Source organism: Lytechinus variegatus, chromosome 15 (genome assembly GCF_018143015.1).
Source record: "Lytechinus variegatus isolate NC3 chromosome 15, Lvar_3.0, whole genome shotgun sequence".
In the NCBI taxonomy this organism is placed as follows: domain Eukaryota; kingdom Metazoa; phylum Echinodermata; class Echinoidea; order Temnopleuroida; family Toxopneustidae; genus Lytechinus; species Lytechinus variegatus.
In genome coordinates, this window is record NC_054754.1 from 3025928 (window position 1) to 3314285 (window position 288358).

A 288358-nucleotide genomic window follows, 5' to 3' on the forward strand; every position below is an offset into this window, starting at 1 on the left:
GCATTGAGTCTTTGATATTCGATTACCGTTTACATCTGATAAATTAATACCCTGGCGGAGTTAAAGAAGAAACACTGATAAATCGATTCTTTCCATGGAAGAACGTGATCTATCTTAATTGATGTAGGCTGTTGGCAAAATTGTTGTTCTATTAAAGGGGTACTCCAGGCTGAAGTAAACATGATTTGAACAGATAAACAAAAATCAGACAAACAAAACAGTGACAATTTGATCAAAATCTGACAAGGAATATCAATGTTATCTATGACATATTAATATTAAATATTTTTTGCATTTTCCGGTGAAACATATTTTCATGAATATTCAATAAGCAAATTCACGATGGCATATCCTCACTTGCTTTTTTATATATTACTGTATAAATTAGGTTTATTCATTTTTTGTCCAAGAAGAACTAAAAAATTAGATTGATAACATTAGAAAAAAGGAAAGTGGGGTTGTGTCGACATAAGCCCACCTAGTGAATATTCATGACGACGTGCATATAATTGTTTTCACAAAATATTGCTTATCTTTAAAATTCAATAACTTTGTTTTCTGATTTTGACTAAATTTTCGGCATTTCGCTCTGTTAATTTTAAAGGGGTTCTTTTGAAGGGGCTAGGAGGCGACTGTAGGAATCTCTGAAGAGGAGGAGGGATCAGCTATAGTCCATTTTACTTACAGAATAATAGGTGTTGTGTCTATTGTGAAAAAGGCTTGTTGAAATGGTAATCACCATGTGGGTGTAATCAAAGTCACTGTTCGTACAGTTGTAATATTTTTGCTGAACTTTTGCTTTTGGTGATTTTTTTTCTCCCACTCACCTACCATGGAGTTCTGAGATAGTATCTCCATGCACCTTTTTTTATCTAGTACCACCTTGTGATAAAAATCGTGTTACATCATTCTGTTGATTTTGATCAACCCCCAACCAACACAAATCTGAAATGTTGGTCAGAATATGAACCGTCTAAGAAGTGTTTGTTTACAAAAGAAAATCCTAATGCGTTTTGTATGCATTTCACTTTTTAATCAGTATTTAGTAGGTTCACATTTGAACCATAATGGGTTGGTTAAAGAAATTCTGAGAGTATATACCTTTCGTCATTTCTACAGGTTTTTGCTTCACATAGCAGGAGATTTGTAAGGAATCTGATAAAACTGAAATTGTAGTGAACCTTTACACCGGGATGCTAATTTGTGAAAACTCGACAGTACTAGAATTAAACTCTACATGATTCGAACCCAGACGACCACATGTCTACTTAGCCCCAGGTCCCAATTCCATCTGTCGTGACCCCAATTATAAAAAAGGAGGATTGTGAAATTGAAGACGTTATTTTAGCAATTCATGTGTCCAATCCTCCATACAGCCATACATGGTAGGTTGATATAGGTTCATTTTAAGAATACTTAAGGGAAACCCACGGGCATAACAAACTCGTCCAAGGTTCAGACAAACTTTTGGTAAATTTGAAAGGGATATTTTGATGATGATGTCGTTATTTCTATTTTCTCAACTGATTTTACCTTAATTTCAGCATGATTTTCTTTTGTATGTGTCAGTACAGAGAGTATTGGATGTAAATGTGAAATACCAAATAGACCTTTTGTTGAGACTTATGAGAGGGATAGTACCCAAGTCCTTTGGAAGCGCATAGAGACGTTATAACCATAATGTGATATATTGTTCAGTATAATTATTTTTATTTTTGCCGTTATTATTATTATTACTATTACTATGTTGGAGACCAATTTCACAATTTACCTGGAGGGCTGTCGATTCATGAACTGCAGTGGTACTGGTAACATGCAAATCTCTTTTTGTGTACTTCAGATACCTATTGATATTTTCGTTTCAATCTAGCCATCACCCTGTAAGTTCTAATTTATCATTAGTTCCAGGGTTTAACAGAATATGCCTTATCTTGGGAAGCTGTGGGCCCTAATCATGAAGGTCATTCGCCCCTGCCCCCCCCCCCCCAATAAAAACAGGAAATGGTCACGTCTTGTTATGTCATGACCATTGGCATCTTTGGTCAGCCCACGCCTCAATTCCTCCTTTTCTCGACATTCCCGGGGCTAGTAGAGAAAGTTTCAGACGAAACTTAACCTTGTGCAGTAATTTGCTTGGTCATCACTAACAAAAGTAATACATTAGGCTGCAACTGGCAGTCAAACCCGTCAAGGTTAAATCCAGCGCCGACGTGGCCAATAATAATGTTACTCTCGTCGGTCCATGCTCTTATTTTGACTTTGTGATCTCGAGTCTTGACGACGTGCATTACGTTCATTACATGGATGTTGCATCTCATGGTCACTCCAGCCATTCCGCAAGCAGGATACCACGTGATGAGTGGCTTGGCGCCATTGCAATGTTAAATAATGCACCTGCGATGCACGGTATAAGTTGTACTCAGCTTCAGTCCCGGTTCTAGTCTAAATCTGGGCGTGTGTGGTCGTGGTGATTAACACTTTATGTTTCGCATGTGTTTGGTAGGTCACAGTAGATATGTTAGGTGTGCACTGATTCACTTTCTCAAACAGTTAATTAATGGACCTATCACCGATCTGCATTTGGAGTTCAAACTCAAGAGTACAGATACAACAATACCACGACCTCCAGATGTAACCAGGTCCTTGCTCGGTCAGACCCACATCCGCTCACCTTGCAGAGCATACACTGCATTTTAAGTCCGTTTTAGGAATTCTGTATCATGTAAATAATTGTTTCATGGAATCATGGATAGGCCCTACGTGTCTGTACATAATCTACGTTATAATTTGATACCCGCGCCGAGAATATTTGAAAAATCACAAACTTTTGATAATATAGTAGGGCTGTATGACGAATCGGAAAGTTGTTCTGACACCAAACAAGTTACCAATTGCTTATTTCTTTGGGATCCAATTCTTAAAGGTCAAGTCCACCTCAGAAAAATGTTGATTTGAATCAATAGAGAAAAATCAGACAAGCACAATGCTGAAAATTTCATCAAAATCGGATGTAAAATAGGAAAGTTATGACACTTCAAAGTTTCGCTTATTTTCAACAAAATAGTTATATGAACGAGCCAGTTAAATCCAAATGAGAGAGTCGATGATGTCACTCACTCACTATTTCTTTTGTTTTTTATTGTTTGAATTATACAATATGTCAATTTTTACCAATTTGGCGATTAGGACCTCCTTGCCTGAAGCACAAAATGTTAAAATAATGGAATTCCACGTGTTCAGGGAGGAATGAAACTTCATTTCACATGACAATGACGAGAAAATAAAATATTTCATATTTCATATAATAAAATACAAAAGAAATAGCGAGTGAGTGATGTCATCGTTTCTCTCATTTGGATGTAACTGGCTCGTTCATATAATTATTTTGTTGAAAATAAGCGAAATTTTAAAATGCCATAACTTTCTTATTTTACATCCGATTTTGATGAAATTTTCAGTGTTATGCTTGTTGAATTTTTCTCTTTTTATTCAAATCAAGTTTTTGTTGGGGTGGACTTGTCCTTTAAATCAAACCACAATGGCTTTCTTGAGTTCGCTCAGAATACTGTTAACTGTTTCAGCAGTGCAGTTGACAAATCTCTTGGGACGAATGGGGTTCATATGTAGGGCCTACACCTTAGAAAACCACATGGATTTGGCCTGGATGGAAGAAAATAATTATACGGTTAGCGAGCAACGATTGAACGCAATGATGGCCTTGATCCTAGAGTTTATTTCTGGCAGGTCGGGTCAAATTGTCTTGATTTGGATACATTCTGTACATTTTCGCATCGGATCAATCAGCACAAGATGGTCATCACCTCCTTACCTCTTTAAACCTCTCATCTGATTACACTTCAGAAATCCATATTTTTCCCCGAGGGTCCTTATTCTCCACGAGTTTAGTCGTTTATATTCCAGCCACGTCGGCTTGACGTGTTATCCAGTGTAGATCATGTTTGGTCTTAGCCTTCAGATAAGGCCCTGTACCTGAAAGTCGCGACTATTTATCACCAAAACAGGGTGAAAGCGCCAGGTGCTTTCACTGGGTCAGATACTCAGATTAGTCGGGTCCATAGGGTAGTTATGTTCGATTCCCTGGTTGACGTGGAAAATGGTTGGAAAATTGTATTTTTTTTTCAAAGTTGCTAACCTTTTTTCAACGTATATTTTGTCGGAGAAACCTGATGTCACTATTCGTAGCCACCTCGTTACAGCTATAGAAAATATTAAGTTTAGGCGTCATTTACAATTACAGCCCTTGTTGCGATGCGGATGTATGCGTACTCCTGGACCAAGCTTCCAAATACAAGCTTTAAATGGGATCCAACCTAAATAAAACCCTGTTTTTATATGGAAAAGAAAAATCAGACAAGTTGAAAGGTGAAAGTTTGAACAATATTGGACAAACAACAAGAAAGTTATGATTTTTTAAATGTTGTGAATATTGGTAATCACTATACCCATGGAGACTTCAAATTGGTCGCACATGGGATGTCAAAGTGATGTCAGGCAAGGACTACTCTTCCATGTACTCCAATGCATATTATGGCTAAAATTTCATTTTCCCCAAAAGTTTTATTTCAAATTATATTTTTCTTTCATGAGGACATAAAACAATGTTCTACCTGGGTTATATTTAGATTACTGCCCCAGGGGAATAGGTACCTAGGAGAAAACCACAAATCACTGATAATAAAGTACATGGTCTATGGGAAAGTTGTCCTTGCCCCTTGTAATCATTTACTTACCCAGTTGCCAATTTGAAATCTTCATAGTATTAGTGATCTCAATTTTAAAGCAGCTATAACTTTCTTATTGCTTGTCCGATTTCTTTCAAACTTTTACCATTCTGTTTAATTTATTTTTCTCCTTCCCAACACAACATTTTATGACCAAGGCTGGATTCCCCTTTAATCCGTGTTGTTTTCAAGAGTGGTAGATTACGTAATGAAAGTACAAGCCTAGAGTAGGGAAGGGTTTGCATTTGGAACTTGTGTTTGAATTCGATATCTCGCCCGATGGTGCATCTCACCACCCTTTTTTGCCTTGTTAAAGGGATGCTCCAGGCTGAAAATATTTATATCTGAATAAATAGAGTAAAATTCACAGAGAAAAATGCCGACAATCTGATCATAATCGGATAAAAAATAACAAAGTTATTTATTTTTTTTTTAGTTTTGCAGTATTTTGTGAACAGTTATATGCACGTTGTAATGAATATTCATTAGGTTGGCTGACGACGTCACATCCCCACTTTCCTTTTCCTATGTTATTACATGAAATCATATATTGTTTTTTTTTCGTGTTTCATACATTTGTGAATAATATGTCTCCCTTATAATGAAATAAGGTGCAGCAATGATTATCTCATGCACTAAATCAGTTGTCAATCCAATCTTTTTTGTTCTTAGAGAAAAAACATTGATCAAACTTAATTTCATGTAATAAAATACAAAAGAACAAGTGGGGATATGACATCATCAGTTTGCTCATTGAATATTCATGAAGACACACCTAGAACTGTTTTACCGGAAAATTAAAAAATCTCTAAAATGTCATAACTTTGTTATTCCTTGTCCGATTTTGATCAAATTTTCAGTGTTTTCTTTGTCTGATTTTTCTTCATGTGTTCAAATCTTCAGCGTGGGGTATCCCTTTAAGTGTTACCAATGTATGCTTCAATACTGAAGTCTGAATCCAGACACCTGAAAATGGGCCCAAAACGGGCTTGTTCAAGTGATAAAGTGTAACTGTATCAAATGAGCAAACAATGCATGCCTTCGTTGTCACCACGATGAGTAAAGGTAGCACGTGGGGTCGTTTCTATGGCAGAAAAGGTTCTATTGGAGGTAATTTGCTGTTAAAACTCTTTAAAATGGTCTAAACCTAACGATATAACCACGAATGCGCTGAGTAAGTAAATAGTCTACGTTGACCCGTGTGACCTGTATGGCAAGACCGCCTTTTGGATAGGTAGGGCCAATGAATGTGCCGTCATACGTTCCTTTAGTTTCTGGATTAAAAACCTACGACCACCACTGCGCGTATGGTATTTTGAGGTCCTCCCTTTTTAAAATCATTCTGATTTGTTTCTAAAGTCGAAACATTTGTAATTTTAGGAAGAGTATACATGCATAGAGCTATTACTAAGATACATGTAAGTGTGATACGTGTTTTGCCTTTACTAAACCAGCACATTATTGAATGTTCCTGAAGACATGCAGAGAACGGTTTCACCAAAATAATGGAATCTTAAAATGTCATAATTTTATCGTACTTTGATGAAATTTTCAGTGTTTTTTTTTTGCTTGATTTTTCTTTAAATATATTAGATATTCATGAAGACATGCAGAGAACGGTTTCACCAAAATAATGGAAGTTTTAAAAATGTCATAACTTCATCTTACGTTGATGAAGTTTTATCAGTGTTTTGTTTGCTTGATTTTTCTTTGAAAAATATTGAATATTCATGAAGACATGCAGAGTACGGTTCGACATAAAAATAATGGAAATCTTTAAAATACCATGGATTTATCATACCTTGATGAATTTTCAGTATTTGTTTGCTTGATTTTTCTTGATCTGTTCAAATAATATTATTTTCATCCTGGAGTACAAGAGGGTATACAGGATATGATTATCTGGGGGAGCCGATGAATGATTACTCATTTTCCTTGCCAGACAAGACGACGAACGATTCTTGCATGTTGTAGGTCATCTGAAAACGGGTTTTAACTTTTGTATTAGTTCTGCCTTTTTCTATGCGAAATGGCTTTCCGTTGGGGAGATCTTCACGCTAATAAAAAGATTTTAATATTTGAAGTCTTCAAAATACACTTGTTTGGTTAGCATTTTCAAAGGGCGCAGCATAATATCGGGTGCAGCAAACAGGCCCTACCTGCATAGTCTCTCAAGTAACGTTAAGTGTTGTACCCTTGAGAAATAAACAATCGTGCAGGTTGGATCTTTCAAGATATTTCCAGAAATTCAAGATATTTTCCAGAAATTCCCTCACCCTTGTTTTGGGCATATCCAGTTCCAAAGATTATTTGTCATATCTTTTCATACATGGTGCAGTGTTTAGTCTGTTCAATCTACACGCATTTCCATTGATCAACACTTGATTTCCGAGGCATGCAGTGTAAACGCGTGTTCTGGGGCCACATGATATGTGCATTTGTACCTTACTATTGGTAAGTACCGTTTTCAAATAAACGGAGAATGAATTGACCCACAAGTTTAAACGCAGACACAGATAACAACAGAAGCAGACCATAGTTACCCTACCGTACATTATGTGTGTATTTTCGAGCAAAAGCCTCCGTCTGTCTGTCTGTCTGTCAACGAGTATAAACAATGGCTTCATGAATGGGCGACATTTCCATTCTTCGTGACTTCTAACTGGATATCTTTCAAAAGTTGGTCATTGGTTCTAAATAAGTGTTCTATAAAATATAATATTTCAAGAGTCAAATGTGGTTTGAATATGTAAGCCCTTTAATATGCTTTTTTCGATTTCCCTATAGCTCTGAAATATTGATGCCTATCGGGCGAGGCGGACTAACCAATATCCGCTTTTAGAATAGGCCTATTGCTTACAAAATAGGCGTACAGTCTTGCCCCCCCCCCCCACAGCACATGACGCATATCGCGTGCAACATGCTCTTTTTATATCAATTCTATTATCTCAAGAATCGATATGGGTCTCCATATTGCTCAAAAACGAACTGTCTAATCTTCGGTAGAGTTTTGGTCATAGTAATCTATTACAGGTAATTATGTGTCCAACCAATTAACAGTACAAATGCAACAGGAGATTTTACGAACTTATTTTCCGATCAACTAACATCCCCCCTTTTTAAATGTCAAATACATTACCCGGGAAGAATTTTCTAGAGGTCTTATGAATCTGGAAGAAGTATACAAAAGAGATATGATGTGATGAACCGTTTTGGCTTTTGACAGTAAGGTGTTACGGACTTTAGGGAATTGGGATATCCCAGATGAGAGTGTTCTTTGGAAGTCGGATTCATTTGATGATGTCGGAACGTTGTTGATAAGTTCAAGGTGCAACTGAGAGTGCGCTAGTCGATCTTATCTCTCCCGTGACAAGTTAAGGGAAGCAGGTTACATAGATGAAGCCATCATTAGATCCTCCAATACCGAGTTAGAAACAATTACCGGACTCCATGCTGTAAAACACTAATGCAATAAACATTAACATGAGTTCAAGGATTGGTCAATCTGTGTTTTGCCGCAGTACCAAAAAAGCGGGGAAATGAGTGATATCTGTTTCTATCGTTGGAAAATCTCACCTGTGGCACAATTTACAATGACTTTATCAAAAGACAAGCGAGGGGACTCCGTAATCCTCGGAAATGTCGACACTCGAGCCCTTATCTTTGTATATTCGACTTAATTATGTTTAATTCCAAATCGTCATTGTAACGTATCATTCGATTTAATTTATGAAATCTCCACTGCCTCATGATGGTCTTCACCTTACTCATGAGATAAGGACAAATAAGTGACAATCTTCTGTTTATTTTTTGGATGAACTAGGTCATGTAGGTCCTATGTATTATACATAAGATAAGATCCATCTTTTACCAAATGAAAGGGCTGACCTGGAAAAAAGTTTCACTGGTATAGAGTGAGTTTATCAACCTAGTTTGAAAACTAGTCAAGATTTTCTTCATCCTAAAGCAATACTGATTTTCGTTCGTCTCGGTCTATATCACATTCAAGATTTGTGCAAGAAAAACGACGACATAATATGACAAATGAACATTAGCATGGATATTGAAAGCGACAAAGGATTCTAGCCATCCGGATCAATAAGAAAGCCTGTGTGTCGAATTGAAAATCCCTATGATCACCGGGGAAAATCCGTGGCACAAACGTAAGTCGTGATAGTCCATGCTACTTTAGGAAATGAATACTGATCTGTGATTTATCAGATAACACCTATTCACCCCCTTGAGCCTACAATATCATATAATCAACATTCATCATAGCTCATGGTTAAATTCATACTCTCAAAATTATAGACAGGAGCTCTTGAAAGTAAATGCCTATGGGAACGGAGCTTTTTCCACAGAAGACCCCGACACGGTTTGCCTTTTTTTATGGAGACAATATTTTTTTTAAATAAATTGCATTTTATATACAAACACCTTCACAGAAGTACTATGCCGCGTTCACGCAAAAAGATCAATATGTTGTTTGTAGGCCAACAGGCCTTAAAATAAATCCTGAACATTCTATCAATTCACCCTTTTCTCATTTTTTTTATGAAAACATCAAGTCTAACAATTAGTAATACAGAAAAGCGCTCACAGCTCTGAAACCCCACTGAGATTACACAATGGTCTATTATATAAAATGAGAAAATGAAGACGTACATATTTTAACGAAATTAACCTTACTCAATTTACTTGCAGATGAAGATAAGTAATGGCACAGTGTAGCGCAAATGATATAGCCCTGTGGCCGTATAAATATACATTTACATCACTTCACACGATGACGATAACCATGGTGATGGGTAACATGGTAGTCTGTAAAAGGTTGATTCCATTTCACAACATTTTTCAACTGGAAAACGAGACACTTCAATTAAATTGTTGTAATTAATAAAGTACTACTGCTGGCTAGTCTTGTGAAAAAAAGTGACAACCAACAAAAAAATGTCTATTGTACGACACTCAACAGTGTCACGTATATGGACAACACATTTTTGTTTGTTTGTTGTTATCTCATAGTTACCCAGTACCAGTAATATCTTATTATTACCATAAAAATAAGTTCCCTGTTTGTTTGGACAGCAAGGTGCAAAATGTGCCCTTCGAGGATCGCGTCTGTGCTTTGAAATGTTATACAACCTACTTGTGGATTTTCTATAGCCAAGAAAAATGCACTAAACTTGGCGTAATAATGAGCATGATGAGCAGGCCTACATGTATATAAGCTTGTCATTTGTGTGATTAAAAAAGGGAACACACACTTCTGTTGCTCCAGAATTTTCAAGAGACTAGAGCAGACTGCTCTAGTTTTGATACTTGTCTCATACGCACCAGGAGACAATGAATTCATATATCAACAGGTGTCGATATAGAAGTAATTCCAATGCACCTTTTCAATTGTCTGCTGCGTCTTCTTAGCAGGAATCCTACTAGTAGAAGAGTGCTATGTGTCTTTCCCCGCATTCTCCGAAACTTTGTCTATTAAGAAATTAGAGGATTGGTAATGAAAAGCTGCTTGCGCCATTTTTGTGAGAAAGACGCAACTTTTGACAGCAGTCACTACAAAAAAGTTTATCTGGTTGTCACGTTTGATATGGCCCGCCGTGGTTTTCCTCTTCTTGTCATGTTCAGCCCGATTCTTCTTCGTGATACTTTTTCACTATTGGTGTCGGGTTCATGGGAAGTTATTCGAATCTCTTCCCTGATGGTGCAGTCTCACTTGCTAACCCGATGCCAGTCCGATCATAGATAGTACGATGTGTCTAATCGCCAAACCATTGGTCGGTTAGATGTTGGTGGCGTTGGGTGTGACTGAATGTGACATCTTAAGTTCACACCGGCACTCGATATTCACCCTTACTTTGGCTCAGAACCCATTTGCGGGGGCGGTGTTACATGTGGCGGCGAGCATGTTGCCCGATACCAGATGGACGAATGCCTGGCAACACAAGTTTAGAGTAAATTGACATCCTTGAACTTCCTGCTTCCATGGTTGACCTGACAGTTCAATAGCAAATTAGTGTGAACACTGTGTACTCGATTAACTTCCAAGATCTCAGCCTATAGCTCTTGCAATATAGCTATCACCTATTCACCGGTTCATCCTGCCATGCGTGAATTCGAGCTTTTCCTCATGGTGTCAAGCTGGAAATAGCTAACACATGAACGTCGAGATTGGTTTGTTTTGCCCTCAAAACGAAACCAGTTGTTTCGAACTAAGGTCAACCGAGTTACTCCTGCTTTTCGCGTTTAGATTGTTGATCGTTAGTGAATGGTATGATACTAACCGTTATCGCCTTCCTTCCTCTAAAATCGAACTTCTTTTCGCTAAGGACAGTGGATACACATGAAAATCCAGAGTCTTCTTAATATTATTGAAAAACTTATATTTACATTTAGTATCCAGGAATGTTAGTATATTGAGAATATGCATATACTGACAGAATCGACTTACACAAATATGAAATCTTCAATTGTTAAAAAGTTTAAACGTCCATAAGTAGTCTGTCTCTAACGAACCTACAGCCGGACACAGATAAAGCCACTTTCTTTCCCACAACTATCAGTTCGTGTCGGATATCTCTCGTTAAGGTGTCCCAACCGCAATAAGCTGTGTAGTGTTGCCGATTTAAGAATTCTGAGTCATTTTAACAAAGAGCAATGCCTTAAAAGTATCAGCTGTAGACTGTGTCTGGCGAAGATGCAGGGGATGAAATTGTAAGTGACAATGAAAAGCCACAATAAACAGGTGTTTGAATGACCGGTCTTTAAAGCCATAAATGCTAATCGATGGGTGGTATTTACCGTATAAATACCCTCACTATAGGAAGTTATACAATGCTTTGATAGTGAACATGAATTTTCACCCTGTACGGTTGCAAACCGCCACTTTTGGATTTGGATCTGTACTTCTGCTCATATATTTAAACTGAGGATTATGTGGGACCTTCAACATTGCAATTTTGTTGGAAAATGCGAAACTTGGGATGTTTCGTGTCCGTTATTCTCAGTTTGCATATAAAGTTTGAAGACAGCAATTGGATTATTCATCATGAAGTTATATTGTATAATTATGAAGGAAATATGAGCTAAGATCATGGGTGTCGATCGGTATTCTTGGTTGGGGGGGATGATTGACACAAATGTTCTTGTGGATGGGGATATTTCAACATTACCCCCACTAAAATCACAAGTTAGGACATTTGGGAGTGGTTGATATGTATGGTGTTCTTGGAAATTCTTCATTGTTGTAGTGTACTATACTTGTATTATTTTTTTTTAATTCAATTTGTGTTACAAGTAAGCCTACCGTATTCTAAACTCATACCGAGAAAAAAATGACGAAAATTGACTGGACCATGTACATAGTGATCTGTGTCATTGAGCATGATGTATACACAGGGGCGTCGATCCATTTTTCAGATGGGGGGGGGGCAAAATTATGAATCAACGTTCCAAAGGCGCTCGATCACAAAAAACGAACAAACTCACCCACACACACATAGGCCTATATATATATATATATATATCTATATATAACTCATGAGAAAGAGACACATATCTCACCTTCACCAACAATGCGAGCGCGAAGCGCGAGCTAAATTTTTTTAGTATGTCATGAAAACAGGAAAAATGTACCTGTTTAGGTTTGTTTGTAGTAACTCATGAGGAGGATCGATACATGTATCTCACTAGAGAGCGAGCTGAAATTTCTTAATATTCTGACCTGAAAGCTTGATATTCTAAGCATTTATGTGCAAAGGATTTAAAGAGAAATTCCAGTAGTTGCAGTTAACACTGATTTCATGAGAAAGTCTGTAAAACAAGGCTTAACTGCAAGTATATCATCGATGATCTAGATCTGGTACAGTTACATTAACTGGACTTTGTGAAATTTTGAAATCTACGCTGAAAAATGTTCACACCGAAAATCCCCAACACAGACAAGCGCACGTGGGACAATGTATAATTATTGCTCAGGGCGTCGGGCCCGACGCCCTACCCGAATCCCGTGCTTATTTGCTGATTTCTCAGCAATTACACTATTTCTTCCAGAATCCTTTGGCACATGCGTTTTATTTATACAAACAGACACTTTAGTGGTCATTTCATTGGATTCTGTACGAACTCATTTTGATATCGTTACCAAAACTAGCATTTACCTTTAAGATGGATATCTAGAAGAACAATAGATGCGAGCGCGAGCTGAAAATTTTGATATTTTGATCTGGAAAAAGGGACACTTTAATGGAAGATATATATCAAACAAAAGATTATTGCAAAATCAAAGTTCTTTTGAGGTTTAGAATTGAAAACGGGACATTACATTCACCTATATAATCAATAAAAAGTATGGGTTTTTGGTACATGATGCGAGCTCGAAGCGCGAGCTGAAAATTTCTATATTCCAATCTGAAAAGCAGACATTTTGAGCACGATTTTAAATCAATATCGAGTTGGTATCTCAATCTCGCTTGCTTATGTCAGTGTAGCATTACAATCTTATTTTATTTTCTAGTTGCACATGCGGAATTATGGGGGGGGGCAAAACGATATGTTTGGCCCCCCAATATTTTCATTGGTGGGGCGATCGCCCCCTGCCCCCCCCCCCCACCCACGATCGACGCTCTGTGTATACAACTTCTCTCTTAAATCTAACCTGACTGGCAATATCTTTATTCTTCTTAATGCATGATGATAAAATGTAGATTCGGACCAATAAAGACTAGCACAAATTACAACCTGTGTGGCTTCTCGTGCGCCATCGGGCTTACCGTCATTCCTTTATTTATCTTGCCACCCTTTTACTCCCGTTTATTTTCCACCCTTTTGAATTAATGATTTATTTGAATTAATTTATTCACCACTGGTGGGATGGAACACCCTATCAACAAAAAAGTTGATTTTCGTTGGGGTCCTTTTATGTCATGTGTTAAAAATATCATATACATAAACATTTCATTCTTTTTCATCTTGAACCTCCACCCATCTGTTTAATAGTCCTGAAAAAGAATGTTTTTATTTGATAACAATATACACAAATTGCGAGGGAAACAAACTGATTGATGGCATACTATAATCATCATGATCAAACTTTTCATTTTTTCATCATCATTATTATAATTTTTCTACCCTAAATTATTGGGGGGGATGATAATACAGGCCATCCCCCCCACTTGAAATATAGGGGGGGATATATCCCCCCCATCCCCCCCGTGATCGACACCCATGGCTAAGATATAGACCTACATGAGTATAAAACGTGACATCGTTATACAATGTTCTAAATGCGGGATAGCCCAGGACCCGTATTGTAGAATGATTGCCTTTCCAGGTCTAGTAAACTCAAACCATGGAACTACAGGGAGAGAGACAAGGCTAAATGATATGATGTCACTAATCACAAGTTCCTCTTCTCCACAATGATTAACAATCCATCTTTAATGTAACGTATGCTGGTGATTAACCATCCAGTGCTTGTTACTAATTATACTGTTCACATACGAATCAAACGTTACAGTTACAGTCGCAGTTGTTTGGTATCCTTTTTTACTCAAGTGAAAATTCAAAACAAAATTTGTTTTATCAGATACATTGCCTTTCTGGCACTCTCTCGCTCTCTATATTTATATACACATGTATTATATGAAAATGTCATTTTCGATTACACTTCATTGCAGTGATAATATTCTTCTTGTGGGACAGGCAAAACGAAACATCTATACATTTTTCACATTTTTATGACCAGAGGTGTATGATTGTGAATTTGACAGATAATAGCATACTAGGGTTTTCGCTATAAGTTTAAAGAGAGTTATAAGTTATGTCATGATTTATTCATATGCGCCCTTCAATCGGTTAGACGTTAGATCTGGGAGACTCCGTTTGGAAAATGTGCACAAGTTTAAATCGCAATGACGGTCGCGGAGGTGGGGGTGGTGCGTTATGGATGGTGGCGCCGCCGCGACCCGCTGATACAGATTGCAGTTGTTAATCTTAAGTAGATGGTAAGATACCGAGGTATATTGAATCTTGAAAATTCTACCTCTGAAATTTCTTAGGTATTTTTTTATTTTTGAATTCGAGATGTTGCAGGTGGGATACAAGATATAGGATAGGTTCAATGAATATCATTAAAGAAATTAATTAACAACCGTAAACGTTAATCAGAAACTTAATGGCATTCCATAGAGTGTATTACCAATTATGAACTGATTGACGAGAATTTTTTTTTCAATATTATGCCTGTGCTTTTTAATTTTTAACCCTCCTCCTTGACCATTTATTGATTTTATTTTATCGTGTTGAATTAAATAAACGTTTAATGATTCTATTCCTCATTAATATTTCATGAGCTATTCATAGCATGTGATTGAAATGGTGCTATATTTGGAGATTTTTTTCTATTAAAAAGGTGTGGCACATCAGACTACATGGCCTCTATTAAATAGAATGCCCAAACCTTTTCTTAAAGAAATCAAAGGTATAATTGTGATAGTATTCCTATTATTTAAGAAGGTTTCTAGTTAAGATGTTTCTTCATTAGTTGTTAGTTCCGTCAATTAAATGACTTCAGAGTGTACCCCCAAAATAGAAATGTGCGCTTCCAATAATGGACCCTGTTAATTTTGAACGTTAGTCCATGCACGTCGGCCTACATGTTTGGAAATGCATGTGAAACTTTCTCGACGGTATGTAAACCCCAGGGGCAGAGGGTGATCCACGCCCACATTCACTCCCATTCATACGCCAATTTACCTCGTCAGACACGTATGTGATCTCAACCAAACTTTTTTTGTGTAGTCTGTCTACTATTCCAGACGAAGACATTAATTTCATGTTGAAACACCGACACTCGCGAGGTGGTGATCCCTAGGTCATGTGAAGTTTATATCTCCCAATTCAATTTATAATCTCCCCTGTAAAGTTCATCTTGAAGTGAACTAAAGGGGAGCGCGGCCTTTTGTGACTCCAAACTTATCCATAATTTATTCACCCTACAATTTCAGTTCCCCTTTACACTTTCAGGTGAGCGTTTCGTTTTACACTCGCCTTCTGACAAGTTGTTAGATCATTTCGTTGATCAAAGATTGGCTGAAAAGCAAAGGTGTCTGTCTGTATATGACCGTTAATAAGGTATCTGTGGGGGTTAAACCGAATGCCGGATAAAATACCAGTCAGATCATTTCGCGAAACGCCCCCCCCCCCCCCCCCACGAACTTGCTTCTTCATCGATATTGTTTGTAGCGTTAACACAAGGCATTATAAAAAGTTAAACTATTATGTGTATAATGTGATACGTAAACACAAGTAAAATAGCACATTTTAAGGAACACCAAGTACAATAAAAAGTCAAGAATTCCATAATTACTTGAAGATAAGTAAAGCAATATGCAAATACTGTTATGCTACACAAAGTTGCATGCCTACATAAGCAGTGCATTGTATATTTGCTTACGGTTGTCTCATCTTTCTGTAAACGCCTGTAATCAAGAGTACTTTGCTCTCCAGGGGTAGATAATTGCACCTCGGGGGCGAGTGATACTCTCACTTTCACCCTCAATTGGGTTACCCTCCCACCTTTAGACCGAAACTCGAGACCCCAGCCAGCCGCATATACCACGTACATATACTTATATACGACAACGAATTGGCCCGACATTTTTGCACTGGGCGAGTCGAAGATGATGGTGCTAGGCATGGGGAGTATCTGTCATGAATTTCTACCTTTTCCAACCACATTTCTCCTATTTCCGTGTGACGGAAAACTTCATTCTAAGATTTGAAATAATGCAAACTTGTCTTTATACACCCACTCCCGTATTCTTTCCGAGACTTAGTGACCCGTCTTAGTCGTGTAATTCAATTTCCTTTTTTCTAATAAGTTTTTTTCTCTCGTGAAAACGATTTTTTTTCCAATTCTACTATCACGAATTTCTGTTAAACTATGAATTTTATGATGTACCATGTTGGGGTTTCAATCAACAAACACAACGCGCCCACTTAATCCGAATTCACCCCCCCCCCTCTCTCTCCATCTCTATCACACAACCTCACAATACACACGCACACCCTCTTCTCCCTTTCCCGTCTCACTTCACACGTTCAGCCAACTACACTATACCATACCAAGGAGCTTCTGTTTGAAACTCGTTTTAGTTATTTGAAAATATATTTGAAAATACACACACCCCTACATTTTCTCATTCTCCCTCTTTCAATAAGCCTGCCACCCTCCCCCACCATCACCCCACACACACTCGTCCAACAACCCGTAAGTAGAAACACACTTCTCATCCACACTTTTCGTATGGTCTCTCTCTCTCTCTCTTCTACTTCCTTCCCTTCGTGGTATTTGACGTCACCCATAAACACAGACGCAGTCAAAACTTAAAAGTTAGACGGAAACTCTGTCTGATGATATTTTCGTGATGAGAAAATCTGTCTTCACAAACTGGCCATGGAATCCAGAAACTTCGTTCATCGGTATAAGGCCGAGCAAAAATTTTCCAAGACAATTCTTTAGTTTATCCAGACAATGACGGGTCAGTTTAAAGGCACCTGCACATGCTACGACTGGTCGACGATACGATTTTGGAACAAATATGGGCATTTTCTTTAACAACAAGTGATGGGAGTTTGCTTAAAAGCAAACTTCCATCATTTGTTATTTTGGAGAAAATTATACACCCAATGAAAGGTGTGTAAAACTGTGCCGTGTAACGTCAGTTACCCTGAAAATGCCAATATGCATTTTGCTTATTTTCTGAAAATTTTGAATGATAAGTATCGTTCTCTATGATGTTCAGATAAACTGTAAGAATAATAACATAACAATTGAAGATGATGTAAGGTGTGTGGGGGCCTTAAAGACCCTGACAGGTATAAAAACAATCATATATCAAAAGAAAGATAATGACTCATAGAATACAAATACACCAAAAATATTACACATATCTCCTTCCATTTCTTAAAAAATATTAAATAAAAATCAAAGAAACTTCTCCCCCAAAGTACGCTTCGATTGAGCACCCCCACGTCGCCTGGAAATGATGACGTCACGTTGTGTCTGGAGGGTTGTGATTCCATAGGTTTGTGTACAAAAGCATTGGGTATTTTCTTCCATTTCCATCTTATGAATCCATTTTGTTTTCGTTTTCAGATGAAAATGGCACTCAAAATTATTCAATGTTCAAATTGATATAAACCTACAACTATTCACTACCATTTTTTTGTAATTTTTTTTTGGCTCTTATTAGGCTTATATTGCTATGTCAGGAATAGTTGTTATACATAATCTAAATGCAGATAGAATTGAAATCTGCGCCAAATAAGCAGGAAATAAAATATGGCAAAAACTAGTTCTAAACTGTAGATTTCATAAATTCAAGATTGTGGGAAAAAATATACGTGATATCCCTCTGTGATAGAAGTGAAGAGAATGAAATGCGTTATCTGGAAAGCAAAAAAATCACCCAGTTTTTCTGTGTACAAACCAATGGAATCACGACGCTTCTTACACAACGTGACGTCACGGTCTCGAGGCAGGTGAAAAGCACAATAAAGCCTATTTTCTAAGCCGGGTTCGAAGCCCGATAATTGGAATATTCTTAAGCAAAATACTCAGCTGGGAAACGGTGAAAATGCATAAAGCATACATTGCTGTATTTAGTAGCTTATAAGCTTTCGATTGGTATATAATTTGTCAATTTCTTATTTGGGTCCGGTCTGGGTCTTTAATATTTCGTGTTAGCACAAATGCGGACCCAAGTCTACGCTAAAACCTCCCGAACTAATTTTTGGGGCAATATCGAACGATCGGAAGGTGACTAACTATGGGGATAAAGAGTACTTCATAAATTCAACGAATATTCCGCTTTGTTTTCCTTTTAGCGCCCCTGAACAAGAACCCAAACAATAACTCATCCCGGATTTTAATGTGCGGTCAAAACGCAGACAAAAACAGTTTATTTTTAGGGACAACTCATGTTCGACCTTCAAACTATTCTCATATTTTATGGTAGTAGGAAAATTGACATTTAATGTCGATTCGAAACTACAGACTTTGACAGCTCATTTTTTATGGCATTATGGAGGATGCGTCATCAATAATTTCGTCAGTTTGTTTTGTTTTCACTTTAGTTATATCATGAAAATTACCCGTCTTTAGAAAATTATTTGTATTTTGATGCACTCATCGCTTATATTATAATTATTCACTTTTACCCACTGTTCTTATTCCTTTATCTTACACGAAAATGTCTATATCCCACTCGACTGTTATGATATGCCTTGTGTAAGCATTAACGGTAAAATCTTAGAGCCGTAAACGATTAAATGCGCGTCACTAAATAGTTCAGCTCAGCCATGGTTTCAATGCTAAGAGCATCTAAGGAGTGTCTTAATTAAGGCCTAGCTCGGACCGAGAGTGAAGTACAGCGGTCGCACTGTCGGTACCATAATTATGGGGATGCCTAACTGGCTCTTGAACCTTTGTCCATGACGCCTCGCCTTGTTGCCTTTCATCAGCCTACCATGGCAGTTATTTATGTCCGCCAGGAGAGGGGATATTCCAGGAATTACCGTTTCCCAGACGGCGATGAAATTGATTTTAGGTGTAACATTGATGGCCCACTCCCGCAGGGGTTACAGATCTCCATTGACTTCAGATTGCTTGCTTTGATGTGGGTAAGGATATGCCCCCGTTTATGTTCACGACCTCACAATTGAACTATAGACATAGGTTCTAGGACAACTCCCCTGGTGATTGGCAAGTTGTGTTGGAAGACACGCACTGTGGGACAGCCTGAACGGGAAGAGATGTGGTGTGCCAGAATGTTTGTTGAGGAATCTTAATCAGATGAGCTGTGGTCCCAGGCTCATTGCTTGTTATGCCAGAAGAGTCGCGTTGTTTAAGTAGAAAAACATATTTACGCTAATTACTAGTAGATTTGATAGTAAACGTAATGGTATCACAACCATACGACCCAGTTATTGAGTCAGGGACTATATCATAACATTAGAATATAACCTCAAAATTTAAATATTCTTCAAAAACATGCAGGGTTGGACGTCTAGAGTAAATTCAACATCAAGCACAACACACAGACTCCAAATTCACCTTTCCCAATCATAAATAAACACCCAAGCGATCCACCATCTACACCCTGACCCTCATTCTCGATATACATTCACCCACACACCCATACACACAATACAGCATTTGAGTTTTGTTACTTTATTGAATTTACGAATAGGTTATAACCATCTTCGGCTTATTCAGAACGTCTTTTATGCTTACGAGGCACGATCAACCTCACGAAAACCACAAGACGTTATCTACACCAGCCTTTCTACAATATTACTTATGGCAGCACATTTTCAATTGCACAGCACATTCCTGAGTGCCACTGACCGCTAAACTGTTGGTCCTATCAGAGAGTAATAAAGGGGATGTTCATGTTTTATATTACATTTTTACCAAAATTAATTTTCCAAAATTATAAGCAAATGCGGTCTATATTAAAAAAAATGAAATGTTTCATTTGAAGATTGAAAGTTGAAACTGGTAAATTATCCCTCAAAACTTATCGAAACCTTGATTTATCAAAAGCGCTGCGGTTAAGATTTTATATCCATTGTCTTAATCGCAGTAGACTGTTACTTGCTAGATACAAAAACGGATGAGTTTTGTGTGTATTGTTGTTACTGTACGGGGAATCACCTTGATCGCTAACGAGGCTCTTTATATAAGTCTGACACGTCAGGTGTGGCCAACGATTTCTTTTAAGACCAACAAGACGGATAACATTGGGCCCCGTAACACAAAGCTTAGCAATTGATCATGGCGCTGATTTCTACAATTGGTAGCATTGATTGATGTCTATAATTAATCATAGATATCAGCCTTATGATTAATTACAAAGTTTATGTTTCTTGGTCCAGGGTTAAAGATACGCGACCCTGTCTTAATGGAGAAACTTACATCAGGGGTTCGTAACACAAAGCTTAGCAATTGATCATGGCGCTGATTTCTACAATTGGTTGCATTGATTATTGTGTATAATCAATCTTAGATATCAGTCTTATGATCAATTACAAAGCTTTATGTTACTAGGTCAAGGGTTGAAGATACGCGACCCTGTCTTAATGGAGAAACTTACATCAGGGGTTCGTAACACAAAGCTTAGCAAGTGATCATGGCGCTGATTTCTACGATTAGTTGCATTGTTTTTATGTATGATCAATCGTAAAGTCAGTCCCACGATCGATCGACAAGTTTAATATAACTAGGATCTGATTTTATGTAAAGAACCAGAAAAACTTAAGCAATTGAGGTTTTGAGGGTAACAATTCATAAACCTTCTCTAGGTACCTATTGTGGATAATAATATTATAAGTTTCTGATACGTAAATATTATTGTCAATGAAGTAGTTGTCAGTGATTTTTTTTACAGACTCAAGGGAATAAAGGTTTGCGTAAAATGGTAAGCCACCTTGTCAGCCGATATCCTCCTTTGTGGCTTAGGAACTTCCTTGATATCAGTCTTGGTCGTGTCCGGTGGAAATACGCCAAGCTATTTTGGCCCCAATTGAAATTATCTTGCAGATGGGACTTATTTTCCTTCACTCAGTAAGGTGTATATCCGCATTGATATAGGTCATTCACGTTGTACTCTTCCTCGACCCAGTAAAAGATGGGAGGAAAAACCACAAGACTACACACTTTCTCTGTTTTTCTATCCGTTTTATGTTATATTTTGTAACTATCATTCTTCTGTTATAATTCGTATGCAATTTACAGTGAACATGAACGTTTGTGTAATATTACAGAAGGAAGTGGGGAGCATTATATCTTCTTCATTTTTCTCCTCTTTTCCCCATTACTTTAAAGGTCACAGTGACGGTCATTCCCTACCCCCCCCCTATCCTCATAGCAGTCATCCTGGTATAGGGATCATGCAATGGCGTCGTAAGATGGATCAAAATATAGAATAGCGTTTACAGAATTCTTACTTTCCTTTGTCTCCAGGTACCGTGGATTTAATAGGCGAAGATGCGCTGGATTTGCAACAGATAGCAACGCAAGAATCGAGAGGTATATCCAGAGTTACCGGCCGATGTGAAGAAAGACCTGTTGATTATAATCAAGATCCACCTACGAGTAGGACTGATACTGGATACAGAGTACAAGAAGTTTCTCTTACCCGCGGGGCAAACGAATTATTCGGAGGTAAGTACCTTTTTATTTACCGTGATAACAATGGTATGGTATCGCAATAGAGAGTTTACGATTTACTAACGAGCAATCAATACGTGAAGTCGCAGTACGAATGTCCTTTCGAATCAAAGTGGATCCGAGTTCAGGGAGTTGTGACTATAAACTCGGTCATATCTGGGGTGGGGCTGAAAAAGAAGACTGACAGCACTTATTTAACTAGCTTATGCAGTTAGCCAGCTGTGTTATGGCAGTACGTTAATAGGTATCCCTGAAGCCAACATCCCCTCCCCTCACCGCCAATCCTCAGAAATTTCCACAAGAGCCAGCACCCAAACTGAACTGGTCTATACCCCGGTTCTGAAAATGCTTCCTTTGCTATTTTTTGCTCCTGAAGAGTTTTTTGTTAAATTACGTCACTGATCACCTGTATGACTAAAATTAGTAAACTCCAACTATTTTTACCGAGTGAAGTGCGCCTTTTATAAAAAAAAATAATATTGTGACCGTTAGTAAGAATATGTGTTAAATTACTTGCCTTCTGCACGAAATTACTTTCTCGACCAGGGGCCCGTTGCAGAATCGATCGTAGTCTAAAAATAAAACGCAGCTTGATTTCATAAAGCTGTTCGTAAGTTAAGAGCGACTTTAAAAACGACTGGTGATCCTTTCTTACGCGCTAAATAATCACCAATGAACATTTAATGGTGAATATCATTTACCATAAGAAAGAATTACAAGTCGTTCTTAAAGTCACTCTTAACTGACGAACAGCTTAATTAACGGCCCGGGTGTTCTTTTTTTTGTAACTCTGACTTTCATCTCCTTCTTTATTTCAGAATACTTTCCTGCAGACTATTCAATCCTCCTGACGTTAAAATTATTGGGAAATCCGTCAAGGAGCCAACCGCTGTTTAGTATCTATAATGAACGATTAGAAGAACTTCTTGTTGTCAATGTTGGTGGAAAAGGTCGCATTGGAGTCCTCGGCAGCAATGGACAAATTACCAAGCACAAATTTAATATGAAACTTTTAGGCGATGGAGGGTGAGTATAATTTATTCCTAATCACAATGAAAGTATACAAAATAATGTATTGCATACAAAATGATGTCGAACATGTCCGTATCGGGCAATATTCGTTTTGAATATCTTGTAATGTCCCCAAACCACTCTCGAATGATGCTGTTATTTGTTCTGTATACTGGTTACTAGGTATCCATAACAAAATGTTTGCAATCGTCCGCTAAATGCCTGTGACGAATCATGGTCATAGTTGCATATGCACTTCGTTTAAAATACTGACCATAAACAAACTAGAGTGGTACTTTCACGTTTGATATTCATTACACACCTTTATGTTATCGGCGTCTATGTCATGCATGTGCCACACCTACAAACCAAGCCTGATATATTTACACAGTTTGACACATTATGCCATTTTGATTACAATATTCCGAGCTTACGCCTCTTTAGCAGCACTTGGTGCTTTCAGGGATTTAATCCTGCCAGGTACTATTTACCTGAACTGGCTTGAGTATTTCATTTGACATTTTTTATTTTACATTTTATGTTTTGTTATTTGTATAGTTGTCTTGTCGTTCTTTCTCTCTCATTGTGGTTCTTTGATATCATGGTCTTGTGTTTAAATATAGTTTAAAATATCACTGTGAACTATCATGCAGTGATCGCGTTGGTACCATACTCGCTGATGGAGGAATCCAGTTTCGAAATGCCGTGAATCGGAAAGATACTTTGATAATCTCCCTGACCTGTCTTGACCTATTGCTATGTGTGATATTCTGCGATGTAAGTACTACCACCCTATCCATCCTTCTCTTTCAAGAAGGGGAAGGAATTTTCTCCAAACCGTGCCGATTTCACCACCTGGATCCTCGCTAATTTGTCGCTTGTATGTCGTGCGGTAAGCAAGATTTCTTGAATTTCTTCCTTGCTCTTCGAAATCTTTTCTCCAGATGTGTGGCCGCGGCGATGAACTCTGGGGTTCAAAGGTAAAGCGCAAGGAATTCATCGCTGTGGATTGGTATCCAGTCCCTCGTCCCCCGATGTGCCTGTTTTTTCCGATCTCTTGAGATGCGTGCACAGATGGAAAATGTTCATCTTTAGGTCGCCTTTTGGAAGATGACTTAACCCCTTAAAATTAAAATTGTAAATATCGGGTCACTTTATACGCGGGGTAGAGGCCTCTCCAACGGGTACCCACTCAAGTAGGTCATGTTTTGTTTCACGTTCTCCTGTATTGGGAACACCTGGAATTGGTCAATGGTCATATTCTTTGTTATGTGAAGTAGATGACTTTAGATCCTCAACTCAGTTTTTTTGCACTTTCCAGCTTTATGATAGGTATTATCTTTCATTTTAACAGGGTGGCATTATTTCAAATCGATTTCTTGGCCTACATTTCATAGCCGCCTCCTCCTCTATTGAGGAAATGGTCTGACAGTAAGCATTAATTTTTTATTTCCTCAAATTCAAATAAATAATCGGGGCAAGGGATAACTGATTTTTACACTATTCTGCCATTATCTGTTGGTATATTTTACCATGACGGAGGAAAGGGCGCTATGGGAGGAAAGGAATAAGTTTCACCATAACTCAAAATAATGATGAAGTTATGGTCATTCCTGGATATTAGCTTTGTGGTAGTTGGATAGGCACCTGTCGATCAGACACCTGTTGTCAAACATTACATGCCACCTCCCCTATGGTGCTGTCAATCGTTTAGGCCAACCTGAATTCATCAATGAACGTGATTGCCACACCCCATCCCATACCGATGCCAGAATGAGTATCAACTGGGAATAAGAGCTCAACAACAAGAATGAAAGATCACGAGAGGATAAATTGGGGAACCAGACCCAAATTTTTAGTTCATTCTCAGTCTCACTATACTGGATTTGGTGCGATTGCAAGAATTCATAGTACTAGCATAGTAACCCCGTCGCTGTCATTGATATACCGCTATCGATTCCTTTCTTTCATTGGCGCACGGACCTGCGGTATGACAACATCCACATCGTGATAATAAGCGTACCGTATAGTATCAGAACTCAGTAGCAAATCAAAAGTCCACGTTTCCACGTAGTATCAGAACTCAGTAGCATTGCAAAAGTCCACGTTTCCATGTAAGCATGGACCTCCACAACGTTAGTAACCGTCATGGCAAAGTTGCGAAGTCTTTTTTTTCTGGGCGTGGCATAATTTCTTTGATTGAAAAGGTTACTGTTTCCTTTATTATGGCATGAGTCTTCTGGAAATGATTCCAAACGACATATGTTAATCCAGGACCAAAAGATGTAGGCCCCTGTGGTCTACAGTGTCCCTTCTTCTGCACCCAGCCCTCCTTTAGGAATTATCAACATTTTGTAATGGTGACCTCTCATTATGCTCCCGTTCCCGATGTTTGCACATAGGTGGGTGCAAATCACATTCTTACTCCATTTTCTTGGCCAGTGATTACACACATAAAACATGTTGGTCTATGTGCAACCCAAGACTTTGGCGTAGAACTAAAGTACATATTTAAGTGATCAGCAGGGAAAGAATGCCTAAAGTCCTGACAAATTGCCGTGCCTGGCGGTCGGATCCATGAACATTTGATCCCTGCTGGTCTTTTTTAGAGAACTCCGGGAGAACTGCTCATTCATTCTGATAGAAGTAGAGATCCTTGTCATTTCCGAACCCTCAAATTTTCTGTTGGCAATGAAATGGTTTAAGAGGTTTTGTTCGTGGTCCCAGTGGAGCGTGGAGACCCCTGGCTGAAATCAGGAAAATAGGCCGACGTGAGCAAAACTGCAACCAAAGAAATGATATCCGAATGGACCTTAAAATGAGGTCAAATGTCAAGCTGGATTGCATATTGATATTTCTGACATTACAGGCAGTCAAAAGGGGGGGGGCTATGATATGTCATATGTCTGTCTTTTCAAATGAATTATCTCGCGTTGAAGTCGTCATTGGTATTGTGTTGTTGAAACACACTGCTAGTCGGAAGGTACTTCCCATCGGTTTTCGCATGGTCCATAAAATATAGTCTGAATTAGGAGACTACATTCACACATGTGCTATGACTGCATGTTTGTAGTCTCCAACCAATACATGGTTGTTTAAGCGTCAAGTTTTAGTCTGTGTCTCCATTAGTTTAAAGAATAAAGGGGTAATTTAAAAGTGATTTGCTATTTTGGTATATTGATATCGTAACATATTTTCACTTAAAGGGGAAGTTCACCCTGAAGAAAACTTTGTTGTAAAAATAGCAGAAAAAATAGTAAAAAATATTGGTGAAGGTTTGAGGAAAATCCGTTAAAGAATAAGAAAGTTATTGGAGTTCAAAGTTTTGGATTTGTGACGTCATAAACGAGCAGCTGCTTCATGTGTTATGTAATAAAAAATGCATGAATTTCAATTTTTTTATGGTTCCTGATGACTTAATTATGTTTTCTATTCATGATCGGGTTTGAAATGATTTGTCTATTGATATACAATAGGTACAGTGAAAACCATTTTTAATTTTCTGAGAAAATGACATTTCATTGATTTTTTACCATTCGCTATGTAGGAATGCTGCTCGCATATGACGTCACAAATCAAATAATTGAAATTCTAATAACTTTTTAATTATTTGATGAATTTTTCTCAAACCTTCGTCAATATTTTTTATTATTTTTTCTGCTATTTTTACAATAAACTTTTTGTCAGGGTGAACTTCCCCTTTAAAGTAACGATTCTCTTATTTCCTGTAGTTTGTTTGATTTTTTTATTAACATGTCATCTCGCAACTTGTGAAACAAAATGTATATTTCGAGTCTCTATGTACCGGCCTCGTAGAAACGTCACAGACTCGGTACACACATTTACAATTTACAAGAGTTTCATCAGCTCTGAAACTATGACGGAACTGCTATTCCTATTCACCTAAATTTTTGGCAAAGTTGTTCTTTGTCATTTGGCGGGCATTTTCAGTACATTTACTTTGTTCTTGAATCCTCCGTTCGTCTCTGATAAAAGTACCCATAATGCCCTAAAAGACATACAAAAACTAGGAGCTTAAAAAAATGTGCGAACGAAACCCATATTGTTTCTTACTTACTAAAACTTCACAGTGATTAGATAAGATACGTTTACTGTAATAATTACAGAAGTTTGTGGTAAATTTTAGAAGAATGTGTTGTTTCCTTGTCGGGGAATGATATTCCCACAACTTGACTCTATTCCATTTCATTCCTGTATTAAATGTTCACATTACAGAACAAGTAGGCGGACTGATTCGCACACATCTTGCGTCGCTACACTTGTTTTTGTGTGAGAAACCAATGCCATCATCTGACCTTCCTCAGTGTTTTGACCCCGAACAGATGGAAGCAGATGTAACCAACCATTGCCCAATTCAATCAAATCTGTTTGGGATAGTATTTCCCGATTCCAGCAACCCCCGAAATTTGATAAATTGTCAGAAGACACGAGAAATTTCGATAAGCGACATTTTTGCAATATTGATCCAATCAAGTGGGTTTCACCCAATAAATCATTTAAATGCATGCAGGAATGTAATCGGGCGAACTGTTAGATTATGGTGTGCAGCTAGGGCGTTCTTTCCAGTAAATATATCGACTCCTATTAAAATATAGATATTGTGGAGTAGGTCTGTAATTATTCTCATGATGAGGCCGCTCAATTATTCTGAAGGGGGAGCTGATGCTGATTATGCATTAAATCACAATTTCATAGTCATTTTCAAGTTTTTGTGAATCCCCCATCCACCGCCTGTCCCACTTCCGTGGGCCCCGTACGGGTTACACCTCCATTATACTTGTTTTACCTTGTTTGAAACAAATACCAGGAGCCTAAATTTTGAAAATTGCCATCGCAGAAGCAAACATGATAAGTCAAGGGCTTACAAACCAGAAAACAACATGTAGAATCGTGGGCGATGAATCTGTCACGCTAGTTCCTTTTTATTCTACTGGAATTGTGGGTGCCCATCCATCCAGGGCCAATGTATATTCCTACCATGATCAGTGAATGATATACCTAATCGCTTAGTCCGCTAGAACCCGAAAGTGTAAACAGAACGCCCACCAACTTCACGGTGAAAATTATCCAAAGCTCCACGGTCGATGTCGTTCATTTTGTCAAGGAATGTTTGTGACCTTTTTTCCCCTGCATAATCTGTGACGGAATTAGAAATATTTTAAATCGTTTAAATTGCTTAATAATTATACTTGCTTATATAGCGCTTAATACTTACTTTGTCAGAAGTCTCTAAGCTCTCTACAGTGTATGCAGCATAATTTCATGATCTTTTCTATTCAATATTAGAATGGTGTGAACTTATCTTGAAGTTCTCAATATGAAACTGGGCCCAAGATATTCCCAGAATCGTTATTTTCTGGCGGCTTAGACCTATTTTACCTTTTCCATGAGTGTCGAGAGAGAGAGCATGGACATGGAGAGAGAGAAATTGATTGGGGGTATTGCCCCGGAGACTACTAGAAATTTCATTCACACCAAAACTCAGCGCTGTGCATGTCATTACGAATCGTGCCTCCCTATTAAAACCATTACCAACCTAATCATCATCATCATTACCACTACAGCGGGTTCATCCTGTCTTTTATTCCCTTCATCTCAGCTGGGCTGTGTAGTCTGGTTTTGCTCTTGACTTCCAAATGATAACAAATATCCGTGGCCCTTGGCGGGGACAGCTTAGACACCCCTGCCCTTGACGGTCTAAACGGGTGGGAGACGGTGATTGTTGATGACTCGGGTAGCCCCTCGACCTCATGTACATTCCGAAATTCTGTGATGGAGCTTTCGTCTGCACCAACAACTGATGGAAATAAATTTCATCGAGCTTGGGAATATATGATAAAGGATGTTGATGGATTGCGATGTGCTGTATTTTCGATGGATGGTGAAGGTTTATTATGTATGTTGATTTTACTTGCTTAACAACTTAACTCAACTAAAAGATAAAAAAATATATAGGCTTACGTGTAGGTCAGGGTGATGAGAATGGTCTACACGTCAAGAGCTTTGAGATATTTTGTTTTCTTTTCTACAGTAATGAATGCGTGGAATATCAAATAAAATGTCCAACCCAGACGACAATTTTATAAACGGAAATATAAGAGAATATTTACACTCGTCATTGCCGTTAATCGGTATCAATATTTGGCCTACATCTTTTGGTCTGCAGTCATCATTACTGTGTACATAGGAAAGATAAAGTAAGCCGTTTTTTCGACAGCATGCAGTAGCGACGGCAGCGTTACCTCAATATCTTCATTGAAATATCAGCAATAACCCCTATTCCAAGAATTTTTGAATGGGATTGAATGTCAAATGTAACTGGTCACTAACGAAAAATATCATAGGTCAACTGGAGGCATCCTTCGAATTTGGAAGATATTTTGAAATTTTCATAAGCATGACGAGATCCGATATGCTGAGAAACTCTTACATAAAATGGTAGCTCGATCAAAGCGCTATATAAACCCAGCTATGATTAACTGTTTATTATTAGTAGTAGTTTTATTATTATATTTATTATTATTGTTATTATTGAATATTCATGAACAATTATCACAGTCTGGAGGGGCTCCACGGAGGGAAGAAACAATCGCGCCCTATGATTTTCCAAGTGAAAGAAAGAGAGGTGACCCCCCTCCCCCCAAAAAAAAGAGAGAAGGAAGAGTGACCAAACGGGAAGTATGGGCCTTCTGAATCTATACTATAGTACCTTTATTATTTGATTGCGAAAAAGGACATCTTTTATAGTCGTCACCGCCCCCCCCCCTAAATGTACCCTGGCGCTGCCCCTGACGATACATCAGTCAATTCAAGTCATAGGCGATTCCAGGTCAATACTTATTCCATCATGAGCATTGCAGTGGGGGGTTTATTAGGAGGAATTGATGCGTGTTCTAATTGAAAGAACACTAGTGAATGTGGAAATTGAAAAGTCCCTAATATCCGACAATTGCAAAAAAAATCGGACTGATGATGCTTAAAGGAGAATGAAACCATTGGAACAAGATAGCTTGTGTGAAAACAGAAAAATCAAAGAAACAGATCAACAAAAGTTTGAGAAAAATCGGAAAAATAATGAGAAAGTTATGAGCATTTGAATATTGCGATCACTAATGCTATGGAGATAGCAAATTGGCAATGCGACAAAGATGTGTGATGTCACTTGTGAACAACTCTCCCCATTACTTTAGTATATATTTCACTTGAATTGCCTCTTTTATCACATCGATCCATAAATCATACTGTTCTTTCTACATGAGGGCATGTAATACATATTTTTTAAGAATACATCATGGATAAAGAGTTTGTATCATCATAAGAAAAAGCAAAAAGAGACATTTTGAGGGTATTTTATAGTCCATCAAAGGGAAAGTTGTTCATCAGTGACATCACACATCCTTGTCGCATTGCCAATGTGAGGATCTCCATAGCATTAGTGATTGCAATATTCAAATGCTTATAACTTTCTCACTATTTGTCCGATTTTTCTCAAACTTTCTTTATTCTTATTCTTTGATTTTTCTGTTTCTACACAAGCCTATTTGTTCCAAAGGTTTCATTCCCCTTTAACATATGATTGCGAAATATTTTTGTACATCAATGTGATAAGGATTTGAAAACAATAAAGGTTGATGTTAATGAGTGTAGACTGAGCGCAAATGTATTTGTATATTTTCTATATTGTCTGTTTCCAAATACCTGTACCGGTACTACAGCCTACAGCCAGGTTTAGTTCCCTTCGCCTGAAATCGAGAGAAATACAATTGAAGTTATCGATTAATCTAGAGCTGTTTGTAGCTTATTATTGCGCAATACCGTTTATGATAATAAACTATACAATGCGTCCCAGAAAAAAACCGAAACCGAGATTTAGCGATGATTTATCGTAACTTAATCATTAATAAAATAGACAAATGACCTACCAATTTAAAGCTTAGAATCTCTTCTTTCATCTGATATTACTTAAATTATTCCTCATTCACGCATGACTGAGCAAAAACAATTTGAAGAAAAGATACCAAAAAGTCATCTGGCGGGGGTATCTGAATTTCAAAAAGAAAATCACATGCCTAAAAAATTCAAAATCTGCTTTTATTTGATACCTTAATCACAGAAAATGCTCAAAAAGTAAAAAAAGTACCCTCCCCCTCCCCAAGATTAGTATAATTCTCGTTCAAATTTAAGAGAAAATTTAAAAATTTAAAATCTCAATTATCTTTTCATCTTTCGTCCGATATGCTTTTGGCATTCGTAGGTCTTGTCACGGTCTGTTATCTCGCTATGATCTTTCAAGACTTTCATTTGGATGAAATTGATGAAACCATGCTTTTGCATTATTAATAGATCATTGCCGCGACCTAAGTTCTGTTCTCTATCATTATGACTAGAACGTGAGTTAACCAAATCAAATGATTCTCTATTTTAGATGGCATCGAGTAGCAATCAGGGTTAGCGGAAACCAGGTTTCATTGACCATCAACTGTGGTAGCTCACAAAAATGGCAGATCGAGAGAAGTATCAGACCTCTTTCACTGGATCAGGGCGTCATTGTCTTCGGTTCAAATATCAACGGAGGAACATATTTTGATGTGAGTATCGATAATGTCAGATATGCCAAATTATTAAATATAGAATATAGTTTACTCTCTTGCCAACATTAATATTAATTCATTTGCCAGACATTTATTTGAGTGCTGTAAAAAATGATTTTAAAATGATATGTCAGAGAAAAAAGTTGATATGATTATACACGTACAGTGTGTATCATTTATGCTTTTGGTACATTATGGTTCTGATGAAAATTAAATGGACAAATAGTGTTTCATGGTGGTGTGGAATAAGTGTTTTGTTTAGTGTTAGAAGGATAAAATACACGGATCAACTTGTGTACCCCTTTATGTACTCCTGTATATTCTGGTAGTGATGGGAAAATAAGGAAAGACAATGTAGAGAGTGATTTACGGCAGTCTACACATCGGGTCATGGGGGTCATAGTATTTCTGTCCTGACAAATGACAAATATGAGATAGGGATCCACTATGACAACGGAACTAGTGGAAGAACAAATCCTAGTTGGCCAAAGGTATTTAAAGAGAAATTCCAGTAGTTGCAGTAAACACTGATTTCATGAAAAAGTCTGTAAAAACAAGGCTTAATTGTCAGTATATCATCGAGGATCTAGATCTGGTACAGTTACATAAACTGAACTTAGTGAACTCTTGAAATCTACGCTGAAAAATGTTCAGATCCCCAACACAGATAATCACACGTGCATGGCACAGTGTATAATTATTGCTTTGAATGTCGGGCCGATGTGCTTATTTGCTGATTTCTCAGCATTTATGCAATTTCTTCCAAAATCCTTTGGCACTTACGTTTTATTTATACAATCAGACACTTTGGTGGTCATTTCATTGGATTCTGTATGAACTCATTTTGATATCGTTACCAAAACTAGCATTTACCTTTAATATTTTTGTTTTCCTTGCACTAAATAGGCCTGGCTGGTGTAAACATTCATGTAGGAATCTACAAAATATATATGAATCCAAAATTATCATTTACTAAATCTGGGGAGATTAAAATATTGATGTAGGGGATGAAATTAAGATGTGTTTTATGGCACTTTATATTTCACTGTTTGAAGTACTAAATGATGATTTTTTTTATTGATTTTTAATAACATGTCACAGAAAAAGGGAACAAGTGAGACCTTGTAGCCTAGATTTAGGAAAAGTCAAATCAATTTTAACATGTGCCTTTAAGATAATACATGGCTTCTTCCATTTCTAGCATTGTTGTATCACTGTCTTTTTTCGAATGTTAAATCCAGGTTTAATGGTAACAACATTAGAAAAAAAGGATAATAAAATGGATTCTATAGGCTTGAATATATTATGGTTGTTTGCCCCATTTTATTATTGTGAATAGTTGTAGTATGCCAATACGATTCAGGAATCTTTAAAAGTACATACAATAATTAGGTTAATTCTGTTATAAAACTATATATTTACTAGTAAGAAGTGATAATGATAGCGACTTTTCTGCTCTGTATATCTTCCATGTTGTATAGAATGACTGTGGCTTTATCAACTTGTTATAATAACAATCCCAAAGTAAATTCAAGAATTCTGTGGAAGTTACCAACTTACCATCTGAATAGTTACTTTGGAACAGACTGTTACATTCATGATATTTTACTTCATGACATCTTACTTATATTATTACATTTCAATCAGGTTATCAATGATATGAATATTGTAATTATTGTGATAATAATATGGAAAATGGTAATAATCAATAATAATTTAATAATAACAATGATAATAATGGTGATACTACTATTTCAAATAATGATTATGGTAAAACATGATAGTAAAGATGATAATGATAAATCATGTGCAACATTAATACAGCACTTAAGATGCATTTTGTAAGCACTGCTGATTAATAATGAAAACACTCGCCTATGCCCCTCAAAAGATTATTATTAATGTTCTAAACTTCTAAACATTTCCTCTGTATCATAGGGTATCATACAACAAGCTCTCATCATTCCTGACCCCACAGCTGCAGACGAGCAATGCTTAAAATATGATCTCGACTGCGGCATGCCTGCCAATGTCTTATCGCTGGGAAAGGTAAGAATTGAGTTGTCTTATCAAACTGAAGACTTTTTCTTTCAAAAACAGATGGAAAATAAGATGGATATGACTCATGAATTTCTTGCTTATTTCGAAAAAGTACATCACATCACTTGCTCACATTTTTCTTACTTTCTTCAATAATATTATATTATATACAATAATACTAATAATAATATTCATTTATATAGCGCAAAAACTATATGTATATATTATATTGCGTTGCAAGAGCTTCCTAGGTGCTATAAATACTATTGGAATAGATAGGTTTTTTATTTTAACTTGAAATTATGTAAATTTGTTGAATTCCTAATGTTGAGAGGAATATTATATACAAGATTTCCATTGGTTCTACAAAAAAACTAAACCTTTTGATTAATAGCTTATTGTGGTCATGGAGAACCTCCTCCTCACAAACATATATTCATATGAAATTAATATTGTAGGAAATGCAGGATTTAAAAAAAGATATATAATTTATGATTATTAACAGTCATTTTGCATCAAATTTTTGGGAATATCTCATTTAGTGCTTTGAATGTTGAATATTTGCTCACTCATAGATTTTCCAAAATGGTACAGTTGGTAGTTGATTTTTCTCAATAAGGAGAGCCATAATGTTTCATGCCCTTTTTTATACTGATTGCCTGTATTTCCTGTGTCATGAATATGTAATAATATTGATTAGATAGGCCTATTTAATCCGTCCCTTACATTTTGTAAGAACGCAGTGTTACACAGTGTCATATAGTGTCCATATAGTGGACTATGTGAAAATATTATTCACACTGTTCAAATGCTCAATGTCAACACACTGTGGACACCTGACAGTGTGACTGATCCCAGCGTGTTCACATGGTCGACTATGTGAATATGTGATTCACACTGTTCAAATGCTCAAATATAACAGTGTGAAGGTGATTTCACATGGTGTTCCACACTGTGAACACACTGTGGCACACACTGTGGGACACTGTGTTCTTTCCAGTATGTAGGGAAAGCAGTGTCATGGCGTGAAAATATTTTCCACACTGCTAAACTGCTCAAATTCAACAGTGTGAAGATATTTTCACACTGTGGACACCTTGACAGTGTGACTGATCACAGCGTGTTCACATGGTCGACTATGTGAATATGTGATTCACACTGTTGAAATGCTGAACTTTGAGTGTCAAGCTATTTTCACAGTGTGTTCACATGGTCGGCTATGTGAGTATGTGATTCACAGTGTTGAAAAGCTTAAATTTAACAGTGTGAAGGTGATTTCGCATTGTGATCCACACTGTGACCACACACTGTGGCACACTGTGGTCTTTCCAGTAGAGTATATCCCCTAAATGTGTCTGAATGAATAATGATATTGTATTATAATCATAACGAAACAAACTAATTTTTTATGGATATGGAACAGGCTCCTGAGGTCACACCTGGTGAGCAGGTCAACGGTCAAGTGGAATTTTATGATGGATCAGGTGCCTCTCAGTCCAGTGACCACTTCAGCTATCACTATGATTTCTCAGTCGTTGACCCAGCGCTGAAGGTTGTAGTTGCTGGTGAGGGTGCTGGCCCCATCAGTGCCAGTGGTGATAGGGTGAGTCAAGGACAGACCTAGTATTCAATGCAGTGTATTGATTGACTTCGTAAATTACCTGGCTATTATGCAAAATGTGTATATATTTAGATCACTTTTGTGTATTTTACTTTATAGTATCAGGCAAAATACTTTGTCACATTGTGACATCATGAAGTCTCAGCAAAAAAATGCACCTGTGCAGAATATACACAGACACATGTTTGCAGACTGCACGTAAGCCAGACATAAGCCAGGTAGGGAGCTTACTTTGGTTTAAGAAAAGCAACAAAAAAGACGTTTGAAGACCAACATGGACGTAATTGTCACTTCAGCAGAATACTTAAAATATTAAAATTTCTGGCTCAACTTAAGTACTGCATTGTGTACCACCTCAGTGCTCATTTTTGAGTGATAATTTAGTATCATTTTCTTAGTAATTAATCACATAAAAAACAAGGAAATCAATAGTAAATTTGAATTCATCATGGGTATAACTGTCCCTAATTTTCATTCCAACCTCGTACTCAATTTGAGTTTCATTTTGTTTTTCTTGCAGGGAAACAAAGGACAGAAAGGGGATAAAGGAGAAAGTCGAGTTGTAAGTAACTTGTTCAGATTGTTTAATATATTGTATAATACTTCATACAGTATGCCGCACATCGAGATGGATTTGACAATATTCATAGATGTTTTAATATAAATGGAACAAGTAGGATATGAGTGGAATCCCTTCTTTAATTTCAGACCAAAAACTTAGTATATTGTTCCGGCAAGGGCTACTAAAAATCTATAAACATTGAGGCATTTCAGAGAGGATTTGTGGATAAACTCGTGTGTGAATCTGAATCCAGAATAGAGATTAGTGTCAGGACTTGACTCTTTACACGCTGAATTGATTTTGGAGGGGATTATAATGACCATTGTTTCCATGTTATTTTCTTCAATTCAAGATTCTCCATATTGCACCAATTATACTTATTATCATTACTATTATTATTATTATATAGATGTTATCCATGATCTACTGCCTTTCATTAGCTTATCTAGGGGAGAAAACTAATTATTACTATTGTTAAATTTAATTGTTTAAATTGAATTGTACGAATGTGAAAATTTCAACATCAAAATAAATGTTAATAAGTCAATAGTCAAATTAACATGGTCGTTATATTGTCAACCAATCTTGTCTATTTTTTGTGCAACCTGATTTTGATATTTAAATTTCAAACTCTTTTTGCTCATTATTCATGAAGTATTCCTCTCATATTAGGTATCACACCACACAAAATGAAAATGAATTCATGATGATGTAAATAAAATATCATATTTCACTAGCATCCTTGGAGAAAAAGGGCCATGAAAATCCTGGTTTCCTATTATATGTGGCACATAGTCACTGTATAAAACTGGAAAAAACATAATGACTTCATCTTCAGTGAGTCAGAATGAGTGATTTGCGATTCCTTTCTCTTTGTTTTTGAATGAAATTATGTTTATCAAATGGCTTTGCACTCATTAAAGCCTGTTTTTACTGTTGGTCAATCTTTCCAAAATTGAATGTCACTTTTCCACTGCACTACTGCTAGTGATAGATGATTGTGCATTTCCTCAAACCGTTCTGATGAGCAGGACGGAAATAGAAAAGGTTTGAATAAAAATTTTGTTTTATCTGGTGCCCAATCAAAAATATCTATGATTCCTTCCTCTTAAATATTAAAACATGTCTACGTCACTCAAGCCCATGTGAGTATAAGGCTGTAAGAAGTGAGCAAATGATTGCAGACAACATGAATATAAACCTAGAGGTGGAAGATAATCATGATATTAAAGATGTTTCCCAACATAAGCAAGAAAAGATCCCTTATTTTTTTCTTGTCGTTCTTATTTATACAGGAGTACTACGCAGGACCAGTTGGACCACCAGGGCCAAGGGTAAGATTTACTTTGTTTGGTACCAAAAAAGCATAATCAGACCACTTATTATCTGTGTAAAATACCACCATATTGTATCTATGGTTATATCAGTAACTGTAGAACAATTGTAACAGTAAAATTACTCATTTTATTTATTTTTCAGCATTTTCATTGTAGCATAATATTGTAATTGTACCAACCATTACCATTGACCTTTTAAAATTTTTGACCAAATTTGCGAAGCATGCTTCTCAACTGTTACAAATACTTTTTCTTGGCATCTTGTATTGTGCATATTGCTTTTCATCTCTTCTCTGCCTTATGTGATCATAGAGTATATCTCATTCCCTCAAGAATATAAACTTATAGGTTGGTACATGCATGTTTATCTAACAATATTTAAAAGTAATTTTGAAAAAAAAATTATAGTATGAAAACAAATAGGGTTTGGAGAATGTTTCAACCTTTTCTTCAGATTGGATCCTGAATAGAAGGTCGATCAAGAAAGATGGGGGAAAGACAGCTTATTATTCACTGGAATTTAAACATTGATTAATTTGTTTAACCTATTGGAATCTGTAAACTTTCAAATCCTACAATTCTGTAAGTTTGATTTGCTTTGTGCAGAAGGGACTGTCAAGGTTTGAGAGGCAAAGGGTTGATGAAGCCATACTGTAATTGTGTTTTTTTTTTCATAACAGGGATATGCTGGACCACCAGGACCTGATGGACCAAGAGGCTCGCCAGGCCCTAAAGGAGACCGGGTGAGTATACCCATTTGATAGAACATATCCCCCTATACACATCTTATCCGTCACATTGTACAGTGAACACATAAAGACTTTCTTCAATTAAAAAAATCAAAAGTTATTGTGAGTTGATCAGCATAGTCCATTCCTAACCCCTCTTCAGGCCTGGCTCACACCTTTGTGTGCTTTGGGCTTGCACCCATCTTCAGATTGCGATGTTGTCTCTCACCAAATATTCATGATTCAAAGATAAAAGAGATTGATTTATTTTAGGTATGATAATTTGAAAGTGATTTTAGACATTTGTGGCAAAATATTGACTTTGTACAACGGACACTTACAATTGAAGTAAGCAGATAGTTTGTCTAATTACAGATATGAATAGGGATATATTTTATGCATATTTGTTTAAAAGTGATCCTTAAAATTGTCATTCTTCGCATCCACTCTTCAACATGACTCTTGAGTAGCAGTCATCTCATCTCATTTTTTTTACATAAATTTTGGGCGGTGGAGGGCTTGGTAGGTATTGTGTGTTATTTCTATGCATTACAGTGTTGGGACACTTCCAGTTGCTTAATAATTGAAGTCTTGTGCTTGAATTCACATGTCAGGGCAGGCCGGGGCGAGACGGAGTTGACGGTGTGGCTGGTTTAAGAGGACCCCCTGGGCCAAGCTTCATTGTTCCGGTGAGATATATTTCTATCTTTGATCACACTTTATGGACAGTGAACTTTTTAAACCATAATCCAGTATTTCATGCAGATCAGTTTTGTCCTTGGAGTTGTTAATCTTTCATAATTAGATGATCAAATATGTACATTGAATTTTTTTTCATATGATTGTGCAAACATCTTTACCAAATGATCCAGAACATATAATAATTGAAATGAATTGAAACAAATTTAAATTGAATACAGCAATTCAGTATAAGTGAAATAGGTATGTTCTTTTTTTCATTTCATCATTCAATGTTTGCTTAACTGAATATTATTTATAACCTTTTTGTATATCATAATGGAGATAATTACTTCATGATGCTAAAAGTTAATGCCTAGAAAAGATTTTGTGGAAGTATACTAATGGCAAAGTACATCATCCACTGTACTTTGGTGAATTTGTAAAAAGCACAGTGAGTTATTGATAATATTGCTGTTTTGTATAGATTGCCAGTATCCTACTTTCATCTTATATATTATATACCTACTGAGTTGACTGTGGAATAGCTGACCAAGTATTATGTCACCATTGCACAGTATTATATAACATAAGAAAAAAAGTCATCAAACTTATTTTTTTTAAACTCAGATTCTGCAATTGACATTATATCATCTGCACAGATATAGCCATTAGAAATATCATATCACTGACAAATGTTTATTGAATATGATAAACATATATTTTGTATTTATTTTATATATTAAGAATCAGACCAAATTACATATTTAACAACATGATAATGCATTTCACATTAAAAAAATGATATTGCACATTTGTTTTGGAGTAAGAATAGTCTAGTAGAGATTCATATTTTTTTTTACTTTTTTCAGAATTATCATATTTGTGCAGCTAAAAGACTTGTCATCTACTACATACAGTAAATAAGAACCAAGGGCGAAAACACCCCTACATGTGAAGACTTTAATACAGATACTCTGAAAAACAAGAATTGCATTGAGAATCATTGTATAGAATCAACTGTTACCATGTTACACACAGATGAGCAAGAGATGATGCAGTTGATATGTATAATTCATTGCAAAATATGAATAATGTAATATTAAATGCTAATTTCTTGTCTTAGGGACTTGTGTGTGTTTCCTAAAGCTGTTTGTAAGTTGTAGTCTACCTTACAAGCGGCTGGTGATCCTTTCGTAAGATCTTCACCAGCACCAATGAAAATCTGTTGTGTATCGCTTCCCACGAGATAGGATAACCAGTCATTTGTGTAGTCACTTGTATCTTACACAAAGTTCTATGAAACACCCATCGAAACACCTTTCCACAAAGATTCATGATCAATTGCTAAACATCAATGACCAATCAAGGTCTTTGTAACAAGAGAATTTTCTTCAATACACTTGCGATCCATTGGTAAACTTTGTGTTATGGGTGTTGGTCATAAAACCGCATCACATTGGGAAGCAGCGTTGCAATAAAATTGCAATCAAAATGTTAGGTCTCTATTAAGTAGAATTCTTGAAATTGATAAATGGTCTTTTTGAGAGAGAAAAGATAAGAGCATTTACTGTAGTTAGTTTTGATTTATTTGTAAATGTAAGTAATGTTTGCAATCAAACACAAATGAGTTTCTTACAACTCTCCCTAACTGTGAAACATGGAAATCAAAGTTCTGAGTGTTTTTTGTTGGCTTCAAGGCAGCAGTAATGTCAGCCATGTCTGATGCAGCGTCAAGCAGTAAAGGTCCAGGAAGCCAGGCCAACCTTGCAGCCATCAGGCAGGTCTTGGAGGAACAGAGGGTGGGTAACATTTCTTCATTTCCAGTTTTTTATACATTTTTTAAAAGCCAATATGGGTGATTCCATTCTACATGTATGTAGTTCTATGTCATACCGGATATTTACAGTTTACATCTTTGAACATGGAATTATTTCTTGATTGATGGTTCTCCTCAAATAGTACCAGAAGGGAACAAGTACCAAGACAAACAATAACAGAAATAACAAGAACAAAAAATAACAGAAGAATTGATTTTCCCTTATTCAGTTTCAATACAATTGGAACTTATTTGTTTTAAAAGTTTGAGTTCTTTCTAAAATAAAAGGAAAGAGTCTATCACAAAACATTTATTTTGTGATAGATGTGGTCAAAATTACAAGAACGATTTTTTTAAAAGTAAAATTTACAATTAGATTGTTGGAAATCAGTAATATGGTTCCACAATCTGCTAATCCCTCTTTGTAGTATAGCACCATTTTTTTAGAACAAGAAAAAGTGTAACAATGTATAATGTATTCTCAGGTTATCGCTTACTGATATACAATAACACAATTTTCATAATAGTTCTCCAAATTATTTTGTGTATTTAAAATAACACATTAGTACTCAGGATTTTCACATTTAAATTCAGCGATGACGTGTGTTTAAATATGAATATGATTGAAACAATATAATGCTCTGAGATATTTCTTCTGTCAGTGTTACAATCAACATCAGTTGAATTTCCTATTATATTGATATCGTTTACAGATAGCAATGAGAGGAGAGAGGGGTCCTCCGGGGTCACAGGGTTCGAGCGGTCCAATGGTAAGTTAAAACTGTCTTTGTACTTTTTCCACGGGTCATGGTTCATGTCATGCCAGTATGTTTTGATAGGGGGCAAAGATGCCCCAAAGTGGGATAAATTCATTTTTTGAAATACAATTATGTATATTGTTTAGTTACCCGACGATTCCATCCCTTTTCCATGCTCTTCTATTTTATTCTTTATTCCCATTAGCCCTTCTCTTTATAAGTCTGGAGTGGGCTACTATGTAACAGGAATGGTAACCTCTTCCCTCTCCCCCTGTTAAAATCAAAATTCTCTGGCATTGTCCTTGATATAAATTCTCTAACTAAATTTTCTAACCCTGGTAGGCAAGGTGTAACACACTTTATTAAAATAGCTCATGTTTCATCCAATTGCACATTTTGCAGTGACGTCCACACACTTGCGCTTGCCTACATGTATACCTTGGTGAATCTCATTATGCCAATCATTCATGGAGGTTCTCCATATCCCTCCATCCCGTGTCCAACAATTTGAACCCAATAAAAAAGTTCAAATTTAAGGCCTATATATTGTCTCAAGGACTGTTGTGATGAGACTTGACATTCTGAAATTGAAATTGTTTAATTCTTGTACTTTGTTTTTCTAGGGACCTCCTGGTCCAGATGGGCCTAAAGGAGACCCTGGTCCATTAGGAGACTTTGGTCCGCGTGGTCCCGCAGGAACACCAGGCCAGCCAGGACGTTCAGGCAAAAGGGTAAGCGTTGAGTGATTGAGTTACTTTGTTGGATGTATTTCAAAAATCTTAGCTGGGGGCCCTATACATTACCACACAAGGACGTAGAAAATTACCACAGGTATTACTGTGGTAACTAACATTCCTATGGTATTCTGTGTGGTAAATACGGGTAACACACAGAATTACCACATAACATTTTTGTAAGGGTGAGCAGGGGGCCCTACATACTGCCAGTGCATGTAATAACGTTTCAAAGGAAACCCTGAAACTTTTTTCAGAGAAGCATAACTTTTTCCCTTCCATATTTTGCTGTGTTAAATAAAGTGTACCTTGCGACAAGTGATTAGCTCCAAAATTTCAGTTGATTCCTGCCTGATCTTAAGGTTTGCAATATGTTTACAGTAATAGTTGCAAGGGACAAAAATTAACGTAATGTGTTTCCTTTATGATTCATATTCTAAGAGTAAATCTAAAAGTAGGTATAGCTGGTTAAAGGGGTGGTCCAGGCTGAAGGATTTTATAGCTTTATAAATAGAGTAGAATTTACTGAGCAAAATGCCAAAAATTTCATCAAAATTGGATAAGAAATAGCAAAGTTATAGAATTTTAAAGTTTAGTAATATTTTGTAAAAACAGTCGTCATGAATTTTCATTAGGTGGGCTGATGATGTCACATCTCCACTTGTTCTTTTGTATTTTGTTATATGAAATTAGGTTTATTCAAATTTTTTCCTCCAAGAACTAGAAAAATTGGATTGACAACTGATTTAGTGCATTAGATATTTATTGCTGCAACTTATTTCATTATAAGGGAGACATTTTATTCACACAAGTATGAAATAATGAAAAAAATATGATTTCATGTAGTAACATAAGAAAACGGAAAGTGGAGATGTGACATCATGAGCTCGCCTAATGAATATTCATGACAACTGTTTTCACAAAATATTGCTAAACTTTAAACTTCAATGACTTTATTATTTGTTATCTGATTTTGATGAATTTTTCAGCGTTTTGCTCAGTGAGTTCTACTCTGTATATCAAGCTATAAATATTTTCAACCTGGACCACCCCTTTAATGTTGCATTAACTATTTTAAGACATATCTTAGTTGGTATTTTATTTTGTGTAAGTTGAATATGGGTCCAAAAATAAGAAGGATTTTAATGATGTTTCTAGTTTGCTGCTAGAAATGTATGATACCAACACTTGAATAGTAACTTGCATTTGAAGACAATAATTCAAGACAATATATTTAAAAGGGTATATGAAGATGAATGCTTCAGCTACCACTTGGAACAATGCACTCCTGTTCTAAAGGTTGTAGGCTACTGTATTAGTTTGAGGTACAATGTCATAATTGATTTGATTTGTTTCTTTTGGCAGGGTCGTCCTGGTAAAGATGGAGGACGGGGCCAAGCTGGTCTTCCGGGTGAGAAAGGAGATCGTGGCTATGATGGTTTGCCAGGGCTACCCGGTGTGAAAGGAGCCTTTGTAAGTCATTACCATTTCACATTTCCAAAATATAACAAACTTCTATTACAGGTAACAGACATTGTAGTATAAGTGATGTCACAATCGATCTTCGGAAAGTAATCAGTAATTTAGTCATACAAAATAAAGACCTTAGTTAATTTGAATACAGACATTTGAAACAGGGGGTATGTACAAAAAAGAAAATGTTGACTGGAAGGCAAGCTCCTAATCTTTATTTTATCTTAAAGCTGACTTAAAAAAATCATATTAGCAAATCGTTAGTATTTTAAAAATATCAGCAGTAGAAGTTGTTAACATTACGTCTGTTGTATGAGTTCTTGGGCATGCCCTGTATTTGATATAACAATTTTCCAAAAAATCAAGAGAGTAAAAGGATGTCAGTTTATTGAATGAAATGGTCTAAATTGTTTGATACCATTGTCAGATCTATTCTATACAACTATGTGAATTGGTACCCTTTCATTTTTTTTTTTATCAGTAGGTTTTGGAGGATGCACTATCATTGAGTTTAGAGAGGGCTGGATGGAAGGAGATCAAGAGGATAAGAGAACTCCGGAAAAAATCTATGATACATGTACATAAATATTGTCCATTCATCTAGCTTACTGATTATTTCATTAAAAAGTTGAAAGATTAAGAGCCTTTTCTCTTCTTTCTCTCTCTTCAGGGGCGATCCGGAGACACAGGACCTCAGGGAGATACAGGACCAAAAGGAAGAGACGTAAGATTTGTTTTCTTAAAGCTTGAGCAGATATGAGTATCATCATTCTATTTGATGAAATCAAATTGCAGTGTTTGGAGATACAGAGTGCATATATAAAAGTTGATAATGGTATCCAGTGCACGATTATGATATGCAGTATTACCTCTCTGAGGAATTTCCCTTGCCCCACTCCTTTCAAGCCAGCATTGATTGTGAAGTGTAATGAAAAGTGTTTTATTTTCAGTTTCAGTTATTCATACACTTATGGTGGCAGCGGTGGGATTAACCATGCAAATCAAATGAATTGTAACACAAACTATGAGAACGTTTCATGAGAGGATATTTAATTGAATTTCACCAACAGGTATTATAAGCTACTGCAAATCCTTACATCTAATTGGCTTACAGCAAATAAGTCAGTGAAAAATTGCTGACATAACTTTTTATGAAATGCTCCCTTGAGCCATAGATTCTGTTGGTTATGTACCTACCAAATCTTTTACAAACCCAGCTCAAGTTCTTTTCACTCTTTAAGTGGCCAAATTCAAGTCTCCCTTGTAAGTTCACATGCACTCTCTCTTGTGTCTTTGTTCCTTACAGGGAGAGGAAGGACCTTATGGAGACCCAGGACCATCTGGTCCTCCTGGAATCCGAGGGGCACCTGGTTTGAGGGGGCCTTCTGGACCCCAGGGTATAGCTGTAAGTATCTGCTTTTCAACCATAGTTATTGCATCATAACATCTGCCATGAGTGTTATTCATACATGATTGTCAATATATTTACAGGTCCCCTAGAACAATAGTATTTAACTGATGAGGGCGTAGCACTGTTTAAATAATATGTAATAAATTAATAAAATATATCAACTTATTGTGAACCAAATAAGGTATTTGAAATTATTACTTAAATGATTATGAATATAGAATCTGGTAGGGTCACTGTCATTAACACAATGAGAGATTACTACAAAAAACAGTTTACTGCTTTACAATTCAATAATGTAATTGAATAATAATTGAATAAAATAATTAATAATGTGAGAAATTGTATGATTCTATTGGAAAAAATATATGATGGATTCATTTTATTGTTTGGGGACATGAAATTAAAATCTATTATATGTTTATTATTTTCTTGATAACAGGGACTTGAAGGAGAACCAGGCGGACCTGGACCCAAAGGCCCTGTTGGTCTTCCAGGTGTCCCTGGAGGTCCTGGACCAATGGGCAAACCTGGATCTGTGGTAAGAAAACTAGGTGTTAGATTTTTATTTTATTTCAAAGGAAATGTTTTTTCCCTTGTCAAGTAGACAAAAGTAATTTTTTGCTTTTGCATTGAAATATATATGTAGTGAAAACGACTGTAAGTACCATTGTTCTTTAAGTTATATGATCCATACATTTATTGTGAATGATTCCTAAAACATATAGCAATTCTTATTTAGATGAAAGTGCATTCCAAACTTCGGGGTGATAAAACTTCTTTCTTTTTATGTTCGGACATTTTCTTGATCAGCGAAAGAATCTACACATTCATCTACTTCTTTCGCATGTATTTACACTTTTCTTCATTTCCTCATTTGTAAATCATGATCCTTTCAATTGCGTAAACTTCTCTTGGAAAAAACCTGTCCCTTGGGTCTGTCATAAAACATGGTAATCTAGCTAATCTGTTGTTCAAGTTCAACAGTATTCTGATTTCTTTCCAATATCTCTTTCTCTTGTATGTTATTGGCACAATTTAGGGTGCAATGGGCCCTCAGGGACAGAGTGGGCCACCTGGTGTCCAGGGTCCTATTGGAAAGCCTGGTATCCCTGGTGTTCCTGGAACGGACGGACCTGCTGTAAGTATCCTTTCTATTTTGTATGCTTACAACTCTTTCATCATGGTAGCTACCACTTGGTTAATGCTAAACATGGGCTGAAGGCACCTTCTCAAAAGTCAGCGTCACACCTGTACTACGGGAACCCGAGAAACGGCTTCTCTTTACCATGGACGTCATCACATTCCAAATAGGCAAAATAATAAGGAATGCGAGCAAAACACGAAAAGATGCATTACACCTTTGTAGTGGGGTTCCCGCCTAATGATGTTGTGCAGACTGTTTATATTTTACTTTAGATTTGACAACCCAACCCATGACATGGAAATTCTCACCCCCTTATATGCATGCAGGTTAGCATTTATTTTCTCCAAATCAAAAGATTCAACATAATTGATGAGAAATCCAAACCCCTTAATAGCTATTTTGATGTGGGGAAACCCTTGTTTGTATATGTCATTTCAGGTGACTCCCATCTCATGAAGACAATTGCATTTATCTGTAACTATTATTTTCATGAGAAACTGAGCCAGGTTGCTTTGGACTGGCATTGGTGGATCCCTGGGGGGTGTTTCATCAATATTTTTGTCCGACAAGTTGTCAGATCTGACAACTTTCCTGGATTCTGATTGGTTGAGAAGCACTGTTACTATAGTAACTGTCGGATAAAACAGGACTTGTCGGATAAAACGTCTGACAAGTCCTTTCATGAAACGCTCCCAGATCTTTCCATCTTATTTTTCTTCTCACCAGCTTCATGATAAGCAAATGCTTTATAAGGTCAACTGTCATCTTGGTATATTCAGAGTTTCCGTCAGCCTGGAAGAAATACAGCTTCTAGGAATATTTTCTGTTGTGAACATATGCATGTACGAGAACATTTAATTAATCATTTTCATACTTTAACTAAATCTAGCCTTCTTAGGTAATTAATAAGAAGAATGGGCATTGAATACCCTTTGACTTCAATTAAATATTTTATCCGATAATGTTTTTAGTATTAATTATCAATTTGTAATATGTACTTTCTTTTTTTCTTTGCAGGGACATCCGGGACAAGATGGACAGCCTGGACCAAAGGGATCCATGGTAAGATAAAATGATGACAATTATAATAGAGTATTATTATCATTATTATTTTTATTTGGCAAAAGAACAAAGCTAAATACATATACATATGACAATTGAAAGTATGCATTCTCCTTGTAATACCAGTGACAGAAAGAGTTTTTTTTTTAAGTTATTAAAAGTTAGTAAAGTTATTAAAAAATTAATAACTATGGCAACTGACTTCTGTCCCAGTTCCAAGGGAACGGTAACATAACAAGCAAAAGACATGAAAATAGTTTAACATTGTATGAAAGCAACATTATTGGTCCAAGTCCAGTGCAAAAATGAATGTAGAACTCTGCTCTTCAAGTGCATTTAATGACTACGTGTAGGTAGTGAGATTGTTTCTGAAAGATTTAACTGATTTTACTGCATTACATGAATGGATTGTTTATGGGGCGACTTTTCCCAGTGCTTGGACCAGTAAAGGGGCTCTAAATCTTCAATGTTTTGAATTATAGCTTATCGTACATGAAATTTTATGTAGAGTCAGGTTATTAAAGGTAACTGAAAAGACTGAGAGTGAAGTATTTATAAGAAAGCCATAAAGATGAAGGGATCTGGAGTACTTAATGTGAAATTTTTCTTTATGCTGATGTGTTTTCATGATTTTTCATTATGACGTTCTCTCTATATTGATATCTATTCTAGGGTGCACCTGGTCCTATTGGCGTCATAGGTTACAATGGTCCAATGGGAGTCAAGGGAGCTCGAGGAATCGCTGGAAGTACCGGTCAGAAGGGTGTCCCTGTAAGTACAGCTAAATTTCACCATAATTATCAATTTCTCTCAATAAAATGTGTATATAAAATTTGTGTGCCTATATTATGTCTATTCATTTCTTGACCTTGTATATCATGCCAAGCTTGGTCTTGCACTTATGGTTCTAATCCATGTTCTTCCTTCTTTGCCCTTTCTTTTTCTCTTCCTTCCTCCCCCCCCCACCCCTTCTCTCTTTCTCTCTCTCTTGATTACAGTCAAATTACTGTACATTGGTCAATCTGTAGTATAGCTTTCACGCAATTTACCATTTTTTCTCTATCTCATGCCATGTACCCCTGACACTACGCAGTTTTATCTCTCTGTCTCTTTCAACCATCTTTCAATAGTTTTATATTTCCTCCATCCTCATTTCTCAGTAAACCTATTAACCTCTCACTGACTAAATAAATCTTTTTATGATCCATTTTTTTCTGTAGGGTGGTGATGGTCTGCCAGGATTCAAGGGAGAACTTGGATTGAAAGGAGAAAGGGTAAGATAGTAATAACTATTTCACATGCTGACAATTCAAATTTGCATTGCTTTTAGGACTTCAGTCAAAGGTTTGAAATAACATCCGCCCAGACGATATCCAAGTTTTTTGTCACATTTCCAGCAGGGAAACAATGAAATAGGATGTGCAATATAAAACATCTACATTATGCATTTGATATCATAAAACTGATAATTAGAAATTATTACTGTTGAATATGGTGGGGAGGTCTACTCTCCACAAAAACCTTCCTGCAAAAAGCATAAAACAAAACACATGATTAAGGTATTACTATCTAACTTTTTATGTTTCAAACTTATCAATGGGATCAACACTGTTTCTATTTACACATTGATGAAATATGTTTTCTAGAAATTAAACACTCTAGGTGGAAGTATATTGAATGTTTAATCAGAATTCTTAAAATTATGAAAATGGCACAGGTGAATCTTGCCAAAGGGAATCTACTGGGACTATAGAAATCTCTTTTTGGGACAAAATGTGTTTTGAAGATGCAAATAACACCTGTTCTGCATATTTAATTAGAAAAAATGTTTTGACTTTAGTGAATATTTGGCTTATGGAAGATTGAATTGTACAGACTCTTTATTATATTTTTTTGTTGGTTATCAAGCATTCAAGTATAAGGTAATGTTAGTAATTAGTAGTTCAATGGTAGAGTGCCTACGTTATAAAGGGTAGGTCATGGGTTCAATTCCGGCCGAGTCATTCCATAACTTGCAAAAATGGAACCGTCTGTCTTCTTGCTAGGCACTCACAATTTAGATTTAGGAAGGGTGATAATAACATACACAGGAACTGCTGGAAGACCAGTTTGATAGCTGAAGTGACTATTGTGGTATATTAAAACATTAGTTTTGTTTTGGGGTAGTGGTAGTACTTTTGGTATATTCTCTTTTTTTGACAGGGACAACAAGGAGTTCCTGGACCTCGAGGATCTGAGGGAATCGCTGGACCAAAGGTATAGTTTATTTTCCCAATCAAACTCTTAGAAATGAAGATTATGATGACTGTGCCAAAGTCAACCTCTTCATACCACATCTAAACTTTACTTTGATAAAATATGACTTGGAAGATGTAAAAACAAGTGAATTGCATATTCTGGTTAGATATCATTTTATTTTAGATTACTCTTGTATTTTATTATTGCTTTCTAAGAGCAAGTTCCTTTAAGCTGCATCCTGGGAAGCATTATATGAAATAAATAAGCAGTAATATTCACTAAAAACTGATATATGCTAAGCTATTGAAGTCCATGAATTTGCTTGGCCCAAATTAAATAAGCGAAACTCCACCAGGCGAATAGTGTTAGAAGAATTCTAGACAGTCATCTTTTTAAGTTGATATTACTGCATCTTTTCAATGAGCAAATATTGATCTATCATCTGATACTTTTAATTAGTATCTCTACAAAATATTTAAAGGATTGTGCAGAGTTCTAAATAGTCCATGTTTATTTTCATGGTAAACAAAGTTCTGAATAATAATTGTTCAATTTTTTTGCTCCATAGGGTGAACAAGGTATGCCTGGTGAAGCTGGACCTATCGGCACACATGGAGATCAGGTGAGTGTTGTTTAGCCTCGCTCTCTTTCCTTTTTTTCTCTCATTTTGATTCTATCATATCTTTCTCTTCTTCCTCTGGTGATCTTTTCCCCCTTCTATATGTCCCTGACATATGTCATAGTAGCGAGGTCTGGAACAGTTTATCTCATAATCTATACAAATATTGTTTGAAATATATCTTAAATGATTAATTTTAAACCACCCCTGATCGTACTATTCCATTGACCTCTGCAGTTATAACAGAAAAGTAATGTAATTGTACTATAACTAAAGTTTAGGAATGTGTAAATGTCATTATGAATCATATGCAATGTCTAAGATTTCGATATTTTTAAAGAATTTTAGACTTCCCATTCCGCTCACATTACAACCCTAACAATCAATAGCATTGTTTGAAGAAAACAAATTAGAAGCATGATCAATTGTTTTGAATTTAAAATCGTGTTGAAAGAGTAAAGCCTGATCCCATAATCATTGTTCTCACTTGTTATGACTTCTTCTTATACAATTTTAATATAAATATTTTGTTGCGGTAGAATTGAGATGTGAAATTGGTATTTATTTATATTTCCATTTTTGTATGATTATTTCAGGGACCACCAGGCCCACCAGGCATTCCAGGTTACCCAGGAAACGTCGGTGATAAGGTAAGAACAGCGAAGCAAGCTCACCGGGATCTTGTTACAAGCTACTGAAACCCAAGCATCTGTTTGGCTGAGAGAAGAATAGTCAGTCAAAATATCCTCTGCTCAAATATATGTAAACAAATTCACAAATTTATATAGGTTGGGTGTCACAATCTTAATATTTTGACAGTTAAAAACTTAAGACGAAATTTTCAATGAATTACTCATAATGATCAATCAAAATGCAATCATATTAATTTCCTGCAAAATCATCTGACTATTTGCAACACCACTTCTGTTTAATTTTTCAATAAAAATCTTTTCTATAGAAAATTTATATATCTGATAAAAATTGTATTTCAATATTTACATTGCAAGTGTACAGTTCATTTGGATTATCATATGTCATAATGGTTTGTAGTACAGATTTTCATGTTAATTGTCATATATGATATTGTGTTTTTTCCTTGCAGGGAGAGTTGGGTCACAGTGGAAAGCGTGGAAGGACAGGAAGGAAAGGATCAAGGGTTAGTATATATATATATATATATATATATATATATATATATGTACACATATATATTATATATGTATGTGTTTCTTTGTTTATAATAATATTCATTTACAGCATAAGGAGGTATTATTACATTAGATAGCTCAGAATCGATTTTTTTTTTCTCTGGATAGAGTGAACAGTCCATTAGTGGAATCTCTTACAGAAAAGCCATTGAATATAATTATTATTATTTGTGATGATCATTGTTATTTGAGCTGTGCAAAATAGCACAATATTGCATATGAAGTTATGTATATTACTCTATATTGGTATTGCCTCAAATATTGATTTATTTTAGTATTTTTTCCTCATTCCTCATGATGCTAATGTTATTAAGTGATGTAAATTACCCAATAGGTCGAAGTGTATGACATAATTTCTTGAAACAGCATAAAAAGGATTACATCATTCAATACTTCTTTCGTACTTGTTTCGGCAAAGAAGAATCTGATGGGTGTGGGGTATTATTATATCCATATAACTCCCACAGATAATTTGATAATCTCATAATTTTGAAATATGATAGGCTGATTATTTTACCATTTCATTATATTTTCTCGTTATAGGGTCCACCTGGTATGAGGGGTCCAATTGGACCACCTGGTCCAATGGGTGGCCCTGGAACTCGAGGTCCTCAGGGTATTCAGGGAGTTGCTGGTGAATATGTGAGTATGGTTTCTTGTTATTTAATAATATTTTTAGCTGATCTTCATTATTGTTAATATTATTTGTTTGACCAAATCATAAAAAAATGTGATAAAATTAGATGATTGACACAACTTTTTTCATCAGTAAACCAATATTTTGTATTTTTATAATGCAAACAAAAAATGAGAAATGGACTTAAACATGTCTTTGTAAGGCATCGGTTTGATTCAAACCTGTCAGTACTTGTTCTGGTATTACTGATATATTTTAAAATTCAGTGTCTGCCTATGAGCCTATTTCTTGGTTAGTAATTTATATTAAACTTGGTCCTGTTATGTGAAATTGTTAATTAACATCATGTTTTACTATAAATGTTACAGGCATCTGCAAAATGTGTCATTTGATAAGCTGAGACCAAATTTGTCATTTATGTGACACAAAAATGATCTCGGTCACAAACAGAACTTTAAAAAAATTTCACAGATTTAAGTACAAATTCAGATGCTTGGTAGAAGATCAGTCTAGTAGTGAAATGAAATCCATGTATTAATCTTGATGAAAGTACATGATTGCAGTAACTATTTACATCACTTAAGCTTTATTATTACTCCTTTCTTCAACACAGGGAGAGCAAGGAGAACGTGGACCTCCAGGACCAGTTGGAGACCAGGTGAACCAGCATCATTACAATTGTTTCTTTATTTACAGTCTTTGTTGTTAAGATAAATAGTTTATATTTTATATAGTTCATGATATTATACATAACAGTAATATTAGATTAAAGATTAACTAACATGTATTTTAGATCCTCCTTTATTTGAATATGGCATTAATCAAGCCATATCAGTATATGTACACGTCTGCATTTTTGAGGATTTTGTGAACTAGGTTTATCTCATAAAGTCCTAATGCAATTCACCCACCAACAATGTCAAAACTGAAGTTTGACATTTGATGCTGTGATAATGCTGTGTTAAGTAACTGATTTCAGAAATTACTCTTTTGAAAGCATTTTTTCATAATGGAGGAAACAAAGTGGTATATTTGTTTCAGAAGTTGCTATTATTAGGCCTATATTTTCAATAATCTTAGGTCAACTTGTGAACGTCTCCATCCCACATATCGAATTACTAGTACTTGTACATATGCTGGTGAAAAAAACATTTTAATTTATTATCAATATTAAAATTCTGGAATGAATTGCCCTTTTTGATATGAGTGTCTCATCTTCAACTACATTTTGAAATGCGGTGACAATCCACTTTGATTAGTAGCTTGTAGTTTTACCATTTTCTTCCAGTTTAATACCAGATTTCGTTGAATGCAAGTGCTCTTCATATGAAAAGTTTGATTTAAGTAATAATAATGGTAATAATGATAACATATTTTGAATGTATCTTCCTTCCTGTGTAGGGACCACCAGGAGCACAGGGACCTCGTGGATTCGCTGGAGGAAAGGGACCACCTGTAAGTATTTTCTTGAAATATTTGCTTTTGCTCAATTTGTCAAACTATTGCTCATCACCATACATGTGTGTTTTATTCATACTTTTCCTCAATTTGTTTAATCTATCATTCATCACCATCATCAGAAGAGTTCAATATAAAATAAAAGTGATTTTTTTATGTCGTTAGAAATATGAAATCAAATTAAATAACCTGTACTTACATACATTTCATTGTAGGTAATTTGGGGGATGCATAACCAAACATCAATTAAAGATTGGTTTTCATTTTTTTAAGATGTTGTAGCAAGATAGAAAAGTACCATGACAATAAATTCTTATTTTTATAGTCGAATAGCTGCAGTTTATATTGGTTCAGACTTGTAAATGCAATTTAACTTCCTTAAATTTCAAAGAAATAATTGGTCGTTCTTAATTGAAAAAGGGGGGTTTCCAATCATTTCTAAATATTTTATCTGATTCTGCCTACATTTTGTAAAATGTTTGGAATAGGAATAGGAAAAGGGCACAAATACCTTAATAGCATAGTCATTCATTTTCAATGAAACTCACATGATGGTGACTTAAGATATGTAGTTATCGTTTGTTGTTATGATGACCTTTGACCTTTAAACTACTTTTTTTAGGGACCACCTGGTCAAGATGGTATGCCTGGATTCCCAGGATCTCGTGGAGAGTCTGTAAGTAGCACATTTTCGTTTCTTTTCTTTTAAATTATATTCATTTTTGTTTTCCCTTTCCTTATAATTCTATTTTCCCATTGTATTATTTTACATGATGATTTTTTCTTCCTTTTCTTCTCCTCCTCTTCATCTTTTTTTCTTCTTCTATTCTTCTTCTTTCTCTTCTCCTTCCTTCTTCGTTTTCTTCTTTTTCTCCTCCCCTTCTCATCTTCTGAGCTTATGAATATTAGAAAATTAGATAAGGTGCTTGAAAACAGTTTGCTTGTTGAGTTATCTTACTGAGTGTCTTTTTCCTAATTATGATATCACAATCGAATATAATATGAGATATGCAAGGTATTGATATCCATGAGTCACTTCTTTATACGATAATTTTTCAACTGTTACTTTTTAAGATGTTAATCACTCAGTTACAATTTGTCTTATTTTGCAGGGTATTAATGGAGCTCATTAGGGTTTCTACATAGGATAATTGTTTTAATGAATACTTTTCGGTTGTAGGAGTTTATTCCGCTATTGAGATTATTTGTTTTGTTTTCTGTAGGGTCTTGATGGAGAGGCTGGAACACCAGGACCTGGTGGTGTAATTGGACCTCAGGTAAGGATAATTTGATATATTCATATACATTGGCCTGTAATCTAATTCAAGCTCTACGTAATGCCAAACATTTATTACATGAAGTATCAAATATATTCATTTGTTTTAATTTGAAAGCATGAGACCTTGTTATGAATGAATTACGAGTTTGGACATAATGACCATTCTGCAAATTCTAGCTTGAGAAAAATAGTTTACCAGAAGGAAAAAACGCAAGTATACATTTTATTGAGAAGGTATTGAACTGATATGAGGATGCATCATTGTGTAGCAGTTGTGACTCTCACCTTGAAATGAGAGAGTAATGTTTGAATCACACAAGGCATTAATTCATACTTTGCCATTCTCCACCAACAAATTAAATGGATAGCCAATGGGATGCAAAAACTATGTAGTATACCTAGCAAATGAGTTTTGAACTCTTGTTGAAATGCTCCCCAGGGAGTGGAGAAAGTGCATTATTTGTGTGAGGACATGTCATTATCTGATGCCCGGGGTAATGATAATTATACGTAAAGTGCTGAGAAAACAATATATAAAGCGCTAAATAAATGTGTTATTATTATTATTATTTTGATTATGCTTTGTTTGATAGGGTCCACCAGGAGAGCCAGGATCAACAGGACCAACTGGATTCCCTGGACCTCCAGGTAGCCCTGGTGAGGCTGGTCTTCCTGGAAACGATGGACTTACAGGTCCACAGGTAAGACAAACTCTTTTCACTCTTCCAGTCTGCTAAGGTTCATCACTCCAGGAGGATATTTAACAAAGATTTAACCGTGCATTATAGTTTCACTTACATCCCCACTTGTGTACGGTATAAAAGGCATGACCGCATTGGTCAAATCATGCTATGAGGACATGTGCATATTAATAAAAACGATTGCATTTCACATATCATGTGCATGTCAGAATTAAAATATGACTCTAAGTCACACTAAAATCTTTGTGAAACACAAACCCTACCACCCTCCACCCCCCCACGAAGATATAGAAAGTAGTCAGCTCTGACAATTTTAGTAACATGGTTCGTTTTTGATTGGTTGAGAATTATAGCACTGATCTCTGACTGTTTTTATTTTTGTTATGAAAGATGGGAAATAAACTGAACCTGAAAACTGAAATTTACTCTTCAATGGAACCTTTGCTGTAAATTTAAGGGGTTTTCTTAGGAAAGGTGATATTTCTAGTTTGTATGAGTAAAGTAAAGCCGGGGTAATAATAATAACAACGTGCCTCTGAATAGAATATTTCTAGATAGATGGCGCTATATAAATGCCTATTATTATTATTAATATAATTTCACTTTACCCTTATCACTGGTCTTTTTCAGGGTCCACCTGGTCCCGTTGGTCCACCAGGTCTTCAAGGGCCCGAAGGAACACGAGGTTTCTCAGGAGAACGTGGATTGAGAGGAGAGCAGGTAAGAGGCATTTTGGGGCATTTTCACCAAAGGAGCATTTCATGCAGAGATCTGTCAGTGATTTATTGTTATAAGCCATTGAAATCCTTGTATCTGATTGGCAAAAGGGAAATTACTGCGTGAAAATCACTTACAGGACTCTTCATGAATTACTCACCAGGTACTATGGTTATGATTATATGCATTAATTTTAAAGAGAAATTCCAGTAATTGCAGTAAACACTGATTTCATGAGAAAGTCTGCAAAACAAGGCTTAATGGATAGTATATCAGCAAGGGTCTGATCTGGTACAGTTTAATTAACTGAACTTTGTGAAATCTTGAAATCTACGCTGAAAAATGTTCACACCAAAGATCCCCAACACAGATAAGCGCACGTGGGACAATGTATAATTATTGCTTAGAGCGTCGGACCCGACGCTCTACCCGAATCCTGTGCTTATTTGCTGATTTCTCAGCAATTACACAATTTCTTCCAGAATCCTTTGGCACATGCGTTTTATTTATACAAACAGACACTTTGGTGGTCATTTCATTGGATTCTGTACGAACTCATTTTGATATCGTTACCAAAACTAGCATTTACCTTTAAGCTTCCTAGACTGTTATGTATAGCTATCAAGAATCTTCTGACCTATCGTGTCAGCTCTTGAAGGGGGAATTCCTCCACAACAATAGTTGATTTTAACATATAGGGTACCATTGAATCAACATAATGCTGCAAATTTCAAGAAATCTGATGTAAATTAAGTTATGGCATTTCAAATTGTTGCTTATCATTAAATAAACAGTTTTGTGTACTGGGATATTTAAATTATTAAAAGTATACTTGGGCATTAATATTTCTTTTCATCAAAAGTTTATTTATCATTATTTTTCTTGTTTCGTATTTGACATTACATTTTTATCTCTTTTTTTGCAGGGTATTGAAGGAATGAAGGGAGAGGACGGACCTCCTGGACCACCAGGACCACCGGTAAGTAAAAATTAATCAGTTTAATTCATATAAGCATTGTTTAATAAACAATTGTAGAACCAATGTAATGTAAATTTTATCTGGCCATTTGCAATGGCATTTACTGCTACTTTTGTTGGATTATGACGTAATGTAGATCTGGATTCATTCTATGCATACATAACTTTGACATGAATCAAATTCCATAATGCAGCAAAGAATTTTCCTGATTATCCATGTGTTTCCGATATATATATACTACGTAAACATGGTATCTTATTATGGTATTTGGGAGAAAATATTGTTTCAAGGCATATACAACTATGTGATCATGACAAGGAATTTCATTGAACTTTTAAAAAAATACGGTATCTTTAATTTACTCACTTGGGTTTGGTATATGTACCTGTTTAATTTCAAACAAATATAAAATGAAAGTTAGAAAAAAAGTAGATGCACATCACCCACATACTCAAACAAGTTAAGTTAAACCTTTGTTTTTTGGTCTTCACACCTATGCAAATTTAATTCCAAATATTCAAGATATTGTGTAATTTCTTTGATGCTATCTCACTAAAAATGTTTCTGGCTTTTGTTTCGTGATTGTAGGGTGTGCAAGGTCAGCTTGGACCCCCAGGACCACCAGGAGGTGTTGGTCTACCGGTAAGTGTACCCCTTTCTCTACTCTTTATTGTATGGTTAAACCTTTCAGGTTCTATATTGAATATATAAATAGTGTTTTACATTAAATATTTCTTTCATTAACAAAGTCAATTCATTTGGCTTTTTATGAATATTCATCTCTTGGAAATGGAGACAAGTAAATGATTACTTACTGACAGTTTAAATGATCTGAAGGTTATTAGGAAGGTCAGCTGTCATTGTCAGGTTTCCTAAAATGAGAGCAATTCAGTCTTGGATTAGTTTTCGATGTAAAGATATACCAGATTTTATTGAGTATTTGAATTCAGTTGAAATTCAGTTTGTATTTAACTTAAATACATGAATATTCATTAGCTTACAAACTTAGATTTATGTTTAGTATGTTATAATGGTAACATAATTTTGAAAGTACATAGCTTTCTGATGATTTTGCTGTATTTCTGGTAATTGTTAAATTCAATTTCAATTCAAATGTATTCAAATTTAAATCCAGTTCAACCAACTGAATTAAATTTTATTCATTTCAATTCTGATAGGGTCGACCAGGAGATCAAGGATCGATTGGACCTTCAGGAGAAAGGGGTGATGCTGTAAGTATTAGTATATTAGTTGGTTATTAATCATGCAAATGATATTAATAATTACATGTACAAAGTGTCTTTGGAGCAATTCTAGCACAGTTCTAGCCTACCTGAGACATAACCAATGGAGTTTGGATGATTTCAAAGACAGTGAGTGTGTGTAATTATTCTAATGCAAGAACCAAATTATGTGTCTTATATTATATGTTTCATAGAGTAGGAATGTAGATCATCTTATTCACTAAATCATCATCTTAAAACCGCGAGTGGTTAATCGAACTGGTCATTACCGTTAGTACCAGCCATTTGCACAGTTTCCTGTTAGCTGAAATTAGTATGTGAAGTATTAGTATAAGTGGTCCAATTATAATCATTATTTTTTTTAATGTAGCTAAAATTAAAGTTGGAATATTCAATAGCAACAAATGTTATAAATTCCTTCAGTATTCATAAAACTTCACTGGTATCACATGGCACTATTTCCTTGATCTAATTCCCATATCTTTCTTTTTTAAACATTTGAATATATGAATGGATTGATGAATATTAATGATATATCTTTTTATTTTGCAGGGAGAGGAGGGTCCTATGGGACCTGCTGGTCGAGATGGTCTGCCGGGTCCAAGAGTAAGTTTTCCATACTACCTGTTAATTAAGCAATCCTTGATTGATTTTCAGTCGGTTAAGACGTTGGTAATCAGTAATAACTGTGGGTGGTTGAATTTCCAAGAAATGAGTGTACATTGAACTTGCTGCAGAATTCTGTTGAATGCATGATTAGAAATTTGATATTTATATTGATTTCTTCTCTGATTTATAATCAAAAAGATGATTTTGATTTTTTTCTTGTTAATGAATCACTACTTTGCTTAGAAATCTTGAAACACTGAGCATGGATATTGGAACTGAAATTGATTTCTGAAGTAAAAGCAACTCTAGGCATCTTTAAATGTGTTTACGACATGCTCCTTTGTCAGATGGTATTAATGTGTGAATAATATCAATTGGCCTTGAGAGAAAAATCAAATACATTGCCAGCAATAGACTCATTTAAGACAGATTGTCTGATACACATAATAAACATTTCATGCTATCCCATTTTATTTTAATGATCAAAAGCCTTAAAAAAATAAAAATCTTGAAGACATGATTTTAACATAGAATCAGCATAAATCAGACTCTTATCCAAACAAAACTACTGTTGTTTGATGAATTTGTCAACATAAAATGGTCAAGCAATGATTTTCTTTTCCATACAGGGACCCCCTGGACCCATTGGTCAGCCGGGCCCACAGGGTCCTGAAGGAGAAAGGGGAGACAGTGGACCCATCGGAATCAAGGGAACAAAGGGAGAGCGTGGCGAAGGAGTGAGTTAACCTTCTGAACATTCTTATAAAGTCTATTTGGTTCAGTTATTGATTTTGTATAGCACATTTTAGTGCAATAATGTTCTTTTCTAGCTTTTATCAATCTGTGAAATACACATTGTAATATTGTACTATGAATTTACTATGAACAAAGCTGTCATATCATATGCCGGTGAATGAATGAGCTCAAACTTAATTGACTAAAGCTTATTTCACTCAATAAGATATCCCAGGTCCTTTTACTGCACTTGCTAATTTACTCCAGGATTAGTTGGTATTTTGCAAGAATTTTATCATCATAATGTGTGATAGATTCCTACTTATTCGTACTTATACTTTAAAGTGTACATTATCCAATTAAAGTAGTTATAAAGATACAGAATATAATCTAAATTATGTTACAGTCACACTGACATAGCAGACTCAATATCAAGCAAAGTTATGTCATTGGAAATGACATAGTAGTTTTTGTTGGTCTGGAGTTAGTTTCATCAGTGTGACTGTGGTAGTAATGGTGGCAGCGGTGGGATGTGATCCCAAGCAAGGATTTCCAAGTTCTTAATGGAAATCGATGTCCAAAATTCCAGTTCCACTTTGTACATGAGGCTGAACTGTTCCTGTTGAAAATAACCAATTTATGAAAAAGTGCTTTTGTACGAATTTATTATGTGTAAAAGAAACAAAAATCTGAAACGTAAATCCATATCCTCGCAACAAAAACAACTAAATAGATAATGAAAAGGAACATTGATTGCAAGTTTTAATGTTACTTTGAAGATTGTTTGAGAATTATTAGAGTCAAAGATTTGTGATTTTAAATCATGCCAATTAGCATATACTTAAAGCAAATTGTAGTATAAATGAAATATATCTTTTAGATAAAATCCTGTAATGATATTGCATCGGCAGAATTTTCAATGTCTTTTGATCATGATTTTGTGATTGATAACAAGCTTCTCCTTTTTAGGTTCATCCTCAAGGTATTCTAATTGTTTTTCTTATCACTTATGGAAATGCTGTCTGTATAATTCAGCAGCTTTATTGTTTGTACATGTACATGAATGACAATTTGAACTTCATTTGGGGGTCAAAATTCTAGAGGTAGGTTACTACAAGCAGCAGAAATACAAGAGCTACTAGTGGCTTCTTTGCTTCCTGAAAAGTATGTAGGTTTATAGGTCAAACATCCCAATGACTTTGTTTGTTTTTTCTTTTTTTTAACTTAAGCCATATTTTAGTTGTCCTGGATAGTAAAAATTTACCATAGAATATTCCAGCATGAGATGAATACTGTTGGGGAAATTGTGATATGCGATTTGAAATTGAGTGGTGTTCAAGGATTTCCTTGCAATATATGATGAGGAATGATCAGGCCATCCACGCCTGTGTAAATTATAATAGGCAATCTTCTACTTCTCCATTTCGTTTTCTTTTTTCAGGGCCCACCTGGTCCACCAGGTGAAAGAGGACCCCTCGGAGAGTCAGGACCACCAGTAAGAAATTTCTTCATTATTTCAATTCTCTTCCACATCCTCTTGCCTTTATGATGCATCTCTCTTGTTCCTAGTCTAGTTTCTTTGAGTCATTCCTCTGTAATATTTGTCATATAATACTCTTAATTCCTGCTGACTGTTCTATGAAGTTGTTGGCTTTGACAAGTAGTCATCCGAAATTCGCCATAGTATAATAGGCTGGGACCTGTGCTTCTCACTCAATTAAAAAGCAAACATCTAACAACTTGATCAGGGTATCATGTCCATAGTATAAGTCAAATTATGAGAAACAAGTTATGAGAAATCAATATGAAAATAAGATATACTCATGGATATTGGAGGTCATGAAATAAAATGACTGCACATGTAGGTCTTATCAATAATAATTTGAATTTAGTTGAGTAAATATTTGAAAATACCAAGAGGTGTGCTGATGATAACTTTATCTGGTGAGAATAATCTTATATTTGGAAGTATGAAATGAGGTATTATTGTATTCTGTTTTTGCAAGTGAAATGAAAGTCTTTTTATCTGTTATGTTGCTTAGGGAGATGATGGAGAACAAGGTATCCCTGGACAGTCAGGACCCCGTGGACCGAAGGGAGAAGAAGGGTCAGCAGGAAACCCAGGTGCTCCAGGACCTATCGGTCTACAGGTAAAAACAGAAGAAAAAATCTCACATATTTTATAAATATATCAATTTTACTAGTTTGGTTTACAGATTTTTTTCTATTTCTTAATAAGAATATCCATCTTACTAATTTTTTTATCCACAGCCTCAATTTCTTCAATTACCTTTCCTCAATGTCATTAATAATGATAGTAATAAATCTACTTTTACATAGCAGTATATCTATCGTAATACATTTTGAACGATGAAACTTAGTAAGAGATACATAGATAAACATTCTGACCATTTTACAATCATGACTTTATCAAATTCAATATCAAGTTTATGTTGACATATATACCAGGTCCATGGTTCTTCTTTTCTGAACACATGGCAGCTGCATCTCAATACATTAGCATTATTATAATCATATTACACAGATATAACTTATTCTACAAAAGATATTCATGTTTATTTTCTTAAAATTAATGAAGATCGCAGACAAGGAAGTCGCCTATTTCATTTAAGCTTTGATTGTCTTTTACATTTCTGATTAATGTCATTGAAACTTTCAACAATAATATGTATTTCTTCATTTCTCTGTTTATTTCATTTGTAGGGTATGCCTGGACCTGCAGGTACCAAGGGAGAAACAGGGGATTCCGGTCTAACCGTAAGTACCTCATCACGTCTTCTCACAAACAGCCCTATTTCGGTTTAAAACATAGGTTGGACAAAACCTTGACCCCCCCCCCTTCAAATTTTTGCATAATCCCCCCCCCACACATGTGCGCTAGTTAAGGACTTCCATGTGCTCTATGTTAATGAAACATTGGAAGTGTTACAGGGAAACCTGTTTTTCCTGGTCTGATGATCATATGTACCTAATGACAATCAAATGATACTTTATTTTAAACCAGTAAAAAAGCTTGCATTTTGGAGTCACATTTGATATTTTTTATTTGCCTTTCTTTCGGCATGAAAATCTGCTTATATAGATGAAGTGTTGCTTTGGATTTACTGAAGATTCTGTGATGCATTTATGTTATTTCTTGTATCTTTGCAGGGAGCTCCAGGTCCACAGGGTGTCCCAGGTAAACGTGGATCCCCAGGAAGTCAGGTGAGTTTTCTCTTGATCACATGATTTACCATGTGACAAACCTGAAAAGCATGTGCTCTGCAGGTATGTATCTATGTGTACAAATTTTCTATTCAGAGGAGATTTTCAGTTACTAGTTACTCTATAGCTAACATTCCAAGCTTAAAGAGAATATTGAACTTTGTATTTAGATATGCACAAGCCATGTAATTAAGTTTTTTTTGTTTGGTTCATAGCTAATGGGAAATAAATTGAATTTGTACCTCTTTAGCTGTCGATAACTCTAGGTTTTTTGTTGTTGTTGCATATATATTTTGCAGGCTGATAAATAGATCTCATATTTTTTTGAAAAGTTTAATCCTCCTTATATCATTAATATACTATCCTACATTTTTTTAGAAAGAGACAGCTCACATTCTTTATAACATTGCCAATAAGATAATTAGCATTCTTGGGATAATTGCAATCATTTTGCAGAATATCTTATGTACGTGTCTGACACATTCCTTTTCACTTAAAATATTTTATGATTGTTTGGTTTCAGGGTGTCGGAGGTGCACCAGGTCCTCGTGGAGACAACGGATCACCTGGATTGAAGGTAAGAATCCATATCATTAGGGCTATTCTTTTCCATGCAGGTTGACAACTTTTCCCTCATCGCATTATACTGTGGATTGGAATTGAAATATTACAGAAATACTCTACCGAAAGAAGAATCGATGGCAAAGAATAAGAATTAATCAGTAAGCATAGCAGTTGAGATACCAGGAAAGCTATTATACTCATAAGATAAAAAAGCAATGATAATGTACAATGTTGATGATGCTTATGTCAACCTAACACACTTCGGCCTCGGGACAAATGCCAATTCGTTGACATCACCATTTTAATCGTCTTTTGTAACTCTTTTAACACTTCAAATGTTGTCTAATTTGTGCAAAAGTTTTGTGCATCTGATAAATCTAAAATTCATTGAGAATATCTTCCAATGAATGGTAACAAGTCTACTCGTTCCATTTTTACTGGAAAATTTCAACAGACTTTTGAGCTCAGTGATATTTATCATACCCATTCTTCAGTGGCCCAAGTTTTATCCAAATGTTATATTAATATTCCATCCATTGATAAATCTATATCTAGTGGACCTTAAAGTATCCCTGTGAAACATATTTGGCATAGGTTATTAGGAGCTCTGTTAATTTTTGTATGGTTATGTGGTGTTTATTTATTATCTTTTTTTTTTCACTTTTCTAGGGAGACAAAGGAGACCCAGGTCCACCAGGAAGAACAGGCAGAGATGGACCAAGGGTAAGTTTCTGAATTCTTTACTCAAGATGGTCCAATAACTCCATCAGGATATTATTTTAAAATCTTTTATGGAATTGAATGTATAGTGTATTTGTAACATCAAAGACGTCTTCAGTAGGAGATTTATGGAAATGAAAATTCATCTTCAATAGTATGTAGGTTCATGATTTCTATAGAGTTAAACACAATCAGCCAATTGTAAAATGAATTCATTAAAAATAATTAAAATATCATTGGTGGTGTCCGTGGGATATATAAAAATTATATACTCTCTGTCTAATATGTGCCATTTTCTATGACAGTGGTAGGATGTATGTCTATGATATTTTGCACCATACATGGATCACATTATAAATCTAATTAATAACTCAAAATGAAATCGTCTTTGAGTGAAAAATTACATTTGGTGGCAGCGGTGGGATACATTGGAATTGCCTGGGAAATAGTTAATGAAGCAAACAGCCAGTGATGTCCACTAACTAATTTGCTCTATGCCAATCAAATGCAAGGATTTCATTTGCTTGTAATCGTCAGTGAAAATCATTGTCTTTCTTTCATGAAATGCTCCTCTGGACCACTCATCTGAAGCTCTTTGAGCCTTTCGTGGTTGACCGTTCCCAAGGTGAATGAATAACATTTTGTTCAATGAAAATGTATGTGCGATTTTTCAACATTTCCTGGCTCTTATTTCACTTATAACTTAGAGGGTATGAATGTCGACTTCTAAGGAATACATGTACGTGATTTATTTTCTTTCTCCAATTCGATTTCTAACTTTGAATTATTTCTTGTAGGGCTTCAAAGGTGATCCAGGACCAAAGGGTGAACCTGGTTCTACTGGTGTTCCCGGTAACCCAGGACCACGTGGTATTGAAGGACCAATGGGACCCAAAGGAAACCAGGTATGTGGAAACTTTCCTTAAAAGTTTCATAATAAAATTATTTGAACAATGTGATTCACAATATTATAATTTGTTTGTGTTGCATTTTTCTGCTCTTTTCCCCGTTTTGCAATTCATCATCAAATCCTTAAAAAGAAAATTATATTAGGCTGTCAGATGTGTAATTATGTCGTTTTTAGAGTCCCATCTGCTGTTTATCCTCATTGTTTTAGATTATGAATATTGTAATAATTTTCCCCAAGGTTTAGCAAGAAATTATTAATTTAATGAGTATCATGTGCTGTCATCAAGACTTATTGAATTTTCAAACAAAGACCATTTGCTTCACATACTCATTTACATTTTCTGATAATTTTGTTTTCTTCTCTTTACAGGGTCCACTTGGATTCCCAGGAGAAATTGGTCTGCCAGGACCAGAAGGAATACCCGTGAGTAGCTGAGACAAAATAAACTTGCATACGAGAAAAAAAAATAGTGTTTCTTCCCAAAATATCTTTGCTTAATAGTTTTTTTTCCAATGGAGGTTATGTAACTCTGAAAGATGTAAAATTTCAGATTTTGTTTTGGACATTCTACAAACTCTCATGTTCTCACAAAGGAAAGAAAATATGTTCACATGGCATAAATAATTGTGCTAAATCAAACAGATTAATCGAGCTGCTTTTTCTTGTTATTGTTCTCATGCTCTCTCCCTCTCTCTATTGAATCTAATTGATGTTAATATTACATTATAGTAGCTTTTTACTATTTTTATAGGAGTAGTATCATCGTTATTACAGAAATGGTACATAATTCTCATTATTCTATTATTTTATCTATGTATTGTGTATTATACTATGTTTGTCGTCCATTCAAGTAATAAGGTATATATTTTTATGTTTTTTTTTATTTGTAGGGAGGTATTGGAGAGCCAGGAGCATCAGGATCAGATGGAGACCCAGGACCAATTGTAAGTGTTTTTTTTCTCATAGGATGTGTATAGCTTTTATAACAAGTTAGCAATGTGAATTCCCTGAATATTATCAAGAATTCCCACCTTACAAAAGTGTGTTAGCCATGGAATGATTGGCACTCTGTGAAAATTTGATTTGGGAATTTTTTCAGTTAACTAGCACCCACTCATGTTACTGTGTTTATTTCCTTATTTTAAAATGGCAGTCTGAGCACTCTCTTTTTTTTAATATGATAATATCAGAGACCTACAGACAAAGGTAATATCTTTAGCCCATTCCATGCTTAAGAAGTACTAGTAGTTTTTATACCAAAAAGGGATAGTTGCCTAGATAGAGATTAAGGTTGCGAAAATATTTTTTTGAACGATATTAGTGACTAATAATAGTCATGAAAACTAGGCCTTTAATGAAGTTCATTGTAACAGTACCAATGATGATAATGGGAAATCCTTTTTCAGTTTTGATAAGATTGTATTGTATTACTATTTCTTTAGGGTCTACAAGGATTGCCAGGAGATGCAGGCAGACCAGGACCACGTGGAAGACCGGTATGACATTACTTTCCCTGCTTCGTAGATATATGTCCTTTTAGTTCTGCAAATTTGTATTTTGCCATATGAACTGATAAAACAAAATATCTAACATTGCTTCCCAACAAGAAATGAAATAGTGCATTACTCTATTTCATTTCAATAAACCAGTTTGACAGATATTTAAGATCTTGATATCAAGATCTGTTTGATAGTCTACCTTATTTAAAGAAAAATATATCACTTCCTTCTTACAAGTATTGTGCTAATTTACTTCCAGTTCCTAAAGTACTTAGGTTCTATAGGCATTTCTCTTTCCTGCATTATAAATTACAACCGATAACTAATTGTAAATAAATTATATGGATTCTGTAATACCATAAAGTGTATGTAAGTAAACAATTAAAAAGAGAATTATGAAACAATTTACTTTTTAGAGAGATTGCACTTCATGACAAGTACTGATAAGGTTCATCATCTGATATAAGTCAATAAATGTTTCATTACTTTTAAGCACATACATACCATGCATACTCTGAACTATTCCTTTGATACTGTGTGTGTATCAAATTACATTAGTTGTTTTTGTAAATACTATATATCTTTCTGATCCAGGGCTGCCATGTGTACAAGCTAAACTTATATTGACAACCCCTACAATCTTTTTTAATCAATATGTCATATAAAACAGCTTTTCTCATTATTTTGTTCAAATTAACGTCACGTTTTTTCAAGTGTCTCTTTAATACCAATCAATATTTTGGTACACAACTCTGTATTTTTCATTTCATTTTGTTTATTTCCATCTCCAACAATTGCAATTTGTTGCAATTTGTGACATACAAATTATAAGCAAGAAAATATGTTTTGAATCTCCATGTACTAAATTTATGATCAAGATTATTACATGAACAGGATGGAAATGGAGGAGGCTGCTTCTTTGTTTGTTTATGGAAAAATTTAAGGAAATTAAGAAATGAAAATGAGAATTTAGTTCATTAATCACTCTGGAATGTTCCAATCTTTGTTATCAGGGTACCCCTGGTTCGCAAGGTCCACCTGGAAGGGAAGGTCCAAAGGGAGATCCCGGTGAAGATGGTCCACCTGGTCTACGTGGAGATCCTGGTCCAGCTGGTGAAAATGTAAGTCCAATTTGATATTTCGGCTTCATCTTTTTAGTGTTTTGATATAATTTAATTTATTGATTTCCATTTCACAGTTGTATGTTGTATGATAAACACAACATAACGAAGTCAAAATATATTGAGACAAAATATCATATGTAACATAATTGTAAATTTAAGGAACGCTATTCAACAATAGAATTACTTTAGTTTGTTATTATATTTGAAAGTAAAGTCGTCTTATAAACTTGTAAAGGCATTATTTCTTTTATATAATACCTTTTCTTTATCAACTGCTCTTATATGGAATCAGGTTATTGCCAGTGTTTGATTTATTTGTTTTAATTACAAATAACATGCAATTACAGGACATGGTGAAGATGTCTGGTTAATAATCAGTTCACTTGCATACAGTATTGCCCAATATCATACCATCTGTTCCTTTAGAATATGAATATTCCAATATTGGGGACAGGAAAATTGCCATTTGAACCCAGGTGTTCCTATTCTGTGAAATTTTTTGAATAATTCCTATTTCTACAGCCTGCATTAAGTAGTTTTCTTCTCTTTTAAAATGAATTGAAGATTGATACAGGTCTACATGAATACTCTTTCATGAGTGATAAGACATATTGATTGGTAATGTTTTTTACTCTCATTTATTGATTTTATTTTTTTGTCTTATTTTTGACAGGGTCCACAAGGTCCTCAAGGCCCGCCAGGATTGAGAGGTCTCCCTGGACCAGAGGTAAGCATAGCAAAGAAAAATAATAAATAGTTCTTATATAGCTCATATTTCGTTATGGTAAATTGGTCTCAATGTGCTTCCAATATTATTACCCAGTTTTAAAACCAATAGCCTTCCACAGCATTTCACATTATCTAGAAAACGCAGAAATATTTAAAAAATTAAAGAGGAGATTGAACCTACATACTTCACAAATAAACCGTAAGGATATTTATTTTTCTTCTTGCATATACTTGTTTTCCTTCTTTGTATCCTTTTCTTAAGTCTCCTCTTGTATGATCATGTTTGTATTTCCTGTTCTCTCTGTTTCTCATGTTGTCTCTTACCTATTTTTCTTGTATCTAGGGCAACCCAGGAGAACCAGGACCCCCAGGAGCGCCCGGAGCACAAGGTCAAGTTGTAAGTAATGATAGCCAAATACATATTAGAAGATAATTTAAGGACAGTATTGGGATACCCCCAACTCAAATTCACCAATTAGGTGCTACATGGATATATATTATATAACTATAAATGTTTGTTTATTTGTGTTTAAAATTCTATCTTGTATGTGTGAAAGAAACACCCTAATATATTTTGATGTTACATATTTAATATAGGTTTACAAAAAAAAACATTTTTTATGATGCCAACCTTCAAATGTGACACAATATAGATTAATGAATTAGATTTGTGTTATAGAGAATTTTGTATATGGTGATAGTATTCACACAAACAATGCAGTGCTCCCCCCCCCCAATGCTTTGTCTCCTCAGGGTCACGGTCTGCCACTGACACTAAGTGTTTCGTTGTAGTATAGGAGGCTGTTCTCACTATTCTCATAAAACTAGTTTACTGGAAACTAGTTTTAATGTGTAGTGAGAACAGTCGAAGCGATCTTCTAAACCAGTTTGGAAAACCACCTCGCGATGTAGTTTTCAAGATCGCTTTGCTTCGTTAAACTGGTTTTAGCGTAAGTGAGGACACAACCTTTCTTCGGGAAGCGATCTTCGCACATTTTGAGCGCGCTACTCCACACGACAGGTGTAGAATGACCATGCTGCGGTTTTGCGCGAAACGTGTCACCCCACTGAGAGCGTTTCCATAGCAACAAGAGCGCTTTACGATAAGTGATATTGAAAACCACTTTCGTGTGATTAAGTAGGAATGCTATCAAAGCGATCTTCCAAACTGGTTTCCTGAATCGGCTTCCAGTAGAAAGCATAATGAGAACGGCCTCTATTACTGTATTTTTGTAATGCAATTTTCTTAAATTCCTTTTGTCTCGTCCATGTGCATTTAATGTTGTCCATTTTGGTAATAGGCTACTGATATTTTTTTTAATGAGGAATGTTTGAGTATTGGATGCTTAGCATTTTAACATTATATATATTGTACGATTTGTATTCTTCCTATCTATATGAATAAGGACATGGTTTCATCAACTCTCTTCATTGTCAATAAGGATTCAAATTTTGTAAGACGAGTCCAGATGCCAACAATTTTTGAAGGACATATGAACTCTTTACTCTTGATGATCAGAAGCATTAGGTCAACTTAAGATGTCAAAATTTTGATAAAAGGTTAATTTGGTGATGCTTTGTATTTTCTTCTTTTTTCAGGGAATCCAAGGACCTTCAGGACCCCAAGGTGACCCAGGTCCAGTAGGACCTAAGGTAAATTGATATTAGTGTCATTTTGGCCCATATTCTGTAATCCAGATTAATTAAGACCATGGTCTAACTCTAGGCTTAAATCATTGGAAGCAAAAAAATATCAAAATTTTCTTTACATTTTTTGTATCTGATGTCAATTATATTTTCTTTCTTCTTTAATATGACGACAGCCATAATATTTATCCTTCCCAAAGAGTTAAGAATGAAGTTGCTGTTGATTGAGCTGAAATATTGAACATGAAATGATTTATGTCTCAATCGGTTATCAATCATAACGTTAGACCAGAGATTATGTCTAATTCTAAGACCACATCATACATTTGGAACACTATAATTTTTTTCCCCATAATTTTGATATATTATGCCTATTGATGCAGGAATTACTGATCTCCAACAATTTGTTCTGTTTTGTTCAAATATGTTTAAAACGTTATGTATTAATAACAGGGAGCTCACTTTTTCTTTGAGGGACTGTAGAAATTGGTCCTAACATTTTTTTTTTATTTCATAATTTTGATATATTTTGCTATTTAATATAGAAATAATTGATTTCCAGCATTTTTATTGCTAATTACAAGGGAAATATTAATCTCAAACATATTGTTCAAATACAGTTAATTTTTTTTTCTGAATTAACAGGGAGATCGTGGATTCCTTGGAAGAACAGGAGATGTTGGACCTATGGGAGAGAAGGGAGACAAGGGAAGTCAAGGAGAGTCAGGTCCAGTAGGACCTAAGGGAGACCCTGTAAGCATTTTTTCAATTTTTTTCAATTTCAATTCAATTTCAATTCAATTTATTTATCTCAGCACAAAAAACAAGCAATATGATATAGCGTAAGAGTACAATCATGACACATATGTAAAAGTAACAGAAATAAAGTGTGTAGCCAGAGACGATAACACCCAAAAAGGAGTAAACCTTATTAAGGCTGACCCAGTCTAATCATTTTGTCAAGTACAGGTGTTGTGACTCATTGGATAAGCCTCTGGACTTTGAGCCACAAGGTGTAGGGTTCAAACCCTGCCATGGCAATTGTGTCCTCTTGCAAGGCGTTAATCTTCATTTGCCACTCTCTACCCAGGTGTAGTAAATGGGTACCTGGTAGGAAGGGATTTCTTGAATGCTCGATTGCCCGATCAGTGTAGTCATACTAAAGTTTTGCCGATAGTATGCAGCACTTACAAACTTTGTATTAAGTGCGATATAAATATTGCATACTATGATTTGGAACACAGTAACTTCATTTTTTTCTTTCCATAATTGTGATATGTTATGCCTATTGATGCAGGAATTACTGATCTCCAGCATATTCTATATTATTAATTCAAAAAATGGCAGTGCGTGCGATAACATTCAGTACATATATGACAAGATCAGCACCATTATTCAGGGTTCTTAAGATACTTGACAAGCATACTCTTTACTATCTGTAGTTTTATGTACGATCTAATTAATACAAATTTGCCACATTCACTGCTGCAATATTGTTCACTGATTAAACATAGATATAATACAAGGCAAAAGGAAGACGATAACCTGTATGTACCAAAAGTTAGGACAAGCTTGGGAAAAGAGTGTTTATCCTATGTAGGCACAACTTCTTGGAATGAGCTACCAACCAAAATTAGAAAGAAACCATCAAGATCAAGTTTTCGTAAAGCTATTGTCGAACATCTGTTGGAAAAATGAATTTTGATACCATCTATATTTTTTATCATCTAGATATCTTTCATATGTAAATACTGTTAACTAATTTTGTTAAATTGTTATGTAGTCATTGCTAGCGTGTACTAGTAGACTCACGATTTTCATTCTTAAAAACATGTTTCTATCTATCTAGACTAGAAGGGGCCAGACTTGACTAGCATCCATGCTATTTTCTGGTTCCTATTATCCTTGCTTTTCTATGTATTCATAAATTATTGTCTGTAAACTTGTAAAATTTGTATTATCATTGCATTGGATAATAAATTCATTCATTCATATTGTTCTGTTTTTATTTGTAGGGTTCTGAAGGTCCTCGTGGTGTCATGGGACCAGAAGGTCCACCCGGTCTTCCAGTAAGTAAACATAAAAAACTAATATTCCCTCTTTTACTAATATGATCTGCTTTTTAAATGGAGATACACAAATAATTTTTACAAATTACATTCTTTCTTAGCTTTCTTTAAAATCTGCGAATCTCTGGGGTTTAAAGTCTCATAGAATCAAAGCCATAGTTTGATTAAGAAAACCATTCCTGGATAGTTGATTTACACTTGAATAAATTTTCTTTTTTTTTATTGTGATTTGACTTTTTAATGTGCAACAATACCATACGTAATGCCATGAATACAATATTGTAGATACTGGTTATTACTGTTGCAGTGTCATCACGATAATATTCTGTATTTCTCTGTAATTGTTATTTAGATTATCATTAGTACATATATTCATAGTGATGGTATTATTGTTGTTAATATGATAGAATTTAGATCTGTCTTTCGTGGCAATCGTTTAAGTACTGTGTGTTGAAGATTGGATGTTTGCCTTCTTCAAATAATCTACAGAGAGTTGCTCTTCATGGTCATTACTATCATCACAAAATATAATTGGTGTGTTCCTTCTATTTATTGACAGGGTAGAGACGGATTACCTGGTCCCAAGGGAGAGCGAGGAGACTTTGGTATCAAAGGAGATAGGGGATTACCGGTATGTATAATCCATCCTCCTACCACATTAGACCCATAAATCAACCAACACCCCCCCATATTCAACCATACTTTCTTTTAATCATTGTCTGCACATTATTTGTCATTAAACCTTGATAAACACAAACTATATGGGCATTCCCATTCAAAAGAGCAGTGATGGTAGTAGATACATTTCACTTGGGTGGTGAGCTTGCATTTATGACAGTTCAGATGGGTGTTTCATAAAGCAGTTTGTAAAGTTATGCAGGACTACACGCGTGACTGGAACATGTTCTGAGGTGCATCAAATAAGCTTCATAGAGATGTGTCATGTACCATAAGGATAATGTACCGAAAAAAAAAAGAATCGTCCTTGTGCCACCAATGGCTTTGTAACATAGGAGTTGAGGAAGGGTAATTTTCCTTATTTCAAAACTAATATGAATCACTTCATAAGAAAAAAAACTATGTGTTTACTTATTTTTCATGTTGATGTATTAATGTCTCAATTTTCATGTTCTTCCTTCTCCTTCTCTCCATTTACACAGGGTTCTCCTGGACAACCTGTAAGTATTTATTGTTAAATTGGGAATTTATTCCCCCTTCCCTTCGTCTTCTTTCTCTGTCATCTGTTTTCCCTCTCTTTCTCTTTTTTTCTCTCTCCCCCTTTCTTTGGAATTTGAAGAATGAAAATTATCATGAGATACTTGCCATTTAATAACGTTGAATGAATCTCTATTTGATGTGTTTGGATAATTGATACATTATTGTATCTGTACCTCTGGCCTGTTGTAATTAAAGTTGTGTAAAATTGATATGTCTGTATTTCAGATTGTTTATTTAGCATTAATTTATACAATAATGTATTGCATTCTATCTTTCTATTTCTGTTTCTCTTTTATATAAACAGGGACCACCAGTTGTGTAAAAAAATTTACGTCTGCATTTCAGATTTTTTATTAAGCATTTAATTATACATCAATGTGTTAAATTTCATATTTCCATTTCTGTTTCTCTTTTCTCTAAACAGGGACCGCCGGCAACAGCAGAGGTAACATTTGATATTTTTAGGCATTTTGGGTAGATTTGTTGCTTTTCAATGGCTTAGTAATGATGATCATACTATTATTTATATTGCTTGTCATAAGACATTAACAATGCAGTTGAAATCATAAAGGGGTCGGTTTGAATTTGTCATTATCACACCCAGTAGGATGTGAAAGTCATTGTAGTTTTTCCAGTACTGTGTGCGCCTCACTGGCAACTGACTGGAATACTCCCAGGGAGTGGAGGATGTGCATACATTGTGTGCGGGAATGACTGATTGAATCCGATGACTTGGGTAATATATCTGTAAAGCGCTTAGACATGTCATTCCGATGTATTAAGCGCTATATAAAAGCGGATTATTATTGTTATTATGATCTTTCTATGCAGTATCTCCAAGCCATGTTGGACCGTGGCATGCTCACACTCCGTCCAGATATGTATCCAGACTTTGGCGCTGGTTTTGGAGGTGCTGGAGCTGGCGCCTCGACAGACGGAGACCAAACCTTCGAAGCTGGCAGCAGCAATGTTCCCTTGTCCGCCTCCAGTTCCAACCCCTTCGGGGGCACCAAGAGGAGAAAGCGACAGGTGGATCCCAATGATCTACCATCAGACAATGACTTCCTGCCCATCGACGAGCTTCTGGGTAACGGTATGCAGGGTATCGATGATCTACCCGATATGCCTTTCAGATATGTGCCTGGCTTTGATGAACTCCCTCTCCCCTACGTCAAAGCCATGGAGGTCCTCTTTTCATCACTCGATCAGCTGCAGACAGATGTTGAGGGCATCAAGAAACCAAATGGAACCAAGGATAACCCTGCTCGTACCTGCAAGGATCTTCTTATGTGCCATCCGAAGACTCAAGATGGTCAGTAGAGCCGATTAAGATGACCCATTGACCCCCTCCTGACATCATTTATGACTGATTTCCTTAAGATAACCCCTTTTCCTTTCCTAGCATCATCTTCCTCCATCCCCCCCCCCCCCCCTCCCCCCTCAGTAGACAGGCACCCTTTCCAGTGCTATTTGGTTGCAGGTTATCTCAACATATGATTCAAGTATCTTCTTTAAAAAGTTTCGCATAGATATCCTACAAGCATTGAAAGTCAAAGTGTTGAATTGCATTTTTGGTGTGTGGGTATGAATATTTTCTTTGTATGATTTTTTTTGACAGGTTATTACTGGATTGATCCTAATGAAGGTTGTCCTGATGACGCATTCTATGCTTTCTGTAATATGACGGCTGGCGGAGATACCTGCCTAGCCCCCGACAACACTACCAGTCATGTAAGTTGAAATAGGTGCAACTCATCGTCCTTTTTTTTTCATTCTTGTTGTCCTCAGTCAATAATTCAAAGCAGCTGCTTTAGAATCTATTCGCTAGAAGTGCTTTCCCTTTGCCAACCCCTGCTTTTAATTACATGCTGGGAAACCGCCTACAATTTATTGAAACATTGCTCAGGTCTCTTGTCATTGATCACAAAAATACCTGCAGGAGAATCTAATATTATGCTGATTAATCAACGCTGTATTATCATACTATTTAATGCCCATGACATTTTATTTTAAAATGCGAAGATACTTTTAGTTAGAAACGAGCTACAGTAAAGCATTTTATTTTGAACTTGAAGCATTATATTATTTAGTTATATGATTTGACAATGCCATTAGTCTGATCTTTTGGAATTTTCAATTAGTTTTGCTTGTAAAGCTTTTCATGTGTCATTTATTTGAAGATCATCTCATTAAACCTGCAATTATAGATAAAATGTTCCCATTCTTTACAAGCTTTGCCGTTCCGTTCCCTTTTACATTTTTTGTTCATGATAAAAACATTTCCAAGATGCTTGAAAGCCTTAAAATCATCTTAATGATATCTGAAGAAATTCAAGTATTCGCAGTAATCTTTACTAACTTCTCAATCGAGTACTTCATATTCCTAATTATAGATATCTAGGATTTTGTACGGTTTATCAAGCTTCATCGTAATTGCTTAGAGAGCCAGCATTATTTTAGATGATATATATATATCATTTTGTAATGTTGTCAAGATTTTGTATGTGTTTACAACCATTACCATTTTTGCATTTCTTCTGCTTTTTCCCCTTGCATTTGTCTTATTTATCCACAGCTGTTCTACAATTTCACGGAAGAAAATTCGGTATTTTGTACTTACAAATTCTAATATCAATGTTCTTTTTATGTTTCTTTTTATGTCTACATGTATTTGTGTCATATTGCATTCTTCAGCTATTTTTTTCTGCGCTTATTCTAAGCTTTGTTTGTTGAATGTAAAATAAATAGTTATTGAAGTGTGATTCCAATGCTTACAATATTACAAAGAGTAGGGAAATTCATTCTCTATTTATTCTTTGGAATCAATGTGAAACCACCTCTTGACATCATCAAACAAAGTAAGGAAATCTCTTCCAAGTTATTTTTTTCTTTAATGATTTTGGGATACACCTATTGAACCATTTATTTGGACATTGACTAATACTTCATGCATTTGTTACATTATGTTGTAAAACAAGTTTAATTCAAGTGAAAGATTGTAACAACATATGACTGTCATGAACAAAGCAGTATAGTTTATTAGAATATGAATGTTAACATCCATAAAAAATTAAGGCCTTTTTATGTTGTCATCTTTTGTAAGATGTATAATTTATTGAAACAGAGATTGTTTCCATCCATTGACTAATTACTATCACATGTGTGATATTCACATAATTAACAAGTTATCACACATAATTAAACAATTATTACAGTGTCTCTCTTGATAACTAACACATAGTATACGATTTAAAAATATGATCAACTGTCCGTCTATTATTTCAGACCGTCTAATGAAAGAATATTTTAGTCAGAATTTTGATGGCCACCATGACAACATATGACATTAAACATGATTTTGCCCACTTCATATGTCAGTAAACATTCAATACGTTGTTAATATTCTGTGAAAAGAAAGAAACAGACGGAACACAAAACAGACGAAATATATAAATGATTATGTCAAATGACTAAAGTGGCATTTTATGCAGGTTACAACAGATGCATCACCTTCAGTAATAATTGTATTGTGAACACTGCATTTTTTTTCTTCTGCTCTTTTTGTGTGTGCGCTTTAAAATCAGTGGCTGGTTTTTAAGGTATTAAGTGCATGGCACTTATGTTTTCAGTGTTGCGAAGTTTTCTTTGTGAAATTAGTGAAATTATTAAGGTAGCATTGTAATTGATTTAAACTTGCGTCTTGTGGCAATGAAAATATACCAAACATAACTGTTGATCATCTCCACAGATAATAAAGAAAAACAACATATACATTAAATGATTATTAAAGAAAAGGTGATCTTAAGATTCTATAATTGTCTATTTTATGTTTTATAGATTTTATAGAAAATTATTCTTAGTTCGATCATTTATTTAGAACAGCAATTCCGAACAGCTTTTAGTCTGGCCTAGACAATGCTTGAATGGCATTTTTATTTTTTGCTGGTTTTAGTGTTGTGTGTGCAACATATTTCTAGAATACCATACACAATAAAAGGCACTGTTCTAAGTGACGTAGTTTGAGTAGTAGCTGTATTGGATGTAAAGCATTGCTTTGAAAATGTAAAATACAATATGGGACATCCAACTGCTGCCACTAAAAGTGGCAAGGACAAAGACATATTTTCAGTTTTTAAAAAAGAAATTGTATATTTTTAACCTTATAAGAAATCCATAATTTTTTCTTTGATTTGAAATATTGAATTCATAATTTTTTAAGGTCTCCTTCTGTTTTAGGACCAGACTTTGATATGTATTTTATAAGGTTTTAGAGAGACTGCTAAGACTCTATCATGAATTTGATATAATGAGCAACAATTTCTTGAATACATTAATTCTTTCTTGGACCATTGTCTGTATTTTGTAAAGGGAGAAGAACGTGCAGGGGGTTTAAGCAAAAAGTATTAAGAGTTCTTAAAGTTCGTATTCATTTCATCATAATAACAATTCTTTTCATTTCACGAGAATAACATTAGGAACATCCACGCTGCCTTGTCAGCAATGGCGTGACCATTGGAAATTTGATAACATGTTATTTAAAAACGAAATGTGTGATGCATGTTGAGCATATTTAGTCGAACTGGACCAAAACTTTCTACACTTGCACATATTCCATCTATTTTGTTGATTTCTACTGTGTTTCAGTCATTTTCATGATTTTCGCCTCTGGCTATGTAGGCCATGATTGAAATGAAATGCATAGGTAAGAATAAGATTTTTTGCAAATAAAAACTTTTCTTACTAATGCACATAATAGTTTGGTTCTTTTTCTGTTTTCTATTGAGGGTGAAGATACAAATACAAATATTTTACTAAGTGGTTGCTTTTTCTGATAAAGCAATGTGGATGTTCCTTTACAGGTATCTGTCCATTATTAATTCTCAAGCATGTCTGAAAACACAACAGTAATGATGTCACGTGTATTTAGGATATGCATGCAATATAACTTGTAAAATACCAGTACATCACAAAAAATGATATTGGCTGTGAAGTCCTGTCTTTATAGATGGTGCATAAAGATTATCTCTGAATTCTTCAAAGAATGTTGAATTCATGCGTCTTCATTTTTTTACCCATTGCAGACGGATACTAAAGGATTCCGAAAAGCAGTTCCAGGAGAGTGGTTCCTGGAGAATTTAAGAGGAAAAGAGGTCAGTCAATTTATCTAGGGTGTTTTAGATGGTTTGGAATATGGGGTCTACCGCCAGGCGAGGATCCAGCCGGATAAGGCAACACCATTTGAAGGGCCATAGTGTTTTTGCACAATAGTTGGTCTCTCAAAACTGTTGTGTGTCTAATTTATGAATACTTATCTTCCACATTGATGATTACTCAAACTTTGATATGTCTTTTTTGCTCCTCTTGCCGCTCTCTACCCATGAGGAAAAGAAAGTTTGAGTTTTTGTAGATACATACCCAAAACAGTTCGCTGGCTTGCATGTTTCTCACTTGTTTCTTTCTTTGTAATTAACTGAATTTAAAGTCAGTATCAGACTGAACTTTCCTTCGTTCTTGGTCCCCATATTCACATAATATGTTCTATAGACTTTTTATTGGCCTATATGACTTTATATTTGTGTTGTACATGAAGAAGATTGAACTCAAAAAGTTGGTATACTTTACCATGAAGGTTTTAAAATTGTGGAAAATGTTTGATGTTATGCATTCATAGAATAGGAACAGCATTGCTTCCAGTACCATGGGCGGAAATCCCAAGTGGGACGTGTCCCCCCTACTCGAAAGAGTAGGGCGGACACAATATCAAATGTCCCCCCCCCCACTATTTTAGGTCTTTTATGATGGTAAGGAATACATCATTCAAAATCGAAATAAAACGTGTATTTTTTTACGAGATGACCGTACTTTTAGGATGATAACCTTTTTTTTTTTGCTTGTCAAATTTTCCAGCCCCTTGTCCCCATTACCTTTTAGGGGAGATTTCCACCCCTGTCCAGTACTGATGGAATAAAGTTCAATTCAAATCTAATTCATATTTTGTTTCAATTTCAACAGAAGTAATAAAGTTATTGTAGCATTACCATGATTACCATTTAGTTTACTAGGTCCCTTAATTGGACATCTCCTTTTCATTTCCATTTTCTTTATTTTCATACTGCTTTTCTTTCAATGCCAATCTGTTAATTTGTGTATGATTTAAAATTACTTTGTAATATGTTTGAATGGAAATGAATTAAAGAATTGAATTTAAAAAAATAGAACGGAGATCAGATGAGATGAGTATTCAAACATAAATTATTGCTTCATTCTCAAACAAAACTTTATCCAAAAGTAGGATTGGCATTTGAAGACAATTGCTTTTATAAGTCTGTATTGTATTGCTTAATATTTATGAATGACACATTGTTGGGTTTTTTTCTTGCAGTTTTCCTATCAAGGAGGTATTGTCCAGCTGACATTCCTACGTCTGCTCAGCTCCAAGGCAACGCAGCAGTTCACATACGAGTGCGTGAATAGTGTAGCGTGGTACGATGAGGCGGAAGACAGCTTCGATCACGCCCTCAGGCTTCTCGCGGCCAACTCCGAGGAGTTCACATTCGATGGCCTCAACCAACCAAAGGTCATCAAAGACGAGTGTCAGGTAGGTTGCTTGTTGTCCTCTCAAACAAATGCTAGAAATAAGTGACAAAAATACCCTCAACAAATGAAAATATGCCATTTCAGTCATTGACGAAACTGAAAGTACAGTAAGGACGAGTGTAAGATAGACCAAATGTGGCAATTTTTCAAAAAAACTATTCTTGGATTCCTTTGCTCGTGAATACCCAAAATCAGAAATGCCCCAACTTACATTTCAGGGGGATTTTCAGGTTTTATGTTGTTCAGCGCATATAGGGCTTTAACATGCTCTTGCTTCTTTTCAGAACTAGTGAGTAAAACTGACTGGCATCCCTGCCAAATAAGCCATTAATGTATGTTATACACAGTAAAAACGCTGTTTAAGATTTTATACATTGCTGTTTACTATATGAACCTTACAGTATTTGTTTAACAATTTAAACAATCATGTTTAATTTATTGAAGATTAGATATTGAAAATTAAACTTTGTTGCTTAAGATTTAAACACTTGTTTAAACTGTTTAAAAAATTACTGTAAGATTCATATAGTAAACAGCATTGTATAGTTTTTTTTACTGTGTAACAAAAGCTTTAGAACTATCCATCCATTCCCTAGTTTATGAAAGATATTCCAGATTGAATCACATTTTGATATAGAGGTAATCTTTTGAATGACATTGACAACAAGTTGATTTGCAGATTTGTGTTTACTTAAGATATATCTATTAGTATAAGAGAGATTTAAGTTGAGAAAAAGACAATAGGGCGAGTCATTGTTAACACACAAAGTGTTATCCCTTCAGTATTTTGTCTGCTCAAACCTTTTCAGTACTAATCATGACATTCGCTTAGGCAGTTCCATAAGTTAGTTTCTTAGACTCCTTTTTTTGGGGGGGTATTGCTTGTCATATTTCTTTTCAAAGAAAAATGGGCCCTTTTGGGGGCCTCCTTCCCTGAGAATTCTTGGATGCGACACTGTGTAGAGTCATGAACTGAAAATATCAGTCCTCTGGATGTCAACCTATACAAATGCCCACCATTTTGCTAGTTTCATTCATAAGCTAATACAGGCATTTTCAATTTGTTTATCCTCCTACTATTTAACAGAGCAAGCCCACGCGCGGTGAAACCATCTTAGAAGTAAATACATCAAAGCTTCACCAGCTGCCAATAGCCGACTTCGCTCCTCTTGATTTCGGGAGACGCAACCAGAAGTTCGGCTACACCGTTGGATCCGCGTGTTTCAACTAGAAGTATAGGGGCCAGCAACACGTGCCTGGGAATTGGAGACCCAGGACACCTCAGCACTGGGATAAAAAGCAACGATGATTTTAAAGAGATCGGTACCAAAAATCCAAGAAAAGTATGTTGCTTTGTTGAAAAGAGAGAATTTAAAAAAAAAGGGTTTGGTTTCATCGGTTTCAGTAGTAGACCTGCAGCTGCGCCTGGATTTCTTCCGGGTTACAACAACACTCACACCCCCTTTCATACCGAGTGATTTGTTTGTATTATTTTATATAATTGTATCATTTTTTAAGTGTAGTTGACGGATCCTGACTCCCGGACTAACAAGATAGGGTCCTTATGAAATGGTGCTATTTTCTACAGATAATTATCATCTGTGTTTTTTTTTTAATTTGAAGGAAAAAAATGTGATGATTTTTTTTAAAGAGTTGTGAATAACATTGTATTGATATTTTTACACAAATCTTTTTTTTCAACAGGAAAATTTTATAAAGAAAAAAAAATAGGCTTTGTAATAGTATTTTTCAAGCTTCGTCTGTTAATAAGTAGATGTAGAAGTAGACACCATTCATAGTTATTGCTTTCTTATCCTACTAGTATGTAGTAGATCTATTTCTCTTTCTCTTTCTGCTTATCTGTAGATGACACGTTTTGTTTTCTTCTCGCGTTGTATATTATTACTGCTGCCAGTATCTGTGTTGGAGTTTTCATTTCTATTTTTATAGTAGTGAGGATTAGATAGTGAGGATTGTAATTACCAGCAAATGTAGACGTTTTTAAACATGTATGATTATTTCAGGTAAAGTGGGGGAATTTTTCTATAAGTTTGTGTACTGTACAGTCATATTTAGGCACGTTTTTTTCTAGTAAAATTTGGTGGTTTGTTGTAGGTTTTACTAAGTCAGTTTTATTTTTTCTCTTTTTAAAGTAAATATAACTATCAAATATTCAGTATTTGATGTATAGCGTCTTTTTGTTTATATATCAGCCTATGTTTGAAAGAATAACTCTTGTTCGAGCTGTAAATCTTTCTGTGCCTTGCCTGACGCCGCTGCTGCTGTGTGTAATGCCTTATGCTCATTGAAAAACGAATAAAAGTAAGATATATAATGAAAACTTTGGTTATAAAAAAAATGTCAGTGTCTTTAGTCATCCTTTTTTATTATTAAAAAAAATATGCCATTGTAGTGCATTATCAGTATTTCACATGATACCATAACTGTATCCAGCTGCAGTACTATAGGCAGAAACATAAAGAATTGATGTGAGCAGACATTATTCGAGAAGGCTCTACCTCCATTATAAATGACGTTATAGACTTAGCATCTACTTGAGAATTTAATTCAGATACTATCTTTGTGGTAAAAGAAATAGAAACATTATTTTATGAAGTCTTCCATTACTCCTGTCCCGGCGTAGTCTTTGGAAAGGAATCTTGTAATTCAGAAGTTTTAAACCTTCTATGCTCATTTTGATCGGGATGTGTTGAGTCATATTTTATTACCTCATCGTTTTATTGTTTCTTTTTTTCTGCTTGAGAATATATTGGGGAGAATATGCATCGGAACGTTTTTGGCCTTTCCAATGGTGCAGATAAACAAATCGCATTTAAAGAATGAGTATGAGCAGGATATGATTTTGGAACTGTGTTGTTTTTCTAGATGGACAAGTTTGTGAATAAATTTTTGTGACCAATAAAAGCCTTGGGAATTTTCTGCCCCCTTAATTGAACAACAATAAATGTGTGTTGGATAATGATGTTTTTATTCCGACTAGTATTGTTTATTAAACCAAGTGACGCAAAGATTTGCAATTCATCTCAATGTCCCTGTCCAATCTTCATGTTTGTTGCAAGGGTAAATTGCCAATTCGTCTACTGCCAACTCGTCCACTCACCACATGGTCTACTTTCATTTAGTCTAACGCCATTCCGTCCAACATTTCGTCTAACAACCATGTGGTCCAGTCATCACTTTGTCTATGACCATTTCATCTCATAACCAGTTCTAATATCCATTTCAGTTTCATTCATTTTGCACAATTTAACACTTAGTCCAATTATACCAAAGGGTACATGGACTGAATGCCTATTAGACCGACTGGTTATTAGACGAAATGGCATTAGACGAATTGGAAATAAATCGTTGCAAGTGCTGAAATTACATAATATATTTGTGATTTCTTGCAAATCTTTGTGTTAAGGAATGCCAATGATGGTGGTGGTGGCGGTGGTGATAATGATGATGATGTTGATTGTGATGGTGGTGGTGGCGGTGATAATGATAATGTGGATGAAAATGATGATGATGATGGTTATGGTGGTGGTGATGATGATGATGGTGGCGGTGATGATGATGATAATGTGGATGAAAATTACGGTGATGATGATGATGATGGTGGTGATGATGATGGTGCCAGTGATGATGATGATGGTGGCGGCGGTGATGATGATGATGATGATTATGATGATGATAATGATAGTGGTGGCGGTGATTATGAGGATGAAAATGATGGTGATGATGAAGATAATGAGGGTGACAATGATGGTGATGATGAAGATAATGAGGGTGACAATGATGGTGATGATGGAGATAATGACGGTAACAATGATGGTGATGATGAAGATAATGAGGGTGACAATGATGGTGATGATGAAGATAATGAGGGTGACAATAATGGTGATGATGAAGATAATGAGGGTGACAATGATGGTGATGATGAAGATAATGAGGGTGACAATGATGGTGATGATGAAGATAATGAGGGTGACAATGATGGTGATGATGAAGATAATGAGGGTGACAATGATGGTGATGATGAAGATAATGAGGGTGACAATGATGGTGATGATGAAGATAATGAGGGTGACAATTGATGGTGATGATGAAGATAATGAGGGTGACAATGATGGTGATGATGAAGATAATGAGGGTGACAATGATGGTGATGATGAAGATAATGAGGGTGACAATGATGGTGATGATGAAGATAATGAGGGTGACAATGATGGTGATGATGAAGATAATGAGGGTGACAATGATGGTGATGATGAAGATAATGAGGGTGACAATGATGGTGATGATGAAGATAATGAGGGTGACAATGATGGTGATGATGAAGATAATGAGGGTGACAATGATGGTGATGATGAAGATAATGAGGGTGACAATGATGGTGATGATGAAGATAATGAGGGTGACAATGATGGTGATGATGAAGATAATGAGGGTGACAATTGATGGTGATGATGAAGATAATGAGGGTGACAATGATGGTGATGATGAAGATAATGAGGGTGACAATGATGGTGATGTGAAGATAATGAGGGTGACAATGATGGTGATGATGAAGATAATGAGGGTGACAATGATGGTGATGATGAAGATAATGAGGGTGACAATGATGGTGATGATGAAGATAATGAGGGTGATGATGAAGATAATGAGGGTGACAATGATGGTGATGATGAAGATAATGAGGGTGACAATGATGGTGATGATGAAGATAATGAGGGTGACAATGATGGTGATGATGAAGATAATGAGGGTGACGATGATGGTGATGATGAAGATAATGAGGGTGATGATGAAGATAATGAGGGTGACAATAATGGTGATGATGAAGATAATGAGGGCGACAATGATGGTGATGATGAAGATAATGATGGTGATGATGAAGATAATGAGGGTGACAATGATGGTGATGATGAAGATAATGATGGTGATGATGAAGATAATGAGGGTGACAATAATGGTGATGATTTTTGTTTGTTTTTTGTTTTATTTATTTACATACGGTAAAAAAAAACCTGCTATCAGCCGTCAGGCTGTTTTTCAGCAAGTCCGTAGAACATACGTACAATAATATAAAAACAACAAAAACAAATTTATACATGAGTGAATAATAAAAGCAAAGTGACATTAGAATAACATATTTCGCAACTTAATTACACACACGCAACCCCCCCCCCCCCCCCCCCCCTAAACCACCAAAAAATATACACACGTGTAGTTTAATGATAAAGCTAAAATGTCATGGGAAATAAATTTGATATGCTTCGGGTAAAAGAAGAAAGAGTTACTTCATTCCGGACCAGTTGAGGAAGTTCATTGAAAATATGCGATGCATTATACAGTGTACTTAATTTCAAAATATTTGTGTTGGTTTATCTAAAACTAGGGTTCTTTCAATATTTCTTAGTGAATATGAGCTCGTTTTGGTACATAGTCTGGAACAAATAAGAACTGGTGCTAGATTATTTAAAAGTTTGAAAATTAGAGTTACTAAGTCCTTTTTTATTTTAACATTTAGACAGTCAACCTTAATCCTCTTGAATAGTTCAACTCTATTATATTGGAAATCTACTTGTAACACAGTACGCAAGGCTCTGTTCTGGATTATTTGTAATCTTTTTAACAGTTGGGAGTTTGGATGCATCCATATGATGTTGCAGTAATCGAAATGCGGGTGTATCATTGTTTGATAAAGGATCATCGCAGTTTGTTCATCAATGTACGGTCTTGCTCTTCTGAGCATAAAAAACTTCGAAGCAATTTAGACTTGACATTGTCTATTTGGCCTTTCCAGGACAAATGTTTATCTATCACAATGCCTAAATACTTGCATTCATCGACAACCTCCAATGGTTGACCATTTATGTGAAAGAAAACATCTCTAAACGATTTTAGTCTGTGTCTTGTACCTAATAACATGACCTTACACTTTTTAACATTTAGCAAGAGTTCGTTATGCAACAACCAATTATGAATAGACTGCAAGTCAGAATTTAGCATTGTTTGTAACTGAATAGGGTCTTTGGATGCTAAATACAAACACGTGTCATCAGCATAAAGCGACATTGTGCTGTACTTGGTGACACGAGGAATATCATTCATGTAGACAATAAACATCAATGGGCCAAGAATGCTCCCTTGAGCCACACCGCATGTTACAAAAGATTCTTTCGACCTATTTCCATTGATAATTGTAACCTGTTTTCTAAGGTAAAAATAATCCTTTATCCATTTGAGAACAGTGTCATCGAAACCATAACATTTCATTTTCTTTAAAAGGATTTCATAGGATACCATGTCAAATGCCTTTTCCAGGTCTAATGTTACTAAACCAATGACATGACCTGTATCAATTGCTTTATTTAGATCTTCTGTCATATTCAACAAAGCATGACAAGTTGAAAAATTTGGTCGAAACCCGTACTGATTATGCGCTAAAATGTTCGATTCATTCAAGTATTTATACATTTGTTTGAAGACAATTTTTTCCAAAACCTTCGATAACACGGGTAGAACCGAAATTGGTCTATAATTCATTGGGTTAGTTGCATCCCCACCCTTGAAAAGCGGAGTGATTCTAGCCCTTTTCCACTCTTCGGGTACATGACCATCCCTCAAAGATAAGTTTATAATGTGAGTCAAAGAGTCAACAATACTTGGAGTACAATCTTTTAAAATACTGGAGGGAATGTCATCAATACCAGTAGCCTTTTTACTAGGGATTTCGAGTAAAACTTTTTTAACATTTTCACAAGTGGTCAGTTCAAAACTGAAAGATGACTGTACTTGTTCAACATATTGTTCTGGATTACTTTTGAAAATGGCAGTTTCTTTACGGGTTTTGGCGACAGTAGAAAAGTACTCATTTAGGACACTTGCTATATTGATGTCACCAACATATTCCCTTTCATTGTAAATTATTTTCCTGATTGATGTAGATTTGTTTTTGCTAGGAATTAAAACTCGCAATAATTTCCACATTAAAGGGGAGTTTCCCCAATTTGCCTTTATGCTTTCGGTGAAATAAGTACGCTTTGCGGTTCTTATTTTAGATGTTACATGATTTCTTAATCTTTTATAATCATCCCAATCATTTTGAGATTTTGAATGATCTGCCGTTTTTTTAATCCTATTCCTTTCACGTATTAAGGCCAAGATCTGATCATTCATCCATGGCGATTTTCTACGTCGAACTCTTTTTCTTTTTATTGGAGCATGATTATCAAGTACTGCTCTAAGTTTATTTATCCAGTTTAAGTATGCGAGTTCAGTATCAGTTTCGAATAGCACAGTGTCCCATGATACCTTTCTAATGTCTTCAACAAACTTCGTAATGTCAATTTTCTTTAAATTTCTAGAACAAACGTAACAGTGATTATGGGGAGACATGGGCTTACTTCTTCCCCAAGATAAGGCAATCATATAATGGTCACTTAAACTGAGTGGTATTACATCACAGTATTTAACATTGTCACAATTAGAAGAAAAAACATGATCAATGAGCGTTTCCGATACTTGAGTGATTCGAGTTGCTTGTTTAACACACTGTGTAAGATTATATTCTGTCGCTAGTCTTAAGAGACGTTTCGTATGACTTGAAGGGTTTGTGGACAACATATCACAGTTTAAGTCACCAATCAATATGTATTCCATAAAGCGTGTTTCAACACTTTGTAAAACTTCTTCAATTGCATCAAATATTTGAATATTTGAATCAGGAGGCCTGTACCAAGGTATCAACATGAACGGTTTTTGTTTAGAAAATTGAATTTGTATACAAAGCAACTCAAGTCCTTCAGTATTTACATGTAATTCTTGCACAACATGATAATTCAAAGATTCATGAATATAAGTAAGAACTCCTCCTCCATTCCTGTTCCGATCCCGTCGAACCGCTCTGTATCCATTCACATGGATTTCATCATTTGTTACAGATTGGTCTAGTCTAGTTTCACACAATGTAAGGATATGAATTTCATTTTTATCTAGAATATTCCGAATTTCATCAATATTTTTCAACAACGAGCAAACATTCAAATGTGTAATGGTAATTCCTTTAAACTTCTTAAGAATATCATAAATACTTTCATTATTATCATTATGGGTATTATCATCAGAGTGTTCATGCAAGTTATCATCATCAGTTGATTGATGATCATCCATAGATAGTTCGTCATCATGATAGTGATTTGGTAATTCATTTAACTGACAGAGGTCACAAGTCCAGTCTGAAGTAGAATTGAAAAAGTCAAATCCCAAGGAAGAACAAGATAGGTGTATCCATCTTTCACATCTACAGCATAACATTGCATTCTCGTTTGATTTTACAGTTTTGTTACAGGAAATGCACGGATATTTGGGCCCCATGAAAATAATACACAGTGCTAAGTAAAAAATAGTTTAATTCGAATTCTTACAGTTTTTCAATGTCCTTCTCACTTCGTATGGATATCTTCCTCCCGTCTTCCACGAGGGCTGTGATTCTTCCATCATGTGTCCATGTTTTTTTTACGTTGTCATGGATACGCGCCTTGTAGAGAAGTTCGGATCGTTTCGCCGTCAAGTCCTCGTGGATGTAGATATTTGTCCGACGCAGATTTACCCGTGCACGATATACCTTGTCACGCTGGTTGTATCTGGTGAACTTCACGATGATGACCTTCGGTGGATATCTACCGTTGCCGTCCCTTGGAGTTCGATGAGCGATCCGATGAGAGCGGTCGATGTCGATAGGGTCCAATTCGATTCCCATCTTCTCTTTGACGAGATCAATGATAACTGTGTCCGTGTTTTCATCAGCTGTTTCAGGCACACCGTGGAATTTAAGGCAGTTTCGTCTACTGTACTGCTCCTGCTCATCGATGACTTCGTTGATGTCCACAATGTTTTTCTTTAGCTTTTTTACATGTTCATCTAGCTCATGAATTTGATTCATTTTGGAGTCTATATCTACCTGAAGACTGTCATGTAGTTCGTTAGCAATCTTTTCGTAGACAGTATTGTAAATAGCATCGACGATGACTTTCACTACAGTTGGAGATCGCAGTGCATTCAATAATTGGTCCGTCATAATCCCTTTGATCTTGGCGGGAGGGTTTGAATGAGAAGATCCGTCATGTCAGCATACTGATCCGCTTGGTTGATCAGCGTCAAGTTCTGATTCTTCGCTGGAGCTATCACGCGGGGAACTCTCGGGAGGGTTTCTCTTACGAGTGGCGTTCAATACCTTCCCGCCACCTGCTCCTTTCCTCCTACTTTTTGTCTTCATTTCTTCCTGTCCACATGGTCCACGCATTACGATATGAATTCAAAATCAGATCAGAATATATCCAATGTAATCCTGAAATATATCAGTGCAAACAATATTCACTGAGATGTTTCCAAAAAGAGAAATTTCAGGTAAATCTTTAGAGTCCATAGAGATAATGAGGGTGACAATGATGGTGATGATGAAGATAATGAGGGTGACAATGATGGTGATGATGGAGATAATGAGGGTGACAATAATGGTGATGATGAAGATAATGAGGGTGACAATGATGGTGATGATGAAGATAATGAGGGTGACAATGATGGTGATGATGGAGATAATGAGGGTGACATGATGGTGATGATGAAGATAATGAGGGTGACAATGATGGTGATGATGAAGATAATGAGGGTGACAATGATGGTGATGATGAAGATAATGAGGGTGACAATGATGGTGATGATGAAGATAATGATGGTGATGATGAAGATAATGAGGGTGACAATGATGGTGATGATGAAGATAATGAGGGTGATGATGATTAAGATGACGTTGAAGAAGGTGATAGTGATGATGAATATGATAAATCACAAAACAACAACGGTGAAGATGATGATGATGATGGTGATAATAAAGATGACAAATTACAAAAAAAAAACACTGATGGTGATGATGATGGTGGGATAATGATGACGATGGTAGTGATAGTGAGAATGGTGCTGCAACACAGGGCCACAGAACGGTTTTGAAAGTGGGAAAGCTACGTTCATACAAAAAACACAAAAAAGTTTTTTTGTACATGTTAACTTTTAAAAAAAATGGGAGAGTTAGGTCCAACACCCCTCCCCGTTTCCACGGCTCCTAGCTTTTAAGAGCAATGGTGTTACATGTAGGCATTATTTCTGATGATGGCAACAGTGGTGGGTTTTTTTTTCACTTCAAAATTCACTTAGGCCGGTGTGGGTGTTCTTGAAATGCTCTACAAACAGTCCGAAAACTATCGGTGTAAGTTTGAAATTTATAAATATTTTTTAATATAATAAATGCATAAAATATGATGATGATGATGATGATGATGATGATGATGATGATGATGATGATGATGATGATGATGATGATGATGATGATGAAGATGATGGTGGTGGTGGTGGTGCACTGTTAAAAAACCCTGATTTTACAGAAAAATAAAAGAAGATTTTGCAGAAAGCAATACCAGAATCATTCTTTAAATTTATTTATTTATTTATTTATTGATATATTCATATTCCACAATCGTCAAAGTACATTTCGTAATCATGTTTACAATGAAAAAATGCATAACATATGCAGGATTGAAACGTAGCAATGAAATGAAAAAAGTGGAGGGGCTTACTAAAAAGCAGAGCTTGTAAAATGTAGACCCCCTATCAAAACTTTATACAAGGGTAATATGATACAATAGAGTAAAATAATCAGCAAAATTCTATAAAATTATATAGAAATTCATGAAACAGGAATTTTTCTGCAATTTAACACAACAGGTCTGTTAGAAAAAGGGGAAAAGAGTGTTTTATTTAAGGAAATCTGTAAGATTACACACACCAAATACCAATTTCCTGTAAGATTACGCAATCTGGTAAGATTACAGGTGTTCTCGAGACTCTGCTGCAGGAACTTCTTTTAGTTTAAGGATAAATTTTCTAACAGTGTGGTGGTGGCGGTGCTGGTGGTGGTGGTGCTGGTGGTAGTGGTGATGGTGGTGGTGGGGTGCTACTATGAGAATAACACACGCAGTACCCTCCATAAAAATCTCGGGGATGCTCCAGCACCCCTGCTTCCAGAGCCATTGGTCTCAGTTTGAAACTGATGTTCCGCTATTTCAGAAAGTTTCCCAATGCGATCATTTTACAGTCCGACGATAAATTCAGAAACATATTGGGCAGATAAAAGTCATGATGTTTATAATGAAATAATTTAGCAAAACCATTCCACTTTTTAAATCATTTAGGTACCCATACCCCTCGCCAGTATGCCAATTGTTATGATGATAATGGCTGGGATGATCATGACGAAAATGGTGATATGATAATTATGATAACGTTCACACACTCCTGAATACCGCAGGGATATGAAATATCCTTTCTTGTAAATTGTAATATAGTGAGTTATAGGTATATAAAGCTTGACCCCACTAGTATTCTTTTAAATTGTACAAACCTTTTTAATTTACGAATTGAATTTCATTGATCAAAGATATACTTTAATTACCTATTTATTGCATCGCAGGGAACCCATACTAACAAGCTTTGCTTTCCAGTGGGTTCCCTTTTTTCATTTCTGTATATTATATTTTTGTGTTTTTCTATACATTGTAACTTTTGTTAGATTTTAGAATGAAAAAGAATAAATGCAATCAATCATTATGACTGTGAAAGACAAATGGAATAAGAAAATGATAGAGCTATGGTATTTTACAACTCGACCTTTTTATCATTAGTTTATACAAGCATGATGATGTTACGCATAGATGATCTATATACTAATTGGTGTGTTAAAAGAGACAGTTTAATTAAAATAAATAGAAAAGTAATGGAAAAGTTGTTCACATGTGACTTTACATCTTTGTCGCATTGTCCATGGGATGAGACTACACTACAATAATGATCTAAACTTCAAATGCTTATTTAACTTTCTTATTATTCATTCAATTTTGCTCAAATTTTCATAAGGCTTCATACAAGATAATCACAGATTTTTCATCATATAGGCCTATAGTAGTTACCCGGCGCTCCCGTGATTTTATGATATATATTCCATGTTCTTTTCACTCATTATGCCAAACATGTTTTTCAAAATGTCACCATTGATAATGAATTTTTTTTCATATAAGTATAAGTAGGCCTATGTGCAGGGGTCGCGGAACCGGGAACGGGGCTAAAACCCGCACTTTTTTTTCAAAACCATGTACTAAAACGTAAAAAGTTACCATCTGATTATGATATTTTTTTTGCATGGTCAGCCCCTTCCCCCACTTTCGGCTCAGCCCCCTCGCCCACTTTCGGCTCAGCCCCCCCCCCCCCCCCTCTTCAAAACCGTTCCGCGCCCCCTGTATAATTTGATTTTTTTCTTGCCTATCATTTTGCATTTTTTATATTGAATTATAAGGCCGAAGTTGTCCTATATCGAGATATTGTGTGATTGTCCTTAATTTCAGTAAAATGCTGTAGGATGACACTTGAAAATAAAGATACATGTCTTTATAGTATTTAACAAAAGTATTTGAGTAAAACCCCCTCCACCGGCCTCAATCCAATACCAAAGCTATTTTTTAAAACCAAACACGTCGGCATCAATTTTCATTTATTTGATGCAAGATAAAAGAGCAATGTATAGAAAGACGATGGCCTTGCCGGGAATCGATCCCCGGACTTTTATTGCGTAGTTGGGCACCTTAGACCACTCGACCATCAAGCTATTTTTTTTTAATTCGTCCTCTTTCAAATCAATAAGTTTACAATCACATATCATATAAAGATTTTGTACATATATACGAGACAAAGAAATATATCAATAATCAATATCAATGAGATTACCAAATTTTCAGAATTATTAGAAATGAAGTTAACTGCCCAATTTATGTTACATAACAATGTGAAAGCAGATAAAAGTATCATATCAATCGACTACCCCCCCCCCCCCCCCCACTTTGTAAAACGAGACCTTTTTGCACTACAAAAAAAAGAGGTCTAGCGCCATCTCTATTTCATAATTGGATAATCTCGTTTCGGTCGCTGTTCGTGACTGGCAAAAATTGGGATTGAGACCTAAAAATAATTGATTTAATTGTATATTTAAAGACTATTTGTTGAATTATTTTGTGCCAAAATCAAAGGAGGCCAACACCATGCAGGGAATGCATGAGACCGTCCCGAGTTATCATCCGGTGGAACAACAGAGATTCAATCCATACACATTTAATGGAGGGTAAGTAAGGAAGGTTACTCGTCGGTCCACTGCAGCGCTGTGTCCCCTCGGCCTCGCCTAGCCTCAGCTCCGCCGACTCGCTCACCAGGGAGGGGAGAGCTAGGTGGTGGAGCTGCCTAGTCTTGAGGACGCAATGATGATGATTTCTTTAGATATGTCATATACTTCTTCATCATTGACGTCTTGACACTCTCTCCATAGTGTCTTAAGCGAAGGACCAAAACAAAGATGGATTTCCCTGGAAATTAAACTTGAAAGCCTGTGTATAGCTTGGTAAAAATTACTAAAGGGTCAATAATGTGATTGATAATCGAATATCATCTAATATGACAGTCTTACTGAAGCGTAGAGACCGTTAGATATTTTTCCAGCTGCACTTCTCTGAGAAAATTTCAAATATTCAAATCTTGGATATATAGCGCCCTCTCTCGGCGATGCTTGTTTTAAATTTAAAAAATGGGCGTTCAAGCACTTATCTTATAAATTTAGTGATTAGAATTAGATATCCAAAAGTTACAGACAAAGGACATATCTTGAAAGTTTCAGCCCATTCCATGATTTGGAATAGGATTTAATTGAAAGACAAAAACACACAGATATTTTAATTTGATCGGGTGACCCGATCAAGTTAAATTTCCATGTAAAATCGCAAAATTTATCCTGTAAAACACATTTTCATTTCATATCCTCCACATCATAACTGTTATACTATATAGGGCATATCCATTCATATTAGCTAGCAATGAATTGGAATAATGATAGGTGCATTTTGGTGGATTTACCAAAACTATACACAAGCTTTAAGAAATCCATCTTTTTAAACCAAAATCACGAGAATTCTATTAATTTTATTCATTCTTACACCTTCCTACGCCTAATGGGTAGGAAGGTTTTAAATATTATTATATAAAAATATAAAAAAATGAAGATTTCTTACCTAACTGATGTAGCGTAGTCCCCTCTATCCACATGTAAACAACGGGAATACAATAGCGTCGACCCTTGAACCGCTTATGTATGACGTACTTCCGGAAAGCAATGCCGTCTTAACGAACAATTTAGAGATAAAAATTCGTATTTAACAAAGATTAACATTTATTTGTGATCATAAATAATGTATATGTATTGATGTGAATTATTCATGATTAAGAAATTTTAATTCTTATTAAATAAGAATTTATATCTCTAAATTGTTCGTTAAGACGGCATTGCTTTCCGGAAGTACGTCATATATAAGCGGTTCAAGGGTCGACGCTATTGTATTCCCGTTGTTTACATGTGGAACGAGGGGTCTATGCGGCATCAGTTAGGTAAGAAATCTTCATTTTTTATATTTTTATATAATATTTAAAACCTTCCTACTCGAAACAGACGGCTGCCAGCTGTCAAGGTATGTCTGTGACCTGAAAGCCATTGAAAAAGTTCAGAGACGTGCGACCAAGTTGGTGCCATCATTGAAAGATCAATACTACAGTAGAAGCCTTCGTTCCTTGAAGTTACCTTCCATTCAGTACAGAATGCGAAGAGGGATATGATACACATACAGACGTACAAGATCATCAATGGCATCACTCACACATTGTACGAAAGTGACTTTGCTTGTCTCTTCTACGGAAATATAAAGAAGCCCGTTGGTGGTGCTAATAATTTCACAACCTTGATTCAGCTCCTCGGTAATTTTACAACTGTATCTAAATTCTTTGAATGCGCAATCCTTATGATTAATTTACTAATTATGGGCACCAATAAATGAAATGCCTTCGAAAACATTATTATTGGTGATGATAACACTTATTACGCCATTAATTTAAAAAGATGACTAATAAAAAAAATGAAAATAATATACGTGCCTGAAAAGAAACCAGCAGTACAATCTTTAACTGGGCGTTGTGGCGTGCGCCTGTAATCCAAGCTGTGGGGAAGTTACAAATTGATGCAGAGGTTCGAGCCCTGATCACGTCTTTCGGATGGTGACGTTAAGGTCAGTCCCAGACGTAAATAATCATACCTGATTGATACACGTCTGTCAAAAACTCAAAATACACACACACGAACGTCAATAATACGTATACCGTATCCCAAAGTCTATGACTATACAATGAAAAGATTGGACACTTCACGGACTTCGCGTAATGCCTTGCGTCGATTTGCGTGTAGAAATAGTGTACATGTAGGTGCCTAGTCTTTTCCTGGTCGTGTCTGATATGAATATAAATCGCGCGCCCTCTTTAGGCGAAAATTGATATCCACGCTGATCAGTTTTCATCTCCGTAAAATCTTCACTAAAGATCAAGAAAATATACATGTTTTTTACAAGGAGAAGTCACGGAAGGATCTAAATGATTTGGTGTCATAGCAGAATGTGATATATAAAATTATAGGTAATATTTCATGTGGGCAAAAGCCCAGAATCTTTAAGAAGTGTCGTGTGTGTCGCATGCATACGACTGATATTCCTTTGCTTTGAACCCATGGGTGATATTGACCAGCAGCAGGGCTGAAACTGAAAGGGTCAATTTACAATATCAATACAAAGTACAAAAAAAAACATAACAAGTACGGTAAATGTAATTTTTGGCCTAATGATTGAATTACATTATGAAAATCAATTTACATGAAGATATATGTATTTCTTGAATACAAAAGGATAGATAAGAGAAAGAAATGTGAGGGAGCAGGGGGAAAGAAGTAGAAATGTATTACAGAAAGAAACATGAGACAGGGAAATAGAGGGAGGTCGGAGAGACTAAAGAGGAGACAGAAACCAAGAACATTATAAATGTTTTCAAAAACTTAATATACGATCTACATGTAAGTACATTAGTGAATATTCTACACATTCACATATAATTATCTGGCTACATTTCATGGTAAATATTAGAGTAAACAAAGAAAGAAGAATGGGAGGAGAATTAAATTAAAGAAGGAGACAAAGAAGAGAAAGGGAAGAAAAAGGATGGTGTTGAAAGAGGGGAAAGAAAGAGAGGAGGAAATTGGCGAAGAGGAGGGAACGTCTGCAAGTAAAAATAATTCATAACAATGTCAAAAAGAAAAAAAGGCATGCATGCAGCTGAATTTGTCTTAAAAATCAAGTTTGTAAGTGTCTTGACAAAAAGGGTATTGTTGATTTCCGATATCTTTCAGTATTGCATTTGATGATACTTAAACTAGACTAAACTGTCTCCTACATCTACTTGCCTTTGATGGTGGAAGCAAATGCCTATGTCAGACAGAATTTAATGACTTCAATCCAAACTCATGAAGAAGGGCATCCCGCCTACTGTGGAGTGAGGGCAGTCCACACACATCCAATGCACCATTGTAACCTGTATAGCTTGTGAAATAAGAAAACTAATGGTGCTTCAATCAACTCATTGTCTGATATATTGACAGAGATATTCCAATTTACAGGGGAAAATATGCAGATTTGTTCTGTCAAAAAAAATTAAAAGGCTTGTTTGAGTGTACCTCAAGTGATGTTCATGCAGGCTCCACTCCACTTCACTACCGCTACACTATGCTCCACCTACATGAAAATCGAGCCCCAAAACTCGCTGATACTCCCGATTGGCAAAGGTGGGAAAACAATGCATGTTTTTTGTAAAAATGCTACATCTAAACTAGTCCTTTTAGGGTTGAAGCAGTCAGTGTTACATGTTGTACATGTATAAATTCTATAAACATGGTTTATATTTTCTTTCATCTAGGACCATTATGGCTATGGCCGGTGATGACTATGCAATCATTGCTTCAGATACAAGGCTCAGTGAAGGTTTCTCTATACACACCAGGGATAGTCCAAAGACCTATCAATTGTGAGTACATGTTATAAAGGTCCAGACAATCATATTAAAAGCAGATACTAACCAATAGCGCCATCTCGAGTCTTCAACTATTCATACCTGGCCAGTTTCCTGACCCATAATGCTAGTGTAGTCTAGTAATATAGACCCACTTGAATGATAACCTGCTCAATACATTTGTACCGCAATAATGATGTTACCAAATAGCAAAATAATTTTCCTTTCAAAAGATTTTAGTTTCTCTACACAAATACAATTATGGGTCAATTTATTCTCTGTAGTATTAGTAGATATCTGAAAACGATTATTTAAGACTATGTATTTAGAACTGCCCCGTTGTGTATCGTGTGATTGTGTTTTATCAGTTAAGCATATCCTTATTGAATGTGTTGAATTTAGCCACATACGTACTAATTTTTATGACGTACCGGATTTAAAAACGTTATTTTGTGACGTTTCACACTCAAGAATTGTGGATTTCCTTAAAGAAATAAATCTTTTTCTCAGATTTAAAAAAAAATAACATTGAAGATTATCAAAGCAACTATGACATTTATTAAGACATTAAAAATTAACCATAGTCTTTCGGAGGAGACTTAAAGCTGTCGGTCCCGTGTGATGGAGAGCAACCCCACTTGCACGTTAAAGAAACTGCTTTCCTATTCGAAAAGAGTAGGGAATTTTTTCCCGGGAAAGTAGCCACCCAACTAACTCAGTATACGCATTAAAGTAATATCTAGCTTGACACTTATATGACACATTGTGTTGGTAGTGTCGTTAAACCCTAATCAATCTATAGAACACACAGTCAATGAAAGATCACACGCAGTTCACTACCCCTTTGTCATTAAGCAGAATTGAATATTGGAATTTAATGAACTGAGGACAGCCATGCTGGATAGAGAGGTCTAAAAATCCTATGTCCATGGTACCCAAGATGGCATCTATAGGCTAAAGTCTTTTCCTGCCCTCGATTGACTGACTTGATGATTGGAATTCTCCTTTGATCAATATTTATCTTTCATGTTGCTGAATCTAAATTAAAAGAGATAAACAACAATTCTTTATTAAAAATTGATAGGCATTGCCATTGAAGAGAAGAATATTTTTACTTTGCCAAATTGTGTGGAAAATGAATTTCTACATATGTCCACATTACCAATTTAGAGATGTTAGATCTTTTAATTTTGTATCAATAATTTCTGAGCTTTTAAGGGGAATGAAACCTTTGGAACAAATAGACTTGTGTAGAAACAGAAAAATCAAAGAATAAGAATAAAGAAAGTTTGAGAAAAATCGGACAAATAATGAGAAAGTTATGAGCATTTGAATATTGCAATCACTAATGCTATGGAGATCCTCCCATTGGCAATGCGACAAGGATGTGTGATGTCACTGATGAACAACTTTCCCTTTGGTGGACTATAAAAAACCCTCAAAATGTCTCTTTTTGCTTTTTCTAATGATGATACAAACTCTATCCATGATGTATTCTTAAAAAATATGTAATACATGCCCTCATGTAGAAAGAACACATGATCTATGGATAGATGTGATAAAAGAGGCAATTCAAGTGAAATATATACTAAAGTAATGGGGAGAGTTGTTCACAAGTGACATCACACATCTTTGTCGCATTGCCAATTTGCTATCTCCATAGCATTAGTGATCGCAATATTCAAATGCTCATAACTTTCTCATTATTTGTCCGATTTTTCTCTAACTTTTGTTGATCTGTTTCTTTGATTTTTCTGTTTTCACACAAGCTATCTTGTTCCAATGGTTTCATTCTCCTTTAAACTAATGATACTACTGCTTTGCAAATTATCTTACATGTATAAAGCTCTCCATCAAAAGTAAGGTCAAATGTAATGTTGTCTTTAATGGGGTGAAACAGGGTAGTTGTCATTTGAGTGGGGGAGGGGGGGGGCTCCAAAAGGGAAAGGAAAAAGAAGGCTGATTCAATGCTAATTTGCTGTTTCAAGTTATCTTGCTACTGCCTAGCTTAATCAATTTTATAACATTGTCAAACTCATACTGCTGCTAACTGTTATTTTAGATTTTTTTTTTTAGATTTTAATTGTTGTTTTCCCTGAATAACCTTGAAGGTGCAACTCTAAACTGATGCAGTTGTATGTACCGTTAACCATTTAAGTCAAATAAAAATACATTCAGAGTAATCAGTTGAATCCAACGGTTTCATTTCAAAGTCATAACAAGGCTGAGTCATTAACTTATTGCAAATCCGATTATTATAATCAGTTGAATAGATTTATCTTGTAACTAATGGCTGTGATGTTTCATTTCTTCAGAACTGATGGTACTGTTTTAGGATGTGCTGGTTTCCATGGTGATGTTCTAACATTGACAAAAGTTCTTGGTGCAAGACTGAAGGTACTTATCATTTTTAAAGATGGTGGGAATAGTGAGTGTGTGATGTCATCGGCCCACTCACTTACATTCCATTCTGTTCTAGCTTAATTTTTTAGAATGCTATGTCTTTTTTGTCTCACCTGCGAAGCAAAGTGAGACTATAGGCGCCGCTTTTGCGACGGCGGCGGCGGCGTCAACATCAAATCTTAACCTGAGGTTAAGTTTTTGAAATGACATCATAACTTAGAAAGTATATGGACCTAGTTAATAAAACTTGGCCATAAGGTTAATCAAGTATTACTGAACATCCTATTAGAGTTTCATGTCACATGACCAAGGTCAAAGGTCATTTAGGGTCAATGAACTTAGACCATGTTGGAGGAATCGACATCGAAATCTTAACCTGAGGTTAAGTTTTTGAAATGTCATCATAACTTAGAAAATATATGGACCTAGTTCATGAAACTTGGACATAAGGTTAATCAAGTATCACTGAACATCCTGCATGAGTTTCACGTCACATGACCAAGGTCAAAGGTCATTTAGGGTCAATGAACTTTGGCCGAATTGGGGATATCTGTTGAATTACCATCATAACTTTGAAAGTTTATTGGTCTAGTTCATTAAACTTGGACATTAGAGTAATCAAGTATCACTGAACATCCTGTGCGCGTTTCAGGTCACATGACCAAGGTCAAAGGTCAATGAACTTTGGCCGAATTGGGTGTATCTGTTGAATTACCATCATAACTTTGAAAGTTTATGGATCTGATTCATGAAACTTGTACATAAGAGTAATCAAGTATCACTGAACATCCTGTTCCAGTTTCAGGTCACATGATCAAGGTCAAAGGTCATGTAAGGTCAATGAACTTTGGCCATGTTGGGTTTTTTTGTTGAATAACCATCATATCTCTGTATAAGTTTATTGGTCTAGTTCATAAAAAGTGGACATAAGAGTAACCATGTATCACTGAACATCTTGTGCGAGTTAGAGTAGTATTTAAAGTCAGCACTGCTGCTATATTGAACCGCGTGATGCAGGTGAGACGGCCAGAGGCATTCCACTTGTTATTTTATATCTACTACTTTCCAAATTTTGCCTCCAGTTCTGCACTTGTATGATATATTTCACTTTGATAAGTGTGATCTTATAATATTCGGGGGAAAATATGAAGACTGTCGCTCAATAGATGTTTGAAATTACATATATATTTCACGATTCTATTTAGGATTTGGAAATGAAATGATTGTTAGCGGTACTGATTTTTTCTTTCCTTTTTATATTCACTTTGGCAATAGATGTACGAGCATGAGCACCATAAGAAGATGTCTACCACAGCAATAGCAGCGATGCTTTCAACGATACTGTACTATAGGCGATTCTTTCCATATTACACCTACAACATTCTAGCGGGGCTTGATGAGCAAGGTTGGTCTTCGTATCTTTACCCAATGATGTGTGTGGGGGAGGGGTGTTTATGATGGTGTGGGGGTGGGGTTATGATAGGGTGTTTCTTCAACAGCAATAGCAGCCATGTTATCCACAATACTCTACTAATAATAATATGCAGCATTTATATAAGCCTAATACAAATGACATTTGTCTCTATAAAAGCGCTGCATACTATTACCCAGGCATTAGCACGGCTATCCTGATCGGATGCTCGAGCACTCAAGGAATTTCTTCCTACCGCGTACCCATTTACTACAACTGCGTGGAGAGTGGCAAATGTAGATAAACGCCTTGCCAAAGGACGCGAGTAAGTTGAACCCCGGACCTTGCGGTTCAAAGTCCGGAGACTTTGAAAACGTCTACCTGATGCTTCTACCTGTATTTATGAAGTTCCTACACATCACCCGAGAAGAAGCCGCCAGTATCAACTTGGTGAATGCTCACAGACTTCCCTCCAAAGCCAACTCCAACACCTCGCCAAACTCCACCAACCGGCCACCGCCCATTATCGTTCGCTTCGCTAGAATGTCTGATCGCGACTCCTTGCTCCACGCCTTCGAACAGCCTCGACCTCAGGTGTCACAGGATGAAGATGTCCACGCATCCACTCAGCGTATTGCGATTCGTACAGACCTTCCTCCAGGAATGAAAAGGGAAAGGGGTCGGCTTGCAGCTGTGGCATACTCACTACGCAAAAACCAGCATCTCGCCACTAGAATTAGAGTCTTGGGCACCAAAGTTATTTTGTATACAAGAAAACGTCCACTATCCGGTCAACCGCCAGCAAGATAGCAAGAATGGTCTGAGTAATACCGTGTTCCATGCTATATATACCGCATCTGCGAGTTGTTGAGTTGTTTATTATAGCCTCTTAAGAGGCCACTTCAGTTGAGTATAAAGCTCTAGGTGAAATCCAAATCATCTTGTTTCTATTCTGCAATGTATATTCTCTTTTACAATGCAATTAAATTCCTCTTGAATCACTATGATTCCTGTGTTGACCTGGGCTATTTCCAACGAAATATCCGCAGCAATGTGCCTTGCTCTACACGTTCTTCAAATAGCTTGTCACATGCAATCTCCATACGACCAACTTCCTCAGTCTTTAGCCTCTAGTAATACATGTAATACTAGTAATACAGGTTCGAATAGCTGATCTACTTAGACTTATATCATCATTCTTGAAGAGAAATCATCAGTATTTTATTTACTTGTGCAAATGCAACACCATAATTGACTTCCTGTAAAGCGCTATTGAAACACCATTCAACTTCAAAGAGATACAGATATTAGAAATCTGGTGCTGATGCTTTGTTAATTCATACACCACTTGCTGTTGATGCTAATGTTGATTTAATCTAGGCACTACCCATTCTAAAGTGCTACAACTACATGTACTCCAAATTTTATGCCTAAAAATTTCTCAATTTCTAATATCGAGAAACAATATTGAGACTAATTGCTGATGCACGTCAGACACCTCTTGACTATCTTGATTTACTTATTAACCTTGAGGAGTCAAGTTCATAATTCCATTCATCCATGTTTTTAATCTTAACCATGGATTTGGTTTGAATAGTCTGAGTCACTTATATCATAAATTTTCAAGCTTTGAATAGTTGACTACCATGCAATTTCTCAGGTGATGCACATTATCTTGATTCAAGGTATTGAGGTTTGAATGTTAGCAGTTGATTTACTTATCTCATAAATCTTGAGGAGTCGAGTTCATTTTATTATTTCATTCATCCATGCTTTTAATCTTTAGCATGAATACTAAACAGATATGACTTTCTGGCACTATATAGATGCTGGTTTACTGGCGTTGATACTGGACTACTTCCATCACCATTACAATGTCAATGTGCTCCGTACTATATGTACCTGTACATTAATACCTTGGAAAAGCTTGTTTTTCTTTTCTCAATTACAATAGTGAACGACTTCCTCAATTTTTAATGACAAGTAACATCAATACATTACAATAGTACAAATATCCAGGTTTGAATTGTCTGAGTCAGTTATATCATGAATCTTCAATCTTTGAATAGTTGACTACCACACAAATCTTTAGGTGACAAGCATCTTATCTTGCTTTGATGCTGATGATCGTTTAGTCTGCACTTTAGTCACCTCTTGACTCTCAATGTATTGAAGTTTGGAGTCAAGTTCATTATTTCTTTCATCCATGCTTTTAATCTTAACCTTGGATATGGTTTGGATTGACTGAGTCACTTATATCATGAATTTTCAAGCTTTGAATAGTTAACTACCATGCAATTTCTCAGGTGATGCACATTATCTTGGTTCAATGTATTGAGGTTTGAATGTTAGTAGTTGATTTACTTATCTCATAAATCTTGAGGAGTCGAGTTCATTATTTCATTCATCCATGCTTCTAATCGTAAGCATGGATATGAAACAGATATGACATTCGGCAATATATAGATGTTGGTATACTGGCGTTGTTACTGGACTATTTCCAATTCCATTACAGTGTGCTCTGTACTATATGTACCTATACATTTACCTTGGAAAAGTTTGTTTTTCTTTTTTCAATCACAATAGTGAACAACTTCCTCAAATTTTTATTTAATGACAAGTAACATCAATACATTACAATAGTAACAAATATCCAGGTTTGAATTGTCTGAGTCAGTTATATCATGAATCTTCAATCTTTGAATAGTTGACTACCACACAAATCCTTAGGTGACAAGCATATCTTGCTTGGATGCTGATGATCGTTTAGTCTGCACTTTAGTCACCTATTGACTCTCAATGTATTGAAGTTTGGAGTCAAGTTCACTATTTCATTCATCCATTCTTTTAATCTTAACCTTGGATATGGTTTGAATTGACCGAGTCACTTTAATCGTGAATTGTCAGGCTTTGAATAGTTGACTACCATACAAATCCTCAGGTGAAGCACATTATCTTGATTCAATGTATTGAGTTTTGAATGTCATCTCATAAATCTTGAGGAGTCGAGTTCATTATTTCATTCATCCATGCTTTTAATCGTAAGCAAGGATATAAAACAGATATGACTTTTTGGCACTACATAGATGTTGGTATTCTGGCGTTGATACTGGACTACTTCCATCACCATTACAATGTGCTCTGTACTATATGTACCTATACACTTACTTTGGAAAAGCTTGCTTTTCTTTTTTTCAATCACAATAGTGAACAACTTCCTCAATTTTTAATGACAAGTAACATCAATACATTACAATAGTAACAAGTATCCAGGTTTGAATTGTCTGAGTCAGTTATATCATGAATCTTCAATCTTTAAATAGTTGACTACCACACAAATCCTTAGGTGACAAGCACATTATCTTGCTTGGATGCTGATGATCGTTTAGTCTGCACTTTAGTCACCTCTTGACTTTCAATGTATTGAAGTTTGGAGTCATGTTCATTATTTCATTCATCCATGCTTTTAATCTTAACCATGGATATGGCTTGAACTGACCGAGTCACTTATATCATGAATTTTCAAGCTTTGAATAGTTGACTACCATATAAATCCTCAGGTGAAGCACATCTTGATTCAAGTATTGATTTTTTAATGTTATCTCATAAATCTTGAGGAGTCGAGTTCATTATTTCATTCATCCATGCTTTTAATCGTAAGCATTGATATCAAACAGATATGACTTTTTGGCACTATATAGATGTTGGTATTCTGGCGTTGATACTGGACTACTTCCATTACCATTACAATGTGCTCTGTACTACATGTATATGTACTTATACACTTACCTTGGAAAAGCTTGTTTTTCTTTTTTCAATCACAATAGTGAACAACTTCCTCAATTTTTTAATGACAAGTAACATCAATACATTACAATAGTAACAAGTATCCAGGTTTGAATTGTCTGAGTCAGTTATAATATGAATCTTCATTCTTTGAATAGTTGACTACCACACAAATCTCTAGGTGACAAGCACATTATCTTGCTTGGATGCTGATGATCGTTTAGTCTCCAGTTTAGTCACCTCTTGACCTTCAATGTATTGAAGTGTGGAGTCATGTTCATTATTTCATTCATCCATGCTTTTAATCTTAATCATGGATCTGAACCAGATATGTCTTTTTGGTGCTATTTAGATGTTGGTATTCTGGCGTTGATACTGGATTATTTTCAACACCAGTACATCATACACTTTACTACATCTACTGTGAAAAACTTGTTTTCTTTTTCAATCACAATAAAGAAAAACTTCCTTGAATTTTTAGTGACAAGTAACATCAATTCAATCAAGGCTTGAACTAACTGTGTCACTAATATCATAAATTGTCCGAGCCAGTTATATCTTATCATATCATGAATCCTCAAGCTTTGCGTAGTTGATTACCACACAAATCTTTAGGTGTCTAAGCCAAGTTTTCAAGCTTTGAACAGTTGACTACCATCCAAATCTTCAGGTGTAAAGCACATTATCTTGACGACTCAATATTTTGAGGTTTGAATGTTAGAAGTTGATTTACTTATCTCATAAACCTTGAGGAGTCAAGTTCATTATTTCATTCATCCATGCTTCTAATCTTAACCATGGATATGAAACAGATATGACTTTTTATCACTATATAGATGTTGGTATTCTGACGTTGATACTGGTCTATTTCCAACACCATTCCAATGTGCTCTGTACTATATGTACATTTACTGAGAAAAAGCTTGTTTTTCTTTTTTCTCAATCACTTTACTGAACAACTTCCTCAATTTTTCAGGACAAGTAACATCAATACAAAACAAAATTAACAAATATTCAGGTTTGAGTTGCCTGAGCCATTTACATGTATATCATAAGTCTTCAATCTTTGTATAGCTGATTACCATATAAATCTTCAGGGGTTAAGCACATTATCTTGCTAATCCTTGCTGACGATCGTTAAATCTGCACATTAGACACCTCTTGACTTTCAATGTACATGTACTTAAGTTTGTATGTTAATAGTTCATCTACTTATCTCATAAACCTCAAGGAGTCAAGTTCATAATCTCATTCATCTATGCTTTTAATCTTAACCATGAATATGAAACATTCACAACTTTTTTGGCGCTATAGATGTTTGTATTCTGGTGTTGATATTATATTTTTTCCACACCATTACAATGTGCACTGTACTACACTGTAAACTGAAAAGGCTTGTTCTCTTTTTTTTTCCAATCATAAATAGTGATCAACTTCCTTGAATTTTTAATGACAATCAACATTAATACAATAAAATATTTGTATGTGTAAATGTGTGTAAACACTCATGTGTAAACCCCATCCATTTTTGAAGCATCATAGATGCTAGAATTACGTGTTATGTTGGGATACCTAACAGAGTTAACATTCCTGAATGTAGTGATTAGATTAGATTCAGTACAACTGCTCTTGGTATAATGCTTTACTCCTTCGCATCGGGGTGCTCACTCAGGCGCTTGGGGTGCTTGTGTGGTGGCTGCGCTGCTGGCGCCGATTGTCTTGTCCGGGAGGGAACGGTGCCTTTGGGTCGGGGTGGCTTGTGTGGGAATGGGGGGTCGGGGAGCGGATCAACGGGGGTTTGAGGGGAGTCGGTCGGGTGTTGGAGGGTGGGTTGTGGGCGTTTGGGTGTTGCGATCGCTGATGCTTTGCTGTGGGGGTGTGTGGTGTCGCTTGTGAGCAGCTCTTTTTTTTTTTTTTTTTTTTTAGTCAAGCAGATGGAGTTGTTCGCGCGTGGCATCGCACGTCTTTGCCGGTGGGGGGATCTCCATAGCACCGGCGGTCGCGGTATTTGGGTGCCCATAGCTCTCTCAGTGCTTGTCCGATTTCTCTCGGACTTTCCTGGTTCTCGTTCTCTGATTTGTCCTTTTCGGCACGGGCCGGCTCGTTCCGATCGTTTGGTTTCCCTTTAAATTTCTGACCTGGCGGATCGGCGCTCGCGGTGCAGTCGTTATGCAGGCGCTGTGGATGCTGGTTTGGCACTTCGTTCATTTCTTTTGCAGTGTATAATGCGTGTTATTATCATCTAATAATTTATTCTTAATGGCAGTAGTCCAGCTCGCTCGTGCTTGAATTAGAGTGCGCCATCACTCAATATGCAGTGCTTGTCCTGCTATTTATATCAATACCAATATTTTTACTTATTCATGATCTTATTTTTAGTACCATTTTATTCATCTTATTCTTTGTTCAAGTATACTTCGCTATGTTTATTCCAGCCTGCCCCCTTCCCTCTATTTGAGTATCGACGTCCTTCTTTCGTTACGGAAAAGCAACTCTTATTAACACTGCCAATTGCTTACCCACAATTTACTTTACTTCCCACGCGCCACGATATGTTAGTGATAACTTCTCCGTATATTGCGAATGGATTTCTTTTTACTTCTGTCCATTTAGTTATGGATTTCCTTCAATTTACAACTTTTAAAACTGACAAATTTTTCTTACACATCCATGTGTAGTACCTCAACTAATGTACCGTATATGCATACTAACCAGTCCTCTAGTAATTCGCTTGACAACAGCTCTCTTAACTTTGAAACACCTGAACTTCTTTTTGACTTTGATGCAGAAGACACTCCATTCGATTCCTTTTCATCAAACCATGTAACAGAGAACAATTTTTTCTCAACTTTGGAATCTGTTTCCGGCAATGATATTCTCTTTTTACATTTTAACATCAGAAGTCTCAACAAAAACTTTGATCGTTTGGATTTTTTCACAAAGCAGCTAAAGTTCAATCATTCTATCTTAGGAATTAGTGAGACTTGGCTTAAAGACACGCCATCCTCTTATTTTTCTATGAATGGTTTTAACTTTGTTTCTTCTAGTCGCATTGGCAAAAGAGGTGGTGGAGTGGGAATTTATGTCCCGGTTGATTTTAACTTTGAAGTCATCGGAGAGTTGACGCAAATATCTGATGCATTAGAAACTATCTTCATTGAAATTAAATTAAAAAGCAAGGGTAATATGATAGTTGGAGTAGTATATAGACCTCCACATTCTAATTCTAGCGAATTCATTGAATCTATACACCATATATTATCTTCCTGCTCTCTTACTAACAAATCCTGTGCAATTATGGGTGATTTTAATCTTAATCTCCTCCAGCATCATGAAAACTCAGACTGTCAAGACTTCCTTGACTTGCTACTTGCTTATTCATTCGTCCCAACTATTACCAAACCTACTAGAATAACTGAATCATCAGCTACTCTAATTGACAATATTTTTGTTAATAAAACAAATAACGTAAAATCTGGGATTATAGTCAGCGACATTTCGGACCATTTTCCTGTTTATAACTTAATATCATATCCAATCTCACCCTGTCTGCCTGCATCAGCCAACAACATTAAGACTCGCAACTTTTCGGAGGATAACGTTAACAATTTTATTAGGGCACTTGCTGTTGCTGAATGGAACTCTGTATATGCCACAGACAATGCTGATTCGTCTTTCGATAACTTTATGGATATCTTCATGCATAACCTTAATTCTTCTATTCCATTCCGCAGAAGCCATGTTTCTAACTATAAAAAAACTCCTAAGCTTCCGTGGATTACCAAATCGCTACTCAAATCTATAAATAAAAAAAACAACCTCTTTTATAAATACAAAACTACTCCAAACACCACAACCAAATCTAAGTATACTAGATATCGTAATATTCTAACAACTTCATTGCGACTAGCTAAAAAGAACTATTACTCCTCACAATTCGATGCTCACAAAGGCGATTTAAAAAAGACGTGGAAAGTTATAAATGATGTCTTGAAAACCAAGGTAGTCTCAACTCCTATTTCCAGAATTCTAGTAAATGAAACCGAAGTACAGGATCCTCTTGCAATTGCTGAGGAATTCAACAACTACTTCGTCAACATTGGCCCAAATTTGGCGCGAAATGTCTCTGAATCAAATTGTAATTTCAAACAGTTCTTAAAAACGCCAAACCCTCAAACGCTGTTTCTAGATCCAATTCTTGAGCATGAAGTCTTTGACATAGTGAACAATCTGAAAATAAACAAAAGTGCTGGGTTCGATAGTATATCCAACTCTTTGCTAAAAAAAACAATTACAGAAATTTTATCTCCCCTAACATATGTTTTTAATTTATCATTGTCTAATGGAACTGTGCCGAAAAAAATGAAAACTGCAAAAGTTATACCTATTTTCAAAAAGGGTAGTAAAGAAGACCTCGGAAACTACCGCCCAATATCACTTTTAACTGCACTTTCCAAGATTTTGGAAAAACTGATTTATGCTCGCACAGTGAAATTTCTTACAAAATATGAAATCTTATCCGATACCCAATTTGGTTTTCGACAAAATCATTCTACAACTCATGCCCTTCTTCTATTTTTGGATAAAGTTAGCCGCGCAATCGATAAATCTTTTCATACCGTTGGAATTTTCCTGGACTTCTCCAAGGCCTTTGATACCATCAACCATGATATATTATTGTACAAACTGAGCAATTATGGTGTACGAGGAAAGGCCTTGGAGTGGTTCAGGAGCTACCTATCGGACCGCAACCAATTTGTGAGTATTAATGGTGAGGATTCCTACTTAAGACAAATATCCTGTGGCGTTCCACAGGGATCGCTATTGGGGCCTTTGCTCTTTATTCTTTATATAAACGACTTTCAATATTGTTCTGAAATCATGTCATTCATCCTCTTTGCGGATGACTCCAACATATTCTACTCCCATCACAACCCTCAAACTCTCCTTGATATTGTTAATGAAGAGTTAAAAATGGTTCAAAGTTGGATAAATGCCAATAAACTATCTCTAAATGTTAACAAAACTCACTACATGCTCTTCAGTAATTCACTTTCAACACTTCCTGGCAATTTATTTATACATGATATTCCTCTTGACTTAGTCGAGTCAACAAAATTCCTTGGCATATATATAGATTCTAATTTATCGTGGAAGACTCACGTGAACTACTTATGTAAGTTGCTGTCTCGAAACGCGGGAGTTTTAAATAAACTGAAACATGAATTTCCTCACCATATTCTATTATCACTATACTTTACTCTCATATCATCCTACCTCAACTATGGTATTTTAGCCTGGGGCAATGGGGCAAAATTCCTGCTTGATAGGATTTTATTACTCCAGAAACGTGCAATCAGAAATATTAATTGTGTTGGTTACCTATCTCATACATTTCCATTATTTCTAAAAAACAAACTACTTCGTATTACTGATCTTTATACCTATAACTTAGGAATCTTTATGTATCAGTTAAATGCCAATGATATACCTTCTGTTATTGCCTCCCTTTTTTCAAAAAATAGCAGTGTCCATGGATATCCTACTCGGCAAAGTAATCTGTTTCATCTTCCTCGTGTAAGAACTTCATTTGCCAAAAGGAATATCACTTTTACAGGCCCTAAATTTTGGAATGCCCTCCATGATGATCTTTTACATTCACCCTCAATATATGTCTTTCGACGAAAGCTGAAACACCATCTTCTCAAGGACTATACTTAGTACGAACACAGTTGTGTACCTTTTTAATTAGTTATAGCCTCATTCCATTTGCTCTACGGGTTTATACCAAATTTATTTTTTTATGTCTTATTCTTTCATTGCTCCTCTATCGTCGTCGCGCGTGGGTTGTCTTAATCCTTGGAAGATGTCCATTCATCTTATTGCTGCCTTATGCCATAAATTTTCCATTTCCCACTCTTAGCAATGTTTATTTCCATTTTCCTACAGGCTCGAATTCAATTCAATTTGTTGCTTTCTACTCTTATTTCTTCCTACTCATCATTTATGTATTTGTGTATCCCTAGTTTTTGTTTACTTTTTGTTTGCCCCTTTATTTTATTCCCTCTTGTCGTATTGATATTTTTACGGGACTCTCACTGCATATTCCTTGGAGCCTTCAACCAACAAGCTCTGCTTTTACTTTTGGCTCCCCATATCTTCACCTCACATTTTCTTTCACTGTCATTATATTACAACAATTTACAAGAATGCATTTTAGTACTTTTTTTTCTAATATATTAAGTATACTTTTCATATTTCACGACATTTATTTATGCTTACCTATAATAATTTGTATTGTATGATATTATTGTTTGTTTTGTATAATATTATTGTTGACACTGTTGAAAGTGTGGTATGCTTGATATGAATAAAAACCTTGAACCTTGAACTTATCCACTGAACCACAACACCCCTACATACTACAGACGTTTCTTTCCATATTACACCAACAACATTCTAGCCAAGCTTGAACAAAGTTTGTGGTAATTGGGAATGGGTGGGTATCATTGTTTCTTATTTTGCCCTATTTGTTTTGGGGATGGGGGTATGATAGAGTTTTTCTACAACAGATAGCAGCTATGCTATCCTCATTAATTTACTACAGGTGATACTTTCAACACTGTATTTAGGTCAGTTGTAAAATTCATGCTTAAATTAACAAGCATCTCTATGAAAATCCCCATTTGACATAATTTTGACTTGGACTAATGTTCATTTTCTATTCTCTTCTCCCTAACCATTTTGCAGGTAAAGGTTGTGTTTATAGTTTCGACCCAGTAGGCTCATATGAACGAGAGACTTACAGGGCCGCAGGTTCATCTAGCGCCCTCTTACAGCCGCTTCTAGACAACCAGGTTAGTTTACTTACCTTGAGATTTATAACCATTTGGTCAGCCGAACAGAATGTGTTCCTCCTCATAGAAGAATGGTCAGACTATTCCAATTTTAGATTACAAATTTGTAAACTATAAAGGTTTGCAGCTTTTCCAAAGTTTAATTTAGACTATACTTATATGGTGTGTAAGTTGCCAATGCATTCACCAAATATAGATTTTTGTATTTTTTTTTAGTAAGTGATTTTGAAATTTGATTTTTCAGACCTCAAGATATATTTTTATGGATATCACTGATGAAATTAACATTACCATTTAATTCATGGTCAAGGACGTTTACTTCTTGGCAGCAGAGCACATCAATTAATATGATGTCATAATGATTCCATTGTAATGTCATGAATTCTTTTGTCTCACTATTTCTGAATTAGTCTTCACAGATCACTTTCAGACCCTGAGGCAGATTCTTACTGACATCACTGATTAATATCATTGATAGTTTAAGTCATACTGTTGTTTCATCGTTTCTCATAGATCGGGGGCAAGAACCAGGAAGGCTGGGTGAAGGAGCCAATTTCGCTGGAGAAGGCCGTCGCTCTAGTAAAAGATGTCTTCATCTCGGCAGCAGAGCGCGACATCTACACTGGCGACGGGATTGTACTTCATGTTCTTACAAAAGACGGCTGCAAGGAGGAGAGGTTCCCTCTAAGGCGGGATTGATCTATTTTCCTTTCTCTTTGTAATTACATGTATCTTGTTTGTACAGTGTAAATTTCTCAGCATACTACATGTTTTGACTCGTACAGAATGTAGAAAATTTCACATGGTGGGGGGGTGATCAGAGAGAGATCAGAATGTTATAGTAGGGGTATTCCTGTGATTTTATTCCCAAAATTTGAATAACTTTTGTCAATTTGGTATTCATGGTGAGTTGTGCATGAAATCTGATTTTATAGGAAGTGCTCACCCTAAAGAATCAGGTAATGGGAATGGGAGGAGCTATACAGGCTGCACTGAGATCCATATCACCTGTCACCCTCCATGATTTCCAATACCGGACTACAGTAAAACTGGGCTTACCCTGTACAAAGTATATGGGGCTTTGCAAAATCATTGTAATTAAGAGCCATGATATTGTTTTATCTATCCTAAAAATAACAGAAGAAGGACCTAGTCCTAGCAATCGTGACATCAATGTAAACTTGTATAGGCCTACTGGTAAACATCTTGGTGATTTGTATTATTGATTTTGAAAATATCTTCACAAAGGCTTCACACTAACTTTTTTACATGGTGGCCCGATTAGTCCACCAAAATCATTAATTTTATATTTTTGGTGGCCCTCAAGCAAATTTGGTTGCCCCATAGCCAAAGAAAGCATTAAAATTCATCAAGACTGGTAGCCCAATAAGACCACCGAGTGTGGGTTTTTACAGAATTTTGGTGGCCAGACTTTTTTGGTTGCCCTTGCCACTGCTGATGTCAAGCCCTGTCTTCACTTTGTAATGCCATCTGAAATGTGTACAGGTAGGTTACTTAGTACATGTACCTTGGCATTTTTCTAGTTCTGTAATCTTTTCTTTGTTTATGTTTGCCTTAGGTTTTGGTAAATGAAATACCTTTCAATGGCTTTTCAGTTAATTATTTTAAGGCATTCACAGCCTTGTCCAAGATTCAAAGACTAAATGTGATTCAGCCATTTATTCAGTTACAGTTTTATTCCTTCAGGACCCTGTTTTATAAAGAGTTACGATTGATCTAATCAACCACAACTATGGCAAGCCGGTAACGTCAACATCTAAAATGCATGTCTATTCAAAGTATTTTCTCCATTAATGGTGTTGACTTGTACATTCTTCTTCTAGTCTGGTACAATCCACCAATGACGTATTATCATATTACCTTTTCCCACTGGTGTGTTTATCTTTGTTTACACACAACATCGTGCAAAATTTCCTGTAGGAAATGTTATGACATTGATGGATATCCATGGCATTGATGTTGATTGGATCAATCGCAACTCTTCGTAAGACAGTGCCCAGGCCAGACAGGAATGGCCCGAGTTTGAATACAGGACATCAAGGTTCCGTAACACAAAGGTTAGCGATTGATCGTACACTTGAATTTCACGATCGATTGTACATTGTATTCTATGGAATCAATCTTAGAAATATGTTCTACGATGATTGCTTAGCTTTGTGTTACGGGCCCCAGGATAGCTGTGGTTCCACCATTCTTTCCCAACAGGCATAGAGATGCAGTGTACGTCTCTATTCTTCATTAGAAAATTGTCCTAATTTTAATAAATGTTAATCAACATCAGTTTATTTTAGATTGAATACCGATGTTTATAAATGTAATTGAGAAAACCACCTGGATGGCCACATTCTACTCATTAGGTAAATTTTGGCATAAGTTAATGAAAAGCTTCATTAAACGACCCCCAGTAGTCGTTTCACAAAGAGCCGAGTGTGACCAAGAGTCACCCTTAAATTTCAGTTGCATGCAGTATACGACACATCAAAGCATAGGGGAAGGCGGGGTAAGTTGAGCCACCAGCCCCAGGCCAATAATAAATGAGTCAGACATTGTTGTGGTGTCATGTATTGATGACCCATAGCATAACCCCTAACCCCACCACATTGTTTCCAACTTTGAAACAAAAAGTAGTTTTTTAGAGGGAAAATGTGAATTTCAGCCAAAAAAGTAAAAAAAAAAAAGAGTGTGAAATAGATATGTGCTTTATAAACACACACGTCTTTAAATATAATAAAGACATGATAACAACATTATTAGTCCAGGTATGGATCTTCATTCTTGTCATAGTCTTTTATATGATGGATGCATAATAAATGTGTGGATACAAAATTATCGCACTAAGTTCGGACTGGGGTAAGTTGAGCCAAACAGCATGGGGCAATTTGAGCCATGGTAATTCCTATGGTAATGTATCTTAAAAAACAAACCATAAAAGTCGATTGAAATGCAGGCTGAAAGGAGCAAATTTACATGACTGCTCTTTTCCTTTTACAGGATGTTAGTATTTATAGAGAATTAGCAAGTGAAAAGACTTTAAACAAAAAATTGACATGCTGGTTCTCCCCCCATACATTTTGGACATAGTTTTTGTGGCTCAACTTACCCCAGAAGGTGGCTCAAACTTCCCCCATATATGGGGCAAGTTGAGCCATTTGACATCGGTTTTTTCAAAGGTCACGATGACTTTCAGTGTTGGGGTAGAAAGTTATATATAGGTGGAAAATATTTCAGAAGAATGAAATTTCAAGGCAAGGTAATTATTTCGACAAGATTATTAATCATATAAATTCTAACATGCAAAAAGCAAAAACTGTCACAACTTACCCCGCCTTCCCCTACCTATGTTAAAACACATACATGTTGCCGTGTAACAGTTAAAGGATAACTCTTCACACTCAACCACTTGTAAAACATTCCCCTGAAATAGTGATCCATGTTAACTAGTCAAAGGATGGAGACAGGACATGACATTTCCTGTAACATTCTAGATTATATAATAATCCTTGTATGCACGGACGGAATACTAAAGAGAATAAGAGTGAAGTCAAACATATTGTTCACTTTAGCTTTCATTTCAAATGTGAGAAGTATTAAGTATAAAAGAGATGGGAGAGAATGGGGGTTGAAGGAGAGAGGGTGACTAGAAGGGGGATGGGGTGAAAGAAAGACTAGAATAGAAAATATGTCTGTATTTCTTGAATGCAAGCTTCAGACATTTCCAAATTATATTCTTGAATGATTATCTTTGGGGAGATCCAGGATTTTTCGAAAGGGGGACACATTTTCCGAGGAAAAATTTGACAAAAAAATTAAAGATTTTGCGCACGAAAAATTTTGACAAGCAAAAAAAAAGGTCTTCACTTTCGAAAGGGGGGAGGGGCACACTTCTGTTTTAACTCATAACCTGCCACGGCCTTGCATGGGCGCCGACCCTTCACTGCTTCATACATGCAAGCGCACTATCGATTCTTACATAAATTCTAATTGTGCCTCTCAAAGTGGAGGGGGGGGGGGCACGGGCTGGCTGTGCCCCCCTGGATCCGCCAGTGCATGGACAGACTGATAAAAAAGAGAATTTGTGAGAAGACATGCATATTGCATTTCACAGTAGCCTTCTTTTGACTTGCGAGAAAATAAGTTTTTGCAATTGCAACAGGAACGGATTCTAGAACAGTAAAATGCATTCAATGCAATGAACAGCTGAGAGGTCTTTCAAAATTTGGTGAACCAAAATAGCAGATTGTCTCAAGATTTAGAGCTGACAAAAAACTGCATTATGTTGTATATCCAGAGATGCAGACAAAATTGTTTTGTTTCACCGATTTTTTGACCAACAATGCTTTGTCATGAAGGGATTTTGATGATAGATTTTTTAGGTGCCAGAATGCATCTGCATAGTGGTTGCAAAATCTCTGTATTGAAATTAATAAGAGTGTAGAGGGGGGGGGGATTTGGGTTGAAACCTCAAGAGATTTCTCTTTCAAGACAGGTAAAAGGCCTGGTCACACACCGCCAGAGCGTTGTTGGAGCGGAAGGGAAAGAAAGTCGAATTTTGCTCACAAAATTGGAAAAAAAAAAATCGAAAATGGTGAACGGTAGCGGGCTGTGTGACCAGGCCTTAAAAAGTGAAAGAGAAAAAGAGAGGCTCAGACCATGACCCAGAATTCAGAACAAGGGCCTCAAGAAAGTATTGCACATTGTATACCAGTATGTTTTTTTCAGAAATGAAGATTTTTATTAAACAATCTAAATCTATATACAAGTATATTTATACATATTGCAGATGACGATGTAGTAAACGATAAGAAGCAAATCCTGCTTATAGGAAATAGGACAAGTAAATATTTTCTCAAAATGTCATCGCAGTTGTTCAAAGTTAATATTTTTCATTAATTTATTCATTCTGTGGAAGAGCTGTGGTGTAGTGGTTCTGACTCTCGCCTTGTAAACAGAGGATCGTGTGTTCGAATCCCAACCCAGTCTAGCGTCCTTTGGCAAGGCGTTAATCCACCCTTTCCACTCTCGACACGGGTGCTAAATGGGTACCCGGTAGGATGCGTAAGACATTGTATGTTTGAATTTGCCAGTACCATAATGAGACTGCAATGAATGCAAGGAATGCTCCCCAGGGAGTGGAAATTGTGCACTTTTCATGAGGGATTGAATGAATCCAATGACCTGGGTAATAATAGGCTGTAACAAGCTTATTTTGAGCCATTGTGGTAAAAGAACTATATAAAAATTGGCTGTTATTATTCTTGAACCTTTTCAACAAGCTTTTTTTTCCTCATTTCTCAAATGTAACCCCTCTAATATACACTGGAATTTGAGTACAGAAATCCAGACAAATTGGTTTGCTCGGTCTCGCATGTTGGAGATGGGGGAATTGTGGTCTCTCCCCCTCCCCCCCCTCCCAACAAACAAAAAAATACAATTTACACTTCAAAATATCTATATTTGCATAGGTTTGAAAAATATTGGATATATTACTGAAAATTTGAAACTTTGTGGCCCATTGGTTTAATTGAATCATGATCTAAATGTATACTAGATTATTTATGGGTAGCCAAAAATAACAGAAAAGTTGAATTGCAGATGTTTATGAGCACACATGGTACTCAAACTATTCAACCTTCCTGCAAAAGATGAAAACATGGAAAGAGTCCAGAGAGCATTTCACTGACTAATATGCTCTGAGCCAATAAGATTTAATGATTTCACTATTAGCATACAACAAATTGTCAGTGAAAATCACTGAACATCTATTCCATGAAATGCTCCCCATAGAACAAACACACAGGCCTGTATTTTGAAGTCGGGTTTAACTTAAACTTAGGTTTAAATAATAATAATAGTTCTTGTATAGCGCATAACACATCATAAATAACGTCTCTATGCGCTTCCAAAGGACTTGGATATTATTACCCTGGCTTTAGCCCCGCAGCCTTTACAGCGCTGTGGCATTTCAAGGAATTAATTCCTGCCAGTTGTGGTTTAACGCTATATAGCCCGGGCTATTTTGAAATTGCATAGCCCGGGGGGGACCTATTAGGCCCCCCCCTCAGTTCTCGGCCGTTTATCGACCGATTGTGACCATATTTGGTGTGTGGGTGTCTCATTATGTATTTTACAAGAATGCGTTGTCAAATTTGTGATATTTATTATCATTTTTTATTTATCTAATTAATTATGCAAATATTCAAATTTTTTCAAGGAATTTTCATATTTTTGTAGTTTTCCCCCATTTTTTGAGAAAATGCAATGGAATCAAGCATGTTAGTAGCCAGTCATGTAATCTAAAAGACAGCTCACTCAACTGTATTGAAATTGTATAATTATTAGATTATAATAGTAATTAATTATGCGCATATGCTAATTTTTCTCGATAATATTCTTGTTTCCTTCCGTGTTTCCAAATTCTTATGTATTTCTTTGTTTTTAATTTATTATGTATTTCTTTGTTTTAAAATCTCTATTTTTTATTGTTTTTTTAAATCTAGAATAGTTGGTGATAGCCCAAAAGAAAGTTATGTGAGGAAAAACAGAAAAAAAACATTCATCTGACAACACTTCTTGTAAAACCCATACATTGTACACACAAAAGTCAATGGAAATTGCCATTTTCGGTGACATTGGTCACGAATATGTGCTATATCTCCGCAAGTGTACCCCCGATTTTCGCAAACGGTCTCAAAATGTGCGGGAGATGTGAAAGAAAAAAGTCATGAAATTTCAGCGTATTATTTTTTTGCATTTAGAAATTATCGCGAAAAATGTCGAGGGGGGCCTTTTAGGCCCCCCCCCCCGCTATATAGGGTTAAGTATGGACAGCCAATTGTTACATAAATCACTAATAGTAGAGATATAATATTTCACCTCATTTGGCTCTCGAATCATTCATAATTGTGTAGGAAATATAAATAGATGGCTGTCTCCACCATCGATGATTCAGGAAAGAGCACAGTAAACATAAGAAACATACAAATTAATCAACATTTTGACACTTTTGGCTTCCCATAATTTTAGCACAGAGTTAGACCATGGACTAAGTTAAATCCGACTTCAGAACACGGGCCACAGTGTTAACAATGTTTTTTTCGACCTCCCATACTTCCCATACGTTTTTGACATAAATATAGACCGCGGTTTCATTTAAACTTGGGTGCAGATTATAGGCACGTGGAGTTTTGACTTCATGATTTCCGAAGAGGGGAAATTCTCATCTCGTCTCTGAGCTCGTCGATGGGCGTCTCCCAATGTCTCTCGAAATAGATGTTGAGAAGCAGCTTGGACTGGGGAGCCATCTTGAACACTTTGGGGATGTAATACTGGATGAGGTCTTTGCGATCACTGAATGAAATACGATTAGAGAAAGTGTAAAAAAATATATATAAGGCCAAGAAAAAGGAAAAAAGAAACAAAAAGGAAAGAGAGAAGGTAAAATATATAATTTTCTGAATATTGTGTAGAAATCTATCACGAAATTGTATTTTGTAATAAAAATATTGAAATTTGTGATTTTGCTTTGTGGGCTCGCAACTTTTGATAAATTTCAATACCGGTATGCTAAATATTTAGCCCCCTCATTCCGCCACTGAATACAAGCTAGCTTGTGAAAAATCTCTTGATAGAAAACACATTTGGAAATGTATATTTTGAAAAATTGAGAACAATAAGCACCTCCTTTTCTATCCCCTATCCCTCACTTCCTCTGTCTTTTAGTTTTATTCTTTGTCCCCATTCCTCTTTTATTCCTTTCTACCCCTCCTTCACCTTTTCCTTCTTTCTTTTCCTTTCCACCCCTCTCTTCATCTTCCTTCACTTCTTCCTACTCTTCTTTTTATCCTTCTCCCATCCTTTTCTTCTTGTCTTACTTTTCCTCCTGTCTTCTTCTCATTCCCTCCTCTCCTCCCAACTTTTTCTTGCTTTGTTGCTAATCATATAAATACAACCACATTCAGTTGCACTTAAATTCTGTACAAAAAAAAAATCCCATGATCATGAACAAAGATATGCACAGTACTAGAGGAATCATCACTGAATATGCGCACCTGGCTGATAACCGGACCGGTCCAAAAATGGCGCCCAAGGCACACATGGGTAGTCTGGTCTGGATAACTTCAAACCATTTGATGACAACCTCCCCCATGAAGTTGGTAGGCATGTCTAGGAGTGTATGGTAGAAATCATGCACCTCTCTATACCTCTGGAGGACGTAGGCCCAGTCTGGGTCGTCCACAAAGCGTACAGGGTCTCTGGTGTCGGCCGATATTTTCTGAAGAACAATAAACATAAAGTACACACTTTGCTTGTTATGATGCAGTCATGTGTAGGGGCGCACACAGCCTAGGTCTCAAGGGGGTGGAATCTGCCCCACCCCCCCCCCCCCTCCATAAAGCAGCTAGGTAAAAAAAAAGCCCAGCATGGGGCCCGTTTTATAAAGAATTACAACTGTTGTAACTTTGCCATTATGGCAATTACCATGGCAACAGGGCTCAGCACCCAATCAAAATCAACGTTACCATGGTAGTTGCCATAATGGCAAAGTTACAACAGTTGCATCTCTTTGTGAAACAGGTCCCTGGTTAGGGTTAAGAGATAATAAGTATATAATATCAGTAGTGATCTGGGCAAATGAATATTTTTAATGAAAAATAAATTGACTCCAGATTAAATAAATGACCAACAAAATTTATTCATAAATCATTACTATCATTTAGTTGGCAATTTCACCAAAAATACAATGCTAAAACTCAATAAAAAATCAGTATGATGAAATCAGGAATGGAACATTATCTTAACCCCCCCCCCAATGTGTACAAATTAGCTGCCTAGGAAGGAGAGAGTAAATTAAAACATTTTAATATTCTTCCTTCCTGACCAAGTTTGGCACTCTTGCGATAGTAGTTGGAAAACTCACATTTTTTGTCATGAAGTCATGATATATCTTCCCAAAGGTCTGATCAGGCAGCTGAGCAAGATAGTTCATATCCACTGTATCACTGTTGATTCGCGGCCTCTCCCTGTTAACAAAATTAAATCAAGTTTACGATTATTACATGCGTTGGTGGATCCAGGGGTGGGGGGCACAGGGGATACATGTTTACACGTTACCCATTTATATTGTTGCCTCTGCTGTTTTTGTGATATAGAGGTTTTTCTTTCTCACTCTCCTTTTTTATGGGGGGGGGGGCTTGGAAGATGATAAGATTCACACTCAAATTTTGATTTCATTTGTGCCCGTTGATTGACTGACTTATGATTCAGAAGAAATCTGTTCACTTTCTTCGACCACAAGGTTTGTGAATCCTGGCTCTATCAAACCTGATAAATGAGGAGTTTTCGTCAAACAGGGGAAGGGGAATGAATTGAAAACAAAGTAAGGATTTGTGGGCTGAAGAGGTTAAACGCACCTCAAGAAATATGTAGGTTAGAAAAGCCAAATCGCTTCTTGTATACCCATCCCACCTCACAGCTAAACACAAAACAGGTATACATACTCAATGTATACATGAATGATTCTAAAAATACCAAACTTGGAGGTGGTATACATGTTATAAAAAGATACCCCCTCCCCCTTCTGTCAATCCATACTGTAGAATACAAAGGAGATTGAAGCTATGTCATGGTTAAGTAAGCACGCTAATAATTACTTCAAACATGCTATTAAAAAGCCTAATATAGTTGTCACATTTATGTTGGTTTTTTAGTTTTTACTCAAGTAAGTTTTTAAAGTGAATGCATTGCCTGAATGAATGTTAACGCTTACATTACTTGAAAGGTAAATAATTTTCAATACAGATTTTCCTGTCAAATCATTTTATTGTATTTTGAAAAGGGGGAGTTATTGTTTTTATATATTATTATAAAATCCATTTGAATGTAAAAATGGAGAATTCATTTTCTTAAGTCTTCAAGTCTAGTAGAATGAACAAATCTTACTCAAGTATTTGTCTCCCAACTTCATCTTCTTGCATGAGTCTCAGAAGTCTAGGCAGGGCTACAGAACCAGTGGTTTCTCCTAGAACAGCTACCATATCTAGATATAGTTAAATGTAAGAGACATTAATTGAATTGAATTTAGTATGGGGCACTTATACTCATTTTTAATTATTCACAAAATAACTAAAATAATTAAGCACAGGCATATAAGTAAAAAGAAAATTGTGGTAATGAATTACCCAGCGTATGATTAGAATTCAGACATTTGGACAATCTCTGCTGACACTTGACTCAACAGACCCACTTCAGTCTTGCAGATTTTAGAATATATTTATAAAGTAATTTTACGTTCAGTTCAAGTTCAATCCAAGTCTATTCAAATCTACTGTCATCCCCAGATAGAGCTCCCCCCCCCCCCCTCTCTCTCTCTCTCCTATACCCCACTGGCCCCACATAAAGTCTGTATTGAGAGATATTTCAAACCATCGAACTAACTCTAACTACAGTATAAAAATATACAAGTAGGCCTATCCAAGAGCCATTAAGAAAAAAACTGCATTCTTTAAAGTAATTTTCACAAGACTAATCTATTCTTTCTTCTCAGTTCACATTATTGCCAGTCTGATTACTGCTACAATCATTCACGTCAATGAAACAGACTCCCAACCAACCAATGGTTTGTCCTTCTTTTGTTGGCGTGGAGTCCAGTCGGCTTGAGTGGGGCAGAACTCACCATGTCTGTATGGGTCATATAAAGACATAAATGCAGAGCCTGCCGTCAGTAGCACCTTCTGTAATGGACTAGTGGGGGTGTGCTGTTCGTACAGTAAACCATCAACGTTTGGATCACTTCTCTGGTCATGGCTGCCACCAAGTGGTGTACCTGGAAAACCTGATAAGGAGAGAAAAAAAATCCCGACAACTTTTCAACAATTTTTTTTTAAAGGTTGTCAAAGAAGAATGTCCTTGCCAAGAAGTTGACACCCAAGGCGGCAACCAAGAAGCCAAGAAACCAAAGGCTTCAATCTACAAGATATTTCTGACGGGAACTATAGTTAGTGCTTCTATCTATTCTAAATAAGTTAACTGGTTATTTGCTCCTTTTTCTCAAAACTTTTTCTTTTATTTTTCAGTTTTCACACTACATACTCATACAAGCTAACTTACTCCCAAAGTTTCATTCTTCTTTTTTAAGGTGAAGTTCACCCTGACAAAAAGATAATAAGAGAAATATTGCCGAAGGTTTGAGGAAAGTTCATCAAAAGAATAAAAATGTTATATAGACTTTTATATTTTATTTGCGACGTCTATGAAGACATGTAAGAGCAGCGATCCTACTGGTAATATTGAAAATCAATGAAATATGTGCTTTATATATGTAAAAAAATATTTTTAAATTTGAAAATAGAATGCTTAATTTTCACCAGAAAGTACTGATGGTGAGTAGCGGAATGAGTTTCAAAATTATTCGCGTTATGAAGCGATGGATGTTAATTAACCGACGACTCTAAAACCCATCGGGTAAACATGGTAAACACGTTCGTAGTGCGAGGTTACATCGCTATCACCTATCAGTATCAGTCTATCTCTATGTTTATAGCCTACTAACCTCGCAATAACTACTGGTAGTACTGTGAGTGGCATCGCACAGCATTACTCATTAGGCGGTGCTCGAGAGCTAGCTCTGAGCGGGCGAGCACTACCGGAGCCGGGGAAGCGGCGGGGGCCGGGCAGCCGCGGCGCGGCAATTAACTTACCCTTTCGCTGATTTTGATGTAAATTTCGATATATACTCCAAGTGAAATTCTGATTTCTCTTCATCCGCGTCGTCGTACTGAACCTATTGAACACAATAGGTCTATTACAAATTGTCAATGCCATTTATGCTTTAATAATCTTTATTTGATGAATGAACATTGGTCGATTGGACAGGTTTAGTTCCCTTGGCCTGAAATAAATCGAGAGAAATACAATTGAAGTTATCGATTAATCTAGAGCTGTTTGTAGCTTATTATTGCGCAATACCGTTTATGATAATAAACTATACAATGCGTCCCAGAAAAAAACCGAAACCGAGATTTAGCGATGATTTATCGTAACTTAATCATTAATAAAATAGACAAATGACCTACCAATTTAAAGCTTAGAATCTCTTCTTTCATCTGATATTACTTAAATTATTCCTCATTCACGCATAACTGAGCAAAAACAATTTGAAGAAAAGATACCAAAAAGTCATCTGGCGGGGGTATCTGAATTTCAAAAAGAAAATCACATGCCTAAAAAGTTCAAAATCTGCTCTTTTATTTGATACCTTAATCACAGAAAATGCTCAAAAAGTAAAAAGTTATGATCCCTCGAAACAATGCTTGTATTTCAATAATTTCATGAAATAAACGTGTTTTCACCGGTTTCCCACAGAATTAAGCTATCGCACGGTTAACAAAAGACTTAATACATGGCTGATCGTCAACAGTACGGAGTGTCGAGTGAGTTAACGCTAGCCTGGAAAAACCTCTTCATTTTATGAAATTATTGAAATTCAAGCCTTACTTCAAATAACCAGAACTTTGTTTCTTTTTGACCATTTTCTCTAATTGAGGTATCAAATTTAAGAGCAGATATTGAACCTTGTAAAAATGTGGTTTTCTTTTTGAAACCCAGTACAGCCCGCCAAGTGACTTTTTGGTATCCCCTCTTCAAAATGTTTTTGCTCACTCAAGTAATTTCAGATGAAAGAGGAGATCATAAGCTTTACAATGGTAGGTCATTTGTCTATTGTATTTGTGATTAATTTATGATAAATCATCGATCAATCTCGGTTTCGTTTTTTGTGGGACGCACTGTATACAACACAAAGCAACGGCCGGGGCCGTGGCAATAAATCCGTATTCACTTTTGAAAATAAAGGATAAGATCAAGATGGCTTCATTTCATATTTCAATAGTAAAAGCATGCCTACTCACTAGAAGGGGTTTGGATTAGGGGTCAATTTGAACACAATTCCGCTGCCTGGCTTAAAGCAAACAAAAAAAGAAGAAATATATGCCCATCGATCTCCAATTCCCTCCAGAAAATTGCAATTTTTAAGGGAAACAAAAGCCTTGCAAAACATTATCATTTTTTTTCTTCAGTTTATATATTGTCATATAATTCACTATAGTGATAAGCTTGCATATAACAGGGGCATCGATCCTGGGGGGCCGGGGGCACAGTGCCCCTCCACACTTTTTGAAGCACAGTGAAAAAATGGCTCATGAACGTGTTCTGCGCCCCTTCACCGGAGGAGGACCCGTCGCAGCTTCTCATAAATTTATGTGATACGTCATAATATCTAGCCCCCTCAAAATTTTGCCCAATAATTAACGCAATCTTTGTTTTAATATAATGCCCTACTGCCCGTTTTAAAAGAAAAGGTGCCCTTTTTCCCTGTGAACCCACTTTCAACTTCAATGCTCCGCTGCCCCTCCATGATGCATAAGAAAATAAATAATTCTTTTTTTTATTAAAGAATTAGTTATTACTTCGGTCTTTTATAACCATCAAATGAGTCAATCAAACTAATGTATGAAAGCAAAACAAATAAAAAAATAAATGAAGTCAAGCAGTATACGGGCAAGGTGCGACGCCCTTTTCCAAGTTATGAATGATGAATGACGAACATACAAGAAAACCTACGAGGGGCCTGGGAACTATTTTCTAAGAGGGGTTCTCTGGCTTCTTTGGTAAGAAAAAAAATTGACAAGCGAAAACCCGGGCAAAATTAACACAAAACAAATCAACACTGTAAAAATAATGCTGTTTAAATTCTAAAGCAGAACTATACTGTTTAAATTCTTACAACTGTTTAAACTTTTTAAACAAGTTGTTTAAAAAGTTTAAATAACTTGTTTTTAGAGTGACTGACAGGCTGAAATAACTAACACGTTTTATGTACTCTGACTAGCACAACTCATACAAGGGCCTACACTGTTCTTTGGCGAGCATATTAAAATAGGGGGAAAAATCCATTTGAAATCTTCACAGCGGGATAAAATTTACTTTAAACTTAACTGAAATTTACGGAATTGCATTTAATTTCTGTTAATTTATTTCACTTATTTTACTTGAGCTAGGACTTGAGCATGATTGACAATAAATTTGACAAGTTTTGACTTGACATCCACATTTCAGACAAAATGATTCCCATTCGCGATACCATAGCCTTTGCTGCTGTCAGATCATAAAAGAAATTGTCTGCAAGTTCAGTTGACCAGTGCAGGCACGTTTTACTTTTTTGTGCACGAAAGTTGGGAAGGAAAATGGCAATATCCATCACCGTTCCTCGTGAAAGACGAGTTTGTGATGAATTCACAGAACCTCAACGATTAGTAACACCAGGAGCAACCATTACAGCCGACCCAGATTTTATGAGGTGATGACAGTGCAGCAGCAGCGCGCAGCGACGGGGAACGGCATTCCCATGGCCGCTGGGCCTGGCCCTGGGGCCGAATAATCGTCGTGGACTTGGCCCTTCACGTACGTGAATCCCTCCAACTCAGTGTAAAAAGTGGGCGGAGCTAAATCGGATTTTCGCGCCTAGCAACCCCGTTAGCAACGCCTGTAAGCATCGTTCTGCTCACTCTCCATAATGTCTGCGATATTAAAATCCTAAAAACCAATAGAATCGTTAAAATTTAGTAAGGCTGTGAATGTTTATCATTTACATTGACTATCGGTGTACAAACTCGTACCGAATTTACCAGCAAGTGACTTTTATATTACGAATTACCAGCCTTTTTAATGAGTGATACAAAGTGCCAAAATTTATGAGAATATAGTGTAAATTTTGTATAGCATTTCAAAATCCTTAATTTAAATATTTTCATAATTTTTCATTGTTTTAAAAAACATCTTATTACATTTAGTATAATTTTCCCGAACTGATAACGTTGATAGATTACTGTTTCTCGGCTTTATGAGGAAATGGGAGGCCTTCAAAATCAGGTTAATCTTTGTTATATTTCTAAAAGAAAATTGTTCGATTCGAACTACTATACCAACTGATTGCCCGAAGGAGGGTTATCCTCTCATGATGTTGTGTAAATGATACATTACAATATATTTTAGGAGTGTAGTAATCCATGTTAGATAACATTTTTAAGGATGAGTTTCGTAATGAAGAGAAAAATCAAGTTCATTCTTAGCACGCGAGCCGCAGAATGATAATTTTTAGCGTGCGCAGACATGGCTGATCCCCTAGTGGTGTGTCCCGCGGGATTATCTAGTCCCATACTGGTGTCGGGTGGTATATTCCACGTACCTTGTCCCCTTGCAGTGACCTCTGTTGAGTTATATAGTGCTTCATTTTGATACTCAATCCGTGAAATACCGATATCGAAAAATGCCCGGAATAAACCTGACACATATTAATGATTTCATTTTCGAGAATTATTATTTCTTTCCTGCATGAATTACAAAACGTCAATCTTATAGGTCAAGAATCATGATAGAAATTGTCAAGATTTGGAAAATGTAAGTTTGCCGAACGGTCAACAGTATCTCACTGTATGTTAAACAGACAATATAGAACTGTATTTTTTGTAAATTCCACGGTCGCCTTAAAGAGATGGTATATACAGAAGAAGAGGAAGGGCCGGGAGCCGGGTTCAGGTGTCTCAAGCGGATCGGGAGAAAGGGGGGGGTCCTTTTCCCACTCTCTTTCAAATAACCTTATTTTCTAATATTAATTCCTGTTGTTTATCGTGGAATTTTACCTTTTATCATAATTATAATTCTATACAATATGAGGATCCTACTATAAGTTTTCAAGCTGTCCTGTTCAAGATTACTGATTTTTTTTCTGTGGGTCCCATTAGCCCCTTTTTCATCAGTCATCTTCTCGGTGTCTCTGCTACCAAGATTGACTAGGGAGTGCAGGGGGGGGGGGGCGGGCATAAGTTATCATCACTCACTTTCGCCCCAGACAAGTGTCTGTTTGATATATTTTATTGCAAGGGCTTCTCTTTTCCTCCTATAATCTCCCTGTTCTCTCTTCCTTTTGTTTTTGTGTTTGTGACATTTTATATCTCAAAGATCAGCTCTCCCAATCTAAATTTCAACCGTCTCATATTATTCCTTCCCATCTGTTATGGTCAAATTCTCCTCCAATAAAACTAACCTATTAATATTTGCCCCTCTTATTTCTACCGGCCTGCAATCTCATTTTGGCCCTTTTCAGTATCCCTCATCGACCCCTCCCCATTGCAACTCACCATGATTTTAAGTCATTATCACGAGTCATTATCACGAGAGCATGGATAGGAATATTGCAGATCTATAAAATTGCTATTACTTTGATTTTAAAATAATTTGAGTACCTCCCCCCCCCCACCCGGCGGCCATGCAGGTCGGTTTTATATGTCGCATGATGGTAAAAGGTGGCCGTGGAATTTACAAAATATACACTTTTTCTATATTTTCTGTTTAACATATACCGTGAGATACTGATGACATTGGGCAAACTTAACAAGATATTTCCCAAACCTTGATAATGTTGTAATTTTTAACTATACAGTCAATGTTACACATTCTTGACACTAGGCAGTTTGACTTTTTGTAATTCAGGAAAGAAATAATAATTACCGAAAATGAAATAATTTATGTGTCAGGTATATTCCAAGCTTTTTTAGATATCGGTAAACTATTAATTTCACAGATTGAGTATCAAAATTAAACACTAAAACTGTACAGTGGTCATCGCAAGGGGAAAAGGTACGTGGAATATACAACCCGACGCGGTATCGGACTGGATAATCCGAACGGGCAGTCAGGGCGATCAGCCCTGTCTGCACACGCTAAAATTTATTATTCTGCGGCTAGCATGCTAAGAATGAACCTAATTTTTCTCTTCATTACGAAACTCATACTGAAAACTGTTATCCAACATGGATTGCTACACTCGTAAGTTGTATTGTTATGTATCATTTACACAACATTATGAGATGATAACCCTTCTTCGGGAGAACAACGGTATAGTAGCTCGAATCTAACGATTTTCTTTTAGAAATATAACAAAAATTAACCTGATTTCGAAAGCCCGACATTTCCTTTTAAGCGATGGAGAAAATAGCCTACCAACGTTATCAGTTCGGGAAAATTATAGTTAAAGTAATAAGATGTTTTTTAAAACAATGAAAAATTGTGAAGATATTGAAAATAACGATTTTGAAATGCTATATGAAATTTACGCTATATTTTCATAAATTTTGGCATATTGTATCACTCATCAAAATTACTGGTAATTCGAAATCTTATCCACATTTGCTTGTAAATCTGATATAGGTTGATACACTGATAGTCAATGTAAATGATAAGTATTCATAGCCTTACTAAATTTTAACGATTCCATTAGTTTTTAGGATTTTAATATCGCATACATTTTGGAGAGTGAGCAAGACGGTGCTCACATGCGTCGCTAACAAGATTGCTAGGCGACCTACCGCGAGAGGGCTTTTATAATGGCGGGCTCCGCTGAGTTGATACATAGCCTATAGGTGGTTCACGTACGTGCCTTGGGAACGGGTATTTTTGTTTTTTGTTCTCGGTTTTTCCCCGTCTTTTTTGACCAGAAATATTTAAAGTAATACAAACATGACAGAAGTTGCACTAAACATGCTAAAAAAGTTTGTTTCAATCTTTAAGTTTCTGTACAGTAGAGGTGCACGGCCATATTGAATATTGGAGACTGTCTCCCATGAGAGAGATTATCTCCAATATCAGAGACTTTTATAAAGAATTTGGGTATCCAATTTCAGAGACAGTCTCCAGTTTGGGAGACCAATTTTCTTTGTTTACATTTGCTTAAAAAGGATTACCTTGGTGGCATATAAAAATGTGATAAGCAGATTCCTCATGAAACATTACCCCTTTTCACCGTCTACTTTTAGTTTTGTTTTTATATTAAGGATTTTTCTTGTCATCCACACACAAAAAAAATGGGCTTCTGATCTCAGTGGGACAAAAGTTTGGGTGGAAAAAATCATGCTTTTGTTGGTGTTGTTTCTTTTGTTCTTTTGCAAAGCAAGTCTCCAATATGGGAGATTGTCTCCCTTATTGGAGAGAGTCTCCCATATTGGCTGTGCGCCTCTACTGTCAAAACATGTCGGAAAGAGACATATTTTACATTACAGATCGACAAATTAATACACCCCCTCCTGTTTGTTTGTGATTGTAAGGAGACAATATAGTCATAGGGCCTATATCACACTCCTTTTATTAAACAATTTCATTCTTATGTCTTGTTGCAATATTATCTTGTTATTTATATAATGCACTAAAGAACCAATTGTACTTATCTAAACGCTTACAGATTCAGTCATTGGATTTAGGCAATCATTTCCACAGACAACGTATGCACATCTTCCACTCCCTGGAGAGTATCTCAGCCAGTCGCCAATGAGGCGCACAATGCTGGACAATGTATAATGAGTAATGACATGAAGCATAAATTGGATTTGGTTTCAATTGGTGGGTTGTTATGTGAATGTCTCATTCAGATTATAAATACGAATAAGTATTATCTAATGTGACTTGTTCTATTATTAACTTATAATTAAAGACTGAAGTTTTTAATATTTCCTAAATTTAGACCTGATAATTGGTAATTCTGACAGGTTTTTGGAAATACATGTGCATAAACAGAGTGAAACAATGGCATTTGGTCGAGGGAGGGGCAGCCCCAGGGCAGAGCCCCCAAATAAATTTATAACTGAGGTGTTCTGTTGTGATTAACCCCATAAATATATTTTTTCTTTAAATAGAAAAATACAAAAGTTTTGTTTAAAAATCAGGGTATGTATCTGACACAAAATCCAAAATAACATATGGTTGATGAAAGTTTATTTCAATCAATCAGAGCCGTAAAAATTGGTTAGGTAAATGTTACCTCAGGCGATGGTTTGTGTAGGCTCCACTACACTTCACTACCGCTACTCTGGAAGGTGTAGCGGAGGGTAGCGATGGTGAAGTGTAGTGGAGCCTACACGAACCATCGCCTGAGGTAGGTGACCATATATAACATGTATGTACCTCAAAATCCTGTTCTTTATCGCTGTTCTCTTGACTTCAAGAGAGCTTTGCAGATGGTGGTTTGCTGCCAATATTCTAATTTTGTTAATAAAATTTTTCTTTTAATGTTTTGCTTTATTTTGGTCAATATTTTTTCTGCTTTTTTTTGCACTATGTAGGGGCCATGGAACTTACATGGAAGAAGATGAACTTATTGCATCGGTAGCAGGAGTGGTAGAGACTGTAAACAAACTCATCAGTGTCAGGCCTCTCAAAACAAGGTTTGTTATTGTCTGTTTTCTTTCTTTCAGTCATATCGCTATGCGAGAAAAGGGCACAGTATTCAACAACATTAATTCGTTATGATCTAAGTTTCCAAGGTAGTACTTGTTTCTTAATTAAGGTATCCCCCTCGAAAAGAATTAGTTTTCTAGATGATCCACGTGGTGAAAAATATGTCATCTATTCAATAGAGTTATGTGTATTGATTTATTTATTGAATATTTGCTCAATCTCAGTCTATCTTTAAAAAGTAAATCCTTTTTGTTAGAAATATAAAATTTTGGATTATTGTAGCAGAGTTAACAATTTTTTAATTATATCTACATTGATTGACTACAATAATGTTTTGGCTTTCTGGCCGTGATTATGAATGTATTAAGTCCCACTGAAAATGGTTTATGATGTGTATTTTATCATTGGTTGTATCTTTTGTTATCGTTAGCCATCTGTTATTATTTTCAACAGATACAATGGAGAAGTCGGTGATGTCATTGTTGGAAGAATACAGGAGGTGAGTATGTAATCTCTGCAAGTGGAGTTTAAGACTTGAAATACCATTCAGCAACACAAAGTGAAAGGTTGTCTTTTATTCTGTGATATTCTTACAGGTTTGGCTGTAAAGAAAGAAAAAAAATGTCCTAACTTCCTACATGATGTCATTCTGTCATATTCCTATCAGAGAGTATATATGGAAAATTGTTTTAAAGCCTGATGAACTTTACAGGTTGGAATACAGCACTGGAATATAGTTTTCTAAATGTGTTTCACAATATCATTCTGACATATTTCTAGAATGTAGGCAGGAGATATGAAAGATTGTTTTCTTATTAAATATCTTGGAAGATATCAATCTGACATATTCCTAGAATCGACATGACAAATAAAGGATTGCTTTCTTAACTTCTTGCACAATATTAGTCTGCCATATTCCAAGCATTTAAACAAGAGAAATAAAGGATTGGTTTCTCAACTTCTTGAACAATATCTTTCTGAAATATTCCTAGTATTTAGACGAGAGAAACAAAGGATTGTTTTTTAACTTTTTATGTGATATTGTTCCATCCTATAGGTAGGACAGAAGAGATGGAAGGTAGATGTCAATTCCCGTCTCAATGCCATCTTGATGCTATCTGCTGTCAACCTTCCTGGGGGAGAGCTGAGGAAGAGATCGGCTGAGGATGAACTGAAGATGCGTCAATACCTCACTGAGGGAGATCTCATCAGTGTATCCTTTGATCACCATCATATTTCCAAAATAAAATTGACCAGATGGACCCACTATAGAAGAAAATTTGGTACATTGTAACCTGATCTTCACCTACATTGTCTACTTTCCCTTTGGTCTAATACAAGTTTGTGAATCGTTTGGTCTAATTGCCATTTAACCTAGTCACCATTTTGTCTAATTTCCATGTAGACTGTACCATAGGTGGCGGAAGCGGGGGGGGGGGGGGGGGGGGGGGGAACTGTCCCCCCCCTAAATTTTTAGTAGATAACCTTTTTTTTTTGCTCGTCAATTTTGTTTCCTGTGTCCCTCCTAAATTCACGTGGACCCCCCCCCCCCCCCCGAAATGTTTTTGTTCCCCCCCCCTAAAATTTGGGTTGATAACCTTTTTTTTTTTGCTTGTCAAATTTTGTACCTGTGTCCATCCCAAAATTTCAGGTGAACCCCTCCCCCTAAATTTTTTGGCTTCCGCCGCCAATGGACTGTACACATTTTGCCTATTATGTTCTTGGTCTCTAGGGTATGATGAACTGTTTTTGGACCAAAACTTTAATTTGACAAAGTGCAAACTCTTATTAGACATAGTAGAAGTACAACCCATAAAGATTGTGCTGTAGGGAATAATGTTACTTCTGAAATTTGTTTAGAATTTCTGATTGGTAAAGAAAAGCTTTCAACCATATTCTGTACAGTCTTATGTAAAAAATTGCTACACGTAGGAAATTTGGTGTAGCAGACGTGAAAAAGTGTGGAGCACATTGCAGTGCGATAAAAGGAAAATTATTCTGTGTGCTGTATGTGTCCCAAAATGAAGAAGAAAACTCCTTGACAGACACCTTACAGGCCGAGGTCCAGTCGGTTTTTTCAGACGGCGCCCTCTCACTGCACACAAGGAGTCTTAAGTACGGGAAGGTAAAGTAATAGCCTTTTTATTTATGTTTTTTTATACTTTCAAAGTTGAAAATAACAATAGAAAATGGTGACCAGAACATCAGACAAGTTTATGAATGTGTTATTTTCTTCGGATTTACTTTGGAGATACACTGTACACTATATTCTGTTCGAGGTAGACCTCAAGACTCGCTAATCAATGATGGTCAGCAAGAATTCAAGTTCTCAGAGGCAAGCTCTGTTTAGAAAGTGAGCAGAAAGTTTGAATATGTTAACATTGGTAAATAATTGTTACCTATTCCTAAACCTTTATTTCTGTCCACCCCTTCTTGTCCTAAAGCTTTCCCCAATGTCAATTGCTTAAAGTTAAGTCCCCCTCAACTTGAATGTATAGGGGAAAAAATCAAACAACTGGAACATCCAACAAAGTTCATCCAAGTTAAATACAATATGCTGGAAAGCACTTTGAGCTGTACATGGGAAAAGTGCTATATAAAAAGTGGCTGCTATTATTATTATTACGAGTTAGGGGAGTTGCAGCATTTTCAAGTCTTGCTTGTTGTTACTAAAAAGTAACATCAATTGATCATGGGCCTGTTCGTAAAGACTTAGAATTATGAATACTTGCCATTATTGTGACTACAATGATGAAAACCTTGATTTTGATTGGCTGCTGAGTGCTGTTACCATGGTAGTTACCATAATGTCAAAGTTGCTATAATAGTAATTCTGTTGAAACGGGCACCTGGCCAGCTTACAGGATCCCTTGTAAACTAGATTACTTGCAGCTCTTGGGATTGTGTAAAATACCATTCGCAAGTTGAGCACGTTTAGAACAGTATTCACTTTCTAATCAATCTTTTTCTTGTCTTCCTATGGCTACAGCTAGGGCAGGGTATCATGGTGCGAGTGTCGCCCTCTCTCATCAAGAGACGGAAAACTCACTTCCACAACCTGACCTGTGGAGCTTCCATCATCTTGGGTAACAACGGCTATGTTTGGATCAGTAGGACGCCAACAGAAGAGGAGGAAGCACCGGATGGTGGCTTCATCCAGAATCTTGAAGTAAGTTCTGTCCTTTGAAGTCCTTAAAGATTGAGATACATTTTAAATTTTAATCCTGACATGAGAACTGATTGGAAGAGGTGAAGACTCCAGAATCTTGAAGTCCTGAAGGATGAAGATTAGTTTTAGTTGTTACTTTAGGATACCATAGGAAAAGGAGGTGGCACCAGATAGAGGCTTCATTCAGAACCTTAACGTAGCTCTGTCCTTTGGAGTCCTTAAAGAATAGAGATAAATTTCAGTCATAACATTAGAACTCTGTCAGAATAGGAGGCACCAGATGGGGGCTTTATCCAAAACCTTGAAGAAAGTTCTGTCCTTTGAAGTCCTTAAGGATAAAGAGAAGTTTTAGTCTTCACATAAGGACACCTTTAGAAGAGGAGGAGGCAACAGATAGGGGCCTCATCCAGATTCTTGAAGTAAGTTCTCTCTTCAATTTCAATCTCTCTTCACTGTGTCTTTATTTGTTTATGTTTATCTTCTTTCAGCCCGTCCCTGATGAGGACCGAAGGGTGTTGGCACGGTTACGGAACTGCATCCTCGGTCTGGCTGATCACAGGATGATGTTGTATGATACCAGCGTCATCTACACCTATAATGCCTCAGAGGAATATCCAGTAAGTTATAATGATATGTGTAGGCTTGTGGCATATACACAACTATATGGGTGTATGTTTATGTCCATTCATCAACCATTTTATTTAGCTCTTTAAATTAATTAAAACATCAGGATAAAACGTTCCCTCTTTTTCAAAACGGCCTATTGACATAGCAATCTAACAACATATAGCAAAATACATGAAATAACTTAATTTCAGATTCTAATAGTTAAGGGGGAAAAAACTGAGTAACAGGTATTATTAACAACAATCATCTGAGACACAAATGTACATGTGCACCAGGGTTATAAATATCAGATTCAAAATATTAACCTGCCTGAAAATATGTAGAATGGAGAGCAGAAAGAGTATTACGAGAAATGGGTTTTCTTGTTATTCTTTTTTAAAACCGAGTAGAATTTGCGTTTTGTAGATCAGAATGTTAAATTATTCTGTACACTTCCTCCTGAACATCATATAATTCTGTCTGTATACCCACAAAGAAAAAAAAATCCTGCATACACCAGGGGTGGTATGCTGGAACGCTGTCATAACTTTTGTCATTTCTATCCGAGATGTGACACCGCTATGATTGTCACAAATAGGTATTCTGAACATTGTCTTTTCCCTGTCATATCTCTATAAGTTCCCGCCCATCTTTTCGGAAGCAAACCAATCAAAATCATTGTTAGTTCCCAGTGGGAGCCATTCTAGCTAATAGGAAGGCCCGTGACAGGTAGGGCGTATCCCCAATACAGTTGTTGGCATCGCGCAACTACGCGAATATCGATGCGCTTAATTACCGAGAGACAGGGAGCTGTGAAGGATTTTAGAGAAGTAGAAAAGAAGGAAAACAGAGAAGAAAATGAGGAATTAATGTGTAGGGCCTAACTAATAGTAGCATGAAAATATAATATTGAAAATTGTCATGGATGATGAGTGAAACTAATACCACAATCTAATCTAAATAATATCATTATATGCTTGTTATTCAGTTGGCAGGGTATTGAGATATTTGGTACTAAAAGATATGACAAAATTTATGACTGCTATCCCCCTGTCATAACTTTTGTCATATCTTTTGCTTGTATAAAAGGTTACGCGCATTTAAAGCCGCATATTTTTGGTGCGCGCTAAAGAGAAGAGACAAATTTATGACAATTTTTGTGACAAAAGTTATGACATCCACCAGAATACCGATTTTGTCATATCTCTGAGAAAAGATAAATTATGGAGAAAAGACAATGTTCAGAATACCGCCCCTGGAAACTATCAATAGTATTTTTTTGCTGAAGTGTCTCTCAGAATGTACTTTCATTCTTTATCTTTCAGGTTGCCGACCTGCTGAACCCTGACATCATGAAAGAAGTCATACTCTTGGTACGACAGAAGCTGAGTCAAGAAGCAACGTAGTAGATCCTTCAAGAACATTCCATGGCTCAGACACATTCTTTGATTAGATTCTCCTGGCAGAAACTATCTACATGTACATCGCATAGTCTGACCAGAGACTCAGTTGAACTATTCTCTCATATATCTGTCACTAACAAAATACGGACAAGACATGAAAAAGTCTTCAGGGTCAGACGCAAGAATTTACAAGATTCTCCTGGCAAAATCCTGGAGATTGTGTCATGAAGTGTCTTGTCAGTGATTTTCCTGGCAAAAAACCATCTACATGTACATCGCATCGTCTGACCAGAGACTAGGTTTAACTCTTCTTCTGTGCGGTCTGTCACCAAGTGAATCAGATAAGACGAACAAAAATAGTCTCCAGGGTCAGACGCAGAAGTTATTTTATTTATTTATTCATTTCATTTCCAGGCAAGAAAACATGACAGCAATAGAAACATTTCAAAAGAAATGAAAAATTGAGCACCAGCCAATGCCTGGGGATCACCTAAAAGAATTGAAAATTCTGTTGAGAGATTCTCCACATTGGCTGGTGTCTACATGGAATAACACAAAATAGCAATAAATTCAAACATGTAATTACAATTCTACATGTCTATAAATTAACCTTCATCATAATATGAATAGAGAAACAAAAAAACAAGGTTATCAAATTAATACTTTAAGAAAAAATGCAGATTGGGTCAAGAATGGACAATATAGTCCAGGCAGAATCCTTGAGTATGTTTCATGAAGCGTCTTGTCAGTGATTTTAACTGACAAATTTGCTGTGAGCCAATCAGATTCAAGGATTACAGTAGCTTATAACAAATAGTCATTGGAAGTCACTAAACAATCTGTTTCATGAAATGACCCCAGGTACGTTGCATCAGGGGAGCGTTTCATGAAAGGACTTGTCAGACGTTTTATCCGACAAGTAATGTTTTATCCGACAGTTACCATAGTAACAGTGCCTCACAGCCAATCAGAATCAGAGAAAGATGTCAGATCTGACAACTTGTCGGACAAAAATGTTGATGAAACACTCCCCAGGTTTCATTGATCGATGACCTGATTGAATTCTATAAATGTGGTTAGCCAGTGCTACAGAAGCGAAGTAAAACGGAAAAGACATAATAAAGGGGGGAATGGAGAAAGTGTACATATATGTGGCTGTAATTGAATACTGGTAAGCCTTCTCAAAGAAAGAAGCAGTGGCCCATTTCATAAAGGACTTGCAACTGTTGTAACTTTGGCATTATGGCAACTACCATGGAAACCTTGATCCTGATTGGCTGCTGAGCCCTGTTACCATGGTAGTTGCCATTATGGCAAAGTTACAACAGTTGCAAGTCCTTTATGAAATGGGCCCCAGGTCTGACCATTAGCCAGCCATTGTCTTATGTTCTTGGTGTACTCAACTTTTTGCTAGTACATTTAATCAGATTCCAACAAAGAATACCTGGGACAAAAATGTTTAATTTCAGTGCTTCATTGAATATATTAGAGCATGATCGTGATTTTAATGCAAAAAGTGGTATAACTATGTAATTCTGATATGTTTACACACCTATCATATCAATACAATGTCATAGAAAATTATCATCGATGATGCATATGACACTGTGCTGATCTTGGTTGATGTTTGATTGCCGAGATCGTGGCAGGCTGGGGATGGGGGCTACCATATGCTGCCTTGCTCCCTCCCCAAGTCAGGGAAGTGCTCGAAATAGTCCAGTACAGAACACAAATGAAGATCTGATTAACAATCAAATTTTCATCAATAATGGGGTCATAACATTTACAATAGGAAATCTTAAATGGTGTCCATAATGTCTCTATTGCAGTACTGATATAATTTATGTCATATAAAGGAGACTAGATAGCATGGTTCATTGAATATTACAATGAAGGTACTAGTAAATGAACTGGCTGTCTAGCATGATCAAGTGATGGTAATAATGCTTGAGTAGTGATGATTTGACCACCTGTTTTTTTTTTTTGCTATTGAAGGAAAGGTACTAATGCATTAAAAATTGGCCAAGTATCTTTACAAGTTGAACGCATTGATTTGAAGCATATGATTATTGAGAATATTTTGTTGTAAAAATTTGTGAATAAAACTACTTTTAAAATTCACTGTAACAGACTGCCAACTCCTTTCTCTGACCTACTTTAAGTTTGTGTAGTTATGTATGTATGTAAAGAAAAAAACCCTCTGGATTACTCAATGTTTAAATCAAATGCCAATTTTTCATTGCCATATTTCTTTAGTGAGTGTGTTTGTGTGTGTGTTATCGGGTTTAACTTGGACCTTGGTCTCACTCTGTGTTAAAATTATGGGAAGCCAAAAGTGGCAAAATTTTTATCAATGTTTCTGATGTTTACTGTGCTCTTACCCGATTCATTGATGGTGAAGACAATCATCTATACTTCCTAGACAATTATGAATGATTTGAGAGCCAAGTGAGCTGAAATATGATATTTGTAATGATTTATGTTACAATTGGCTATCCATACTTAAACCACAACTTTAAACTTGAGGCCAAGCATCTGTAATAGCTCCATTGTTTAAGTTAAACCCGACTTCAGAATACGGGTTGATGTGTTTAAGGGAGTGGTCCAAACAAATTATATGTAATTGAAAGCAAATTATATTCCGCATACTAGAGTCTTGCTATAGGATTGGTCAGAAGTCGGTCACATGATAAAGGGTAGTTTCCCCGACAATCATTACTTGCAGTGATGGAGCTAGGTATGTGTTTCACTGACCTATTCACCCCACATGAATTAGTTTGCCTCAAAAGTTGTAGTTTGCAAATCATTTTCACCGATGGTGATTATTTGCTTACTATCGATTGATTAGTTTTAACTTCTACAGAAAAGTTGGTAAAGACGGCCTTTCATAAATATAGCAAAAAATATCTATTAAAGTTAAAGACGTCTTTGACCTCTACCATGTCAAATTTCTGCCCAAAATAAAAAAGACAAATACTGCAGGAGGGGGGGGTCATCATGCAGTTTGTAACCTCTACACAAACTGGAATGGGGTGCAAAATCCAAAAAAATCAATCATACTAAATTCCTATGTTAAAAAAATATTTAGTATAATTTTGTTAAAATTGATTTAATCTTGGCCTTTAGGGAAATTCATTCTTACGCATGTGGAATTTGGGGCTTCTTATTTGAAACAAATGTTTATACTCATTATATCTACAAGTAGGTGGTTTACTTCTCACAAAGTTTAATACCATAGGTTCTATTAAACAACCCCATTTGCTCTAAATAAATTCCATGATATTGATAAACATTCGGGGAGCAGTTTATGGGTCACATAGTGCAAATACAAAGCTCCACTCTTTTTGAAAGCAAAACTAGATTTCACAAAATACCATGGAATGGGAGGAAAGATTATAAAGCCATTGAGTGGAATTCAAAAAGGTGGTTTGAATGAGAATGATAACCATAGACTATTCAATTTTTCTGGCAGAGGTACGCTTCATGATAGTTTGATCCAAGGATTCCCGGTACAGAATGCATGTGTTTGGTAAAATCCACTGGATTTGCACTTGTCATGATTTTGATAAATGGATCGATCAATTTTTAAGTTTTTAACGGTACTATCAACACATGGACTAAAGCAGGTATAAATATCAATTTGCTGGAAACCTCTATTGTGCAAATCTAGCACATTTGTTAGACATGCCTTCTTTACAAGATTCATTTGACTAACACATGCCTTCTTTACAAGGAATCACTGAATGATTTTAATTGAGGCGTAAGTGAAATATGGCATACATGTAGATTCAGTGTTTGCCATAAAATTTGAATAGTCTATGGTTACCATCTTTGTGTATTCCACCCATGAATTCTGCATCATTCTACACCCACCCCCAACCCCTTCTCCTATGTTCCTCATTCTCTATTCTTTCAGATTTTTATTTTTCTTCCATTCTCAATGTCTCTGATACTGTATCTCAATCTCTCTCACACGTTATTTCAGTCATCAATGCCCCCTCCCCCTTGTCCCTGCTTCATATCCAAGTATCACTATTTCAAAATTAGGGCCATTTCAAGGTATGAATGAGACGATTACAGACTGAAACATAAGATACTGTACAATTAAGAGGGACCACAAAGACTGAAAAAAGTGAGGGAAGTCGTGCTTCACAAAGGTTGAGCCTGACTACTCACATTTCAAATTTTGAGTGGCATATAACCAATTGTAGCATTGGTCATATGTGTATATCGGTCAACAAGAAAAAAAAAACCTTGAACACCCCCCCCCCCCCCCCCCCCCCTGGTCAAGTAGAAATAGTTTCAATCAGATTATCAACTGTATTTTTATGCTAATTGTCATGGAAACATCCTTTCAACCCATTTTCTTTTTGAAAAAAAGTTTAAAATTGATTAGTTGACCAGCCAGCATGTACAAACATATTGAATGAATATCGACAATTTCAACTCATAACAAGGCAGGAGAATTTATAAATTGATAACATTTCATATTCTCAAGTATGAATTTATTCCCAGACATAGAAAATTTTCATATTGTGCAACACAAAAACATCGATAAACTTTTCAAGAAAACTAGTAAAAATATCACAAGTACATGTACATTGTGTTTACACAATATGGTCACAAAAGGAACCAAAAATATCTCATCTATGACATAACTTAAGACAGATTTTTTTTTAAATTGTACTATACTTTACAACAAAGTTGTATGGCATTGAATATAAAGCCTGGCTGAAACTCCACAGTCCACACCATGAACAAGAAAGAAATGAACAAAAAAAAGAAGAGAACAATAAATTACAATTTATGACATCTGTTTTGGACATTGTGGACAAACATTTAATTGTATCACTTCAATGAAAAGTTCCACTTTACATCGATTTCCCGCAGAATAAATTAATTTAGGCACAATGCACCATGAAGAACATAGAAGTGAAATAAGGGAAAACTTGGATATTGGAGAATTGGAATCGAGATGGTTCAGCAAGACTGCCTGCTGATTGGTTAAGATAGAAGATTAAGAGTAGTTTGAGAATGAACAATGAAACAATAGTTTCCTCCTACTTGTAGTTTCAATGTAAAGAAAAGTATTGTCTAACAACACTTAAAGCAGTTTCGTTATAATTGGCCTGCATAATTGTGCTTAAAATCTCTCATTTAGGACATAAATAAATTTATCAAATATGGAAATCTTGAAAACTGCTGTTAAACCACACAATGGTACTAGGTGATAATTTCAATTTCAAACGACTCAAGTGGTAGGCTTATTTCACCTTTTCCACATCCTTTATTTTTAAACAATAAAGGGGAAAAACAATTTTATGGCTCAGAAAAGGAAAAATCTCACATGGCCTTACACTCCGCTTTTATACAGAAGCAAAAAACATTGATGAAATGTGCATATGTGTTCTCAATTTTAAATATGATTTGGTCTTTGGGTAAAAATAGAGAGCGAGTGTAACGCCACGTGAGAATGATATCGAAATAGAAATATCTGATTTTCTACAATGATATCATGACAGAGGCAAAAGGATTGCAAAGTCTTTGAATTCTTCATCTGTCGTCGGCAATCCTTTCGTCCCCGAATATAACAGGGGGAGTTGGTTTCCCCTAGAACTAAGATTGGTAATGTCACTATGGCAACAGTTCATGAGATGTTAGTAGCTGTCGCAACAACAGTCATTAGTCTCACACTATAACTCGTCGTGATCTTCATCATATTCTTCATCGGCGTCATCGTCTCCACCGGGTGGGGGAGCGCCTGCACCGTCATATAATTTACTAACTATAGGATTAACAACAGCTTCAAGCTCTTTTTTATGCTCTTGGTATTCCTCAGTATCTGCATCAGGATTTGCATCTAGCCATTCTATTTGCTCATCGACTGCGCTCATAATGGTGTCTTTTTCGTCATCTGATAATTTACCGCCAAGCTTTTCTTCGTCATTGACCTGGTTCTTTAGCGAGTAGGAGTAGCTCTCGAGCTCGTTCCTTGCCTCCACCTTTTCCTTCGTCTTCTTGTCCTCCTCGGCGAACCTCTCGGCTTCGTTCACCATCCTCTCAATGTCCTCCGGTGTCAGGCGGTTCTGATCGTTTGTGATGGTGATCTTTTCTTTGTTGCCGGTGCCCTTGTCTTCAGCGCTAACCCTCAGGATGCCGTTGACGTCGATCTCAAAGGTGACCTCGATCTGGGGGACGCCACGGGGTGCAGGTGGGATTCCGTTCAAATCAAACTTTCCTAGAAGATGGTTGTCCTTTGTCATGGCTCTCTCACCTGAGGAAACGGCAAAGGATTATATTTATTAGATTGGTTTACTGCATAAAGTATTGGATGTCTTTACCCTGTGATTCCAAAGGATACAATTCATGTGATCACTTACCATTTTTTCACAACACGTTTCCTAATGACCAGGGATTACGACCGATGTTATCATGTATGTCACAGGGCAAAGTAATCAAATTTCAGATTGATGTGGATTTTCATTTTGGAGTATTAAATATTGTGCTTTATCATTGTCAACATCGACCTTTGGTTACAAAATAATTCATATATTCCATATGTGTTAAAATGAAATGTTACAGGTACCATAATGTAAAATCCTCCATGTTTTATTTTAATTTCTGCATTTTAATATTTTGGTAAAGCATGATAAAAACCTCAAGTTTTCTAGAGGATCCGATGATAATAGTATGTGATATAATATTTCATTAAACAAATAGCCAGTGATTTTCACTAACTGTTGATAAGCTACTGAAATCTTTGCAGCCAATTGGCTCAGAGCAAATAATGCTTCCTGAAACATTCGACTTGACAAACTCACCTTCAAAGACCTGGATGGTTACAGTTGGCTGGTTGTCAGCAGCTGTGGAGAAGATCTGGGATTTCTTGGTGGGTACAACGGTGTTCCTGCCGATGAGCTTGGTCATGACACCTCCAACAGTCTCAATACCCATGGTAAGTGGGTTAACATCAAGAAGAACGAGGTCACCTTCAAAGGAAACAAAAGACACCACAAAATGATTAGATCAATGTTTCATGCTGAAAGTCAAATTCAGATTATGCATGTACTCTATGCCCTGTAAAGTTCAGCCATTGGTTGTAGTTCGATTTCAAAGGCCGATTGCATTAATTTACCCATGCAATTTAAGCATGAAAATTAGTTACATGTTCAATATTTTAACTTTGTGTCATGGTCATCAACTTGACTAAAGCAGTGGAATTCTCATAATCCTGTTGTCATGCAATATTAATGAAATAAGATATCTTTTGCATTAGTCTAAAAAAATTGTAATTCCAGCCATAAAGTAATAGATGATATACCCCAAGCACTATTTGATGGACCGAGGACATAATCAGTGTCAAATTTCAAATAACTTCATGTACAACAGACAACTTTCACGCCTATAAATACTAATGCATTTCCTGACATTAAATCTCCCTCCCTGCCTAAACACATGAGAATTTACGGTAACAGATTCATCAAGTCTATAACTCATTTGAGAATCACTTCTAACCATACATCCATTACTGTTGGTCAACTTACTTGTCTCTGCTTCTCCGCTCAGCACACCACCTTGAACTGCGGCACCATAAGCGACAGCTTCATCAGGGTTGATTCCACGGGAGGGTTCCTTGTTGTTGAAGAACTCCTTCACCAGCTGTTGAATCTTTGGGATACGGGTGGAACCACCGACGAGTACAATCTCGTGAATTTCCTGCTTCTTTAGACCGGCATCATCCAGAACACGTTGGACTGGCTTCATGGTAGAACGGAAGAGATCCTGAGAGATGAAAGAGAAGAGTAGAAAATGTGTACTCAGTCGGGTTCACTCCATGAAGTTGATCACATCAAAGGACTGACAGCGTGTTTCATAAATAAAGCACTATAACGTTTGTAATTACCAGAACAAACATAACTCGAGTTTACTGCACTTTCGAGAAAATATATTTCCATTTCATAACTTCTGGTAAACAAGTTGAATTCTCCAAGTATTTATTCTTCCATTCACAATTTGGTTGCCACACCATTTTTCATTTGCTATATTTCTGGAAATTAAGACATGCAAACATAAACAATGAAAAAAATTCTTCCAAGTCTTTCCAATCACATCTTTTTTTTTTTAAATTAATAAAATTTAAATGCAAAAAATTGCTTACCATGTTCAATTCTTCAAATCTGGCACGGGTGAGAGTCTCTGAGAAGTCTTCACCATCGTAGAAAGATTCAATCTCAATACGAGCCTGGTGCTGGGAACTGAGAGCCCTCTTGGCCTTCTCCACCTCACGACGGAGCTTCTGGACGGCCCTGTTGTCCTTCCTCACATCCTTACCCTTCTTCTTCTTGTAAAGCTTGATGAAATGCTCCATCACGCGCTGGTCAAAGTCTTCACCGCCTATGGTCAAAGATTTTTAAATGTGGAAAATGTCAATTGCTTTTGTTTTTCTGTTGCTAGATAAATTCAGCTTTAAGAATCCCTATATCGCCCCTATGCTGCCCAACTTTGGCAAAAGGAAGCAAGTGACACAGTCAAATTTGAATCAGTGTTATTTCTGAAACACCCTTCGTATGTTGCGCGTTCAGGCAAAATTTGGGGAGGAAATTATTGTTCTATGGAAAGATATTGGAGAAAACATGCTGTTAAATTGCATCGACGCCTATGTAAATGACGAACACACATTGCTCATCTACATTAAATGATACTTATGTAACTCGCTTCCTTTTGTACGGCAGTATGAATAATCAGCAGTGTCATAACATTTCCCATCTAATAATTCTTACTTCTGTAGACTGAAATTCAAGAAATTAATGTAAGAATTCTCTCCCACTGTACGTAAAAGCACAAAATAACTGAAAGTCTTGAAATCTCACAAGAGGTCACACAAGTAATGCTTTAGGTTTGCCTAATTTCTGATCAGCTTTATTGCATACATGTACAACTGGATATTTATTAACCAAGGTGGTAACTTGTGAAATATTAATGAGTTTTTCTTACCAAGATGAGTATCTCCATTGGTTGAGATAACTTCAAATACTCCATTATCGATGGTGAGGAGAGAAACATCAAAAGTACCGCCACCAAGATCAAAAACAAGAATGTTCTTTTCTCCTTCCTTCTTGTCCATACCGTAGGCAATAGCAGCAGCAGTACTGTGAAATATTAAATTTAAAAAAATTAAAAATAGGATTCATTTTTCTCATCCATCTTTTTCTTCAGCACAATATTTAAGTCAAGCAACTCACTTCATACTAAGTACAGAGAGATTTATTTCCAGAAAACTACATGGATATCTTTGATATTTCCCCTTTTCTCTCATTAATGCTTCAATGTACACAACATTGAGCTTCAATTCTTTTTAACCTCATTCCCAATGTATTTGCAAGAAACCATTGGCGGCGGAGCAGGGGATTATCTTTTGTGTATGGGGGGGACGGCTATTGTTGCATCCCCCCCAAACACAAAAGAATCATCCTCTGCTCCGCCGCCTATGCAAGAAACTCCCAACTCTTCAAAACATTACCTGACATGGCCTATTCATAAACAAATTGAAACACAATTTTGTTATAAATCTGAACTCACTTCATGCTTATACTGCACTCTGCGTCCTCTGGAAAAGGCACAATATCAATCCCATCACTATTATAAGAATTGAATACTTACGGTTCATTGATGATTCTCATAACGTTGAGACCAGCGATGACACCAGCATCTTTGGTTGCCTGGCGCTGGGCATCGTTGAAGTAAGCGGGGACAGTCACAACAGCATGGGTAACCTTCTTACCCAAGTAAGCCTCAGCAGTTTCCTGCATTCAATAAATGGAAAAGAACATTTATCAGCAAACCCTGCAATGGGCCTGAACTTAACAATTATTTGTGTTCAGAAGAACTCTGAAAGATACATGAATTCTTTGAAAATAATTCTCAAAGTCTGATGGATCCATGGATTTTCTTAAGTTGCGAGCCTACTTAACATTATTCATGTTCTGAAGACCTCTTTCAATCATTAACTCTTCTAGATCTCTTAAATATAAGTTTGACTGATAAATTAAGTAATCCTACATGTACCTTTTGCCTCCGACAAAGATTCTGCTAGGATCGAAAGCTTAGGCCCCTTTTGACTCTCTAATATACATGTACCTAAACAACAGACCTTTATATTTTTACAAGTCAATCAACATTTAGAGCACAATTCCTTTTTTAAGCAGTAAAATTTGAATCATTAAAAAAATTAAAGAGACAGTATTCGCCATCTCTTTTCAACTGCTCCAATCATCTAGAAGTGCTACATGTACCTACAAAAAAAATATATGTGAACAATCTAGCCAGGGGTCCTTGTCATAAAACTTGTAATACTACATGTTTGCAATAGCAGTTTACAAAATCACTCAATTGGATTGGCCGATAGTGAACTTGTTATAGAGATTGTGCATTTGTTAGTATAACAAGTCTTTATGAAACAAGATCCTGGGGAGTGTTTCATCAACATTTTCATCCGACAAGTTGTCAGATCTGACATCTTTCTCTGATGTTGATTGGCTGAGAGGTACTGTTGATATGGTAACTGTCGGATAAAATGGGACTTGTCGGATAAAACGACCAACAAGTCCTTTCATGAAACGCCCCCCGATCTGTAAAAGTGTCCAACTCGTCTTACCTTCATTTTGGTGAGAACCATAGCGCTGATCTCCTCTGCAGCGAAGAGCTTGGAGTCTGAGCCAATATTGACACGTACATGAGGCTTGCTGTTCTTGTTCTCAAGCTGGATTAATAAAGGGGAAAAGACATTTGTAACCACAGTTGCGGAAGTAATAAGTGCATTGATTTTTATATTAAAATCAATTACATCATTATGATCACAATTCTTTGCTACAGTGGTATATGTAAGCTATCACAGGCATGTGAAAGTCGTGTCGTATCAATTCAGGCTAAAGCCATCGAGTTTCAATGCTAGGGGAAAGTGCAGATCTGTTTCTCCCCCATTATGTCTGCAATCAGCACAATTTGTGTTTTCTCTGACATTTGGCGATAATAATTCTATGAAGAATTCCATGGGATGTCATGCCATTAGGATGCAAAATCCGATTAGCCTAAACTTTATGATTTAACCCCATACTCCTTACAATATTTTGAACCATGAGCCCTCACCCTGACCCACCAACCCCGGCCAACCTTAAACGACCCTTATCATGTATTTCAATACATCCAAGACAGGAGCAAATGTTACGTCACCACCTGGAGATTGGGTGGTGGTGGGGGGGGGCAAAGGGAAGGGTGGGTAGGTTCTCAGCTCACCTTGAAAGGGAAGTATTTTAAATCATGTTGGACGGAGCTATCATCCCAGTTCCTGCCGATCAACCTCTTGGCATCAAAGACGGTATTTTCGGGATTGCTTGTCAGCTGATTCTTGGCTGCATCTCCGATGAGACGCTCGCCTTCACCGGTGAAAGCGACGTATGAAGGTGTGATTCGGTTTCCTTGGTCGTTGGCGATGATCTCTACACGGCCATTCTTGAACACACCCACACTGTGGTGAAGAAATGGGAAAGAAAAGTAATGCCATTGCATATAGACCTTGATTTTCATCGACACAACTGTTATAAGCTACTGAAATACTTGTATCTGAACGGCCAAAAGCAAATTTTGTTGAAGAGTGAAATTTATTTAGATGCTTCCTGACACTCACCCAAGGTCCCAACTGAAAAGCAAATGTTGTGAAACAATAGTGATGATAAACTTTGTGTGAGTTGTTAATCCAGGCATGAAAACTTTATTTATAGTGCAGTCCATTTTCTATTGGGCACTTTTCAATTGAACACAAGTCAGATTGAATTCAAATGGTTATAAAAATACTTAAATCCAAGGCCAAAGAGAAGCACTGAGGCCCATATTATATATATGGCATCCAATGTCCTGTGCCTAGGTGGCCTTGGTTAATATAAGCCATAATTATTAATACATCCATTCCTAAGCTGAAAAAATGGGAAACAATTTATCAAATTATAAATCAATGTTTAATGCATTATTTAAACTTAAAAAAGAGAACCTTATAATGCCCAAGAAGCTTTCAAGTTCAAGCTGAGGGCATGATTTTGTGGTATGAATAAAAACCAAGTGAATAGACCTAATTCTTTTTATCAGAACCAGACTGATGAAATTAACAAGTGGTTCATTTCAATCATCAACCTTACCATGAATATGTTGTGCCCAGGTCAATTCCGATGACGGTTCCAACTTCCTTCTTGGCGTCTTCATCGTCGTCAGCATTAACTGCGAGAGACGCAGAGAGTGCCACCAGGCACATGCACCAAACAAGTTTCCTCATTTTGATATTATTTCTTTCTGTAAAACATGTGAAGGGTGAAGGAGGAATAAGTTTAACGTTAAAAAAGTTCCAACTTAACTTTGACCCCAAAGATAATCGCTAAGTAATGCTTAAATTAAAGTTAAACATTAGAAATAAAACACATCCATATATGACATCGTTTGAAATTGTCAGCTCATATAAAATCTAGTTAAGTTGGAACTTACACTTTAACGTTAGATAGATCTAGGCCTAACGTTAGGCCCTATATATGTTCCATGTATAAGGGCTTAGCCTTAGCTTAGCCTTAGGCTAGAGATCTAATCCTGCATTGTGCATGTCAGTAAAATTGAACGAAAATTGAGGATTAAAAGATGCCTATTCTCAGGCTAATGAAAATGTTACATCACTTACGAGTACATTATCAATACTAGAGGTGTATGTTATTTGGTGTATGTTATTTGGCAAAGAAGGGGGGTGAAAGAAGTCAGGAGTCATAAAAATTTTATCAGTCAAACTGGACAACAGACGATGGACACACCCACTCTCACAAAACAGCTAGAGAAATGATATCTGCTTAAATAAAAGCTTAAACTACTTTCGAACACAAACTTCAATTTCGTACTCATGAAACTGCAAACATAAAGTAACATTTTAGCGCAATCAATTCGATTTGAGAACTCCATTCTTCCCGGTCAAGACTCAATTTCCCATCTCATCTCATTCTCAATTCTCATTCTCAGACTCAAGTTAAGCACGTCCTGTTGAATCTTCTCAACATGCACAAGAAGCTCGAGTTCTGAATGAAATTCAACATAATTTTGGAGTACAACATGATATCCAATGAATAGAAATTGAAATCTGGTGTATACTTACATTTCTCAAGTTTAAAACACGGTAAAAATAGGCAAAAATCCTCTAAATCTCGGATATATTCACGGAGTATTACAGTCGCATACGAACAGCTGATTGCACGGAGAACGAATGATAACTAGTGTGTTAACAATTTCTGGAGTACACGTGTGTAAAATGAATAGAAAGATGCTGTTACGGGGAATCACGTTGATTTTTACGTGTGCGTAGCTGATCGTGGCCAACGATGATTGGCCAGCTACCGGCAACATGGCCCGCTGTCATTGGTCAACCGTAGTGACACGTAAACTTAGTCAATAAGAAAAGTTGATGTCATAATATCTGACACAACCCCTTCGTGAAATTTCAGGAAAAATCAATAAGGAAAATAGAGAATACCTCTAGAAAACTAACGTGTCCTTTCTAAAATCTGACGTGGCGATTTGATTTCATGCCCAGTTTAGTAAGCTAACACACGTCAAGTGATATTTAGGGAATTCACCTAAAAGTTCACCCCAGTTCACCCACAAATTTCAACATCATGAGACTCCAATACCCCGGGTCCAACACAGTGAAAACGCTGTAAAATTTTTACAATTCTGTTATATGAACCTAGCTTGCAGTACTTAGTTGTTTGACAATTTTTACAATCACGCCTAATTTATCTAGAATTGGATGTTAAGAATTCAACTTTGTTGCTAAAGGTTTTAAACGCTTGCTTAAAGTAGAAAAAAGGATGAAAACTTGGTTGTAAAAATAACAGAAAATAATCGAAAATCATTTTCGATTATCACAGTGCAAGGAAACTCTAGATCGGAGATTAAACAAGTTGGGGTTATTAGAATTAAATAATAATAATAATTGTAATGTCATATACGAGCAGTTGCCCGAAATGCAATCGTACTATAAAATGCATAATTTTCTAATGGTTCGTGATGACTAAATATTTATTTTTGAAGAAAAAAAAACGAAGGCCGAGGGGGTACGGTAGGCCTATATTATTTTCATTTTTTTTAATTCACGATACGTTTGCTCTTATGACAACACAAATTAAAAAACGAAATTCTAATATATTTTTTTAAATTTTTGATGGATTTTTTTTTAAGTATAAGTGTGTGTTTTTCTCTCCGTCTCTCTATTTTTGTCAAGGTGAACTTTCGGCCCCTGTCATCGGTTTAAACAACTACTTAGTAAAACAGCCGCGTTGTGTAAAAAAAAATGAACAGCGTGTTCATTATGTAATGTATATGGAAAGTATAATGATATTGGTAGGCCTATATTGATGAATTCCTCGATAATGAACTTCATACAGTTTCTTATCCAATCGTGCCTTTTTTTCTTCACTCATCATCAGTTTCCATCAAAAAAAAAATACCTCATTCGAATCTGTATAATAGGCCTATAATAAAAAAAGAATGCAAAATGGCAGCAATATAGAGCGATACATCTTAAAGTGGTAGGACCCAATGATGTTGTGCGTTATATAGGTGTAGGCCCTTTGCCTAAAAATTGACATATAAGTAGAGCCAAGAAAAATTACCAGATTTCGATAGATGGCCTGTTTTTAGGCATAAAACACCTCTCTTCCATTTAGTTCGTATTCATAAAGTGCCCAAACAGAGTTTTTTTTAAGTTTCAGCCCCGCCACAGGCTGAGGCAGGCTGGGGCGGTCACAGGGTATGGGGGTTGCAAGTCAGTGTCTATTGAGTGTTTCTTTCCTCTTCACTTTTTTCCCCTCCCGTTGCACAATTCTAACGCTAATTGTTTCCCAGTCTTTCATTAGTTGGGCCTACTAAGGCCTAAAATTATGTAGTCGCCCCTTGGTCGGTTGCATCAGTGGCGTACCGTACGCCACTGATGCAACCGACCAAGGGGCGACTACATAATTTTAGGCCTTAGTAGGCCTAACTAATGAAAGACTGGGAAACAATTAGCGTTAGAATTGTGCAACGGGAGGGGAAAAAAGTGAAGAGGAAAGAAACAGGGGAACGGGCCAGGGGGGGGGGGCTCTTGCCGACCCCCAATCCCCAGTATCTGAGATACTGGGGATTGGGGGTCGGCAAGAGCCCCCCCCCCTGGCCCGTTCCCCTAGACAGCTGGCAGCCGTCTGTTTCGAGGAGTATATGTTAACATTTTTATTTTATTTTTTATTTCTCGCGAGAGGTGCTAACGGAGTTCAGCGGAACAACCAACATACGAGAGACCGTAGCTTTTGATCTACCCCCCCCCGCCGGCATTTTTTTCAAGACCAAGAAAATAAAAGGGAAATATGTTATTTTCCGAATAGTGAGTCTCGAGTTTATAGCATCGATTTGCCCTAATGCCTGTAAATTCCAAAAGTAAAACTTTTAGCGAATATGTCTATATGCTTGCGATTAAAATGTAGGCTTAATAAACATGATTCAAGAATTTTTTCTCTATCCTGCATGAAACACAGGGTCCCATCATAAAATTCGACCCCGTATCAATTAAAGGGGAAGTTCACCCTGACAAAAAGTTTATTGTAAAAATAGCAGAAAAAATAATAAAAAATATTGCCGAAGGTTTGAGAAAAATTCATCAAATAATTAAAAAGTTATTAGAATTTCAATTATTTGATTTGTGACGTCATATGCGAGCAGTATTCCTACATAGCGAATGGTAAAAAATCAATGAAATGTCATTTTCTCAAAAAATTGAAAATGGTTTTCACTCTAACTTTTGTATATCAATAGGCAAATCATTTCACACCCGATCATGAAAAGAAAACAAAATTAAGTCATCAGGAACCATACAAAATTTGAAATTCATACATTTTATATTACATAACACATGGGGCAGCTGCTCGTTTATGACGTCACAAATCCAAAATTTTGAACTCTAATAACTTTCTTACTCTTTAACGGATTTTCCTCAAACCTTCACCAATATTTTTTACTATTTTTTTCTGCTATTTTTACAACAAAGTTTTCTTCAGGGTGAACTTCCCCTTTAATGACTGAAATATTTCAAATTTAAGCCTCGATCAGGAGTAGTGACAGTCCCTGGAGGATTTGCCTTAAAGTCTTTTCTTTTAACATGGGCGGAATCTCTCCCCAACTGGGGGGGGGGGCTAGTGGCAGATTCAGGACTTTCCAAGGGGGGGGGGCACAATTCCTCCCGGAAAATTTAACAAGCAATAAAAACGTTATCACCCAAAATGTAAAGGTAATTTCGTCCAAATAGTTTGACAAGCAAAAAAAGTTATCATTCTTAAAAGGGGCGGGGGCACACTCTCTATTACAAATGGGTGCATAATAGACCACAAATAGTAGAGGATTGACATTTGATATGATTGTGCCCCCCCCCCTTGGTAGGGGACGCGTCCCCCTGGGATTACCGCCCATTGCATGCTTTAAGATGTTTCACTATACACAGCATTATTAAAAAAATAAAAAACAACAATTGACCGACACTAACAGCAAAAAAAGATGTCATTTCGCATGTTAAAAATAGCAGACTGAGACTCGTGCAGCTATAGGCCTACGGTGTAAAAATTGAAACAGATAACTAGATTGTGATGGCCTGTGCCCCGTATTAATGTTACGGACCCTTAACATTGTTAATTTTTGCTTTAAATATTTGAAAATACAATACCGATTGTTTAAAGGTCAAGTCCACCTCAGAAAATGTTGATTCGAATCAATATTAGAGAAAAATCAGACAAGCACCGTAATGCTAAAACTGAGTTCATCAAAATCGGATGTAAAATAAACAAGTAATGACATTTCAAAGTTTCGCTTATTTTTAACAAAATTATGAACGAGCCAGTTACATCCAAATGAGAGAGTTGATGATGTCACTCACTATTTCTTTTGTTTTTTATTGTTTGAATTATACAATATTTCATTTTTTATGAATTTGATGATCTGATTAGGACCTCCTAATTGCCTGAAGCACAAAATGTTAAAATAATGGAATTCCACGTGTTCAGGGAGGAATGAAACTTCATTTCACATGACAATGACGAGAAAATAAAAATACTTTCATATTTCATATAATAAAATACAACTGAAGAAATAGTGAGTGAGTGTCATCAGTTCCCTCATTTGCATACCGACCAAGATGTGCATGTAACTGTTTTGTGAAATGAAACGAAATCGTAAAATGTCATAATTTTTTTTATTCTACATCCGATTTTGATGAAATTTTCAGTGTTATGCTTGTTGAATGTGACTCGTCAATTTAAGTGGCCCCCCGGGGAACTTTCCCATGTGCCATCCATTTTTTTTTCAAATTCAAATGTATCATTAATTTTATTTTTTTCATCTCTTTAAACGGCCTACAATAAATATGCCTAAGGCAAGATTGATACATAAAATAACAAAATCAATTAAGTCAATGTAAGAAATAGCAAAACAGCAAAATGACCTATTACAGCTATATTCTGAATTTACAAGGTATGATGGAACGCCGTATCACCTATTCACTTCCTATTTTTCGGGAAATTTAACTTTTTAAGTATTTTTTCTCTTAAAATTTGCATCTATCTCATTCTGGAAGTTTGGGCATCGACGACCCATACAGCAAAATGGATTAGCGCCATCTACGGAAGTACAAGTCCAATCGACCGCGCCATTTCTCAGCCATTTTACACGTGGCGGAGCTAGGTGAGTGACGTGTGAGCACATCCCTCTGCGATTTTAGGAGTTTTATGAATTTTATTTCATTAGTAAATGGTTATGTTTTGGGGGAAATAGCTAGATTACAAAACTTCAAAGAATTATTACATTTTCGCATCAAAGTGGAGTAGTTAGAAATTAGTGAAGTCTGGCTGGCCGAGCCGAGTTAGCTTGCGTGTCTGTGTCATTATAGTGTTTGACTTTGTTTTTGAGTCATGTGAGTGGTTTGGTTGATAGTGGCGTTGCAGTTGGGTGGAATCGAGGCTTGACTCATTGAGCGGTATTTTCTGATGTAAGGCCTGAGGGGAGGAACATGCATCATGTGCATCGATTGGATGTTGGTGTTTGTTGGTTGCAACTTGCATGTTATTGTTGCTGCAAAGTCGTTGATGTGATGAGTCATGGTGGTCAGGTGGTGTACTCTGTGTAGCACTGTAGGTAGATTAACCTAGACCCTAGTCTTTATTTGTTTAACTTTGTTAGTGCAAGGGATGGTCCAGGCTGGAGATATTTCGGGCCGCGGACTGCTTTCAATCAAAGTGGGGGGTGGGTGGGCTGTGAAATCTGTAAAATATATAATTTAAAGTGAAAACAACAAATAGTGAGCGATGAACATCGACTGACTCATTTTGTCACTGAGTTGTGCATATCACTGCTTTGTGAAAAATAAGTAAAATTTTAAAATGCCATAAACTTATTTTACATCCAATTTTTGTCTCACCTGCATAGCAGAGTGAGACTATAGGCGCCGCTTTTCCGACGGCGGCGGCGGCGTCAACATCAAATCTTAACCTGAGGTTAAGTTTTTGAAATGACATCATAACTTAGAAAGTATATGGACCTAGTTCATGAAACTTGGCCATAAGGTTAATCAAGTATTACTGAACATCCTATTAGAGTTTCATGTCACATGACCAGGGTCAAAGGTCATTTAGGGTCAATGAACTTTGGCCGAATTTGGGGTATCTGTTGAATTCCCATCATAACTTTGAATATTTATGGATCTGATTCATGAAACTGGGACATAATAGTAATCAAGCATCACTGAACATTTTGTGCAAGTTTCAGGTCTCATGATTAAGGTCAAAGGTCATTTAGGGTCAATGAACTTTGGCCGAATCGGGGGGGGGGGTATCTGTTGAATTACCATCATAACTTTGAAAGGTTATTGGTCTACATGTAGTTCGTTAAACTTGGACATTAGAGTAATCAAGTATCACTGAACATCCTGTGCGCATTTCAGATCACATGACAAAGGTCAAGGTCAATGAACTTTGGCCGAATTGGGTGTATCTGTTGAATTACCATCATAACTTTAAAATTTTATGGATCTGATTCATGAAACTTGTACATAAGAGTAATCAAGTATCACTGAACATCCTGTGCGAGTTTCAGGTCACATGATCAAGGTCAAAGGTCATGTAAGGTCAATGAACTTTGGCCATGTTGGGGTTTTTTGTTGAATAACCATCATATCTCTAAGTTTATTGGTCTAGTTCATAAAAAGTGGACATAAGAGTAACCATGTATCACTGAACATCTTGTGCGAGTAAGAGTAGTTTTCAAAGTCAGCACTGCTGCTATATTGAACCGCGTGATGCAGGTGAGACAGCCAGAGGCATTCCACTTATTAGGAAATTTTCAGTGTTTATTTTAGTTTGATTCAAATCAATATTTTGCTGGGGTGGTCTTGACTTTATTGCTGCAATTTATTTTATCATGCACTTCAGATTTGCACATCTATGAAAAAATGAAACATGATTTTATGTAATAACAAAAGAAAAATGGGGATGTGACATCATCAGCCCACCTAATGAATATTTATGACGATGTGCATATAACTGTTTTCACAAAATATTGAGAAACTTTAAAATTCAAGAATTATCTGAATTTGATGAAATGTTCACCATTTTGCTCTGAATTTTGCTCTATAGATGAAAACATATTCAGCCCGGACCATCCCTTTAAACTGGGACAAACCCAATTTTCTGACTAGCGCCTAATCTACTGAAAATAATTTATTTTGAAATTTTTTTTTACAAAAAATTGAAAAGAAGGCCAGAAACATAGGCCTAGATCTAATTTCCTAAATTAAAAACCATATAGGGACTGTCTCACACTCAGTTTTCAAAGATTCCTCCACATAAGAAATCTAGGAGAGCTCATTCACCTGTCAAGTGCGCTAGTCAAGTCGTGAAAAAAAGTTAACGGGGGGGGGGGGGGGGCCTCAATTTATCAATACATGATTTGTCTTGGTTTATGAGGATATCCTCATCCAGTGCCTCTACTGTTAAATATTTTCAACAAAGATTAATTTATTCTATGAATATTTAACTTAAACGATTAAGGGGTGGGCTAGATCTAGAGGAATTATCTAGATCTACTCAAGGACAAGGCTTGAAAGAACAGAAAGCAAAATCGGACGTACAAAGTCAAAACACTGACAATTTAACTCTGAAATCTAAGTAATTGGACAAGGATTATGACATCTTCAAAGCTTTTTTTATTATTTTGCTGAAACAGTTCAGATCTATGCATTTAATGAATATGCAGTGAACATGCTTACAATGCCATATCCACACTTATTCTTTTGTAGACCTCTATTTTATTTTAATTTTGATCCTCCAAGTTTGAATAAAAATTGGATTGACTAGTGAATTACATCATGTAAAATAGATCTTGGTCCAATATCACAGCTGCAAATCCTGATGAAGTTGATTTCAACTTATTTTGGCTAGCGATGCAAGTATTGCGAAATGAGTGGGACTTCGTCAAGGTCCTTTTGAATGTTCAAGAGTTGATGCAGGTGATGAAAACATGCACCAGATTCATGAAAATCAATGATTGTTTCTGAAAAAGTTGATAGACCTGATGCATCAACAGAAGCAGTAATGTGATTAAAAGATATTTTTATTAAGGTTGTAGGTTGTGTTTTTTTACATATAAAACATTTTAAAAGTAAAATTCAATCTTTTTTTTTTACCATTGAAGCATTATTTTTGCTAAAAATAAGGATGTGCTCCCTCTTTGATTAAAATCATTTAAAAGACTTGTTAAATCATCTATGTAGGCCCATTTATTATGTCATATATGTTGGACCTAAAAAAAAATTAGAAGACATCTTAATAAGAAATGTTCTTTCTGCCCTGAATTCACAGATTACCTCTGCAGTTAAACAGTGATCTTCCACATTCTTACAACATATTGAAATGTAAGTATGGCATTGTGACAGAATTTTAGTGTTAACAGCTTGATATGCTCTGGAAATGAAAGACAAAGACAAAGTAGTAAAAAAATTCTTGATTGGGAGCATTTGAAAATGATTCTGGGAATTTATCTTCCTGGAGTGTAATATTAATCCAAGTTCAAGTGACTTTTTAGAAGAGATGCAAAGGATTTGTTGATTTATTTACCTGTAGCCAAACTTATGTCTGGTCCCGGGAGGTAACTTGTGTAGACTGACATGAACATTTGTTAGGCCTACTTGACATTTTGCATTAAAAGAAAGAAGTGCAGGTGATCAAGTTTACCTGAAAACATGCTACTAGCATTGCATGCAGTGTGAAAAAAAAACGTGCTTACTGTTAAAGGGGAATCCAACCCAAATAAAGACTTGTTTTTATAAGAAAAAGAAAAATCAGACAAGTTAATAGGTGAAAGTTTGAACAATATTGGACAAACCAAAAGAAAGTTATGAGTTTTTAAAAGTTGTAAATATTGGTAATCACTATACCCATGGAGACTTCAAATTGGCCGCATATGGGATGTCATAGTGATGTAACGCAAGGACTACTCTTCCATGTACTCCAATACATATTATGGCTAAAATGTCATTTTTCCCTAAAGTTTTATTTCAAATTATATTTTTCTTTCATGAGGACATAAAACAATATACTGCCAGGATTATATTTAGATTACTGCCCCAGGGGAATAGGTACTTAGGAGAAAACCACAAATCCCTGATAATAAAGTACATGGCCTATGGGAAAGTTGTCCTTGCCCCTTGTCATAATTTACTTACCCAGTTGCCAATTTGAAATCTACATACTATTAGTGATCTCAATTTTAAAGCAGCTATAACTTTCTTATCGCTTGTCCGATTTCTTTCAAACTTTCGCCATTCTGTTTAATTTATTTTTCTTCTTCCCAACACAACATTTTATGGCCAAGGCTGGATTCCCCTTTAAACTTTATTCTGCTCTGAAGTTTTGCATTTGATAATTCAACTAAGAAATACCTCGGGCGTGTAGTGCACAGTTTTTCATATTGATCAGTGAATGAGCAATACAGGTGATGACAAATCTGATAGGGACAACTGATATAATCTATGATTATCAACTCAGTTTTACAATGGATCGATAGGACTGATGTGTTGCTCAATTTGTTTCCTTTTTCATTTTCTCACAGTACTAACGGTATACATGTCAATATTTATTAATGTCAATATTTTATGTATTTTGTTCATATTTACAGATAAACATATTTGGCTCAGTTATGCTAGTGACACATGTGCGAGGTAAGTTTATTAGCAGACTATAGGCCCTACAAGATATTAAACATATTTCTGGGTTCAGAACCAGCTAAAATAACATGAAAACATGTTACTTCATGAGTAAGCTGTCAAAGAAGAAAATTTGCTTGTATTGAAAATTTACTGAAGTTTTGTAGTTATTCATTTCTCTTTTTTTTTCAACAAGATATTTGGCTTTAAGTAGCAATTTTTTTCCAAATGAGTCAGTGAAATGAGCAATACAGATGATGATAAATCTGATAGGGACAACTGATTATAATCTGTGATTATCAACTCAGTTAACTATGGATCGATAGGACTGATGTGTTGCTCAATTCAGTTTTTTGTTTTATTTTCTCACAGTAAGTCTACATGTCGATGTCCTTTCATTTTATTTATTCTTTTCTTATTACAGATACCATGGCTCACAGTTACCCTAGCGGCACATGTACAGGGTAGGTTTCTTTGCAGATCTAGACTAGATAAACTTAACTAATATCTTGGTTCAGAACCATCTCAAGTAGAATGAAAACACATGCTACTTAAGAAGTATAAAAGATGTTGTAAAGAAAAAAATCTATATTGAAATTCGAATCTGCTTTGAAATTTGAAGTTATTCATGTCTTATTTGTGTTTCAACAAAGAAATGTGGCTATTGGTGGTGTTGATTTTTTTTTGGTCAGTGAATGAGCAACACAGATGATGATAAAATGATTGATATCAGGAATCTTGATTTTTATCATCTCTGTTTCTGTTTATGGTAACTCCCGTAGGAACTCGGCAGGACAGCTTATTGCTTGTATAATTCCAAGCTGGTATACAACCAATTACCTTTGAAACATTTTATGTCAAGTTAATCAGGCATAGACGACAGATATTACTCTCGGGTCTATCAATCGTAAGACTGATGTGTTGCTCAAACGATGCTTTTTATTTCGTCATTTACTCATTTCGCCACAATGCTTCTGCAGGTAGAGGTCATTTTTTTCTTCATATATTTGTTCATTACAGATACCGTATGGGAGCTCCACTACATGGCATGCATTGCAGGTACATGATATCTTCAATTATTTCTTGGGTCAGTATTACATACTTCTATGCTTCAGTTGCTTTGATTGTGTGAGAACAAAGTTATTGTAGTTCATTTATACCTAGATTTCTAACTTTCAATGTACTTAGTCATCAAACTGACTCAGTGTAACATTACCTTAGCCTTCTAATATTCGATATAACTGCTTGAAATAAGTGTGTCCAGGGCTCCCGACTTACAAAGAGTTGCAAGTGATCTGATCAATCTCAAGTATATGGAAATCCATCAATGTCATAATTTTCTCTTCAGGAAATTTGCGCAATGTTCTTTTGTAAGCAAAGAAGAGCATACTGAATTATGAAAATACTTCATATCTAGAAAATGTATTGAACACACATGCATGTTATGTGTTGACGATGTTGGCTTTCCATAGTTGTGGTTGATTGGATCAATCGCAATAAGAAGGGACCCTGACATTTATGCTTGTAATAATCAAGTGCTAAACCAGTTTTAGCCTTGAAAATTGATTGGAAGAACATACTGATTGGAAATGATGAATGCATGTATCCGCGCTTCGACTGATGGTTTCTTGCCAGTGTTGAGAATGTGCATGCTTTCTACTGATCCAACTTGTCTTTCCATGAATTAACACGGTCATTTGTATTTTGCAATATGCTCATTGTATCTGTTCATTGCTGTCTGAGGTGGTGGCCCATAAAAGTATTTGTGTCCAACTCTATATGAGCCAGAGATAAGACTAGTCTAGTGTAGAAGAAAAGGTCTTAAATTGATAGAGAAATGTTGATTTCAATGCTCTTGCGATGAAGTGTATGCTTAGAGATTATGGAACCATAGAAATGATCAGAAGTGTTTTTCTTAAACTGAAGAGTCACATGTTCTGAACACAGGAAAGCATGTATGGGACTACTAAGGGGGAAAATTCAAGGGGGTTCGGCAGTTTTGCCCCAGAAATGTTCAAAAGAGCCCTGGAGAATTCCCATCCACTAGAATGTTAAAAGTTTCTCCAATGTTGGAGATTCAGCCAGAAAGTTGGGAAAAGTAGCCCCTCCCCCCAAAAAAAATAAATGCTGCCCCACTATAACTGTAAGATTTTTAATGCTAGGGCATCTGAAGCACAATCTTCTGTAGTAGATCATACAACATGCCTTAACCCTAAAAGGACTGGGCTATTTGAGATGTATTGTGGACTGGGGGGGGGGCATGATGGGCCCCTCCCTTCTGATCTCGGCCACCGTTTACACGATCACGCCGAAATTTGGCATGCTCATTCCTTACAACTTAAAGTACATGGCGCCCTCCCAGTCCTTTTAGGGTTAAAATATATCATGGGAAAGAGCTCATGGTGATTTCTTTCTCACCTGCAACTTCTGTTTTCAAAAAACATTTCTATAGAAATAATACAAATCTAAATCTACAACAATGTCATTATGCACTTGAATAGTCAATGTTAACATGTAAATTTTATTTTACCAGTTTGACTTAATGTTGTAACCCGCACCCGTTGCGGTACGGGTTAACCTGCCGGTATGCCTCCGATCGCGGGTTGCGGGCCGGGCCGAGTTCATTCTCAAACCCGCAGACCGTCATGCGAAAAAAAGGGAGAATAAACGACGCATAATAAAAACATTCACAGTGAAAATAGAGTTAAGATCATGTGCTTCTTACGTGGCAGATTCTTTTAGAGACGTAGATATTTCCTTTTAAAAAATGCCGGCGTATTTTTGTCTTGTGAATAGTGAACAGGACTGAGTCTGAGACAGTTCAACATGATAAATACATCGAGTTGCTCTTTCAAAGATGCAGCGCAGTCAAAAGCAACCGCATGGGCCATAGCGCCAATGAAACTCGATGTTGAGTTTCCCGTCCCATTTTTTCCAGCTCATAATGAGGAACCGATTTCATTATTTTTCAGAAGATGAAAGTTTGACCTTTTGTAACCTTTTAACGCACTTTATTCTGTGGAACTTGAAGCCAGGGAAAAATTAATCATTTTTTTCGGGGGCTCCATTTTCATTTTTTTGGGTAATATTTCAGGGGCTCTTTTCAAATGCTACATTTTTGTATTTTGAGGAATACCTGTTCACTTATTAAATTTGTTATTACTTGTTGTTTAATATTGTATGATTTTTAAAGTTTTTTTCATGCCTAGAATCTTGGATGTGGGTGTGTTTGTGTGGGTGAGACTGTGAGTTGAACTTGATATAAATGAATTTAATATCTAATTTTTACTCCATCTAATTCCAGTACTTGGCCATGTAATAAAGGCTCACATACCCTTACTTTTTCTGAAGTTCTTTGAAAACGCAGATCTCCACGAAAATTGTATTTCTCTATGGGGGAGTCTAAATTTGGTGAGAATGAACTCATTAATAACTTAAATATACATGACAATGAAGAAATCATCAAACTTCATTGGCAGTTTTGAAAAATATACCCAAAATATAAACTCTGTCTAAAGCAGAAAATCACCATCATTGAGGCCTTTATAGAGCGATTGTCCCCCAGAGCTCTGGCAGAGAGACAGAGCTCAGACTAGCTAGCACAAGCGCCAATGCATACGTGGGTGAGCCTCCCGTCGGCATTGTAACAGATTGAGCTTTGATGATTTTTTTTGTCTGATATTTACCTCATCCCCTGGAAAAATAAAACAAATGATTTTTAAGTTATAATTAGCAAATAAGATAAGTTATTTTGGATGTTACTAGGCCGTATGATAACTCACCAACGCGAGGTTACTAGACTTTGGGATTTATTGAGGTAGCTCAACCATACCTCGAGCGATGTTCGTGCAGGCTCCACCACTTCTACGGTTGTTGAGTGGAGCCTGCACGAACATCGCTCGAGGTATGGTTGAGCATGCAGCGTCATTCCATTCACAAAAAAAAGAAAAAGATTTACAGGTATTTACAAGATATACAAGTAATTGTGTTACTGAAAAGCTTATATTAATGTTTTAAATCAGTTTTGAATCTAGATATCCAAATAGTTTATTTTCAGAATTTGATTTTCAAACGCGGGCCAAATATCATAACGCGGGCGGGCGACGGGAAACTGAACATCGAGTTTTAGCGGCCATATTATCGAATGAAATACAAAAACAGAAGGAAATAATATAGAGATAAACGAGAAGAAAAAATGACTGTATCATTATCCAGGTATTTATTGCAGTTTTGATCACTTTATAGACAAGGTCCCATAGAATTGAATATTGTAATTATGATTGTTGTGAGTCGCAGTGTCGACCGGCCTGGACTGAAAAACAACATTGCCGTCTGCCGATCCTTGCGCTTTGCTGGGCAGCGCAGCCTGGGCTAGCTAGCGCGCTGAGCTGCGGCTCGCTAGCTAGCTCCGATCCAAGGCGTTAATTGCGTAATGCTTTCAATTTCGAGATCAGAGCGGACCCATTTCGTGGTACAAAGTCACCCAAAAAAACATTTTCTCTCCGGAATAAAAGGCGAATTTGCAAATTGTAAGTAAATTCACTCTAGGCTAGGTAGTAGTAGACATATATTTTCCTGATTTGAGCCTGTATAGTGTGGGGATTGCAGAAATAATGTTTTTCATTTTTGAAAGATAAATTGACTTGCGTGTTAAAACCCGACGGGTCAGCGGGTCCCGCTTGCAAATTATTGGATTATACGGGACGGTACGGTTCGGGTTTTCACTTGCGGGTTACAACATTAGTTTGACTTATCAATTCAAATTTTTTTTCATTTTCAGATCCCACGACGGAGAAATGATCTTGGATGAAGAGGGTAAGCTTCATGTTTTCTCCCCTCTGGTCTGATGTATTTAGAAATTGATTAAAAAATACAATACTAGTCGACATGCGTGTGCATTGCAGCATCGGGCATCATGTTACCTGTTACTGTGGTAATGAATGTGTTTCAGTGTTGCAGATATTAAACTGGTTATTGGGATAGAAATGCTTGCCCTGATCTTGGGGTTAAGAACCTTTCTCAACTACCAACATGCCATTGTTAGGAATAAATGCGTGATCATTTAAGAGATGCAGTCTATATTTTAAAGAGGTCGTATGAAGAAAATTTAGAGGCGACGATCAATTCAATTTTTTTTTTCCATTTTCAGATACCACGACAGAGAAATAGGATCATGGATGAATAGGGTAAGCTTCATATCTTTTCCCCTCCCTCTCTTGATACATTTGAATTAAATTAGAAATATAATACTACATGTAGTTGACATGCGTGTGCATTGCAGCATCGGGCATCATGTTACTTGTTACTGTGGTAATGAATGTGTTTCAGTGTTGCAGATATCAAACTGGTTATTGGGAGAGAACTGCTTGGCCTGATCTTGGGGTTAAGAACCTTTCTCAACTACCAACATGCCAGTGTAACTTAGGAATAAATGCATGATCATTTTAGAGATGCAGTCTATATTTTAAAGAGGTCGTATGTAGAAAATTTAGAGACGACGATCAATTCAATTTTTTTTTTCCATTTTCAGATACCACGACAGAGAAATAGGATCATGGATGAATAGGGTAAGCTTCATATCTTTTCCCCTCCCTCTCTTGATACATTTGAATTAAATTAAAAATACTACATGTAGTTGACATGTGTATTGCAGCATCGGGCATCATGTTACTTGTTACTGTGGTAATGAATGTGTTTCAGTGTTGCAGATATCAAACTGGTTATTGGGAGAGAACTGCTTGGCCTGATCTTGGGGTTAAGAACCTTTCTCAACTACCAACATGCCAGTGTAACTTAGGAATAAATGCATGATCATTTTAGAGATGCAGTCTATATTTTAAAGAGGTCGTATGTAGAAAATTTAGAGACGACGATCAATTCAATTTTTTTTTTCCATTTTCAGATACCACGACAGAGAAATAGGATCATGGATGAATAGGGTAAGCTTCATATCTTTTCCCCTCCCTCTCTTGATACATTTGAATTAAATTAAAAATACTACATGTAGTTGACATGTGTATTGCAGCATCGGGCATCATGTTACTTGTTACTGTGGTAATGAATGTGTTTCAGTGTTGCAGATATCAAACTGGTTATTGGGATAGAAATGCTTGGCCTGATCTTGGGGTGAAGACCCTTCCTCAACAACCAACATGCCAGTGTAACTTAGGAATAAATGCATGATCATTTTAGAGATGCAGTCTATATTTCAAAGAGGTCGTATTTAGAAAATTTAGAGATGACGATGATGACCACAGCTCACAAATTCTTATGGGTTTGAAGATAGCTGCATAGACCAGTCGCCCGAAAATTTTTTTGCAGTTTGGACAAGCAAAAGGCAGCAGAAGGGCAGGCACAGTGATGGCACTTGCTTAACCTTGTTCCATTGCACTTATTTCTATATTAGTATTTGCTACATGTATTTGTGTAATTTTCACTATGCTCAAACTTATATTAGAATAACATGAAAATCTATCACTTCATTTCTCAAACACATGCATTTAAAGGGGGCAATTTACTTTCATTCTGGAATTCCATGTTGGTCTTAAAAATAAAAATCCATATTGCGTTACATGTATGTGATTGTTCATTGAAAATTGATTTGCTAATGCTCTCAAGTTTAGTAGCAAGGTCTTTGTAAAAAAAAAAAGAAACCTAATTTTTCTCCTTTTTCATTTTCAGGAAAATCGCAACAATCCTGGCAAGATCCTGATGTGCATGACTGAAACACAAGTTCGCCTCTGATCTCTTGTCAAGGTATCTGAATATTTTGTTTTGTATTATGTACATTCCTAGTTTGCTATGTGATCCTGCATGAAAGAATTGGGCTTTGCAGTGTTTTAAAACTTTAAACAGAGCGGGCGATCAATGTGTTAAGGATTTCCTTTGTTAAGTTTACTATCACTGTCTTTATCTTGTTCTTTGTATTCTGGGTCCGGCGTCACAAAGGTTGGTGATTAATAGTACGCTTGATTTTTACGATTAATTGTACGTTGTAGTCAATGCAATCAATTGTAAACGATGTTCTGTGATGATTGGTAAAAGTTTTGTGTTACAGGCCCCTGGTTTGGTAGTTGTTTTACATGTATCATTTGCATGGAGTTAGTGTCAGTTGGTTAACATTGGAAATGATGAATGCATGTATCCGCGCTTCGACTGATGGTTTCTTGCCAGTGTTGAGAATGTGCATGCTTATTACTGATCCAATCTTATTCTTTTTAATTGAAAAAATGTATATTTCACTGTATGCATTACATTGTGATATTTATTTCCTATGATCAGGGATACAAATTATCTGACAAATGCCTGAAGTTTTCTGATGAATTTTTTTACTTTCATACCTTCATGTGATTGATGTATCATCCAAATAGTTCCATGTTATTTACATCAGTGTACTTTGAATAGTTATCAAACTATGAATTCTCAAGTGAAGTTTCTCTTTATTCTACACAGGCAAGTTGGAAATAAAATGGAACATCGTCACGCTGTTGAAGGCATTCTGTTTCAGGTACTTGCATACATGTTGGTAAATCACATGGAATTATGGTTGGCTTTTGTGTGAAATACTGGTGATAAAAACCACCTCAATAATTTTGTTGGAAATGCGGGAAAATGCTTAGAAATATACTTCTTGAATAGGTTTTTGCACAGGTGTATCTACAGCTGATTGTAGAATTTCCCCGCACATCGTAACATAAATTTTTTTCCCCCAGAGTTTCCCACTTAACCCTAAAAAGACTGGGGGGGCTGATTCAGCCCCCCCTCGACATTTTTCGCGATAAATCCGCCGCGCGAAATTTTTTGACCGCGTCGCTCGCTGACTTTTTAATTTCAAGTCTCGCGCAACTTTTGAGACCAAAATTGTGACCCCCGCGTACGCGGTTCCAAAATTACGCAACATTTCGTAAGTGCATGCAGACCCAAAATTACTCAAAAACATGAATTTGTGTACAAATCCAATGCAAATAGTGTTCTTAGCCAAAATTCATAAATGTATCATTATTTTTCCTTTTACTGCTTAAAATAAATTAATTTTATCTTGTTTATGGTCAAAATAAAGTCCCCGACAATTTCCATTGAAAAAACAATAAAAAACAAAAAGTCGAAAAACAAAGAAATACATAAGAAATTTAGAAAACAATAGAATACATAAGAAAATAAATGTGATTTTGAAATTTTTTAAAAATCAATTTGATCAGATGCCTATCTAGAGTATGTGAAACAAAAATTAGCATTTCAGGGGCATTATTTATTTAATTAGAGCAAACTTATGATTTTATGCATAAATTAGCATAATTAATGAGACATGAGATTTTTTGCAGAATTTGATGTTATAGTTTTGTAGATAATGCCATGGGTAACGCTTGTGCCAATTTTCGTCGCGATCGACGGCCGAGATCATAAGGGGGGGCTGAATCAGCCCCCCCGTCTTCTTAGGCGTTGAAATAGCCCAGTCTATTTAGAGTTGAGCGGGAAATTGCTAACCCTGGTACCGCATTGTCTCCTACAAGTCTCTTTAAAAAAATGTCAATTTCTGATGGAGATTTCCGGTGATGCAACATTGGATTAGTCTTGTAACATTTTAGGATATTTCATCATAAAATAAGATCTTCAAATTGAAAAAGTACTTGATGCTCTTCCTATACCTTTAGTGCATAGGGACATGCAAATTGCTATGTGTGATTCATTGTTAAAGAACCAAGTAGTATTATTGATATTTATAACCAGGCCTACGACACAGATGATGACAAATCTGATAGGGACAACTGATATAATCTGTGATTATCAACTCAGTTTAACAATGGATCGATAGGACTGATGTGTCGTTGGCTAATTGGTTTGCGATGTTAGGCTGATGTGGCATTACAGTACACAACCTATGACTCATATTTATATCTCGATTTCCTTGTTGCATTGCTTTGCAGGTGCTGTTATTTGGAAGAAAGCAGGTATGTCAATTTAAGTTTTTATTACCCCCACATAATATATAAATAAAATCAAGCTTCCTATGTGATGTAACTGAATACTTGACTCAATTTTTCTCCTTCATCATTTTGCAATTTAACCCTTATTAAACGGGGGAAGGGGTCGATTTGACCCCCCTCGACAAATTTCACTACGCTGTCACAAGTTTTTTGATCCCGCCGCTCACTGACTTTTTACTTTCAAGGCTTGCGCATCTTTTGAGACCAAAATTGCGACGCCCGGGGACGCGGTTCTAAAATTACGCAACATCTTGTAAGTGCCTGTCAGACCCGAAATTGCTCAAAAACGTGATTCCATTTTTTTTGTACAAAGTCGATGCAAATTGTGTTTTTTAACCAAAAATCATAGATGTATGATTATTTTTACTTTTGTTGGTTTAAATGGATTTATTCATGCTATTTATGATCACAAAAGAATTGCAACAAAGTTCATTGGGAAAAAACAATAAAAAAACAAAGGTTTGAAAAAAAAATACAGGAGAATTAAACAATAAATACATAAATTAATTATATTTTTGCCATTATTTAGATATTTGTTAGAAATGTATTAATTGATACTCCAACCAAAAATTAGCATTCTACTAGCTATATCAATTGAGTTAAAGACAAAAACATACACAAACAAAAAAAACTAGAATTTAATTCGTCATGCGGACGAATTAGGTGGTCTGTCATGATTTGTCATTCAGTGTCGGCTGATGTATGAAATAAATCATTTAGATATCATTGATAATCTTGATCGTAGACATCCTAAGAATAAGTTTTGACCATTACTAAATGTGATTATTGATGTGGTGATGACAATCGTCAGACATACATCTTCAAACAGATACATACAAGATAGATGATTATACCTCACGGATCAACACGGCAATGCCGGCATGATCCGGGGAGGTCCGGGATAGTTTTGCCCCAGATGACTGTGAACACGGCATCAACACGGCAGCTTCACACGGATCTACACGGATCATGCCGGCAGAGCACGTCGTCAACACGGACCAATACGTCAGCAACACGGACCTACACGTCAGCTACACGGACCACCACGTCAGCAACACGGACCTACACGTCAGCAATACGGACGAACACGTCAAATGCGTTATCCATTGAGCTAGCATATTCCCCATAGAGATTACACGTAAGCAAATTTGAGAATTACAATTCCAATTTTGTAAGCGAAATACGGGCATGATCCCGGCATCTGATCAAAAAATGGAGGGCATATTTTCGAAAGCTTAGAATCTCGGCTACAACATACTAAAAATTCAGGGAAAACTGACAAGAAACAATGGAGATATAGCTCACGAAATAGAGGAATGTCGAATCTAGTTTTGAGAAAAGGTCATGTCCCATAGAGATTACACACAAAATACATGTGATATGAAAAAAGTAATTATAATCTGTTTTATCTTGCTAAATTGAAACTTTTATACCTTTAAATTATCATAAAGGATCATGTAAGAAGCGGCAAAAAGAAAAAAAAGTGAAAAAAAAATTCATCTTGTTCACCCCAGGACTCGAACCCGCGCCCTTTAGAAAGCAGTCAAAGCCACGATATTCCCCATAGAGAATACACGTAAGCAAGTTTGAGAATTACAATTCAAATTTTGCAAGCGAAATACGGGCATGATCCCGGCATCTGATCAAAAAATGGAGGGCACATTTCCGAAAGCTTAGAATCTCAGCTACAACATACTAAAAGCTCAGGGAAAACTGACAAGAAACAATAGAGATATGGCTCACGAAATAGAGGAATGTCGAATCTAGTTTTGAGAAAAAGTCATGTCCCATAGAGATTACACGCAAAATACATGTGATATGAAAAAAGCAATTATAATCTGTTTTATCTTGCTAAATTTAAACTTTTATACCTTTTAATTATCATAAAGGATCATGTAAGAAGTGGCAAAAAGAAAAAAAAAGTGAAAAAAAAATTCATCTTGTTCACCCCAGGACTCGAACCCGCGCCCTTTAGAAAGCAGTCAAAGCCACGATATTCCCCATAGAGAATACACGTAAGCAATTTTGAGAATTACAAGTCCAATTTTGCAAGTGAAATACGGGCATGATCCCGGCATCTGATCAAAAAATAAAGGGCACACTTCCGAAAGCTTAGAATCTCAGCTACAACATACTAAAAGCTTAAAGAAAACTGACAAGAAAAAATGGAGATATGGCTCACGAAATAGAGGAATGTCGAATCTGGTTTTGAGAAAAAGTCATGTCCCATAGAGATTACACGCAAAATGAGGAAAAATGACATGCCTCTTTTCATCGCTGTTTTACGCAATGATGCGTTTCTCAAAACGAATAATCATGTTTACTGAGGAGAAAGAGTACATTCTAAACTACAACATATCGAAATCTGGGCGAAAAACGATCTATATTCGAGAAGTTACAACCAAATTTGCATAAATTTGATGACGTCATTTTTGAAAAAATGAAATTTTTAGTTTAGGCGCCATTTTGATGACGTCACGATATAATTTAGGGACATTGATGACATGAAATCAAATCTACAACTCATACTCTATCGATATATGAAAAAAAAATTGGGGGTCAACGGACTATTTAAAGAGCTACAGTGAATTTTCAATAGGCATGTTTTTGCCCATATATGGCCTATAGTGAGAGCTCGCGCGCACACGTGCTGCAGACTTTAACGGGTGCTAATTTCGTCATTAATGGTCGTAGAAGGTTGATCAAGGTATCGAATTGTTCAGAATTTTATTATTAATGCAATGATGTAAAAAAAACGGTGTTTCTGAGTTGCGTTAAGGTGTTACGCGCGGAAACGCGCACGCATGCGTGCGCGCGCGCAAATTTTTGAAATGCTTAGAATGACCTAAAACGTACTCTCGTTTGGTCAAAAAGTGATTTTGAGCATTTTTAAATTTTGACGCGCGCGTACGCGCGCGTCGTGACCTCCAGGTGACCTTTGATGACATGACCTGATGACCCTTGACTTGAAGTTGATGTGATGTAAATTTGATTGATTTTTGATAATTGATAATGGAGATGTGATTGATAATGTGATTTTACAAAATGGCGCCTAGATGACGTCATCATGACGTGATGACCTTGAAAAGCTTATTTTGACGTGTCCATGACAGATCCTATAGATGACATGAAATTCACTGAAATTGATCAAGTCTATTTTGAGATAACTTGGCGACAAGAAAAATCCGTAAAAATAAATAAATAAAGAAATAAAAAGAAAATTCTGACGAAATTAAGAGGTGATCTGTCATAAATGACAGACCACCTAATTAGGGCAAATTTCATATGCTTATTTACATAATTAATTAAAAATATAAAGAATTAATATTTTAGAAATTTTCCCATCCAGCTCTACGCGCGTGCAAATTTTTGCGGCAATCGCGCGGTCAGCGGCCGAGATCTGAGGGGACGGGGTAAAATTGACCCCCCCCAGTATATTCTGGTCTGAAATAGCCCAGTTAATATAGGGTTATTGGTTTTTCATATTCAAATGTGAATTCTCATTTGATACCCTGCCAATTTTACATACTCTCCCAGGTTGGTAGGGACAGTGATTTTCCGTTTCAAAAAAATGCGTTTTCCGTTTCATAAAATCTTAAATTCCGTTTCAGCAGGTCAGAAAACGGAATTTCCGTTTCCCCATAGACTTTGTGTACAAGAAAAATTGCCAATTCCGTTTACATAGAAGTCAATGCAAATTACCGGTATACCATTGCAATACCGCACTGGGCAAACTTCGTATCTGCTACTGTACCATCACTGTTCTAGAATCTACTTTAATCGAAGAGATACGAGCTTAAAAGCTATTTTTAAAAACACCTTTAACAAATATACATCCTTACCTTCCGATAAATTAGCTTTATTTTAGGACCGAATTAGATTTCATCGCTAATTTGGGGACTTTTTTACATCGTTTTGTGCAATCGACGATCTTCCCGTAGTCGCCATTTTGAACTTGAGTATAAGCACTGTTTAATAAATATCGTAGAGGGCACATTTATCCATGAAATAAAGCACTGTAAAACACAATGATCTTAAACTCGTAAGTGTCGTATTTAATAACATGTCTTTTTATTTTGCTTTCTTTTCCAGTTCACAGAGTTCACGGTTTGTAGTACCAACCATGATGACATAATTTCAAAGCATTTTTTTTTCGTGGGGGGGGGGGGGCTAAACTTTACTTTCTTGTTCAGTTCACAGAGTTCTCAATGTTCATAGAAGCATGATAACTTTCATTTCATAACGTTTTTTTTTCTTTCAAATGATGGTTTCTTTTTATTTCAGAGTTAAGTTTTCATTGTGGCATGGCTAAAAAAATACTGAACATGCCTTTCTTGTTTAGTTCCCAGAGTTCACTGTTCATAAAAGCATGACTTTATTTTATAACTTTTTTTATTGAATCAGAATGATTTCAATTTCACTTCAAACTTACTGCAGAATCAGAGTTAAATTTTTCATGGTTGGTAGCATGACTAAAAAATGATTAACATTGCTTTATTTTTCAGTTCACAGAGTTCTATGTTCATAAAAGCATGAAATTTACTTTTTTAACATTTTCTTTTAATCAAATCACAAATGACGCTTTCTTTGTCAGTTCAGAGTTAACTGTTCAATGTAACAACATGAATGATGATGACTTAAAAATAGCTGAACGTTGCTTTTTCTTCTGTTAACAAAGTTCACAGTTTATCACTCTTCGTAGAAGCATGATAACTTTACTTAATTTCAACACTTGATTGATTGAACGGTGCTCTCTTTTTTCAGTTGAGAGTTTGTAGGAATACAGTTAAACATAGCATGACTGGTAGTTGAGTTAGAACTGCCTTTCTACATCTGCATTATAGTAGAGCATGGTCATCATTTTGGTGTTTTCTGGTGTTAGGTTTTCTCTTTTGTCGTCAAGAATGTGCTTGTACTGAGAAAAGCTTCGCTCTACATCCACACTCGACACTGGCATCCACATAGCATCCATAGCAATACTGGCAAGACCAGGGAATCTGACTGACATGGACTTCCAGAATTCGGTAAGATTCAGAGGTTCTGGGATGTGGGATGGGTTCAGATGTGTGTACATCAGCCACTCCTCAGTTTGAATAGCAGCTGCTGTCAGATCAGGTATGGCGTGCTGGTAGTCATCGATGTCCAAGGAAATGGAGACCAGCTGTCTGGGATCAAAGATTCGAGCAGCCTTGTAGAACGGCATGGCTGGATGTTGGTCTAGATGCTTAGTGATCTTGTCCGCTGCCGCTTTAAACACTTTGTTGAATGTTTTGCAAAGTTTTTGTCTCTCTGGTGCTGGTCTTTTCTCCATGAGTGGGTTGATCTGGTCGAACGATGTTCGCTCTGTAGTGAGGTAGGTTTTGGTGTCCTCAAGGATATTGTACACAGTACAGGCGAGGGGCTTCTTTGTTGCTTCGAGGCTGGTGAGGACAGTTGTGAGTCTGGCACTGTACTCTGTTATGAAGCTCATGTACAGCTCAAGCTCGCTGTAGATTTCCTTGTTCCTCAACATTTCCAGAATGGTTTCCACAGCCACACCTTTACTGTCTTCCAGTTTGAAGAAACCTTCATACACATGAAGATGCTCCTTGTGATACTTCACTGCATTGTACCAGGAATTCCACCGGGTGGAAACAGGGGCTGGTGCCAATTTGCACTGGTCGGGGGGCAGATACTCTTTTAGGTATTTTAAGTACCTAGTTTTGCGGGCTGGCTTTTTGAAGAAGGCCGATTTCATCATCTTGGTGAAAGTGTCAACCCTGCCAAATTCTGGATAGTGCTGAAATGCCTCCGCCCCAAGATTTATGATATGGGCTAGGCATGGTACATGTCTGCTGTTTGGAAGTAATGGCGTGAGAACTTCTCGAGCAGCTTTCTTGCAGTAGGCAGCACTGTCGGTGACAATTGCTATCACATCATCAAACTTGATGTCCATGTTAGTCAACGCCTTCACAACAGCTTGGCTGAGTGTTGCATGGTTGCATGCCTCCATAGTGCACACATCAATGAGGTAGTACTTTCCACGGACCCCAACGATTACGTTCAGAATACTGTGGTCACGAATGTCTGTTGTTTCATCAGCTATGACAGACACCTTTGCTCCTTTCACCACTTCCTTCAGGGCTGCAAGGTGAATCTTGAACTGCCGTGGAATATACAGATGGCGCAAAGTTTCTGCTTTTGGGAGTGCACCACCTTGCTTACAATGTTTCAAGATGAAAGGTCTCATATTCTCCACTTTATGAAGAGGGATATCAGCCATTGTGCAGCACTTCACAAAGTCTAATATGAACTCTTCCCTCAGGTCTTTGGACTTCATGGTTGAATGCAAAGTAGTCTGACGTCGTGCAGCTGCTGCTGGTATTGTTGGTCCTTGCTCTGATCCAGTTAGCAGAGGATTTGATTTTAGTTCTTTGTTTTTCAAATGTTTTTTACTTTTAAGATGGTCCTTAACAGTATCAGATCTTGTGTAATCAACACTATGGCTGCAATGTCTGCAAAACATCACACCACCATCAGCGTAGAAAGTGTCTGGAAACTGAGCAGCCCGAGTTACTGCAGAGATGATGGGCAGTGGTCTCTGCTTCTTTGGTTTGCTGGCCATCATTTGTCTCAAATCATGCAACTATCAATCACAGCTGTTTGAGAAAATAATAAAATATATTGCATCAATCATAACTCATTTCGTGTATGCCTCATTTCTTTATGAAATTTGTATGGCTAATCAGGCTAGTTCACCTGAAGTCTCTGTAGTGTGCCCAGCCCCCTTCTCATTGTCTGTGCACACTGATCTGCGTGATTCAAGTATAGTCACAAAGTTCACTACCCGTAAAACATTGATTAAAAAGTGACAAAGTCTGACTCAAAATTATGAAATTTAATTCAGGCATTTCTCGTCACGGCCTGAAAATGCAGTCGTTCTGACCAAAATCCATCGTAGATGTGTGCACAGACACGCCCACCCGCCCAACCCCCTTCATTATTTTTGTTTTCTAGTTAGTACAACTATAATAAGACAGCTCTGACTATGATCCCACGTACTATCTTACACTGTGGGCATGTCGCATTGTAGATCATTTTAGATGATTTCTTTAATCCAAAATAAGTCTATTTTCATTTGTAGTGAATGATCAAAAATCAACTCAGCTCAGGTGATGGTTCGTGCGTGTGGGCTCCACTACAGCGGCAGTCACACACGTTATGTAATGGAGCCTCCTCCATGAACCATCACCCGAGGCCGAGCGAGGTATAGAAATCAAGTAAGTCAAATGCACTTACCGCACATACTAAAACAACACAGCACTGCAGGAATATACACGTCACACGAGTGAACAGAAAACGGTCACAAAATTAAAAAAAAGTACAGGAGACATGAACAAGGGGAAGAAATCCGTAGAAAAGTCAACAAAGCACAGAACGGCAACATAAAATTACTCCAAAAACCTCAACGAAATAAGAAATCCGAATGGCTACGAAGCACGGTCTCACTTCGCAGCAATCATGACAACGCACTGGACTCCACAGGCCATCCGAATGTTTACAGATATGTGCACAATACAATGCATGTATTGCATGTGGATACGTCCGTATCGGACCCATCATAAATATGACCATGATGCATTGCGTGGCCAGCTGGCTGCTAGCTGCGTCTTGTTTCCTGACAAATTAAGTTTCGCTGCCGTGGAAATTTCGTCAAAATTAAGGTTAGTAATGTGAATTTCGCAACTAGAATTTTGATGCAGTGTGCATTTCAAGGAAAATTACGTTTTCCGCGATTTTCCGTTTGAAAAGCCACTTTCCGTTTCAAAAGGCCAATTCCGCGAATTCCGTCCGTTTTCCGCGATCGCGGAAAATCACTGTCCCTAGGTTGGCAATCTAATTATAGTATTTTTTACTTTCTTTAGTTGTGAACAACAGAAGTGCAAGTTTTATTGCTTCATACAAAGCCATTGTTTTTGTTTTGACCGAGTTAATCACACTACCTGTCCCGTCTTGAATTGGTGTACATTTTTTCTAACATAGAAATATGCTCTTGGGCGTTACTCTGATATTTTTCTTTTTAGGTTCCATGTGCTAAAATTCTAATAAGCAAAAAATTGAGCTGCATTAAATTTGTTATTTTTATGTTCCCATATTTTAATGCAGGGGGTGGTGGTGTTTGTAAGACTTTATATGACAGAAAATCAGTTTATTTTTCTCAAGTGCATTAATCATATTTGCATAGGAATCCTGTTGGGGTGTTGTATGCAATGATGATTTTAAGCCAAGATAGGGACTCTGAGATTATCCAATGATGAGTGTCTATGTGACCATGGCTACTGATGCATACCAATGAGGTACCTTGTCAACAAAAGTCTTGACAACCGCCTTTTATCATCAATTCTCACACTCCATCATAGGCAAAGCAATGGGAAATGCAAGAAAGCTCTCATGAATAGACGTTGAGTGCCTTTAACGGGATCCCAGCTAAATATGTGGCACAGATTTTGACAAGGTACCCAAGTCCAATGGTTGTGTTGGCTTTAGATTTTTTATGACGTTTGGTTGATTCTTTGTTCTCTTTTCTCCCTTTTTAACTGCCTCCAGGACTCAGTGCATCAAATATTGTACATGTAGATGGTGAGTGGCCAGTCAAATGTTTCCGTAGTTCAGTGGTTGATCACTTTCACCAGCGCTATTTGCTTCTGTCTAATAAAGATGCAACTAATCATGAACAATATAAAAGCAGTGTTGATACAAATGTTTTGTCACAGATAGATGCATATATGCCAAAATATGTATGCTGTGTGTTATTAACAGATATTTTGTGTGTTACAATCATTCTTTTCTTTTGATCAGGTTGCAAATGATTGAAATAAATAATAATATAGGATATTTATATTGCGCACATATCCACCTTGTTAGGTGCTCAAGGCGCTCCTATATTACCCGGCTAAGCTAGGCGTTCATAGCGCACACAGCTTCTTAAGGAATTACTTCCTACCGGTACCCATTTACCTCATCTGGGTTGAGTGCAGCACATTGTGGATCAGTTTCTTGCTGAAGGAAATTACGCCATGGCTGGGATTCGAACCCACGACCCTCTGTTTCAAAGTCCGAAGACTAATCCACTGGGCCACAACGGTGAACATTATGTGTTTTGTTTCATGACAAGACAAACTGAGTCCATATTAGTAGAATACAAGTGTACCAATGATGACAGTATTTGCTACTCTTGACTTTCAGAGTGACGACATACAAATCACCAAGATCGCTGAGATAACACTTGTCAGGAAAAAAAAACTTTCTGTAATTATATGAAACAACCTGTTTTTAATCTGAAATGGTCAATTTTGTCTTTCTGCTCAGATCTCTCCCTCCTGATGCTGTTTTGAAAAGATATTTTCACATCCTAACAACAGTGTAAGTTACATATTAAAAAATCTTTTGTTGAGCCTATCTGTTTATATTTCCCTGCAAAAAATGATATACAGTCATTTGGATAGAAATTTTGAAATTGCCCTCATTACCATGCCCAACACTCTACAAAACCCCTGACAAAATTTTTTTAAGATTTTATCTTTTCAGAGATTGCAAAGTTTGTAAATAAAATGCAGTGGGGGGGGTTCATTTTGGTTCACATGACCGGGATTCTTTACATATTCATAGTACTAGGCATATTCTGATCTAAGGCCAAGGCATTTCAGGCTGTGTCAATGTGCCTCAATTTTCCTCACATTTGCCATGGAATTTTCATATGCCCTTCCAGTTTTTCTCCCAATTTTGATGTACATGTAGATATAACACACAAATGTGCCCCCAAATAAACAAAGGCTTGTAGGATGGTAACAGTGTATCAATGATGACAGTATTTGCTACTCTCGACTGCAAAGAGTGACGACATAAAATCACCAAGATCGCTGAGGTACACTGCAACTTCAACTTTTTCTATGAGAATCCCTGCTATTTTTCATGTTTGTACTCTTCATTTATTTGTTTGGACTCTGGAAGGGAAGGGGAGGTGATTTCCATATTTTAGTTGAATATTTTCACATAGTTGTCTCTTTCCAATTGTCTTGCCATATCCAACCTTTGAAAGGACATTAAATTGTGCGTTTTACTCCCTTGCAGATTATCCATGCTAAACAGAACAAATTGTTTGACCAAGGTAAGTTTGATTGAATTTTTTTATCAAAGAAAATTATTTATTCTGTAGTATTTTCTATGATTTTATTTTCTCTACTTATCTCAATTGAGAATGTTTGTGGTAAAAGTCACTTTCATTTGATGAGAGAGAGAGATGAGCAATTCCATGAAATAAGAAGTCCAGCCCCTTATATAGGACTTCCTGAAATGTTTTTTTCCTATTTCACATGAAACGTAATGCTCTCAAATTATCTTGGTTTGAGCAGCCCATAATGTGAAGGAAAATGGGGGGAAAAGTGGGGTTGGATATAAAAGGATGATTGTTATATAATTGCCCAATTAGCAAATTTAAAAGATACAATAAATTTTTGATTTGAAAGTCTTGAAGTGATGAGCCTACATGATTGGTTAGCACTGATTTAATCATGATTATATACACAGTGTAGCGACTAGGGCGGACTGATCAAGACTTTCCTCAAATCTTCCTGTTATCCTGCATCGTTGTGTGACTTGATAAGTTCTACATCATTTCTTTTTTCTTTCACTTTTCTTAGGGTATCTTCAAGTAGCATGGTCGTTTCAAAAGATTGGTAAGTTGATGCAATTATTCATAAATAAGTGTTATGGAAGAACTGACCTGTGGGGCCTTTACAGAAAGATTTGCAATCAAACACAACTCTGAATATCGGTCACAACTTTCAAGTTTCAACCAATCAAAATGGACTTGGGACTTGTGATTGATATTGTTACTTGCATTTGAATGCAACTCTTTATGCATCAGGGCCCAGGGGCCGTTTGATAAAGCTGTTTGTAAGTTAAGAGCGACTTCAAGAACGTCTGGCGAACCTTTCTTACGTGCTTAACCATCGCCAATGAATATACCATTTACCATAAGAAATGCTCAACAGTCCTTAAAGTCGCTCTTACGAACAGCTTTATGAAACACCCACCTGGAATCTCAACCTGGGACATGGAACACAAAGGCTAATGATTAATCGCTAAATTTGAAAGAACATTTTCCTCACCAGACCACTGAGCAAAATTCACATGCAACGATGATCTTGATAGGCCATTTCATTTAGCAATTAATCCCTACCCTTTGCGTTACGGGGCCCAGCTGTACCACTTTAGTTTGAGGAGCTTGATGCCCATGGCTTTGAGATGAATGAATTCTTAAAACGAAAATTTCGAGTTATGTCTTGTTTTTATAATGTACTACACAATTTGAAATAGAGGAAAAAATATCCTGCTTATTTTGCGAGTGTTCATGAAATTTGCTCAAGCAAGTAGGATTGATGTTTGGAAGTGAGAAAATTAAAAAGAAACAAAAGTCTGTAAAATGATGAGCCTACATGATTATGGTTACTGATTTAAATCATGATTATATACACAGTGTAGCGACTAGGGCGGACTGATTGCAGACGTATTAATATTTATAAAATGCTGATCAAGTGCAGTTTCGTCGTTAAGTCACTGATCGTTATGTTCCATCTTCTTTTCAGATGTTATTTGGCGATGCTACAAACTGGGTATTGTCCAGAGCTGCAGCAAACTTTTAGTGAGTAGAAAAAAGTAGAAAAATGAAAAAAAGAAATCCTTTGAATGATTTTAATCAGTATTGAAAGGAAATATCAAAACATGAAACTTGAAGAATTTTGACTGCAAAATGTCTGTAAAATGATGAGCCTACATGATATGGTTAGCACTGATTTAATCATGATTATATACACAGTGTAGCGACTAGGGCGGACTGATTGCAGACATATTAATCATTTCCTTTATCAAACTCTGAGAAATCACAATTCGGTCATTTGGTCACTTCCATGCTTATTTTTATTTTCAGATGTAATATGATGTTGGCTTATCGTCCAGAGCTACTGCCAACTTTTGGTGAGTATAGTTGGTTTCTTTTTGGGCAATTCCATGAAATATGTACATCCGCCCCCCCCCCTTCCCTATGTGGGGAACATTCATGAAATTTTCTGTCTCTGATTTCTTGTTCTTTTGACAGGTAGTGAAGTTCTCAAAGTACCATGACTTGGTCACTTAATAAAGTGAAGAAAGACTCACTTGGGGTCTGACATACAAAAGGTTGATCATTTTATGGAATTGCCCTTTGGTAAATTGTCTTATGCTGAAAGATTTTTTGAGTAGCAAGGAAATAAAAAAATACCATGGTACTTTGTTTTGTAGAGTTGTGGCCTGCATAATGTCTGTAAAATGATGAGCCTACATGATATGGTTAGCACTGATTTAATCATGATTATATACACAGTGTAGCGACTAGGGCGGACTGATTGCTGACATGCGGAACACAATATATTTTCATCTCAGGAGCATTTCATAAAAAAAAATGGGTCAGTTTCACTGACTATTTGTTATAAGCCACTGAAATCCTTGCATGTGATTGGCTTCGATTAGAAGTCATTTAAGAATTGCTGACTAAGCTTTATCACAAGCTGCTTCCCTGATGAGCCAATTGAATTAAATCTTCACAGGTGCACAAAATGGAACACATCTCTCTTGAAAGGTAAGATACTGGACATCTATGTAAAGTTCATGTTCAATACGTAGTAATAGTCCAGTCCATTATTTCCCCCCCCCCAATGAAAATGTACATAAAATCCTTGTTTTGAAAAGATATAAAATCTTCATTCTGACATTCTTATTGGAGGGAGTCTTGTTTTATATGAAGGTAGTGTGGACTTCTTCTTGAAACAGTAGTGGCCAGTCTGGTGTATTGTTGTACTGAATTCTTGTGACATACCTAACTGCCCCTATTTAATAAGGAAAGTCCATAGATCCACTGTTAACTTTTTTTTTGGTTAAAATATGTGAAGGAAACTGCAGTGTCCTAATTTTAGCCTGTCATCCCATTTTCTTGTGGTTTGAGGGTTGACAGGTTTATAATGGCAACGTTATGTTAATCAAAATGACTGAGTTTTGCGAGTGAAGTGATGATGACAGCATAGTTCAGCTGAAGATCTTTGACGACATTCTTTGAGTATCAAGTCTTTCGCTCCTAGCTGATGCTTCACTCAAATAATTTTATGTAGATTCTTGCGATTAATTGAAGTTATAGCTCTGAAAAGAAAATGTCTGCTAAGGTTTGTTGTGGTAATATAAATATCTTTGATATGAAACGATTGTCATTTTGATGCTATTTTTTCATTTTACTTCCAGGTCTTATTTTTCACCAGAATTGAGAACAAGTGATCAAAGATATAGAAGGTGAGTAATTGCTAATTGTTGATGTTTAGGATGGATAAAAAATTGCTAATTTGTATAATCATATTCCCACACATTCATAAAGCCATAATGATTGCATGAAGAAGTCTTTAAATCAAGTTGTCAGCATCATTCAGCTAGATCTGGATCATTTACACAAATTATTTGTAAACATGAAGTGTAAACTGAAAACGATCACCCTGAAGATCACCAGCACAGACAAACATATGTGGGACATCGCATTTTTATTGCTTGGAGAATTACTAGGGCCCTGTCTTGATCCAATCAATCTCAACAGTATGGAAATCTATCCATACCATAATTTTTTTCTACCGGAAATTTACTGAGTAAGAAAGAAGAATCACACTGAATTTTCAAGAAAGCAATGACTGTATGACGTGATATCATAGACTATATTTTGAACAAACATGCATAACAGATGTTGGAATGCTACTTATTTTGCCTATTTTTTTGTATGTACACATTTTGTACCAGAATATTTTAGCACATAATTCTATTTGTACAACAAATATTTGGTTTTCTGTTCGAATTCATTTTCCATTGATTTCAGCATCAGACATTTATCTTACACCTAGAGAGTGAAGTGATGATGATAGCATAGTTCAGCTGAAGATCTTTGATGACATTCTTTGAGTATCAAGTCTTTCGCTCCTAGCTGATGCTTCACTCCTAAGTGATTTAATTCTTTATCGGGTTGAACTTTTTCTACTTGGTATATTCGCAAGCTGAGCAGTCTGTCAAATAACATTAAAAAATTAGCTATTTTAATCAACAATCCTCTTAACTTTTTTTTCTAGACCCAAGCCTGAGCTGTGAGATGACTTCATTGTGGTAAGTCGGTTGATGTAACTAAACAAAGTTGCTGTTTTTGTTGATTATGGCATCCATGACAAAGTGCATGTTATTGAATGGTGAAAGAATTTAATCTTAAGTTGTGAAGAATTTGAATATAAAATTGTTTTCTGTGAGTAGTACGTGATGATTTAATCATTCTCAAGGGACGTAATTCTGATATTTCTGATGTGAGAATGTACTGATCCACTCCAGAAACCCAGCGACCTTTCATTGTTGATTATGACATAATTTTCTAAAGCATGTAATATGTTATGATAACATATTACATGCTTTAGAAAATGTTTGTTTCTTTTAATTCAGTTGGTTTGCTTTTTTTACTTTGTTTTTTGTCAATATGAGCATTGCTTCCAGTCGGTCATTTTGTCATGGAACACAAAAATTATTGATAAAGTACAAGAAACCGAATTTTGATTATGCAAAGCAAATAGTTTGTATGAATGGTACTATAACTTTTTTCATATTTTACAGGCCTTCAGCCAAAATTGAGATACTCCATTCACATGCACGTTATGGTGTGATTTTGTTTTTACGTCCTACTTTGCTTTGCCAGCTAGAGTGTGAGTAAGCCTACCAACAGCGGAGTGATGGCGATAAGTGTTGCATTCCCAACGGTCATCCAAAGCAGTAAATTCGCTGTAAGTTGCTCGTAAGAAAACATGCTTCTTACATGTTCATGCTAATGATGTTTAGAGCTGGGGTGATGCTCTAGAATATGACTGTCAGACATCCCTCCTTCCCGAAGTCTTCCTGAACTGATTTCTCCCCATTTTTTGCTTGTTCATGTAAAAAAGATTTTTAATTTTGGCATGATCTATGTTGTGAAGTTCAGAATGGAAGAGTGAAATATGGATCGGATGTAAAAAAGGTTTGTTTATTGTATGAAATTGCTCAGGAGTATGTTGGAATACATCTCCCTGAATCTTCACAAAGTTTTCTCTGACAAAGGAAGATGTCTGCAACTTTGAGTAGTGGATTATTATTTAAGATCATCGTAGGCCATGTTCAAGGGATGATAGTGTTTTTAACACAGTAAATCTAATGAAGAAGGCAGCATGATGCCAGAATGTATTAGCTCTATCTGATGAACATTGGCTATCCAAGATAGGGAGAAAATTCTTAATTTTTTTCATGAGCTCATCATCCCAATTTTGCTACATTCTAGTTAACAGTGGATGCTGTGGGAATTCAGGGTCTCATGGAGTTTTCCAGGGCTCTGGGTGTATTTAGGGGGGAAATTTCCCTGATCCAATCAGAGATGACAAGTCTTTGGGCTTTTGTCATATTTTAGACCTTGACAAATAGAACAATGCTTAGGGAATCAGCGAAACTCAAGCACTGTACGTGCAGGTCCTGCACATTTATTGACCTGTCGTGATGCTTCACCTCGCTATAAAGTCCACCTCTGAAAAATGTTGATTTGAATCAACAGAGAAAAATCAGACAAGCACTATGCTGAAAATTTCATCAGAATATCGGATGTAAAATAAGGAAGTTCTGACATTTCAGTTTCGCTTATTTTTCACACAATAGTTCATGAACGAGTCAAGTTGCATCCAAATGAGAGTTGATGATGTCACTCATTCACTATTTCCTTTTTATCAATTCAATGTCTTATTTTTCACTCCTTTCTTGCAGGACAAGGAGCGCTCACTGTCTGCCCTTGTAAAGTCAACAAGGCAAATATGAAGGTATGCATAGGGTTATCAAAGTTGTTTTTCTAATGCAATGAGACTCTGTTGTATTGAAGTAATTACCGTGGTATCAAGCAATCAGAATTCAGGTTGAAGTAACATTGTACAGAGAGTTATTTGATTAAACTTCTTTACAACAGGGCCTTCGATGACAAATAAGAACATAGGCTCCTTCCACAATATGTTTTATATTTGATTTATTTCATTTGACAGTTTCTTTTTAGTTTGTCAACTTTTTATGCAAATTGTGGGAATGAAATCATATCTCAGATCGGACTTTAATTGGTGCAGTTGAAATGCATACTAAACGGTTCAATACATCAAACAACGTCTACTGGATATACATTTCTAAGTCAGTTATAGTTCTGAAGTTTTGGAAACTGAAATATTTCAGTTTAGTAGAGCAATGATGAAAGTATCGAATGTCCCCGTATGACAAACACGGTGATTATTTTCGTATTACCCTCTTTTGACTGAGCTCTACCTCTGAGAATAATGATTACACCTGCAAGAAATTTTCGTTATCCAGCTTCTGAAATATCTCCATAATAATAATGATAGTAATAATAACAATACTATTAATGTAGGGTCAGGACACTCCTATATTACCCCGGCTAAGTAATGTTGTAAGTTAGAGCAATTACGGGATCGGAGTTCGGTTCGGAAGTTTTGCTCCTAAAATCGGAATCGGTTCGGATATCGGATCGGAAGATATTCCAAAACAAAAAAATACATAAAAATTTGTATGTGGCCGGCGCGTGGACAAATGCGGCACGCTACACTGATGGCAGAATTTGTTTTGATCTCCGACAAAAGCGGAGGAAGAAGATGATGAGTTGTTTTGATCTCCGACATAATCGGAGGAAGGGAAATAAGATAATGACGTTCCAGCGCGCGACACTACCGCCGATCAACGATTGGCCTCTTCTCTACAACATCGTGGTGATGGCGGCGTCCGTCGTGAACTCCTAAAGGTCGCATGACCTCCCGAAAAAGACGCACTACTATCCAGAGTGGTTAACCATGATATTCACCTTCTCTACAACATCGTAGTGATGGCGGAGGTAATCGTAAACTCTTAAAGGTCGCATGACCTCCCGAAAAAGACGCATTATTATCCAGAGTTGTTTACCATGATATTCACCTTCTCTACAACATCGTAGTGATGGCGGAGGTAATCGTAATCTCATAAAGGTCGCATGACCTCCCGAAAAAGACGCATTATTATCAAGAGTTGTTTACCGTGATATTCACCTTCTCTACAACATCGTAGTGATGGCGGAGGTAATCGTAAACTCTTAAAGATCGCATGACCTCCCGAAAAAGACGCATTATTATCAAGAGTTGTTTACCGTGATATTCACCTTCTCTACAACATCGTCGTGATGGCGGAGGTAATCGTAAACTCTTAAAGGTCGCATGACCTCCCGAAAAAGACGCATTATTATCCAGAGTTGTTTACCATGATATTCACCTTCTCTACAACATCGTAGTGATGGCGGAGGTAATCGTAATCTCATAAAGGTGCATGACCTCCCGAAAAGGACGCATTATTATCCAGAGTTGTTTACCATGATATTCACCTTCTCTACAACATCGTAGTGATGGCGGAGGTAATCGTAAACTCTTAAGGTCGCTTGACCTCCCGAAAAAGATGCATTATTATCCTGAGTTCTTTACCATGATATTCACCTTCTCTACAACATCGTAGTGATGGCGGAGGTAATCGTAAACTCTTAAAGGTCGGATGACCTCCCGAAAAAGACGCACTACTATCCAGAGTGGTTAACCATGATATTCACCTTCTCTACAACATCGTAGTGATGGCGGAGGTAATCGTAAACTCTTAAAGGTCGCATGACCTCCCGAAAAAGACGCATTATTATCCAGAGTTGTTTACCATGATATTCACCTTCTCTACAACATCGTAGTGATGGCGGAGGTAATCGTAAACTCTTAAAGGTCGCATGACCTCCCGAAAAAGACGCATTATTATCAAGAGTTGTTTACCGTGATATTCACCTTCTCTACAACATCGTAGTGATGGCGGAGGTAATCGTAAACTCTTAAAGATCGCATGACCTCCCGAAAAAGACGCATTATTATCAAGAGTTGTTAACCGTGATATTCACCTTCTCTACAACATCGTAGTGATGGCGGAGGTAATCGTAAACTCTTAAAGGTCGCATGACCTCCCGAAAAAGACGCATTATTATCCAGAGTTGTTTACCATGATATTCACCTTCTCTACAACATCGTAGTGATGGCGGAGGTAATCGTAATCTCATAAAGGTCGCATGACCTCCCGAAAAGGACGCATTATTATCCAGAGTTGTTTACCATGATATTCACCTTCTCTACAACATCGTAGTGATGGCGGAGGTAATCGTAAACTCTAAAAGGTCGCATGACCTCCCGAAAAAGACGCATTATTATCAAGAGTTGTTTACCGTGATATTCACCTTCTCTACAACATCGTAGTGATGGCGGAGGTAATCGTAAACTCTTAAAGATCGCATGACCTCCCGAAAAAGACGCATTATTATCAAGAGTTGTTTACCGTGATATTCACCTTCTCTACAACATCGTGATGGCGGAGGTAATCGTAAACTCTTAAAGGTCGCATGACCTCCCGAAAAAGACGCATTATTATCCAGAGTTGTTTACCATGATATTCACCTTCTCTACAACATCGTAGTGATGGCGGAGGTAATCCTAATCTCATAAAGGTCGCATGACCTCCCGAAAAAGACGCATTATTATCCAGAGTTGTTTACCATGATATTCACCTTCTCTACAACATCGTAGTGATGGCGGAGGTAATCGTAAACTCTTAAAGGTCGCATGACCTCCCGAAAAAGACGCATTATTATCAAGAGTTGTTTACCGTGATATTCACCTTCTCTACAACATCGTAGTGATGGCGGAGGTAATCGTAAACTCTTAAAGATCGCATGACCTCCCGAAAAAGACGCATTATTATCAAGAGTTGTTTACCGTGATATTCACCTTCTCTACAACATCGTAGTGATGGCGGAGGTAATCGTAAACTCTTAAAGGTCGCATGACCTCCCGAAAAAGACGCATTATTATCCAGAGTTGTTTACCATGATATTCACCTTCTCTACAACATCGTAGTGATGGCGGAGGTAATCGTAAACTCTATAGAGGACGTATAAGTCAGATAGTCGTAAATATTACCGCGCATGTCAGCGTGTTCAATTAAATCTTATTTGCCTCCGCTTAAGATCAAAACATATCGTCTTTTCGTTGTTTTTCTCCCTCCATTTTTGTCGGAGATCAAAACAAATTATCACCAATTATCATCATCATCGTTTTGTTCTTCCCCGATTATGTCGGAGATCAAAACAAATCATAATCTTCTCCACCTGCCTTTCCGCTAATATCGGAGATAAAAACAAATCATAATTTTCTTCCCCTTTATCTTCTTTTCCTTCCACCGCTTTTGTCTGAGATCAAAACAAATCACCAGCGCATTTTGACGGCAAACATGTCGCCACGTGTTTTTTTTTTTGTCTTGTTATGTTTTGGTTTTTCCGATCCGATTTTTTCCCCACTGGTCAAAAATCGGAGTTCGGAAAAATGTAGAAAAAAGGGGAAAATCGGATCGGATCGGGAATTGGAATAAAAATCGGTTACAGCATTACGGCGAAGTTAGTATTCCGATTCCGGTGCTCACAACTCTGAGAAATTACTTCCTGCCGGTACCCATTTACCTCACCTGGGTTGAGTGCAGCACAGTGTGGATCAATGTCTTGCTGAATGGAATTATACCATGGCTGGGATTCAATCCCATGACCCTCTGTTTTAGGGCCCAGAGACTGATCCAATCGGCTGCAATGCTCTGCTTAAATTTTTTTTCTGTGTGTTGACTTTCTCCCATTGAATCTCTTGAAGAATATTTAACACAAGCATTGTTCTATTCTCTTTTTCAGCTGGAAATTTCCTGGGAATGACTTGATGCTTCCACGGTACATCAAAGAGGGTAAGTTTCAATACCCCAACAGGAACTTGGAAGGTTTTCACAAAGAGTCACTGTCGAATGCAAATTGAGTTTGAACCAATCAGAATTACACATCTGGAAATTTGTTTGATTTTTTTTTTTTAGTCGAGATCAAATACAACTCGTTCTGAAATAGCAATTCTGATTGATGAATACCTAACAGGGGAGATGCTTTCATTTGCCTTTCTATTTGTTTGAAGATTGTTCCATTGTAAATAATGATTGCACAACACTCTTGAGGATTATTATTTATTTGTCATCATCAGACATGTAAATAACATGAGCAATAGGAAAAGGAGAGAAACATGGATGCCAGAAAACTTGAAGGTCGCCTCTCAAGTCAGTATGCCTTCTTCAGAACCAACGTAATGGTAAAATACAATTACAATACTTGAAGATCACAGAACAATGGAATTAAACAGGATAAATTGTTTCTGCAAGTGCTACAATTCTTTTTTTGCCAAGGTGCACATAAACGTATAGAATAGTGAAAGCATAGAGATGATGATATACCAACTTCAGGTCCGTGTTTTTGATTAACCGTGATAATACTGAAGTTCTGATCTATGCCTATGCTACTTAAACCATAACCAGTTATTATGCCTGTGACCACATTACTCGTGGAATACTTCTACAATAGGGTTTATCAAAATTTCCTTTTTCTTATAGGGCAAACAGCTGTAAGATAAGTACGAGATGGCCCAAATCAAGACTGCAAATCGATAAGGACTTGCTTGACTTCCTGAGGCAGGCACTTAGCAGGTAAGTTTTCTTTGTCCCTAAGACATATATGAATGATTGTTTGTATAGGTTTATGACTAGTACACTGAGCATGTGAAAATAAAGAAAAGCGAAAGCATATAGAAATGATGATATACCAACTTCAGGTCCGTGTTTTTGAATAACCGTGATAATACTGAAGTTCTGATCTCGATGCCATGCAAGTTACCCTTGTGGAAGTCTCGACTTCAAGTTGAACTGATGGGCACGCTTTAGGTGTAGATTCTGTTATGGAAAGTAGATGCCTGCTCTGTGCTCGGGTTGATCAAAATCTTGTGTTTTTTTTTCGTAGGTGAGATACATAGAGTATGAGTGTGAGTTGGTCTGAATCATCAAGACAGCAAAACGATGAGGACTTGACTGGAGGCAGATATATTTCAGGTAAGACCTTTTATAACCAAGGTGTCTGATTATTGTTCCATGACATAAGCTCCGGTGACAAATGCTCCACTCTAAATTCCACACACAAATGACCAACTTCAACCCTGGGTTGAACACTATGCTCTACCCTACACCTAACTCAAAACCTTATTGCAACCCTAACACCCTACATCTTAGACGAAACTAAGCCCGGAACATTTGTCACAGGAGCAAATGTGTCGCTCTGATAATAGACCAATCTGGTTTGGTTTTTCCATCTGGGTGCTCAAATAATACCCTACAAAATAAAATTAATGAATTGCCGAAGCAACACCTTATCTCATTGCGTAATCCATTGACAGTACTTTTGTTACGAAGCCCCGCTGTCATAGAAACCATAAGTAATGCTGCTGAAAAGTCTTGACAAATTGTCATTGTCTGATAATTACCATAGTAGCAGTCGCATGTGCCTATTGGAGAGTTGCGAGATCAGAAGATGACAACTTTTCAGAAGACAAAGTATTGATGAAACTCCCTGGATTTCTTTTACTTGGGCAAACCTCTGTAGATAGTGTATATGATGATGACCATCCTAGTGGATCCTTCTGAGTACTCTTATTCATGAAGAGAACACTTGCCCTCTCTGATACGCTACAAAGACCCTTCTCCTATTATTAATGAGAACTGGGGATGGAGCTGATCTTATGATTTTAATCAATGTCTTGCATTTCTCGTGTTTTTACAGAACATTAACAAAGAGACACCTGCAAAAACTTTGGAAGTGAGAAGATATGTCAAGGTCAGTTTTGAATTTATTTCTTTTCATGACTGCATTCGAATCTTGATGCACATAAGGAAGAAAAACATGCACATGTTTGCCAATATTTTTTTCATTCAGCACTATAAAAATGTTTTAAGGAAATCTTTTCATATAAGTATTTATTGGCATATTTCTTATCAATAAAGTATAGGATGACCACTCTTTACCTGTTAATTCAGCTTTGAATTGAAAAAAAAATCTGAAAACAGAGCTGATGTTGCCAATTTCAGGAATAAAAATTGATATTGTTAGTTGTAAACCAAGGTTGCTATCTTTGTATTTTGCCGAATGTTCAGAGTGTATATGATGATGACCATCCTAGTGGATCCTTCTGAGTACTCTTATTCATGAAGAAAACACTTGCCCTCTCTGATACACTACATACAAAGACCCTTCTCTTTTTATTAATGAGAACCGGGGATGGAGCTGATGGGCAATAATTTGCTGACCCTGTACAAAAGCTGTGTGAGGTTTTCTCCAGCTGGCCTTAACTCTTTCCCTGATATGAACATAAGAAGGAAGTGCTGTTAAAGACCCTTTCTGAAAAATTATCTAAGCATAGTCGAGTACTTAAATCTTCATTTTGAATTCTTAGAAGTGATGTCATTTGATTTGGCTGCTTGTTTTTTGTTATGTCATGTTGCTTGTTCTTTTTTATGTCAGTTTACAAATAATATTTTGAAGAAAATGTATTGCTTTCATTGTGTTTCTGTAGAGTATTCATAATAATAATAATAATATATGTAATTTATAGTGCGCCAAATCCACTCGGCAGAATGCCCAAGGCGCAGTGAGAGAAGAAAGAAAGAACGAAAGAGAATAGGTACAAATATAATAATAATCGATCCAGGAACAATTAAGAGTAAGAGGCATTGAATAGACGAGTCTTAAGGTAACGTTTAAAAGTATCAATGGACGTGCATTCACGAATTGTCAGGGGAAGACCATTCCATAGAACAGGGCCAGCATGCGCAAAAGCCCGAGCCCCCCATGTTTTAACGGATTTGGGAATAACTAGGGAACCGGAGTTTGATGAACGGAGGGACCTCACTGGAGTGTATTTGCTGATTAGATTAATATTGTACTGTGGAGCAGAGCCGTTAATTGCATGGAATACAAGGAGAAGGATTTTGAAGATGATGCGATCGTTGACCTTTAACCAATGAAGGGATTTCAGAATGGGTGTGATATGAACATGTTTTTTAGATAGGGTGACCAAACGTGCTGCAGCGTTCTGGAGCTTTTGGAGTTTAGACAACTGGGTGTTGGGTAAATTGTAAAGTAAGGCATTCCCGAAGTCAAGTCGTGAAGAAATCAGAGCGTGAACCAATTTTTCAGTAGCAGATTTTGACAAATATTTCCTGATGAACCCAATATTTCGGAGCTGATACCTTACAGACCTACAAATGTTGGTTATTTGATTTGACATAGACATTCCATAATCTAACATGACACCTAGGTTACGACACGTCTGGGACACATTAATGATACATCCCGAAAAAGAGACGGATGACAACTTGACCTTACTAAGTTGAGCCCTTGAACCAAATAGAAGGAACTCAGTTTTGGAGGGATTCAGTTTCAATGAATGACTATCCAGCCAGGAGTGAATGTCAGCTAAACAATTCTCAAGAAGGGCAATTGCATTTGTTGCATCAGCCTGGTTGGGTTTGAAGGAGAGATAGAGTTGGATGTCATCGGCATAGATATGATAATGGATATTATGACGTTGTAAGATATGTCCCAAACTAATCAAGTAAATCGAAAACAAAGTGGGTCCGCCCACAGAACCCTGCGGTACACCGTGAGAGAGAGGCATACTACTAGATGTGCAGTCATTAATACAGACAATCTGCGAGTGACAGGAAAGATATGACTGAAACCATTTGTATGCCTGACCCCTAACACCAAATGAACTGAGTGTATTAAGAAGAACAGTATGATTGACAGTATCGAAAGCGGAAGACAAGTCGAGTAAGAACATGGCTGAGATATTTCCTTTGTCCATACCCTGAAGAATAGAGTTGGACACATTGACCAAGAGAGTTTCCACACTATGGTTGGGACGATATGCAGATTGAAAGGGATCAAATAAATTGTTGTCAGAAAAATAATCAGAAAGTCTAGAAAAAACAACCCTTTCAAGAATTTTGAATAAGAATGGCAGATTAGATACAGGACGGTAATTTTGCAGTACCTCTGGATCAAGAGAACTTTTCTTCAGTAGTGGAGTGATATAGGCAACCTTCAAACAAGTAGGAACTTCAGCCTGATCAATACTTAAATTAACTATCTGAGAAATAATGGGAGCAAATGTAGTGCAACATTCTTTTAACAAAATGGTAGGAATCGGGTCTAACTGGCATGATTTAGGTGGTATTTTCCTAAGAATTGATTGAATCTCATCTGGATTGGTAGGATGCAGAGTCTCAAGTAAGGTCGCAGTGAACGGTTGAGGACAGGACTCATCTGGGTGAAGAGTGTCGCAGATAGTCCGAACTTTCGCTTGGAAGAACTGGATGAACGTCTCAGCCATAACATGACTATCAGTGTGACGCGGTAGAGGGGTAGACTTCTTTCGATTCAAAAGACGGTTAGCAAGAGAGAAGAGCTTGCGTGAGTCGCTACCACAGTCGTCAACGAGACCAACATAATGTGAGCGTTTCGCCATCATCAGCATGGAGTTTACCAAGTTCTTCTGAGCACACCATAGTTCTCTGTCGATGTGTAGCTTACCGTTGGAACGCCATTTACGTTCAAGTCTCCTGCGTTTCCTCTTAGCTGCAGAGATATCAGGATTGAACCAAGGACAGTCATTACGGTTCTTGATGGTTCTCGTCTTGGCCGGTGCATGAGAATCCAGGAGTGTGCTGAGCTGAAGATTGTACAATTGCACAGCATTGCATACACTGTCCGTATCAGAGGCTGTAATGGTGCAGCTGGCAACATCATTGGCAAACGCTTCTCTATTTATTGCCTTGATGTTGCGACAGGTAAACGTGGAGTCAGTTCGAAGAGGCCTTTTATGACGAAGCCGGCAGGTGATGGCAGAGTGGTCTGAAATACCAGGAATAACCTTCAGACCAGAGCAAAGCAGATTATCAGAGTTCCTCACGATGACTGCATCAAGTGTATGACCTTTGTCGTGGGTAGGAGAGGTGACAATTTGAGATACACCATGACTACTAAGGAGATCTTTGAACTTCTGTGTGTTCGGTGAGGACAGACTGTCCAAGTGGATGTTCAGATCGCCTGTGATGACAATAGGAGATGGCTTGAGGAGAGTCATATCAAGAAGCTCAGAAAATTCGTCGAGAAAGGCAGAAAAAGATTGATTGCCAGGTGGTCGATATAAAACCATGATGTCCAAGCATGATGAACTGTTAGAAATGGTCCCGTGCATTGATTCAAAAGTGTCATGTTCTTGTGGTGGATTCAAAACCACATTGAGATCGTTCTTGTACAGGAAACCGACACCACCTCCGCGCTTGGAGACTCTAGGACAATGGAGAAAGGTGTAACCACTAGGTCGAAGATCTTCAATGACAGCATCGTCAGAGGTTGTTAGCCAAGTTTCACAGATACATGTAAAATCAAAATGGTGATCTAAGACAAAGTCATGGAAAATAGAGGATTTGTTGCGAATCGAACGAACATTAAGAATACCTAATCTAATATAGCTACCTACATGGGCATGGTTACTACGCCTACCACGATGTGTCTTCCGCTTTCTTTTAATTCCAAGAGATACAATCCGATTCCAGGCAGTTTGGTTGGCATCAAACCAACTCTTAAAAAGAGAATTATTCCTTGTGTTAAATGAATGAAGTGTTTGAGAATCATATTTGTAGTGTGAAGTAATGGAACTAGTAATGTGTTTTTGAGACAGGTTAGATTGATCACTATTAGGACCTGGATTCGGATTGATATCACCAGATATCAGCAACAAAGTCTGAAATGTAGATTCGGAGTTTGCATAATATTGTACAGGGGCTCCAACATACTTCCCCTTCAAAACACAAGGTTGAGAGGAGTGCATACAGCTGAAATCCAGTGCACATTCATGATGCTGGAGCTGACAACAGCACAATAGAATTAAACAAAGTCCAAGAGGCATCATTGTGTACAAGATTATTATTACAGTACTGTTAACAAGCTAACAATAGACCTACTGCACAAATTCTCAAAGTAACAAAGGTGCATTCAACAAAGGTGACTAAACAGCAACTTATCTGGCAATGTACACGGAGAGTAGAGTAAAATGGCTGTACAGTGAACAGAGTGGTCAAGATCCAAAAATCAAATGAGTAATTACAACGAAATACAAGCTTACCAGCCACTCAAATTAGTCTACCTGCTTCCTAACATAGTAACAAAACACTTGATAAATCAATACAACATGGAAATACACAAAAATAGCAACAATGAGCAGAAAAGTAAGAGTAATGTGGAAGGGCCACCAGCAGGCGCACACAACCAAAAAAAAAAAAAAAAAAAAAAAAAAAAAAAAAAAAAAAAAAAAGCTAGCAGAGAGGAGACACATCTGAAGCTAGAAGGGTGTAATGGCAAGGTCAGTTGAAAATATAGTTTATCTCCTTGTAAAACTAATGCTAGATTTACAAATAACATCTCAATGGAATGTTTTTATGCCTCCATGCATCGTAAGTTCCTCATTGGTCTGTCCTGTTTTTGTCGTCAAGGTAATCTAAAAACCATTTCAGGTATCAACTTTGGTGGGGAGGTGGAGGAAATTTGGGGTTGAACAGATTTGGATAACCATGAATGTAAATAATAAAGTGCTTGCAGAGCTGTGATGAAACTATCGAATGTCCCCGTATGAATCCAGGGTGATTATTTTCGTTTACCCTCTTTTAAACTGAGCTCTGTCGTATTCCAATCTCAAAATCTTTGAAATCAATCTGCCTGGATCATAGATTTACTTTCTGTTGTCATTTCCCTTGTCTTTTCTTATTAGCGATCAGTACTCAATATATTTGAGGATGCAGCCATCAGTGAGCCTCTGAGATGTGCTAGTTTGAACCATGGTAAGTTGCATTTACAAATCTCTCACACCTGTCTTACTCTTTGTACACAATTAAGTTCTACCATCGGTTTGTGATATTTGTTCTCTATAAATTCCACACACTAGTTGAATAAGACTAACCCTGGATTTGACATGACACTACCAAGTTTTGCCCGTCTCAGCTTCCACGATGGCTTTTTCCTCATTATGTCTTTGTGGAAGGCTTGTATTGTCCTTATGACCTGTGATGTAAATTTCGAGTGATCCACCTGATTACCGTTGATGAATACTCTGAAATATCTGAGGTCAATTACTATTTTTGTTCTGTCAGTCTTACTACAAAACTGCGAGACAAGTCATTTCAAGAAGGTCCCACATGTAGCGGTTGGAATGAGGATTTTTTTTGAGAGATAGGTGGGGGGGGGGGTACCTTTTTTACTCAGCCCAATTTTGCTACATTGGTATTAGAGTGTGTATTAGACCCCCTGGAAATTTTTGGGGCTCTTCATTAGTTTTCCTTGGCTCTGTAGGGCATTTCAGGGACAAATTCGCCCCAAGAACCATGAAAGTTTTTCCCTGGTTGGAAGTGCCCATGTTATAAAATGTGCAGTCCTGAAAGTTTGATATGTCTTATTCTCATTGCAGTTAGTTGATTTCATCAAGTACCATGAACTGTGAAGCTGTAGTGTTACAGGAGAAAAACAGGTAAATATATCAACTAAATCACAATCCAAACTGGCCCTGAAATACAAAGCTAAAGCCCCTTTTACACCTTCACGGAAGCAACACGAATCATCCCGGATTGTCAAACTGGGGTCATCCGTGTACAGTCCGGGACTACCGTGTACACTCCGGCTACTCATCCGGCGCCATCCTCGATGTATCGGCATGTCCGGGAGTAAAATTGAACATGTTCAATTTTTCATCCCGGAGTACACGGACTGATAATCATCCGTGTTCATCCTTGTAGCCTCCTTGTACATCCGTGTAGCTACCGAATGCATCCGGGAGGCTCCTTTAAGAACCGGGTGATCCTTGTTGATACTGGCTTTATCCGGGGTCAAATGTTTGTATTGTTTGTGTACATGAACAATAGTCCGTATTCATAACCAAGAACGAGCATGCTCCAGATGCTGCAAAAAGGGACGAAACTTCATTCTAGCAAGATGCTGGCGACAAGAAGTGGTAATAGGTCCGTGTAAAGACCCAGTAATATCTGTTATCATCCGGGTATTCCGTGTTGGCTCCAGGAGCATATCAAACAGGATCCCTATTGCTACCTTGCCTATCCTTGTAGACTCCGTACTTTTCCATACATATCCGTGTTAATAAGCAGTTAACTCCGTACTCACTCCGGGAATGCTAGGAAAATACAAATTTGGCACCCCGGATCATCACGGACTAAGATCCGTGTTGCATCCGTGAAGGTGTAAAAGGGGCTTAAGTGACCATTAATTATTGCAGAATTACAGGTAACTGTTTAATGGGAGATGCAAGAATCTTGCAATCATTTGCAGATCAATTTTGGGTCACAAAATCAATCCCGAGCCTTGCAATTAATTGTAACTTGCACTCATGCGGTGGTCTCCTTGCAACAAGCAGTAAGAGTCTACTTTTGTTCTAGTTACAATTGATATTGTAAATTTTCATGCGAAATTTGTAATCGATTGCAAATTTTCTTGCAACACCACCTATGTTGAATTTCATGGGTTCACAGAAATTTGGTTTGATATTGGAGGAATTCAAACTCAAAAGAGATGTACAACATCTTTTATCTTGTCCCCAAAATTACTTTGTCTTGGGGAAAAACTTTACTTGTGGAAGGTTAGCCTATGCATTAAACCTATAATTGCACATAATGATCAATGTGATGAATTGTGAGAATCAGTCCCACAATCAATCATTAGGTTTGGAGTTTTGGTGGTCCATGTTATCCTTTGGCTTGCGGATGATGACTTGCACAATGCAATGGGAATCTCTCTGATAAAATCATGAAGATGAACATTGTCGGCATGAACATGCTGTTCTGACTCGAGCCAAGGCTGTAGGGACAAGTTCAACCTGCACGAATGTTATGCATGTATAATGGGACTTGGGAATTCTCGTTATGGATGATAACCAGAAGTTCCCGGATATTTCTCGCACCGAATACTTCTGTAACGCGGTAACTTCTCGCTCTTGATTGTATAATAGTATGTAAGGAGAGGGATAACACAAGTAATAAGCGTCCTCTTCGAAATGTCAGCAGATACAGAATGCGGTGCAAACACAGATGCAACTAGACTAGCGCTAGCTTAGCTACAGTACGAGTAGACTGGAAGTCATTGGATCACACATCAGTGAACAAGGAGAATTCCTAGTTCAGTGCGCAAAGTCAGTGGCAAATTCACACCGTACAACACATCAGAAACTATGGTTCTTGTCCATAACAAGAATTGATTGTAATGGAATAAGTCAGAAAAAGTAATTGTGTGATTGCTATATTCATTATTTTGACTTGGGAGGTACAAATTTACATGGATACATAAATTTCATGAATTGTTTCTTATACATATTTCACTTGTTTGATCCAACAGATGTTCCCTGAATGTTTTTTTTCCAGAGAAAAGCAATTATACTGCTATTCGGTAAGTTGTAACGAACACATTGCTTGTACTCATTATATTGAATGAGATTTTGTATTTGAATAGTAAAGTATATATTATTGGGGACTGATATGAAAGGCTTTGGTATTCCGATGATGCTTGATTCTGCCAAATGAAAGCCACAAGATGGCCTTTCTGATTCCAACATACCCGTTTCGCTAATCCACTGAGGAATACCATCAAGAATCCCCTTTGTGATCAGTATACTCATAAGCTTTAATGGGGGAATGTGGCACCATTACGATGTCATCACCCAGAATGGAACAAGATTTATGACCAACAGGCTTGTAATCCTACTCTAATCGACTTATGGTAGAATGGAAGAATTTCTTACAGGTACTGTGAGTTTGCATTTGCTTTCCCCACAGAAGTGTCTGTTAGAGATAGTTCCAATGCCTTTCCATGAAGTCTTGAGTCAGCAAACAATGATCCACTTCCCGGTGGGGGGGGGGAGTCAAATATATTGTTTTACACGCGCGTGACACAAAAAAACGTTTATAAAGGGGTGTTTTTCAGTTTTGGACAAGGTCCGCGCGTGGACTCGTTAAGGGTATCAAAAACTTTGATTTAAGAAAAAGGGTGGTTTTGAAAGACTGGTCAATGGGCAATCGCGGGGTCAAACGTACTTAGGGTATGTTTATTTTCCCAAAAGCTTTTTTTAAGACTAGCTAAACGTGTTTAGGGTATGCTTTTTTCCCCCAAGCTTTTCTTCTGAAGTCATATTTTGGCGACAACTTGTTTAGGGGCGAAAATGTGTAAATAAAGCCTGCGAAAAACTTGTTTAGGGAGTTATTTTGCACACAGAGATAAACTTGTTTAGGGGGTGTTTGGAATTTCCTTGGTCACGCATGTGTACAGCAATATATTTGACTGGCCACCCCCCCGGGTCAACTCCTGAAAACTAGCACCCACATCACTAACTTTCATAGGTGACTCCCTGCTCCCAACGGTAAATCTGCCCATTATAATTTAAACCTCAAATCTACACCCCAACAACAATTTTAATCCTCAAGTCAGTCTGTATGGGCATTTCAAATCTCTGATGAACCACTGTCAGTAAAATAGGAATTTTGAGAGAAAGCAGTTGGGCATTCAAGGCAATCACCATCATTACAGAGTTAACACAATTGCAAAGTGGACAGATTCAAGAACACAGTAAATGTATTGATGAAAAAGACAGTCGAATGACAATGAACAGCTCTGGGAAGTCTTTGTCGAAAATTGGTGATCTGGAAGAGCAGTTTCGTCCTAAGTTTAGGAGCTGACAAAAATTGCAAATATGTTGATTGTCCAGAGTCCGGAACAAAACTGCTGTTAGATTTACCAATTTTAGACTTAGACTTGGTTGTGCTTTGTTATGAAGGGCATTTGACAACACATTTTCTAAGTTCTGGTCATGGAAGAAAAAAACTACGCATTGTCCTGGATTAATGCAAATTCCGCCTCATGTTCTCAATATTTTTTTTTCACTCCGCCGACCCATGCCCTATGTCTTTGTAGTAAATGTTGGGTTACTTCATAGACATCTTTTGGAGAAAAGGATGTTTAGGGGGGGTATTTTTTCAGCACAGTAGGATGTTCAATAAGTTGGAACTGTCCTGAGCCCAGTTGAATATATGGGATTGAGTAGTCATCAGATTATCCATTCTTTTCTTCTCAGCTAGAAGCGACATCTCAAGGGACTTCTGGGACCTATGCCATGGATCCAAAGGACAAGGTATTTACACACTCCCCTGTTCCTTGTTGGTTACTGTGGTTTACTTTGATACATAACTTAGTTGCCTCAGAATTATTTTGTAGACTTAATGTAAAGAGTAGTCTCCAACAGTCAATATGCATATTAAAGTTGAATATTATTGTTTTTTAGATCAGATTATCCTGAAAGTGCCTTGATTATGTATCTTCTCATTCAAATTTCACCAAAGGCAAACATATTTTTGTGTTCCCAACAGACTTTAATAGTCATATTTATCTATAGTTGATGCAATGAATGGATTATAAATACTTTATGATGGACTAATGTCAGTTTGCAATTGAGTTGACTTAATTTTAATAGACATATTTATCTATAGTTGATGTAATAAATGGATTGTAAATACTCTAAGATGGACTATTGACGGTTGAATGGAGTTGAGCTGTTCTGAGAACGTGATGATTTTAGTTTATCCTCTTGAACTCTCTATCTGAAGCACCCCAGTGCATGGATGAGATTCTTTAATCTGATTCTTGTAACAGCCCTCTTCATACCAACATTGAATTTAGTTTCATGAGTTATCAGGGATGGGGGCACTTTAGCCCGCATTTCACCCAGAACATTAACTTTGATATTGATTTAATCTCAGACTTTGCGTGAGACTAAAATGAAATGTGCTTCCTTGTTACATATTTATCATGGAAGTATGAAGGGTGTAGACTAAACAAGCCCCCCCCCCCAAATATAGAGTAAACGCGAATTCAAATTCCTGTATTTGAAATGTTTCTTCAAATTGGAGAAATCCATTACAAACAGGACACATGTCTTTGCATTTATCTGAGTTAGATATTTTTGCCAAGTGCTAATTTTTTGTTTGCTCCTCCATTCATATTGGATATTTTCTTATTTTTCATTACTGCAGGTTCTTCAACATCAATCAACTGAACTATTAGGAGTGGATTTTACTTCTACATACTTGGAATACCAGGAATCCTTAATTTCATTGGATTTTAAAGTTCTGAAACAGATGAAGAGACAAAGGAAAAACATAGGAGACAAATGATGTAAATAAATGCTATAAAATTAACTTAATGATTGTGAATTTGCATTATTTATTGGAAATTTGAATCCTGTACATTATTGTAATTGTGAAAATGGAAATTATGCTGTAAAAATGAAATGCGTGAGTGAGAGGGATTTAACCCTAAAAAGGCGGGGGGGGGGGGGGGGCTGATTCAACCCCCCCTCGACATTTTTCGCGATAAATCCGCCGCTAAATTGTTTTTACCGTGTCGCTTGCTGACTTTTTACTTTCAAGTCTCGCGCAACTTTTGAGACCAAAATTGTGATCCCCGCGTATGCGGTTCCGAAATTACGCAACATTTCGTAAGTGCATGCAGACCCAAAATTACTCAAAAACGTGAATTTGTGTACAAATCCAATGCAAATAGTGTTTTAAGCCAAAATTCATAAATGTATCATTATTTTTCCTTTTACTGCTTAAAATAAATTAATTTTATCTTTTTTATGGTCAAAATAAAGTCCCTGACAATTTCCATTGAAAAAACAATAGAAAACAAAACATCGAAAAACAAAGAAATACATAAGAAATTTAGAAAAGAATAGAATACATAAGAAAATAAATGTGATGTTGAATTTTTAAAAAAATAAATATGATCAGATGCCTATCTAGAGTATTTGAAACAAAAATTAGCATTTTAGGGGCATTTTATTAATTAGAGCAAACTTATGATTTTACTCATAAATGAGCATAATTAATGAGACATGAATTTTTTGCAGAATTTGATGTTATAGTTTTGTAGATAATGCCATGGGTAATGCGTGTGCCAATTTTCGTCGCGATCGACGGCCGAGATCATAAGGGGGGGCTGAATCAGCCCCCCAAGTCTTCTTAGGCGTCGAAATAGCCCAGTCTATTTAGGGTTAAGATAGTGAGTGAAATGCTTCTGATTGTTACGAGAAGAGAAAAAATTGAATTCCAATTTAGTTCCAACATGAATGGCAGAATATCACCAATGAATCATGGACACCGCTAGCTACTTTCTTTGATCAAATCGTGAATACCGCCAGAGGAAATTCATTTACTATACCCATATAGTGATTGATTGCAAACCTTTGATATAGAGCCCTGGACCCGCAACATAAAATCTAGCGCTTGATTGCAAGGCTGATCAGTCGCTATTCTTTGTGTTACGAGCCCCTGGTTTGTTGCAGAATGGCGGTGATCATGATTGGATCAAAGCTAGGAGTTGTGTAGAATTTTTTGCAGAGGATTGGTGAATGAATTCATGATGGTTCTAATCAGAAAGAGAGAGAGGTGAGAGTAAAAAGCCTTGATACAAATGGATAATTTAAGAATGAGACAGAACAATATACAGATAGTCATAGAATGTGAGGAAAATTTTCAAGAGTGGAAAGAAAACAAGATGGTACTCAGAAAGCGGCTGGGATTTCTAATGAATATTGAACAAACTATTGAGGAAGTTCACCCGGACAAGAAGTTTTTTGTAAAAATGGCAGAAAAAAGAAAATTATTGGTTGAGGAAAATCCAAAGATTTAAAGAAACAAATTTTTAGCTTAGTCATGATTCATTTCAAAATTGAAATTCATGCAATTATATTACACGACATATGGGGCAGTTGCTCATATGACATCACAAATAAAAAACTTCACAATTCTAATAAATTTGTTGGTGTTAAATTCATTTTCTTCAAACCTTCAATGTTTTTTTAAATATAATTTCTGGTATTTTTGCAAGAGTGCTTATGGGGGTGAACTTCATTTTTTTTCCTTGGGGGAGGGGTTAGTTCACCCTATCACAAAAAATGATGATTTTCAGTCATTGATATTGTGATATAATCGTATGTACTTAGCACTCCTTTATTTTTAATATTTCTTATTTTTTTTTGTCCTTGTGTTCCTCTCCTTGCTTTCTGTCTCATTTATCTTCACTCTTGTCCCCATTCTTCTCTACCTTTCTTTATCTGTTATTCTCCCTCTGTCTTCTCTCCCTCCTTTTCACCCCCTTCCCACTCTTCACCTCTTCTTTACATGTGCAATTCCAGAAAATATGTATGCCCAACAGGGGTGGATCCAGGATTTCACAAAGGGTGGGGGGGGCACATTTTCTGAGGAAAAATTTGACAAGCAAAAACAAAAAAAAGGTTTTCACTTTAAAAAAAAGGGGGGGGGGGGTCGGGGAGGGCACACTTGTTTCAGCATTTTTACATTACAACAAATTTCAATTTGGCATCTCAACATGGGGGCACGGGCCAGGCCAGCTGGATCCGCCACTCATGCCCAATCCACTATTATACATGGATCCGCTAACATCTGCCTTATTGTTCATATAAAATTTGCGATGCTCTCAATAATTATGAAGTGATGAAGAAGGGGGAAAATGGGGATCAGATGCACAAGAAGTTGTTTATTTCCTGGAATTGCTCAATTGTAGAATTGAACCAAAATAAATACCCTGATACGAGTTCCATGGTCTTCAATAATATTTATTAAAAGCAAAAAGTACAAAAATGTTTTTCAAGGATTTATGACCGGATTGTTTATAACCATCATAGAACACACTGATCTTACCGGATTTAATGGTGTGAAACGTCCAACCTCTGTAAAGATACTAGTAATGGGACAAGTTTTTGACTTACAGTTCAAAGAACCCTGCTATACACTATAACAAAAACTCCAGTCTCTGTATATTGGTTGTTCCACTGAACTATGTTGACTCCTCTCATTTAGTAAAATGTCATAAATTGTTAAATAAATCCCCAGAAACGATGGTTATTCCTGTGTACATGTTTCAAAAAGCACCTGAGCATGTCCACAATATTTTTCTGACAATTCTGAAATCACGTTATGGATTGAGCACAAAGACACAAAGACATTTCAGGGGCCATATTGCTTTTGTACAATAGTCGGCCTATCAAAACTATTGTCTAATCTTGCTGGATTTGTACTTGGTTGAGCATTGTGAGTCTGAAGCCAGGGCTGCAATATCAACCTTCCAATTTTTAAATACATGTAGTACATTAAGTAAATGTTATCAACGCAGAGGCACTTCTCATGAATTATCCTTAAATTGGGAAACTTTCATCTTTGATCAAAATACTCCTGGTTCTGATATCATATGGAATGTTCTTTAAAGGTCAAGTCCACCTCAGAAAAATGTTGATTTAAATCAATAGAGAAAAATCCGACAAGCACAATGCTGAAAATTTCATCAAAATCGGATGTAAAATAAGAAAGTTATGACATTTCAAAGTTTCGCTTATTTTCAACAAAATAGTTATATGAACGAGCCAGTTACATCCAAATGAGAGAGTCGATGATGTCACTCATTCACTATTTCTTTTGTTTTTTATTGTTTGAATTATACAATATTTCAATTTTTACGAATTTGACAATTAGGACCTCCTTGCCTGAAGCACAAAATGTTAAAATAATGGAATTCCACGTGTTTAGGGAGGAATGAAACTTCATTTTACATGACAATGATGAGAAAAAAATATTTCATATTTCATATAATAAAATACAAAAGAAATAGTGAGTGAGTAATGTCATCAACTCTCTCATTTGGATGTAACTGGCTCGTTCATATAACTATTTTGTTGAAATAAGCGAAACTTTAAAATGCTATAACTTTCTTACTTCACGTCTGATTCTGATGAAATTTTCATTGTTGTGCTTGTTGAATTTTTCTCTTTTTATTCAAATCAAGTTTTTGTTGGGGTGGACTTGTCCTTTAAGTTTTCAAAAGGCATTACTAGTAGTTTATGCTCTGAAACTTTATTTTGTATTACAGAAATACATGTATAACTCAAGTACCCCTATTTGATGAAACTTTTATTATCAATGGAAATTGATCTCCTGTTTGCATCAAAGGGGGTAGAATTGGTTATCAAAGATAAAGATGTAATCTTTATGAAGATAGTTAGCCGAACTTTCATCACCTGCAACCACAGAGTAGTTTTTGCACTAAGGTTATCATCAGGGTATGTTGAGAGTCATTCGTTACCTCAAGAACCCTCTCAGCCTAGAGTAAATCCATACCTCGATGGCATCTACGGAGATGGAATTTTTTCTGGAAATCGTATTTTTTTAATCATGAGTTAATTATAGGCAGATGTGACATTCAGGAAGGTGGTTAACCACTCTCATCACCAACCTGGTGGACTGTACTTAAACGGATGATGATGATGATCACCTGCAACTACATAGGAGTTTTTTAACTACGGTTAACATCAGGGTATGTTGTGGGCCATGTATTACCTCGTGAACTCTCACAGCCTACAGGAAGTTAATCTCTCACTGGAATGTTGTAGGATAACTTAATGGTTAACAAGGATATAGGCAGAAGATCGGACCTTCAGGAGAGTGATTAACCACTCTCATCACCTGCAACTACATAGGAGTTCTTGTACTAGAGTTAACATCAGTGTATGTTGTGGGCCATGCGTTACCTCCAAAACATTCTCGGCCTACATGAAAAGAAAAAGAAGAAGGATAGAAGCATAACATCAGGCCTTCATTCATGCCCTAAAGAAATCTGCACGATTTGGAAGATAACACATTTTTCATAATCTTGTCTGAAAATTGCTTCATACTGACCTCGTTGTTCTCTTCACTACAGATTACAGTCTTGATATAAAAAAAAAATGTTTATATACAGAGAGATAAGAGACAGGATCTACATAACTTTTAGAAGCACTTGCCCTGTCAGGCAAGTAAATTTTTAAATAGTTGGAATATAATTGCCCTAAAATCTATTTCACTTGCCCCAAAAAATCCTTGAAAAAAAGTTTTACCTCTTCAAAGGAAAGTTTTGCTGTTATTCAAACAATTGATCTTTTCCCTCTTGATATGAACTGATCTAACTTGTTATTGCATTTCTTTTTCCAAAGTGATTTTATCTTGCCTGCCATGACCAAAATTATGGTCAATATCATATAATATTGACTGTAATTTTGGTCATTCTACTGTAAGAATCTTGCTTGCCCAATTCGGGCAAGAGGTTTTGGTCTTTAATTCAAAACACTTGCCCGACTAGACTTTTACTTGCCCCGGGCAATCGGGCAAATGCTTATGTAGCACCCTGAGAGAGAGGGAGAGTGTGATTGTAAAGAAGGTGAGAGTAGGAGAGGGTGTATGGGTATGATGATCAAAAATAAAATGAACCTTGATACAAATGGATGACACAGATGGACACATCTGTTCTTTTGATGTAATGAAAAGAAATTATTGATCTACAAAGCTACTGACACGATACCAAGGCTACTCATTGTCATTGTGTCAATGCCCTCAAGGAGTAGATCAAATCCCTTTAATATTGATTAGGACCTTGTTTATCCTTTGTCCTAACTAATTCATATCAAGGTCTGTCGTCGAGTCTGTCGAGTACACATTGAACTAACAAGTCTTGTGTTTGAGGTAGTATCAAGGCAATAGTTGAAATCGTACCAATATGTTATTCAAATGCAGATCCTTTTATTTTCACTGCATACATGCCATGAACATAAATCTAGAAAACACTTAAAAAAAACCCATGCACTTTAGATAATGGTATTGCTAGCTTTCAATAGTTGCCGTTGATTGGATCACTCACAACTCTTTGTAAGATGGGACCTATAGCTGGGCTTCATACCTGGGTGAGCCGATCGACGTCAAAAACATCATTCGTCAATTAGTCACTGTTTGAGATTGATGACAGCTCATCCATTATAAACAATAATACAAAATTCTTACCTCTGTAAGATATTTCCTTGCTTCTTGGAGTCTTTCAAGATATAGCAGCAGCTTTCCCATCTTCAGGAGGTGAATACCGAGACTGGGGTGGTATGGTCCATAGTGATGTCTGCAAAGTAAATATATCATACAAATATCCGTCACCAAACAAAACTAGATGGATTCTCAACTGCATGCATAGCCGACAGTCTTGCCTCTGACCAAAAAATATATTACACACAAAACTGTTAGAATTTTACTTAAAGATGTTGTTTTCACGGATAAAATGCTATTATCATTGCTACATTGGAATGGAAAGGGAGCAGATGCTGTGTTTCCTATAGGTTTTACAGCAAACCCTATCAAAAATGTTGTAATCGAGACTTATTGAGTGTTGTGTTTTGCCTAATTGTTAGTTCTGCTTTTATCCTTTTTTTTTCCTGTTTGCAACCACATGGAATAGCCTTTGTATTCTCTATATTTGCATAGTCTTCTGTATTATATCATAGTAATTGTACGTAGAAGTCTTTTATGCGTATTTGAAATTAAATGAATTGAATTAGATTGAATTCTCACCTGTATGGTTCTGTATTTAGTTTTCCGACCATGGCAGCCTTCTCCCATGCTTGCGTGTCTATACAAGCATCAAATGCTTTATCTCTCAGCTTCACCAGAAGATGATGATTTGCTGGAAGACCCTGACTGGTGTCCATAGGCTTCAGGTATGGCTCACACAGCAGCAACACTTTACACCAATGTAATCATTACTAAGGAAATCTTAACTAATCACAGTTATGAAATAAGAGTATGTTCCTACAAATATTGAGAAGAAAATCAAATGAAAAATAAGATGAGAGAGTGAGAAGATGATGAGTGGCAGGGAGACCCTGACTGAAGGAGACCGTAGGCTTCAGGTATGGCTCACATAGCAGCAACAGACACAAAAAAAATTGGTCCAGTGTAATCATTGTCATTCCTAAGGAAATCTAAACTAATCATAGATTGAAAATAAGGGTATATTCCTACAAATATTAAAAAGAAAATCAAATACAAAAAATAAGATGAGTGAGAAGGTGATGATTTGCTGGAAGACCCTGACTGAAGTGCAATGGCTTCAGGTTTGGCTCACATAGCAGCAGCACTTTACACCAATGTAATAATTATTTCACTACTAGGGAAATCTTAACTAATCAGAGTTTCAAAATAAGAGTATGTTCCTACAAATATTGATAAGAAAAGCAAATACAAAAATAAGATAAGAGAGAAGGGGGAAGAGAGCAAGAGAAAAATCATTCAAGTTTTAAAGAAAACAAAAGAAGAGAGATAAAAGAGATAAACAATGAGTGTTTTTTCTGGGGAGATGGAAGCAAAAAATAATACACAGAAAAGAGAAATATAAACTGTATACATACTATGAAAAGTCACAAAGCAGACACTCAAATATTGAATTATCTTAAATTCTTGCCTTGCTCTTATTCAGTATTCAGTACTGTAGGTAAAGATCCCCCTCCAATTTAACAATGGGGGGGGGGTCAGGCAGGCGCATTGATATCCATGTAATGCAGTTTAGACTATCTGAAAAGCTAAATGTGTTTTTTTTAGCAATTAAAGGATATCTTGTGATTTCTCTGCATCTTGTATTGTCTCCAAGGATTTCTTCAGGCCCTCAACTCTTTCATCCAAACCATCACCTGGCTCTGACGACTATCAAAAAAGAAAAAAAGTATGTTGACTGTTAATTTGGAGGGTACGTGTTTACATCAAAATTGGAAAGTGCTTAACATCAAGACGTCTATCAAATTATCAACTGATTGCATGATATATGAACAGGAGAATGATAGTTATTTCAAATTTAGACAGTACAGTAGCTTTTTACCTAAATCAGACAAGTCAAACATTTGTCTTAGTTGACAGCATGACAAAAATCTTGCTTTTAAGAGCAGTATACCCCAAGTTTCCCTTATCATCAAATCTCTTCTCAAAACCCTATTGCCCTCAAGCATGAAATTTAAGTATAGAAACACCTGTTTCTTGACCTCGGTCCGAAGATAATACACCCCAGCATCAATGGTCACAGCAGGGGGCCACACACGATGGATTGCAATGTGTGTTCTGGTGAGTGCATGGAGTTCCATGTATACACGCGTTGATAGAAACTTTTTTCTTCCTTTCTTTCTTTCTTTTTCTTTCTTTCTTTCTTTCGTTAAGACTGCATCGTTGCGCGAGTGAACGGCATGCATCCCATATTTTCTTGCTGTACGGACAGAAACTAGATGGGATGCATCGCGGTCCTTGCATGCTAAGCATACCGTAATTTTTATTCCGCATACTTTCCTTATTTCGAGGTCGATTTTCTTCGTTCGAAATTGAAAATGGACTAGTATTGGATGTCTGAATGTAATATGCCTTTGAAAACGTGATTAATATCGAATACAATAATTTCATTCCGAAGATCCTTCTACAGGCAGACAAGTCTTATGTAATAGCACAGCTGTTTTTTATCATTTCGTCCTTGGCTCAACGCTCGTTTAGCTGGCCCGTGGTGGTGAAATCGAGACAAGGGGATTACCTGGCCAAGATGGGTTTATCAGGGTTGGAAAAGTTGTTTGAGATTTCCCGAACGCAAAACGGGGTATACAACCGCAGTTTGCAGTCCGAAGTGAGGTCGAGAATCAAACGGGAAATTTTCGTAATGAGTATGCTAGAAATGAATTGTTCTTTACACAGGAACTAGATGAAAAAATGAAACATTGTAGATTGATGCTTATAAAAGAAAAACTTGCCTTTATTTCATCCACACATTTCACACAGTTGCAGGTGAAGTGATATCTTTCCTCTAGTTCAGACTGCCTCTCTTTAACTGGGTCCATGATGTCAACATAGCTGATTGTACACTAAATTGAAACAAATAATGAAAAAAAGAACAAATTATTATGAACATATCATTTTGAAATAACTACAAAAATGTGGTTTGAAATATCAACAACTTGCGGGGAGCGTGGTATTGCCATCAAATGTTTTGGTTGTCTGTTTTATCTGACAGTTTCCATAATTACCGTCAGACCCCTTGAAAGAGACTACTCTTAGATCTGACTGGGCGATGTAGCGTGCGCCTGTAATCCAAGCTATGGGGAAGATACAAATTGATGCAGAGGTTCAAGTCCTGGTCACGTCTTTCGGATGCTGATGTTAAAGGTCAGTCCCAGATGTAAATCTGATTGATACACGTCTGACAAAACTCAAATACACACACACAGGTAACTGTTCAATGATAAAAACAGATTTTGCCAGACAAAACATTAAAAAAGAATCCATGAGCTGCATTTACCAACTTGAACAATGGGCCTTTCTAAAATTAGTCTTCCAATCAAATCTAACACACACTTGATAAAAAATAATGTTTCTTAAATCATGCTAAAACATCAAATCCATCCCATTCTCATATTGGCATAATCTTAGACCAGATATTTCAATGATTGGAATATACAGGTGATTTATAACAAAACCAATAAAATGAAATGAGACATCATTGTTTGTCTTTACCTCTTCTCCTTCTTTGACATCTTTGACAGTCCTAAGTTGAAGTTTTCTCCCATCAAATACCACTAGACAGTTAGGATTACAAGAATGATTTAACATTGATGCTCTGAAACAGAATAGTTTGAAATATATTGTTGGTTAAAATCTACTTTCACAATTGTTACAATAGAGAGCCATACAACATAAAAATAAGGGCATAAAAACAATTTCATACATATATTTGAATCTAAGTAAATGAAATAAATCATTGACAAAATTCTTCATGAAATGCATCCAGGGTCTCTTTACATAAGAATTTTAAAATGCCATTAATGTACAGATAGGGGACAGCGGGGTGGGTTTGCCTTCCTCAAAATTCCACCACCAAGAAAAAAAAAAATAACTAGAAAAAGTAAGAAATGGAAAGTAGATAAGATGTGATGCTCTTTTTAGATTATGTCAAAATCTATCACAAAACTAGATTTTAATATAAATAGGTCAAGATTTTGGCTTGCTCACTTTGCTTGCTTGGAAGAAATTTTTTAACAGAGGTAAGTTAGTATCCCCTCAATTTTTTTTATCATTATGCCGACTACCTCCATGTACCTTGGAACAAGTGATGAAATGTACCTAAAAAAACATTTCCATTAGCTTCTAGCTTTCTACTCCTGTGCTTCTTTATGCACCTAAAACGGAATTAATGTGAATGTCCTTTACCTCAGATAAATACCAACCGCTATTCCATTCAGATCATTATCACATATTGAGAAGCTATTGCAGATGATGGCCCCAAACATCTTCAACAGGCTGCTCGGCTCTGGCAAGACTGCCCCGTCCATGCACTGGTTCAAGACAAACAACAAACTCTGAAAGTGATCCTTTCTTGCATCGCTCAACTTATCATGGTGGGATTCCAGCTGATCAAGGGAGGTTGGGAAGTGATCCTCGTCGTCCAGAGGAGGGGGTTTATTTTGCCTTCGGATGATCTGGGAAAGGAGCTGAGCCAGGTCCGGAGGTACCCTTGGATGTATCCTCTTCAGTGTTTTGCAGTCTTGCTTGTGACATCTTGACCAGTCTGCTTTCTGCATGAGGGAAATCAACAAAAATTATAGGAAGACCAATAATAGACCAACATCATCATGTTGGTATTGAAAATAAATTTGAAAAAAAAAGTTATCCCAAATTTAAGGTCATTTTGATGAAAATGAATTTGACAAGCAAATAAAAAAATCCTCCCTGGGATAACCACCACACAAAAACCTACCAAAATTATAAACTTTTAAAATCGATACTACCCTTAAAGATATTTATATCAAATTATCCAACTGTAATGGGAAATTTAGGCACATCAACATCCATTATTATGAGTTTCAGACAAAGACTACTCTAATATTAAAAAAGTATGTCATTCAAACAGAACATCTTTCAAATTGCATTACTAACTAATTTAATAATTCATATATCTTTTACCTGACACTGTCTACTGCAGTACCTCACATACTTGCAACTGGAACACCTCTGAAGATCAGACCTGAAAGTGAGATGAAATAAAGTTTAAGTATTATGAACCACAGTCAATATCCCTTTATCATAAGGGAACTAATTCTGATGTTATCTGAAACAAAAGTAACTAAATTACAAGAAAATGGCTTTAAAGAGATTAATTTATTAAGAGCTTCCAAGTGAATTCTCTTCTTGGATTCATCTATATATTTGGAAAATTATAATAATCAGGTTTTCAATTAAATTAATTCTAGAGATAAAGAGGCATTGTCCAGATGTGATAGTCTGGTAAAAATAGCTGCTTCTCACTGGAGATATCACATTTGGTTTGGTGTTAAAATATCATTCCAGCACTAAATTATATGCCTCCGTGCACAGAAAAATCAAGCCATAGAAGTCGTGTGTTGTGAACACCAGAAATGGCGTCGCAGCATGTGTGACCCACTATTTAGAAATCCACTGCCAAACGCGGTTCCTTGTGCGAGGTTAGTATAATAATACTAACCTCCCACTAATGTTAGTGATCCTTCCAGTGATTAAAAATGAAGTTTTTGGATGTGTCGTCAATTATTTACTTCTATAGTTGTACTGCGGAAATAACTTTTTTCTTAAAGGTAAATTCCATCCAAGAAAAATGTCGATTTGAATAAATAGAGAAAAATCAAACTAGCATAACGTTTAAGATTTCATTTCAATGAGAGTGGTGTTGGCTCAGTTGGTAACGCATCTGCCCGTCGATTCCACCCCGGGCTGATGACTGAAGCCAGTGTGTTGTGTGTAAACGTCTCTCCCATGTTTCATAGATCAGGCTATGTTATAATGGAAAACACACTGTCCCTCTGATAGGACGATAAATGGAGGCCCCGTATAGAGGAGAGTCACCACCTTTGCACGTTAAGAACCCACTGCACTATTCGTATAAGAGTAGGGGGAAACCCTGGTGTAGTGGTCCACCTGCATTCCCCCCAATCAGTTATATCGGGAGGAGAGACCTGCGGGTCATAGTGATTCAGTTCGCTTTTTGCCTCCCAGGCACAGGTGATGCCAAACAAATAATAATAAAAAAAAGTTATGACATTTTAAAGTCTTGCTTATTTTTCAAAAAAAGTTATATGCGCAACTGTGTCATGCAAATGAGTCAGTTGATGATGTCCATCAGTCACTATTTTTTTTTTCATTGTTTGAATTAATATACAATATTTGATTTTTTGACAGATTTGAGATTTTGAAAATAACGACCAAGTTGACCGAACCATATAGTATTAACAATGCTAAGTGTTCAGGGAGGAATTAATCGTTGTTTCACTTGACAATGAGGAGAACATTAGATTATTTCATAGAATGAAATATAAAAAAATAGTGTGTGGATGACGTCATCAGTTTCCTCATTTGCATGCATGCATGCCAACCAGGATGTGCATGTGACTGTTTGGTGAAATAAAACAAAACTTTAAAATGTCCTAACTTTCTTATTTTTTATCTGAATTTAATGAAATTATCAGTGTTATGCTTGTTGGATTTTTTCTCTTTTTATTCAAATTGGCTTTTTGTTGGGGTGGACTTGAAATTCCACTTTTTGAATCTTTTTAATCTACATCGTAAGATATGAACAATCTTTTTAACGGGAATGAGAGGAGGGACTGGGTATTTTCTCTTAACAAACCCTAACAGTACCCTTCCAAGCTTCAGGAAAAAAAGGCCTCATTTTGATTTAAGCGTGTTGGTGAGACAACATGATCCATCAAGCCACTCATTCAATGAACAAGGTTATGATATAACCTTGTTCTCAGTTACATCTCCATGTGTGGCAAAATAAAGGGTGGCAACATTTGGCTTATTTTATCTTTTTTTTATGGGACAAATGCTTGATTTTCTTACACTGTCAGTTTTCATTACAGCTTTTCATCATATAACTTAGCTCTGATGTAAATTTAATTTTTTAAATTATTTTTTTCTTAATTAAAAATAGAGATTGAAAAATGAAAATTTTCTTGCCATACTACTTTCCACCAATAGAGGGCGTACACAAAAATATGCCCAAAATTCAATTTTTTGAGCACGCTAGTGAATTAAAAAAATTATTTCCAAGGTACTAATGAAAAATAAATTGCAACTGTATGGAAATTATTAATTTGGGGCACAAAAGTGATATCTTAATCGTTTTTTAAAGTGTGTGCTCAATAGTATACAATACAGCATTGGCATACCATGTCATACCTGTACTACTAGATTCTCCACAGGCCAGATGGTAGCACTAGTGAACAAGTGCATCAAGCCAGGCATCAAAAACATGAAAAAAGACAAGTTCTGAATCTGAATTCGAGTTTGGACCTCTATGATCACTTAACTTGAGTCTTTCTCCTGTCTCTGTCGTGATTATTTTGTAGATGCAGGCCTTGAATTTCAAATTCAAGGTAAACTGTATCATAACCTTGTTCATTGAATGAGTGTGCACGTGTGTTAATCAAATGGGCTATGCTAAAATTCATTTATAAATAAACTAAAGGACACATAAAATGAAGTATGTGGGACCAGCATCAAATTTCAGCAGAAAAGAAATCAAAATCCACACCTCTGTTTGAGGCAGAAGTCACAGAAGAGTCCTCTTTTCTTATTGCACAATATATAAAAATATGGATATTCTTCAAGGATACATTTTCTCGTGGAAAATTCAGAAGCGAAAACCAATTTTCGCCCAAAAGCTGATTTGATAACACGCACAGTTTCAATAGCACGTTCAATAGCACGTTCAATAGCAGACTCCGCCATTTTTATGCAACAAAAGAGGGCGCAAAAAACAATTACAAATTAGCCGCGAGTTTCGATTGATCAGGCATCATTATTCTATATTTTGACAGGTTTACACATCGATAATTTGTCGTAATGGACCATGCTGACCCAAAAGAAGAAATTGAGGACATTGGTTCGGGGAAACCAATTAAACGCCGTCGCTTAGGACGTTCGTTAGGTACTCGAAATTCCAGCTGGGTCCCACCGTTTGCTACACCACCATCTGCCCAGAAGAGTGGGGGACGGAGCTCTGGAAATGCCGCTGACCAAAGCGCCTGTCCGACGGCGACATCCGCAGAATTTGAAAACTCAGCAACCACTTCATTCTGTGAATCCACTCCAAATAGAAAAAGTGAAAAACTTACCTCAGTGAATATTACACCCAGGTAAGAGAATATAGGTTGACATTGGGCGATTTCAAGTCCGGTGTCGCCGGCCTTGGTGTTGCCTGTTGGCGTTGAAATTTTGATTAGGGCCTAGCCAGGGTCTAGTGAGTAGTGTCTACCTTCCCTTGCTCCAAAACTTACTCAGAGTTTGTAAAACTGATCCAGATGACCAGATCATATTTTTGACATCTCAACAACTAGTGAGTGACTTTTCGGGACCAGCTTCATTTTTTGTTTGGTGTATGAGTATAATCGTGTAAAAATTGACCTAAAAAGTACACCAACACCAAAAGGCAAAAGGTCAACACCGAACTTGAAATCACCCATTGACATTGATTAAGTCTTTAGACTTTGCTTTTGAGATAAAAATAAATGCACCTGTTTCCTTTTGACTTTGTTTGTCTAGACAAATTAGACAAGTAGTAAGAAAGTTATGGCTGTTTGAAAAAATCAGGAATATTTCAAATTGACAATTTGATGATTATTAGACTAAGACACTAGCAAGAAGATTACTGCAGATCATGAATCTCTTCGTACATGTTGTAGTTATTTGGACTTAGGCCTAATAGTTTCATCTACAGTGTATGCACCTTTCCCCCAAAGGAAGTTGTCAAATGTTAGATAAAAATTATTTCAAGTCTTGGAAAATAATTGAAACAAAAATTGTTTTGTGTAATACTTAAGTGAATGTAGTCATACCTTACATTTTTATATGACCAATTGGAATTCTTCATATTTACATGATACATGTATGGTGATGACAACATTTTTTAATTGAAAAAAAACAATCACAACTTCTTGAACAGGTCATACAGCCTACAGGTGTCATTAAAAAAAACTTCTAGTCTATCCTATCTGCTTTTTCTTTTTTATTTTCTTTTAATTAAAACAACTTTCCTTTGATAAACTTTGGGAAGTACATGTATGGTGTGTGTCTATATTTTGAAATGATATCCTCAAAATTGAGAAAGAGTGAATGACTGTAGTTGCAGTCCTTGAAGTTTATGTAAATTCTTTCATGTACTCTCATTACAAAATAATGTGTACTGTCTTAATCAGGTCAAGCCTTCCAAGAATGTTGGGCTCATTGTCATCTCGAAAACGAAGCAGAGGAGACTTCAAGTCACCAGTAAGTATGGCATTTCAGCAGAATTACTAGGATCATTTCTAGTTTAGTATAGAAATATTAACATTCAATAATTACTAGTCATTCCTCTGGCAAGAATGTTCCTTTTCTTTGATCACATATATATCAAAAATTGTTTTCCCAATTCAAGGATTTAAAAGCTTAGCCGTAATATTTTAGTCATGAAATAGATTAATGCAGCCTCAGCTGACATAGCCTTTTTACTTCAGCTAACCCAAAACTTTCTAAAAAATATTTCACTTTTTATAAAGTTATGTCAATACTCTTAATTTGTTTTACAGATGAGAAATGTGGATGAAAAGAAGCAAGCTGAAACTCCAGAGTCCATTGAGAAAGAGAATGACAGACTGAGAGAAAGATTATTAGAGTTGGATAAAGAAATATCAGAACTGAAAGATGAGTAAGTATAAATACATGTATGATAGTAATGATTGAAATGAACTATAGAATAGTTTGAAGTATCATCTTCATTATTGGAATGACAATGCCCTCTTTATTATTATTATTGTTATTATTGTTTTTATCTTCACAGTGATCATTATCATTATTATTATTAATGTAATTATTATTATTGTTATTTCTATTCTTTTTCTTCTTATTAAAAGAAAATACATGTATATCATCATTTTATAACGTCATAATTATTGTTGATATTATTATAATTGTAATTTTTTTTATCTTGCTTCCATCATTTTCACTACAGAGGTTTAAGTGAGGATGAGCTCCAGCTTCATATCAAGAAGATACATGAATACAACGAACTCAAGGATATGACTCAGATGCTTCTTGGGAGGATAGGTAAGGGGAATAAAGCATTCCATCCAAGAATACAGGCCTGCCAACTACTCCTTTTTCCAGGAGTTACCCCATTTTTAAGGTTTTTTATCAACCCAAAAAGAGGAGTACTCTGTTTTTTCCTTTTATTTAAGATAAGTAAATCATCCCATATATGAATTTGTGTGGTGGGGTATGGGTTGTGTGTCTGGGTGTAAGAGTGTTATAGTGTTATAACAATTGTAATTTCTCAATATTTTAATATAAGAATGCTAATCATGTCTTTAATAAAAAAAAGTCAAGGTGACACAACTGACATCGAGCAGAAAAATTCATGCCATGTGATTAGGTCTCCTTTTTTTATTCTTTTTTAAATGTTGGCAGGCCTGAGAATGTAGTTTAGGCCAGCCTCAAGTCCCCTTTTTGCCGGCCTGAGTCACATGTTTAGAGTCTGTGGGAGACGTTTTTTCCAGAATCCCCATGACTTGAGGTACCGGACTCAGATACATCCCTGGTGTTGACCCATTACGTGCAAAGAAATTAATGCCTGCTTCCTTTACCAAAGGTTCATATTCACTTGAAAGTGCTCCAAGAAAATGCAATCAATTTGCAAATTTATAATTCTATTTAAATCAATTGATTCAATTGATTAGTAAAATTTGCAACTAGATCACATTGATTTTACAGGATTGTTACAAGACACAATCAAGTACAAGTTTGCCATTAAATGCATGCATGACCTATGATTGAATTTTGGATCAAACTTGACGTGCAATTGATATGCCAGTTTGATCTACAATTGACTACTTCTCAGATAGTCTAACATCACATAGTCTAAACCAGTTAAGTCTGCCATCATTTTGATTTTGGTATAATCACTTCAATCTACACTACTTTTGATCTGATTTCCACTTAACAAGGGTGTATAGGCTGGTTTGAGCGGTTTATTGCCATTTCGTCCACTGCCATTTTGTCCACTACCCACATTGTCTAATATCATTTCGTCTACCATCAGTTGGTCCACTATCCACATGGTCCAATTACCATTTCGTCCAATCACCATTTCGTCTAATAGCCATTTCGTCTAATAGCCATTTCGTCTATTATCATTTGGTCTAATAGCTATTCGGTCTAATGGTATTTTTTTGCCAATTAGTCCAATAGCCACTTTGTCCACTATCATTACGTCTATTCCCATTTGGTCTAATAGCCAAATGGTCTAAAGGCAAATGGTCTAATAACCACTTGGTCTACTTTCATTTCGTCCATGTTCCATTTGGTCTAACTGCATTTGGTCTACTATCACTTGGTCTAAACTCATTTCGGCTAACAATCATTTGGTCTAATTGCCATTTGGTCTAATAACCAATATGTCCAATTGCCATTTTGGCTAATCACCATTTCGTCTAATATTCATTTCGTCTAATATGCATACTGGTCTACTATGCTGCACTAGCGCCCTCTACGACCCGAGTCGACTCTATTCGCGATTGTGGGCCTAATTAATTACCAATTCTCTTCAACTTCTTGATTTATTTTATCACTGTTGACTAGTGTTGTTCGTCATTGATTACTTTGCATTATGGAAGTGTTTTCCACCCAAAGGGGGAAGCAATGTGTGTCTTATCGAGGTTGCAATCCTCGCATTAGTTATTAATCTAGAGAAATGTTCAGGATTTCAAACAGTGTCAAGACTTACGATTTTATGTGTAAAATAATAGTGGGCCTACATGAAATAAAATGTTTATAAAAAAAAAGATCAGCTCGCGCAAGCAAAAAAAAACACGGAAAAAACCCTCTTCGATCCGCAGACAGGGGAATATACATGTATAAATGAATGAACGTTTTTCGAGCAACAGCCCCCCCCCTGCCCCCATTAGCAAAAGCTAGATCCGCAAAAGGGATGTGTTATAATTATACCCGGCAGGCCTATATACTCGCTACCAAAAATCTACTCTAGTGATTTCAATAACCCCCTTCCTGTAAACTCCTGGATCCGTGCCTACGTAGTAGTAATTATTTTAATTATGTATATTATTTCTATTATGATTATCCTTATTATTATCATTTTTGTTAATATTAGTAATATGATCATCATAATTATTATTAGTAGTAGTATTATTGTGAATTTTATTATTATTATTATTTATTAGTATCATTATGATGATTATCATTCTTATTATTATATCCATTAATTGCTACAGCATGAGTATATCACAAACATACTCATCGTTATTGTCAATACTACTAGGCCTACATTTATTTTAGGCGCAGGCGGGCTTCTAGCGACGGGAAACGAACAAAAAGGGAGAGGATAGTACAGGGAAAGAAGATAGGACAGATCGGGAAGAGCTCTTTTTTGGGGGGTGGGGGTATATTGATCAATAATATTTCTTTAAAAGGCTATATTGTCTTTCATCTGTTTATCGTATTTTGATATCGGAATACAATATTCTCCTTTCTTTTTTAAATAAAAATTGAGCGACAAATTAAAATAAAAGGACCCTTTTCCATTTTCCCCATCTTAGTTCCCCCTTTTATATGTGTGTGTGTGCGTTTTAGGGGGGTGGGGGTGCCTGAATTGCTGTACCCACTGAATCGACCCTTGCGATAGTAGTTATCATCATAGTTTTTAGGTTTTTTTTTAAACTAATATCATCAATAATTTCAAGGTATTAAAGTCATTTCGCTCCCCTCCTCGGATAATGCAAATTATTTGTATTAGACGAAATGGCTATTGGACCGAATGGCTATTAGACTAAATGGCTATTGGACGATTTGGGAATTGGACGAAATGGTTAGTAGACGATTTGGTTGGTAGACGAACTGATTATTGGACCTAATGGTTGATGGACGAAATGACTATTAGACGAAATGGCAATTGGACGAGTTGAAAAGTAGACGATGTGGATATTGGACCAACTGAAATTAGCCAACATGGCTATTGGACCAAATGAACGGTGGACGAACTGGTTAATGGACGATTTGGCATTAGACCAAATGGATTTAGACGAAATGGTTGGTAGACGAAATGGTTGTAGACGAATTGGCTATAGACTAACTGGCTATTAGACTAAATGGCTATTAGACGAAATGGTGATTGGACGAAATGGGTGGTAGACGAAATGTTGATGGACGAAATGGCATTAGACGAAATGAATGTAGACCATGTGGTGAGTGGACGGGATGGCAGTAGAGGAATTGGCAATTTACCGGTTTGAGCATGGGGAGGTGGAACTAAAGTGGTATGGGGTGCACATTTTGGGGAGTTGAAACTAAAGTTAGGAAAAGAAAGGAGAAGGGGTAAATTGTGTTATGCTTTCCAGTGTCGGAACTCCTCTGCAAGTGCACCCCCCAGTCTACACCTTTGATTGTTACACCCTTGCTTAACCTAATCCCCATTCATGCCTTCCCAACAGCAATGCTAGAGGGAGTAACAACTAGAGAGCTTCATGAAGAAATGGGACTAGGGGAAGACTGACAAACACTGGAATCCCCCAAAAGGTAAGAGCCGTCTTCAATACAAATTCACTTTCTTCAATTTCAATTTTCTTTTATTCTGCAGTGAAATGGATTGTAAATTCAATTTTTGAAAGTAGAAATGTGTAGAAATTTCTTGAAACTGGACAAGTCGGCCATCCTGCATACAATACTGTATAATATTCAAAGTTTCCAAGGAAACATGTACCCCCAGCCCACACCTTTTGTGTTTTGCAAAGATTTTTTAACAAACCAGTATTATGTAGATTTTCAGCTGTGGCATATTTCATGAACTTTTTTGTTTTATGAATCTTCGGCTGTATTCTTAAAAAGTTATCTATCTTTCGTCAAAAAGGGGCCTTGATTACTCATTCCTACATTGCTATATTATCCTAAATTCTATTTTTAAAAATATAAGAAAGGAGTATGAGAAAATCGCAGTGCCCTGACTGAAATTTGTACCTGGAACTTTGGCTTGCATTAATTAGCAGTGATAATTTTATCAGGGAACAATACAAAGGACACATACATATTTCTTTGTTCTTCAAAGTTATATATTTGTGCAAACATACAAGTAGCAAGCACCCAGTGCTCTGAGCCGGAAAAAATAATATATTTACAAAATTAAAAATAGGTTAACATAAGAATAAACTACAAATGTTCACATAACATATTCAGCCATTAGTTACCCATTTCCAAGTGCGAAGAGGAGTTAAAGATCCATTTGTTCCAATCACAAATCACTGAAAACACTTCAGTAAATGTAATTCTGTGATGAGATTCAAAGACCAATACCCTCTAGTAGCTTGGAGTTAGATATCAGCCATGTTAATAGTGATTTCAAGGTGATGTAGTTAGTGATGACATATGCTACAGATTATGCAGCATTTTAGATATTATAAACAAAATATAACATATTAAAAATACAATAATACATATAAAAAAAAATCAAACATCATTTGATATGCTTTATAACACACACATTTAAGTATTAAGACACTTGCTAGTTGCCTCAGCCTGTTTGCCTTAGATGGTCCTAGAACATTAAAAAATGTTATTCATCAAAATTCTTTACCATGGAATTACTCTTCAAATCTGGTGTTTCATGTTAACCCTTTGATGGTTGTATGGAACTAGCGATCAGTGGTAGATCCAGAATTAACTTGAATAGGGGACCTATTTCTTTCCAAATTCAGTGACAAACCAAAAGAAAGAAAAATGTCACTACCCTTTTTGGGATGACTGTCCAATAAGAATTTCCATGTCATGAAAGATCATCTAATCAATATCGGCCGGAGAAGTATCAAGACATCCATATATTATTCTCCATTCAAACATGGTATATCAAACTGGCAGAAAAATACATAGCGAAAGTCAAGTGAATATGCTCTGCACACTGAAATAAGCCAATAATGCATTCGCGTCATTAAAATTTTAAAAAGTTTTTTTTTCCAGTGCCTGTATTGTTTTTATTTTTGATTTATGTACATCTTATCTTTACCAACTTGCAGTGTCTACTGACCTGGAATTTTCAATAGGGGTTTGTTACACATGAAATGCATGAAGATTTATATTTTAACCCCAAATGTGTTCATTTTAACTTTAAAGTTGAATTAAATGAGGTGCAATGTAATATTGATCTGTCATTCACGGAAAATATTTGTCGATTTTGAACTTCCCAGTGGCTTGCTATATCATGTTTGACTGGATGTTTAAAAAGAAGATTATAATTAAATTGCATGTATGCGGAAGATTAAAATATTTCAGAAAGAAAAAATGAGACACGCTCCAAGAGAAGAATCTTTGGATCAACCAAAAATGAAAAAGATCATTGAAATCGAGATCATAAGTATACATGTATAATTTATTCTGTTTTATATACTCTATGATGTCAACACGTTTATTATTACTTTACAGTATTAGTTTCCCCCACCAATGATAAGTTAAGTACTAAAATTTAGTCACATTATACCCACATATAGTATGTAAGTCACACGTCAGCAATCATATATATATGTTACCAACTGCAATTTCCCAATGGACGGAATATATTCAAAATAAGTTCTGGCAATGCCAGTGACCTCTTATATTATCAAACAAATAGCAGTTGTAGAATTAAAAACCATCATTTAAAGAAGTCCACCTGCCAAGCTGCTTTGTAATAATATAGAAGAAACGAGAGAATGATATCAAAAGAAAGTTGTGGATTTTTAAAGTTGTCATTTTGTAATGCGACTCATGAGCTGCGCGTTGATTTGATATGCATCATTAATTTGCATAAATTGCTGTTTTTTGGAGTTCACAACATCAAGAGTAACAGACTGCCCCAAATATGCAACTTTAACATGACCTTGCAAACTTTTGATTGATTTCATTACACCTTTTGCTTTCTTGTTCATCAATATATCTCTCTCATATTTCTGCTTTATCACAAAACCAACGTGTGATCGGATGGAATTCGTCTTAAAGAAATGACTCATTTTAAAATCACATAAAACGTTACATAGTTATCTTTAGATATCTTGGAAACATTTATTTTAAGTGAAAGTAGAAAATATAAAAAGTTATTTATGCTATATTTTAGTCTAATGCTTGCTTTCAAAATATGTACAAAATTTATGTTGGTCATACATAAAATTATCTCGATAGTAGATATGCATTATCACACAGTAATCATTTTTCCTCATTGCATAAACAAAAAATAGCTTTCAAAAGTTGTAAACTTATTTCTCTTTAAAGGCTTGCTAAAAGATTGAGATGTTTACGCTAGACACAGATTAACAAAGATTTTGAAATGAGAGATGGTCTAATCCCATTCAGGGTGTATGGTGAAGTGGCGTTGCACGGGTTTATGCGGCTGTGTGAATAGTCCAATGGTATTGGATACAGGGCCGCGGTGACGGAATGTTGGTAGATGGTGCCACGACTGCATTTCATCCTTGTGCCGCCGTGTGAACGGGGACAGGAGACGAAGGCGGCGCCTGTTGGATTCACCAGGCCGGAGGTCTTTATCACTGCTGGAGATAGGCCCTCCAGTCCTGTAGGGGATGAAATAACAGATTTTTTTTTCATTATTGATCTTATACTTGTTTTCTGTTGGTATAGAATAGGCCCTTCAGTTCTGTAGAGGATGAATAACAGATTTTTTCTACAATAAAATTTGATCGTAAACTCTTATCTGATGATTTTAAATAGGGTCTGTTACAACTTTGACTATGATGACAAAAAGTAAGCACTCACGTTTTCAGGACACCCAGAACATCCTTGAGCCTCGTTGCATCACAAACGTTGCAGGGGGCGCTCTTCTTAGATCTTCCCTCTGGTGATGCCTGGTCACCGCCCATGAGCTTCTTGCCAGCAAGAGAGCCAAAAAATTGGAATGCCAAATCACGCTCTGAAATTAAAAAAAAGAAGAAAAAATAGAGAGATAGTTTTTAAAACCCCAGTGAAAAAGAGTTATTTTGATTAGCCCCCACAGGAAACCCCATTACTAGTAATACCCAATATTAGAGTTGAAACATTATCTGGGAAATGACAAAATATGATTTATGAGATAAACTTGATATTCAAAAAGCATTCACAAGTGTCCTTTTCATTCCTTGTCATAGGAAATAAAACTGGTAGTATGGCTGTTTTCTTGCATAACGTAGTTGTGCATGCAGAGGCAGGGCTGCAAGGGCAGGGGGGTAATTTTCAAGTATTGAAAACAAGAAGAAATGAAGGGACAAAGAGACAAGAAAAAGGAAGAGAGGTAAAATCATTCAAAATAGAAAAAAAGGGGCATCATATTATTCGTTATTACCCTTGTAATTTAATTTAGGAAAGATATAAAGTAATCTCACACCCCATCAAAATACACTGGAACAGCCCCTGTCTGCAAAAGTTAAAAAGTCATTTAGCAGAGATAAAGTGGTGATATAAATAAAGGTTCATCCTGAAGGAAGACAAAATGTTCTCTGTGTAGTTTTACTTATTAAATAATAACTTAAAATACTCATGGGACAAGCAGAAAAGTTCTCACAGTTTGATTTTTACTGTAATTAAATTATCAAATCATCACAACAGCATAGCAGTATTCCTATTATTTGAATGCAACAAGGATTTTAAACAAGAGAATTTAAGAACTGCTTCTACCTTTGTCACTTGCGGATTCAAGCCACTTGTTGACCACCTTGGCTGTTTCGTTTTGACTTGGTGCTTTGTTAGCCTTGGTGATATAATTCTTATCCTCCTGGGTAATATCACTCCTAATCCTCCCAGACATGGTCACAGCGTTGTTAGGGACGGGCATCACCCCAGCATCGCGTGGCTAGATTCAAATTGGAAAATGTGATTGAATATTATTTTATAATCAATATCAACTTGTGTTCAGATTTAAAAAAAAAGAAAGCTCACCAATAATGAAAAGTGGTTAATTGAAATAAGGATTTCACCTTAAAATAATTTATATTTTCCTTTGAGTCAAAATATGAAGGCTGAAATAATAGCCACTGCCCATCAGACTGACAATCAAATTTGAATTTTTGCATAAAAATTAATAGCCCCCCCCCCCAAAAAAAAAAAAATCCCATTGCATTCATAAAAAAATATTGGGTCTAAAACTATTGACTTTAAAAACCTCTCCCTGCTTTTGACTTGGACTATACAGTGCGTCCCAGAATAAACGAAACAGAGATAACTTAATCATAATAAGAATAGACAAATTACCTACCAATTTAAAGCTTAGAATCTCCTCTTTCATCTGATATTACTTAGGTTATTTCACATTCACGCATGGGTGAGCAAAAACAATTTGAAGAAAGGATACAAAAAACTGATTTGGCGGGGGTATCTGGGTTTCAAAAAGAAAACCACATTTTTGTAAAGTTCAATATCTGCTCTTTAATTTGATACCCCAATTACAGAAAATGGTCAAGGAATGAAAAGTTCTGGTCATTTAAAATAAGGCTTGTATTTCCATAATTTCATTAGATAAACGTGTTTTCACCGGTTTCCCACAGAAGCTATCGCATGGTGAACAAAAGATTTAATGCATGGCTGATCGTCAACAAAACGGAGTGTCAAGTGAGTTTGAACGCCAGCCTGGAGAACCTCTTCATTTTATGAAATTATTGAAATTCAAGCCTTATTTCAAATGACCAGAACTTTGTTATTTCTTGACCATTTTCTGTAATTTAGGTATCAAATTAAAGAGCAGATATTGAACTTTTCAAAAATGTGGTTTTCTTTTTGAAACCCAGATACCCCCGCCAAATGAGTTTTTGGTATCCTTTCTTCAAATTGTTTTTGCTCACTCATGCGTGAATGAGAAATAACCTAAGTAATATCAGATGAAAGAGGAGATTCTAAGCTTTAAATTGGTAGGTCATTTGTCTATTCTTATTATGATTAAGTTATGATAAATGATCGCACTGTACATGTACATATTGTCAGCTCATAGGACTAGGTGATTCAAACTTATTTGGTTTTATTCTTTATCATTCTTTATCATATGAGTGTTTTCTTTTGTGAATAATTATTCAATAGCTGTTTTCAAAGTCAACACTGCTGCTATATTGAATTGCGTAGTGCAGGCGAGACAGCCAGAGGCATTCCACTTGTTTATCGACAAAGTATTTTAGGATTAAGAATGGCCCCCACCCCTGGTTAATTCTCAATCCGCCCCTGACTAGGCCCTGGTATTAAACCACTCAGAATTTTTCTCTACACTACACTTGCAAAGTATACTTACATCACTTGTTTGTTTCACGTTGAGCTTTGCCGATAGCATCGGCATGGCAGGGAACCGCGTGACTGTTGGTTACAAAAAAATGAGATGTACAGTAAATGATAAGTAACTTAGACAAATGGTGACAATCAATCTAATCTACCACTTGTTATCAATTTATAGTTATTAAAGATACTTAAACTTGAATGTGTTTTATTTAAGTGGCTGAAGAATAAGTTGAAGGATAAGATGATCAAATAAGGCTTCATGTGATCAAATGAGCTTTTTTTTCCAAAACACAATCAGGATTATAATGTATATGCACATAACAGCTAAGTGTTATACATTAGTTTTGAAAAAGGAATTTAGAAGTAACCCATTTTGCCCATGAAATGTAGAGCCTTTTGTGTAAGTATACACAATACAAAATTACAAACACACTTCATTCATTATTAAAAGGCATTGCTTAACATTGATTTGACTTTAAAAACTCAGAGCTGTAAGGTACTATTCCTGTGATTGTAAAAAATGAAGCCCTAAAAATTTGCTCTTGAATAGCATTATTATGTCCTTCACAAAGTGAAAGTGAATAAAGGGACTTGAAAGAATATCCCAATTTATCACTACAGGTCTTGCATGAATACAAGCCAGTTTTAGTCATTTGGCAGGAAATTAATGTCAGAAAAAGGTTTTTTTTTTTCAGTCATACAGTACATATCTTAAAAATGTATTCAGGGACTTTATTTTTTTATTTATTGTTGTTTTTTTATAAACCACTCTAGTACCCCTTTCATAAAGCCATCCAATTATCCGCCTAAGAGTAATGCGGACAATTCAATAAAAATTGCATTCACAAACTCCAAAATTATCCACACTATTTTTTTACAAGCGCCCGACCTGAAAAAGGCAGATAATTATCATGGCACCTGCACACGCCCCCTCGGATGGGGTTGCGTTGGAAAAGGTGACTTTGTGACCACACCATGGCAATTATCCGCATTACTTTGGAAATGCGTTCATAAAGTCAAATTCTGGTCCCGATGCTGCTATTATGCGGATAATTGCAGCATCGAAATAATGCGGATAACTCTGGTCCTGCTCCGATTTTACGACCAAATTATGCGGATAATATCCGCATAATTGGGTTTATGAAAGGGCTATTACTCCAACAAACACCAAAGCTCAGTTGATTTTTTTCTCCAAATTTCATAATTGGTTAAAAATTGAGGAAGTAGTTTGAAGCGCAAGATTTGTAACCGACTTAGACTGATTCCTACATACCCCTTTCTAACTTTGTTTGGCGGAGGTATATAAATCTGTTATGTTATGTCTTTAAGTGTGATATAGCAAATTGGCAATAATAAAGTATTGTCTCGAATATGATTTTTCTCTTACTTCCAGATGAGGGTTCCTTTGGTTTCTGTTTCTCCATTGCGTATTTCTCCCTCATGATCTGTTCTTCCATCTCCTTCTCTCTCATCTGACGAAGCACCCCTTGTTTCGGGGGAAAGTGGGTCGTCGTGGTGGGGGCATGGGTCTTCCGCGTCAGGTACGACGGCGGGATCTGACCGGCAAGCTTGGACACTTTTCTGTGGTCTGTGACTGAATGAGGAATCAAAAGAAAAGCAATGCATGTATTTGTAAATCTTGTATCCATCTTGCAGAAAGAAAGTGACTTTGACTCTTTCCTATGATCATGGCTGACACATGGACACATGTCAGAGCTTTTTGAAGGACTGCTTGTAATTAAAATAGGAACCGATGAAAGGTATTCAAAGAATGAACATTGCCATTTGTGAAAAATGAGAAAGGTATTGATCACAAGCATACATGTGGAGGTGGTGGAGGGGGAAGTGGCACGCATTTGGGGTTTATAAAGGCAAATTGACACCTGCCAAAATCTTCCTGACAGAGCAGCAAAGATTTCAGTTTGTTTATGAACTGTATCACTTGCTTCAAAGATGAAATCAATGTATCCACAGATCTGTTTCAGATTCTTATGTTCATTCTATTTCGTCCCCAAACTTTGAATGGTGAATGAAACAGGTTTAGTTTATTATTCCAAGGCAGTTGATTTCATAGAGAGCCAAATATATAAAATGAACCGGTAGAAATTGCATCACAATAGTTTATTTATGTAGTTATACCACAACCTTAGCTCAGAGTTTAGATTAACCAGACTTTATGTACCCGTTAAAGACTTACAATAGGGGGACTTTGCCGTTATGATGGTAACTACGGTACCTTGATTTTGGTTGGGTGCTGAGCCTTATGACAATGGTAAAACACCAAAATGGCAAAACTACCATAATATTGTATATCCTTTATGAAATAGGACCCCAGAATACGTGCCTGTAGGCGAATGCTCCACACTAACTGTTTTGCTTGGTGGCCCGATCGCTTCACCAAAATCATCAGTTTCATATTTTTGATAGCCCGCAAAGCAAATTTGGTGATCCTAAAACAATAGAAAACATTACAATTTATCAAAATATTGGTAGCCTGACCGGGCCACCAAGTGAGAGCTTTTACAGAAATTTGGTGGCCCGACTCTCAATTTAGGTTGCCCCGGGCCACCGGGCCACTGCTAATGTCGAGCCCTGCTGTAGGTAAATATCACCTATTTCGGTATTAAAAGAAATGATGTAACTTACATTTACTATAGCCTGTCTTGTCTGGAGGTGTACCAGCCAATGCAGTAGTAGTTGGATCTTGGTTGTAGAGGCGAGAAGGAACCTTCCAGTTCATGAACATCTGCATTAAGAAAAGGAATATTGCTTTTATCATTAATTTATTAATAATAATGTAGATATGATTATAATATTAATACCAGGGCTTGAAATAAGGATTCAAAGGTCAATGACCATTTTTTAAAGGGCACTTAAAGAAAACGGGAGGTGTTGCTCAATAAGGGAGGCATAAAGGCCATTATAAGAAGGCATCAAGAGTAAAATGTACTTTTTAATGGGGCAAGTGCACTGGATTACCACAGGGCACCAAGGCCACAGGGAAAAGTGTATTTGGAAGGTCATTGGAGGCCAAGGCCTTGGATGGCCTTGGCCTTGGGTTATTTTGAGCCCTGTAACAGTGTAGATTTGTAGAGTGCACAAACTGTCCAAAGACCTTCATAGTACTAGCCTGGCAATAGTTCTTTTGCATCTAAACAATCTGCAAATATAAACAAATTAAAAAATTTAGAAATCACTAACGTCTGTGAATATATCTCTCATCGGGATTCATAGCTCCATCGTGATGGGCTTTAGTTTCAAGTTAGAGTTTGAGTTCCTCATTCAAATTACATATAGCTACATTGTAGACTTTGTGAGTCCCAAATACATTACACCCTAGGCATTCATTTGAATTCAAATTTCACCTTCTGGTACATGTTCACTTCCTGGGGAGCATTCCCTAGCTGCTGCATTAAAGCATATAGTGGAAGTTGTACACAATATGATTAACACCATTCCATCATATGGGTGAATAGTGGCATATGTAAATTACATTATTTTAAGGAATAATAGTGCCTTGCAGTGCACAATCTCCACTCCATGGGGAGTATTGTGTAGGGACCTGCTGCATGATAGTACCGGCAAATATATGAACATCATTGATATCCCACCAAAGGACAAGTGTCTTGCAGAGCACACCTTCCACTCCATGGGGAGTATCTGGCCAATACCTCTTGTATGATAGCACTGGCAAATGCATGCATAGCACTGGCAAATTCATGCATTATCATGTCATTCACATCACTCTAACGCCTGGGTGTAATTCAATGTCTTGCTATAAGGATATGAGTGCTCTGGGGGATTTGAATCCCAGATATTGTGATTAATACCAGAGGGCTATCCCCAACACATGTTCTGTAGTGGACAGTGGTAATAATACATGTATATGATTACTGTAGTTTTTAAGCAAATTTCTTTTCCTGAAAGTATACTCATTATTTACCCCCCCCCCTGCTGTACAATAAATATGTGTACTTACATGTAGGTTGGGGGTGCTTTGATAAGTTGTTTTTAAGCTATTACATGTACCTTTTTAACTTCTTCCATAGAAATCTGATTGATATACATAATCATGCAACAGGAAGTGAAAGAAAGTGACTTGAACAAACTCATTAAAAAAATGTTAAGTTTTTATAAAGATCTAATTCAGGTTGGAATATGAAGTATTTTTATGTATGGGTGTTAAATTCCCAGTTCAGTCTTCTTTACTACATTACTAGATTCCATATTTCATTTATAGGTTTATTGCTGAAATAATTATTCTTTAATTTTTAGTTAGACAGTGAATGACATACCATTAAATTGTTTCTGATTGACTCATGAACATTCAAAGTTCTACTTTACAATGTAGTTGTTTGATTTCACTTATAACAACTCCCTGTTTAGACTGTTCTTTCCTTGTTAATAATAATAATAAACAAAAAAAATTGTAAACAAATGTTTCTTGTATAATCTTCACTTGTACCTTACACCACTCGTTATTTTTTTGTGATTAAATGATGATAATAAAAACAATCTTCATAACTTTCATTTAATAAAACTTGTGATGCCCCTCTGTTTAAATTGTGCTTATTTTTTATACAAAGGTGTTTTTTCTAACTTAATTGCTTTGCATTAGACATTCTTATTGATAAACAGACACTGACAGTTTTCTTTCCATTACATGATTTTGAACTCACAAAAGTATATATCATTGAAAACTGCTTATAGCTGGTATTCTGTAGTATTACAATGAACTTAACCAATTTTGTTTATTTCATATTGTTTTATTATTTTACTACTCCTGTGTACCTCAATTCATAATATTATTTGAATAATCACATTTGAGAAATATATCCTCTATAAGTACACATCTCGCACATCCATGGAAACATGGATATGAACACCAATCTGCACCGGCGGGAAAGTTCATAAAGTTTACAGTTGACCCAAACAATATACCAGCCAAGGGTATACAAACAAATAAGGTATAACATATGGCATATACTCCCCCAATCCAAATAATAGTTTTACAAACCGTTTGAGTTGACGCCATTGTAGATTCCTACTTCGTGCCTCGACCTAGAAAGTGTCCAGAAAAACCTGTCCTGAGTTCAGGATTTGTCAGCCTTGGAAAAGATTCTCCATGGTTTTAGAACGATTGAGCACAGAACTGGTACCAGCTCATTTTACTAACAACATGCTTACACCCCGTGTGGTATTATGGAGCGGGACACTGTCTCGGTACCAGTGGTGCGTGTCATATCACTTTGGGTTACTAGGCAACACCAAGCCGTGAGGCGGTTCGCTTTCTCTGTGATCGTCTGCTCAAAGAGCGTGGGGTGGCGAACCGGGCGGACAATACAAGCGAACAATGTTCATATTCCTTATTGACAATGGACCTAAATGATAGAGCGTCGTGTGGGACAACAAGTTTTGACACTGAATGGAATGCCATTGACGAACGCCTATATTGAAAAACGGACAGATCTACCCCATGTTCAAGTTAATCGTACTTGTGATATATACTCGAGAAGGAACTTCACGCTATAAAAGCTCTATTAGAACCACTGCGAACTTTTTGTCCATACCACTTGCTGGATTTTTGAGACATGTCTAATAGGGGGATGTACTAAGTTCTCTAATGAGGGATGCCGGGTGACCTCATTGAACACTGATCTGCGGGAGACTCTCTCGATACCCCCTCCCAAAAAAAAACTCTTAACAAAAATATTTCCCATCACCGAAATTAGCCCCACGGCCATTTAGGAGATTTTAACGGAAGTTGGGGGGGGGGGGGGAGGTGTTAATTACTCCACGTAGTATTCATTTTCAAATGTTACCACCCCATCTCGTAACTTTATCAATTGAGGCCTCTTGCCACTGCCAATCCATATATAACCTTCTGGCCTTGTATTACATGCATGTATTTTGTTTTGAGATGATTGATGACAGTAGGCCTTCATAAAAATATGAACAATGGGTGCTTACTGGCGGTTGTGGACGACCCTCCCTCACCCCTTTGATGATGGGAGGGGGGGGGCAATTGTATTATGGGATTCAAAATAATAAATTAGAGTGAAAACAGTGGCGTTATGAGCCAAAATTTCGAAAAAGTCGCGAACAAGCGGAACTTGTTGCCCCTTTTAAAATGATTTTTTTTTTTATAATAGATTTTGATACAATATTCAACAAATAACATTACCTTTCACCCTCTTCCTTAATTCATTTTATCATTCCCTTGCTGTCCATTTTTTCTGGGTGGAACCTTTTTTCGGGGGGGGGGGGGAGAGGGCAACCCCCAGCCTCTTATACCCTACGCCAATGGGTGAAAACGTAATTAATGACCTTTCAATTTACCCAATAACCGATTAAATACTGACTTAATTGTGTATTAAATAGTAAGTTTCACTAGTTGATGTAATTATTTATTGCTCGGTCGCCACGACTGTTTTCATGTTATAGGATGCTACTTGTCACAGATTTCGATCCACATGAGAGGAACCAACTTTCACCAGGGAGGGGGGGGGGATATTTTCATCCAGATTTCCCAGATCGGTCGCTTGTCTCAATTTCAATCATTTTTGAGGGGGTAGTCCTAACTACAAATTGAAGTTCATGGAAATATCGTGACATTATAGTCCATGTTCTTACAAGATAGATAAATTATGTATCTCATTGTGAGCACGAGCTCGGTTTTTTTTTTAAAATAAATATTTCATGTTTTAAGGCCTAAAAATTGAGTATTCTGAGCATTGTTTTTTTATTACGATCAAGATTTGTATCTATTTTTTTTATATATTTATACTGACCGAAAACTTGCCACATTAAAGCACCTTTTTGTAACCAGATATGTGGTGCGTATAATATTATTACTAAACAACTGATACGAGCGCGAAACGCGAACTGAAAATTTTCGGAAAACACGTTTTGTTTGATAAAGTAGAGCCGAGGGGGGGGGCTGACCACCCAAAATGAATTGCAATCAGGGACATGTGCATAAAAAATACTCTGGCAAACAGAATTATGCCATTGAAACATACACATTCAATAACTCAGGCAAAAAATTTACCATATAGTTTTTCTGTTATGCATCAGGGCCCTGGTGGTCGCGTTACCGTTTTTGTCCCCCCCTCCTCCCCTCCGATCCCCGTTTGTCTGTGGCTCTTGTCATCATCATCATTCTGGGATTGAGTTAAGAACGACGATTTCATCCACCCTATTCTCCCTATTATTATTTCAGACGATAAAGACAATGGACTTTCATTATCTACATGCAAGCAAAGATCGCTTAGATGGTGGCAGCAACTGTGTTTCAGAAAATGTAACTAAGGCAATGACATTGATCACGTACACGTGACAGACAAACAGTATACCACAAACCTTTTTGCTAATCGACAGAAAAACGATTTTGGTCGCTTGTTATTCTTTTCCATCTGCATCCATGCCACATTCCTAGACAATGGATATACACGATCTAATCAATATCAAAACCTTGTCATGTTCATCATTATTAGCACTCCAAATGATTTGTCGATAATTTCACGTCGTCAAAGAGCTTTGGGGTGTTTTGTTCTCGACAAAGGTATCATTCAGATGTTGAATGTTTTCTTTGAGGCTCAAATTGTATTATTTTTTGTCAATGAAATGAAAAGAAACCCATTTTCTGCGTTAACATTGGTGAAAGCTATAGTATACGAATTTAGCCATATAAAATATGTTTTGTTAGTTTTCTTCAGTGTCCAGGCGAAACTCTTGCACAAGAAAGAAGATTACATTTTAATGTTTAACACGAACAGCCTATGAATAGCCGTTATTAAATTTGTTTATGGACAGTAGATGAGTGATATTGATGATATAGATATTCATAGATAACGAATCATGACTCTATAATTATGTTTGGACACATAAGCAATTATTGAAGGGCAGCCAATTTTTTTTTCACACGATGACAGATTATGTTATTTTCGACCAAATGAAGGTGCATGAGGTAGCAACGATTTCGACCATCTTAACATGTCAAATGCACTTTCGCAAAAAAGTGGCTATTACACACAGTACAAAATACAAACAAAAAAGGGGGACTGAACTTTAAAACACCGGGGGGGGGGGGGTCGAAGAAGCTTGTAATGAATTAAATTTCGGTATAACTTTTGATTTGATTTATTGTTTTCTTCTGCATCCATAACATTCGTATAATACATTTTCATAACATAAACATAATATGTTAGCATTTTTGGCATGAATTATAAATAAAGAGTACTAAAAAGATAATTCCAGACGAAAATGATTAATTATATGATATTCACAATTTGCAGGAGGATTGTCATCATTTTGATAATTAAGCGTGCATGCAGGCTTATAAAATGAGAATGAAGATGAAAATAAAGCAATAAAAATAGAAGGGGAACTAAACGTTTGAAGTGAGCTCGTCATGGGGGTGGGAGGGGATTTCAATTCGGTATAATTCGAATTTGGGCCGAGGGGATGACGTAAGCACTATAGAATTGTCATAAACAAGGTGTTTAAAACATAAAAGTTGTTTTAAAAAAATACAACAATTAAAATGACGGACTTAAACTTCGTGCTTAAAATTTTAACTCCGTTTTTACTTTGTAAGTTGTGTGTCTAAGATGTGTGTCCGGATAATCAATTTTGAACAGTGGAAAAAAATACTAAGCGAAGTTTCATCAATATTTATTACAAAATATTAGGTAATATTATAGAGAACAACATAGAAGATGATTACAACCATTGAATTCATAGTTTTAGTGTAATCCAAAGACACACAAAAAAGGCTTCAAAATTATAAAGTGCCCGGACCCCCATCCCCATGCTACTTACCACGGACGGATGTGGGTTGTTTCTAGGAGGAGAGATGTGACCATGGTAACCCTGCCACACCCTCCATATCGTCGCTGGGACATTGGCCGATTTCCCGTTCTTGGGCTTGATAGATTCCAAGCTGTAGTCTTGGGCGTACAAACTCCCGTAGCGGTCAACGCCGGCTGCCTTGTCTTCGGGAAAAATCTCCCAACTGTCCTCGTGCTGGTTTTTAATTTCTTTTGCAGCGCATTTGGCCCCTGGTGTGGGTAGCATGTGAATGCATGCCGTTGCCATGTCGGTTCCTTTCGCTTATAAAGTCTTAAACTATTGTTAAAATATCATTACTTTAATTTAATTACTTAACACTACCTTATCCGGGGAATGTTTTGTTTACTAATGTCCACTTCATGAACTTGTCGCATCGTAATGACCATTGTCTTGATGCATTATGTATACATCTGACGTCACAAAAGAAAAAGTTTTTTTCGCGCACGCGCGTGTAATTAGAGGCTCATTATTGGTCCATTTGCCTTTATCACCTGACATTGGTAATTTTGTCACGAGGTATTGATTTATAGTCTGTTACGTGCAATTGCTGTGGTTGAATGCACTACCAGTTGTATGAGTTTCTACATTTATCATTAATGATTTAACGATCATGATTCCATTTCATCCAGTATTGCTGTGTTTGATAAAGCGTCAGAAATTCAATATTTAGTTTCATTATCAATGACTGTGTCCAGAAAAGACAAATATCGTATCACCTTGTCCAGGATTGGGTTTAGGCCTATGCTAGCCAGGGGCGGATCCAGGATTTTGAAATAGGGGGGGCGCCAGCGGTGAGGGAGCGAAGCGACCGAGCGGGGGGAGGGTGTGGGAGGGGGGGATACCCCTCCCACGGCAAGGACTTTTTCAAAAAATCATGTCCAAAAGTCGTATTTTGAGAGCACCTTTAGAAGAAAATGCACACTTAAATCACTGTAACTTCATGAATAAAAGACACATACTGACTCATTTAGGAGCTGGTTTCCAGTCACACACCGTATAAGCGGTCATTCAAAACATACATTTGGCAAAGGCTCTTCACTTGCTTGCATCGTGTGATTGAAACGTCAAATTTAAATGATACGAAACTGAGACTTGTAATCGATAAGTTCCGAATAATCCATTCTGTTTATTGTCATTTGTGTATTTACATTGTGTGTTTCAAACGAGAATTGTTTAGTCGTATGGCAACATGCATAAAATTTGGTTCTTTTTTCCCCAAAATGCACAGTAAATTGTTACAAACTACAGAAAAAACGACATCATCTTCTGGTAATCAACCTTTTCCCTCGTATTATTTTCAAATCATCTTCAATAATCCAGTCATTCTGCACAACCTCAAAGTAATATAATGCTTCTTAAGGGGATTCTCAGCATTTTTATTGTTTACGTTTTCGATTTTGCTGGCAATTTTTTTTAAAGATATATTGTAATCAGCAAACCTATAGATTATCAAACATTAAAAATGGGGTGGGGGGGTTAATGTCACAATTTCTACTTTTTAACAATACACAATGTGTCCTCGGGACGTTTTTCCCCAGCACGAAAGTATTTTTTATTCTCCCCCCACCCCCACCCCCCCCCCGTCACATAAAATCTTCGCTCCTTACGCTGACATATAGCTGCCTATACACAGCAAACGCGGAGTGGGGTCGACTGGTGATTGAGAATGTACAATTTTGCTCCTTGATAATTCGTTGGAATGATTGCTTCGGCGAAACTTAGTTGGGGCGCCCTGGATAATATGCCTCTGAATCTACCAGAAAGTGTAAAAGTTAGTTTACATTAAATACAAATATGTCTGACCTATACATTTCAGTGAAAACGTACATGACCAAGGCAGAATGATAATGCTGCGCACGTGGCGCCCGATATAGGGCTTCATCTTTGAGTGAAGAATAATCTCGGGGATAGACATTATCATTCGCATCGTTGACACTTTCTCTCGCGATCTGTTACTTACAATTTACATGTGTTTGCCATAAAGACGGACAAACGCATGTTACAAAAAACACAAAATTTCGGAAAAAAATGATATCCAATCCAACATCTTCACACTGGTCACTGCACTACAGCTCCCGATTACAAGTGGTGCAACTTTCCAACCAATCGACTTGCGCGCCCTGGAATTCCGGAATTTACATATTGCAATACAGTATGACAGAGGTGCATTTGTGCGAACACAAAGGCCATGAGCGTAAGTTAAAATACAGTTTTGACTAGATCTAGCCCTTGAAATTGACTACATTGTACCAATCCAGTAAATATAACCATCAAAAAAAAAAAAAAAAAATCCGGCGAAAATAGGGGGGGCGCGCGCCGGGGCGCCCCCCTCTGGATCCGCCGCTGCTAGCATTTGGTTCTAATTTCTTTTTGTTTTCATGTCGTCAATAATATCCTTTTATTTTAAAGAAAACTTTAATAGAAACCATTAAGTATACACAATGTGGGGGATAACCTGCACCTTTTTGTGCCATCAATATCCCCTCTTGAAAAGAAAAATATTTAGATGAACAATGTGTTTGTTGTTCCTTTGTCTTCACCAGTTATTAATGGGACATTCTCTTGCAGTGACAGAAAAATACATCATTTTGTATTTAAACATTGTCTTGTTCCAGCGTTCGATAGGAGGCATATTACTATACGGTATATTGCCTACATCCATATCCTTTTATCGCTTATGGTGACAAAATACCCCAATAACCCCCCTGCTTAAAAAAATAATTCAGGAGCCTCCGAATTCCTGTCTAACCAATCCAAATAAACATTGCCCATTATCATGACCATAAGAACCCACTTTGTATTTGATACTTTTTCCATGTATTTTTTTTTATTTACTAGGCAAAGCGCTATTGCAGTGAAATAGCTGTACACGTTGGACCTTTACTAGCCTCAATACGCATACAGTGACCACATCCTCCCCATTAAAAATTACAACAGACACAATATTATTTAAAGGAAACCATAACCCAAGAAAAGTAGTAATTTTATTGGAAAGAGTAAAATGAGAGGAACAATTTAAAAAAAGTTTCATCAAAATCGGTTATGAAATAAGCAAGTTATGGGAGTTTGAAAACTCTTGTCGTGCTTTCTATGGGCATCCTCAAATTGGCAAACGTGCTTCAAAATGGCTGATTTTGTGGACAACTTTCCATTTGTTTTGTACACAAATTTTCAGATTTTCCTCATTATCTTTCAAATTGCATCTTGCCTCCTTCTGAGCGTAACATATGTCATGGGAAAATATAATCCACACCATATATGTCAAGGTCAAGAGGAGATAATGTGAAATATGTAAAATAAAGGGGAAAATATGAAAATATGTGTACAAAACAAATTGAGAGTTGTCCACAAAATCAGCCATTTTGAAGCACGTTTGCCAATTTGAGGATCTACATAGTAAGTACAACAAGACTTTTCAAACTCCCATAACTTGCTTATTTCATAACCGATTTTGATGAAACTTTTTTTAAATTGTTCCTCTCATTTTACTCTTTCCAATACGATTGCTTCTCTTCTTGGGTTTTGGTTTCCTTTAAGGGGGCGGGTGGTTATACTCCTAAGCATCCAAGGGGCCAGCTCAACATTAATGTGGTTGAAACCCGGGGGGGGGGGGGGGGGCACTTCCATTCACGAGTGGATACCATGCACGACCATGGGGTCTCGAAAAGCACCCTAAACACGTAATTTCCATATTCTGAAAATGCACCCCTTAACAAGTATTGGCGTGTGAAACCCTACCCTTAACAAGATTAGTATTGGAAACAAAACGATACTCTTGGCAAATATTCCCTGAAACGAACCCCTAAACAAGTACAGGAATGTTTTCCCAGCAAACATAAAACGTTTTCAGAACGTTTTAAAAACGTTTTATTCAGGTCCCGTAGGTCCTCGTCTGAAATAAACATTTAGAAAACGTCATAACGTCCAAGTTGGACTTTCAATTTGTGAAAAAACAATGGTTCCAAAAAGAACGTTTTTAAACGTTCTTTGGACGTTACAAAATGGAACGTTTTAATCAAAACGTTCACAAAACGTTTTATTTGGAACCTTATGACGAGACATATTTTATTTAACGTTTTATGAACGTTCTTAAAACGTCTAAATGGGACTTTATGAGTGGTAATTTGCATATAATACGTTAGACATATTGAAATAAACGCTTTTAATGAGTTCTTTTCTATTTAGCAGTAATTAATTCATGCTTTTCGTGTTTCGTTTTATTGTAATATTGTTCTGAAACACACTCAAAGATTAAAAAACACTAATTCAGTCTTGGAATGTACTAACATAACAAAAAAATAATAACTAACCATTACAGACGATACTTTCAATAAACTATAAATTTACTGAAGCAATATTTAGAGTTAAATCCAAATGAATCCCACTCAAGTCTGCCCTTTAAGCATGATTTGATTGGAGGCACTTCACTCTTAAGTGCCATTCCACAATTTAGCCAAGAGCTTGAGGTGCAAATAATAACATATTTTTATTCATTACATTGTTTACATAAGTTTTTAATAGGTTCTCCAAACGTTCCTATAGAACGTTTTCTGAACGTTCCAAAGGTTTTCTGGACGTCCGCAAAACGTTTTTTGGAACGTTTTAAAGGTTTTCTGGACGTCCGCAGAACGTCCATGGAACGTTCCAAAGGTTTTTTAAAGGTTTTCTGGACGTCCGTAGAACGTCCACAGAACGTTGTAAAAGGTTTTTGGACTTTTATAAGGTTCCAAAGGTTTTCTACAGGTCCTTAAAAATTTTCGAAAGGTCATTATTTTTAGGTTTTAAACGTTTAAAAAACGTTTTCTAAACGTCCATTTGGAACGTTTTATTAACGTCCAAAACCTTCCACAAAAGGACGTTTTCTAAACGTTTTGACAAAACGTCCATAGAACGAACTTGGAACGTTCTTAAAACGTTCAGAAAACGTCCAATTGTTAGCTGGGTTGTTGTTACGGGTACTTCGGTCGTCGGCTTTACCTTATTTGGTTTAGTACGACCATACACCTCGCGCAAATCGGACTCTGACACGAAGTGTTGGGGCAAAAAGGACATCCTTTAAAAACATTTTGATTTTGTTTTATCATTCCCGCAAATTCGACCCTAATAAACACGTAATTTTCCAAGCGAAATAGATACCCTTTTTTTATTATTTTTGTGTTTTTGACACCCTTATCACGTTACGTACGTAACGTGCCCTATCGTAAAAAGGACATCCTTTTTACGTGTTTTTTGGTCGCGCATGGTATCCACTCGTCAATGTAAGTGGCCCCCCCCCCCGGGGGTTGAAACTAAAAATACCTGCACCAAACCCCACTGGGGCCGCGGAACAGTGTTTTGAAAGGGTGTGGAGGAGGCTGACTATATGCAACAAATCACAACCAGATGGTCCTTTTTTTACGTTTTTTGTACACGGTTTTGGGAAAAAAAGTTTGTGGGGAGGGGGGGGGGGCCACTTCCATTCACGAGTGGATACCATGCGCGACTAAGGGGTCTCGAAAAGCACCCTAAACACGTAATTTTCATATTCTGAAAATGAACCCCTTAACAAGTACTGTATTGGCGTGTGAAACCCTACCCTTAACAATTATTGGAAACAAAAACGATACTCTTGGCAAATATTCCCTGAAATGAACCCCTAAACAAGTACAGGAATGTTTTATTGTTACGGTTCCTTCGGTCGTCGGCTTTACCTTATTTGGTTTAGTACGACCCCACTTCTACACCTCGCGCAAATCGGACTCTAATCGGACTCTTTTGCCCTAACACGAAGTGTTAGGGCAAAAAGGACATCCTTTATAAAACATTTTAGTTTTGTTTTATCATCCCCGCAAATTCGACCCTAAACACGTAATTTTACTAGCGAAATAGATACCCTTTTTTCATTATTTTTGTGTTTTTGGCACCCTTATCACGTTACGTACGTAACGTGCCCTATCGTGAAAAAGACATCCTTTTGAAGTGTCTTTTGGTCGCGCATGGTATCCACTCGTCAATGTAAGTGGCCCCTCCGAGGGGCTGGAGCTGGGATCGACTGAAGCCCATACCCACACACCCCCCCCCCCCCCCCCCCCCCCCCCCGTTTCCGCGACCCCCGCAAAACTAAGTGTACGGTACGCTTTCGTGAAATATTTCAGAAAAAAAATGAAATACGGTATGTTTTATCGTTATCTGAGTTTCTTTATAAGACTTATACGTTAGAGCTGTAACCATCTTGAATACATGTATGTATTCGGCGACTGAAACTTTTTCGACGAATTCAGCGTCTTTGCGCGCAAATTGGTCGCAGCTGGCGCTATCGATGATCGGCAGTTGCTACGGGAAACGTGCGACAAAACAACCTTCGTCGATCGCGAGCTCTCGTTTCGCGGATTTCGTACGTACAATACACGGGAATCCAATACAAATTTTGTGTGTAGATTTCCTATGCAGACAACGTAAACAATCTTCACTACGAAAAGATACATGGACTTGGCAGCGAGATTTCTTTGAAAAAGACTTGTTCTGTTGATATTTTTACAACTCTAACGTTTGGTGAAGGACAGGAAAACTCACGAAAATGCCGGGTGTCGGCAAAACAAACAGCAACACTCCGATTACGGAGCAAATATCAGAATTGCAGCGTAAAATCTCCTTGTTAGGTGAGTAAAAAAAAATGTTCATTTTGTGACTTGTCATGTCTTGTGCAACATAATCATAAGACATAAATTAAATGGGGATGTAGAAATTGAAATAAATTGATATGCCTAGATCTAGATTTTATGACATACCGGTACCGTACTCTCATTACGGTGTAAGTTGTAACACTTGGGCCCAAGGCTAATGAATTTTGGTTATAAACACGAGGCCGAGCCTGAGGGGCCATTATAAATCATGATAAAGTTGAGTTGAAGATGTTCAGAATGGAATCTGGACTGAACAGGGAAGACAAGCGTGAGTGAGAGTGAGAGAGACTGAACTGGAGTCAGTGAGATGTTATTAGGATCTATCAAAAAAAAAAAAAACCAAGGGCAGGTAACGTATCACTAGTGACACGAGACGAGACCAAAGACAAAGTAAAAAACTCAATGATCAAATCATGGTGAAAAGGTCTTGTCGATGATTAAGTTTGGGCTTTGCCTTTGGCAGGCTGCAGGGCAAGGGGCCTTTCGAATATGATAATGAATTAAGTTGCTGGCATACCAGGTATGTGAGAGTTCAAAATGCAGTCTTTGTAAGTTAGGCAAGGATGGTTGTTCCAAAGTTATGGACTACGTTGTATACAGTCTGGTGATGGTACATGTAGCAAATGAAAGAAATTGTTAAATAATCCAAATTGACAGAACCTAGTAGAGTCTATTTGGTTTCCTTAGATCTATATAATCTACATGTAGCTGATGAAATCCGTCTGTTTGCAGGAGTCTTTAACTTACTAAGGCCTAAAAAAATTTTCAATTTCCTTTTTTGTTTTCACCTCCATACGTTCTAACTTACGTATGGTAATCATCATGGAGGATGTGTATAGTGACTAAGACATCCAACAGAATTTGGAACCAACAACATCTGTTGAGTTCCTGGTCCTGATCCTCAAGTGGATATTGATTACCAATAAAGAGAAACTAAAACTTTTGGTGTAGATCTAGGCCTATGTTCCCTTTAATATGCTGACTATTTTGAGGATGGTGAAAATCGTGGTAGATAGGTCTATAGATCTTGGTGTCAGGAATTGATAAATAAATCAACAGAACATCTAAGTTACATGTAGAATCTGTTGAGTAGAGATGCAAACATATTGGTATCAATTTCTTATTGTATCTAATACTATATCTTACATCTGACTACATTGTAAAACTGGTTGATGAAAAATGGATGCCATGTTTATTAGAGTTTATCACTCAATTAATAATTTGTTTACATACCTACATTTAGTAGTGCTACATATATTTTCTAAGTCATGATTTTTTTTGTCCATCATTCCATGTAAATAATTCAGTTCAATAATTATTTTATTTATTAATATTTTAAAGATGGTGACAGGAAAGCATATTACGAGAGTTCCCAGTGGACCATAAAGCAGAACCTCGAGGTCATCCGTAAGTTGCGACAGGAGAACAAGACCCTACACAAGCGGCTAGCAGCAAGCAAGGCGGGAGATGACCGGGTACTGGATATTGCCTTCAAGTCTCGAGAGGTGGAGCGCGCTTCACTCAGAGGCAAATCTGGACGGGTGGGTAACTTAAATGTTTCTTAAAGCTAAATGATAGTAGTTGCAGTAAAACACCAATTTCATGAGAAAGTCTGTAAAACCAAGGTTAAGTATGACTTGGCCTATATCATCATGGATCTAGATCTGGTACAGTTACATAAACTGAACTTTGTGAAATCATAAAATCTAAGCTGAAATACGATCACACTGAAGATCGCCAACACAGATTGGCACACGTGGGACAGTGTATTATTATTGCTGGAATAAAGACCCAACGGAAGTGACCGAATCCGCGCTTATTTTGCTTATTTCTCAGCAATTACACAATTTCTTCCAGAATCCTTTAGCACATATTTTTTATTCATACAAACAGACACTTGGGTGGTCATTATATTAGATTCTGTAAAAAGTCATTTTGAGATCGTTACCAGAGCTGGAATTTATCTTTAACCCATTAGAGACTGAGTGCGAGTATATACATGTATGGGCTGCCGCTGGAGTCTATGTTTCCATAGACATGTTATAGCAAATCATCCACTCTGCAACGGGTTAATCTTTCATGAAGTCATGAATAATCTTTGCAGCTTGGTAAAATAAAAAGGAAATAAAAAAAACCTGTCATATTGATCTTTATTTTGTTATGTTTTCCCAAACTACACGAGGAATCAAACACCAGTTATGTACATGTGTGCTGCTATTCATTGATAACCAATGTTGTTAACAACTTAATGTTTTGACCAACATTAGTTATGTTAGTAAAACCTTATTTCAATTTGAATTTAGAGGAGGTCCTCGCATACTCCTAGTCTTAGTTTGATTTGTTCAATCAGAAAGTACATGTTCAGTATGAATTATGAGAATATGATTTAGATTCAGTTATATTCCTGTCTATATATATCTGATATTATCTCTGATATTATGGTTATACATGTAATATTTTAGTGTTTTTTTTTTGCATATTAATAAGAATGTCAGCTTAATAGATGTATCATTTAAAGTTTTAACCAATTTTTTTACAGGGAAAGGTTTATAGTAGACACTTGCCTTGCTGATAATTACCACACTTCTATAGATTGCTGGCTTCATAATATTTCTGCCATATTCATGGCAACTGTATTGTGCCAATCACTTCATTAAAATTAATTACATGTTTATTTTTGTATTTTCCTATTCACCCCATTTCAGTTACCTTTTGAAAACTTTTTTTTGCAGCAGGATAAGAATAAGGTTTAATTGGAGGATGATAAAAACTGGCACTCCATATAGTGTGGTCGAATGTAATGCATGTTGATCTTTTACATGGCTATAAAATACCTCCCATATTGTTCAGTTACTCTCAGTGGCTCAGTGGTATTTTCAAAGTTGATCTCCCTTTTCCTAGTCTTTATTCTTGAATTAGACATTTTTTATGTTTGACACAGATGGACAGTTATTTATTTCAATTATACCTTTAAAGAGAGTACCGTACATGTCTTTTGTTAATTTGTTAATGACAAAATGTATTCTGGTATTATGGCTTTACAGGAAGCAATCCGTATTATGGACCAGAAGGCGTGTGAGGCCAAGAAAAAACTCAACGCTGAGAAGGCCCAGACCCTGAAGCGATTGAAGAATTTTGCCGAGCTTGAGGTCCAGCATGATCAGATGATCAAGGATGCATCGGATGCAGAGGCTACCACAGCAGGGACATCAGAAGATGCCACAGTAAGTGAAACAACCATTTAGTGTTTTACTTTTAAACCCATAGCTGTACACGTTTGTGTATTGTTTGAATTATTATGCTTTTGATACTTAAATTGGCAACAATTGTATTTTTTTACCAAGTTGCATTGTTTAAAAAGATAAATTTATGGATTAACTTGAGCAAAAGTGAATGACTGTTTATCAGTTAATAGTTATTAATACTATTTTTGTGTGTGTGTCATATTTCTTATTGAAAAGAAATTTGGTGATCACAAACTTAACATCTGCAATGCAGTGAACTGTGAAAGATATTCGTAAAATCATAAGTGGTGACAGAGAAAGAATTTCAGGACACCATTTTTTTTTCAAATTTAAAAATACCAGGCTCTGGTTTTCCATACGAAGTCAGTATGTTTAATGAAGATTTTGTCGAGTTTATTTTGACACTTGACAATAAAAGAAACAATATTTTATCAATGAAATATTTTTTTGGGACTTTTAGAGAAATCCTTGTTTTATTTTTAGTCCAATGTTAGGTGTTGTTAACCTAAGGTTAGTGCACCCCTTCAGCTGTTCACTGATTTTTGTTTGGACTGAATATGTCTGTGTATTTTTTTTCATTTTGATAAAATCAACTTGAATTTGGACTGATTTCATTTTTCATTTAATCTCTGAATTGTTGTTGCTCAGTGGATTAGTCTCAGGACTTTGAAACAGAGGGTCATGGGTTCAAATCCCTGCTATGCCGTAATTTCCTTCAGCAAGTAATTCATCCACATTGTGCTGCACTCAACCCAGGTGAGGTAAATGGGTACCTGGCAGGAATTTATTCCTTGAAATGGGTTTGTGCTGTAATCTGAGGAATTACGGCTGCCAAGCTACAGCTGGGGTAATAATATCCAAGTCTTTTGGAAGCACATAGAAACATTATTCATAATGTGATATGCTACAGCTGGGGTAATAATATCCAATTCTTTTGGAAGCGCATAGAAACATTATTCATAATGTGATATGCGCTATACAAGAACTGTATATTATTATTATTAATATTATCTCTCCAGACCCTACGCTCGCTGGAGAATCGTCTGGACAAGGCCAACCTTAAACTTCACGAGGCAGAGCACATCAACCGAACCTATCTGGCCATCAAAGAACAGATGATCAGGGATAGTTTGACCTTTGGCAATGACCTCGACGGTGAAGAGAACGAGATAGATCATCTGAAAGAAGAACTGAAAGAACTCCAGGCCATGAACAAGGATGCTCAGATTGCACGAGATGCTGCTAAGGTATGTCTGCAGAAAGTCTTTATTTAAGTATAACAATAAGTATTTATTTATTGCTCATTAATGGAAATTCTTCTGTTTACATGCCATGCAAAAACCTAACAAAACAGCATATTGTATAAATTTATACACATGTATTAGGCATGAACAATATAATCTACTTTTCGAATATGACAATAAATATATTATTACTTATACATACAATCATAGTAGGTTTTTAATGCTTCCATGATGGGATTTGTTCTTTGAGCTTAATAAAATAAATTGATAAATTATAGACGAAGAAAGAAAGCTAAAGAAGGAGAAGTATAGGTACATTAAATGAGTCAAAAGCAAGTTAAATTTGAAAAAAAGAGAGTGAAATTGCTCAGAATGCACTATATGTTGCTAAGGTACTTGTATGTCTATTGGAAGTATTTGATCCTTCCATGATAGGGCTTGTTCTTTATGCAAAATAAAATCAACTACTTGATATCATAGAAGACAAAAGAGGGATAATGAGTTGGCTTGAAATCACGAGACATTGCATGACATGTGTGTTCTTCACTATCCTACCTTATTCAGCTTGCCAAGATAATCAACTGTTAGATTGTAGACTGCGATTATAGAATGTAGTTACATACATTTGCATTGTACTTGCATTACTCACTCAGTTCCATACAAATTTCAGGTGTTATTTTAGATTCTTATTATTTTAGATATTCAGTATTTGCTCTGATTTTTACAAATTGATTTACATGAATGCCATTTACTCCCTGTTTATTCTGTAGGCTGAACTGAGCAAGCACGAAGAGACGGTTTACAGGGAGAGACGAGAACGAGAAGAAGCGCTAGCTGTACTCAAGAAACAGGCCGAGGAGAAGAAGGCACATGCTGAACGGGTGGAGAGAAGGGTGAGTTGGGTTTTATTTCTAAATTATATTATTATTATTATCTATTTGACCAATATAAAAAAGTACATACACATTACATTAGAAAATTTACAGTACATTAACATGCAAAGAATGCGGGAACGGCATGTGGGTCAGGGGGCACAAAAGCGAAATTTATCACTGTTGCCCGAAGGCATGAGCCCCCACACATGCCGCTCCCAAGACATAAATAAAAATATATAAATACTATTACACAAAATATTGCACGTTTAAAAAGGGAATACTGAAAAGGGTGCCAAAATAATCAATTAGATAGTATTGAGATGCATAAAAAAAAATACCACTGCAAAATTGGAAAAGTATAACATAGTAAAAAATAACACCTCGGTGCTGAACAGTAATGAAAGGGGTATTTTTAAATAAACTTGCAATAGAAATTGGAAATTCAAATATATATGATTATCAGATCTGGTGTAACTGGAGATTCTAGTATAGAAAAGGAAATTTGTTTGCATTTTATTCAGTGCGGCCTGAAATTTCTGATTGGACATAGCTGAGGAGGGGTGAACCATTGTACGTGAACAATGGCTTGACCCTAGGAAAAAAAAGGGGGCAGGGGCACTTTTTCCCCCTTTACTCATTGAGTGCTTTGTGCACGCTACATATCCTACTATAACATGCCACACTCGTGCTCGCACGCCTACTATTTACTGCTTTGTGCTTGCATTGTTTCCTACCCTCGCCTGCTTCGTGCATGACTGCGCACATTTGGAATTACAATCATTGTTACGCCGTTTTGCATTGTATTGCACATCGCATGCACGCCGTAATTAGCACTATTGTGTGCAGTGCAAACTCTGCTTTCTGACAGATCAACTTACGCGGTTTACATTCGACTTTTTCAAGTATTTCTACATTTTTTTTACAAGATATGGCTCCGCCTCTGAGAGGGAAGAGACCTAGGTTTTTTGATCCATACAAAACACTCCACAAAATGGAACTACTTGATACAACTCATATTTTAGCGGTAAAGATAATAACCAATCCATATAATGAGGACACCATTATAAGGGATATGAAATTTCCTACAACTTTACTACACAATATTTTGTGGATAAACTAATTGTTAGAGAGTTACAAGCAATTGTAATCATGACTATTGAAATGAGTGAATACGACTCGCGATCCCAAAATCTATGTGGCACAGGGAGGTTTTGTGGCTGGCACAGGGGATTAGCATCGGATTAGCACTGTGGCGTTGGGTTAGTAGTGTGCGTGGCATGTTAAGAGTTAAATGCTCGAAACAATTTAAAATAAAGTTAAGAGCCCTGGAAAATCCCCAATTACTGCAAAGTTAAGGCTTATTCCATGTAGCACATGTTTCCTGTAGGTTGTATGAAGTAGCCCCTGAAAAAAAAAAATTGCTTGCTCGACCCAAAATTCTCTGGTCAACAGGACCCAGGGTCCTGTTGAAGAAAGAGATGCAATTAAGCGCAAGTCCCGAATACGGATGCTTCATTGGCTGAAAATCAAGTTGCGCAAGATTTATTTAGTTGTGTTTGATCGCAACTCTTTCTGCAACGGGCCCCTGATCCAAATGTTGTGACGCTGGCGGTGCAATCGCACACTGTCATTGCCATAGACTGACCAAAGACTGATATGGGATGACAAACTTTATTATTGAAATTGATCATTATCTTGGATGGGTTTTCTTTATGGGATACTTGAAATTTATTTCATTTGTTAGGGTCAGTATTGCACAGATGTCTGATTTATGCAATAATCCCAATTACAATGGTGGAATATCTTTAGTATCCCATTCTGTGTCATCCAATGACTATTACCCGACTTCACATTTTCAGTTTTGAGTGAGTAAATGTATCAATGTTTGTGCTTGAATTAATCTTTACAGCTCCAGAGAGCGTCTATCCAACATGATGAGCTCACGCCAGAACAGAAGCAGTTTGTCACCGGGGAGGAGGAAGAAAAGAAGATCAGTACCTTTGAGGAAGCATTCCAGGCAATGAAGGAAGCTACAGGGGTATCGGATCTTGCGGTGAGTCCCTTTAAGATCATTTCTTCAACTCTGATCATTCATGAACTTTACCTTTGTACTACAGAGGCAGATATTCATTATAGAATTACGGGTCAAACTTCGAGGTATTTCATGTAAAGGTTTTGAAATGCAGTCTCCCTCAATAAAGTTCCAAATCGTGTGTAAATTTAGAAGCTGCACAAACATTGGCACCTAGTCTGCAGGCACAGACCTTGATTAAAAATTTGTTCTTGTGGGTCTACACACAAAGACTAGCATATTTAAAACTTGTTGTTTCAGACCTTCAATACAAAATTCATTATAGGCTGCACATTCAGACCCTTAACTCAAGTGAAGGGTTAACACAGCACACTAATTGGCACCATTGACTTTTTAAATATGAAAATGAACTTTCTTTGTAAAAAAATTCTTATATAAAGCTCTAATTTTGATACTATCTTTGAAACACTTACTCTTGAGAAGGAACAATATCAATTGAAATGTTTGTGGAAATTTTGAAGAAATTTGTGTTCCTCTCAACTCCAATTGTAAGGGAGCAGACATAGCCCCCCCCCCCTCCCCTTCATAATGTATATTAACTATTTTTTCCAACGGTTGATTTCTGATTTACAGGAGGTTGTTAATAGGTTTGAGAACCAGAACTCCACGTACCAGCATCTGACGGAGCTGAAGGAAGCGAATGAGAAGCAGGTGGTGCGTCTCAAGGAAGAGAAATCTAGACTCAATACAGACTTTGAGGAGATGAAGTATTCCGGAGAAGCCAAATTATCAAGGTAATGTTGTTGTGATATCAATGCTGTGATTCCATCATGTATAGGTGTTGTTGCTCAGTGGATACCTCTCTGAAATTTGGACCACAAGGTCTGGGGTTGGAATGCTACTGCATCACCTGTGTACTTTGAAAAAGCATTTATCTACATTTGCCACTCTCCACCCAGATGAAGTAAATGGGTACCCAATCGAAAGAAATTCATTGAATGCTTGAGCGCCCAATAAAAATAACCAAATAACCGTGCTTATGCTGGAGTAATAGTATGCAGCTCTTAGAAAAATTTCATCAAGTGCTATGGCAACGTTAATTGCCATATTAACATTGCAATAATTAACAATCACAATATTAATATTGTGATTCATATTTGTCAAAAAAATCACACCGCAGCACTTGTGTCCTTTGGCAAGGTATCTATCTAGTTTTGTCATGCACCATCCAGTGTAATAGTAACTGGCTGTCTGGTTGGAAGGAATTCCTTAAATTCCTGATCATGATAGTTGTGCTAAAACTGGGCTAATTGTGTGCAGCACTCGGAGACATTGTATTAAGCACTACACAAGTGTTGCATACTAGTATTATTACTGTTATCAATTTATTTGTTCATTTTGATTTATTTATTCATTTATGTGTTCACATGTTATTGTTTGTTTATTGACTTACGTCCAGGCAAGTTTTATATCTGTGCATTTGAAAAACCTGAAAGAAAATGGTTACATAATTGAAAATTTTAAATGCTCTTAAACCCACTTTAAACATTGTTTTTCATTGAAAATATTTGTTTTAATCGCAACCTGGATTCTGTGTCTATATTTTCAGTGGGCAGAGAATGTTGGAGGAGTTCCAGGCCCATCTTAAGACTGAGCAGGACCGTTGTGACGAGTCCTCTGAAAAGCTTGATAAGTGCAGCAAGATCCTAGTCCAGGTCAAGGCTGGTGTAGCCCATTTAGCTGATAAGCTTCAGCATATCAAAGCAGTAAGTATTTTACTCTAGTCTATATTATACCTTATTTGCTCCAGTCATGTTTATTATGTCCACTTTATTAACCACGCATTTGGCGGTATTTTGATATTTAAACCCAAGTTTAATCCTTGTCTAAACTATAATTTAAGACTGCTTTTCCGTGGAATGCTGGGTTTCATGATACTTGTTCATTATTCACGGCAAAGATAATGTACTAAATAATTATTATTCGTATTAATTTGCATTTTAGGAATGAGTTGAGAACTCCATAACTCCATAAAATTGTGGTCGAATTGAACGTAGGTTGAAGTAAACCATAGCTATCTGAATGCCATCCGTAGTATTCCTGTCTTACAAAGTAATTCCTGTCTTACAAAGAGTTGCGATTGATCGGATCAATCCCAACTATGGATGGCCAGCAAAGCACATAAAATGCATGTTTGTTAAAAAAAAAATCCAAATATGAATGTATATCCATAAATTCTTTGATTTCTTGACGATTTGGTGTGATCTCCTTTGTCTACAAAGGAAATTTTGCAAATTTCCTGTAGTAAAAATTATAACATTAATGGATTTCCATAGAGTTAAACTTGATTGGATCAATCGTAACACTTCGTAAGACGGGGTCCTGGAGGAACTCGGCAGCACAACTTTGCACTGCATTAACCACGGGCTTGAGTAATCAATGACGCAAGAAACAGTTTACATTAGAGGATAATTAGTCAGAGTGGCTGACCATCTCGGATCTTGTTTGGACAATTTGGAGATAATGCCTTAACCTTAAGATCATGAGTCCAGTGCTCTAACATCTAGACCACACAACCTTCATTGGTAATATTATACTGATTGTGTCTGGGACCCATTGCAGAAAGAGTTGCAATCACTTGATTTTCTACCAATCAGCACTTTCATTTAATCGCAACTCTTTCTGCAACAAACCCCTGGGCATTTATCTTTCTCCTTTTTTTTTTTGGGGGGGGGAGCAGGGCTTAGAAGGTAACAGTCAAGCACTGTTCTATTAATATGGCGGCTCAGCTACAGCCGGGGTAATAATATGATACCAATTATCAAAGCGCAGTAGAGTATATGCACATAGTAACTGCGCTATATAAATGGACCTATTATTATTATTATTCCAGCAGCTGTTCATGATTTCATAATATGCCATTTTGATTGTGTTTCTCAAATCAAATTTTTTTCAATTTTCATTAGAACAAGGGCCACGTACCCCAGGCCCAGCTGTCCTCGGAGGCTGACGAATATGTCCTAGATCTCCTGGCTACTTGTGAAGAGAAGCTTCTTAAACTCATGGAGGAACTGGATGGTTTTGATGTACAGGGGACGCTCAAACAGATAGAGGAAGAAGAGGTAGGTTATCACCCCCACCAAAAAAAAAAGAAAAATTGTTAGCAGTGTACTCTACTAACATTGTTCAGACCTGCTGGGTTTCAGACGAGCGCAGAATGTGTCATTTGAATGCTAAATTGTAATGACGCTAACATTATATTCCGTTCGCACTGCTGAGGAGGCTTCGCGAATTCTGTGGTTTTACGTCCCGCATCGATAAGAATAGGTGTGGCTTCTTTTGGGTACCCCATCAATCACACGTGCATAGCCAAAATTTGTCAACAGAGCAGAAAATAGCACTTTTTTTGAGGAAGTGGTTGAATGATCATTCGAATGAAGCAAAATATGAACGTGTGAAACCCCCCAAGATTTTCTGTAATGATATTGACATTTCCTGTTTTCGTAATAAGACTACAAATAAACATGGAAAACAATTCAAAGTTAATAATGGACCTTTGAGAAATGATTGATTCGTTGGAGGTTAATCTACAAATACATGTATCAGTGGGTGATTACACTGAAAATAAATAAAAACATTTTCAAGGAAGTGATCCTGAAATGTCATATATATATATATACATATATACATTGTATATACACCTGAAGAAGACATAGGACCGTCGAATATTCGAGCAAAGAATAAAAACTATATTGGCAATGAAAGCATTATTTTCAGCATATTTTGTTATATATATATATACATGTGTTAATGCCCATAATGATGTTTTTCAATTTCCTCTATCTCAATATTATGAAACCTTATTTTTTTTTCAGTTTCAAGTTGGAATTGAAGGATCGTTGCCAGCGCAAAACACTCGTATCAAGCTACCTACCACACAGAGGGATACGACTTATGATGGTGAGTAGTTTAAAATAATTGCCAGCAGTGGTAGCGATATCAAAATGAGGTTGAAGAAATTCAAGTTAAATGGGCACTCAAATGTTGGTTTGTATCAATCAGTTAGATTTATTTCCTTTTCAATGAGAAAGTAAAAAACAGATATATATACATGAAATATATAAACATTTCATTGTCTCAACAAACAAACTGATAAATGATAAGTTTACCCTTGTATTTTATAGTGCAAATCACATGATATGATATCTTATGCACTACTTTAGGACTTTTGATACATTGTTATGTGGGCCTTGACTATGGCAGCCAATAAGTGACTTCATACAAGGTATCCACTCTGAAATGAAATGCTGGTCAAGTACGACTAATTTATCTCCGTATATTTCATGAAACGAGGAATCCCAGACACCATTGGTGGTGTAATGATAATTGAACCTGGGTTTAACTCTAGTCTAAACTAGAATTTTAAACCACTTCTACAAAATGCCGGCTTCGTAATGTTTCTCCCACATTTGTAGCAATTATGCTGCATCAATTGATTCACTAAAATTCATTATCTTTTTATATTTTCCTTTTCTTCCCATTTCACAACTCAATTAAATTTATTTGACAACTTAATGCAGCCGGATAAGAATAATTTTTAATAGGTGATTGATCTGGGAACTGGCACTTCATAAAGGTGTGGTCTAAGTTAAAGTGATTGTTTCACTTTGTTCTGATTTAAAAAAATCTCAGGTTCTCGAAAATGGGCTAAACCCTAGACTTAAAGTGTTAAAATACCATCCCAAAAGTTTGAAAGTATATTTACAGGAACTATTTTAAAACTTTAGAGATGTAAACCAAAGTTTGAAAATAATTGGGGTTTGCTTTCAATGACTATGCGTATACAGCGTATCTCTGCACCACAACACATACACTATAGATGAACACATCATGACCTACATACAGTGTGTGCAGACACATAGGAGATGCTCACAGCAGAAGGCAGTCAACATGCCCAACAGACTTTTTGAAATGGAGAAAACCGGTCATACAGACTAATAAATTGCTACTTGTAACTAAATTAGAGCTTTTCATCCTATGTTTGGTCTGTTTCAGGGTTTTTTTTAGGACAAATACAGGCACTCATAGACATGTTTCATCTCAGAGAATTTTTTGAACCAGCTGCTCTCAAATTGAAACAATCCCTTTAATGGGGTTTAACTAATCCATGGCTTCCACCCATAACTTTCACAGTGCTTTATCCACTGTTCCAAATCAACTTCTTGTGCAATTCATTGCTTATGATTCTCTTTTGTATCTTTTTCAGATGAGGAAAGTGGTGATGACGAAGACATCGTTACCAGGAACGCTCTCAAGAAACAGGCTCAGATGCTTGTGGATTCCAAGACCAAGAAGCACAAGGTCCGGGCCCGCAAGAAGAAGGGTGTCAAGTAAGACCAGGTCCAGATTCCAGATCCTGGCCCAGCATGGATGGAAACCTTGGGGTTATTCTATTCCTGTGTATAATGTGACATAATGCTATAACATCTTGAGTAATCATTCCTTCTAAGCCTCTTCCATGATAGTCCGCAAAGCAGGGAGTTATTCTTAAGGGCAATTGCTTGGGTTTGCATGGACTTGATCTACAAGCAGTTGGTCTAACTCTCAGGCGGTCTAATACCACATGGGCTGAACCCATTTGGTCTACTTCCCAGGTGGTCTAATACCACATGGGCTAACCCATTTGGTCTACTTCCCAGGTGGTCTTATACCACATGGGCTTAACCCATTCGGACTGTTATCAGTTTGGTCTAATTGCTCTTCGGTATACAACTGTACTTGGTCTTGTATCCACTTGATCTAATTGTCCTTGTCAGTCTATCTATTTTCCACTTAAAAAGATGAAAAGATGAAATGGGAATTCATAAGCATTTCAACTAATAAAGCCAAAGTGGAAATTAAACAAAATGTTAGAGAGGCTAAATGACAATTAGACCAAATGGTTTCAAGATGGACTAGTTTTTGATGAACTGGTATTAGACCACTGTGAGATGAGACCAAATGGAATGTAGACCGTGTAGGAGATAGACCAAGTGGCAATTTACCTATCTGGGACTCTACTCGTATGGTTTGGCTCTGTCTTTCTAGTTTAAATGAAAAGTTGCAATCCTCTCAAATTATCATGTCGTGAGCAGTTCATAAGCTGAAGTAAGACTCAAGAAAAAAGAAGCTCAGATGTACAGAAATGTTGATTATGTTTATGGCATTGACCCTAAGTCACCTTGATGTTTGTTTTGATGTGGTGCAGCAGTCTCTACATGTTTAAGTGTGTAAGTCATGGGGAATATGTAAAAAGCTAGTCACTATACACCTATACCATGAACAACTAACCTGTACAGTAGTACACATCATGCTGACCAAAGTGAAATGGTATTAGCAATTTTTGGGGAGTTTTTCATAAAAAGCATGTTTTCAGTGATTTTCACTGACAACCTCGGTCTGAGCCAATCAAATGCGTGGATTTCAGTAGCCTATGACACATATTCTGTGAATATCTGTGAATATCCATGTCGTGGTATTTGGTGCATTACATCTGAACAGACATTGAGGCTTTGAAATAAGGTGTGGGGCGGGGGTTAGACTTCTATTGACTTAAAAAAAGATCTGTTATTGATCTTTAGCTGGAGAACTGCTTTGAAAGCAAAGTTCTTTAGGTGTCAGACTCCTTATACACATGAAATCCTTGGCCCGGAACCACAGCACCTTTGAGGAAAATTGATTGAGATTAAGTAAATAACACATGCTTTGATCTTTGATCTATTCTGATTTGAAAATTTACTTGACTTTTAGGCGATTATTCAACTTACAGAATATCAACCTACACATATTTAAGTGTGTATTGTATTTATGATTACTATGAAATGTGAAGATAGACATTATATCGTTGGTAATGTCCATGTGATATCCGTCCATACACTATTCCTGTAAAAGATAAGATTGTTTTTACAATATATTTTGTTATCTATCTTCTGGGTCTAGTCTTACAAAGAGTTGAGACTGAAGTTAGACTGAGAACTGTATTTTCACATTCCCCTTTTATAAGTCATCAGAATAACACAAATAGTTATTTAATTTATTTCATAATGTATTTGGAAATGTCACTAACTGAAATGAATTTGATTTTCCCTTGATGCCCACAATCAAAGTGTTGATTATTAATTTAATTACATCACTATTATACTGACGATAACAATTTGATGATGAAATTTGTGATTGGATAATTTTCTTTAAATATTTCTTTTTTTTTATATTTCCTTTTCCAAAGTAAAGATCATCATTGTAAATTATATATTTACTTGTTTATAGAATTGGGTGAACTGCTCATTTTTTTTATTTCCAATTATGAAACTGAATTTATTTTCCCCATTTTATTTATCACAAACAACTGTGGTTTTCCAATTCCCTCAATTCTTTATGTTAATCTTGTGTCTTAAAATTTGCTTTGTAAACTACTGAAACATGTATATAAATATGTATTAATAGAATGTTTTTTTTTTCTCTGCAGAAATTAGAAAAACGATTTTGTACAGCTGTTGATATTTCATATTGTTACCTGTTACCCCTGTGGATGAAGATACTAAAGAGAGAATTAAAATATTGCTTTTAATATGATTTCATTTTTGGTTTGTCATGTTTATTTAACGGGGTAATACTGATTTATAATAATACTGATTAGCATCAAATTACAATGTTTTATATTACAAACAATTCACTGTAACGACATAGAAAACATCTTGATGGTGGATGATGGGGAAGTAATAGGAGATGGATAAAAAGAGAAAGAAGAGGGAGAAGCTGGAAATATGGGGGACAGAGACAGAAATCTGGAGAGCAATTCCATAAAATGTGTACGTCCGACCCCCCTATAATGTGGGACCTTCCTGAAATTTTCTGTCTCTGATTTCTTGTTTTTTTGACAGTCTTTAATGCTCTGAAATCACCATGACCCATGACTTGGTCAGTAAGGTTTATGAAGTGAAGTCACACTTGAGAAAATGGGTCGGACGTACAAAAAGGCTGATCATTTTATGGAATTGCCCTGGAGAGAGAGAAGGGGTAGAAGTTAGAAATATCAGAAAGTTCGAAAAAAGGGAATATAGTGAGAGTAAGAGCCTGAAGAGAGTAATTCCATAAAATGTGTACGTCCGACCCCCTATATGTTGGACCTTCATGAAATTTTCTGTCTCTGATTTCTTGGTTTTTTTTTACAGTCTTTACTGCTCTCAAATCACCATGACCCATGACTTATTCAGTTTATGAAGTGAAGTAAAACTTGAGAAAAATGGGGGTTGGACGTACAAAATGGTTGATCACTTTATGGAATTGTCCTGGGGAGAGAGAAGGGGGAGAAGTTAGAAATATCAGAAAGTTCGAAAAAAGGGAATATAGTGACAGTAAGAGCCTGAAGAGAGTAATTCCATAAAATGTGTACGTCCGACCCCCTATATGTTGGACCTTCATGAAATTTTCTGTCTCTGATTTCTTGTTTTTTTTACAGTCTACTGCTCTCAAATCACCATGACCCATGACTTATTCAGTTTATGAAGTGAAGTAAAACTTGAGAAAAATGGGGGTTGGACGTACAAAATGGTTGATCACTTTATGGAATCGTCCTGGGGAGAGAGAAGGGGGAGAAGTTAGAAATATCAGAAAGTTCGAAAAGAGGGAATATAGTGAGAGTAAGAGCATGAAGAGGTCGTGTAATGATTGTTTTACCATGGAGCTAGTAGCTTTTTACTGTACAAATTCATGATTATTTTTAAACTTTGAAGAGCTGCTTATTTCTGCAATGCAGATTTCATGCAATCTCTCCTTTAAAAGGGGATAATGGAAACAAAACAATTCCAAACTTCTAGTAAGAGCAAGTGGGGCTTAAAATCAAATCGTGTTTCCTTGAGTTGCCCCATTTACTTTCGCCCAAATCAGCTGGCAAAACTACTCGAAACTGTTGCTTTAGTGGGACGCCAGCTATGAGAAACAAAGGATACATATACTGTATAAAGAATCGCGTGTCACATAGGTCGCAGGAACTGTTTCTTGAAATCATGACGCGCGAAGTGTCGGGTGAAATCGCGCGAAAATGTTCACCTGCTTCGATTTGATTGCTTGATTACAAACGAAAATGCGCGTGCTTAATCGAAGGTTGATTTCAAGACGATAAAAGAGAAAGTTTTGAATGCCCCAAAGGTGGAGGATTAGACCGTATATGTTTGTAAAGAGTCGAGCATAATGAATAAAAGAGCTTCATGAACTCCGGGCATGAACTCTTAATCTTTGCTGCTATAGTTTTTCATTTTGCTTGGTTTGGCCTGATTTTTTCGATTGCACTCTGGCTAGCTTCGTTCTTAACATTTTTTGTGTTGTACCCCGCCCATTTTCTCTTATTCCCATTAACCCAAACCCTATTTGCGTACTGTATTCCATGATGATTGACATCTACAGTAAAAGTGGTTTTGATGTCTCATTTAGGAAACCATTTTTTTTTGGAGGAGGGGGGGGGGGGTGGGCCGGATTTGACTAACCCCTTCCCCTTTGTCTCCACCCTTTTGTACCCCCCCCCCCTCTCTTTCTTGGTCTTTCAATCCCTCTGATGACTTTTGTCCCTTCCTGGCTTCATGGGATGATATTGACCTTGATTATGGCTTACGCACCGGGAAGGGGGGGGGGGATGTCGGACCCCATGAAATGTTTACTATTTATTTTTTTCACAAAATTTAACAAAAGTGTGCACGAAGTCCTTCAATTTTACTTAATGAAATGCAAAAGTGTCATATAAAAAGCTCTGCCGCTTCGCATCTCTCGCTAAATTTTGAATAATTCTTCGAAAATTTGTATGTGTCTTGCCCCCCCCCCCCCGAAAAAAAATCTGTGTACGGCTATGACCGTGATGTTCAGATATCATTCCGCACATAATATCCCCTGTTCTCCATTCGGTCAAAGGCCTAGATCATTAATTTTCAACGACCTCAACATTCCCGTCATGCTCGTATCACACTGGCAATTCACACATAGCGCACAGGTGTACTCCGCCGTCCTTAATATCCACCTTGACATAGCTCGCCCTCTATTTCCTCCCAATGTAATTATGCTCTCTCCACATTTCCACTTTTCTATAAGCCTCAACAGCTCATTAAAGCTAAATGGAAACCTGACGGGAGAGAGAATTACCTCACACGTAATATAATCATTTTGATTTGTGTTCGCCATGTTGGGGTTTGATTCGCTTCTTTTTCAGCTCACTCCGGGGATGTGTTTCCCGCATTAGCCCAGCCGTGTCAGCTGCTTTGGTTGATGGTGGGGGTAAAAAAGAAAATCGAGATTTGAATTCACCAATTATAGGTTTTCACACCCTGTTTCAAGCTATGTCTTGCCGCCAACCGAGACTCATACAGCATAGCATACACTCGCCTTAAAGCGCCAACGAATTCGCAGACAAAATCCCGATAAATCTCTGATATGAACTTTCGGTGATTTTCATTTTTTTTTAAAGATAATTGCCCTTTCTCACATAATTATTTTCATGGAATGATAATTATGTTTTTATCTTTCTTACCATGACTGTATAAGGTATAGCATATGTGTGTAAATTTCATGAGGTTTGTTATTTAAATACAAATATCACATTGTGGGGCACTTAAAGGGGAAGTTCACCCTGAAGAAAACTTTCTTGTGAAAATAGCAGAAAAAATAGTAAAAAATATTGGTGAAGGTTTGAGGAAAATCCGTTGAAAAGTAAGAAAGTTATTAGAGTTCAAAGTTTTGGATTTGTGACGTCATAAACGAGCAGCTGTCCCATGTGTTATGTAATATAAAATGCATAAATTTCAAATTTTGTATGGTTCCTGATGACTTAATTTTGTTTTCTTTTCATAATCGGATGTGAAACGATTTGTCTATTGATATACAAAAGTTCCAGTGAAAACCATTTTGAATTTTCTAAGAAAATGACATTTCATTGATTTTTTACCATTCGCTACGTAGGAATGCTGCTCGCATATGACGTCACAAATCAAATAATTGAAATTCTAATAACTTTTTAATTATTTGATGATTTTTTCTCAAACCTTCGGCAATATTTTTCATTAATTTTTCTGCTATTTTTACAATAAACTTTTTGTCAGGGTGAACTTCCCCTTTAATGGCATGCACAGGGGGGGGGGGGGAGACCCGTCCGCACCTTATCATCAGCACGCGTAAAACAATTTGGACATCAAATGTGGAGGGGGCGGGGACGGGCGCCGCGGCGCCCCTGCCCTTCCCCCTCTTTAGCACTGCTCCTGTACAAAGATCATCAGATAGTGAGTCTGCATATCGTCATTATATACGTTGACTTATCATGACTGGACTGTATTGAATAACCGTACACAGGCTTAATCGCCTATAGACACAAAGCACATCTTTAAAAGACGAAGAGGACTGAAATCCGGTTATGCTCCGGCATATTTTGATTCTATTTTACTTTTTATCTACTCCTGGCCTTTATACTCGATTTATATTTTGACTCAACATTTTCTGGACATCGGAAACTCACTGTCATCTCATACTCCGCCTTTCACCAAACCAGTAGCGTATACTGAGCAAAGATTTCGCGGAAGACCCGAACATGGCTGCGCAACATTACTTCTTTAAAAAAAAAACTCGACCTTTTTAGAAATGAAAATCGAATTTCATGATAGATAAAAACTTTTCTGGTTTGGTAGCCTGAACGTTATTCTTCTATGATTTAATACAATTTGCTTGTTTATGACGCTTCACGCTGGTTGAGTGGTGAGAAAGCAAATTGGAGTGGTAATGACTTGTGTGTTTATTTCGATTCCTTTTATTTGGTTTCAATCTCATGTTGAGAAAATTAAGTTCTGGGATTTTTCAACTTCCCAGAGAATGTTTTGTGATTTTATTTAAAGTCTCAAGTCACTTCATGCAAATGTGAACCTCATATTGTGAATTAGCATGTAGTTGAGAAGTCAAAATTAAGTCCCAAATCATGGAGTTCTTCAGACGTATGAGTCAGTGAAAAACCGACTCAATTGCGACTCGAATTCGAGTCGCTGGGGTCGAGCTTCATGCAGACTAACATGACTAAGAAGCTGAGAACCTTGCCCGACATTGACGCAATCCTCGTTTATTTTTTTTTCATCAAATAGTAGTATTATGAGCCGCTTTATTTTATACAAGTTTGATGACAATGAGTTGTTGAATTGAAGCGCCATTCCAGAAAAAACAGAAAACAAACTTGGATCCGCCCTGGTTATCTCTATCCCCCTCTCTTTGTCTCCCTCTCTCTATTGTTGCTACTGTTGTATGCTCTCTACGATTTGATCACCTTCTTCTTCCTTGCGTTCGCCTTCCTCTCTTGTTCTCTCTCTCTCTCTCGCTTTCTTCTCCCCTCTATACATGTCTCATTTCGCATCCATCTGCACATCTCTCTATTTTCTCTATATTACTCCGCTATATACCCCCTCTGCCGCTTCACTCCCCCCTCTCCGCCGTTCGGGGGCCGGTAATTGGGCAGATGATGTTTCGAGAGGTCCGAGTGGAGTTGACGCAAATTGTTCACCTGCCCAATTTTCGTCCTGTGCAAACCCATTCCATGAAATTAAACTTGAGTTAAAGACTTTCTTCCCCTCTGGCATCGCTTCTTCCTCACTATACTCAATTCGTCATCATCATTCAGGCTTTGTTTCTTACGCGTCGCTTGATGATTGTCTTCAAGAAGAAATAAGTTCACCATGTTCAGTGCCACTATATCCTAGATTTAAAAGGACAAGAGTTTTCAGAACTCCCATGGCTTTTCAATCCCTCTATATTAAGTTTCGCATGCCCTCCCTTTTCACACTCATCAGCACCCTTTTTCTATTTATTTTTATATCTATTTTTTTTTCATGGGATGCAGCTCCGGACCCCAATCCTAGGTTATATCGAAATAAATAATTTGTGGAAATCACGCTTAGCTTTAATGTATGCATGATAATGTCTAGATATTTAATAAACTGTTGTAATGTATCCTGAAGGCCCATATACTATTGATTGAAACTTTGGTCAGGCGGGATGATTGAAACCATAAAGGCAGTAATGAATGACGTCGGCGAAGCAGTAAAATAAATAATTAAATACAAAATAGTCGTGGTAACATGAACAACACTTTAATTAGTTAATCGCAAGAAATCTCTAGCGAATTTTTTATGTAATATAATTGGTTCTTGATAAATAATTTTATGAATCTTGGAAATAAATGTGTGATTCTGAAATTCATACTTGCAAAAAAGCTTATTTTTTACTCTGGGAAAACGTTGAAAACTAAAACCGAAATAAGGGAATTAATGCTTAAAATGCTTATAAGCAGTATTGCTTCTTTCAGGTTATGTTTAATAAATCTTTGATAACGATGAAAACGGTTTAACGGAAAAGTGGAGGGGAGTGGGCTTATGCTTATAAGTATTGTTGTGTCTTTTATATGTTATACCTTGTATTTTTGTGGTTTTTTCACAATTCAATTCAATTCAATTCAATTTACTTTTATTTTCCACATATTGAGTAAAAAACATGTATCATTACAATCGAATACATACAATACAAGTATAAATAGTTACAATATATTACATAAAAAAGACATATATAGAAGATCAAATTGTGGAGGGGATTGACAAAGGCCATATTAATCTATCAAGTTCAATCCCCAATGAAAGAAAAAAAATGGAATACAAAAATTACCGCATGCATTCGTAATTCCGAAAGTTCGTATTTCCGAAGATTCGTAATTCCGCAGGTTCGTAAGTCCGAGAACGAAATGAGGTTCGTAATTCCGAAGGTTCATTAATCCGAAAACGAAATGAGGTTCGTAATTCCGAAGGTTTTCAGTCCGAAAACGTAATGATTAACGGACCGTATTTCGTTTTCGGACTGACGAACCTTCGAAACAACGAACCTTATTTCGTTTCGGATTAACGAACATCGAGGTATAGGCAATTTACGTGTTTCGGAATTACGAACGTTCGGAATAAAGAACCTTCGGAATTACGAAGTGTAACCTAATTTACATATGAAAAAAAATAGATGCTTGACATCAAAACCCCAGTCAAAGAAAGTAAAATACGAATAAGGGGAGGGGGAAGGCAAATGGAACTACCTTAAGGAGTAAGAAGGTAACTTTTATATTTCCGTTTAAAAGACAGGAGTGTTGGGGAATGTTTGAGTTCATTCGATAAAGAATTCCAAAGTTTTGGTCCGACATATTGAATAGTGTTTCGTGAAAATGTGTATTTGAACTTTGGAATAAAGAGATCATTAGCTTGTCTGGTTAGACGACCAGTAAAGGATTTATTTTGTACAATGTGTAAATCAAATTTGTAAAATAAATTTTCATGATTTGAGGGAATTCAACGATCCCACGTTGAAACATTTGCTTTATAAAAAAAACAACTCTGGAATAATTATGTCGTTTTCTTTCAGACATAAATGCACTTCTATGAATATCATATAGCGACCTGTGGGTTTCTCGTCAAAATTTTCGTCCGACAAGTTGTCGGATTTGACAACTTTTCATGACTTTGATTGGCTGCGAAGCACTGTTACTATGGTAACTGTTTGATAAAATGGGACGTACCAGATAAAACGTCCCACACGTCCTTTCATGAAACGCTCCCCTGGTCTAATACCTCTATCTTTATCATAAATTGGTTTTAATAATGATGATGATGATCATCATCATCATCATTAAAACCAATTTATTACCATCATGATGGTAATGATGATGATAATGAAAAATCATAAAAAATAACAATGATGATGATGATACTAATTAAAATAATAATAATGATAAAAATGATAATAATAATGGTGACTACGATAATGATTACAATTATAATAGTGATATTAATACAATTGTTTATGATCAGAAATTATAGCAATCATTTTCACCCCAAACCAATTCATTTTTACCGGGCTTGTTTGTTACAATACAAAGGTTAGATTAAGAGTCACGAGAATTGTGGCCAGTGTCAATTTAATATGATTGCATATTAAAAATATATAGCACATTAATCACATTCTGTCAGAAAAAACCCCGAAGATTGACACACGGCCATAAACAACTTCAAAGTGAAGAAGCGTAGCAGATGGTAACCCTTGATGAGCTGCAAATTGGCAACACGTCAGGTATCGCTTAGCCGCCCCACGCGGCACGCTGTGAAATAACAGAAGAAATTGTAATTGAGTTCCTGGCGGGGTCGGAAATATGAATTTATTTTTATTTTCGAGTTTTATCTATTGCAAATATTTCTTTGATTATGTTGAACGAAAGAGAGAGATGACGAAGACGCTGAATTGCAAATTATATTAATCTTTATATGTAATGTATTCATTTTATAGTAAATACTTGATTCCAAAATTTAAGATAAATGAATGAAATACCGAGTGATGGAAATACACAAAATGATTAACATTCCAATGAAGTTTCAGCTGTATTCAAAGAGTTGGGGATGCGAATTTGTTTATAGAAAACATACATTAAATATTATTTGTTATCTTGATCATTTTTTCATAATTTATTAAAAGTCGGGTCCATCTAAAAAACGGTTGATTTGAATCAATAGATAAAAATAAGAAAAAGCGTAATGCTGGAAATATCTCAAAAATCTGATGTAGAATAAGAAAGTTTAGTTAGTTTTGCTTATTTTCACAAAACAATATATAAATATGCACAACACGGTGATATACAAATGAGAGAGTCAGTGATGTTACAATTTCTTTTCTTTCTTAAGTGTGTGAATTAAGTGTGAGAGTATTTTAAAATTCACAGACTGACAATAAGGACCCTCTTTCTTGAACTACGAAATATTGAATCAATATTATTTCCACAATGTACAGAGTGCACATAACAATGAGGGGAAAATTACAACATTTTATATTTCATGTAATAAAATACAAAAAAAATACAGTGAAAGGATGACGTCGTCATTTCCCCCATTTGCACACCGACCAGGATGTGCATAATGTATAATGTTTTGTGAAACTAAGCAAAACTTGAATATCATAACTTTCTTAATTCACATCCGATTTTGATGAAATATTCAGTATTATCTATCTATCTATCTATCTATCTCTATCCATCCATCTATCTTCTATGATGAATTTACCTATTTGCCCCCATCTCTCCTTCTGTTGTACTTTCCTTTTCCCTTTTTCTTTCTTTAATCAACGATTTTATATCCCTTTCCTTCTCTCCATCTTACATAGAGGGCTCATTTCCCGATCATTACTCGCCCGCTCGATCAAAATAATCTCACTATACTATCGACACACTCACCATAAACAGCAATGAAAACCCCGCACCGATCAAAGAAAAGAAGACCGAAGGAGGGGGGGGGGGGGACGAGCCGAGATGCTTTTAGGGACCCGTCGGATCGTCCTAAACCTTCAGCGCGTAATTATTAAATCTTCGTAACAACTCTATACCCAATCAATCATATAATGTTTCTGGAAATTAAGAGGAGGGAAGAGTAGAAAGCGCTGCGCCTCAATCGAGATTGGATAGAGCACCTGTCGGAGAGTATAGGTGTAATTGCTACCGTAATTAACTCTCCCGGCAAAATTTCGCGCTCGCTCACGGTCCGTCTTCTTTTCATGCTCAATCGATTTCTCCCCGTGAAGCTGTCTATCTTCATCTATATTATAGTTCTATTTCTCCAGTTCACAATTTTCTCTATTTATTCTCTCACTCTCCCTCTTTCTTTACTCACCTTCTCTCTCTTCCCCCTTCTACCCCCCCCCCCCCCTCTCTCTCTCTTCCTCCTCTTTTCTTACGCCACCACTCATCTAGTTTTCCTCTGTAGGTTCCCCTGAAAAATATAAAATGTGTAAGTTTTCTATGTCAGTACAACGTTTTGAATTAATTTAACTGTGAGACAGCGCACCTGAAACCGTTAGGGTAAATTAAAAGGGGTGTATTTGTATTTTCGCCCAGAGATTTCTTAAAAAAAAAGGGGGGGAGTAATCTCTCTTTGGTCTCCTGAGAAATTTTAAAAGGGGGTTATAAAATATCTTGAATAACGTAAAAAATCGATCAAATCCCGGGATTACTGCAATTCCTGCTAGTTTTGAAAGCTCATTCAGGATGATTTCATTTTGAAAAGCAAAGTACGGACCTTTTATTGGAATGGGAGCTCACCTGAGATAGGGGGTACATTGAGCAGTGTTCCGGATTTAGGGGGAGGAGGTCTCCAAGGCAGAAACAGCCCCCGAAATGCCCCCGAAAGGGGAGTACAGAAATTTTGGCAGACCTTCGATAGGGGGGTGTTTTCAAAGGGAGGGAACGAGCATAGGCGTACCCTAAATAGCACGGGGGGGGGGGAGGCGGGGCCTATTCACGCGACACGAGTCGCCCGACTTTTCTTTTCATGTCAACATTTTACATTGTTCATGTTTATTGTTCTTGTTCAACTTCAAAGTTGAGGTCATTTTGTTTTAGAGAATTATGACAAGCCAAACAAAAAATGTTTACCAAAGAAATAAAGGTGATTTTGGTCCAGGCATATTTTGACAAGCAAAAAAACAAACAAACAAACTTAACCATAGGCGGCGGAAGCGGGGGGGGGGGCAGATCCCCCGCCCCAAATTTTTATTTATTTTTTCATTTTTTTTGCTTGTCAATTTTGTTTCCTGCGTCCCCCCTGAATTCTAGTGACCCCCCCTTAAAATGTCTCTTGTCCTTCCTAAAATTTTAGGTAGACCCCCTAATTTTTTGGCTTCCGCCGCCAATGGACTTAACTCCCCCCAATACGTACGTTTTAAAATGAAGGTGATTTGGGGATTTCAAATTTCTGCTATTTAGCATACCTACCCAAGTGCGGAAATCCCAGGGGGGGGGGCAGGGGGACATGTCCCCCCTACCTACTCAAAATAGTAAGGGGGAACACAATATCAAATGTCCCCCTACTATTTCTGGTCTCTCATGAATTAATTCATCATTCAAAATCGAAAAAGAAACATGTATTTCAGGACGAAATTACCTTTTGGAATGATAACCTTTTTTTTTTGTTTGTCAAATTTTCCAGCCTTGTCCCCTCTACCTTTTGGAGAGATTTCCGCCCCTGTACCTACCAAATTTCCACGGGTGCTACATAGGGCGAATCTTGGGAATTATAGACGCAGGGAGAGCACCCCGCTTCCTCAGGTCCACGTATAAGTCATCGAGCCGCCTCCGATGTCCTCAGACCTCAGTCCACTTTCGCGTCACGAAACAAAGCCCAGAACAATTATTGTCGCAGGAGAAAATATCGTGCCACCTTTGCAATTTTTACAACCCATACATTCAAATCACTATGTAATAAAATGCAAATTAACCCATTGACTCCTGCATTCTCTCCTCCCTATATACTTTGTATAGGGACAATCCGGTTCCAGCAAGGAGATGGTTCAGAAAGGAAAGGCGTCCGACGCGATGGTCTAATATTGAAAACAAGATAAAACAAGACAAAACAATACAAAACAATACAAATACATACAAGATAGATATGTTTTTGATTAAGAAGTCGTATATAATTAAGGAATAAAATGCGTTGTAGGTCTTCATGCAATTACCATGATTACTGTTTTAAATTAGAAATCGCATGATTACACGAAAATAGCTGTTTTGGGGGTGTCGTCGGTAATTACAAAATTGATGTCGCGTTGTAGAACTTTTAAAGAACAGAGAAACAAGTTGGCAATAAGCCTTCTCGTGATGAAAAAAATTTGAATATTCAAAACTAGACATGGCAAATGAGTTACTTCATTCATAATCACATTATCAGAGGCCCTGTAACATAAAGCTTAGCGATTGACGGCGGGTGGAGTTGATCTTGCACGATAATCAATACAATCTATCATAGAAATCTGTCCCATGATCAATTGCTAAGCTTTATGTTACAGACCCCCTAATGCCTAATGTAAGTTTCTCCATTAATACAGGGTCGTGTATCTTCAACCCTGAACCCAGTAACATAAAGCTTTGTAATTGATTATAATACAGATATCTATGATTGATTATACACAATAATCAATGCAATTAATCATAGAAATCAGTCTTATGATCAATCGCTATGTAACAGGCCCCTAATGTAAATTTCTCCATTAAGACAGGGTCATGTATCTTCAACCCTATAATTGCTAACGAATTTCCAGTCTTTAGACCTTTTTTAGACCTTTACATTCTACTACTACATGTCAAACTGAAATAACAGACTATTTGTTTGATAAAATGGATCAGGGGCGAATGATCGGAGGTATTTTCCTCGATTTACGTAAAACGTTTGATGTTATACCACACAATTTCATTCTTGGAAAATTGAAGTATTATGGAATTAAGGGTAACGAATATGATTGGATGAAAGCATATTTATCAGACAGGAGACAGTTGTCGCAAATATTTGTACCAGTGAAGGTGTAAAAATTAGATCAGGCGTCCAACAGGGATCCATATTGGGTCCATTTATATTTTGTATTTTTATCAATGATAAGTAACTTTAGTTTGAATGTTAATTCCAAAATGTGTCTTTATGCAGATGATACTGCTCTGTTCTGTCATGATGTATCATAAGGAGTTTAAAAAAACACCTGCAAATTTATTTTGATGTCATAATTATGTAACTGGCTCAACCTTAACGGTATGCATTTGCATAAAAAAGATAAAGGTCATGGCATTTGGTTATAGGAAAATATTGAAAAGTGATGCTTTCATGACAAAATATAAAATGATTCCAAAGAAAATGTAAATATGATCACATACTTCTGTGTAATGCTTGACTCTGGCATGATGTGGGGAGAACATGTATTTGGTATCAGTGTTAAATATCTCATACGATAGGTCGTATAAAGAGAATCAAACATTTCCTTCCACCTAGGATTCCAAATAATTTATATTTTGCCATGATTTTATCTTACATTGATTATTGTTGTACATCTTGGGGGAGCTGTGCAAAAATCAACAAAAATGAGATACAAAACCTGCAGAATATGCCCGAATAATTTTGAATAAGGACTATCTTACTCCCAAACATGAATTGTTGTCTACACTCAAATGGCCAACAGTGGAGGGACGTATTAAATATCAATTTCATGTTTTTGCTTTCAAAGTACGATTTATAGCCCAAGCCTATTTAGGACCACTTATTTGCAAACGTAATGTAACTTATAAAAAGGGATATTCTAAACTATGTCCCCTTCAAATACCCTGCATGCCCTAGGACAGATTATAAAAGACAATCTGTTGAATATGTTGCAGCCGTCGTATTTAATTCTCCCCCTTGTTATATACAAAAATGCACGTCCCTCCATGCATTAAAATAAAACGTTGTAAATCATTAAAATTCTGACTGTCATACATGTAATTACACTGAATAACTTGATGTAAATGTAATGATTTCATTAGTAATTGTTGATTTCAATCTATATATACATAATGTATTTTGTTTTTAATATATTTATTATGTTACACATTAATTTACTATGGTGTTGAATTATTTGTTAAAATGCAGGGCGCCTTTAGAGAGCAGTTTTGCATATCTGAACAGGCCTAACCTGTAGTATAAAATAAATAAAACCAATAAATGGTACGGGCCCCTGACGTAAGTCTCTCCATTAAGACAGTGTCATGTATCTTCAACCCTGAACCCTGTTGCATAAAGCTTTGTTACTGATCAGAAGGCTGATATCTATGATTGATCATAGACGATAATCAATGCAATCAATCGTAGAAATAAGTCTTATGATCAATCGCTATGTAACTAGGCCCCTGATGTAAGTTTCTCCATTAAGACAGGGTCATGTATCTTTAACCCTGCATGGTCCTAGTAACATAAAGCTTTGCAATTGATCATAAGGTTAATATCTATTATTGATCATACACAATAATCAATGCAATCAATCGTAGAAATCGGTCTTATGATCAATCGCTATGTAACTAGGCCCCTGATGTAAGTTTCTCCATTAAGACAGGGTCATGTATCTTCAACCCTGAACCCTGTTGCATAAAGCTTTGTAATTGATCAGAAGGCTGATATCTATGATTGATCATACACAATAATCAATGCAATCAATCGTAGAAATCAGTCCCATGATGAATTGCTAAGCTTTATGTTACGTGCCCCTGAATAAGTTGCTTTCTAAATATAGCATTCGGGGCAACTCAGTAACATGGGGGAAGAGGAGGGGGTTGTATAAAACAAACAATGCACGCATTCTTGTGCTTAGACATGATAGGGACTTAAATAATGAACTCTGTTCTCGGCTCGCCAAATGGATATTTTTGCACATCGTTCTTTTTTTTTGGCCCTCCATACACGCGCTTACGTGCATTATTTATATACTCATAAAAATAATGCGAGCGAGAAGCGAGAGCTGAACATTTCTGATAATCTGTTCCGAAAAAGGGAAATTTTAAGAACTTTTTCCAGTGCACTGCATGGTTGACATGGTCAGTGGCTTATCCAGGGTGGGGGGGGGGCACATCCCGCCATGCAGTGCCCCCACCCTTTTGAGAGCCATAATTAAATTTATAATGTAATTATACCGTTTTTTAGGCAAGTGTGTCAGAAAGTATTTCACAACAGCTGGGAATCACAATGATGCACTCATGTAAAAATGACCTCAAAGCTCCAGCGCATCCAAAGCACCGCGGCTCGTCCTGTTTCCTGTGTTCCTCGTTCTTCCCACATTACCCCTGTGCTTCGCAAACTCCACTGGCTTCCTATTACTTCTCGTATCACCTACAAAATTCTTCTTGCTTTCAAGTCATATCATGGTCTACATGGTCTAGCTCCTTCATACCTTTCTGAACTCCTTCCTCGATATCAGCCAGTTCGAGTTGTACGTTCTGCTTCTCGATCTCATACTTCTTACAAACAATACGGTCAGCGTTCTTTCTCTTATGCAGCTTCATTTCTTTGGAACAATCTCCCCCTACAAATTCGCAATGCCAATACATTTAAAGTTATGCTTAAAACTCATCTTTTTAAATCTTAAATTGATCATATCATATGTTTATTGGCCCATTTCATGGAATTTCTTTATTCATGATATAGTGAGAAAGTTATATTAGTTTTGATACATTTTGTTGTGCAAAGTATTTCTATTTCTATTTCCTTTATACTTCATTTTCCTTTTATCTGTTAACCGCTTAGAGGCATTTTTGCGATTTTGCGTTATATAAAATTGTTATTATTATTATTATTATTTGTATCTTTCAGGGTGTAGAAGATTTCACCTTATAATTTACAAACCTTTATACTTCACTCTTATTACTCATTGCTTTAATCTTGAGTGCGAATGTGTATCCTTCACCTTTGGAATAAAGTCTTATACATTCTGATAATCCATTCTTCTTCCGCGACTCCTACTTCACTTCAAATTCATGGATTTGAAATTTAATACAAAAGGATCAAGTAAAAAAAAACAACAACTGTGTGATTAATTTTCCTTCAATTATTTGAACTTTAGAAATACCATGAATTATGAAAAGATTAAGGATTGCTTATGGGTAATCACCTTACTTTGTTGATTGACAGAGACCTATGAGATTAGGTGTCATAAATAATAACTATTTCAATGAATAATTTACTTATTTTATTGTTGTATTTACATAGGTGAAATAATGATCAGCGCATTACATGACATGGAAAAAATGATTTTTTTTCAGAGAAGTTAGTGAATTCAATTAATTTCCGTATATTATGATAAAATCACTGGACACAAGGTCTGAAAACTGACCAGAGTCAACGAGTGTAAGCCTTGAAGACAGCTTAAGTGATGGATTATGATTGCTTTTTGTTGATATAAATAATTTCATTTCCATTTCGTTCCTTATTGTTACGACTCTTCCGGAATGTTCTCTCGTTTCTTCTCGTCTTCTCTTCTTTTCTATTCTATCAATGCCTATCCATAACATTCCTTTCTATTCTATTCTTTTCTACGCTATTCCTATATATTTACTTCATTATATTTTATTATATCAATAATAATAATAATAATAATAATATAGGTATATTTACCCAGGGAAGCCGCTTAAGTTCCGAAAACTGCATTTTCTCCCAGCGGGCCCTGCTATTATTATTACCCCGGCTTTAGCTGGGCTGCCTAGGCGCTCAAAGCATTCAAGGAATTTCTTCCTACCGGATACCCATTCATCTCACCTGGGTTGAGTGCAGCACAGTGTGGATAAATTTCTTGCTGAAGGAAATATAATAATAACAATAATAATAATATAGGCATTTATAGCGCCATCTATCTAGAAATATTCTATTCTGGGCGTTGTGTCGTGCGCCTGTAATCCAAGCTGTGGGCAAGTTACAAATTGATGCAGAGGTTCGAGCCCTGGTCACGTCTTTCGAATGGTGATGTTAAAGGTCGGTCCCAGATGTATTATCTGATTGATACGCGTCTGACAAAACTCAAATACACACACACGCGCGTTGTTATTATTATTATTTAACTTGGCTTTAGCTCGAGCTGCCTTTCAGCGCTCATGCATTCAAGGAATTAATCATGCCAGGTACCCATTCACCTCACCTGGGTTGAGTGCAGTAATTGTAGATAAATTTCTTTCTGAAGGAAGTTACGCCATGATGACTGTGATTCGAACCTACGACCATCTCTTTGAAAGTCAGAAGACTTATCCACTGGGCAACAACGCTCCATTCTATTATATTATATTCTGTTCTTTTCTATTTCTATTTCTATTCTATTCTACTCTTTCTGTTCTACTACATTCTATTCTATTCTAATCTATTTGATGATTCTGTTCTGCTTTATTCTATTTCTAATATTTTGCTACTATATACTCTCTTTTATTCTCTTCTCTTTCCTTTTTGTTCTCTTCTAATTTCTCTTCTTTTCTTCTCCCTTCTTATCTCTTCTCTTCTATTCTTCTTTGCCTTCTAACTAATTTTCTACTCTCTTCCCCTCTCTTCTCTATCTTCTGTTCTCTTTCTCGCTCTCATTTCTAGATTTTCAAAACATTTCTTTTTTTCCTTCTGTTTTTCACTATCTCCTCTCCTCTCTTCTATTACATTAATTGATTTTCATTTCTTTTCTTTGTTTGATTTCTCTTCAGTTTCATTAATTTCGATCCATCCGACCACCTATTGTCGGAGAAGAGGATTGCTCTTAATGCTGATGATGATGATGATAATGATAACACCAACACTAACAACGACGACAACAACAACAATAATAATGATGATGATGATAATAATCATAACAATTATAGTAATAATGATATTAATTCAGATTAAGATTTATTTCCATCAGAACATAATGCGAATTATTTTCATATATTTATAACAAACATTTACAATACGAATAATTTTCATGATTATATTCAATAACATCAATGATAATTAACATAAAAATATATTTACAAAATAATGTAGACAAATCATAATATATAATTTTAATAGAAAACAAATAAAGTAATAATACTAATCTGTACGTCAGTGCATGTTTCTACTTATATGGACCCCATGGAAGAACAGTATAGTCATGACGACTTAACTTAATTTGATGGACTATCCATCCGTTTTGCGTTTTGTGTGTGTTTTTATACGGAAAATAAATACTATACTTTACTTACACTCTCAAGAGATTGCTTAATCAGGCTCCACTTTTTTCACCGTATAATATCTTATACCGTATGTAACTTATATATAAGATAATAAAGAGTCTTTACCAGGATGGCGCCATGTGGTACTTAAAAAAACAACTGAAATGATAAAGTCGCCATTTAAAAGGGCCGAGGACTGAACGCGTGTTTCAAAACCTAAGAATCACACGTTTATTTTGTTGTAGAATCAACTGTTATAATGCTTTAAACATGTTACATCCAACCATTACAATTTTATCAGTTTATAATGGGGAAGTTCACTCTGACGGAAGATCTGTTGTAAAAATACCAGAAAAATATTTAAAACTATTGGTGAAGGTTTTAAAAAAAATTCTAACGGAGATCAAGAAATTTATCAGAATTTTTATTTTATTGACTTGTGACTTCATAAAGGAGGAGCTACCCCAATATGAAATGCATAAATTTAATTTTTTTCATGGTCCATGATGACTAATAAATATATTTCTGAATAAGCGGGTGTGAAAGGATTTATTTGTTGATATACTGAAGGTATAACATTTTCATTTTTTTTAAAGAAAATTACATTTCATTGATGTTTTAAATTCACGATACATGAAAAGCTACTCGCATGTGACGTCACAAATAAAACAAAATTCTAATAACTTTTTTAACCTTTGATGGATTTTCCTCAGACTTTAAACAATATTTTGTTATTTTTACTGCTATTTTTACAATAAACTTTTTGTCAGGGGGAACTTCCCCTTTAAATCTTGCATGTTCAAATGTATAATTTATAATTGTGAAAATATGATTACTCGGCGCTTTAAATGTTGGTTTAGCATATCGTTTGTTTTTTTTTTTGAGGGGGGGGGGGGAGGGCTGGTGACAAAAATATGACATCAGTATATTTCTAAATTGATTAATAAGGATATAATAGTGTCGGAAGACCAAGGGCCCACAGTCGCTCCCCCCTCTCTCTCTCTTTCATATCCTTTCTTCCTTTTACTCACCCTCCTTTTTTCATGATTTAAAAATTCATGAACGCTGTCGCCCCCTTCCCTATTTTAGGCGCGCCGAGATTTTCAGTGTACCGACCCTGCACTGGAATGCAGCCGATCAAGTTGCGATCGCACTTCGATTCCGCCTATCGGGCTAAATCTAGAAATGCAGCGAAGAGTAACGAAATTAAGACAACATTATTATAAATGGCCCCATTTAAATCAATGTCAAGTATTCTTTACCATTAAAGTGTCTCCCCGTGACAGGCATTGCTAAGGACACAAATAAAATGGATGACTGAGTGCATCGATGGATGGGGGAGAAGCTAATTGAACGGAGCTATTACATGCGCTTGTTTTCTTTTCATTTGTTCATTGGTTTCCCGCCAGAGATAGAAAATTGATATTGATTAATAAGACGTCCCAATTGCGTCTGCTCAGTGAATTATTATTTGCAATATAGTAGAGGGGTAATATTGAGAGTGTAGGCCTACGCGGAGTTGGATGGAAAATAGAATGGAACGATGGAGGGGGGGGGGGGCAAAGTAGGTCAATATGAGTAGAACTTTAAGATCGAGAGAAAAGGGTGATGAGGGTGTTTGAGAAATGAGGGTGCATGGGAAAATTAAAATAATTTGGGTTATCTTGGATGAAAGAATGGAGCTGATTGGGCTGAGCACGTAGAGGGGGAGAGACGGAGGAAGGGGGAAAGTAAAAGAATGACAAAGATGTGGGATGAATAATTAAGATGATGATGATGGTGACGATGATGACGTTAATGATAAGAAGATTAAGACGAGCAGGAAGATACGTAGATGTAGGAGGAGAAGGAGAAGACGAAGAAGGATAAGGAGATAGAAGGAGAAGAAGAAAATAAGAAGAAGAAAAAGAAGGAGGAGAATTTGAAGAAGAACAAGATAATTATAAGGGTGAGTGCTAGAGAGGAATTAATGCAAATAAAGGAATTTGTACGAAGATTAATATAGCCTGACCAATAAGGCGGGGGGGGGGGGGGTAGTATAAGGTAAGGAGAGACCGGGAACATTAGAAATCAAAGTTTTGGCGAAGTAAGAAGTGCATGGAAAGAAAACATACTGAGTCAAAAAATGTTTTTTCTGACTCTGGTTTGGGGCTTGAGAAAGACATAAAGAGAAAGAGACAATGTGTGAAAAGGACAGGGAGAAGGAGAGTTAACGACAGAGAGGGAGAGAGAGCAAAAGAAGAGCCACTCTCAATCAATCCACTGGTAAATGCACGTAATTCAATTTAGAATTGAAAAACTAAAATGCAATTACTTTATACAGGCAATTTCATCTAGTTAATAGCGCGCACAATATTGGGCCTGTATAATCGAATTACAATGAATGGTCGCAAATTGTCCATTTGAATAAATGGATGGCGGTGCAGTGCGCGTTGCTCAGTCTCTCTCATCCGCAATCATTCAATATTTCTTAATTAAGATGACAACCGCAGAATCTTATACAGTGCATCACCTAGCTATGTTTCCCCGTATGTCTACAGTCCCATAAAGCCATGAATATGATAGGGAGGGTTCTTCCATGTAACTTCACGGGCTGGGGACGGGCGATCGGAGGTTGTTCGCTGGTCCATCTGTGTTACGAAGAATCTGGAATAAAAAATAATCATGATACTGAAATTTCATTTGTTTTTACCATTCATTTCCCCCCCGTCATGTCAACACCATGGTATTCGTCCATAGGCCTAAGTATTTCATTATCAAGTTGTCTTTCTTTTGTTGAAATTTTAGGTGCCGACAACGCCGGATTAGTTAAATCATTTCATTTCATTCCATATTGGCCGTGAAACCTAAAGCAATCTGTGTTCACTGACAACTTATAAGGGCAGATATGGGGCTGCCATATTCTGTGCTCACAAAAAGTTTTCTGCTTTATTTTTCTATAAAATTATCATTCTGTTTGCAAAATTTACTACTTACTTTTTTGCGTTCTTGTTTTTTTTTCTTCAATATTGTTTTATTAAGAAAATATATGTTTTTTCTTCATTATTCTCTTCGATATTTTTTTATGTTAAGAGTTATGACGGAGAGGTTTTTAGGGACTTGAGTTTGAATACAATACACGATCTATGGACATGTACTAGTTGTCACATTTACAAGTGAGTGACGTGAATTTGTCGTAGTTGTCGTCCTTGGATAAATAATTTACCATATTTCGCGTCTAATAAAAGTAAAAATTACGAGGTAAGCCTATTCAGTGAAATTCGATGATTTGTTCATTTCTTTAGGCTAGAATGGTAAATGCATAAAAACATTTATGGTGACTTTTTTTGGGGGGGGGGGGGTACGCTCCAACCCCGAATTATCAATTACAGAACGTCAATGCTGTATTTTGTTTGCTGTAAGATCTCATATTTTTTATTCTTTTCTTCTTGTTGTTGGGCTTCTCAAGATAAACCTATTCTGTTTTCAAACGACAAAGGTTATGCACTAATTTTGTGATCCATTTTATTGTTTTTCATCAGTGTCGCTTCTATTTCTGGAGATAATAATTGGCTCTAGTATTTTTCTATAAGGACCCTCATTACTTGCTTCATTAAAGGTCCGATGAAACGTGTCACAAACTTCCTTGAATATTTATATTTTTCTTTATTTTCATGACCCCCTTTTTTGTTCTCTCCCTCGTCTCTCTCAAACGTCCCCGTGCACAGTCTATCTTTTAATTTAGTGTGAAGAGCGACCTCTTGCGATTACTCTCTCGCTCCCTCTCCATCTGTCTCCCCCTCTCTCCCTTTCTCCCTCTCTTTACAAGAAACATGTATATACATACTCATGTATTTTATTGGGCCAAAGTGACACAGTCACCATACAGGGATATGATTGAAATTTTATGTTATCCACTAAAAATAAGAAGTGTAGCTGGAAAGAATTTGCCCGTCAATGCAATTTTATATCTATCTACATTTTGTATGATCTGCCGAACCCCCCATATTCTGTTATTCATATTTCTATGTTTTTTCTTTTTGTATACGTTTGAGTGTAATTTGATAAGAAATAAACGAAATGAGAAGGACAAGAAAGTAAAGAAGAAGAAAGAGGGAGAGAAGGAGAAGAAGAAGAAGAAGAAGAAGGAGAAGAAGGAGGAGGAAAAGTTTAAGAAGAAAGAGAAGAGGAAGAAGAGAATGAGGGGAAGAAGAAGAAGAAGAAGAAAAGGAAGAGAAGAAGAATAATAATAAGAAGAAAGTAATCGTTACATATCCTTATTCCACGAAGGAAAATGATTATGTCGAGCGCAGGGCTTTCAAAATTTCGCCAATTCTTCTCTTTCCCCATGTTCACTACATAGCATATGAACGATAGCATGTTTTAAAGATCGCTCCCATTGTCATGCTTTTAATTGGAGTATGTGACTTCATTATAAGAGAGTGGCAATCTAGTTGTCAATTATTATTGGATATTACATAAATTTCATCAAGGATGCTCACATAATTAAATATCTGTATATGTTGTATTTTCCAAAATGCTAATTGATTCTCTTGCGAAATTAAATCATAATTAGTTCCTTGTGGCATTGCTAGATAATATTAATTGAGCTTCCAATGGGACATTTGTTAAAGGTATGATGAAATGGTGTCCTCAATTTGCAATGGACCTAGGATTAAGTTATTGGGCCCAAAATATTTGTTTGAAATGAATAACAAATCTTGATTGTGGCAATGATAGAGTGTGCTGATAATTCCCATATAGTGGAAATGATTCTTATTGATTGATTTAATTGTGCCATTAAATTTTCTTCACCATGATTTTCTCCTTCTCCTACCCCCCCCCCCCTTCGTCTTTTTTCTATCTTATTTTTCCTCTTGTCCTTCTTCTTGTTCTTATTATTATTCACCGTCTTCGGTGTCGTCTTCTTCTTCTTTTTTCAATTTTTTCTTCTTTTCATTCTTCCTCTATTCTTCTTTTTCTGTTTCTTCTTCTACTTCTTCTTCTTTTTCTTCTTTTCCTTCCCCTCTCTGTCCCTCCCTCCCTCCTATCCCTTCTTCTGGTTATATATGCCTGTCTCTCACTGTCTCTATCATTTTGCCCCCTCTCTCTCTGCTCTCTCTACCTTGTCTTGCTTTAATTAAAAATCAGGTGTTTATGGCAATAACATGCAATTTTGGTACAAAATCTGACTGCAAATCTGCATGCAAGAATAAAAAGTAAAAAAAAAAAACCCACTAAAAACCTTCTAGCATGGCCAATTTCTGAAACAAAATATGAAGATGACAAAAGTCGTTGCATTGTCATTCAACTTTAGTAATAAGTATCATACTCGCTCAATCTTTAAAGAATTTGTGAGGTTTAAAGCTCATCGCAGATCTGTTCACCGTATCGCTTTATGCCGCCAGCAAACCAGCTTCTAATGGCGCGGTGAAATCAAATATTTAAGTCGATAATTGAAGATGCTTTTCTTTACTTTCATTACTTCCAGACCGAACGACAGGTGCTTTTTGCTGAATGCTGGCTTTTAATGAAGAAACATTATTATGAAAAGGAGACAGATCCGACTATTTCTTATTCAGAGGATGCTTTAGTCTTATTAGGCAGACGTCCCAGCTATTTTGCAGACGGTTGGTATGAAGATATCGAATGAATGATTGATACATAAATGTATTTATTGATCGTTATTTGACAGAGAATAACATCATCATGCAGCACATCGAAGATTTTCATCGATTCTTTTTATTTTGGCCATTTGTAGGAGGAGTATTCCATTCCACATTCGTGGTATAGCACCCGCCTATAATGAACCAGCGTGCCTTTAGTTTATCACTAAAGAAATATGACAACCGCAATAATACCGATTAATCGAATACAGGATCGAACATTTTATTGTGTCACACTTAGCTATGGTTACAATCATGGTTTGATTTCATACAACTCTCAAAATAATCATTCAAAAATGAGTGAAATAATGAACAATATGCTGTTCGGCGGACATTATCTTAAACTGCACGCAAACAAGAACAATTACAGTTAACTCTTCTCAAGGATTTATGGGTCTGTACGGACTAGACTACGAGCAGCGAAGTCCTTTCACCTAAAATTACGGGCTATTACTTTGTTAATCATTAATGAGTTTAAATATCAACTCGCAATCGGGACAGGTGTGCGGAGTCGGAGTTGGGTATTTTGTGGTCTTTTGGGGTTGTGATTGATTGGTGTAATCGTAATTATCGTGATTTGGGAGCAGGTGAAAGTTATTCTTCACTCTCCGATGGATGGAAAAGAAAAGTATGCCGGGATGTTTCATCTATTGTATGTTCTTACCTTCAGTTAATATGCAGTTTTTGCAATGCGACGTAGAACGCTTTCGGGAACATAGAGAATACTATTGTCAACTGCCCATCATGACAATGAAGTCTTTGTCGAGGGATGGTGAATCGAAACAGCGGTTCCGTACTGGGCTCTGGACCAACGACATATTTGCAATTTTTCTTCTGCTCCGACGCGTAGGGCAAAATTGCTGTTGCGATACACCAATTTTCGACAAAGACCTCCCAACTTTTCATTATGATTTGACTCACTATTTCAATGCATTTGCTGTGTTATACGATTCATTCTGCATTGAAGCGCGAAAAATCCCTGGTCGTGGATGGAGCCGAACGGAAATAGAATATCTGAGAAAGAAATATTGCATGGGTAGCTAGGCCACCAGTTGAATGTAGGTTATGTCATCTCAAAGAACTTTTTAAGAATTAGAGAGAGGGATAAGGGTTCAATATACTAGGATACATTGTAAACTACTACTATATACTACTACTACTACTACTACTACTACTACTACTACTACTACTACTACTACTACTACTACTACAACTACTACTACTACTACTACCACTACCATTGCTACTATTTTTTCTATACTACCACCACCACCACTACTACTCCTACTGCTGCTGCTAACTACTTCTATACTACCACCACCACTTCTACTACTACTGCTGCTGCTACTTCTTCTACTGCTACTACTTCTACCACCACCAACACTACTACTACTACTACTACTACTACTACTACTACTACTACTACTACTACTACTACTACTACTACTACTACTATTACGACTACTACTACTTTTACCACTTTTACTGCTTCTACCACATTATTTATTTATTTGCAATGTTTGATTATCTACTCGTCACGTAGCTACGATGAAAAGATAAATATTGCAAGTTCATAAATGAAAATTCATTGTAACTATCATTTACTACCCGTTTCCTCTAATATGAAATCGCATTCGACGAGTGAACAATTAATAAGTAAAATAACAATCATTACCAAAACAATACGAAACCTTTAGAATTGAGCAAAAAAGCAGCGGGACATGATTTGAATCAGCTGCCCGAATGAAATGATAAATTCCTAAAGCGTCGGCTCGAAATCATCAAACCTAAATATTTTTGTCTATTGAACTTACATTTTCTTTGATGTAAAATGTGGTCGTTTCAATAATGATGTTTAACTAAAAATAACAAATTAGAATGTCCTTGATCATGTTGATAACGGCTACGGTGGACATAGCCTTTGGCTGAAAAATGATTGCAACGTTTGCAGATTAATTTTTTTTTGTCTTTCCAAGATTGATCATGTATTTTTGTCCTTTCTTTTGCCCCGAAAAGCGATTGACTTTTTAACGCGGATAGCAGTGCGAATAGACATTGTTCTATTGCTCTAGGTTACTGTTATTTCATATTGCATTTAGGGGACTTATCATACTCACATATGAGAATGATCAAGTATAAAAACCGAAGGCTAAATTGATGAATAATCCTTCTTGATGAAAAAATCACAGACTCTGATTGGTTGGGGGCATTCCCACGTGACCTTGGTAATACAAGGTCAACATTGATTGTTTTTACCACGGATGTGTGAGAACCCTAGAGTATCCAGCATGAAATAATACAATTTAGGGGCCTAATTTCCTCTCGGCTTGAGGAACTTTGAGGAGGTAATAATAAAGCATGTGTGACTTTTCTTGCATCTCCATTGCGGGGGAATTTTCGTGAGATAAGCCGAGGTTTCAAGTGTGATTTTTTTTATGTGAAATTATTTGAATGTAATATATTTTTGAAATAGACAAGTTTGCCCTTTTAGTTTTCCCCATGTATGATGTGATATTGCATGTGTCGTCTTTACAGGGATTTCTGCACCGATATAGTGATCAAACATGAATATCCAATTCGCTATTTTTTTACCAATTTAATTGTGTTACACTTGCATTTAGATTGAAATAATGAGATTTAAAACAAAATCGATCACGATTGAGAGAATAAGAAAAAGTTGGAAAAGATAGAAAGAGAGATTAGAGGGATGGGAGAGAACGAGGGGGGGGGGGTGGACTGATTCTTAAGATTTTTTTTAATGTATATATGTTTCTCCGATCTTCTCCCAGTCTGGTAGAGTCCGCCAATGGCGGACAGAACAGCTTTAAGCTTTCTTTTTTGATGTAAACATAGCGAACATTATGGAGTCGAGTTCACTTATCCCAATCGTAGAAACGAAGTACATTCAATCGAACTATAATTTGAAACTAATCTTCAAAAATAACTTGCTGCAATGTCTTGCAAGCCTGTATATGTTGTCAAGAATAAACTTTACCCAATACAGATTGTGTATAATTCGCAAGTTGAGCAAAAATTGCAATACTTCCTTTCGAAGGCAGACAAGTCATTCAAGCTGGTTCCCAAACATGGCAAATGTCCGTTGAAACATTGAAAAGTAATGCTAAAAACATGCAGCAACGGCGACGGATATAATGGGGTATACGTGTCCACTTCAGCTCTTAGTTTCCCACCCTAGCTTCTCTTGCAAAAGAATTAATTAATACAAAGTGCAGCAAAGAAGACAAAAAGCCATTACCCTACTTCACAAGGAAGCGTAGCTAAAACCCAGTCGCCTCCTACTCATCAATATTTTATTGCATTGTATATCCAAATTGTTCTTTGAAGTGGTCGGTGTAAATCCAAAATTTCTACATTACAGGGCTTAATTCGGCCCAACAGATTCCCAAGATTTTAATTTGATATAGCTGATTGACGAAAGTGTATGAATATGATTAGCCATCTATTACTTATGTTTGACAGGGAAACCATTAAACTTACTTTTTTTCCAAAGTGGGGAAGAAATATCACTCAACTTTTGGACCCTTTTGGAACACTAACGACTGACGGGAAAATCGGGGCTAATTTTCTGTTACAGGTGGAGAATTCGATCTCGGAACGAGATGTCTTCATACTAGCCGAATTATTCTCAAAATGATACCCTTTTCTGTTCAGATATAATGTCAGATATCCGGTGCTTAGTAAAACATTAGATTTTTTAAAACAATTTTAAGACCTTTTTTCAGATTAACACACAATGGATATGGGGGAAGTGTTTACGCGCTTGATACCTATAGGCGTATCCCCCCCGGCCCACCTCCGTGCTCGCTCCTTTTCTGACTGTCTGTCTTTATCTCATGTCTGCATGTGTGTCTGTCTCTTTTCCTATATCACCTTCTCTCCCCATTGTTGTCTTTCATCTTCTATTTGTCTCTCTCTCTCTCTTAATCTCATTTCCCTACCCAATATCCCGATCTTTTCGACACCACCCTTCTCCACTTCACTTTCTTCTCTCATATGCTGTTTCTTGTTGTTGTTGTTGTTTTCTTCTTCTTCTTTTTTTTTCTTCTTCTTCTTCTCCCTCTCTCCGTCTCTCTTTTCCTCCCCCCTCGACCTCCCTATCTTTTCTACTCCCCCTCTCTCCCCTTGACTCTCTTTTCTCTGTCTCCCCCTCTCCCTCTTCGACCATTCACCATCCCCGCCCCCCCCCCCCCTCTCATTCTCTCTCGTTTTTCGGTGATCACACCGATCAACCCCGCTCTGTATGATCACATGCCCAAGTCCCTCTCATTACGTTCAAGATTGCTTCATTATTTCTCTCATTAATTCCCGCAGCTCTTCACCTCGATAGCTATCCAACATCCACTTACATTGCCTGGTGGGGCGCTTTTCTATTATCCCCTGTTATGTTGATCAGAATTACTCCAGTTTACGATCATAAGTATACTTAATATGCAACCCACAGGGTGAGATTGTGGTAAAATGCTCAATACATTCATTCAATGTTTTAAAGTGACGACAGCGCTTGTAGGCCCTAAATCCGCATCCGCGATGTTCATGGACTTTGGTTTTGATTAACTTATTTGAATTGATACTGAAAGTGATGAGAGACTTATTCAGTAGTTGAATATTATTTTGAAAATACCTGTAATAAACAAAAACATGACGGAATTGTCTGGAGCTTGTTTAGTTCAAGAAGAATTCATGTAATTTGAAAAAAAAAGTATTTGCGACTTGTTGTCGACCATAGTCACATCTTAATAGATAAACTGAACAACCATTCAGCCTTTTCCTTCTCCATTTGCCTATATAGTGAGGTAGATCAAGAGAAAGTAACAATTCTTTCAATTCTGTTGGAGGAAAGCATAATTTAGAAACTATTTCTGAGTATCATAATACCTTCGAAGAACAACTGAGAGTGAATTGTGCATCATTTAAAGTGCACTCGAAAATTTAATTTAACCATTTAGGAATCCCTTTTTCTGATCTATGTTTCAAGAGATAATTGTTATGTGTAAATTAACAGATTAAGGAGTTTCAACTCTTATGAGTTTACGTCAACATGCAGTAGTATATGATAATGGGCCAAAGTATTGACGTTTCTTGCACGATTTATGTAATTGTATGAGAGAACAAAGCGAGCAAGCAAATTGTGCAGGCAGGCAATTTGATATAACTCCAATATCTTACCCAATGCGTTATGACTTAGTTTAAAAGTTCATTAGTCGTACTTGATTGCATAGCTATGAAAATTCATTCCATCAGTAATAATGGTAAATTTGTGACACACTTCTTTTTTATTTCATTGTAACATACCTTTAGTTCTCTGATGTTTGTTGGTAGCCTTCATTTCAAGAACCCCTTAATTAAGAGCGAGCGAAAGTGTTGACTCTTTTTAAAATTAAAATCTAATTTTGCGATGGATTTTGACATGATATTCAGGTAAATATAACATTTATTTCACCTTACATTCTCCTTCTTTTCTCCCCCCACACCACCCCCTCCCTTGCATGGTCGTAAAACCTTTGGTAGTCCAGGCTGTGCCCCGAAGTACCCTATTCTCTATACGCCAGAGTGGTAGGCCTATAATAGTCGCAGTTAAATGACAAGTCCACCCCAGAAAATTGTTGATTTGAATGAATAGAGAAAAATCAAACTAGCATAACGCTGAAAAGTTCATCAAAATCGAATGTAAAATTAAGAAAGTTATCGCATTTTAAAGTTTCGCTTATTTTTCACAAAACAGTTATTTGCACAACTCAGTGACATGCAAATGAGTCAGTTGATGATGTCTAACACTCACTATTTCTTTTGCCTTTTATTGTTTGAATTATACAATATATCGTTTTTACAGATTTGACAATGAGGACCAACCTGACTGAACCATATAGTATTAAAAAATGCTAATTCCACATGTTCAGGAAGGGATTAATCTCTGTTTCACTTGTCAATGAGGAGAAAATTGGAATATTTCATATTTATGATAAAATACAAAAGATTTTTTTTTTGCAGGAGTTTCTGCATTTATTGTAAAGTCAAAATAAATTTTACAATACATAAAACATAATCGTAATATGACATGAAAGTACATTGTAATGTGACAGATTTATAATAGTATAAACAAAATTTTAGACATGAATACAATAAGGATAAGACAAAGTAATGAAAAAAAAGCAAATGCAGTGGCACACTATATAAGCAAAAAAAAATGCTTGAGCAATAGCAGCCAAAGGGGGAAGAGCGCTACATGGAAACCTAATATTTTATACTGGTCCGGGTCTGGAAGAAAATGTTACGTCACAAACCATTAGAAAAGGAGAAAGAAGAAAAAAGAAGAAATGAAGAGTGCGTGTGTGTGCAAGTGGGTGAACGTGCATGTGTGATACTAAGAATACTTCGATATAAGATATTTTTTCAATGAAGCTTTAAAAGAAAAGATAGATGCATTCAGTTTTATATCATTGGGCAAATCATTCCAGATGTCTGGGCCGTGATGTCTGATCGTTTTATGTGCGAATATTGTTATCGGGTTTGTGAGGTGGATGTTGGATGAGTGGCGTGTAGGATATGAATGAATGTTGCTGTTGTAAACAAAAATATCTTGAAAGGGTGTAGGTATAGATTTAGTTGAAAACTTGTACATAAAAATGGCAGTTTGGAAAGTATGAATGTCATAAATTTTTAATGTTTTCAGGTTCCGAAAAATTGGATCAGTATGTGCTAAAAATTGCGAGTGAGAGCAAATGCGGAGTGCTTTCTTTTGGAGGCGTAGAATTGAGTCTATTTTGGTTTTGTTGCAATTGCCCCACAATATGTTGCAATATGATATATGTGACAAAATAAAAGAATTGTAAAGCATAAATAGCGATCTTTGGGAAAGACAATATTTCAGTTTGAATAGTATGCCAATACCTCTGGCAACAAGTGTGCTAATATAACGAATGTGGCTATTCCAAGTTAAATTAGAGTCAATGAATACACCTAAGAATTTCGTTTCTTGTTTTTCAGCAAGATGGATGTTATCAATGTTAATGGAGCCACGAAATATATGCTTAGAATTGATGTGTTTAAAGTACATGAAATTTGTTTTGTTAATGTTTAAGGAGAGTTTATTTGATTTAAACCACATGGACAATTTATTCAATTCATTATTGAGTACTGTTACAAGCGTTTCTAAGTTACTGTGTGAAAAAAATACATTGGTATCATCTGCGAAAAGAACATAAGCAAGTAGGGGTGAAGCATTGATTATATCATTCATATAAATTAAAAATAACAAAGGGCCTAAGATAGAACCCTGTGGTACTCCACACTTAACATTGCAAACTTCAGAAGATTTAGAGTTAAAATAAACATATTGATATCGATTGTACAGATAATCTTGAAACCATGATAAAACAATCCCTCTGATTCCATATTTTTGTAATTTATTCAACAGTATATGATGATCGATAGTATCGAATGCTTTCGATAGATCCATGAAAACTCCGACAGTATGCTCTTTTTTTGAAATGGAATCTGTTATTTTGTCGTATAATTGTAAAATTGCATAGTCAGTTGAATGTTTTGACCTGAATCCGTATTGATTAGGAATTAATAAGTTATTTGTGTCCAAAAAAGAATATAGTCGTTTGCAAATTATTTTTTCAAGTATTTTGGAAATGCTTGGTAATAATGAAATAGGGCGGTAGTTGGCGATTTGGCAAGGGTCTTCTTTTTTTGTATATGGGAATTATTTTTGCAATTTAAGTTGATCGGGGAAAATTCCATTTGTGAGAGATAAATTGAATATATGTGATAGTGGAGAAGCCACAATATGAATTATTTGTTTAAGTAAATGTACACTGATACCGTCATGACCACTAGATTTAGTAAGTTTAAATGATCGAACTATTTCTAAAATTTCATAAATATTAGTGGGATTGAAAAATAAGGAATTTTCAGTATGGTTGTCTAAATATTTTGTATTGAGTGGATGACGTCATTAGTCTCCTCATTTGCATACCGACCAGGATGTGCATAATATAACTGTTTGTGAAATTAAGCAAAACTTTAAAATGTCATGACTTTCTTATTTTACTTCCGATTTCCATGAAATTTTCAGTGTTGCTTGTTGGAATTTTCTCTTCTTATTCCAACCAACTTTTTGTTGGGATGGTCTTGTCCTTTAAAGAGAAGAAGAAATAAAGAAGGGTAATAATTAAAAAGAAACCAACCTTGATGCGATATTGAATTTTGATTTGCTTTGCTTTGCTTGAATTCGTCTTGCTTGACTTGAATTATGACGTCATAATTTATTGATGAGTTGTTAGATGGGCAAGGTAATAATGTTACAGGCGATATACACGACATGTTAAACCTGTGTAAACACGGAATATACTGAATCAACTCGAGTCCAGTGATTGGAAAATGAATCCAGGGCCTCGTCGCACAAAGGATTGCAATTGATCGGGAAGTGACAGTGACCAATCAAGACCGCTGTTACATGCGAACTTTGCTCGCCCGACTTACTTGTGACCAACCAGAATGGTTCTTTCAAAAGAGCGATTGATTGCAGGAGAGTAAGTTGTCTTGCAATTTATTACAAACCTAATAGGGGCTTCAATAGGTCCTACTTACATCTGATAGCAACATATAGGGGAGCCAAATACCCTTCCCATTTTTTTGCAGGAATTTCTTCATTTATTGTCAAAAATTTACAAGACATGAACATAGTCGTAAATATGACAATAAAGTACATTGTAATGTGACAAATTACAGAGGAGCAATAGCAAAATTTAGACACATATACATTATGTAAGCATAAGATACTGTATCAAGTACTGGAAAAATGCAGCGGCAAACTATATAAGCAAAAGTAATGCTTGCCTAATTTCAGCCAAAAGGTTTCTGTGTTTTCCATATCCCACTACATCCTTAAAACAACATAACAACAACAACAAACATACATCCCAAGCGTTCGCTTATTAGGGAAATTATTCATATTTTTTAAAGTTCTAACTTGATTGTCTTTGAGTTGTGTTGTGTATGATAACAAGTTCTGTATGAGAATTATTCTGAAGGATTAGGACATCGAATTACTGGATTTGCCTGTTTATAAATGAAGTATAGGCCCATGAATGTAATCTACCTTGTGTTCCATTTCAAGGAATAATACGATTAATCTATTGTAATTATTAGCAATATTTATCATGTTTATTTCAAGAAACTGTGTCTCTTCTTCCTGTATTATCCTTTGAAAAAATTAAACGATTAAGTTTACTATTATCTCAGTCATGGTGTGTTCAGTTATACTATAGGCAAGCACAAATTCTGCAATACTATAATGTAAGCCCCCCCTTCCTCCCCCACCCCCTGTAAGAAATGTCATACGAAAATCGTCATGAACACGTTATAATTGGTATCGTTTCGATTCAAGGCTAATAAATCGATCACCCACGAGGGATTTAATTACGGCGAGCCGCGGTGCTTCGTTCGTTGCAAAATAAAGGTTATGAAATATCCTTTCCCCTCGCTTAATTAGCCCTATATTGTTGTTTGTTCCAGTAGTTTTGAACTGGTAATTACCACGATTTGCATCTCGATATATCTTCAAAGCGAAAACCTCCAAGCTTACATTTCGCCATGAGATGAGTCTGAGAAAATGTTGCTTTGGTTATTACCACGATTTGCATCCCAATATTTTCAAAGCGAAAACCTCCATGCTTTCCTTTCGCCATTAGACGAGTCTGAGAAAATGTTGCTTTGTTAATTAGGCCTCTTATGAAGTGACATCTCGCAGAGTTGAAGGTTCTGAAAATAACCAAGTATTGGAGTCTGTGTCTCTAAATAAATTGGTATTAAGGTGTCTAGGGGGAGATGATAGTGTCAGGACGCGATCCTGTTTCCATGGCAACAGACAAGCCTTATCTTCATAACGCGTCTCTCTATTTCAAAACCAAATCGAAATGTCACATCTTGTCATTATCATAACAAAATTACGGAGATGTATAAATACGATTAATATATTTCCATTTGCTACCCCTGCGGACGTTACGCGTACTTGACAGCTCGAATTTTCTATGATTTTTAGTTTGTCATGATAATCCATCGTGGAGTGACTTGTTTAATGTTTCGCTTTATACTGAGCTGTCTAACTTAATTTTCAGTCCATCGCTCGGTATAATTACATGGCAATATTGACAGGTATATCATGCCTTTAATCATTCAAGTAATAATTGGTTTAGATAAAGGATGGGGGGGGGTATCACAATTTTATTGTCAACTGTATAGTCATTATCAATTCCATAGAGGTAGAATGAAATAGATGTATATTTAGAACTAATTTCCATCGTTTCGACTTGTTTCTTTTCTGATGTTGTCAATCACGGAAAATTTAATACAGGAAAGCAACAAATAACGCATACATGTAAATTAAATCAATGAAAAAAGTTGCAAGATTTGAAAACGTGTGTTCTAGCGTGTCCCGTTGCTGAATGATTAGAAGGGCCTTTTATATTTCAATATCTCGATGCCAATTTATTGAAAGTTTAATAATTATGGATTAATCTATTTATTCCTTAATGTATCTTATTCACTTAATCTATTAATCCATTCATTTTTTATTCTTTAAGTTTACTTACTCATTTATCAAAGTGTTTTTTCATCAAGAAACGTATATGCATAATTTGCTCAATTTATTCATTTCTTAATAATAATAATAATAAAGTTTTATTTACCCAGGGTAGTCACTTCAGTTAGGAAACTGCTCTACCAGCAGGCCCTGCATAACTTAATGTTATCATTACCCTTCTCCAATCTAAATGCTGAGCGTCTAGCAAGAAGGCAGAAGGTCCCATTTTTATAAGTCTTTGGTATAACTCGGCCGAGGATCGAACCCACGACCTCCCGTTCATGAGGCGGACGCTCTATACCATTGAGTCACCATGCCCTTAATTTATTCTTTCTTCTTT

At 36.4% G+C, this 288358-nt stretch overlaps 11 protein-coding genes, 2 long non-coding RNA genes and 6 other non-coding genes across 36 annotated transcripts; 13 read left to right on the top strand and 6 right to left on the bottom strand.

Moving 5' to 3' along the window:
• The first annotated feature begins 21755 nt into the window (after positions 1-21755).
• On the top strand, positions 21756-82654 carry LOC121429185 (collagen alpha-1(V) chain-like). Of its 2 annotated transcripts, XM_041626127.1 has the most exons (61): positions 21756-21981; positions 22806-23013; positions 31445-31607; positions 33549-33659; positions 35074-35253; positions 35792-35833; positions 37129-37167; positions 37851-37913; positions 38513-38587; positions 40277-40378; positions 41109-41165; positions 41777-41884; positions 43253-43360; positions 44031-44084; positions 44667-44765; positions 45211-45309; positions 45811-45909; positions 46933-46977; positions 47650-47748; positions 48198-48251; positions 49180-49233; positions 49784-49837; positions 50431-50484; positions 50937-50990; positions 51586-51684; positions 52293-52337; positions 53081-53134; positions 53760-53813; positions 54361-54414; positions 55010-55117; positions 55748-55837; positions 56760-56813; positions 57402-57455; positions 57992-58045; positions 58610-58663; positions 59296-59403; positions 60843-60896; positions 61444-61551; positions 62126-62179; positions 62573-62626; positions 63150-63203; positions 63860-63913; positions 64708-64815; positions 65190-65243; positions 65711-65764; positions 66263-66316; positions 67333-67440; positions 68117-68170; positions 68516-68569; positions 69772-69825; positions 70465-70572; positions 71835-71888; positions 72448-72519; positions 73049-73066; positions 73531-73551; positions 73938-74418; positions 74725-74837; positions 75682-75711; positions 78188-78256; positions 79489-79704; positions 80791-82654. In XM_041626127.1, exons 2-61 carry the CDS (start codon positions 22991-22993, stop codon positions 80932-80934), a joined length of 4908 nt encoding a protein of 1635 aa, XP_041482061.1. In that variant the 5' UTR covers positions 21756-21981; positions 22806-22990; the 3' UTR covers positions 80935-82654. The 2 variants fall into 2 exon arrangements, with proteins under 2 accessions (XP_041482061.1, XP_041482062.1); XM_041626128.1 differs by lacking the exon at positions 75682-75711.
• A 10058-nt stretch (positions 82655-92712) lies between these two features.
• Positions 92713-113616, top strand: LOC121428398 (proteasome subunit beta type-1-B-like). The gene is made up of 6 exons (XM_041624998.1): positions 92713-92934; positions 96642-96749; positions 99050-99131; positions 100413-100542; positions 111085-111191; positions 111705-113616. The coding sequence occupies exons 1-6, from the start codon at positions 92855-92857 to the stop codon at positions 111888-111890; spliced, it is 693 nt and encodes a 230-aa protein (XP_041480932.1). The 5' UTR covers positions 92713-92854; the 3' UTR covers positions 111891-113616.
• Positions 113617-118309: 4693 nt separating this feature from the next.
• On the bottom strand, positions 118310-123100 carry LOC121428746 (ubiquinone biosynthesis protein COQ4 homolog, mitochondrial-like). Its single transcript, XM_041625561.1, has 6 exons — positions 122909-123100; positions 121885-122043; positions 121152-121248; positions 120130-120232; positions 119261-119484; positions 118310-118559 (listed from the first exon to the last, which is right to left on the bottom strand). The coding sequence occupies exons 1-6, from the start codon at positions 123030-123032 to the stop codon at positions 118403-118405; spliced, it is 864 nt and encodes a 287-aa protein (XP_041481495.1). The 5' UTR covers positions 123033-123100; the 3' UTR covers positions 118310-118402.
• A 2283-nt stretch (positions 123101-125383) lies between these two features.
• Positions 125384-136218, top strand: LOC121428882 (exosome complex component RRP4-like). The gene is made up of 8 exons (XM_041625757.1): positions 125384-125565; positions 130379-130480; positions 130947-130992; positions 131551-131706; positions 132550-132618; positions 133483-133662; positions 134151-134279; positions 135594-136218. Exons 1-8 carry the CDS (start codon positions 125453-125455, stop codon positions 135672-135674), a joined length of 876 nt encoding a protein of 291 aa, XP_041481691.1. The 5' UTR covers positions 125384-125452; the 3' UTR covers positions 135675-136218.
• A 3931-nt stretch (positions 136219-140149) lies between these two features.
• Positions 140150-149016, bottom strand: LOC121428459 (endoplasmic reticulum chaperone BiP-like). The gene is made up of 10 exons (XM_041625074.1): positions 148849-149016; positions 147860-148010; positions 146964-147195; positions 146326-146430; positions 145332-145474; positions 144666-144820; positions 143830-144065; positions 143216-143453; positions 142493-142660; positions 140150-141945 (listed from the first exon to the last, which is right to left on the bottom strand). Exons 2-10 carry the CDS (start codon positions 147991-147993, stop codon positions 141365-141367), a joined length of 1992 nt encoding a protein of 663 aa, XP_041481008.1. The 5' UTR covers positions 147994-148010; positions 148849-149016; the 3' UTR covers positions 140150-141364.
• A 4407-nt stretch (positions 149017-153423) lies between these two features.
• Positions 153424-188832, top strand: LOC121428391. 15 transcript variants are annotated; one of them, XR_005971776.1, is made up of 26 exons: positions 156140-156675; positions 157938-157980; positions 158390-158429; positions 158986-159052; positions 162746-162780; positions 163115-163151; positions 163496-163532; positions 163868-163904; positions 164647-164721; positions 165418-165472; positions 166890-166913; positions 175536-175568; positions 176298-176351; positions 177060-177096; positions 177629-177664; positions 178577-178632; positions 178918-178964; positions 179573-179604; positions 180258-180305; positions 181121-181154; positions 181647-181813; positions 182814-182866; positions 186826-186875; positions 187563-187655; positions 187966-188054; positions 188779-188832. It is a non-coding gene; the product is annotated as an uncharacterized LOC121428391 (long non-coding RNA). The 15 variants fall into 15 exon arrangements; XR_005971777.1 differs by lacking the exons at positions 163496-163532; positions 163868-163904 and adding an exon at positions 153424-153463 and having other exon boundaries at positions 156623-156675; XR_005971778.1 differs by lacking the exons at positions 163496-163532; positions 163868-163904 and adding an exon at positions 153438-153452 and having other exon boundaries at positions 156623-156675.
• On the bottom strand, positions 170513-173591 carry LOC121428390. Its single transcript, XM_041624990.1, has one exon. It carries the CDS (start codon positions 173554-173556, stop codon positions 171763-171765), a length of 1794 nt encoding a protein of 597 aa, XP_041480924.1. The 5' UTR covers positions 173557-173591; the 3' UTR covers positions 170513-171762.
• LOC121429350 lies at positions 176137-176210 on the top strand. Its single transcript, XR_005971901.1, has one exon. It is a non-coding gene; the product is annotated as a small nucleolar RNA SNORD24 (small nucleolar RNA).
• LOC121429349 lies at positions 176783-176856 on the top strand. The gene has a single exon (XR_005971900.1). It is a non-coding gene; the product is annotated as a small nucleolar RNA SNORD24 (small nucleolar RNA).
• On the top strand, positions 180024-180112 carry LOC121429357. The gene has a single exon (XR_005971908.1). It is a non-coding gene; the product is annotated as a small nucleolar RNA snR60/Z15/Z230/Z193/J17 (small nucleolar RNA).
• LOC121429356 lies at positions 180902-180990 on the top strand. The gene has a single exon (XR_005971907.1). It is a non-coding gene; the product is annotated as a small nucleolar RNA snR60/Z15/Z230/Z193/J17 (small nucleolar RNA).
• Positions 187390-187460, top strand: LOC121429353. The gene has a single exon (XR_005971904.1). It is a non-coding gene; the product is annotated as a small nucleolar RNA SNORD18 (small nucleolar RNA).
• Positions 187755-187825, top strand: LOC121429352. Its single transcript, XR_005971903.1, has one exon. It is a non-coding gene; the product is annotated as a small nucleolar RNA SNORD18 (small nucleolar RNA).
• Positions 188833-189340: 508 nt separating the features above from the next.
• On the bottom strand, positions 189341-192214 carry LOC121428971. The gene is made up of 2 exons (XM_041625866.1): positions 191051-192214; positions 189341-189352 (listed from the first exon to the last, which is right to left on the bottom strand). Exons 1-2 carry the CDS (start codon positions 192212-192214, stop codon positions 189341-189343), a joined length of 1176 nt encoding a protein of 391 aa, XP_041481800.1.
• Positions 192215-193374: 1160 nt separating this feature from the next.
• On the top strand, positions 193375-199302 carry LOC121428392. The gene is made up of 6 exons (XR_005971790.1): positions 193375-193423; positions 193829-193898; positions 194522-194581; positions 196453-196503; positions 198182-198238; positions 199137-199302. It is a non-coding gene; the product is annotated as an uncharacterized LOC121428392 (long non-coding RNA).
• Positions 199303-202925: 3623 nt separating this feature from the next.
• LOC121428972 (histone-lysine N-methyltransferase SMYD3-like) lies at positions 202926-212759 on the bottom strand. The gene is made up of 9 exons (XM_041625867.1): positions 212563-212759; positions 209958-210018; positions 209205-209569; positions 208512-208614; positions 207752-207862; positions 206585-206672; positions 205545-205725; positions 204990-205098; positions 202926-203725 (listed from the first exon to the last, which is right to left on the bottom strand). The coding sequence occupies exons 1-9, from the start codon at positions 212757-212759 to the stop codon at positions 203639-203641; spliced, it is 1302 nt and encodes a 433-aa protein (XP_041481801.1). The 3' UTR covers positions 202926-203638.
• Positions 212752-219916, top strand: LOC121429265 (DNA repair protein SWI5 homolog). The gene is made up of 5 exons (XM_041626247.1): positions 212752-213166; positions 214226-214295; positions 214595-214713; positions 215017-215111; positions 218507-219916. Exons 1-5 carry the CDS (start codon positions 212874-212876, stop codon positions 218566-218568), a joined length of 639 nt encoding a protein of 212 aa, XP_041482181.1. The 5' UTR covers positions 212752-212873; the 3' UTR covers positions 218569-219916.
• Positions 219116-233484, bottom strand: LOC121429264. 2 transcript variants are annotated; one of them, XM_041626245.1, is made up of 7 exons: positions 233106-233484; positions 226929-227028; positions 225670-225876; positions 224299-224360; positions 222702-222876; positions 221808-221961; positions 219116-221605 (listed from the first exon to the last, which is right to left on the bottom strand). In XM_041626245.1, exons 1-7 carry the CDS (start codon positions 233379-233381, stop codon positions 221374-221376), a joined length of 1206 nt encoding a protein of 401 aa, XP_041482179.1. In that variant the 5' UTR covers positions 233382-233484; the 3' UTR covers positions 219116-221373. The 2 variants fall into 2 exon arrangements, with proteins under 2 accessions (XP_041482179.1, XP_041482180.1); XM_041626246.1 differs by lacking the exon at positions 233106-233484 and adding an exon at positions 229300-229523.
• Positions 233485-239493: 6009 nt separating this feature from the next.
• Positions 239494-254804, top strand: LOC121428504 (outer dynein arm-docking complex subunit 3-like). 2 transcript variants are annotated; one of them, XR_005971803.1, is made up of 12 exons: positions 239494-239773; positions 241139-241338; positions 242842-243021; positions 244062-244289; positions 245057-245179; positions 247071-247214; positions 247827-247987; positions 248803-248959; positions 250160-250315; positions 251069-251153; positions 252460-252847; positions 252893-254804. XR_005971803.1 is itself a non-coding variant. In XM_041625163.1 (11 exons), exons 1-11 carry the CDS (start codon positions 239692-239694, stop codon positions 252585-252587), a joined length of 1644 nt encoding a protein of 547 aa, XP_041481097.1. In that variant the 5' UTR covers positions 239494-239691; the 3' UTR covers positions 252588-254804. The 2 variants fall into 2 exon arrangements, 1 of the variants encoding a protein (XP_041481097.1); XM_041625163.1 differs by having other exon boundaries at positions 252460-254804.
• The last annotated feature ends 33554 nt before the right edge of the window (positions 254805-288358 follow it).

What these genes read in the sequence shown, in the direction of transcription:
- LOC121429264 (XM_041626245.1), bottom strand. Translation starts at nt 233,381, where the DNA reads ATGGCAACGGCATGCATTCACATGCTACCCACACCAGGGGCCAAATGC. An exon ending in ACAACCCACATCCGTCCGTG is followed by an intron (nt 227,029 to 233,105) that starts GTAAGTAGCATG and finishes TTCTTAATGCAG; the next exon opens with ATGTTCATGAACTGGAAGGT. An exon ending in AAAGGAACCCTCATCTGGAA is followed by an intron (nt 224,361 to 225,669) that starts GTAAGAGAAAAA and finishes TGTAACCAACAG; the next exon opens with TCACGCGGTTCCCTGCCATG.
- LOC121428882 (XM_041625757.1), top strand. Translation starts at nt 125,453, where the DNA reads ATGGCAATATCCATCACCGTTCCTCGTGAAAGACGAGTTTGTGATGAA. An exon ending in GTCAGGCCTCTCAAAACAAG is followed by an intron (nt 130,481 to 130,946) that starts GTTTGTTATTGT and finishes TATTTTCAACAG; the next exon opens with ATACAATGGAGAAGTCGGTG. An exon ending in TTGTTGGAAGAATACAGGAG is followed by an intron (nt 130,993 to 131,550) that starts GTGAGTATGTAA and finishes TCCATCCTATAG; the next exon opens with GTAGGACAGAAGAGATGGAA.
- LOC121428972 (XM_041625867.1), bottom strand. Translation starts at nt 212,759, where the DNA reads ATGGCGGAGTCTGCTATTGAACGTGCTATTGAACGTGCTATTGAAACT. An exon ending in ATGTCAAAGAAGGAGAAGAG is followed by an intron (nt 207,863 to 208,511) that starts GTAAAGACAAAC and finishes GTTTCAATTTAG; the next exon opens with TGTACAATCAGCTATGTTGA. An exon ending in CAAGGAAATATCTTACAGAG is followed by an intron (nt 203,726 to 204,989) that starts GTAAGAATTTTG and finishes CTTTTCATGTAG; the next exon opens with GCCGAGAATGTTTTGGAGGT.
- LOC121428504 (XM_041625163.1), top strand. Translation starts at nt 239,692, where the DNA reads ATGCCGGGTGTCGGCAAAACAAACAGCAACACTCCGATTACGGAGCAA. An exon ending in GCGTAAAATCTCCTTGTTAG is followed by an intron (nt 239,774 to 241,138) that starts GTGAGTAAAAAA and finishes AATATTTTAAAG; the next exon opens with ATGGTGACAGGAAAGCATAT. An exon ending in TTGCACGAGATGCTGCTAAG is followed by an intron (nt 244,290 to 245,056) that starts GTATGTCTGCAG and finishes TTTATTCTGTAG; the next exon opens with GCTGAACTGAGCAAGCACGA.
- LOC121429265 (XM_041626247.1), top strand. Translation starts at nt 212,874, where the DNA reads ATGGACCATGCTGACCCAAAAGAAGAAATTGAGGACATTGGTTCGGGG. An exon ending in TCAGTGAATATTACACCCAG is followed by an intron (nt 213,167 to 214,225) that starts GTAAGAGAATAT and finishes TGTCTTAATCAG; the next exon opens with GTCAAGCCTTCCAAGAATGT. An exon ending in ATATCAGAACTGAAAGATGA is followed by an intron (nt 214,714 to 215,016) that starts GTAAGTATAAAT and finishes TTTTCACTACAG; the next exon opens with AGGTTTAAGTGAGGATGAGC.
- LOC121428398 (XM_041624998.1), top strand. Translation starts at nt 92,855, where the DNA reads ATGCAGGGAATGCATGAGACCGTCCCGAGTTATCATCCGGTGGAACAA. An exon ending in CCATACACATTTAATGGAGG is followed by an intron (nt 92,935 to 96,641) that starts GTAAGTAAGGAA and finishes TCTTTCATCTAG; the next exon opens with GACCATTATGGCTATGGCCG. An exon ending in AGCCGCTTCTAGACAACCAG is followed by an intron (nt 111,192 to 111,704) that starts GTTAGTTTACTT and finishes CGTTTCTCATAG; the next exon opens with ATCGGGGGCAAGAACCAGGA.
- LOC121429185 (XM_041626127.1), top strand. Translation starts at nt 22,991, where the DNA reads ATGAAACTTTTAGGCGATGGAGG. An exon ending in GGCCAAGCTTCATTGTTCCG is followed by an intron (nt 38,588 to 40,276) that starts GTGAGATATATT and finishes GTTGGCTTCAAG; the next exon opens with GCAGCAGTAATGTCAGCCAT. An exon ending in GTGGATCCCCAGGAAGTCAG is followed by an intron (nt 62,627 to 63,149) that starts GTGAGTTTTCTC and finishes GTTTGGTTTCAG; the next exon opens with GGTGTCGGAGGTGCACCAGG.
- LOC121428390 (XM_041624990.1), bottom strand. Translation starts at nt 173,556, where the DNA reads ATGATGGCCAGCAAACCAAAGAAGCAGAGACCACTGCCCATCATCTCT.
- LOC121428746 (XM_041625561.1), bottom strand. Translation starts at nt 123,032, where the DNA reads ATGGCATTGACAATTTGTAATAGACCTATTGTGTTCAATAGGTTCAGT. An exon ending in ATATGACCCATACAGACATG is followed by an intron (nt 121,249 to 121,884) that starts GTGAGTTCTGCC and finishes AACTATATCTAG; the next exon opens with ATATGGTAGCTGTTCTAGGA. An exon ending in GTTGGGAGACAAATACTTGA is followed by an intron (nt 120,233 to 121,151) that starts GTAAGATTTGTT and finishes TTTTGTTAACAG; the next exon opens with GGAGAGGCCGCGAATCAACA.
- LOC121428459 (XM_041625074.1), bottom strand. Translation starts at nt 147,993, where the DNA reads ATGAGGAAACTTGTTTGGTGCATGTGCCTGGTGGCACTCTCTGCGTCT. An exon ending in GAGCGGAGAAGCAGAGACAA is followed by an intron (nt 142,661 to 143,215) that starts GTAAGTTGACCA and finishes TTTCCTTTGAAG; the next exon opens with GTGACCTCGTTCTTCTTGAT. An exon ending in AACCATCCAGGTCTTTGAAG is followed by an intron (nt 141,946 to 142,492) that starts GTGAGTTTGTCA and finishes CCGTTTCCTCAG; the next exon opens with GTGAGAGAGCCATGACAAAG.
- LOC121428971 (XM_041625866.1), bottom strand. Translation starts at nt 192,214, where the DNA reads ATGGTTTTATATCGACCACCTGGCAATCAATCTTTTTCTGCCTTTCTC.